This window comes from Hyla sarda, chromosome 6 (genome assembly GCF_029499605.1).
Source record: "Hyla sarda isolate aHylSar1 chromosome 6, aHylSar1.hap1, whole genome shotgun sequence".
Taxonomy (NCBI): Eukaryota; Metazoa; Chordata; class Amphibia; order Anura; family Hylidae; genus Hyla; species Hyla sarda.
Genome location: NC_079194.1, coordinates 258,912,928 through 259,156,720, shown reverse-complemented (window position 1 = coordinate 259,156,720; position 243,793 = coordinate 258,912,928). Strand labels below are relative to the sequence as shown.

Below are 243,793 nucleotides of genomic sequence, written 5' to 3'. Positions count from 1 at the left end.
ATTACCTTTACACCAGGATGTTTAATTAATAGCTATAAACTTTTGGTGACCTCCTTGCCTGGCACATGTTATTTTCCTCCTAGTCCCTGTATCCTGGAAACTTTCCACACATTCCAGACATATTAAGCGGGAAGGAGGTAGGACGCATGCGCACTGTACTGTTGTGTTCCGCGCGTTGACGTCACTTTCCAGTCAGACCTGGAGCTAAAATCCTGAACAGGCGGCGTTTACCACAACAGAACTGATGGGCAAAGACCGGAAAGGGGCGGGGACTCTGTTACCATTGGCTAACACTTCGGGTAGCTTCACGAGCACAGTGAGGCGTGGAACGCAAAAGCTATGTTGTCATTGGTTGGCGGCTGTGAAGGTTTTGTGACGTCAGCTTCCTGGTCATAGCAAAGTGGGGAGCAGTAGCGGAGAGTGTGTACGAACTCTACAGTAAGGTGAGCGACTCTAAGGGAATCTTATAGTTAGTTACCTGAGCTGCTATGGAGTTAGTGTCTACAATGTTTTTCCTTTAAATTAGTTGAGTCCTTTATATATATATATATATATATATATATATATATATATATATATATATATATATATATATATATAGTGTGTAAGTGAAAGGCTGATTAACCGAAGTCTATATGTATATATTATACTCTGTTTTTGGTTTGTTACCTTATTTTTTCCTGTGGATATGGCATAGTATACTATCTTCAGTGATGACAGAAAAATCACTACAGGTGTGATCAGAGCCATACAGATCCTGCTCCAAGACACGTAGCAGATAACGCTGCAGATTTTTTATGGCTGCATTCACATTGAGATTTTTACCTTCATCTAGCGTTCATATTTTATACTTAAAATCGTATAAAATTGTATTTCTAGATGTATCCATTGACTCCTATTGTTAAATGATCCCACATATGCACCAGTTTTGGTCTGTTGGATGGAAAATCCATACCAGTTTTATTTTTATTTATTTTTTTGTCCCTATTCAAAAACTGACTTAAGTTGTAACTTGGTTTGTAATGTTTTTCCCTTTTACTGTCTGTAAATTGCATTGGATTGTCTAACTGTAGGTTTCAGTTTGTATTGTACACAATTTTTTTTTTAAATACATGAGCAGTGGCTTTAAATCTAGCAATATTGAGAAATATTCAATCAGTTGTCCTGCTAACCTTTTGTAGAGTGTCAAAGTTTCATTCAATAACATTACACTAAAGGAAAACTGTCAGCTTACTCCCCCAGCACTAACCAGTGGTACTGGCTGGTAGTGTGGTGGACGCTGATCAGTTTGATGCTTACCATGCCTGGATCCGCTGCGCCGTTTGGCCGTAATCTTCTATTTTCGGTATATGCTAATTAGGTGCTAACTTGTACCGGCCGCCTAACTGGCACTCTAACGTCAGCAGTTCTGGCCGCAGCGCCACCTAGCTCATCAATATTCCTGCCCTCCCTCCGCCTCTCCCTCTTCTCCCCGAGGGAGGGGAGGAATATTGATGAGCTGGGCGGCGCTGCGGCCAGCAGCACTGACGTCAGATTGCCAGCTAGCCCAGCCGGTGCAAGTTAGTACCTAATCAGCATATACCGAAAATAGAAGATGGCGCGGTGGATTCGGGCACGGTAGGCATCAAACTGATCAGCGTCCCCCGCACTACCAGCCAGAACTGCTGGTTAGTGCGGGGGGGGGGGGGGGGGGAGCAATCTGACAGTTTTCCTTTAGTGTAATGTTATTGAATTATACTACACAGATCTTCTGTTATCAGCTGAGATGTCCTATCACACCAGGGCTGGTTCTGCCTATAGGCAAAATAGGCAGCTGTCTAGAGCGCCCTCTTGATGGGGGTGCTGCTCTGCCCACTGCAAGAATGTTAGTAACCATCCAGCATCTGAAGCACCCACCGCTCAACCTAAGCATCTGCCCATCCAGAACCACTGTTGTGTGAGGAGGGGGTTTGTTAAAATGTGTCACCCCAGTAGTAAGGTGAGGCATGTCAAAGGGCAGTGCCAATGGGAGGGGTCAAGGAGCGGCAAAATTAGTTTTCGCCTTTGTGGCAATAATCCTTCAACCAGCCCTGCATCACACTCACTGAAAGCGCAACTCCTGGTTTTGCCCCAACACTCCTGTCTGCTCAGGATAAGATCATTGATGTGAAGCTTGTATTACTGCTCTCTAAATTTTAACTCCTTAGGGACACAGCCCTTTTTGGCCTTGAGGATTTTCATTTTTGTGTTTTTTTCCCTTTTCCCCTCGTCTTCATAACCGATACTGATAATCTGCGACCTTTCAGGCCGATAGCCAATAACTTATACCAATATTCCGGTATAAGTTATCCACTATTTCACCCCCACCCGGCCCCGCAGCTCAATGATTTAAAGCGGGCACTTTAAATCAATGAACTGCAGCGGCTTTTGCGGGGCCAGAGGCCGCTGCCCGCTTCTCTCCCCCCTGCTTGTCCTGGGTTCCTCCCTAGTCCAACCACCACCGCTGCCCTATCGCCTCCCCCATCCCCGGTTTTATAATTACCTGTGCCCGGGGTCTGCGCTACTTCTGGCTCCGGCGGCGTCCTGAGCTGTCACTGTGCGCACTGACGGTGACGTCGCGTTGAGGACGTCACTCGTCATTGCGCTGCGCAGCGCGCTGGATGCCACAGGAGCCAGAAGTAGCGCGGGCCCCGGGAACAGGTAATTATAAAACTGGGGATGGGGGAGGCAATGGGGTGGCGGCGGTGGTCTCTGGCCGGGGAGGCGGGGCGGGGCATTATCGGCAAGGTAATTGCCGATACCGATAATGTCCACAATCGTGAATATCAGCCGATAATATCGGCCAAACCGATAATCGGTCGATGCCTACTACAGACCCATATGAGGGCTTTTTTTTTTTTGCACAGCCAATTGTTCTTTATGTTCTCTTAAAATCTACGGCAAAACCAATTATTTGGTAATTTTTTGGGGTTTTCTTTTTATGCAATGCAGTTCATGGTAAAAGTGACATGTTCTACCTTTTCTGTGGGTCAATATGACTAAACTGATACTCACCTTTACACACTTTTCTATTAATGTACTAGTTTTGAAAAAACTTTATAATTTTTTTTTTTTTAACAAAATTAGTATGTTTAAAATTGTCCCCTTCTGACTACTATAACTTTATTTTAATTTTTTTTCTCCCATATACAGGGCTGTATGAGGGTTAATTTTTTTTTTTTTTTGGCCCGTGATTTGTAGTTTTTATCAGTACCACTTTTGTGTATGTGATCTTTAAATTTTTTTCCCCTGGGATGTAATGTGACCTCAAATTAGCAATTTCATAATTTAATTTTTTATTTTTATTTTTTTTACCCCTTGAAGTGTACCCATCAGATCCAACAAAAAAATTTTTCTCTAATATATCACTCAGTACCTAATCCTGACCATGTACATCAAATTTGTAAGTGTCTAACACCTTAATTTTTTTTTTATTACAATTTTAATATAGCTCACTAGTGTGAATTCTTCTCAAAGCGAGGGGGCGTGGCCTCACTGTGCAGGTCTCTGCCCCCTCCCTCAGTATGCTGTCTGCTCACATCTCCCCTAGCATTAGCAAAACTACAACTCCCAGGATGTCCTCACTGACAGTAGCGGGACACAAGCTGACAGTGGGAGGATTTTTCCGCCAGCTGTGAGCCTTCACTCACAGCTGTCAATCAAGGAAGTGTGTCCATGACATAGGTGATGACCCATGGACACAGCAGGACTAGTGTGTCCAAGCAGACAGGGGGGGCAGTTGTTTGACTGGCTTTTTCAGTATGAAATACTGAAAATTTTCTAATTAAAGCAATTGCAAAACCTATTCCCCTCAGGGCTGAAGAAGTGCATTAAGTGCAGGGTGAGTTTGTGTGCAGGGACAGGTAGGAGGTTAAAAAAAAAAAGATAATAATCATTTCCCCGGACCCCCTAATAGGTCTTCAAGGGTTCACTGCAGATTTTGCAGCGCGACCTGGGCCCTATTAGGGTTTCTGGGAGCTGCATCCCCCCCCCCCTTTTTTTCCCCACCCCGTCACGACAGCACCACCAGAGAGATGGACTCCTCTCCCAGGGACAGGAAACCCGAAGCTTAAAAGGAAGTGCATCTCGCCCAGGCCCCAGTGGTTTCCTGTCCCTTGGGAAACTTGGAGCTGATCCATCTTCTGGATGGATGCTGGTGGAGGGGGCCTTGGAAGCAATGTCCCACGAAGTTGGGATGGAGGGTTCCCCTTAATGGCCCTTGGTTGGGAGCCTTTCCAGTGTGCCCCCAGCCTGGTAGTTGTACCATCCACCCACTCCATCTGCTGACCATATCTCCTGCGCTGCGCCGGCCCATAGTTCGGGTTTAGGCGCACAATTCGATACCTGTACTGGTGCTTTAAATCATCTGTGGGGGATGCGGTGAGTTCCGGGGCCGCTGTGGAGTCTTGTAGTGTACTCCGATGGCTACGGCCATGTTGGGGGCGGAGCTATGAAGATCACATGAGCGGCAACTTACAGAATGTGACGGCTGGTAGAGGAATCAGGCTGGAGACCGGAAGTGATGTCAGACGCCGGTCTCCAGGAGGGGAGGGGCGGCAATTTTAAAAGAGGAAATCCTCTGTTCTGCTCCCTTGCCTTCTCGTGTGCACTGGACAGCCAGCTTATTGTTTAGCAAACTTCCAGGAGGGAGGGTGGTCAGCATGAGCCCCCTGGAGGATGTGGGCAAGCAGGATCATCCAGAGTTTTCTCCCCGGATCCCTTTCTTGGTATTCATGGTCTATGTGCTTTTTTTTTTTTTATTTATTTTTTTTTTTTTTTTGAAGGATAGTTAAATTATTATAAATTTTTTTTTTTTTTTTTTGTGGGATTTGCATATGAAGTCATCTAAAAAGACTACGTATAGAGTGTGTGCTATCTGCAGAGCAAGTTTAGCTGCAGATTATAACAAACCTAACTCTTTCCTGTATAAATAAAATAATGATGGCAGATACCCCGAACCTGTTGCAACAAATTCAAGAAATGGTTAAGAAACAGATAGGAGTCTCTATTAAAGGGATATTACTATCTACCGTCTCCACTCCCCAGCCTACAGCTACCACTTCTTTTCCCATAAGAGGATGAAGAAGGGTTAGTCACGGTTCATTCAGAATCAGGTGTATGTGTATATATGTGGGAGGGGGGGAATTATATGCCTGTTTCTATATATTCTTGCAGATATTAGTAAATTTGAGTAGCCGTATTATTCCAGTGATGCAGTTGCAAATCAAAAAATGTTGCAGTATCTTGTAATACCTTTTTTATTGGACTAACAGAATTTTGTTAGTCCAATAAAAAGGTATATAGTGTGTCTGCAGGAGAGGAGTCCCTTTCCTCAGATGAGGATTTATTGGGCAAGCCTGCCTTCCTTATGGAAGATACGGACCAGCTAGTCAAGGAAGAAAGATCAGCTATGGGTCTAGAGGAGCAGAAAGAGTCCAAATCAATACAGGACATAATGTTTGAGGGACTGGAAGTAAGGAAGCATAGAGTATTTCCCATACACAGAACAATGTCCCAATTAAATAAAAAAGGAATGGGAAAACCCCGACAAGAAATTATTTATTCCAAGGGCCTTAAAGAGAAAGTACCCCTTTGATGATTCAGATACAAAAAAAACTGTAATAGAGCTCCAAAGATTGATGTAGCCATTTCAAAAATTTCTAGGAAAGGTGCCTTACCCTTTGAGGATCTCGAGGTAATAAAAGTAGTGCTGGGCGAAATTTTTTTCCTTTTAAATGGTGGTTGGATGTTAAAATTCACACTATGGGTCTGGATTGGAAATGCCCTTCTCCTGTACTAATTACTACAGATTCTAGTCTATGGGGATGGGGTGCTCATATGGGTTCTAGTGATGTTCAGGGTTCCTGGGATTTAGATATCGCTAGCTATTCCTCAAATTATAGGGAATTGCTAGCTATTAGAGATGAGCGAACATGCAGTAAATTTGATTTGTCACGAACTTCTCGGCTCGGCAGTTGATGACTTTTCCTGCATAAATTAGTTCAGCTTTCAGGTGCTCCGGTGGGCTGGAAAAGGTGGATACAGTCCTAGGAGACTCTTTCTTAGGAATGTATCCACCTTTTCCAGCCCACCGGAGCACCTGAAGGCTGAACTAATTTACGCAGGATAAATCTTCAACTGCCGAGCCGAGAAGTTCGTGACGAATCAAATTTACTGTAAGTTCGCTCATCTCTACTAGCTAACTTGCGTCCCCTTCAGTCTCTAGGTCCTTCCATTCAGGGGACAAATGTAAAAAATTATGTCTGACAACACTACTGCAGTTTCCGCTATCAATAGACAAGGCACCACAAAGAGTAAAAGTTTAATGGAGTTGTCTTTTCAGATTATATCCTTGGCAGAAGCACAAATAAACTCCATCATAGCGGTTCATCTCAAGAGAGATCTGAACTTCAGAGCGGATTATCTCAGCCGTCACCAGATATCTCAAGGGGAATGGCAATTGAACCCGAAGGTATTTTGGAAAATTCTCACTCTGGGGGAAACCACAGAGAATTATTTGCCACAAGAAAAAACTGTCAAGTGAGGAAATTCTGTCCCCAGTGGACAAGCCTCTAGCAGTAGATGCTCTATCACAGTTATGGACTTGGGATCTAGCATATGCCTTTCCACCCTTAATTCTTATTCCCTGAGTGATCAAAAAGATCAGGGAGGACAAGGCCACAGTAATTCTTATAGCCCCCTTTTGGCCTCGGAGAGCCTAAGGAATATGTCAATCACGAATCCTTGCGTGCTTCTGGATCTACAGGATTTACTAGTACAGGGCCTGGCTTTTGAGAGGATGATACTTAAAGCTCAAGGCCTTTCAGAAGCAATAATCACCACCCTTCAAGCAAGTAGGAAGCCAGTCACCAATAAAAATCTATGTTAGAATATGGAAGAAATATATGGAAATATGTAATTTCTCAACAATAGATCCGAGAAACCTAATATTGCATCCATTCTTGAATTCCTGCAAAAAGGGTTTGAAAAGGTCTGAGAGCAGCTACATTGAAAGTTCACATCTCGGCTCTAGGAGCTTTGTTCAGCCAGAAAATCGCAGACCACCCATGGGTCGTAAGGTTCATTAAGTCGGTTAAGAGATTACAGCTAACAAAACAAGTTTGGGTTCCTCCGTGTTGTTCTTAATTCTCTATTGTTCTTTAATTCTCTATGCTTACATCCGTTTGAACCTTTATCTTCAATCCCTCTTAAAATATTGACTAAAAAAAAAACAGCACTTTTAGTGGCTGTAACTTCGGCCAGAAGAGTGGGGGAGATTGCAGCTTTATCTGCGAATCCACCTTATACTCAAATATTGGATGATAGTTTTGATGAGACCGGACCCTTCTTTCATGCCTAAGGTAGTGTCCTCACTTCATACTTCTCAAGATATTGTTCTACCTTCCTTTTGCAACCAACCATCCAATGAGACAGAAGAAAAATTTCATACGTTGGACGTGCGTAGGTATATCATTGAATACCTTCAAATGACTAAGCCTTTTAAGAAGACCGACAGACTGTTTTGTTCAAATTTCTGGTCCAAATAAAGGAGACAAAGCCAATAGTGAATCTATCTCTTGGTGGATTAGAAAAGCAATCACTTCAGCCTACATTTCAGCAGGGTTAACCCCTGCTGCTGGATTGAGGGCACATTCAACTAGAGCCATTGCATCATCCTGGGCAGAGTTTAGGGGAGCCTCTATTCAACAAATATGTAGGGCAGCCACATGGTCTTCCCCTCACACCTTCTACCGCCATTACAGGCTGAGCTTGGGTGCCTCTTCTTCCCTATCCTTCGGTCATAAGGTTCTGCAGGCTGTGGTCCCACCCTAGGTTTCTCTGGTATTCTCTCTGATGGTGCTGTCGTGACGGGGTAGAAAGCCGGAAATTACACACCGGTAATTCTGTTTCCTCGTAGTCACGACAGCACCACAACCTATTTCCACCCTTTCTTTTTCACCGACACCGGGTTATGCACATTGGTGATATATATATAAGAAAAAAAGAGGAAACTATATTTTATATTTGCTCTTTTCTTCTTATGGTGTTGGTTATTCTTATGGAATTAAAATATTGTATTAAATGTACTAGCCAGTTGGAAGTGTTTTTCTAGGTCTCGGTAATTCACTGGGGCCTGGGTGAGATGCACTTCCTTTTAAGCTTTGGGTTTTTTACTGTACCTGGGGGAGGAGTCCATCTCACTGGTGGTGCTGTCATGACTACGCGGAAATTACCGGTGAGTAATTTATTTTTATTTCCCCCCCCCCCCCCAATTTATAATCACACACCGTTATACCGTATTTATCGGGGTATACACAACACAGCGGCCTATAACACGCACTCTCATTTTACCAAGGATATTTGGGTAAAAATATGCGCCGTGCCGTGCAGCGCATGGCAACGACGCAGGGGACGCACACCGGAGGCCTGAAGCAGCGCGGACCCGACCCCGGCAACAGGTAATTATGCAACCGGGGATGGGGGGAGGCAACGGGGCAGCGGCATCGGCAATGGGTGTCGCTGCCCCTTCTCTCCCCCTGGCTATCGGCACCGCTGCCCATTCTCTCCCCCTGTCTGTCGGCGCTGCTGCCCCATTGCCGGCGCCGCTTCTCTCCCTCTGGCTATCGCCGCCGCTGCCTGTTTTCTCCCCCTGTCTGTCGGCGCCGCTGCCCCATTGCCGGCGCCGCTTCTCTCCCTCTGGCTATCGGCGCCGGCACCGATAGTCAGGGGGAGAGAACGGGCAGTGGCGCCGATAGCCAGGGGGAGAGAAGGGGCAGCGGCACCCATTGCCGGTGCCGCTGCCCCGTTGCCTCCCCCCATCCCCGGTTGCATAATTACCTGTTGCCGGGAGAGAAGGGCTGGCAGCAGGGCTCTAGACCCCAGGGCAGGCAGGGGCAGAGAAGCCGGCAGCGCTGGCTGTCTCTGCACCTGCAAAGCCGCTGCAGTTAATTGATTTTAAAGCGCCCGCTTTAAATCATTGAACTGCAGCGGCTTATCGGCGTATAACATGCAGATAGACTTTAGGCTAAAAATTTTAGCCTAAAAAGTGCGTGTTATACGCCGATAAATACGGTATATAAGTTACACCAAATTGATACACTACACACTTCCCCGTCCCCCCCCCTCTCCCCCCGCCACCGTAGAAAGAAAAGGTGATGGCCCACCGGGCATTTTCGGCATAGGATGCATAAGCTTTACTTGCCTCCGACTCCGAATCTGCCAGTGAGGACAAGGAAGATCCTATTTTTCTGTGTTCTTCTTCCTCCTCATCTTGCAGGTTTATCTTAGGGGATACGATGTCTAGGGGCGGAGTACCCCTTTAAGGACACAGCCACATTTTTTTTTTTTTTTTTACATTTTTGAATCTGACCTGTGTCACTTCATGTATTTATAACTCTAGATGCTTTTAGTTAGCTTGATTCTGAGAGTTTTTTTTTTTCCCATGACATATTTTCTTCTTTAAGATGTGGTATACTTGCATCATTTATTTGTGAGATAAACGACATATTGACATGTATACTTAATGTCGGCATTACAGAGTAGACATGTTTTTGCTTTTTAACCCCTTAAGGACACAGCCCATTTTGACCTTAAGGACATAGGCAATTTTATTTTTGTGTTTTTCGTTTTTTTCCTCCTTTCCTTAAAAAATTCATAACTTTTATATTTCCATTCTCAGACCCATATGAGGGCTTGTTTTTTGCGTAACCAGATGTACTTAGTAATAACATCACTCATTTTGACCCTAAAATGTATGGTAAACCCAAAATTGTTTTTTGTGTAAAGAAATTTAAACGAAAATCATAATTTTGCAAATTTGGGGGCTTTCGTTTTCGCGCTATACATTTTGCGGTAAAAATTAAATGTTTTCTTTCTTCTATGTGTCTTTACGATTAAAATGATACCAATGGTTACATACATTTCTATTATTGTACTGCTTTTAAAAAAAATCTCCAACTTTTTTTTACAAAATCAGTGTGTTTAAAATTGCCCTATTTTGACCACCTCTAACTTTCTTGTTTTTCCGTATTCAGGGATGTGAGAGGGCTCTTTTTTTGTGCCATGATCTGTAGTTTTGTTTTGGGACCACATTTGCGTATATATGTGACTTTTTGATCGCTTTTTATAATTTACGTCCTATAGTTTACGCCGTACGGGATCATTAACATTATATATTTATAGTTCGGAGATTTACGCACGCAACAATACCAAATATGTTTGTTTATGGGTTTTTTTTAATGCTTTTTTGTATTATGGGGAATAAGGTGGTTTTAAACTTTATTGGGAGTGTGTTTTTTTTTTTTTTTTTTTTTTTTTTTTTTTTTTTTTTTTTGTTCCCATAGGGGACTATTTATAGCAATCATTAGATTGCTAATATGGTTCAGTGCTATGAATAGGGCATAGCACTGATCAGGATTATCTGCGATCTTCTGCTCTGGTCTGCTGAAAGGCAGATCAGTGCAGAAGACCCTGGGAAACGGACGGAGGCAGGTGAGGGGACCTCCATCCGCCATCTTGGCTGATCTGATCCCCTGCAACGGGGCCCCGGGCGATCAGATCAGCCATTATAAGATAAGCAGATGCTGTGATCTGTATTGATCACGGCATCTGAGGGGTTAATGGCAGACATCTACACGATCGCTGATGTCCGCCATTATTGGGGGGGTCCTCGGCAGCTGACAGCTGGAACCCGCCGGGAATGAAGCGAGCGCATCTCCCGCACTCGCGTCACAGCCGCGCCGTAAATGTATGGCGCTAAGTGACCCTATGCAGCGCCGTACTGCAGCGGTGCATGTCCTTAAGGGGTTAAGGACATTAGAGGGCTTCAAAGTTTAGCAGCAATTTTTCACGAAAATTGGAAAATCTGAATTTTTTTTTTTTTTTTTTTGTAGGGACCAGTTCAGTGGATTTGAGGGGCTTTCATAAATGACCGCATTATAAAAACTGCACAACTCAAATATACAAAATTACATTCAGAAAGTTTAACTCTTTAGATGTTTCACAGGAATAGCAGAAGTGGAGGAGAAAACTCAAAATCTCCATCCATTTTTATTTTTTTTTATTTTTTTTATTTTATACTACCATATTATTGTATCCCGAAATTTTGTATTTTTACAAGGGGTGAAAGGAGAGAGAGCCCCTCAAAATTTGTAACCTAATTTCTCCCGAATACTTAAATATACCCCATCTTCGGACATAAAGTGCTCTGCTGGCGTATGGCAAAGCTCAGAAGGGAAGGAGCGACATTTCGCTTTTGGAGAGGGAATTTGGCTGGAATAGTATTTTGGGGGCCATGTCTCACTTGCAAAGCCCCCCATGGGGCCAGGCCAGTTGAAACCCCCTTCAAGTGACACTATTTTGGAAACTACACCCCTCAAGGTATGTAATAGAAGGTTTAGTGAGCGTTTACACCCCAGAGATGTTTGACACACTTGGGGTGTAAATGCAGGCCGGAAATTTTTACACTAAAATGCTGGTGTAAGCTCTAATTTTTCTTTTTTTTTTTTTACAAGGAGTAAAAGGAGAAAAAGACCCACAATTTGTAACCCTATTTCTCTAGACTATGGAAATGCCCCATATGTGGACGTAAAGTGTGCAGCGTGTGCATGGATTTTGGCTGGAATAGTTTTTTGGGTGCCATGTCGCACTTACAAAGCCATGACAGTGGAAGCCCCCCTCATGTAACCCCATTTTGGAAACTACACCCCCCTCAAGAAATAGAGGGTTTAGCGAGCAGTTATGCAACAACTGGAGTCTCTCTCCCTCTCTCCCTCTCCTAAACATACAACTACAAACAAGAAGCAGTAACGTTATAAGAATTAACTAAGATTGTGACGATCATTGAGGACCAGGGGGCAGAGTTCATTGAGTCTCATTATCCATTTAGCCTCAGCTTCTAGCAGAAGCGCATGTCTATCCCCACTCAACCTAGGGGGATTAACCCTCTCCACACCGGTGAATCTCAAGACTGAACCATCTCCTCTGGTGTTCCATTATGTGGAAAATCAACCTGGGGGCACCTTTTCCCATTTTAATTGAGTAAAGTTGTTCTTGAATTCTAATAAGTAGCTGAAGTAATTATTTTTTTTTATTTATTTATTTTTTTTCATTTTTTCTTTCCCCCTACGTAGTAGAGCCCACAGGGGCAGGGCAGAACAGATTATACAAAACGTAAATTGATCTACAGGTAATGAAATCCCTAATACTGTGGGTGACTCCACCAAACTAACAATTTTGGCCCTGCATATAAAAAAATAAAAATGTAATTTAAATAATGATACAATAAATAAAAAAAAACAATAGACTGGGCAACTTGGGTTAGGATATCGGAAGTAGAAATTTGTCTATGTATGTGGTAACACAACTCTCAACATTGCACCGTGGGGGAGACGAGACGAGGAAGTTAGGGAGCATGTCAAAGCTATCGGTAACTTCTGGCCACCACTAATAAGCTAATGCTGCTTTCATACTATAGATTCTCCGTTTTAAAGATCCGCTATAATGACCCGTAAACAAAACCATTTAAAAAACGTCCGTTTCAAAATCCCATTATAGTCTATGGGATTTTTACATTACCCGTTTTAACCCGTCATAGCTTGTTATTAATTACGAACGTTATTTTGTGACTGGACAAAGTGTGAATGCACTATTTCTCCAGTCAAAAAATAACGTCCGTTATTAATAACTGGCTATGACGGGTTAAAACGGGGAATGTAAAAATCCCATAGACTATAATGGGATTTTGTAACGGCTGTTTTTAATGGTTTTGTTAATGGATCTTTTAAAACGGAGAATTCTGTAGTGTGAAAGCAGCCTTACTTGATAGGTGTGTTATAAACACTAAAGGGTAGGGACCCAGACCCTGACGTAGCCATGCACGTACTAACATAACCTAAAACACACCAAGTTCAACAAATAGATACAAAATGTAAGTCCTACAAAAACTACAAGAGAATCGATTTGTCATTGAAACCCAGTGGGCCCAGAGCATTAAGTCTCAGGAACCACCGTGTCTCGTTCTGGAGCAGGTGGTTACCTCTATCGCCACTATTACTCAGGATCCACACACCTTCAAATAATGGTGTTGATAGAGGTAAACAGCTGCTCCAGACCGAGAACAAGTGCATTCTGAGAAAACACCTACTGGTATATACTTTCAAAGGTTTACTAGTCACAGAGCCAACCCAGCAGTTGCCCTATAGCGACTAGGATAGGCTTTGTGACTAAACCTCTCTAGAAGAATATAGACTGGCTCAGTCTTCTATTCCCTCATAGCCTAAGACCACTGGTGACCTTTTGAAACATATTGCTGACTTTGAGTGGCAGGATGACTTCTCCCTGGCGTCCATAAACCGCATCCCTGCATAATGTGGATATACTGGCAGTTCCCAAGTTCTTAGACAACACAAACAAGACAGAAGGATTAAAGTCCTTTTGTATGTGATTCTTTGAGGTTTTTTCCTAACTTATAATGCCTTTTTAAAGTAAAAAGCAAGAAGAAGAAGAATTAAAAACAAAAGTGGTACAAACAGCAGACAAATGAGACTGCCATGGGGGCACCTGTCATTTTCTAATATGATAATTAAATTTTTGACCATCTTTGAAAGATATTTTTATATATTCTAGTGTGACCCTTACGGTATATCACTCTAAGTATTTTTGTTGTGTGGAGCTAGATTTCAGAGTTGTTTGACAAAGTTTAAATTCAATACCACCAACAACCTCTATATGAGATTACGTTTTGGAGGTAGCGAACTTGATTTTCTGGATTTCAAGATTTTAGCTGAAAACAACATTCTAGAGACAACCAGCTATTGGAATAGTATAGCTAACAGTTTATTAGACTGAAACAAATTAAAAGTGGAAAAAACACATATAGACAGCAAGCAGAAAAACTTAATAGGATTCAATAGAATACAATTGAATTCGATGGGACTGGTGCGGAATTCCACACGGGCATTCTGAAGTATAAACTAAGTCTGAGCTGTATTTGTTGCTAAGAGCTGCAGATACTAGGGCCTAGATTTTGTAAACTGGAAAAATCTCTCCCGTTTCTCTTTTACACAAAGGCAGCAATCACAGCTCTGCTTTCACTTTACTTGAGCTAGGTAAGATAGGAAAGCTGAGCTGTGACTGGTTGCTATGGAAAAATCTCTCCAGTTTTTCTCACATAGTTTGCTTTTATACACACTTAAGCGATTCATCAAGATCTGTGCTGAGAAGTTCACCAGTTGCCCATAGCAACCAATCATATTGCTTCTTTAATTTTAGAAACGACCTCTGAAAAATAAAGTGATCTGATTGGTTGCTATGGTTTTCCTCTGCACATGTTTTGATGAATAAAAATAAAAAGATGATTTTATTACTTTGCCAACCACCATTAGTTGCAGGGAAGGTATGGTTCGCCTTTATACCTTAAAGGGGTACTCCCGTGGAATTTTTATTTATTTTTTTTTTAAATCAACTGATGCCAGACAGTTAAACAGATTTGTAAATTAGAAAAAATTTGGATTAACCCCTTAAGGATGGACCCATTTTTTACCTCAATGACCAGGCTCTTTTTTTTAAAAATGTGACATGTATCTCTTTAAATGGTAATAACTTTAGAATGCTTTTTCTGAGCAGAGCAATTCGGCGATTGTTTTTTCGTGACATATTGTACTTTATATAAATGGTGCATTTTTGTTGACACATGCAGCATTTTTTGTGAAAAACTTCAAAATATTGTGAAATTGGAACATTTCTGGCTTTTTTTATGGTGTACTCTGTGCGGTAAAAGTGATGTTCTATTTATTCTGTGGGTCGGTATGATTATGGCGATACCCATTTTATATAGCTTTCTATGTTCTGTTTCCTTTTCTGAGCAAAATTCTTTTTCTGCCATTCATTTTCCAACAGCCGTAACTTTTTTATTTTTCGTCCGACGCCATTGAGTAAGGGCTTATTTTTTGCGGAATGAGCTGTGCTTTTTATTGGTATCGTTTTTGTGCTACATTCTACCTTTTTTTGATTTTTTATTTTTTTTTATTCCGCTACTTGTACCAAAATTTGCGCCTTATTTTTTATTTTATTTTTTCTTCCTGCGTTCACCTTGCGGGATAATTTACATTACAGTTTTATAGTACACATCATTACGGACGTGGCAATACCTATTATGTATATGATTTGTGTTTTTGATCTTTTTTGGTGATAATACAGGGCTTTTATTGGGAAAGGGGCATTTTATTTTTTTTACACTTCATACTTTTATTGAAGAACTTTTTTATTTTATTTAATTTTTTACACTTTTTACAAGTTTTTTACTATGCTGCAATACATTTGTACTGCAGCACAGTATGACCCGATGAGCTGCACATACTACAGCCTGTGTGATCCAGCCTCTGGCTGGATCTCACAGGCTTCCTTAGCAGACAGATAGGAGGTCGTGATCTGACCTCCTGCTGCCAGTATCGCGGTGCCGCTGTTGAACAGGGGGAGAGCGCTCCCCCCTGTGAACACCATAGATGCTGTGATCAGGATTGATCACAGCATCTACGGGGTTAATGCTACCGGGACCAGCACGATCGCGTCTCTGGCAGCTGCGGCGGGACTCCGGCTGTGATTAACAGCCGGGTACCGTCGCCGATCTCCTGCGCTGCCCACGGCAGTGCTGGAGATCGCTATGACGTATGCATATGTCCAATTGCGCAAATGTGTCGGATCCTTGGATATATGCATATGTCAAATAGTGGGAAGGGGTTAAAAAACAGTCCTTCTAGGTCAAGGATATGAAAAATGAAAATGGGGGGGGGGGGGGGGAAAGAAAGACAAGACAAGGGGAAATATGTCCAATAGATTAAATTACAATTTATTTAAAATATACTAAGATGTCTTCTGCAGGGCCCTTGCATCAGATATAAGTTGAAAATAAAAATAAAGTAATAGAAAGGTGTGCTAAAAATGATAATGATGATAATATGCAGACTTGTTAAAACTGCTTGCAGAAATTAATTCTGCAGTCTTACTGGGAGGGCTTAGAGACTCTCCACACAATTACCATTACTAGCTATTGAAAAAGGGGACCTGGCTCCCCAAAACGCGTCTAGCCAATTCACATATGCACTTGCACCCCATCTTTGGCAAAACCGGAGGATTCGCATCATCCTAATCTTCACCGCAAAGTGAACAGCACTCCCTTATGGTCCCCTTTATATATAGCTCTCGATGTCCCCCCCCCCCCCCTCCTCATCACTCCCAGACGAAGCGGAGCGAAATGCGTTGGAGTGTGAGGTGGGGGAACAGCGGAGCACATATCGCGACTCATATAGGTTTGTATTTTGGCACTAGTCATCTATATTGTTAAATACCTGTGGTTCAGTTTTACAATATTGGCATATATCTCTTTTTGTGCACTTAGGTAACATTACCTCCCTAGCAGGGTGCACATTATACTGCGCACATATTTTGTGATCGCAGCTATTTGTCTGAACTAGTCAGCAATGACTTTACATGTTGTTGTTGTGCTATTGTGTTTTCTTTCTTTTCTTCCATTTTTATTTTCATATCCTTAACCTAGCAGGACTGTTTCTTTAATTGGAGATTTTCCTATCCTTGGTGACGGAAAATATAGATTTTATGAAAGACAGGAGGCGAGCATTATATTGCATAACTTTCTTTACTGCAAATATATAGCAGCCATATTAAACATGTTTCAACAAGTAATCAAGAAAAAACTTTAGGTACACAGGTGTAGCATTACAGGTACATACAACCAAGCATGCTAGATATAGTAACAACCAATGAGCATGTAGCCCAGGTGATATAAGGTCTCCACTGACAGGATTAATCTTCTTTCTTTGATGAATAGTCCATTACGTAGGTGTCCAAGAAGAGAATAATTAACAAAAACCATAACAGGAAATGTACTCATATTGAGAATGAATTCTCCGGCAGGAAGATCTCTAGAAGATGAAGATTGTTCATCGATGAATCTGAAGAAAAACTTGAGAAAGGAACGTGAAGATGATCCAAAATGATGAGAAATAGAACAAATAACTCCCGATGTCAGGATGGTTAATAAGCTGAAAATAGAATAAAAAATTATTAGTGGGATGGGTTAAGGGAGGGATAATGCTCGCCTCCTGTCTTTCATAAAATCTATATTTTCCGTCACCAAGGATAGGAAAATCTCCAATTTTATATCAGACAGGAGGCCTTCGCATTATATTGCAATTTTAAAGCTAATAATGTTATAGAAAATAAAATTAACTATACGATTAAACAACAAAATAGTACAACTATAAAAGATTCATAGAAATATGAGATTCAGGTCTAAAGTAAAAGGTCTTAAATGTTGAATCTGAAGACCAATCAGCAGCTTTGAGAAGATCTGAAAGGGATCCTCCTGTTTGAATGAGTTTTGTAGAAACTGCACCTCTAGTAGAGTGTGCGCCAAAAGCAGATGTGTCAATATTGGCTAGGGCCATAACCTGTCTGATCCATCTGGCCAGGGTGGCAGAAGAAACAGGTAAGTGAGGCTTACAGTAGGAGATAAGTAATTGAGAAGAAGATGTAGATCTAAGGGACTCAGTTTTAGTTTCATAGGATTTAAGGCAACGTACTACACACAATTTATCATGATGTGGAAAAGCGGGGTAAAAAACTTCGTCTAAGTTGGTTTTTGTACATCTATGAATGGAAAATAAGAAACCTTGAGGTGTGAAAATTCTACAGGATATGTCTAAAGATCTGACATCAGAGACTCTTTTGATGGAAATTAGACAAAGGAGAGTAGTGAGTTTAAAAGAGAGTAATTTAAGTGATAGTAAATCGTTATCGTCCCAAGAAATAAACAGATTAAGGATAAGATTGACATCCCAAGTGGAATGATATTTAGGCATAGGTGGTCGTTTAAAGCGAATTCCTTTAAGGAGTTTGCAAACCAATGGATGTTTGCCGATAGGGATAGAATTAATAGGGTCATGATAAAAGGAGATAGCTGAACGATATAGGTTTAAAGTACGGTAAGCTTTACCAGAATCAAAAGAGAAAGAGAGGTAATTTAAGATGTGTGGGATAGATGCAAGAACGGGATCCAGGTTCCGTTGTGTGCACCAATCAACCCAAAGTTTCCAGGCTGATCGGTAAGCAGTCCTGGTGCCTGGAGCCCAGGCCTCAGAGAGGATTGCTCTAGTTGATGAAGAAAATTGCGAGTCAAATGAGATTGACCCGAAATTAGCCATGCAACCAGATGAAGTTGAAGGTAGACAATAAGAGGATGAGGATTGTTCTGTGGGTCCAGAAGAAGGTAACGAGAATGCGGAATGATTCTCGGAAAATCTATAACCATGCTGAGTAATTGGGGGAACCAGGATTGGGTTGGCCACCAAGGAGTGATGAGAACAATGGTCGATTTCTGCAGGAGAGTCTGAAACAGGACCCTGGGAATAAGGTTGAAAGGAGGGAACGCATAGAGCGTTTGGGAAGGCCAAGTCTGAAGAAGCGCGTCTACCTCCAGAGCTTCTGGGTCTGGGCGCCAGCTGTAAAATAGTGGAAGCTGACGGTTGAGACGAGAAGCGAATAAGTCCAGATGAATGGGACCCCAAAGGAGTTTGATTTGTTGAAAAATTTGAGGATCTAACTTCCAGTCGCTGGAATCCACAAGATAACGAGAATTCCAGTCTGCTACAATGTTGGATAGCCCGGGGAGATATTCCGCCTTCAGAATAATGTCTCTGTCTAGGCAGAAGTGCCAAAGATCTTTCGTAAGATTGGCGAGGATTTCCGATTTGGTTCCACCTAGGCGATTTATATGTTGGACAGCTGATATATTGTCCATACGTAATAGAATGCAGCAATGCGACATATCTTTCGCAAAGCTTTTTAGGGCGAAGAATCCCGCAAGGAGTTCGAGACAATTGATATGTAGAATTGATTCTGAGGGGGACCATTTGCCTCCTGTGGATAGAGAACCGAAGCGAGCTCCCCATCCGGAGAGACTGGCATCCGATTCCAGAATAATGTCTGGACGGAAGGAAAATATTATTTTCCCATTCCATTGTTGTATATTTTGAAGCCACCAAAGAAGTTCTTCTTTGGCTTCTGGAGACAGATTGATTTCGTCCGAATATGCCAGACCTTCTTGAAGATGTTGAATCTTCAGGCGTTGGAGAGCCCTGTAATGTAGAGGGGCTGGAAATATAGCCTGAATAGAGGCTGAAAGGAGACCCACAACTCTGGCGATGGATCGAAGAGACATCCGATCCTTGTTGAGAAGGGATCGGATCTCTCTTCGAATAGTCTTCAACTTTTTTGGAGGAAGACTTAGGAGAGTCGAACGAGTATTTATAAGGAAACCCAAGAATTCTAATTCTTGGGATGGAAGAAGTATAGATTTGTCGTAATTGATGAGGAAACCGAGATCGATTAGAAGGGATAACGTCCATTCCATATGAAGATATGCTAGATGGACTGATGACGCCATAATGAGTATGTCGTCCAGATAAATTATTAGACGAACTCCACGTGAACGGAGGAGAGCCACCACAGGTTTCATCAATTTTGTGAAACACCAAGGGGCTGATGAAAGCCCAAAGGGAAGGCAAGTGAATTGCCATTTCTTGTTGTTCCAATAAAATTGGAGAAAGGGTTGAGAAAGTGGATGGATGGGAACCGTGAGGTAAGCATCCTTGAGGTCGATTTTGATCAACCAATCCCCTTGTTGAAGGAGGTCTCTGAGGAGATGGATTCCCTCCATTTTGAAATGACGGTATTGAACGAAATTGTTCAAGATTTTTAGATTTATGACTGGTCTGTGACCGCCATCCTTCTTTTTTACTAAAAAGAGGTTGCTGATAAAACCTGGTGATTGTAGTGGAACCTGTATGATGGCATTTTTTGTGTATAGGTCTGTCACTTCTGAGTTGACTAGTGTTTGGTCTTCCTTTGAGAATTGTATCGGGTGTGGAAGATGAGATTGAATTGGATTGGTCATAAATTCTATTTGAAAACCCTTCACTGTAGAAAGAATCCAGTGATCTGAAGAAATTATCTCCCAATTTAGGGAAAAATAAAGGAGTCTTCCTCCTACTGGAGGGTGGGAAAAATGAGGGTGACTCACCTGTTGGCCTTGATCTTGAAGCGCCTCTCTGACCTCTTGCCCTCCAAGGGCGTCCCCGATAGGGAAAGAAGGGTGGTGGTTGAGGAGGAGGGGGGATGTAGACAGTTCTGTCTTGTGGTTGTTGGGGGCCTCTGTATTGAGTTCTGCTGTGAGAGGCTCGGCTGGGAAAACGGCCCCTACTTTTCCCAGCCCGTCCAAAAATTTTACTAGAAAAAACTTTTTTCAACGAAGACTGAGCCTTGTCAAGGCTTGAAAATAGGCCAACATATTTAGAAATTTCTTTAATGAAATTATCACCGAATAGAAACCCTTCGGTTGGGGTGGTAGGTTCAGAGGTCGCTAAATGTGTGAGCTGGGGATCCAGCTTCATGAGAATGGAGCGACGTCTTTCCGTATTAAAAGCCTGATTCGCATTACCGAATAGGCACATGGCTCTGTGAGCCCATCCCCTCACAGTGGGGACATCAAGAGTAGTTTTGTTAACATATGCTTGTTCAATAATGTCCAATAATTTAGACAGAGGACCAAGTACGTCCAGGAATTTATCTTGGCATGCCTTGAAACTACGGTCGATGCCTTTTTTGGGGTTCTTTCCCGATTTCTGTAAATATTTTATTAAGATTGGGTCTAACTCTGGCGTTTGAGCTGTATTAAGGGATAATGAGGGTCTTGGGCATTCTGCCCGAAGCTTATTTCTAGCTTTTCTGTCTAATCCCTTCCTTATCCAATGAGATATGAAATTCTCCACCTCCGCATTCGGAGTCCATTCACTTGATCTGGGATGAGAAATCCAGTGATGGATCAAAAAAGGGTAATCCCAGTCCGTCAATGACGGCTGAATCTGAGGTATTATGATCCTCAGGGTTTGTGTCACTGCCTTCCGTATCTATAGGGTTATAGGAAGGGTCATTTGATTCTGAATCATCAGATTGGTCATCAGAGTCGTCAGAAATATGTTCAGAAAAATAATTTGGTTTGTTGCGTTTTGAGGCTTTAGGACCCCGAATATTTAACTCTGCCTCTCGGGTAGAGGGTTGAAGATGCGACGCATGGGCATCTGTGTGATGACTGCATGAGGGGTGCATGTCATCAGATATGTCTTGACCCACAGAAGTATGTTCATGAACAGGGTCGTCATTATGGTATAGCCTCTTTTTTGCACGACTCTTAGACCTATGCGCAGTTTGCGCCTGTTGAGCCGAAAACTATATGCAATATAATGCGAAGGCCTCCTGTCTGATATAAAATCCAAATTTTTTTTCTCTTTTGTCCTGGGCACATAGGGTAAATGTGTATCACAGTATCCTCTGTTTAGGGTTCTGTTTTATCTTGAGCTCCCAATCAATTTTTTCTTAGATTTGTAAATTACTTCTATTAAAAAATCTTAATCCTTCCAGTACTTATTAGCGGCTGTATACTACAGAGGAAATTCTTTTCTTTTTGGATTTATTTTCTGTCAGAAACTGTCCAGAGCAGGATAAAATCCCCATAGCAAACATATGCTTGCACTGGACCGTTCCTAAAATGGACAGAGGTGTCAGCAGAGAGCACTGTCATCAGACAGAAAATAATTTTCTCTGTAGTATACAGCTGCTACTGGATTAAGAATTTTTAATAGAAGTAATTTACAAATCTGTTTAACTTTCTGGCACCAGTTGATTTAAAAAATAAAATAAAAAATGTCGGCGCTGTTGTGCATGGAATGTCATGGTGACATAGTAACATGGTTCATAATGTGAAAAAGGCCAGAGTGAATCTAGTTCAACCTATATCCCTAATGAGTCCCTACTGAGTTGATCCAGAGGAAGGCAAAAAAAAAACTCAAACTAGAGGTAAAAAAAAATCCCTTCCCTACTCCAAATATGTCAGAATAAATCCCTGGATCAACGTTCTGGCCCTAAATATCTAGTATACATAACCATCAATGTTGTTGTTCTCCTAAAATGCATCCAGACCCCTTTTGAACTCTATTACAGAGTTCGCCATGACCACCTCCTCTGGGAGAGAATTCCACAGTTTCACTGCTCTTACAGTAAAGAACCCCTTCTGTGCTGGTGTAGAAACCTTCTTTCCTCTAAACGTAGAGGATGCCCCCTTGTTATAGATACAGTCCTGGGTATATATAGATCATGGGAGAGATCTCTGTGAGGCCCCTGATATATTTATACATAGTTATTAGGTTTCCCTTTGCCTTCTTTTTTCTAAACTAAATAAGCCCAATTCTGATCATCTTTCTGGGTATTTCAGTCCTCCCATTCCCCATATTACTCTGGTTGCCAGTCTTTGAACCCTCTCCAGCTCCACTATATCTTTCTTGTACACTGGTGCCCAGTACTGTACACAGTATTCTATGTGTGGTCTGACTAGTGATTTATTAAAGGGGTATTCCAGGCCAAAACTTTTTTATATATCAACTTGCTCCGGAAAGTTAAACAGATTTGTAAATTACAAAGGAGGTAGTGCGGCACTGCGTGAGTGTGCTGGATTAGGAATGGCAGGTGGGAGTTGGTGTAGCTGTAATGCCTCTGGTGGTGCTCAGATACTATAATAAGCAAAGTTCATGATATCCGTGAAGAGAAATTAAAATATCGGCACTCACCAGTGTGGCTGCAGGGTCTTCTTTATTGAGACATACTCACATGCGGGGTACAGAAGAGAGGGGAGTGGGGGGACAAGTGGTGGCGACCGAGCTCTAGTTTCGCACACTTGGTGTGCTTCGTCCGGCCATGACCCATACTGCCTATGACTGCCTTTATATACAAGTGAACCTAGTGCTTCACCTATCACGCACCTGAACATCTCTCACATGATCAGGTGACATGGTGGGGGGGGGGGGAGGTGTGTTAAAAGCAAAGATAGTTAGAAGCATGCTTTCTGCTCTTTTTTTTTTCAAATCCTCATCGGCTTCCAATAGAAACCAGTTTCTACGTATAGCTCGCTCTATCACTGGATTCATAGGAGTGTTTTGGAATACAAAGGTGAATCTTTCTTTTAGATTTTCCAACTTATTAAGTGGATTTTTATTTTTAAGTAGATCTTCCCTCTTAGTTATCTCTGCTTTATTTCTACCATAATTTATTACATCATCAGGATAGTTGCGTTTTTTTAACCTTGTTACTAACTCATTAGCCTGTATTACATAAGTATCATTTTTACTGTTATTTCTTTTTAGGCGAATAAATTGCCCATATGGAATGTTCTTCTTTGTCATAAATCTGTGGGAGCTATTAAAATGTAGCAGTGTGTTTTAAGCTACTGTTTTTCTGTAATTTTCAGTAATTATACAGTTCCCTTCAATAAGGAGTTTTAGATCCAGAAACTCTTAAGTCTTGCCTCCATAGTTATTGGTGAAATGCATATGCACGCTATTGTTATTCAAGTATGTTGTGAACTCATTAAATAAAGCTTGCGTGCCGGTCCATATTAGGATGATATCGTCAACATAGCGATAATACATTTTTATGAAAGGGAGATATGGATTGGTGGTACTGTATATAAACCGATTTTCAAAACTACTCAAAAATAAATTTGCATAGGCACAGGAGACCGGTGTCCCCATAGGGGTGCCGGTCTTCTGTTTGTACCATTGTTCGCCATGCATGAAGGTGTTATTGTGAAGTACAAAATCAAGGCCCTCTGTCATGAATTCAATCATATTCTCAGAAACATTAGCTTGAGTGAGAGACTCTTTCACTGCCTGTATACCCGCCTCATGGGGGATACGGGTATACAGGCTAGTGACATCTATCGAACATAGACTACTCCCTCCTTCTACATGAACTTCTTTTAAAATTTGAAGAAGATGCTTAGTGTCCTTCACATGTGACAATATAGATGTTTGTAATGGGGTAAGAACCCAGTCTAGGTATTGAGACAAAAATTCAGTCGCTGAGCCGATCCCGGCTACTATTGGCCTGCCTGGGGGTCGGCTCAGCGATTTATTGACTTTTGGCAAGTTGTACCATCGTGCTGGTTTTGCAATATCAGGTAATAATTTTTCAGCATTTTTTTCTGATATAACCTTTCTAGGAACATATTTATGCAAGAATGACTTCAGATTATTAAGAATCTTGGGGGTTGGGTCGGCCGACAAGGGGGTGTATGTCTCAGTGTCAGCCAGCTGTCTGACAGCTTCCTCCATATATTCTGATGTATATTGTACTACGACACTCCCCCCCCCCCCCTTATCGGCACGAATTACAGTAATATCCTCCCTTTTTCTAACCGTTTTAGTGCCTGTAGTTCTTGACTGGAGAGATTCATGGTAGGATTCGGGTATATCATAGCTTTTACGTCTCTTGTGACGGCTTTGACAAAGGAGTCTATACTACTGCCTTGTGTAACTGGTGGATTAAATTTAGATTTTTCCCTTTATTGAAAAAACTACTCTCCTTCCCAGGGTCATCAGTAGACTTCCTATCTTGCTCGAATCCTGTAGCTAACATAGCTATGCATTCTCTGTCTGTACCATCAGTATCGGGAGGGAAGAACCCTAGGGGACCTATACATATACGATTGTCACTCTCACATATCTGCTGACTAGATGTAGGTTCATTTGAGAAAAATTTATGTAAACTGATTTCTCGAGTGGCCCTTGCTAGGTATATTTCGAAGGTAGTCTCATTGAAACATTCTGAAAGTCCATAATTAAGTCCTTTCGTGAGGAGGGATATAGTGGCTGAGTCCAGTGGGTCGGTGGTAAGATTGATGACATTGGAATTTAGGTTTTGTTCCTCCATGTTGCAGTCCTCTTCTTCTTTGGTTCTTGCATTGATGGGTCTTGGTCGGTTTTTCTTTGCCTTTTGTCTTCCTCTTCTAATTCTTTTTCTTTCTCTAAAGGGATGGCTTCATATTTATTAGTAGATGTTTGTTCAGATTGTAGTGGCGTTTCCTTATGCGTTTTTTTCTCCGTTGTGCTATGGTGGCTTGTGGTTGGATTGTCATAATATTTATCTGTTTTGGGTTTGTGGTTTCTGGCTTTTTTTATTTCCTGGTTTGTTCGCAGGATTCTTATTCTGCCAGATAAATTCCTGATTCTTATCATAGTCCCTTTTATCTCTGACAAATTTATCGCGCTTCTTAATTTTCAGATCTTCCTGTAATGGTAGCAATCTATCTTTTAATTTCTCTAAGAATAGGTTGGTTTGATCGGGTGATGATCTTTCGATGTATTCCAATTTTGCTTCCTGTAAACATTCTGTGATTTTGTCGTGCTCTATGCGATTACGTGTGAGGACTATATGCAGCAGCTTCATAGTGTGCTCGTGATGAGCTTGGATCCATGTTTGAGTAAAAATAGCATCATCCTGGAAAATTGCCGGTTGCTTATACATACGTAAGCTACCTATCTAGTTCTCTAATAGTGCAGAGCACGCACAGCAGACTTGCCAGTCAGCAAGAGTGTGACACACCTGGAAATCATGGAAATACATGAGCAGGCTATGTTGGAGCAACTAGACGCAGCAATACTCACAGGAAGAGAGGATGTGGGGTGATATTTCCTTGACTGTAACCTCAAGGAAGAAGTAGAAGTTATCAGTCTGAAGACCCTTGAACATCGTATTACCACATTATCAGAGAAGGAAATTGCATCCTTCTGGACAATTCATTCACTACAATCGTATGAGCAATGCGACAGAGCCCCTAGAGGGTTACGTATGTATAAGCAACCGGCAATTTTCCAGGATGATGCTATTTTTACTCAAACATGGATCCAAGCTCATCACGTCGCACGCTATGAAGCTGCTGCATATAGTCCTCACACGTAATCGCATAGAGCACGACAAAATCACAGAATGTTTACGGGAAGCAAAATTGGAATACATCGAAAGATCATCACCCGATCAAACCAACCTATTCTTAGAGAAATTAAGATAGATTGCTACCATTACAGGAAGATCTGAAAATTAAGAAGCGAGATAAATTTGTCAGAGATAAAAGGGACTATGATAAGAATCAGGAATTTATCTGGCAGAATAAGAATCCTGCGAACAAACCAGGAAATAAAAAAGCCAGAAACCACAAACCCAAAACAGATAAATATTATAACAATCCAACCACAAGCCACCATAGCACAACGGAGAGAAAAAAACGCATAAGGAAACGCCACTACAATCTGAACAAACATCTACTAATAAATATGAAGCCATCCCTTTAGAGAAAGAAAAAGAATTAGAAGAGGAAGACAAAAGGCAAAGAAAAACCGACCAAGACCCATCAATGCAAGAACCAAAGAAGAAGAGGACTGCAACATGGAGGAACAAAACCTAGATTCCAATGTCATCAATCTTACCACCGACCCACTGGACTCAGCCACTATATCCCTCCTCACGAAAGGACTTAATTATGGACTTTCAGAATGTTTCAATGAGACTACCTTCGAAATAGACCTAGCAAGGGCCACTCGAGAAATCAGTTTACATAAATTTTTCTCAAATGAACCTACATCTAGTCAGCAGATATGTGAGAGTGACAATCGTATATGTATAGGTCCCCTAGGGTTCTTCCCTCCCGATACTGATGGTACAGACAGAGAATGCATAGCTATGTTAGCTACAGGATTCGAGCAAGATAGGAAGTCTACTGATGACCCTGGGAAGGAGAGTAGTTTTTTCAATAAAGGGAAAAAATCTAAATTTAATCCACCAGTTACACAAGGCAGTAGTATAGACTCCTTTGTCAAAGCCGTCACAAGAGACGTAAAAGCTATAATATACCCGAATCCTACCATGAATCTCTCCAGTCAAGAACTACAGGCACTAAAACGGTTAGAAAAAGGGAGGATATTACTGTAATTCGTGCCGATAAGGGGGGGAGTGTCGTAGTACAATATACATCAGAATATATGGAGGAAGCTGTCAGACAGCTGGCTGACACTGAGACATACACCCCCTTGTCGGCCGACCCAACCCCCAAGATTCTTAATAATCTGAAGTCATTCTTGCATAAATATGTTCCTAGAAAGGTTATATCAGAAAAAAATGCTGAAAAATTATTACCTGATATTGCAAAACCAGCACGATGGTACAACTTGCCAAAAGTCAATAAATCGCTGAGCCGACCCCCAGGCAGGCCAATAGTAGCCGGGATCGGCTCAGCGACTGAATTTTTGTCTCAATACCTAGACTGGGTTCTTACCCCATTACAAACATCTATATTGTCACATGTAAAGGACACTAAGCATCTTCTTCAAATTTTAAAAGAAGTTCATGTAGAAGGAGGGAGTAGTCTATGTTCGATAGATGTCACTAGCCTGTATACCCGTATCCCCCATGAGGCGGGTATACAGGCAGTGAAAGAGTCTCTCACTCAAGCTAATGTTTCTGAGAATATGATTGAATTCGTGACAGAGGGCCTTGATTTTGTACTTCACAATAACACCTTCATGCATGGCGAACAATGGTACAAACAGAAGACCGGCACCCCTATGGGGACACCGGTCTCCTGTGCCTATGCAAATTTATTTTTGAGTAGTTTTGAAAATCGGTTTATATACAGTACCACCAATCCATATCTCCCTTTCATAAAAATGTATTATCGCTATGTTGACGATATCATCCTAATATGGACCGGCACGCAAGCTTTATTTAATGAGTTCACAACATACTTGAATAACAATAGCGTGCATATGCATTTCACCAATAACTATGGAGGCAAGACTTAAGAGTTTCTGGATCTAAAACTCCTTATTGAAGGGAACTGTATAATTACTGAAAATTACAGAAAAACAGTAGCTTAAAACACACTGCTACATTTTAATAGCTCCCACAGATTTATGACAAAGAAGAACATTCCATATGGGCAATTTATTCGCCTAAAAAGAAATAACAGTAAAAATGATACTTATGTAATACAGGCTAATGAGTTAGTAACAAGGTTAAAAAAACGCAACTATCCTGATGATGTAATAAATTATGGTAGAAATAAAGCAGAGATAACTAAGAGGGAAGATCTACTTAAAAATAAAAATCCACTTAATAAGTTGGAAAATCTAAAAGAAAGATTCACCTTTGTATTCCAAAACACTCCTATGAATCCAGTGATAGAGCGAGCTATACGTAGAAACTGGTTTCTATTGGAAGCCGATGAGGATTTGAAAAAAAAAGAGCAGAAAACAAACCACGCATAACATACAGAAAGAACCTCACCATAGGAGATAAATTGAGAAATAAATCTAAGAGTAGCAATACATCAGCGAAAAAAGAAACCTGGCTTAGTGACATCACACCTAAAGGTACCCACCAGTGTAAAAACTGCAATCAATGCAGATATTGCTGGGAAACTAAACACGTAAGGCTAGGAGCAGTCTTTCATACTATTAAAGAGTTAATTACCTGTCGCACGAAAAATGTTGTCTATGCTATAATATGTCCCTGTGGCTTCTTCTACATAGGCCAGACGAAACGCCAGCTCCAGATGCGTATTAGGGAACATTTTTATACCATACGCGCTGGAAAGCCAGGAGCGTCCCATCTGCAGGCCCACGTAAGAGAAGCCCATAATAATAACCCTGATGTACTACGCTTCGTAGGCTTAGAAAAAGTGTCATGTAATAAGTATGAACGAATAGAATCGAAATTATTACGAGTGGAGACCCTATGGATCATTAAAACTAATGCCACAGGCAACATAGGGTTAAACGACAAAACTGAGCTCTCAGCATGCTTCTAACTATCTTTGCTTTTAACACACCTCCCCCCTACCTTGTCACCTGATCATGTGAGAGATGTTCAGGTGCGTGATAGGTGAAGCACTAGGTTCACTTGTATATAAGGCAGTCATAGGCAGTATGGGTCATGGCCGGACGAAGCACACCAAGTGTGCGAAACTAGAGCTCGGTCGCCACCACTTGTCCCCCCACTCCCCTCTCTTCCGTACCCCGCATGTGAGTATGTCTCAATAAAGAAGACCCTGCAGCCACACTGGGGAGTGCCGATATTTTCATTTCTCTTCACGGATATCATGAGATTTGTAAATTACTTCTATTAAAAAATCTTAATCCTTCCAATAGTTATTAGCTTCTGAACTTGAGTTGTTGTTATTTTCTGTCTAACTGCTTTCTGATGACTCACGTCCCGGGAGCTGCCCAGCTCCTATGGGGATATTCTCCCATCATGCACAGCTCCCGGGACGTGACATCATCATTGAGCAGTTAGACAGAAAACTTCAGAAGCTAATAACTATTGGAAGGATTAAGATTTTTTAATAGAAGAAATTTACAAATCTGTTTAACTTTCCAGAGCCAGTTGATATATAATAAAAAAGTTTTTGCCTGGAATACCCCTTTAATGCACCCCATGATTTTATTTGTCTTGGCTGCAGCTGCTCGACACTGGTCACTACAGCCAAGTTTAATATTAACGAAGACCCCTAAGTCCTTTTCCACGTCAGTCGTCCCAAGTGTGCTCCCATTTAATATATAACCCCGTCCCGGATTTTTCTCCCCATGTGCATTACCTTACATTTATCAGTGTTAAACCTCATCAGCCACTTCCCAGCCCAAACCTCCAACCTATCCATAGCCATTTGTAATATTGCACTGTCCTCTATTGTGTGTACCGCTTTACAGAGTTTAGTATCATCTGCAAAGATTGCTACTTTACTAATCAACCCCCCTACAAGGTCATTAATGAATATATTAAATAGGACAGGACCCAAGACGGACCCCACTAATCAGTCACCCAATCAGAATAAGTACCATTAATAACCACCCTCTGTTTCCTATCATAGAGCCAGTTACTTACCCACTTACACACATTCTCCCCCAGCCCGATCCTTCTCATTTTATGCACCAACCTTTTATGTGGCACCGTATCAAATGCTTTGGAAAAAAAACAGATATACGACATCCAGTGATTGCCCCTGGTCCAATCTGGAGCTCACCTCCTCATAAAAGCTGATCGGGTTAGTTTGACAGGACCGATCCCTCATAAAGCCATGCTGATATGGTGTCATACCTTTTATTTTTATCAATATACTCCAAAATAGCATCTCTTAGAAAACCCTCAAAGTTTAACCTCCGTTGTATGTAAATTAACAGGTCTGTAATTCCTAGGGTCACCTTATGTCCCCTTTATAAATATTGGCACCACATTTGCCATGTGCCAGTCCTGGGGAACAGTCCCTGTTATTATAGAGTCCCTGAATATTAAAAATAGGGTTGTGTGTCTTGCATTACTTAATTCCTTTAGAACTTGGGGGTGAATGCCATCTGGACCTGGTGATTTGTCTATTTAGATTTTTTTGTAGGCGGCACTGTGCTTCTTCCTGGGTTAGACAGGTGATCTGTACTGGGGAGATTACCTTATCACACTGTATTTCACCTGGCATTTCATTTTCCTCAGTGAATACAGTATATTTGCTTTTTCCTGATCCCCGTCTATAATTTCTTCATCATGTTTTAAAGGGCCTACACTTTCATTTATGACCTTTTTGCTATTTATATTGTTAAAGAACATTTTCGGGTTAGTTTTACTCTCTTTTGCAATGAGTCTTTCTGTCTCTATTTTTGCGGCTTTTATCTGTATTTTACATATTTTAACTTTTTTTCTCTATAGCTTTTTAATGCTGCTTCACTGCCATCCTGTTTTGGTAGTTTAAATTCTTTTATTTTTGTCATTTATTGCCCCCTTAACATTTTTATTCATCCATATTATATTTTCTTTTATTTCTGACCCTTTTATTCCCATAAGGTATATACATCTTACAGTGAGAATTTAAGATATTCCTGAAAGTCTCCCATTTAGTGTCAGTATTCCTGTTTATGAGGACATTTTCCCATTTTATATTGTTAAGGGCTTCTCTGAGTTGATCGAACTTTTCTTTCCTAAAGTTCATTGTTTTTGTGGCCCTTTGAGAGATTCCCTTATTGAAGAACAAGTTATGGTGTATTATATTATGATGACTATTTCCTAGGTGTCCGTCTACTTGCACATCAGTTACTCTATCAGATCTGTTGGTTAATATTAAGTCTAGTAGGGCGCCCCCTCTGGTCAGGCTCTGCACCATTTGGGACAGATAATTGTCTTTAGCTATAGTCAGAAACCTGTTTCCTTTATGAGATTGACAGGTCTCAGTCTCCCAGTTTATATCAGGATAGTTAAAGTCCCCCATTATTATCACCTCATTCTGATTTGCTGCCTTGTTTATTTGCTTCAGTAGTTGATCTTCTGCCTCTTCCATTATGTTTGATGGCTTATATAACAAACCCCTACCAGTATTTATTTTTAATTTTTATCTCCATATATTTCTACCCATAATGCCTCCACATTATCATTTTCCTCACAAATATCCTCCTGCAGTGCGGCCTTCAGACTCAATTTCACATAGACAAACTCCTCCCCCTTTCCGTTTTGTCGATCCTTCCTGACAAGACTATATCCCTGTATGTTGTAAATAATAAAAATGTAGTGTGTGTGTTTTTCACTTTTTTTTTCTTTAGTTTTTAGACTTTTAAGGTAGTACTACTACTCCCAGCATGTAACACACTGTTCCATGATGGGAGTGGTACTAATTGACAGATCGCCCCGGGTCCGTTGCGATCCTTCTGTACAATTTTTAGATGCGGACGTCCACTCTTTTATGGTCCTCTGCACTGACGTGCATATATACACACCTATTCATATTTCCTGCAGATGGTTCCAGCCAATCACCACTCTCTGTGGGAAATATGAATAGGTGTGTGTGTATATATACGTCAGTGCAGGGGACCATAGAAGAGCGGCCGGCCGGATTGACATGATCTTTCCTTAACTGCAGGTACTACTACTCCCAACATGGAGCACACTCTGCTCCCAGCATGGTATTCCGGGCAAAAACATCTTATCCCTGCAGGGACAGGGGATAAGATGTTTTTGCCTGGAATACCCCTTTAACCCCTTAAGCACTCAGCCCATTTGGACCTTAAGGACTAAGACAATTTTATTTTTATATTTTCGTTTTTTCCTCCTCCCCTTCAAAAAATCATAACTCTTTTATATTTTCATCCACAGACTAGTATGAGGGATTGTTTTTTGCGCGACCAGTTGTCCGTTGTAACGCTATCACTCACTTTACCAAAAAATGTATGGCGCAACCAAAAAAATACTATTTGTGTGGGGAAATTAAAAAGAAAACCTCAATCTTGCAAATTTTGGAAGGTTTTGTTTTCAGGCCGTACAATTTATGGTAAAAATGACATGTGTTTTTTATTCTCTGGGTCAATACGATTAAAATGATACCCATGATTATACACTTTTCTATTACTTTTTAACCAAATTAGTACGTTTAAAATCCCCCTATTTTGAAGACCTATAACTTTTTTCATTTTTCCGTATAAGCGGTGGTATGAGGGCTAATTTTTTGCGACGTGATCTGTACTTTTTATTAATACCATATTTGCTTATACAAAACTTTTAGTAAATTTTTTTTATAATTTTTTTGGGAATAAAATGTTATAAAAAAGCAGCTATTTTGGACTTTTTTTTTTTTTTTACGTTCGCCGTTCACAGTACGGGATCATTTACATTTTATGTTAATAGTTTGGATATTTACGCACGCGGCGATACCAAATATGTATATAAAATAATTTTTTTATACTTTTTGGGTGTAAAATAGGGAAAATGGGACAACTTACGTTTTTATTGGTTGAGGGGGTTTTTCAAATTTTTTTTAACTTTATTTTTTTACTTTTTTTACTTTTATTTTTACACTCTCTTATAGTCCCCATAGGGGACTATTTATAGCAACCATTCGATTGCTAATCCTGTTCAGTGCTATGTATAGGACACAGCACTGATCAAGGTAATCAGTCATCTTCTGCTCTGGTCTGCGGGAAGGCAGATCAGAGCAGAAGACTCCCGGAAGGCAGCGGAGCCAGGTGAGGGACATCCATCTGCCGTGCAGGATGATCGGATCGCCGCGGGCGATCCGATCATCCTGTTAAGTGACCGCGATGCTGCAGATGCCGTGATCTGTATTGATCACGGCATCTGAGGGGTTAATGGTGTACATCCGCGGGATCGCTGGTGTCCGCCATTACCGGCGGGTCCCTGGCTGCGATCCACAGCCGGGACCTGTCGCGCATGATGCCCGCAGTTATGCTTTTTTTTTTTATTTTTTTTTTTTTAACCCAACAAATTTTGAAAAAGAATATGAATTTTGAAAAAAAATATGCCAAAGGGGCCAAAAATGCTATTTCCACTCAAATGCAAAATGCCAGAAAAAAACAGTTGCTGGAAACTGCACTGGCGTTTTTTCTGGTGTTTCTTTTTTTTTTTTTCTGTGAAAAAAGTCGGAAGAAAAACCAAGTCGAATCCTAGCCATAGGGGCTGTCCACACTACTGACATTCAGCCAGCAAAATTCTGCTGGTTTAAATGTACGCTTGCGAAGGGACTGCGCGGACATTGCCGTCTCAATAGACTCCAATGTGGTCCTTGCAGAATTCTGCTTAAAGAATAAATCTTTTAATTCTTTAAGCTGACATACACTGCTCAAAAAATAAAGGGAACACTAAGATAACACATCCTAGATCTGAATGAATGAACTAAATCGTATGAAATACTTTCGTCTTTACATAGTTGAATGTGCTGACAACAAAATCACACAAAAATTATCAATGGAAATCAAATTTATCAACCCATGGAGGTCAGGATATGGAGTAACACTCAAAATCAAAGTGAAAACCCACACTACAGGCTGATCCAACTTTGATGTAATGTCCTTAAAACAAGTCAAAATGAGGCTCAATAGTGTGTGTGGCCTCCACGTGCCCGTATGACCTCCATGCCTGGGCATGCTCCTGATGAGGTGGCAGATGGTCTCCTAAGGGATGTCCTCCCAGACCTGGACTAAAGCATTCGCCAACTACTGGACAGTGTGTGGTGTTGGTGCATGGAGCAAGACATGATGTCCCAGATTTGCTCAATCGGATTCAGGTCTGGGGAACGGGCGGGCCAGTCCGTAGCATCAATGCCTTCCTCTTGCAGGAACTGCTGACACACTCCAGCCACATGAGGTCTAGCATTGTCTTGCATTAGGAGGAACCCAGGGCCAAACGCACCAGCATATGGTCTCACAAGGGGTCTGAGGATCTCATCTCGGTACCTAATGGCAGTCAGGCTACCTCTGACAAGCACATGGAGGGCTGTACAGCTCCCCCAAAGAAATTCCACGCCACACCATTACTTATCCACTGCCAAATTGGTGATGCTGGAGGATGTTGCAGGCAACAGAACATTCTCCATGGCATCTCCAGACTGTCACGTGCTCAGTGTGAACATGCTTTCATCTGTGAAGAGCACAGGGCGCCAGTGGCGAATTTGCCAATCTTGGTGTTCTCTAGCAAATGCCAAACGTCCTGCACAGTGTTGGGCTGTAAGCTCAACCCCACCTGTGGACATCAGGCCCTCATACCACCCTCATGTAGTCTTCTAACAGTTTGAGTGAACACATGCACACATGTGGCCTACTGGAGGTCATTTAGCAGGGCTCTGTCAGTGCTCCTCCTGCTTCTCCTTGTACAAAGTCTGAGGTAGCTGTCCTGTTGCTGGGTTGTTGCCCTCCTACTGCCTCCTCCACATCTGATGTACTTGCCTGTCTCCTGGCAGCGCCTCCATGCTCTGGACACCACGCTGACAGACACAGCAAGCAACCTTGCCACAGCTCGCATTGATGTGCCATCCTGATTGAGCTGCACTACCTGAGCCACTTGTGTGGGTTGTAGCCTCAGTCTCATACTACCACTAGAGTGAAAGTACCGCCAGCATTCAAAAGTGACCAAAACATCAGCCAGGAAGCATAGGAACTGAGAAGTGGTCTGTGATCACCACCTGCAGAACCACCCCTTTATTGGGGGGGTCTTGCTAATTGCCTATAATTTCCACCTGTTGTCTGTTCCATTTGCACAACAGCATGTGAAATTGATTGTCAACCAGTGTTGCTTCCTGAGTGGACAGTGTGATTTTACAGAAGTGTCATTGACTTTGAGTTAATGTTATATGTTGCTCAGTATCTCATCCTGATCATGTACATGTACTTTGTATGTGTCTTTGACCTACATTTCTCTCAGAATTAGCTTTTATTTCTGAAATACCTTTAATTTTGTCCACCAGAAGCAGGGGGGCGGGTACTCACTGTGATAACCACTCCCCCTCCCTCTCCACAGTCTAGTGCTTCCCAACCAGGGTGCCTCCAGCTGTTGCAAAACTAACTTTTCCAGCATGCCCACACATCATTTGGCTGTGCAGGCATGCTTGGAGTTTTAGTTTTGAAACAGCTGGAGGATATGATTGTAGTCCCCCTTTATTACACACACACACACACACAGGCTTCATATATTCTTACACATACGATAAGAAACACACTGATATACACACATACATATATATCCACATACACACATACTTGCTTGGACACTTACTTTTTCGTCTGCAATGCATGTTTCTGCCTCTCTCATTGATGTCTGCTGTGTGAGAGCCGGCAGCAGTCCTCCTGCCCCTCCCCACATGAGTCTCTGCAATGTATACAGCCCCTCCCCCCCCTCCAAAACGTCCTGGAGTCCAGGACAAAGCAGTGTAGACAAAATTACTAAATGCATCCCAGAAGGCAGGGGGCAGTTATTTGACTGGCTTTTTCAGTATGAAATACTGAAAATTTTCTAATGAAACCAATTGCAAAACTTATTGGTTTTGCATACTTTACAACATATCAAAAGTTTTTATATCTGACAGTGCCTATTTAACCCCTTAACCTGTTCAGGACCCATGACGTATGCATACGTCTTCACACCCTGGGTCTTAAGGACCCATGACGTATGCATACGTCATGGCGTTTTCCGGTCTCTGCCGCTCGCCGGGCAGAGATCGGAACTGGATGCCTGCTGAAATCCTTCAGCAGGCATCCAGGGCAAACGCCGAGGGGGGCCATGTAGGCCCCCCATGTCGGCGATCGCCGCAAATCGCAAGGGAAATCGCCCTTGCGATCTGCGGCGATACCGGGCTGATCGGGTCTCTGGGACCCGACCGCCCGGTAATTTCGCATGATCCCAGTTGTCACAGACAGCCAGGACCATGCTGAAGTATCGGAGCGAGGTGGCAAACCTGCCACCTCCTCCGATCCCCTGCGATCTGTCGGTTAGTTAACCGACCAATCGCAGGAGGGGGGGCGGTTACTTACTCCCGTCCTGCCCGGCCCCTGTAAGTCCGGAGAGGACGGGAGGAAGACCGGAGGACGCGACGGGGGACGGGGGAGTGCTGGGGACCGGCCCCGGTACTTACCTCGTCCCTGAAGACCCGGATCCCGGCGAGGAAGATGGCGGCGGCGGCGACAGGTGAGTAGATCTTCAGCCGCGGTCGGGCCCTTTACAGCAATGCACATCGCCGTAAAGCGACATGCATTGCTGTAATAGGACCCTGTAAACTACAACTCCCAGCATGCCCAGACAGCCCTTGGCGTCTGGGCATGCTGGGAGTTGCAGTTTTGCAACATCTGGAGGTACACAGTTTGGAGACCACTGTGCCCTTCCAGATGTTGCAAAACTACACATCCTCAGCATGCCCTTACTGTCCAGGCATGCTGGGAGTTGTAGTTCTGTAACATCTGGCCCTTCAGATGTTGCAGAACTACAACTCCCAGCATGCCTGGACAGTTTTGTCATACTGGGGGTTCTAGTTTTGCAACATCTGGAAGGGCACAGATTGGGAACCACTGTATTAGTGGTCTGCAAACTGTAGTCCTCCAGATGTTGCAAAACTACAACTCCAAGCATGCTGGGAGTTGTAGTTCGGCAACATCTGGCTCTAAAGATGTTGCCGAACTACTACTCCCAGCATGCCTGAGAATGTTTGGGAGTTGTGGTTTTGCAACAGCTGGAGGCACACTGGTTGGGAAACATTGTTTCCTAACTCAGTGTTTCCCAACCCGTGTGCCTCCAGCTGTTGCAAAACCACAACTCCCAAACATTCTCAGGCATGCTGGGAGTTGTAGTTTTGCAACAGCTGGAGGTCCCCCCCCTGTGAATGTACAGGGTACATTCACATGGGCAGGGGGCTTACAGTGAGTATCGGGCTGCAAGTTTGCGATGCAGCAAATTTTGCGCGGCAGCTCAAACTCGCTGTAATCCCCCCGCCTGTGTGACTGTACCCTAAAAACACTACACTACACTAACACAAAATAAAAAGTAAAAAACACTACATATACACATACCCCTACACAGCCCCCCTCCCCTCCCCAATAAAAATGAAAAACGTCTGGTACGCCACTCTTTCCAAAATGGAGCCTCCAGCTGTTGCAAAACAACAACTCCCAGTATTGCCAGACAGCCGTTGACTGTCCAAGCATGCTGGGAGTTTTACAACAGCTGGAGGCACCCTGTTTGGGAATTACTGGCGTAGAATACCCCTATGTCCACCCCTATGCAAATCCCTAATTCAGGCCTCAAATGCACATGGCGCTCTCACTTTGGAGCCCTGTCGTATTTCAGGGCAACAGTTTAGGGCCACATATGGGGTATCGCCGTACTCGGGAGAAATTGCCTTACAAATCTTGGGGGTCTTTTTCTCCTTTCACCCCTTATGAAAAGGTGAAGTTGGGGTCTACACTAGCATGTTAGTGTAAAAAAAATAAACTTTTTACACTAACATGCTGGTGTTGCCCTATACTTTTCATTTTGACAAGAGGTAAACGGGAAAAAAGCCCCACAATTTGTAACACAATTTCTCCCGACTACGGAGATACCCCATATGTGGGCGTAAAGTGCTCTGGGGGCGCACAACAAGGCCCAGAAGGGAGAGTGCACCATGTACATTTGAGGTGATTTGCACAGGGGTGGCTGATTGTTACAGCGGTTTTGACAAACGCAAAAAAAACAAAACCCCACATGTGACCCCATTTCGGAAACTACACCCCTCACGGAATGTAATGAGGGGTCCAGTGAGAATTTACACCCCACTGGTGTCTGACAGATCTTTGGAACAGTGGGCTGTGCAAATTAAAAATGTTGTACAGCCCACTGTTCCAAAGATTTGACAGACACCAGTGGGGGGTAAATGCTCATTTTACGCCTTGTTACGTTCCTCAAGGGGTCTAGTTTCCAAAATGGTATGCCATGTGGGGGTTATTTTGCTGTCCTGGCGCCATATGGGCTTCCTAAATGCGACATGCCCCCCGAGCAAAATTTGCTCTCAAAAAGCCAAATATGACTCCTTCTCTTCTGAGCATTGTAGTTCGCCCGTAGTGCACTTCAGGTCAACTTATGGGGTACCTCCATACTCAGAAGAGATGTGGTTACAAATTTTGGGGGGTATTTTCTGCTATTAACCCTTGTAAAAATGTGAAATTTGGGGGGAAACACACATTTTAGTGATTTTTTTTATTTTTTTTTTACGTATGCAAAAGTCGTAAAACCCCTGTGGGGTATTAAGGCTCACTTTATTTCTTGTTACGTTCCACAAGGGGTCTAGTTTCCAAAATGGTATGCCATGTGTTTTTTTTTTTGCTGTCCTGGCACCATAGGGGCTTCCTAAATGCGACATGCCCCCGAGCAAAATTTGCTCTCAAAAAGCCAAATATGACTCCTTCTCTTCTGAGCATTGTAGTTCACTCATAGTACACCTCAGGTCAACTTATGGGATACCTTCATACTCAGAAGAGATGGGGTTACAATGTTTGGGGGGTATTTTCTGCTATTAACCCTTGCAAAAATGTGAAATTTGGGGGGAAACACACATTTTAGTGAAATTTTATTTTTATTTTTTTACATATGCAAAAGTCGTGAAACCCCTGTGGGGTATTAAGGCTCACTTTATTCCTTGTTACGTACCTCAAGGGGTCTGGTTTCCAAAATGGTATGCCATGTGGGGGATTTTTGCTGTTCTGGCACCATAGGGGCTTCCTAAATGCAACATGCCTCCCAAAAACCATTTCAAAAAAACGTACGCTCCAAAATCCCCTTGTCACTCCTTCGGTTCTGAGCCCTCTACTGCGCCCGCCGAACACTTTACATAGACATATGAGGTATGTGCTTACTGGAGAGAAATTGGGCTACAAATATAAGTATACATTTTCTCCTTTTTCCCCTTGTAAAAATTCAAAAATTGGGTCTACAAGAACATGCGAGTGTAAAAAATGGAGATTGTGAATTTTCTCCTTCACTTTGCTGTTATTCCTGTGAAACACCTAAAGGGTTAAAACGCTGACTGAATGTCATTTTGAATACTCTGGGGGGTGCAGTTTTTATAATGGGGTCTTTTGTGGGGTATTTCTAATATGAAGACCCTTCAAATCCACTTCAAACCTGAACTGGTCCATGAAAAATTGTGAGTTTGGAAATTTTGTGAAAAATTGGAAAATTGCTGCTGAACTTTGAAGCCCTCTGGTGACTTCCAAAAGTAAAAACACGTAAATTTTATGATGCAAACATAAAATAGACATATTGTATATGTGAATAAAAAAAAAAAATTATTTGGAATATCCATTTTCCTTACAAGCAGAGAGCTTCAAAGTTAAAAAAAATGCAAAATTTTCAAATTTTTCATAAAATGTTGGGATTTTTCACCAAGAAAGGATGCAAGTTACCACAAAATTTTACCACTATGTTAAAGTAGAATATGTCACGAAAAAACAATCTCGGAATCAGAATGATAACTAAAAGCATCCCAGAGTTATTAATGTTTAAAGTGACAGTGGTCAGAATTGCAAAAAATGGCCGGGTCCTGAGGTGTAAAATGGCTGGGTCCTTAAGGGGTTAAGGACTCAGGGTTTTTCCGTTTTTGCACTTTCGTTTTTTCCTCCTTACCTTTTAAAAATCATAATCCTTTCAATTTTCCACCTAAAAATCCATATTATGGCTTATTTTTTGCGTCGCCAATTCTACTTTGCAGTGACATTAGTCATTTTACCCAAAAATGCACGGCGAAACGGAAAAAAAAATCATTGTGCGACAAAATCGTAAAAAAAAACGCCATTTTGTAACTTTTGGGGGCTTCCGTTTCTACGCAGTGCACATTTCGGTAAAAATTACACCTTATCATTATTCTGTAGGTCCATACGGTTAAAATGATACCCTACTTATATAGGTTTGATTTTGTCGCACTTCTGGAAAAAATCATAACTACATGCAGGAAAATTTATACGTTTAAAAATGTCATCTTCCGACCCCTATAACTTTTTTATTTTTCCACGTACGGGGCGGTATGAGGACTCATTTTTTGCGCCGTGATCTGAAGTTTATATCGGTATGATTTTTGTTTTGATCGGACTTTTTGATCACTTTTTATTCATTTTTTAATGATCTAAAAAGTGACCAAAATACGCTTTTTGGACTTTGGAATTTTTTTGCGCGTACGCCATTGACCGTACGGCTTAATTAATTATATATTTTTATAGTTCGGACATTTACGCACGCGGCGATACCACATATGTTTATTTTTTATTTTTTTTACACTGTTTTATTTTTTTTATGGGAAAAGGGGGGTGATTCAAACTTTTATTAGGGAAGGGGTTAAATGACCTTTATTAACACTTTTTTTTTTAAATTTTTTTGCAGTGTTATAGGTCCCATAGGGACCTATAACACTGCACACACTGATCTCTAATGCTGATCACTGGCGTGCATTAACACGCCTGTGATCAGCATTATCGGCGCTTGACTGCTCCTGCCTGGATCTCAGGCACGGAGCAGTCATTCGTCGATCGGACACCGGGGAGGCAGGTAAGAGCCCTCCCGGTGTCCGATCAGCTGTTCGGGACGCCGCGATTTCACCACGGCGGTCCCGAACAGCCCGACTGAGCAGCCGGGTCACTTTCACTTTAGAAGCGGCGGTCAGCTTTGACCGCCGCTTCTAAAGGGTTAATACCGCACATCGCCGCGATCGGCGATGTGTGGTATTAGCCGCGGGTCCCGGCCGTTGATTAGCGCCGGGACCGACGCGATATGATGCGGGATCGCGGCGCGATCCCGCTTCATATCGCGGGAGCCGACGCAGGACGTAAATATACGTCCTACGTCGTTAAGGGGTTAAAGGGGTTATCCGGGAAAAACTTTTATTATATATATCAACTGGCTCCAGAAAGTTAAACAGATTTGTAAATTACTTCTATTAAAAAATCTTAATCCTTTCAGTACTTATGAGCTTCTGGAGTTAAGGTTGTTCTTTTCTGTCTAAGTGCTCTCTGATGACACCTGTCTCGGGAAACGCCCAGTTTAGAAGCAAATCCCCATAGCAAACCTCTTCTAAACTGGGCGTTTCCCGAGACAGGTGTCATCAGAGAACACTTAGACAGAAAAGAACAACCTTAACTTCAGAAGCTCATAAATGCTGAAAGGATTAAGATTTTTTAATAGAAGTAATTTACAAATCTGGAGCCAGTTGATGTATATAAAAAAGTTTTTTCCTGGAATACCCCTTTAAGTGTTCCCTTTATTTTTTTGAGCAGTGTACTTTCCACCAGCAGAATTCCGCTGCGGTGATTCCGCAGTGTGAACAGGGCAGCATAATCCTATTGAAAACAATGGGACTCTGCTGCAAGTGTAAATACTCTGGCGGAATATCCACTGTATGAACAACTCTAAAAGGGCACCTGTGGCCTTTTCCTGACCTGCCTGTTTTAGTAAATACATGTATCCCCTATGAATTCCCAACAATTCTGGAGAAACTGCTGATTCTATACTTCGAAGATTTCTTCCCCCGAGTGCGGAATTTTTCCTTTAAAAGCATTGAACTGCTGTTTACATTGTTTTGACCACTTATTTAGTAATGAGCCTTTTTTTTTTTTTTCTTTTTTTTCAGATTACAAACACTTCCAGTAGCGATAGTCCTATAGCAGACTTAAAGGGGTACTACGGCGAAAAACTTTTTTTTTTTTTTTTTTTTTTTAAATCAACTGGTGCCAGAAAGATTTACAGATGTGTAAAATACTTCTATTAAAAAATCTTAATCCTTCCTGTACTTATTAGCTGCTGAAAACTACAGTGGAAATTCTTTTCCGTTTGAAGCACAGAGCTGTCTGCTGAATCAGGAGCACAGTGCTCTCTGCTGACATCTCTGTCCATTTTATGAACTGTCCAGGACAGCATATGTTTGCTATGGGGATTTCCTTTTACCCTGGACAATTCCTAAAAATGGACAGAGATGTCAGCAGAGAGCACTGTGCTCATGATTCAGCAGACAGCTCTGTGTTTCAAATGGAAAATTTCCACTGTAGTATTCAGCAGCTAATAAGTACAGGAAGGATTAAGATTTTTTAATAGAAGTAATTTACAAATCTGTTTAACTTTCTGGCACCAGTTGATTAAGAAAAAAAAAAAAAAAAAGTTTTACCGGAGTACCCCTTTAACCCCTTCCCGACCTATGACATACCTGTACGTCATGGGTGGCAAGGTGTTCCCGACCCATGACATACAGGTACGTCATGAACATTTTTGCCGCTACTCGCGGCATCCCGCAGTGCCCGGTAAGATAGCCAGCCATCTTACCATGCGACCACGGGGGGTTTCATCAACCCCCCCCCCCCCCCCCCCCCCCCCCCCCAGCGATCGCTGCTATCAGCTGGTCAAATCTATCAGAATACTTAGCAGCGCGGTGTGTGAGTCCCGATCACGGGGATCGGGACACACACCGCTCTGCTAAGTGTCCCTGACCCGTCCCCCGGCGTCACTTACTCGTCCGAGCGGTGTCCCGAGCGGTCCCGGCGCGAGCGGCGTCCTCCAGGCAGTCCCAGCGTCGCTGCGTCGCGGAGGTGAGTTTCCGGCAGCAGGGCGGCATCTTCATTGGCAGCAGTGAGATCGCCGTAAAGCGATCTCACTGCTGCCTCTGGGAGTTTCAAAACTGCAACTCCCAGCATGCCCAGACAGCCTTTGGCTTTCTGGGCATGCTGGGAGTTGTAGTTTTGCAACATCTGGAGGTCCACAGTTTGGAGACCACTGTATAATGGTCTCCAATCTGTGCTCTTCCAGATGTTGCAAAACTACAACTCCCAGCATGCTCAGTCTGTCCAGGCATGCTGGAAGTTGTAGTTCGGCAACATCTGATCCTTCAGATATTGCCGAACTACAACTTCCAGTATGTCTGGGCATGCTGGGAGTTGTAGTTTTGCAACAACTGGAGGCACACTAGTTGGGAAACATTGTCCGTTTCCTACCTCAGTGCCTCCAGCTGTTGCAATTGTTCCAAAACTATAACTCCCAGCATGCACTGACAGACCTTGCATGCTGGGAGTTGTAGTTTTGCAACAGCTGGAGGCACACTGGTTTGGAAACACTAAGTTTGGTTGCAAAACACTTGAAAGTTTATTACTTAACTTAGTGTTTCCAAACCAGTGTGCCTCCAGCTGTTGCATAACTACAACTCCCAGCATGCACGGACAGCCAAAGGGCATGCTCGGAGTTTGCAACAGCTGGATGTTTGCCCCCTCCCCCCAATGTGAATGTACAGGGTACACTCACATGGGCGGAGGTTTACAGCGAGTGCTGCAAGTTTGAGATGGCGCAAATTTTGCGCTGCAGCTCAAACTCCCAGCGGCAAACTTGCTGTGAACCTCTGCCCATGTGACTGTACCCTAAAAACACTACACTACACTGACACTAACCTAAAATAAAAAGTAAAAAACACTACATATACACATACCCCTACACAGCCCCCCCTCCCCCCCAAAAAATGAAAAACGTCTGGTACGCTACTGTTTCCAAAACGGAGCCTCCAGCTGTTGCAAAATAATAACTCCCAGTATTGCCGGACAGCCATTGACTGTCCAGGCATGCTGGGAGTTTTGCAACAGCTGGAGGTACCCTGTTTGGGAATCATTGGCGTAGACTACCCCTATGTCCACCCCTATGCAAATCCCTAATATGGGGTATCGCCGTACTCGGGAGAAATTGCCTTAAAAATTTTGGGGGGCTTTTTCTTCTTTAACCCCTTATGAAAAGGTGAAGTTGTGGTCTACACCAGCATGTTAGTGTAAAAAAATAATTTTTTTACACTGACATGCTGGTGTTGCCCTATACTTTTCATTTTCACAAGAGGTAAAAGGGGAAAAAAGACCCTCTAAATTTGTAATGCAATTTCTCCCGAGTACGGAGATACCCCATCTGGGGGCGCACAACAAGGCCCAGAAGGGAGAGTGCACCATGTACATTTGAGACGATTTGCACAGGGGTGGCTGATTGTTACAGCAGTTCTGACAAAAGCAAAACAATAAATATCCATATGTGACCCCATTTTGGAAACTACACCCTCACGGAATGTAATAAGGGGTGCAGTGAGAATTTACACCCCACTGGCGTATGACAGATTTTTGGAACAGTGGTCTTTGAATATGAAAAATAAAATTTTTCATTTGCACAGTCCACCGTTTCAAATATCTGTCAAACGCCAGTGGGGTGTAAATGCTCACTGCACCCCTTATTAAATTCCATGAGGGGTATAGTTTCCAAAATGGGGTCACATGTGGGGGGGGTCCACTGTTCTGGCACCATAGGGGCTTCCTAAATGGGACATGCCCCCCAAAAACCCTTTCAGAAAAACTCACTCTCCAAAATCCCATTGTCGCTCCTTCCCTTCTGAGACCTCTACTGCGCCCGCCGAAGACTTTACATACGCATATGAGGTATTTCCTTACTCGAGAGAAATTGGGTTACAAATTTTAGGGTGATTTCTCTCCTTTTACCCCTTGTAAAAATTCAAAAATTGGGTCTACAAGAAAATGAGAGTGTAAAAAATGAAGATTTAGAATTTTCTCCTTCACTTTGCTGCTATTCCTGTGAAACACCTAAAGGGTTAAAACACTTACTGAATGTCATTTTGAATACTTTGGGGGGTGCAGTTTCTATAATGGGGTCATTTATGGGGTATTTCTAATATGAAGACCCTTAAAATCCACTTCCAACCTGAACAGGTCCCTGAAAAATTACGATTTTGAAAATCTTGAGAAAAATTGGAAAATTGCTGCGGAACTTTGAAGCCCTCTGATGTCCTCCAAAAGTAAAAACTTGTCAATTTTTTTATGCATACACAAAGTAGACATATTGTATATGTGAATCAATATGTAATTTATTTGGAATATCCATTTTCCTTTCAAGCAGAGACTTTCAAAGTTCGAAAAATGCTAAATTTTCATGACATTTTTAGATTTTTTACCAAGAAAGGATGCAAATATCAGTGAAATTTTACCAATAACATAAAGTAGAATATGTCACGAAAAAACAATCTCGGAATCAGAATAAGTAAAAGCATCCCAGAGTTATTAATGCTTAAAGTGACAGTGGTCAGATTTTCAAAAAATGCCCAGGTCCTGAAGGTGAAAATGGGCTGGGTCATGAAGGGGTTAAAGCCATGAAGTCTATTTCTCTGCATATACTTATATGTAGAGAAATGGATGGTTCTCACGGCAAGCCGCAATGCCATCTGCTTCTGTGGCTGACAACTCACAATTGCGGCAGTTCTTGGGATTGACACCTGTTACAATCAGGAATGAGATCTGATGCAATCTAATCTTTTCACATGACTTGAGAACATGTCAAAAGTTTACATAAATGAGAGTAAATTTCCATGTAACAAAAGTACACACTTTTAGATTATTCACTAGTTATACTGTATAATTCACCTAGTGTGCTGCACTAAACGCAAGTAAAGACTCCATTACACCATTACTCCATTACCATAATATGTTATTTCCTTATGTTTCACCTAAACAAGTTTGATGGGACAGATCTAAACGATAAATGTATGATTTGTTCCATTTGAACCAATACATTTACCAATGTATTTATTGTAATCTGTTAAAATCCTGCAATTGAAATACAGTGTTCTGTTTTTATTCAGGTTTTGTTTTTCCCTTCTTTATTCAGATGGATAGAAGTGGCACATCACCACCATCAGTGATAAATGAGCTAAATCTGAGAAGCAGCGTTTCTTCTTCGGGTGCACGATGTATGTATATTATGAGCTTATTGAAGTTATTCTGTGCAGTAGTTTGTTACTTTAATTGGTCACTGTCATTTCAAATTATTATTATTATATCATCTATATAATTTTTTATAGCCCATTTGATTCATTTTTGTAAATCACTTATTTTACAAAAAGAAAACTCCCTTACCCCACGAAAACAGCTGAAGTCTTGGTCACTGTCTCCCATCCCTGCAATATTTTGCCCAATGCCGGTTAGGGAAAATCTGTCTTTAAAGTGTAGTGAAAAATAATTTATCCCCTATCCAAAGGATAGAGGATAAGTTATAGATCGCAGGGGGTCCGACCACTGGGACCCCCCCGCGATCTCCTGAATGGGGCCCTGGCAGTCTGCTGAAAGGGGGCTTGCCGACCCCGCACGGAGCAACAGTCGACATGCCCCATCCATGTATGCCATAGAGATACATGGAGGGGGCATGTCGGTCACGGCTTCCTGCGGGGGTCAGAATGGCCACTTCCGGTAGCCTGCTGGGGCCCCGTTTATTAGATTGCGGGGGGTCCCAGTGGTCAAACCCCCCTGCGATCTATAACTTATTAAAGGAGTAGTGCGGTGAACAATAACATATAAGAACCACAGCAATATGAATTGCAGGAAGTGGGGGCAGAGCTTAGCATGTGCTCTGTGTCGTCTCATACGATGAATCGGACTGAGTGAGTTGTACAGCCGCGCTTCTCCCAGTTTAAGTGACAGTAATGCTTTAATGGTACAGCCACATGCAGAGAATATGCAACACATTTTCTGCAAAAATATTTTTGTGATCTGTAGTGTTTCCGCAAGTCCACAACACTATGGAGAAAATGTGCTATTGGTGGTAGAGCAATTTTGCTGTCTATATTGGGTACAAACTATTCTGGGGTACTCCTTTTTAAATGTTTCCAATGGCTGTATAAAATGCAGTATTGATGGATATTCAATATAATGTATATATATTGCTGAAATCTTGTTTTCCCTTGCTTTCTCTCCATAGCCGTTGATGTGATTGTATACCTGGTAAATGATGATGCCATCCCACTTACAGTGGATGGACTTTCGGCCACAACAGCACATGAGTTACACAGGAAAGTTCTTGAAATTCTCCATCTCTCTGATGTTGCTCAGGAAGTGTTTGCTTTGTGGCTTATTTCCCCATTTTTAGGTAAAGAGCTTTACAATATTTTTTTTTTTTTTTAACATCTTACACAACTAAATGTATTCTAAATGACTGCTTCATCTGTTTTCTCATTTTACAGAGGTACAGCTCAAACCAAAACATCATCCCTACAAAGTCTGTAGACAATGGCATGATCTACTGGCACGTTTCACAAATTGTACACTAGAAGACATTCACCATGGTAAAACAGAAAATATATAGGCTTTGTAATGTTTTCCTTGTTGTATGAAGTTTAAAGGGGAATCTAGGCCTTCTACATCTTATTCCCTATCCAAAGGATAGGGGATAAGGTGTCTGATCACAGGGGCCCTGCCGCTGGGACCCTGCCATCAGACATCTAATCCCCCTATCCTTTGGATAAGGGGATAAGATCTATAAGGCCGAAATACCCCTTTAATGACTTTCAGTATGACACCGTATTCAGAAAATAAATCTGTCATAATGTGTTGCCTTGTGCAAGGACAACATAGTACTGTATAGGGAAAAGGTCTCTTACATTATCACAAATATTTGTTCCATTTGGCTAATAATTAAACAAAGAAAACAGTAGGCTTAGATTATAAATCCACTGTATTCTTAAAGGGATCTCTCTACCCATGACTATGCCATAAATACTTGGAGTAGGGTCAAACATTCTGTATTTTGCTGCTGCTTATTTTACTACGTATTGAAATCAATGGGTAGCAAAGTCAGCTGCAGAAAAAGTGCAGCAAAATGCAAGTGTGATCCTACCTTTTTGTTTTTTTTCTGGGCAAAAATTGAGGCTAGGCTATAATTGTGGATCCACAGCAGTGCCGTGCATCGGCACCCTGCCTATCAACTGTTCAGCAGTGCTGCTGTGTTTAGATCTAAGAAGACAAACTCAACCAGAAGCAACTTGCTCCCTTCACTGTATAGTGGAATCTCTACTATATCATGACACTGACAGATAATATACCCAGCCATGCTGTATAGCATGGCCAGGTACACCGAAACCCATGGCAAGCCTTGAGACCTTCACAAGAGCACTGATTTATTCTAGCCCTGCCTTAAAAACACAGCAGGCTAGAATAAGTACCCTAAATGACTGCCAATACACCTTTTTATGGCGGCCACTAAGAGGTTAAAACGCTACTGTCATTAGTTAGAAAATGTTAAATGCTCAAGTCAGTGTAGTTATAAGCCCTAATACCTGTATGCATAATAATATACATGTCTTTACATGTAAAATACCTTTTGATCTATATTTTACCTTGCTCAGAATCGGGATTGGTAGAGGAGGAAACAACTAAAATAAATAAAACACAGATACTGGAATCGATTCTATCTGAAGTACAAAAGTGTAATGTAGCCTTGGGGAAACTTGACAGAAGAAGTTGGTGGAACTAAATATGAGGTTATCATTATTAGAGACCATAACAACAAACTTAGGGAAAGAATGAATAAAATGAAAATAATTGTACCAGTACTACAGATGGATTTGGGATCGGTATCTAGTAAATATGAGACATTGAGAAAAGAAAACTGGCTAATGAAAGAAAGGGTAAATGAAATGGAGGACAGCTCTAGATGCTGTAATAGAAGGCTAATTGGCCTAGCTGAAGGAGGAGGGCTGGTTGTAGCTGATTTTTGCCAATCCTGGCTAAATAAATCTTTTCAACTATGTTTGGGATAGAGAGGGCTCCTTGCTTGCCCCCTAGAACTTTGCTATTTAAAACTTTGTGCTCCTCACATAGAGAGATGATCCTTAACCTGTTAAGGACCAAGGGCATACAGGTACGCCTTTGCTCCCTGGTACTTATGGACCAAGGGCGTACCTGTACGCCCGTGGGAATTTCGATTCCTGACGGGCGGTGACCGGACCGAGGTGACTGCTGATATCGATCAGCCGGCACCCCGTGCAAATGCCCAGGGTGATCATTGGACCCCCCCCATGTTCTCGATCGGCACAAATCGCAGGTGAATTCACACTTGCGATTTGCGGCTATTCCGGTTCATAAGGGTCTATGGTGACCCGGAAAATAAGGGGGATTGTAGGTGTCCAAAACACCCACTTGCCACCCCTCCTATCCCTGCTATTGGGCATCTATAAATGACGTCCAATAGCAGATCGGGGCGGGGGGTTTACTTTAATTTTCCCCATCCTGCCGACCCACAATAGGCGGGGCATGACTGGGAAACCGAAGAGGACCGGCGATTAAGTCCACTTACCCTGCGGGCGAGGCTGTGGGCGACGATCTGTGTCGGAGCTGTTTGCTGTTTGGGTATGCTGGGATTTGTAGTTTTGCAACAGCTGGAGGGCTACAGTTTGGAGATCACTGTGCGGTGGTTTCTAAACCGGGGCCCTCTAAATCTTGCAAAACTACAACTCCCAGCATGCACGAACAGCAAACAGCTTTCTCAGCATGCTGGGAGTTGTAGTTGCGTACCTCCAGCTGTTGCATAACTACATCTCCCAGCATGCCCTTCGGCGATCAGTACATTCTGGGAGTTGTAGATTTGCAACAGCTAGAGGCACACTGGTTGGAAAATACTGAGTTAGATAAAAGAACTTAACTGAAGGTTTTTCAACCAGTGTGCCTCCAGCTATTGCAAAAGTACAACTCCCAGCATGCACTGACAGCCGCAGTTCAAACTCCTAGCGGGAAACTCACCGTAAACCCCCACGTGTGACTGTACCCTAAAAACACTACACTACACTAACACAAAATAAAGGGTAAAACACTACATATACAGCCCCTTACACTGTTCTGTCCGTCCGTCCGTTCCCCCCCCCCCCCCAATAAAAATGTAAACATATAGTACGGCAGTGTTTCCAAAACGGAGCCTCCAGCTGTTGCAAAACAACAACTCCGGATAGCCACTGACGGTCCACCCCTATGCAATCCCTAATTTAGTCCTCAAATAAGCATGGCACTCTCTCACTTCGGAGCCCTGTCGTATTTCAAGGAAACAGTTTAGGGCCACATATGGGGTATTTCTGTACTTGGGAGAAATTGCGTTACAAACTTTGTGGGGCTTTTTCTCCTTTTACCCCTTATGAATAGGGAAAAGTTGGGGTCTACACCAGCCTGTTAGTGTAAAAAAATTACAATTTTTATACTAACATGCTGGTGTTTCCCCATCCTTTTTTATTTTCACAAGACTTAGGAGAAATTGGGGGTCTTTTTTCTTTTTGAGTACGCAAATACCCCATATGTGGGCGTAAAATGCTCTGCGGGCACACAAGTCTCAGGAGTGAGAGCGCCATGTACATTTGAGGCCTAAATTGGTGATTTGCACAGGGTTGGATGATTTTACAGCGGTTCTGACATAAACGCAAAAAAAATAAATACCCACATGTGACCCCATTTTGGAAACTTCACCCCCCACGGAACATGACAAGGGGTATAGTGAGCCTTAACACCCCACAGGTGTTTGAGGAATTTTCGTTAAATTTGGATGGGAAAAATAAAAATAAAATGCTGGTGTTACCCTAAATCTTTAATTTTCACAAGGGAAAATTGTGAAAAAAAGCCCCCCAAAATTTGTAACCCCATGTCTTCGGAGTAAGAACATACCCCATATGTGGATGTAAAGTGCTCTGCGGGCAAACTACAATGCTCAGAAGAGAGGGAGCGCTGGGCTTTTGGCGAGAAAATTTGTCCGAATTTGAAGGCCATGTGTGTTTATAAAGCCCCCATTGTGCCAGAACAATGGACCCCCCCACACACACATGTGACCCCATTTTGGAAACTACATCCCCTCACGGAATGTTGTAAGGGATGCAGTGAGCATTTACGCCCCACAGGTGTCTGACAGATTTAAGGAAGAGTGGTCTATGAAAATGAAAAATGTTATTTTTCATTTGCTCAGCCCACTGTTCCAAAGACCTGTCAGACGCCAGTCGGGTGTAAATGCTCACTACACCCCTTATTAAATTCTGTGAGGGGTGTAGTTTGCAAAATGGGGTCATATGTGAGGGGGTCTACTGTTTTGGCACCACGGGGGGCTTTGTAAACGCACAAGGCCCCTGACTTCTATTCCAACCAAATTCTCTCTCCACTTATGGGGTATTTCCATACTCAGAAGAAGGGGCTACAAATTTTCTCCTATTACCCCTTGTAAAAAAGTAACATTTGGGGGGAAAAAAGCATTTTATTGAAGAATAATTTTTTTTTTTCATTTACACAACCAACTTTAACGAAAATTCGTTAAACACTGTACCCCTTGTTACATTCCTTGAGGGGTGTAGTTTCCAAAATGGTATGCCATGTGTGTGTTTTTTTTTTTTTGTTGTTGTTTTTTTTTATACGCTGTTCTGGCACCATAGGGGCTTCCTAAATGTGACATGCCCCCCAAAAACCATTTTAGCAAAATTTGCTTTCCAAAAGCAAAATGTGACTCTTCTGAGCATTGTAGTACATCCGCAGTGCACTTGATGTCCACACATGGGGTATTTCCATACTCAGAAGAGATGGGGTTACACATTTTGGGGGACATTCTCTCCTATTACCCCTTGTAAAAATGTAAAATTTGGGGGGAAAACCAGCATTTTAGTAAAAAAAAGAAAAAAATTAATTTACACATCCAACTTTAACGAAAAGTCATCAAACACCTGTGGGGTGTTAAGGCTCACTGGACCCCTTGTTACGTTCCCTGAGGGGTGTAGTTTCCAAAATAGTATGCCATGTGGGTTTTTTTATTTTTATTTTTTGCTTTTCTGGCACCATAGGGGCTTCCTAAATGTGACATGCCCCCCAAAAACCATTTAGGAGAAACTCGCGCTCCAAAATCCCATTGTCGCTCCTTCCCTTCTGAGCCCTCTAGTGCACATACAGAGCACTTGACATACATATATGAGAGATTTCCTTATTCGAGATAAATTGGGTTACACATTTTAGGGTGATTTCTCTTTTACCCCTTGTACAAATTTAAAAACTGGGTCTACAAGAACATGCGAGTGTAAAAAAGGAAGATTTGGAATTTTCTCCTTTTATTTTGCTGCTATTCCTGTGAAACACCTAACACACTTACTGTATGTCATTTTGGATACTTTGAGGGGTGCAGTTTTTATAATGGGGTTATTTATGGGGTATTTCTAATATGAAGGCTCTTCAAATCCACTTCAAAACTGAACTGGTCCCTGAGAAATTCCGATTTTGAAAATGTGAAAAATTTGAAAATTCCTGCTGAACTTTTGAAGCCCTCTGATGTCTTCCAAAAGTAAAAACATGTCAACTTTATGATGCAAACATAAAGTAGACATATTGTATATGTGAATCAATATATAATTAATTTATTTGGAATATCCATTTTCCTTATAAGCAGAGAGCTTCAAAGTTAAAATAATGCAAAATTTTGGAATTTTTCACCAAGAAATTATGAAAGTATCGACAAAATTTCAACACTAACATAAAGTAGAATATGTCACGAAAAAACAATCTCTGAATCAGAATGAAAAGTAAAAGCATAACAGATTTATTAATGTTTAAAGTTATAGTGGTCAGATGTTCAAAAAATGGCCGGGTCCTTAAGGTATAAATGTGCTGGGTCCTTAAGGGGTTAAGAACTATGTTACTATGGCAGAAAATCTTCTGGCTTCTGCTGCAGCTGCCCTATAATTTTTCTATGCATCTTAAAGGGATAGTCCAATGTCTAAAAAATATATATATATTTATATATTCTATATATTTATTTATAATATACTAGCTGAGTACCCGGCGTTGCCCGGTTTTTCCTTACTAATCCTTTTTGGGGAGGAAAATCAACAAAGGAAGAAGCTTTTGACTTCATATCCAGTCCTCATATATTCTTGTCATATCCCATCCTCCTGTCCCGTCCTCCTGTCCCGACCTGCAATCTCGTCCTCCTGTCTCGACCTCCCATTCCGTCCTCATATCCCGACCCGTAATATGTGTACCAGGTATTGAAATATCTCTAGCCGTACGGAAGTTATGTGGGAAGATACATTTCCCATTGATTTGCATGGGACTTTAAACAAAAACCCAAATCCTCACAAATGGGGGTAGTAAAGGGTTAAATTAACTGTCCTATATTTTAAGTGGACATATAAGTAACATGTGACCAAGTATTATCGAAATATCTCCAGCCGTTTGGGAGTTATGCAGTAACATATATTTCCCATAGACTTGTATGGGACTTTAAACATTAGCCCCGCCCCTGGCAAATGGGAGTGAATAAGGGTTAAATCACCTATCCTATGTTTGTTGCTGACATATAAGTAACATGTTTGCCAAGTTTCATGTTAACATCTTTTGCCGTTAGGAAGTTTTTGTGGAACATACATAAACACACACACACACACACACACACGTTGAGTTTTATATATATATAGATAATGGTGAGGCCATATAAAAGTAGGGGGGGGAAAACTCTGCTCCAGCTCTGGTTTTTCTGCTACCACCCCTGCTCTTACCTCTTAAATTGTTAAGGCGTAAACTTGTGTAATACATTATAATAGTTTTGTTATTTCTAATTTCAGATGAACCAACACTCCAGTTTCGCAGAAATATTTTCTTTCCCAAAAGTAGAGAACTCCAGGTGAGTGTAAAGGAAATCTGTCATCTGTGTCACCTGCATTAACCTGTCGGTAGTGCACGTGACACTGATGACAAAGATACTTACCTCGTCCTGTTTCGTGCTCTGGTTCTCCCGCAATCTTCTGCTGCATCTTCCATTCCGGGGCCAACTTGGAGCATCATTGTCATCAGTGTCACCTGTGCTACCTGTCTGTACATATTGGCCCTCATTTACTATTCTAAACCCGACTTGATTTGTCAGGTTTTTTTGTCGCATCTTTGTCTGCGACATGTCGCAGACATCGTGCGCCAGTCTGCAACACGATGTAACATTTTTTCCCGATGCACCCGATTTGGATTCTCTCAACCCCGAAAAAGGGGCGTAACCCGACATTTCTGAGCTTTCCCACGTATTTATAAAGCTTTCCAACCCCAATTTGTTGAATTGTTGTGGATTTTTTTCCCTACAACTCAGAGGAGTTGAAAATCAAGCGACAAACAGGATGCAACATAATAATAAATACCAGGGGAAAAAGCAATCGGGTAAGAAAGCAAGATTGACTTACAACCCGATTTTCTAAGTAAATGAGGGCCATTTTCTTTAAAGGAAAACTGTCAGATATTTTCTCCCGCACTATCCACAGTACTGTTGGATAGTGTGGGAGACGCTGATTAAAACAAGCCCTACCTTGCCCGGATCCGCCCGGCCGTTTGCCCGCAACTGTAGTTTTATTCTGTGTGTATATCTTGCTGTAACTGGCACTGTTGGGGCTTCTGCAGCTAACTGGCACTGACATCAGCGCCGCTTATGAATATTCATCCCCCCTCCCTCCAGATAGGAGCGGCGAAGAGAGGGAGAGCTGGAGGGAGGGGGGGATGAATATTCATAAGCGGCGCTGACGTCGGTGTCAGTTAGCTGCAGAAGCCCCACCCGTGCCAGTTACAGCAAGATATACACATAGAATAAAACTACAATTGCGGGCAAATGGCCGGGCAGCTCCGGGTAAGGTAGGGCTCGTTTTAATCAGCGTCTCCCGCACTAACAGTACTGTGGATAGTGCGGGAGAAAATATCTGACAGTTTTCCTTTAATGTATCATTTCTGTCAATGAAAGACTGGGGAGATTTATCAAAACCTGTGCAAAAGGAAAGATAGCATTTTCAAAAATAGTTATTTTTTTCTACATAAATGTAATCACCAACCTTAGTTTATCCTGTTATGGGGCAATTGACATCAGCCTTATAGTTTTTTTTTTGTTTTTTTTTTGCCTGCCTGCCTTTGGATCAGCACTATCAGATTTAGGTTGAACTTGTCTTTTTGTCAATCTTATAATCCGTGAAACTCACCTGTGACCAAACTCCCTCATTGTTGAGTATTTCCTGCTCTTCGCTGTATACATTTCAGCCAATGTGTCTTGAGGGGGGCGGGAAGGGGTCTGCAGGAGGTAATGGCAATGGTAGTGGATATTGAATTTGTTAATGTTGTTTGTTGAATTTGTCACTTGAACAAACACCTATAACCTAGATTATCTAACCATTATTTTAGAAGAAACAAGCCATCCACCATAGAATGATGCAGCCCCATGGCCCATGCTCACTCTGCATGCAAAGCAGAGTTTCATTTTGGTGCACAACAGATCTTAATACTATGGCTTGTGGGTTATTTTTAGAGTATCTGTAAAATAATCGAAATTAAATGTATGTAGACGAGTCACGAGTGCATGAAAAAATTGTCATTTACAATCTCTTGGTTTGGCAAATGTATCTTTGTATATTCATTTTTTTTTATAGTGTAATAAATGTATAATTGTGTATACAAATATATAACCTAGGTAAGTCTGCTAAAACTGTCTGATTTTTACCCATAACAACCAATCACAACTCAAGTTTCATTTTACCAAAGCTCATTAAAGACATGAAAGCTGAGCTGCGATTGCTTGCTATGGGCAATAAGACAGTCTTGGTTTTGGGCATATTAATAAATCTGGACTTATGTATCATCTAAATTTATGACTGACTGATTTCATTTTATTCAGATAAGTTCCAAGAAACCACTCCTGGTGTTTTTAGTATGTGCCATAGTTATTGACAAAGTGTATGCATGCTCAACTATGGGAGAAACTGAAGTAAACCCTTGATGTATTAAAATTACTGAAAAGGAACCAGCTCACCGCCATATAGACTAGAATCCCAGACACTTGTGTTAAGACAAGATCATGAGAAGAGCCATCTCCTTGGTTGCAGACAAATACTTTTTAATGTTACTGTTGACACTTAAGACTCCACTACTTGGTGGTTCAAATTGCCATGATTAAGAATCAATTAGCTCAAAACACGTCAGCGTTTTTGTATCATTTTTAGTTACTCACACCCACCCCCTTTATGATTTTTCATTTTTAAGATGGACTTTTAATTTCCATTTTTGGGAGCTGGATACCTTGTCCTTCTATTCCACTTGAGGTTTATTGTCGCGTGTAGTCTATGCCTGATTCACAGAATAAGATACTTTAGTCTTTAGTTGGATGATAAGCAGTTCTTACCAATCGAATTGAGAGCGGGATTGAGAGATGTTATGGCTTGCATTGTTTGTCTTCTAGTGGCATTTATAGTAAATTGTAGCTAAAGGTCAAGGAGTTTCCAGAAAATGTCGCATACAGGTGTCGCATACTGTTTTTTTTTTTTTCTGGAAAAATACCATGTCCACTTACATGATTGGCCACTTGCAAGTGCAAGGAATTGCAGCCTGCCCTATTCACTTGAATGTAGAGAAATTGAAAAAGGCACTCCAAGGATGGTGCTATCCTGAATAAATGGCATAGATGAACCGTTCTTTATTGTAAACCATTCTTTATTGTAAAAGACAGTTTACATGTGCATCTAAGGCAAGACGCGTTTTGGGTAATATTTTACTTTGATCAATTGCAGATGTGTGTCATACTGGGCTCGCAGCCCCTATATACAGTAACCCCCCGACATGCGATGGCGCCGACATATGATAAAATCAACATACCATGGCCTCTCAGGGGCCATCGCATGTCGATGTCAGCATCGACATACGATGCTTTTATATGTCGGGGCCATCGCATTATCTGCTATCCGACAGCGCAAAATGCTTAAGCTGCTGTCGAATAGCAGTTTAAGCATCCCGGGCAGGTTCGCTTACCTATTCCCGCTGCTCCGGGTCCACTTCGCGATCCTCCGGCGTCTTCTGCATCTTCTCCGGGGTCCGGGCCTCGCTTTCCGGCGTCGTTATTACGTCACTACACACGCCGCGCCGGCGCAGCAGCGTAATAATGTCACCAGAAAGCGAGGCCCGGACCCTGCAGAAGATGCGGAAGAAGCCGGAGGATCCCGAAGAAGACAGCGGAGCAGCGGGACAGCATCGGGAGCCCCTGGGACAGCATCGGGAGCGGTGAGGACCTGGTCCGGAGCGGCGGGGACAGGTGAGTACAGCTTCCTATATTTTAGATTGCACGGATCCCTCGACATACGATGGATTCGACAAACGATGGGTCGTTTGGAACGAATTACCATCGTATGTTGAGGGACCACTGTATATTCAAAAAAGAGTGCCAATAGGCAGGGGGGGCGTGATTAGCCCAACATCGTACATGTGTGTGTATATATAAGTTACAATATAAAATAAAAAACACAAAAACAACCACATAAACAACTTATTGTGAGTATACACAGTAAAAATTAATTCTTTAAAAGAACATTATTATAAAACATAACTAGTTACGTAATGTAAACTGGATGTGATCAAGTGGAATTCTCCCCCTTTATAGAGCATTGGTACGGCCTCACCTGGAATATGCTGTTCAGTTTTGGTCACCTGTCCATAAAAGGGACACTGTGGAGCTGGAAAGGGTGCAGAGACGAGCGACTAAACTAATATGGGGCATGAAACATCTTAGCCATGAGGAGCGATTAAAGGAGTTACAATTGTTTAGTCTTGAGAAGAGACGTTTAAAGGGGGATATGATAAACGTATATAAGTATATTAATGGCCCATACAAAAAATATTGAGAAAAACTGTTCCAGGTTAACCCCCCCCCCCCAAAAGACGAGGGGGCACTCCCTCCGTCTGGAGAAGAAAAAGTTTAGTCTAAAGGGGCGACACGCCTTCTTTACCATGAGAACTGTGATCTTATGGGACAGTCTACCTCAGGAACTGGTCACAGCAGGAAAAATTAGCAGCTTTAAAACAGGATTAGATACATTCCTGGAACAAAATAACATTAATGCTTATGAAGAAATATAAAATCCCATCCCTTCCCCAATATCGCGCCACACCCCTACCCTTCAATTCCCTGGTTGAACTTGATGGACGTATGTCTTTTTTCGACCGTACTATGTAACTATGAATTCTTCCGGTAAATATTGTACTTACAGAGATTGTCACGTATATTGAAATAAAACTAAATTGCAAAATAGCAAAATGTAAAAAGGAAATGATACATCTGCAAAGCATTTAAAACTAAAAATTTATAGGGAAAGCTCAAATATTTAAGCAATACGACCATGCATGTTGGAGTAGTATCCGTATGTATATGTAAACATAGTAACGCCAATTTTATGAATGGATCAATTAGGCATCATGATGTAAGTGCAGTGACTGCCGCCGGCTGGGGCATATCTTGAATGGACATGCGTACTGCGAAATGGTTTTATCGAGAGAAGACGAAATAGCGGGTCTTATTTGTCAACGGACGTAATAACTAATAAGGCAAGCTAGTGGCTAATAGTAGTACAGACAGGCTAGCAGCTGATGGTAAACAAAGTGGAAAATCAAAGTAGCCGAACGATACTAAGAATTGACGTGTCAGCGGGACTACAAACCTAGAAGTTATATTGAGTACCTGATGGTAAGTAATGCAATTATAAAGTGTGTGGTGAGTGTACATAATATAACAAATATTCGCATAGATTACCAACTGAAAAATAATGATGTTGAAAAGCGCATGTGTTTAACCACTTAGGGACCCAGGGCGTACGCCCCCTCTCCCTGGTACTTCGACCGGAACCCCAAACACCACCACCTGCCCCCCCCACCCCACACACACACACACATCCCAGTTTCAGGAAGTACTGGAGCGGGGACGTCCTCGACCATACTGTAAAGCGGGTTCTGCTAACGAAACGGAAGCAGTTCTAGGGCATTCGGAAATACCTCCATTACACTGATAATGCTTATGCTGACCACAATTCATGTTAAAGGGGTACTCCGGTGCTTAGACGTCTTATCCCCTATCCAAAGGATAGGGGATAAGATGCCTGATCGCGGTAGTCCCACTGCTGGGGACCCCCGTGATCTTGCACGCGGCACCCCATCTGTAATCAGTCCCCGGAGCGTGTTCACTCCGGGTCTGATTACCGGTGACCACAGGGCCGACGGCGTGTGACGTCACGCCTCCGCCCCCGTGTGATGTCACGCTCCGCCCCTCAACGCAAGCCTACGGGAGGGGGCGTGATAGCCGGCCGTCACGCCACTTCCCATAGACTTGCATTGAGGGGCGGCGCATGATGTCACACGGGGGCGGAGTCCTGACATCATGGACTTCCGTTCCCGGAGTCGCGACTCAGACCCTCCAGCGGTTCCGGTGAAAAAACAGGTGGGTGCCGCATGCAATAATGCAGGGGTCCTCAGCAGCGGGACCCCCGCGATTAGACATCTTATACCCTATCCTTTGGATAGGGGATAAGATGTCTAAGGTGGGAGTACCCCTTTAAGGGGAAAATGGGCTGGGTCCTTAAGGGGTTAGAAAGTACTCTAGTCCAGAGTATTCCTGCTCCGTTCTGCCCGGGCTGCAAAATAAATGAAAATGAACCATCACTTGCCTCCCTGGGTTCCCGCGGAGCGCCACTACAGCTGTTCGGTCCTCCGGTGCATCTCCTTCATACTTCCGAGTGTAACGAAGCGTCACATGGCGCTCAGCCTATCACCGGCCGAGGCTGAACATCGCGGCGGCCGGCGATAGGCTGAGCGCCATGTGACGCTTCGTTACACCCGGAAGTATGAAGAGGATGGACCGGAGGACTGAACACCTGTAGTGGCGCTCCACGGGAAACCAGGAAGGTGAGTGATGGTTCATTTTCATTTATTTTGCAGCCCGGGCAGAACGGAGCAGGAATACTCTGCACTAGAGTACTCCTTTAAGATATTTCATAAATTGTAACACATAATGCATATATAAATACAAAGGTAATAGTAAGCTATAATAACATAATGGTAGTGTCTATATAGAAAGTAGTAACTTATAGCAGCATAATAATGGTGTCAGTTATAGCAAATTGCTTTAAGCTGCTATACTGACACCATTATTATGCTGCTGTAAGTTACCACTGTCTATATAGACACTACCATTATGTAGTGTCTATATATATATATATATATATATATATATATATATATATATATATATATATATATATATACAAATATAAATACCTTTGTATTTATATTTGCATTATGTGTGGATGTCCGCCATTAACCCCTCCGATGCTGTGATCAATACAGATCACGGCATCTGCAGCATTGCGGCACTTTGATTGGATGATCGGATCGCCCGCAGCACTGTCGCGGGGATCTGATCATCCAGCATGACAGCCGGAGGTCCCCTTACCTAGCTCCGGCCGTCTCCCGGGGTCTTCTGCTCTGGTCTGTGATCGAGCAGACCAGAGCAGAAGATCACCGATAATACTGAGCAGTGCTGTGTCCTATTCATAGCACTGCACAGTATTGGCAATCAAACGATTGCTATAGATAGTCCCCGATGGGGACATAAAAAGTGTAAAAAAATAAAATAAAAAATTATAATAAAATAAAAAAAATATTTTTTTTAAAATAAAATGTAAAAAAAAAAGGGAAAAATCCCCTCCCCCAATGAAAATGAAAATTGTCAGTTTTTCCCATTTTACCCCCAAAAAGCGTTTTTTTTTTTTTAATAAACATATTTGGTATCGCCGCATGCGTAAATGTCCGAACTATCAAAATATAATGTTAATGATCCCGTACGGTGAATGGTGTAAAGACGAAAAATTAAAGTCCAAAAATGCTGCTTTTTTGTCACATTTTATTTAAAAAAAATGTATAAAAAATGATCTAAAAGTTTTATATATGCAAATGTGGTATCTAAAAAAAAAAAAAAAAAAAAAAAGCCCTCATACCGCCCTATATACGGAAAAATGAAAAAGTTATAGGTGGTCAAAATAGGGCGATTTTAGATTACTGATTTTGTACAAAAAGTTTTAGATTTTTTTTTTTAAGCGGTACAAAAATATTAAAGTATCTAGCCATGGGTATCATTTTAATCGTATTGACCCACAGAATAAACTCACATCATTTTTACCGTAAAGTGTACAGTGTGAAAACAAAGCCCTCCAAAATGTGCAAAATTTTGGTTTTCATTTAAATTTCCTCCCTAAAAATTTTTTTTGGGGGTTCGCCGTACATTTTATGGTAAAATTAGAGGTTTTATTACAAAGTACAATTGGTCACGCAAAAAACAAGCCCTTATATGGGTCTGTACATGGAAATATAAAGGAGTTATGGATTTTAGAAGGCGAGGAGGAAAAAACGAAAACGCAAAAATAAAATTGGCCTGGTCCTTGAGGTGAAAATGGGCTTGGTCATTAAGGGGTTAACAGAGAGCTGAATTATGGATGCAAGTTCTGGTATATTGCTGAAATATGCAGGATCAGTCGAGATTTATGTAATGTGTATGGCCAGCTTAATACTCACAAGAAAGGCAGCTGGGAGTTAATTCTAATAGTCCATTATTTCTAGCAGACAGTGAGGGCACAGACCCCCATGTATACAATATTCACACTTGTGTGTTCCTGTGTCATATCAGAAGATCACGTTTTGTCCACAGAGGTTCACAGTTGGTTTAATAACAACCATATTTCTGATCCTCTCAAATGATTTGCTGTTTTCTATCAAGCATAATACTAATCATGTGGGTTATGTAGCTATAAAAAAAAAAATCGGGAAATTGAGTTGACATTTGGGCCTAACTTGATTAATTTTATTCTTGTGCAGATTTCTGAAGAGGGAATATTGCGTCTGCTGTATGAGGAGGCAAAATACAATGTTCTGGAGGGCAGGTACCCATGTGATATAGAGGACTGTGAACTATTGGGTGGTCTGTCTTGCTGTTTGGAGCTGGGACCATACAGACAAGAAAAACATACACCCTCTACACTAAGGTATGTTAGTTCCTGTAAAGTAGGTATATAACGCTTTCAACAACATATTTTTTAGATATTTGAATGTCATTTCCCACCACAGAGCTTGATTTGCAGCTTTTTTGCAGGTTTTAACCCCTTCAGGACCAAGCCCATTTTGGCCTTAAGGACCAGAGCGTTTTTTGCACATCTGACCACTGTCACTTTAAACATTAATAACTCTGGAATGCTTTTAGTTATCATTCTGATTCCGAGATTGTTTTTTCGTGACATATTCTACTTTAACATGGTGGTAAATTTTTGTGGTAACTTGCATCCTTTCCTTTTGAAAAATCCTAAAATTTGATGAAAAATTTGAAAATTTTGCATTTTTCTATCTTTGAAGCTCTCTGCTTGTAAGGAAAATGTATATTACAAATAAAAAAAATTTTTATTCACATATACAATATGTCTACTTTATGTCTGCATCATAAAAGTGACGAGTTTTTACTTTTGGAAGACACCAGAGGGCTTCAAAGTTCAGCAGCAATTTTCCAATTTTTCACAAAATTTTCAAACTCACTATTTTTCAGGGACCAGTTCAGGTTTGAAGTGGATTTGAAGGGTCTTCATATTAGAAATACCCCACAAAAGACCCCATTATAAAAACTGCACCCCCCCAAAGTATTCAAAATGACATTCAGTCATCATTTTAACCCTTTAGGTGTTTCACAGGAATAGAAGCAAAGTGAAGGAGAAAATTCACAATCTTCATTTTTTACACTCGCATGTTCTTGTAGACCCAATTTTTGAATTTTTACAAGGGGTAAAAGGATAAAATTTATACTTATATTTGTAGCCCGATTTCTCTCGAGTAAGCACATACCTCATATGTCTATGTAAAGTGTTCGGCGGGCGCAGTAGAGGGCTCAGAAGCGAAAGAGTGACAAGGGGATTTTGGAGAGTACGTTTTTCTGAAATGGTTTTTGGGGGGCATGTTGCATTTAGGAAGCCCCTATGGTGCCAGAACAGCAAAAAAAAAAAACACATGGCATACCATTTTGGAAACTAGACCCCTTGAGAAACATAACAAGGAATAAAGTGAGCCTTAATACCCCACAGGTGTTTCACGACTTTTGCATATGTAAAAAAAAAAATATTTTTTTTCACTAAAATGTGTTTCCCCCCAAATTTCACATTTTTCCAAGGGTTAATAGCAGGAAATACCCCCCAATATTTGTAACCCCTTCTCTTCTGAGTATGGAGGTACCCCATAAGTTGACCTGAAGTGCACTATGGGCGAACTACAATGCTCAGAAGAGTCATATTTGGCTTTTTGAGAGCAAATTTTGCTCGGGGGGCATATCGCATTTAGGAAGCCCCTATGGTGCCAGAACAGCAAAAAAAAAAACACATGGCATACCATTTTGGAAACGAGACCCCTTGAGGAACGTAACAAGGGGTACAGTGAGCATTTGCCCCCCACTGGTGTCTGACAGATCTTTGGAACAGTGGGCTGTACAAGTTTTCATTTTCACGGACCACTGTTCCAAAGATCCGTCAGACACCTGTGGGGGGTAAATTCTCACTGCACCCCTCATTACATTCCGTGAGGGGTGTCGTTTCCGAAATGGGGTCACATGTGGGTTTTTTTTTTGCGTTTGTCAAAACCGCTGTAACAATCAGCCACCCCTGTGCAAATCACCTCAAATTTACATGGTGCGCTCTCCCTTCTGGGCCTTGTTGTGCGACCCCAGAGCACTTTGCGCTCACATATGGGGTATCTCTGTAGTCGGGAGAAATTGCGTTACAAATTTTGGGGGGCTTTTTTCCCTTTTACCTCTTGTGAAAATGTAAAGTATAGGGCAACATCAGCATGTTAGTGTAAAAAATTAAATTTTTTTACACTAACATTCTGGTGTAGACCCCAACATTTCCTTTTCATGAAGGGTTAAAGAAGAAAAAGCCCCCCAAACCTTGTAACACAATTTCTCCCGAGTACGGCGATACCCCATATGTGGCCCTAAACTGTTGCCTTGAAATACGACAGGGCTCCAAAGTGAGAGCGCCGTGCGCATTTGAGGCCTAAATTAGGGATTTGCATAGGGGTGGACATAGGGGTATTCTACGCCAGTGATTCCCAAACAGGGTGCCTCCAGCTGTTGCAAAACTCCCAGCATGCGTGGACAGTCAACGGCTGTCCAGCAATACTGGGAGTTGTTGTTTTTCAACAGCTGGAGGCTCTGCTTTGGAAACAGTGGCGTACCGGATGTTCTTATTGGGGGAGGGGGGGCTGTGTAGGGGTATGTGTATATGTAGTGTTTTTAACTTTTTATTTTATTTTGTGTTAGTGTAGTGTAGTGTTTTTAGGGTACAGTCACATGGGCGGGGGATTACAGCGAGTTTCCCGGCGCAAAATTTGCTGCATCTCAAGATGCGAGAAACCCACTGTAAAAGCCTCGTCCATGTGAATGTACCCTGGACATTCACAGGGGGGGTGCACCAGCTGTTGCAAAACCACAACTCCCAGCATGCATGGTCTGTTAGTGCATGCTGGGAGTTATAGTTTTGCAACAGCTGGAGGCACACAGGTTAGGAAACACTGAGTTAGAAACAGACAATGTTTCCCAACCAGTGTGTCTCCAGTTGTTGCAAAACTACAACTCCTAGCATGCCCAGACAGCTGCAGAAGACGCCGGGAGACAGATGGACGGAGGCAGGTGAGGGGACCTCCATCCGCCATTACAGATGATCGGATCACCACGGCAGCTCTGTGGGCGATCCGATCGTCCACATTAAGTGCCGCATCTGTATTGATCACGGCATCTGAGGGGTTAATGGCGGACATCCGTGTGATCGCGGAAGTCGGCCATTACCAGCGGGTCCCTGGTTGCGATCAGCAGCCCCGACCTGCCGCGCATGACCCGAGCATCGCTCCGATGATTGTGGTTATGTATAGGACGTAAATGTACGTCCTGGTGCGTTAAGTACCACCTCACCAGCACGTACATTTACATCCTGTGTCGTTAAGGGGTTAAAGGGAATTTGTCATCAGAAAATGGGCTATTGTTTAAAGCTATATATATTTTTTTTTATTAATTAATTTTCATTTTCCACAACACAACTATGAAATCTTGTGTTTTTTCACTGTGGCCAATGAGCTTAATATTCTGACATTTCCAGTTCTGTAGAGATTACTTTAGCAGTGTCCTCATTATCATAATGGGTAGGGTTACAAAGAAAGGTGACACGTACTTATAAATATCTGAGGCATACGCCATCGATAATAGGTGACGGTCACAGCTCCCTTCCTGCACAGAAAAACATTTAGCAAACTCCCTCTAGACGTCAGTGAACATCTCAGAGTACTGGTTATTTATGTATATTTGGCTGCTAAAAAGCAAATCTCTGAATGCTGTCAAAAGCAGTCTAGGTAAGATCACTGCCTCAAATTAAAACATCTACAATTGTAAAATAAAACCATTAAATAAAAACATATTTGAGTGTCAGGATTGATCAGTGATGAAGTATAGTTGCTAGATTATACAATAGTGGATCGTGTGGCCAATGATAATCCAATGTAAGGAGCCCCACTTTAATATTTATTAGTTGTCACAAAGAACAGTGCAATGTGTTTTCAACAAGGGATAGCTTAATGAATTAAATTATTTTTCTGCTGCTCTTTCAGGCCAAAGCTGGAGTCCTTTCTTCCTTCATATATATGCAAGAAGAAGATGGGGATAATGACTGCATTTAGGAATAGAGGAAATCGACAAGCAAGTTTTGAAGAGACTCTGGTGAATACATATAGAGCAGCTACAGAAAATGTTACATCTGAAGATGGGGATGTAACTACCTGCAGAGAGTATCTGAAGAAGTGCCATGAGCTGCCTTACTATGGGTACGTGTGATGATGAGGAATAACAGAATGCACCAGGAATTTGCCCTCTGATTTTATGCATCTGGGGCTAAGTCCTACCAACAAATTAAGTTGCCTTGATTTTGTTTTTAGATGTGCTTTTTTCCATGGAGAAGTGGACAAGCCCTCTCAAAGTTTCCTCAACAGGAATGGGCGTAAAACTGTGTCAGTAGCTATTAATATGGAAGGTGTTTCTGTCATAGACCGCAAGGAAAAGGTATTTTGTATTGGATTATTTTATATTTTGTTTTAACAAAGTATTTCTGAACAGGGCTTCACAAAGTTACAGTAATTAGTTCTGGGGCATTTACATGAGAATGTAACTCAATGTACAATTTGGTTCCAAAGTCCCAATATGTCATCCTTGCATAAGGGAAAAATAAGCAGCTAACTAATAAAGATAAAGCAAATCCGTACATATACAAGTCAGAAAGAGCTGCTAGAAGTTGCCAAATTACATTTTTGATGATGGCAGGAGCTTCTGGGGGTCACTAGCAGCTCATCCAGGCACTGTACTGTATAGAGACAACTAGACAGCCATGTAGTACCTGTAGTTTAGTGATGCTGGTGTTTTATCCAGTGGTATACTGTGTTTGTCTTCACTACATGTCAACATTGTCTGTGGCATTACATGTGGCTGCATGTTAAATATATTGTATTTTATGAGACATCTGCTTAAACTCATTTAATACAGATGTTGAATTTTACTTAAACAAATTTATCTTTTTGAGTATATAATCTCGGTATGGGAGGGTTCTAAAGAATTTTTCAAATAATACATTTTAGGCTTCAATAGTAGTGATTGGGGTCCTAATTTTACAGCACATACCGGTTCACACACTGTTTTCTTTTTGGTTTGGTTTAAGGACCTTAACCTAAGGACCAAGGGCATACAGGTACGCCTTTGCTCCCTGGTACTTAAGGACCAAGGGCGTACCTGTACGCCCGTGGGAATTTCGGTCCCGGTCGCGTGCCGGGCGGGGACCGGACGGGGGTGACTGCTGATATCTTTCAGCAGGCACCCCGTGCAAATGCCCATGTTCTGGCACCACGGGGGGTTCATCAGACCCCCCCCCCCCCCATGTCGGCGATCGCCACAAATCGCAAGTGAATTCACACTTGCGATTTGCGGCTATTCCAGGTCATACGGGTCTATGGTGACCCGGAATATAACGGGGATCGCGGTTGTCCAAGACACCCACGATCCCACTGAAGGCATAGGAGTGAGGTGGCAGGGGTGCCACCCCTCCTATCCCTGCTATTGGTGGCCTAGACGCGACCACCAATAGCAGATCGGGGGCAGGGGGGCTTTACTTTTGGTTTCCCCATTCTGCCCACCCACAATAGGCGGGGCAGAATGGGGAACCGACAGAGGACCGTCGACGACGTCCACTTACCCCGCGGGAGAGGCTGTGGGCGACCATCAGTGGAGGAGATCGGAGTCCGGCGTTGTTGTGCGGCTGGCTCCCTGGATCCAACGGAAGCTGGTAAGTTGCCTAGCAACATCTGGAGGGTACAGTTTGAGACCACTATACAGTGGTCTCTAAACTGTAACCTTCCAGATGTTGCAAAAGTACAACTCCCAGCATGCCCAAACAGCAGTTTGCTGTGAGGGCATGCTGGGATTTGTAGTTTTGTAACAGCTGGAGGTCCACAGTTTGGAGATCTCTAAATTGTAACCCTCCAGATGTTGCAAAACTGCAAATCCCTGCATGCCCTAACAGCAAACAGCTGTCTCGGCATGCTGGGAGTTGTGTACCTTCAGCTGTTGCATAACTACATCTCCCAGCATGCCCTTCGATGGTCAGTACATGCTGGGAGTTATAGTTTTGCAACAGCTGGAGGTTTGCCCCCCCCCCCCCACATGTGAATGTACAGGGTACATTCACACAGGCAGGTTTACAGTAAGTTTCCTGCTTCAAGTATGAGCTGCGGCAAATTTTTCGCCGCAGCGCATACTCCTAGCTGTAAGCTCATTGTAAACTGCCACCAGTGTGAATGTACCCTAAAAACACTACACTACACTACACTAACACAAAATAAAGGGTAAAACACTACATATACACCCCCTTACACTGTCCCCCCCCCCCCCAGTAAAAATTTAAAACTTTTATATGGCAGTGTTTCCAAAACGGAGCCTCCAGCTGTTGCAAAACAACAACTCCCAGTATTTCCAAAATTTGTAACGCAATTTCTCCTGAGTACGGAAATACCCATATGTGGGCGTAAAATGCTCGGCGGGGGCACAACGAGGCTCAGGAGTGAGAGCACACTATGTACATTTGAGGTCTAAATTGGTGATTTGCACAGGGGTGGCTGATTTTACAGCGGTTCTCACATAAATGCAAAAAAAATAAATACCCACATGTGACTCCATTTTGGAAACTACACCCCTCACGTAATGTAATAAGGGGTACAGTGAGCATTTACGCCCCACAGGGGTCTGACAGATTTTTGGAACAGTGGTCCGTGAAAATGAAAAATTTAAATTTTTCATTTTCACAGCCCACTGTTCCAAAGATCTGTAAAATGCCAGTGGGGTGTAAATGCTCACTGCACCCCTTATTAAATTCTGTCAGGGGTGTAGTTTCCAAAATGGGGTCACATGTGGGGAGGTCCACAGTTCTGGCACCACGGGGGGCTTTGTAAACGCACATGGCCCCCGACTTCCATTCCAAACAAATTCCCTTTTCAAAAGCTTAATGGCGCTCCTTCTCTTCTGAGCATTATAGTTCGCCAGCAGAGCACTTAACGTCCACACATGGGGTATTTCCATACTCAGAAGAAATGGTGTTACAAATTTTGGGGGTAATTTTCTCCTATTACCCCTTGTAAAAATGTAAAATTTGGGAAAAAAACAGCATTTTAGTGAAAAAAAAATTTTTTTTTCATTTACACATCCAACTTTAACAAAAAGTCGTGAAATACCTGTGAGGTGTTAAGGCTCCCTGTACCCCTCATTACATTTCTTGAGGGGTGTAGTTTCCAAAATAGTATGCCATGTGTTAGTTTGTTTTTTTGCTGTTCTGGCACCATAGGGGCTTCCTAAATGTGACATGCCCCCCAAAAACCATTTCAGAAAAACTCCCTATCCAAAATCCTATTGTCGCTCCTTCCCTTCTGAGCCCTCTACAGCGCCCGCCGAACACTTGACATACACATATGAGGTATTTTCTTACTCAAGAGAAATTGGGTTACACAGTTTGAGGATTTTTTTCCTTTTACCTCTTCATAGGTAAAAGCATCCCAGAGTTATTAATGCTTAAAGTGAAAGTGGTCAGATGTGCAAAAAACGCTCTGGTCCTACAGTGAAAATTGGCCTGGTCCTTAAGGGGTTAAATGGCTACTCCAGTGGAAAACCTTTTTTTTTTTTTTTTTTTCATTAATCCAACTGGAGCAAAAAAAAGTTAAACAGATTTGTAAATGACTTCTATTAAAAAATCTTTACCCTTCCAGCTCTTTTTAGCAACTGTATGCTACAGAGGAAATTCTATTTTTTATTTTTTTATTTTTTTTTTGTCTTGTCCACAGTGCTCTCTGCTGACACCTCTGTCTATGTCAGGAACTGTCCAGAGCAGCATAGGTTTGCAGTGGGGATTTTCTACTGCTCTGTCAGTTCCTGATACGGGCATCTGATGTCAGCAGAGAGCACTGTGGACAAGACAGAAAAAGAAATTCAAAAAGAAAAGAATTTCCTCTGTAGTATACAGGTGCTAAACATTTCTGGAAGGGTAAATATTTTTTTTTTATAGAAGTCATTTACAAGTCTAATAAATACAAGTTAACCACACCTCAAGGATACTGCCCTACTGGGCACACAATGAAAATGAGTGGAAACAGTTTGTTTGAAAAAAATTGGAATATTTATTATAATTAAGTTACCTAAAATAAGCATAAAATATAACATAATATTAGAGTGAATGAATTAAATAACAATTCTTATGCCATTGGGCCCTAATGGCAAAAAAATATAAGATAGTGGGTGTAGTACTGCCGATGATATAAAAGTCTGCAATTCTGTTTGGTGTAAAAGGCCGATAATCCGGCAATTAAATGTTATGTGTTTTTAAGTCTCTGCAGAGGTTAAAACATGCTGCCCGTAGTCTTTGTGTACATGAATAGTTTTCTCACCATATCCAGAGCCGCTGGTCACATACTGCAACGGACCGGTGTCGGCAGATCCTGCGGTTGCTGTAAGTCACTGCCTGCGGAGCTCTGGCATAATACTCCTCGGTGCGGGGTCCGTACTGGCAGTGTGCCCGTGTTGGTGTGTCGGACCCTCGCTGCAGATCTTGTAGCAGGATACTCGAGGTGAGCGCGGACAAACTGGAAGTGCACCCGGTGAGGACAGCTGATTAGAAAAGCAGGTGCAATAGGCGACCTCCTTCTTTTTTTTTTGTAGATCGGCTATGATGAAGTTGGCAGTGCTATACTGTATCGCTCAGTTCAGATTTGGATATCAGCCATAGGCTGAGCGATACAATATAGCACTGCCGACTTCATCATAGCCGATATACAAAAAAAAGGAGGCCGCCTATTGCACCTGCTTTTTTAATCAGCTGTCCTCCTCACCGGGTGTACTTCCAGTTTGTCTGCGCTCACCTCGAGTATCCTGCTACAAGATCTGCAGCGAGGGTCCAACACGGGCACACTGCCAGTACAGACCCCGCACAGAGGATTCTCATGCCAGAGCTCCGCAGGCTCGTGAGGATCTCCTTTTATAACAACCGCCAGTGACCTTACAGCAACAGCAGGATCTGCCAACACCAGCCCGTCGCAGTACGGGACCAGCGGCTCTGGATAACGTGAGAAAACTATTCATGTACACAAAGACTATGGGCAGCATGTTTTAACTTCTGCAGAGACTTAAAAACACATAACATCTAATTGCCGGATTATCAGCCTCCTCCAGATTATCGGCCTTTTGCACCAAACAGAATTGCAGACTTTTATATCATCGGCAGTACTACACCCACTATCTTATATTTTTTTGCCATTCGGACCCAATGGCATAAGAATTGTTATTTAATTAATTCGCTCTAATATTATGTTATATTTTATGCTTATTTTAGGTAACTTTTAATTATAATAAATATTCCACATTTTTTCAAACGAACTGTTTCCTTTTCATTGTGTGCCCAGTAGGGCAGTATCCTTGAGGTGGGGTTAACTTGTATTTATAATTTAATACATTTTCGATTGGTGGGGATCTATCTTTTAACCGCATTAAGCCTCGGAGACTTGGTTGTGAGCTGCGCACACCTTTCTTTTTTTCTCATTTACAAGGCTGTTTAACTTTCTGGCACCAGTTGATTAAAAGGGGTACTCCGGTGGAAAACATTTTTTAAATGTTTACATAGACCAAGGAAAAATTACACTTCAAACCTTTTCCACAAAATCGGGTACATGTGCGTGATGAAAAAGGATGACTTGCCGCAACACCATGTGCAGACACCTGATTGCTATAAACTGCCAATAAACTGACATCTGTTACAGTGCCGCCAGGCGCTGTAACAGATAAATGAACTCTGCTATACAGCACAGCCAAGCATGCCTAAAGTCGGCCATGGACCAATTATAGAGGTCCCCGGCCGGCAATCACTACTACTGGTTTGTCAGTATTGACAGACCAATAGGAGTGACAGTTGCAGGATCTCCTACTTGCCCACCTCCTCTTCCAGTGATCAGTACGTGAAGCAGTCAGAGGAGAAGATGGGCCCCATTGGAAGGAGCCAGACGCAGCACTCAGGATTGGAGTTGTGCTAAAGGGCTTAACCCCTTAAGGACGCAGGACGTAAATGTACGTCCTGGTGAGGTGGTACTTAACGCACCAGGACGTACATTTACGTCCTAAGCATAACCGCGGGCATCGGAGCGATGCCCGTGTCATGCGCGGCTGATCCCGGCTGCTGATCGCAGCCAGGGACCCGCCGGCAATGGCCGACGCCCGCGATCTCGCGGGCGTCCGCCATTAACCCCTCAGGTGCCGGGATCAATACAGATCCCGGCATCTGCGGCAGTTCGCGATTTAAATGAACGATCGGATTGCCCGCAGCGCTGCTGCGGGGATCCGATCATTCATAACGCCGCACGGAGGTCCCCTCTGCTTCCTCCGTGCGGCTCCCGGCGTCTCCTGCTCTGGTCTGTGATCGAGCAGACCAGAGCAGGAGATGACCGATAATACTGATCTGTTCTATGTCCTATACATAGAACAGATCAGTATTAGCAATCATGGTATTGCTATGAATAGTCCCCTATGGGGACTATTCAAGTGTAAAAAAAAATGTAAAAAAAATGTAAAAGTAAAAAAAAAGTGAAAAATCCCCTCCCCCAATAAAAAAGTAAAACGTCCGTTTTTTCCTATTTTACCCCCAAAAAGCGTAAAAAACATTTTTTATAGACATATTTGGTATTGCCGCGTGCGTAAATGTCTGAACTATTAAAATAAAATGTTAATGATCCCGTACGGTGAACGGCGTGAACGAAAAAAAAAAAAAAAGTCCAAAATTCCTACTTTTTTAATACATTTTATAAAAAAAAAAATTATAAAAAATGTATTAAAAGTTTTTTTTATATGCAAATGTGGTATCAAAAAAAAGTACATATCATGGCGCAAAAAATGAGCCCCCATACCGCCACTTATACGGAAAAATAAAAGTTAGAGGTCATCAAAATAAAGGGATTATAAACGTACTAATTTGGTTAAAAAGTTTGTGATTTTTTTTTAAGCGCAACAATAATATAAAAGTATATAATAATGGGTATCATTTTAATTGTATTGACCCTCAGAATAAAGAACACACGTCATTTTTACCATAAATTGTACGGCGTGAAAACAAAACCTTCCAAAATTAGCAAGATTGCGTTTTTCGTTTTAATTTCCCCACAAAAATAGTGTTTTTTGGTTGCACCATACATTTTATGATATAATGAGTGATGTCATTACAAAGGACAACTGGTCGCGCAAAAAATAAGCCCTCATACTAGTCTGTGGATGAAAATATAAAAGAGTTATGATTTTTAGAAGGTGAGGAGGAAAAAATGAAAACCTAAAAATTAAATTGTCTGAGTCCTTAAGGCCAAAATGGGCTGAGTCCTTAAGGGGTTAAAGAGGTCAGTGCTAACAGCTATCTTAACTTTAAGATCTGTAATTAAAAAAAAATGGAAATGTAACATACCCTTTGGGCAGATTAGGCAAAATCTATTTTGGGATAAAGGGTATCCTCTCTTTAAAGGAGTACTGTGCTGCAGTAAAATGTATCCCCTATGCAAAGGAGATACCAGAATTCTGTATCTCTGGCTCTCCCATAGAGATACATAAAGGCAGCCAACACACTCCTTCCCTGGGGAGAGCCGGAGTACCGTGCTGGAGATCATGGGGGGTCCCAGCTGTCGGACCCCCTGATATCTGACACTTATACTATACTTTGGATAGGGGATAAGCTTTACTGCACCCCAGTACAACTTTAATTATGGAAGCCTGCAAGATTGTGGAGGCAGGGCTGGCCCAAGAAATTGTGCTACTTGGGTCCAGGAGTGAAATATTTTATTTACTTTTACGCCATTTACCGTACAGGACCAAGCCCATTTTCACCTTAAACATTAATAACTCTGGGATGCTTTTACTTTTCATTCTGATTCACAGATTGATGTTTTTTTTTTTTTTTTGTGATATATTCTTAGTTAGTGGTAAATTTTTGTCGATACTTGCATCATTTCATTGTGAAAAATAAAAAAATTTGATGAAAAAAATAGAAAATTTTGCATTTTTCTAACTTTGAAGCTCTCTGCTTGTAAGGAAAATAGACATACCAAATTAATCATATATTGATTCACATATACAATATGTCTACTTTATTTGCATCATAAAGTTATGTTTTTACTTTTGGAAGACATCAGAGGGCTTCAAAGTTCAGCAGCAATGTTCCAATTTTTCAGAAAAATTTCAAAATTGGAATTTTTCAGGGACCAGTTCAATTGTGGGATATTTCTAATATGAAGGCCCTTCAAATCCGCTTCAAAACTGATCCCATTATAAAAACTGCACCCCTCAAAATATTCAAAGGGACATTCAGAAAGTTTGTTAACCTTTAGCTGTTGCAGCAAAGTGAAGGAGAAAATTCAAAATCTTCATTTTTTTACACTCTCATGTTCTTATAGACCCAGTTTTTGAATTTTTACAAGGGGTAATAGGAAAAAAAGCCCCCCAAATTTTGCAATCTAATTTCTCTCGAGTAAGGAAATACCTCATGTGTATGTCGATAGTTCGGCAGACGCAGTAGAGGGCTCAGTAGGGAAGGAGCGATAATGGGATTTTGGAGAGTGAATTTTGCTGAAATGGTTTTTGGGGGGCATGTCACATTTTGGAAGCCCCTATTGTGCCAGAACAGCAAAAAAAAAAAAACACCTGGTATACTATTTTTGAATTTTTCCCAAATTTACCATTTTTACAAACTGTAATAGGAGAATATGCCCCCCAAAATTTGTAACCCCATGTGGTGACGTAAAATGCTCTGCGGGTGAACTACAATGCTCAGAAGAGGAGTCACATTTGGCCTTTGGAAAGCAAATTTAGCTGAAATGATTTTTGTGGGGCATGTCGCATTTAGGAAGCCCCTATGGTGCCAGAACAGCAAAAAAAAAAACACATGGCATACTATTTTGGAATCTACACCCCTCAAGGAACGTAACAAGGGGAACAGTGAGCCTTAACACCCCACAGTTGTTTGACGACTTTGTTAAAGTCAGATGTGTAAATGAAGAAAAAAAAATTTTTCACTAAAATGCTGGGGTAATAGGAGAAATTGCCTTCCAAAATTTGTAACCCCATTTCTTCTGAGTATGGAAATACCCCATGCGTGGACATCAAGTGCTCTGCTGGCGAACTACAATGCTCAGAAGAGGAGGAGCGCCATTGGGTTTTTGAGAGAGAATTTGTTTGGAATGGAAGTCGGGGGCCATGTGCATTTACAAAGCCCCCATGGTGCCAGAACAGTGGACCTCCCCCCCCCCCCCCTCCCCACGTGACCCCACTTTGGAAACTACACCCCTCACAGAATGCAATATGGGGTGCATTGAGCATTTACACCCCACTGGCGTTTGCCAAGACCTTTGGAACAGTGGGCTGTGCAAATGAAAAATTGCATTTTTCATTTTCATGGACCACTGTTCCAAAATTCTGTCAGACACCTGTGGGGCGTAAATGCTCACTGCACCCCTTATTAAATTGTGAGGGGTGTAGTTTCCAAAATGGCATCACATGTGGGGGGGTCCATTGTTCTGGCACTATGGGGGCTCTGTAAACACACGTGGCCTTCAATTCTGGAAAAAATGTTCTATCCAAAAGCCCAATGGCGCTCCTTCTCTTCTGAGCATTGTAGTTCACCCGCAGAGCACTTTACATCCACAGATGGGGTTTGTTCTTACTTAGAAGAAATGGGGTTACAAATTTTGGGGGGCATTTTTCCTATTTTCCCTTGTGAGGATGAAAAAATTTAGGGTAACACCATCATTTTAGTGAAAACATTTATTTATTTATTTTTTTCATTTTCCCATCCAACTTTAACGAAAATTCGTCAAACACTTGTGGGGTGTCAAGGCTCACTATACCCCTCGTTACGTTCCGTGAGGGGTGAAGTCTCCAAAATGGGGTCAAACGTGGGAATTGTTTTGCGTTCATGTCAGAACCACTGTAAAATCAGCCACCCCTGTGCAAATCACCAATTTAGGCTTCAAATTTACACTGTGAGCTCTCACTCCTGAGTCTTGTTGTGCGCCCGCAGAGCATTTTCCGCCTATATATGAGGTATTTCCGTACTCGGGAGAATTTGCCTTACAAATTTTGGGGGTCTTTTTTTCCTTTTACCGCTTGTGAAAATAAGGTATGAGGCAACACCAGCAGGTTGTGCATAAGTTACAAGATGACTTGGATAGACTAAGTGTCTGGGCATCCACTTGGCAAATGAGGTTCAATGTTGATAAATGTAAAGTTATGCATCTGGGTACTAATAACCTGCATGCGTCGTATATCTTAGGGGGGATTAAACTGGCAGAGAAGGATCTGGGTGTACTTGTAGATCACAGACTACAGAATATCATGCAATGTCAGGCTGCTGCTTCCAAGGCTGGCAGGATATTGTCATGTATAAAAAGAGGCATGGACTCGAGGGACAGGGACATAATACTCTCCCTTTTATAAAGCATTGGTACGGCCTCACCTGGAATATGCTGTTCAGTTTTGGTTGCCTGTACATAAAAGGGACACTGTGGAGCTGGAAAGGGTGCAGAGACACGCGACTAAACTAATATGGGGCATGGAACATCTTAGCTATGAGGAGCGATTAAAGGAGTTACAATTGTTTAGTCTTGAGAAGAGACGTTTAAGGGGGGATATGCTAAACGTATATAAGTATATTAATGGCCCATACAAAAAATATGGAGAAAAACTGTTCCAGGTTAAACCCCCCCCCCAAAGGACAAGGGGGCACTCCCTCCGTCTGGAGAAGAAAAAGTTTAGTCTCAAGGGGCGACACGCCTTCTTTACCATGAGAACTGTGAACTTATGGAACAGTCTACCTCAGGAACTGGTCACAGCAGGAAAAATTAACAGCTTTAAAACAGGATTAGATACATTCCTGGAACAAAATACCATTAATACTTATGAAGAAATATAAAATCCCATCCCTTCCCCAATATCGCGCCACACACCTACCCCTTAATTCCCTGGTTGAACTTGATGGACATATGTCTTTTTTCGACCGTACTAACTATGTAACTATGTTAGTGTAAAAAAATCTTTTTTTTTTTTTTTTTTTTTTTTTTTAATACGAACATGCTGGTGTAGACCCCAACTTTTCCTTTTCATAAGGGGTGAAAGGAGAAAAAGCCCCCAAAATTTGTAAAGTAATTGCTCGCAAGTATAGAAATACCCCATATGTGGCCCTAAACTGTTGCCTTAAAATATGACAGGGCTCCGAAGTGAAAAAGTGCCATGCGCATTTGAGAACAAAATTGGGGATTGCATAGGGGTAGACATAGGGGTATTCTACACCAGTGATTCCCAAACAGGGTGCCTCCAGCTGTTGCTAAACTCCCAGCATGCCTGGACAGTCAGTTGTTTTGCAACAGCTGGAGGCTCCGTTTTGGAAACACTGCCGTACAATACGTTTTCCATTTTTATTGGGGGAGGGGATAGACAGTGTAAGGGGGTGTATATGTAGTGTTTTACCCTTTATTTTGTGGTATTGTAGTGTTTTTTAGGGTACATTCACACTGGCAAAGGTTTACGGTGAGTTTCCCGCTAGGAGTTTGCGCAGCGGCGGAAAATTTGCCGCAGCTCAAATTTGAAGCAGAAAACTCGCTGTAAACCCGCCCATGTGAATGTACCCTGTACAAACCTCCTGCTGTTGCAACACGACAACTCCCAGCATGCACTGACAGACCGTGCATGCTGGGAGGGTAAGTGACCTCTGGCGCCGGTCACAGACTGTTCCACTGCTCTGCCCGAACAACAGTGGGTGGGCAGAGTGGGGGTACCGAACATTAACCAGCCCTAAACCCCCCGCCCCCGATCTGCTTTTGGTCGTTTGCGTCTGATCGACCAATAGGAGGGGTGGCACTCCTGCCACCTCGCTCCTATCCCTTCAGGGGGATCGTGGGTGTCTTGTACAACCCTGATCCCGCTTATTTTCTGGGTCACAGGAGACCCATATGACCCGGAATAGATATCAGCAGTCATCCCAGTCCGGTCCCCGCCCAAGGCGCGGCGGGGACCAAAATTCCCTTAAGTACCAGGGAGCAAAGGCGTACCTGTACGCACTTGGTCCTTAAGGGGTTAATAGTTTGGACATAAACGCACACGGCGATACAAAATATGTTTATTTTTAGTAAATTTACATTTTGTTTTTATATGAAAAATCTGAAAAGGGTGGTTATTTGAAATTTTAATAGGGAAGGGGTTAGTGTGTGTGTGTGTGTGTTTGTGATACAGATAGATAGATGGAGATATATATATATCATATTATTTGTTTTGTTGTTTGTTCCCTATTTGGGACTTTTAGGAGGAAGCAGCAGATTCCTTGTAAAGATCAATGAAGTTCCATAGAGCTTAATTGATCTGTGTCCTCTGCGATCATTTGGCTCTATCAAATGCAGAGCCGTGGATGGTCATGAAGGAGAGGTAAGTCCTCAGACTACCTCCACAGTGGATAGCCATCGTGCTGCGGGGGGCCGCTGAGTATGGAGTGGGCTTGAGTCAGTAGCCCGCTCCATACACCCTTAGTGGCACCATGACAGACCTAGTTTGCGGAGGAAGGGGTCAAAAATCTTCTTGGGGGCTCCTGTGAAAGTGCCGTCTGGGTCCCTGTGAAGATGCCAATTTATAATAGCCTTCCTAATCGGAATCTGTCATCAGTGTCACCTGCACTAACAGGCTAGTAGTACAGGTGACATTGATGATAAGGATACTTGCCTGCAAGCAGGCTCGAAGCAGCGGCAAGCGATTCTAAGCATGCTCCTGGAGCCCCACCCATGCACCAAACCTATGCATAACTACGAAGCTCTTGCCGGTTGTATAGTATATAGTAGTACATAGCGCACCACTGTATACTGTACTGGAGCCCTGACTCCCGTCACTATACTGATGAGAAAACCTACTCCTAGTGGAGCTAAAATATGTTCGTAATTAGACAGCCTTGGGCACAGCCCATGCTGGTCAGGAGGTATACATTGTATACATATACACGTGTGTGCGTGTGGATGGATATATAAATATAATGTTAGTGAGATATAGCTACAGGATCGTCCTTAACCATAGCCAAAAGGACACATTTTCACTTAATTACAGCAGGTCCATGACAAAATAAAACATATATTTCACTTAGGAACAAACAAAAACCTTGCCTGTAGGGGCACTAACTAAGCATTAGTAATTTCCTCACTATCCATTGGAGAGCTAGTCTCCGCCAACCCAAAACACAGGTTTCCTGCAAACTTGCTGTGTGCTCAGACAACCCGTCTGTCTCCATACTTGTCTCACACACTGTTGTGTGCTCCCTCACACAGACCCCCTGTCTGTGTGCTCAGCCAGAGAGAGAAAGCTTCTGATCTCTTGGCTCCAGGATCTCCACCCTCTCTGAGTTGCTCTACTAGTTCGCCTAGGAAAGTAGCTTTATTGATTGTTCAGTCGTTACAAGTCATACAATAAATTACTGCCACACAAAGCATAGCAGTACAATACATAGAACAGGTTCCCTAAGTTATACATCGTGCAGCATGCTACACTAAGGCTACATGCACACCACATTTTCCCTACGTTTTGAACCGTATACGGCTGGGGAGAGGGGGCGGAGAGTCGGGGGCGGGGCAACCGTATGCGGTCCCCTATCTAATGTATTTCAATGAGCGACCGGAGTGAAACGCTGCCTCCAGTAGGCTCCGTTTTGCCCCGTATACGGTTTCCCGACCGGACCTACAAACGCTGCCGACAAACGGAGCCGACCAGAGGCAGCGTTTCACTCCGGTCGCTCGTTGAAATACATTAGATAGGGGACCGCATACGGCAGCATGCGGTTGCCACGCCCCTGACTCTCCACCCCCTCTCCCCAGCCGTATACGGTTCAAAACGTAGGGAAAACGTGGTGTGCATGTAGCCTAACGCTCCCCTCAATCCTGAAAGAGAAAAACACCAAAATCGAAATAACCAAACAATACAATCTGTGATCGGGGAGGGGCATGGGGTAGGGTGGGGGGAGGCGGATCACAGGGCCTAACTACTGGGCAATAACTTCAGGGGTACATGGGGAAGAAGAGGGGTCTTCACTCCTCTTCTTCAATGCCGCCTGGACTGTCTAGATGAACGTGCTCTCAATCACCCTAAGAAAAAGTGAAAATGTGTTAGACTGCATCCTTTTTGCACTTTTTAGTGTATTGCAAGCCCTTCTCCGAAAGGAGAGAGGCCCCCCAACAAACCTTACCCTTCCCCTCCGGGCCAGAAGGCACCTGCAAGGTTCCAGGTTCAATCTCCCTTTTCGATGAAGCTGCTAAGGGACCACAAATGCTCCCTTCATCAACCTAGGCGTTAATCGGTATCTGCCCGCAGAGCCGTTAAACGGTCAGTACCCTGCCCATGCAGGAGTACCCAGGAACAATTGTAAGTGTAAATGTGGCAGGTGGGGCCAAGCTGACCTAAAGGTTCTTAGCTCGCCCTATTTTTTTCCCTTCTTGGCAATTGTTGCTTCGCCATGAAAAGGGCGGCCCCACACGGGAACCTGTGCCTAATTCCACCAAATGACCCTAATGCCCATACAAATTCTCTACGAGTTTCATCCACCTGTATCTGTAGTATCCTCAGGGGACAAACGTGTGTTGCATATTATAACATATACATATTAATGGTCCAGAAAGTTTAAAATGCCAATATTAATCTCTGCTGATTACTGAGAATTGTCAGCATAAATATGATAGATGTGCCCTCCTATCTACAATCAATGTAATGGCCATGTCATTGTCTGGTTGAGAAGTTGGGTTACCAGATTATGCCCATAACAAATAGTCACTCTATTATTCCTAAAAGTGGTTACTCGCAACACCGCTTAGTAGGGAAACAAGGACCCAGGAAATGCAGCTGGATCGGGCTGCCTGTCCCGATGAGCATACAAAACACAGTGGTGCTGTACTAATGCGGTGGGGATCACCTACTGCGTCTGCACAGTGGTTGCGGGCAGTGTGGTCACTGTGTGAATGTGGTTGTTTGATGGCACATGGTGTTTATTTATTTATTAGGACCTAAACATAGAAATAATAAAGTGCTGGCGCTTAATAAAGTGACAAAATATAAAGGATGTAAATGAATAGTATTTATTGAATATAAAGTGCAGTGTGTCTCTTACAATAGATCTGTTTTATGTAGTCTCCGTTTCACAGATGATCTATAAAGTGCTGGGTGCTGGAGTTATATCTGTGGATTTCAATTGAAGTTCCTGCAAGCTGGGGGAGTTAATTGGTATCAATGAGTCTTGCTGTGTCAATTTTCCAATGTGCTTCTGATTTGAAGTGTTGGAGAGGAGATGAACTTGGCTACTAGTATTGCAGAAAGAAAAAATGTATATATTTATGTTCCACTTGCGACGGTTGGTAGATAGTGGTGAATGAAGCGCATTCAGTTGTGGTTTCCGGGGGTTCCGTTCGGTGCCTCCTTGGAGTCCTCGCTGTACTGCAGTCCGGTTGTGTTTAAGGGTGCAGGCCGGGATAAGGGACAGCCCCGGCCGGGTGCGTGTCTACCTTCCTCGCTGCCTGAGAGTCGATCAGCTGTTTTTTCTCGCGTGACGTCACTACGAATAGTTTTGGAATCCAAAGAACGAACTTCCGACTAGTTTTGGTCTCCTTCCTCTGGGACAGATCCTGCCTGGATTCTCTGCTTCTTATGATAGTCTCTCATTAACCGCTTCAATGCCGGTGAGTAGTTTATGATTCTTCCAAGAACCCGAACATTTCAAAATCTATGTTTAAACCATGCGGTGCTCCTGTGTTTAATTCGAAGATCCATTTGGCCTCCTTTCTAGACATTTGGCCAATGAAGTTACCCCCTCTTCAGTTGGGGGTAATTATTTCTAGGCCAAAGAATTGGGCATCTTTTATTTCTGAATTGTGTTTTTCTCTGAAATGATTGGAGAGGGGATGTCCCTCAAAACTCCTTTTTACATTATAAATGTGTTCTTTTAAACGCTGGATGAGGGATCTCTTTGTGCGGCCTATGTATAATTTCACACAAGGGGATCGGATGCCATAAATTACCCCTCTAGTTTTGCAATGTATATGTTGAGAGATCTTTTTATTTGTTTCAAAATTATTGATGATTTGCATTGGTTGGGCTATCATGCATTTACATGCATTGCAATTTTTGCACGGAAAAAAACCATTAGGTAAGGGATTTAATTTTATACCTCCCGTTAATTGCATTTGTGTGGGAGCTCGCCTATGTTTCTGTTTGATGGTGCGCTGAAATTGCCTAGATTTTTAGCTTTTTTTTAAAATGAATTTTGGTTTTGATGTTAGTTTTTCCCCTATCACTTTGTCATCTTTTAGCAAATGCCAGTGTTTTTTAATTATCCTTTAAATTTTATGGCTTTGATTTGAATAAGTGGTTATTACTGGTATATCTATAATTATTTGAGAAATTATACATAGGCTTGTAAGAAATTATACATAGGCCGCACAAAGAGATCCCTCATCCAGCATTTAAAAGAACACATTTATAATGTAAAAAGGAGTTTTGATGGACATCCCCTCTCCAATCATTTCAGAAAAAAACACAATTCAGAAATAAAAATGCCCAATTCTTTGGCCTAGAAATAATTACCCCCAACTGGAGAGGGGGTAACTTCATTGCCCAAATGTCTAGAATAGAGGCCAAATGGATCTTCGAATTAAACACAGGAGCACCACATGGTTTAAACATAGATTTTGAAATGTTCGGGTTCTTGGAAGAATCATAAACTACTCACTGGCATTGAAGCGGTTAATGAGAGACGATCATAAGAAGCGGAGAATCCAGGCAGGAAGCTATCCCAGAGGAAGGAGACAGTACGTCCCCGAAACTAGTCCCGTAGTGACGTCACGCGGGAAAAAACAGCTGATTGACTCTCTCAGGCAGCGAGGAAGGTAGACACGCCCCCGGCCGGGGCTGTCCCTTATCCCGGCCTGCACCCTTAAACATAACCGGACTGCAGTACAGCGAGGACTCCAAGGAGGCACCGAACGGAACCCCCGGAAACCACAACTGAATGCGCTTCATTCACCACTATCTACCAACTGTCTCAAGTGGAACATAAATATACACATTTTTTCTTTCTGCAATACTAGTAGCCAAGTTAATCTCCTCTCCAACACTTCAAATCAGAAGCAAATTGGAAAATTGACACAGCAAGACTCATTGATACCAATTAACTCCCCCAGCTTGCAGGAACTTCAATTGAAATTCACAGATATACGGTAACTCCAGCACCCAGCACTTTATAGATCATCTGTGATACTGAGACTACATCAGACAGATCTATTGTAAGAGACACACTGCACTTTATATTTTATATTCAATAAATACTATTCATTTACATCCTTTATATTCTGTCACTTTATTAAGCACCAGCACTTTATATTTATTTATATTAGGTGGGTAAAACCACTAACCATATAGGTATACAGGACCCTATATTGTGCAAGGCAGCTACTCATCATTAGATCATATATATTGCGCTTGTATTATTTCCTATATATGTTTAGGTCCTATTATAGCATTTTATGGAAATTTATTAAAAGCTAAGTTTTAAGTGATTTGCAGATCTGCAGTTACTTATACAGATTATACTGTCCAGATAAGGGACTGAAAAAAACATCCTTTCTTTACATGCAACCTTGCCTTGTGTCTAAATATATAGGCAAAAAGTATTCCTCTTATAGAGAGGCACCATTTCTGTTGTATGGAGATTTAAAAAAAGGCCATTAGCTCTCCACAGGCTTTCTGGGAAAGGAAATATGCAAAGCAGCTCATTACATTCCCTGGATATCAGCTTTAGCTCCAGTTATGGAATCTCAAACTGATCAGGATTTCACATCAAGCCAGACTTTTCCCCAGAAGGGAAGAGGACCCATCTGCAGACAGCGCTGTTTCGGAGTATTTTGCTCCTTGTCAGTGCCTCTCACTAGCCAAGCCAGAACACCCTACTCTGCACTGATGACAAGCAAACCTAACTATAAATCCATTACATTAATTAATAAATACAGTTTATATGCTGAGTCACAACTGATTCTATGTTCAATAAAAGATAAATCTTTATACATGATCCCCATCTCAAGGGAACAGCCACATCAGGGCCAAGGAGGATCGAAGACTGCCACTGAATTGTAAATATTACACCTTATGATCAAAAATTAGACAACATACTGAACTATAGATACCATAGGAAACGAATGGCTGTTTGCCAGAAGTGTGTACTCCAGCTACAAATTGACCCACACGGTTGCAAAAAAACTACAAAAAACTCACTATAACGGGTTAATAGAATGAGGTGACGGTATCATACATTCTATCTTTAACACATGATCAGAGAGGTTGAGAGATGCCTAGTCTCATCTGTATCAAAATGGTTATAAAGGCACCACATGATGATACCCAGAGGGTTCATAAATGACGCTCATGCATAACAAAACTCTACTGAAAAATACAATACTACTTTTTATTTATCCCCTTAAGGGCCAAGCCCATTATGACCTTAAGGACCAGAGCATTTTTTGCACATCTGACCACTGTCACTTTAACCCCTTAAGGACCCAGCCCATTTTCACCTTAAGGACCCGGCCATTTTTTGCACATCTGACCACTTTCAATTTAAGCATTAATAACTCTGGGATGCTTTAACTTTTCATTCTGATTCAGAGATTGTTTTTTCGTGACATATTCTACTTCATTTTAGTGGTAAATTTTTGCCAATACTTGCATCATTTCTTGGTGAAAAATTCCAAAATTTGATGAAAATGTTGCATTTTTCTAACTTTGAAGCTCTCTGCTTGTAAGGAAAACAGTCATTCCAAATAAATTATATATTGATTCACAAATACAATATGTCTACTTTATATTTTCATCATAAAGTTGACATGTTTTTACTTTTGGAAGACACCAGAGGGCTTCAAAGTTCAGCAGCAATTTTCCAATTTTTCACACAATTTTCAAAATCTGAATTTTTCAGGGACCAGTTCAGTTTGAAGTGGATTTGAGGGGCCTTCATATTAGAAATACCCCATAAATTACACCTTATAAACTGCACCCCTCAAAGTATGCAAATTTAACCCTTTTAGATGTTTCACAGGAATAGCAGTAAATTGAAGGACAAAATTCAAAATCTTCATTTTTTACACTTTCATGTTCTTGTAGACAGGGCCGGCCTTTGGGGTGTGCGAGCTGTGCGGCCGCACAGGGTGCAATAGCAACAGGGGCGCCTGGCGTCCGACACAGTTTTTTTTTTTTTTTTTTTTTTTTTATAAACTGGTTTGTCAGAGAGTGACTGCGACTGTCACTCACTGACCGCTGGCGCTGGGTGCCCGCAAGGACTATGACCGGGCCTCATAGTCATAGTGGGCCCGCACATTTCTATTCATTTACCTTTCTACGGCGCGGGCCATCATTGCTGGGCAATCATTGCTGGGCCGGACAGGCCAAGGGCTGATTGGAGTAGAGGCGTCAAGTGCCCCGCGCAGGCACGCACGTCTACTTTAATCACCTGACCTGTCCCTGCTTACGTCCCACGCGATCTCCAGCATCCTCCCCCGTTCAGTGACAGGAGCAGCAGAAGCCTAACGCCGCTGCACCGATCCCCAGCAGGGTAAGTTAACTTGTGGGATGGGGGGGGGGTGAATAGAGGTGCAAGGGGGGGGTGAATAGAGGTGCAAGGGGGGGGTGAATAGAGGTGCAAGGGGGGGGTGAATAGAGGTGCAAGGGGGGGGTGAATAGAGGTGCAAGGGGGGGGTGAATAGAGGTGCAAGGGGGGGGTGATGAGAGGTGCAAGAAGGGGGGGGTGATGAGAGGTGCAGGGGGGGGGGGTGATGAGAGGTGCAAGGGGGGGGTGATGAGAGGTGCAAGGGGGGGGGGTGATGAGAGGTGCAAGGGGGGGGGGTGATGAGAGGTGCAAGGGGGGGGGTGATGAGAGGTGCAAGGGGGGGGGGTGATGAGAGGCGCAAGGGGGGGGGGTGATGAGAGGCGCAAGGGGGGGGGGTGATGAGAGGCGCAAGGGGGGGGTGATGAGAGGCGCAAGGGGGGTTTGGTGGGGGTTTTGGGCGTGATGAGGACACAGGATAAGAGGAGGTGTATATGTATATACCATGTGTATGCATGTATGTTAGAATTATATTCAGGGTACAGTGTGTGGCAGGATTATATTTAGTGGGTACAGTGTATAGCAGTATTATATTCAGGGTTCAGTGTGGGTCAGTATTTTCTTTAGGGTACAGTGTATAGCGGTATTATATTCAGTGGGTACAGTGTATGACGGTATTATATTCAGTGGGTACAGTGTATGACAGTATTATATTCAGTGGGTACAGTCTATAGCAGTATTAAAATTCAGGGTACAGTGTGTGGCAGGATTATATTCAGTGGGTACAGTGTATGGCAGTATTTTATTTAGGGTACACTTTCTGGCAAGGTTATAATGATTACTGTCTTCATGCAGAGGATGAGGATCTGCTGACAGTGAGGAGCCAATGATGTCTGGATGTCAGACTCTGCAGAGAAGATGGAGCTGGAGGAAGACCTGGTCTCTGGACCAGATGAAGAAGAAAAGATAACAGAGAAGATATCACTCAAGTCAGAAGACGTCAGTCAGGTCACTGATATCATTGTGTATTCTCCTGACTGTCCCATCAGAGCTGTAGTCACTTGTAAGTTCTGCAGTGATGATGGGTAAAACCGTGTCCAATCTGTGTCTCTCCAGCTGTTACAAAACTACAGCTCCCATAATGCCTGAGGCTCTCCAGACATGATGGGGGTTTTAGCTTTCCAACAGCTGGAGAAACACTTCAACCGAGGTGATCGGGGGGGGGGGGGGGGGGGGTTGGGGTCTCAGCAGTACTCCCCCCCTTCCCCCGCGATCTCCTGCACAGGCCCCGGCAGTTTGCTGGAAGCTGGCATCTGTACCCCGCAGGAAGCCGCGTTGGGCACACCCCCTCCATGTATCTCTATGGGGTACATGGAGGGCGGTGTCTGCCGGCACTCCGTATGGAAAGCCCCCCTTCCAGCCAACTGCCGGGACCCCGTGCAGGAGATAGCGGGGGGCCCAATGCTCTGACCCCCCGCGATCTGTAACTTATCCCTAAAATAATATTGTTGTGGGCAGGCCAAGGGGGAGAGGGGGGGGGCGCCACAAGGTTAGCTTGCACAGGGTGCCTGAACACCTAAGGCCGGTGTGAGGTGGGTTTTTTGTGCCCCCGTAGATCCATGCGTCCGCTCCTCCCCCAGCTCTCCGAACATTTCCGAAGCTAGAACTGGGGGAGGGCAGAGCAAGGGAAGGGAGGAGGTTCATGCCCCCTCCCTCATCTCCCCTCCCTGAGCTCGGCTGGACGCAGATCTCTACGGCACGCCCCCTCCCTGAGGACATAGATCTCCACAGCAGGTCCCTCCCTCATCTCCCCTCCCTGAGGACATTGATCTCCTCGGCAGGTCCCCTCCCTCATCTCCCCTCCCTGAGGACATAGATCGCCACGGCAGGTCCCCTCCCTCATCTCCCCGAGCTGAGGATGTAAATCTCCACGGCAGGTCCCCTCCCTCATCTCCCCGAGCTGAGGACGTAGAGCAGTGCTTCCAATGAGCTCTATGTGTAAAGGGGGACATACTGCACGGGCTAAAGGGGGACATACTGCACGGGCTAAAGGGGGACAAACTGTACAGGCTAAAGGGGGACAAACTGTACAGGCTAAAGGGGGACATACTGCATGGGCTAAAGAGCCCGTGCAGTATGTCCCCCTTTACACATAGAGCTCATTGGGAGCACTGCTCTACGTCCTCAGTGAGGGGAGATGAGAGAGGGGACCTGCCATGGAGATCTATGTCCTCAGGGAGGGGAGATGAGGGAGGGACCTGCCGTGGAGATCTATGTCCTCAGGGAGGGGGCGTGCCGTGGAGATCTGCGTCCAGGCGAGCTCAGGGAGGGGGCGTGTACCTCCTTCCTCCCCTTGCCCCAGCTCTAGCTTCGGAAATATTCGGAGAGCTGGGGGAGGAGCGGACGCATGGATCTACGGGGGCGCAAAAAACCACCTCACACCGGCCCTGCTTGTAGACCCCTTTTTGAAATTTTTCTAAGGGATAAAAAGAAAAAAATATATAAAATTTGTAACCCAATTTCTCTTGAGTAAGGAAATACCTTATTTGGATGTAAAGTGCTCTGCGGGCGCAGTAGAGGTCTCAGAAGGGAAGGAGCGAGGAGCCTATTATGCCAGACCAGCAAAAAAAAAAACCCACATGGCATACTATTTTGGAAACTAAACCCCTCAAGGCACGTAAGAAGGGGTATAGTGACAGCCCCCCACAGATGTTTGACTTTTTACGTTAAAGTCAGATGTGTAAATGACATTTTATCACTAAAATGCTGCCTTAAAATACGACAGGGCTCCAAAGTGAGAGAGCGCCATGCGCATTTGAGGCCTAAATTAGGGATTTGCATAGAGATGGACCCGGAGGCAAGCATTACACTTGCCTCCGATGCAAAAAATACCCTACAGCAGTGTTTCCCAAACAGGGTGCCTCCAGCTGTTGCAAAACTCCCAGCATGTCTGGATAGGCAATGTCTGTCCGGCAATACTGGGAGTTGTTGTTTTGCAACAGTTCAAGGCTCCTTTTTGGAAACAGTGACGTACGAGCTGTTTTTTTAATTTGAATTTTTACCCTTTAATCCTGCTGGTAAAGGGTGATAGGTGCTGTCTCGGACAGCACCCATCACCCCCTTTTTTTTTTTTTCAGGCCACCGAAGACCCAATTGACCTAGATTTGCTGTGAATCGCCTGACTGAATTGGTCTCAGGACCCCCTCAGGGGTTTGCACAGGTGGTCAACGGAAATGTCCAGGGCGTACAGGTACGCCCTGGGTCCTCAAGTCCCAGGACGTACCTGTATGCCCTGTGTCCGGGACGGGTTAAAGATGCTGAATATATAGATAAAACATATGGCTGGTAGTTAGATAGAAACTGTATAAGTGAATCCCTCGTTTAAGCCCCCGAGGGCTTAATATTTTTAGCCAAAATATCCATTTCGATTCCTCCTTTAGCAGAATTTTATCCAGATTACCTCCCCTCGGACCAAGCTTAATCTGATGCAGTCCCCAAAACTGTTAATTTTTATGGTCGCCCCCATTTCCCGAATGTCTTGTTATTGGGGTATCGTCTTCTGTTCTAATGGCACAAAAATATTTCAAAATTTGAAACTCCTGGATTGTTTTTTTTTTGCATGTGCTGACATACACTATGCCCTTACTCTTACAGTTGATAAAATTGTACAATTTATATAATGGTCCACTGGATTAACAAATTCTTTCAGTCTTCCTACGTATGGACAAAAAGTACACTGTCCACACGGACATGTTCCTGTATTAGGATTAGTAAGCCACGTAGTCTTTTCCGTACCATAATGGCTATGCACTAAAACATCTTTCAGGTTAGATCCTCTTCTATACGTAATGCTAGAATACATGTTTTACAAGTCCTTTCAAATCATCATCTGACCTTAGGATGGGTCAGTATCTGCTCATAATTCGCATAACACGATCTTACTGGTTGACAGATGTTCCAATACACCTGATGATTTTAGGTTCAGTCACAATACTTTTGATCTTATCATCAAGTAGTTTCAATCTTGGGGTCTTGTTGGCCCTCCAATATGGCTTTTTTTTTTTTTTAAAACAGCTACTGGGATAACCGCTGTTCCTAAAGCGTGTTGTTAATTTCACAAATTTTTTTCTTGGGAACAATTTCTTCTTGTTCTGAGGAACTGGCCTACAGGAATCCCACGTTTAAGTGGGGTGGAATGTCAGCTCTCCCAGTCCAATAGCTTGTTGACTGCAGTTTCCTTAGGGCAACAATCAAACATCTATGTTCCCAATCTGTTGATGCAGACAATCCGATCCAAACAATGTATCTTATTGTCATGAAATTCTGACGTAAAAAAAAAATCCTTATTTCATTGTGATTCTATGCCAAAAGTTCCCTACCATCATCCCAAAAAATCAATATGTAGTCTATGAAACACCAAAATTATGCATCCAGAATTAATTGAATCTACAATAGTCCTCCTTGAATGAAATTAGTACCTTTTTGAAAATGAAAATTAGTACCTTTAGTGTTCAAAAAAAAATCACTGCCGTGAGACTCAACTCATGCCTAATATTGCTGTATCAAGCCTTCATGTCTAGACTCAATAGACATGTGGTTTGTATACTATGATCTCATGCAATTTACGAACCTTGGGGGAGATTTATCAAAACCTGTCTAGAGGAAAAGTTGCTGAGTTTTCCATAGCAACCAATCAGATCGCTTCTTTCATTTTTCAGAGGCCTTTTCAAAAATGAAAGAAGCAATCTGATTGGTTGCTATGGGCAACCCAGCAACTTTTCCTCTGGACAGGTTTTGATAAATCTCCCCCCTTGTCTTTAGTGTCTCTTAAGAAGTATGGTAAAATGATCTGGTCTATAGAACGGCTGCATTCCTGTGTCAGATTATCATTCCCAGACACTATTGGCCTTCTGGATATTGGAGTAGTCTTTTTGTGAAGTTTAGGGATGGTGTAGAATGTAGCCACAAACGGTGTAGGATTAAAAACAGTCCTGAGCTCATAATCAGTAATGAGGTTGTTGCTTTTGGCCAAACCTAACATATTTTTCAGTTCCCCAAGATATGTCTTAGTAAGATTTGTAGAAAGGATTTCATAAGTCAATGGGTCAACAGTCTGAGGGCCATGGCAAGATAGTCATCTTTAAACATTACAACTACGTTGCCGCCCTTATCAGATGGTTTGATCTCTATGGTTTTGTCATTTCTATTTGAGGTCAAAGCTTGCTATTCTGATTTATTCAGTTTGGTGGGTGTCCTGTTTTTATTCGACCCGATTGGACTCAAATCTTGGGTAAGTTGCACAAAAGTATCTATGTTGCTGTACTGGCCAAAAGGGGGGATGTTTTTACTTTTGGTTTTAAGGTGAAAAAGGGGGCCATTGGTGGTGAAGGGCCACTGATACTCTGAATGAGAATATAGATTTTAATTTAATTGCTGAATGAGAAAGTTTAAAGTTGCTACAGCTTCTTCCTCCCTCTGTGTCAATGAGATGCCAGTACGTGACTGAATTTCATGATACTTGTGCAGGGCCAGTTTCTGTGCAAATTGATGTCTTTAACCGAGCTGAATAAATGATAATTTGGGGTTGGAGAAAAGGAAAGGCCTTTTGCAAGTATTTGCTATTGACTCTTACTCAACATTTTGTTTGATAGCTTAATGATTTGTAGCTTGTCTGTTACCCGACAGTTTAAACTACTTGATGATGGAATGTCTATTGTCTCCTCACTCTTAAAAAAAAAAAAAAAAAAAAAAAAAGGTTAAAGGCTCTGGTGGTCCACCCAAAGGGGGAGCTATTGTATAACTTGGTGTATTTAAAATATTCTGACAGTCAAAATACAGGGTCGAATATACATCCATATGGCTGAGGGCCTATATTCATATTCGGGGTACTCTGACTTGAAGGGGGCTGCCGTCTGGATTTTGAATATTCATGGTCGCTGGTCAGGTGAGCGCTCAGTAGGCACAAGCGCTTACCAGCGACCATGAATATTCAAATGCAGCCGGCGGGCCCACCTCCAGCGCGCAGTTAAGCGCAGAAAGAAGCCAATCTTCAGAGGGATCGGGTGGCAGACTTCAGATATGTATATTAGTCAGAGAACCTGCATCGGTCTCCTGTTCACCCGCACTACAACCTGGTGTATTTTTGTTTAGTGTGGCTGAATGGGTAAATGTTCTCCTTTTTAAAGGGGTATTCCAGATTTTTATTATATTTAAACTTTTCAGTATCATGTACCTGATCGACCTCTCTTTTTTTTTTTTTTTTTTTATGGTCCCTCCCAGGTTTGCATTACATTGTATGTGTTACAAGTATTGATTTCCATATCAACAATGTGTTTTCAACCACACTTGAGCATTTTGCTACATTTTCTGCCCCCTCTTTGTTTTTGATGGTATTACTTAAGTTTTTCTTGAGTTTAATTGTATTAAATTGGCCATTTTATATAATTGCATGATCATATGCCATTTGTCAATTTTTTTGTGTGGGTGTGCAACACACGTTTTGGGTGTTCCCTTGTTTCTTTCTTCTGCAGTTCCAATGTATGACAGTGTTTAACTGCGTCAATGACTGGCAAAAATAGAAGATGTTGGATATTTGAGTTTCTGATTTAAAAAGAATACACTACCTGTATATTACCATACTGTATTTTATATAGCTCAATATTCAGGATCTTTAGCTTCAATGACTTAATATATTTTTCCTTTATTACAGCATGTCCTTCTGAGTTTAAAATTTGCAGAGCTGTCCTGGGATCACACATTTCCTGATGAGAAAGAACACATTCTGTGGCTTGAATTTGATGGAGACAATGAAGGAGCACCAGTAAATAAATTGCTGAAAATATATTCTAAGCAGGTATTGTTTAAGGGTTTTCTTTATTACCATCTACAGATTTACCATCCACAGATTTCTTGAGTATTACGATTTGTATATGCCTTTCTTTGCATAAAAATAAATAAACACACACCTCCCCCGCTGCTGTCACTTCTGGTTCTCTGCAGTCCTCTTCTTCTGAGCATGTTACTTGCAGACATAAACTGCCTACTCAGCCCATTGATTGGCTGAGCAGGCAGTTCCACCCATACTGACTGCAGTATGGACCAGAAGATTTGACGGACCGGGGAGCGAGAGCATTTTATTTATTTTTTTAACACCTTAAGGATGCTTACATATACGCACGCTCAGGAGCTGAGAGTGCTTCATGGTGGGATGGTATTGGCCCCCTTTTCCCTTCCCCCGCCCCCTTTTCCCATTTAAAATAAAAGTCCCATCAAAACAAAAATGGTGCTGATTAAATACTACATATCGTGGCACAAAAGAGCCCTCCCACATTGATTAAATACTACATATCGTGGCACAAAAATATCATTTTTAAAAGAAGTAAAACAAAATAAATCCTATAGAAATTGGGTATCGTTTCAATCGTATGGACCTACAGAATAAAGATAATGTCATTTGTACTAAAGAGTGCACTGCATAGAAACGAAAGCCTCCAAAAGTTACAAAATGGCATGTTTTTGTTTTTTTTTTGTTTTTTTTTTCTATTTCCCGTCCCCCAATAGAGTACAAAAGGAAGTACAGCCCTCCTATGCCTCAGTGGTTTCCTATCCCTAGGAAGCCTGGAGTAGTCCATGCCTCTTGGGGGAGGCTGTGGACATTGGTGGATGAGGTCCTGGGAGGCAAATTTTAATCCATTAGGTTTGGGATATTCAAGACTTCTATTACCCCCTGGTGGGGAGGATTCTTCTAGCAGCACCCCCAGAAGCAGTAAACTCCCCTATACTGCTGTCCACCTCCAGCTCTCTCTGCCCCTCTGTTCCCTGCTGCAGTGATCTGCCCGTGGTTGCGGGAAATTATTGCGGACATACTCTTACCCTGAGGAGGACTCCGGTGCTCGTCCTCTTCTGCAGGGTGCTGGAAGGGGTCCGGAGCTCCCGCTGAGTCATGCGAGGAGCTCTGGTGGCTGCGACCATCTTGGAGGCAGGGCTGAGTCTCTCTGATCCCGGATCAAGAAGTGACGACTGGGAGGAGAGAGGCTGATGCCGGAAGTGATGTCAGAGGCCACATCCAGGGGCCTTCTCAGAGTGGCAGATTTAAAAAGGATTTCCTTTGGCTGACTCTCTCTCTACTTCTTTGTGTGCACTGGACAGCCGTATAGCAAGCATTCAGGAGGAAGTACAGTTCGGGACCATAGGGAATCCTCTTCCAGGAACCCATCTATGGTACCGTGATTTGGCAATGTGCTGATGTGAGTTCAATTGATGCAGAGACTCAGTCGCTGTTATTGCAAGGAGATGTTGAAAAAACTCTTAAAGGCTTTCTCCTGGTAGCCACCCCATCGCAACATGTAGTAACCCCTTCTGTGCCTATTGTGATTGAGTAGGATAAAGGTTTGGTTATGGCTCGCTCTGACTTTTTTATTTTTTTATTTTCCCCTCCTCATGCTATGTGTTAGTCATGGTCCCCTACAGAGGATGATTCCCAGCCATGGAGGATTATCTGTTTGGGAAGCCACTGTTTTTGGCAGGGGATACAGATCAATTGATCAAGGCAGTTGGAGCAGACATGTGGTTGTAAGAGCTCAAGGAACAGAAATCTATTCAAGATATGATGTTTGAAGGTCTTGAGGTCAAGAAATGTAGAGTCTTCCCTATCCACAAGACTGTCTCACAACTAATAAATAGAGAATGAGAAAATCCAGAAAAAAATATTTTATTCCCAAGGCATAGGCATGGCATCAAAAGAAAATACCCATTTAATGAGACTGATACCAAAAATTGGGACCGTCCACCTAAGATAGATGTAGCCATTCTTTTGAGAATTTGGGGCCTTTAAATAAACCTATGTATAAGAAAGCAGAAAGTTTTTTTTAAAAGAGCTTGGGAGACTGCGGGAGAACTACTTAAAAACCCACAGTAACAAGTCTACAGATTTACAGGATAATGTCCCTAGGGAACAGATTTGGTCTTTTCTGCCAACCATTATAGAAGGCGGACGCTTTATATTTTTTTTATTTTTTTTTGCGGTTATCGGCCAGGTCGTCAGCCTTGACTAATTCGGCAAAGCGTGCTCTTTGGCTTAAAAATTGGTCAGGAGATAGTAGCTCAAAAAAGAAGTTGTGTTCCATACCAAGTGAGGGAGAACTTTTATTTGGATCTGTTCTAACTTTATCTGTTAGAAAAAAACTGGGGACAAGAAAGTGTTTTCCAGTTACGCAGCCCCCTAGACAGAACCAGCCCGTTCATTTTCAGGGGATGGGGGTTAGTCAGAACAAAAACAAAGATCAGTCCCATAGGTAGAAGTTCTCCTATAGAGTAAGTGGGATCATGTTCAACCAGCCCAGCACTTCTTCCAAAAAGTCCAACTCCCAGTGTCGGGATCTTACGAGTAGGTGGCAGGCTAAGAGAATTCTTCCCAGAGTGGGAAACTATTTTAGGGAAGTTCTTGGGTCTTACAAACCATCAGAGACAGCCTTCAGTTGGAGTTCATTGGCCTGCCACCTACTCGTTCCATAATTACAAAAAGTCCCTCAGGTTCTACAGGTCAGTCTTTTCTAGAGGGGGAGGTTGTGTGTTTGTGTGTTTAATACAGAAAGGAGTCTTGACTCTGGTACCTCTGAAGGAACAAGGTCAGGGGTTTTACTTATCGCTGTTCCTGGTAAGGAAGCCAAACAGGACTTTCAGAGTCATCATAAACTTAAAGCCCCTAAACCGCTTCCTTGTGTACAATTGTTTCAAAATAGAAACAATAAAATCTACAGTCAACCACCTGTTCGGAACTGCTTCATGTCTTTCCCGGATCTAAAATATGCATATCTTCATGTGCCGATTTAGAGCTTTTCAAAAATACCTAAGGTTAGCGGTTTGTATAATCTCCCAGTTGCTACACCTGCAGTTTTGCATTCTGCCTTTCGGAATTGCAGTTGCTCCAAAAGTATTTACGAAGGTGGCAGCTGAGACGGCTGCTCACATCTGAGAGGGAGATTATATTTTCATCCCGTACCTAGATGACTTCCTTCTAGTGGCAGAATAGGAGGAGAAGGTTCTAACCTTCGCAGAGACTCGGCTAAGATCAATCTCCGCAGTACATCTAAAAGGGGAGCTCAACACAACAGCAGACTTCCTGAGTCGTCACTTGGTTCATCAGGGCGAGGTATTTCAGAAGATATCAGCATTATGGGGCATTCCGCAGGTCGATCTGTTTGCTATCAGCAAACTTTTCTCACTGTCTCCAGCAGACAGATCCCTGGCGGTGGAAACATTTTCCGAAAAATGGGATTGGGATTTAGCCTACCCTTTCCCTCTCCTGGCACTAATTCCCAGGGTCATCAAAAAGATCAAGGCGGACAGAGCGACAGTTGTCCTGATTACCCCCTTCTGGCCCCAGAGGGCATGGTTCTCTTGTGGTTCTTCCGGAGATTCAGGATCGGTGAGGGGGGAAACTTTTCAAGATGGGTGGTGACCATGGCCATTTTGAAGTCGGCCCTTTTGAAGTCTGCCATTTTGAATCCAACTTTAGTTTTTTCAATAGGAAGAGGGTCATGTGACCCATCAAACTTATTGTGAATTTCACAAGAAAAACAATGATGTGCTTGGTTTTAACGTAACTTTATTCTTTCATGAGTTTTTTACAAGTTTCTGACCACTTATAAAATGTGTTCAATGTGCTGCCCATTGTGTTTGGATTGTCAGTGCAACCCTCTTCTCCCACTCTTCACACACTGAAAGCAACACCGCAGGAGAAATGCTAGCACAGGCTTCCAGTATCTGTAGTCAAAAAAACACTTTTGAAAGATAAGTATATTTAAAATTGCCCTATTTTGACCCCTAAAACTTTCTAATTTTTCTGTATACGGGGCTGTGATTTTTTTGCACCATGATCTGTTTTTATTGGTACCACTTTTGCATATATGTGACTTTTTATTTGCTTTTTATTAATCAATTAATTTAACATTTTTGTTTTTTGCAATGTCATGTGACAAAAAATGCAGCAAACATTAACATTATAGTTTGATAGTTCGGACATTCACACATGCACTGATATTAAATATGTAAATTTTTTAATATATTTTTTACGCTTTTTGGGTTAAAATGGGCGGGGTGAGGGGCCATTTAATTTTTTTATTTATAATTTTTTATATACTTAGCTATCTAAAGATTTTTTTTAAGCAAATACTGGTCAGTGCTAGCCATATGCATAGCACTGATCAGTATTATTGTCGATCTACTTCTCTGGTCTGCTAGAAGGCAGACCAGAGAACAAGACCCCAGGATGACGGCTGGAGCAGGTGAGGGGACCTACGGCCGTCATCTTGGTTGATCTGATACACGCTGCTGTGCCGCGGGCTATCCAATCATCCATCAGAACGCCAGCACTGCCACAGATGCCGTGATCTGAATTGATCATGGTATCTGAGGCGTTAATGGCAGGCATCAGCGCAATTGCTGATGTCCTCCATTACCAGTGGGTCCCTGGCTGCTGATAGCAGCCGAGACCTGCCATACATGATGCGAGCACCGCATTAAGTACCAGGACACCAGGAAGTACATTTCCTGTGTCGTTAAGGGGTTAAGTTATGTGAAATACAGGGGGAAAGTATTGAACACACTCACTGATATTTGTTTTAATATTTTGTATGAAAGCCTTTTTTGGTAATGGCTTCAAGATGCTTCCTATATGGAGAAACTAGTCTCCTGCATTTCTCTATTGTGATTTCGGCCCATTCTTCTACACAAACAGTCTTCAAAACCCAAAGGTTCCATGGGCCTCTTCTATAAATCATGATCTTCAGTCTTTCCAGATTTTCAATGGAATTTAAGTGAGGTGATTGGCTGGGACATTTGAGCCATTTTATTTTTCTTTCTTTGAAGCCATTTGAGAGTTTCCTTGGCTGTGTGTTTGGGATCATTGTCTTACTGAAATGTGCACCCTTGTTTTTTTTTTATCTTCATGATCCTGGTTGATGGCAGCAAATTTTTTTCAAGAATGTCTTGGTAGTTATGCCCATTCATCCTTCCTTCAATTTTTGTCAAGTTTGCCAGTACCAATTACTGAAAAGCAGCCTCGCACCATGATGTTCCCAACTCCAAACTTTACTGTATGGTGTTTTTACTGTACAGTGCCATTTCTCCTCCAAACATGGTGTGTATAATGGCATCCAACAGTTCAATTTTGCTATTATCTGACCCAACTATAGTCTTTCAGAATTTCACTAGCTTTTCCAAATCTTTAAAAGTTTCAACATGCTTTACATTCAGCAATGGAGCCTTGTGTGTTCATAGTGCATTCAGGCCATGGTGGCATTACTTAACTGTTTTCTGTGAGACAACAGTACCTATTAGTTCCAGGTCCAGTGGTACTGGCTGGTAGTGCGAGGGACGCTGATCAGTTTGATGCCTACGGTGCCCGTATCCGAAATATTCCTTTTTCTGTATATGCTAATTAGGTGCTAACTGGCACAGGCCAAGGTTACTGGCACTCTGACGTCAGCACCTCTGGCCGCAGCGCCGCCCAGCTCATCAATAGGAATATTGATGAGCTGGCCGGCGCTGCAGACGAGGATTTGGGCACGGATGGCATCAAACTGATCAGCGTCCAGCCAGTAACGCTGGTTACTGTGGGGGGAGCAAGCTGACAGTTTTCCTTTTAAAGATTTCCGCTAGCAGTTCTGACTTTCAGAAATCTTACAAGGAGCACCTGGACGAGGCTGATTTATGGTGAAATTATGGTGTTTCCACTTCTGTATTATGGCCCCACAGTACTTAAACTATTTCCTATACCATCCTAGATCTGTAACGTCTGTATATGTTACACCAATATGCCACTCATTGAATAGCTTACCAAATTGTTGCACTACTCTGCATATGCATTCATGCGTGGATAAAAAATTTATAACAAAAATTTTCTGAAAATTAACTGATTAAAATAGGTCATTGCTTTTGAATTGTGGTTCAATAGAATCATTTTGAAAAACAAAATAATGAAACTGGTCTGGACGAAAATAATGGTACCCCTAGAAATTATTTGACATTAGGGATATGTTAAACTTGTGTCTCCAAACTTGTGATTAGTCTGCCCTATTTAAAATATTATAACTTTTTGTTAGTTTCAAGTTATTTCAGGGAGCATTGTGGGTTTTTCTGTCTTTAATGGAAGGATACCAATAATTTTGTTCACATCTGTAAGTGTTGGTATGCAAATTGTGTGAGTCTGCCTTTTATATGGTGCCAGTAAAGCAGACATTTCAATTCCATTGTATAGTATAACATTAGCCTCCTTAAAAAGTTTAGAAAAATAAATGACAATAGTTTTCTATTACAGGCGGAGTTGATGAGTGGGTTGATTGAGTATTGCATTGAGCTCAGTCAAGGTATTGACTTGCCATCTCCAGACACTGTTCATGGGAATTCACAAGTTTCTGAGAAACGCACCAAGCTACGCAGACAGGAAAGTGTCTTGTGTAATCGCATTAAAAGCCTTACAACAATAGATTATGTTGATGACGGTAAGTCAGAAGGTGGCAGAAAAGAAGCGCAGTAATGGTTATATTTGTTTTTAGTCAAATTACTGTATTTATCGGCGTATAACACGCACTGGCGTATAACACGCACCCCCATTTTAACAGGGAAATTTAAGTAAAAAAAAATCAAATTTAAAATAAATGACTTGGACTAAATGCCACATCATCCCCCCAACTTCGTTTTCTTCTGCACCTCAGTTTGGTCCCGTCCCCTCCAGTGCCACATTATTCCTTCCCTTTTATCAGTCCCTGTGCCACATTTACCCCTCTCATCATTTCCCCCTGTCATAGACCACCACTTGCCATACAGACATTAAAGGGGTACTCCGCCCCTGGCATCTTATCCCCTATCCAAAGGATAGGGGATAAGATGTTAGATCGCCGCGGTCCTGCTGCTGGGGACCCCGGGGATCGCCGCTGCGGCACCCCGCCATCATTACTGCACAGAGCGAGTTTGCTCTGTGCGTAATGACGGGCGATACAGGGGCCGGAGCAGCGTGACGTCATGGCTCCTCCCCTCATGACATCACGGCCCGTCCCCTTAATGCAAGTCTATGGCAGGGGGGCATGACGACCGCCACGCCCCCTCCCATAGACTTGTATTGACGGGGGCGGGCTGTGACATCACAAGGGGCGGAGCCTTTGACTTAACTATGCTCCGGACCCTGTATTGCCCGTCATTACGTGCAGAACGATCTCGCTCTGCGCAGTGACAGCGGGGTGCTGCAGCAGCTTTCCGCGGGGTCCCCAGCAGCGGGACCCCGGCGATCTGACTTCTTATCCCCTATCCTTTGGATAGGGGATAAGATGTCTAGGGGCGGAGTACCCCTTTAAGCATTTAGTGCCTCCCCCCCACCATCATTTCCCCCTGTCTCATCATCCCCCACCCTGTCTCATCATGTCCCCCTCATAATTTCCCTGTCTCATCATCCCCCCACCCTGTCTCATCATGTCCCCCCTCATCATCCCCCCACCCTGTCTCATCATATGTTTCATCATCCCCCCACCCGTCTCATCATCCCCAACCCTGTCTCATCATGCCCCCCATCATTCCCCCCTCATCATTTCCCCCTGTCTCATCATCCCCCACCCTCTCATCATGCCCCCCATCATTCCCCCCCTCATCATTTCCCCCTGCCTCATCATGTCCCCCATCATTCCCCCCTCATCATCCCCAACCTTTTCTCATCATGCCCCCCAATCATTCCCCCCTCATAATTTCCCCGTCGCATCATCCCCCACCCTGTCTCATCATGCCCCCATCACCATTTCCCCGTCTCATCATGTCGCCCATCATTCCCCCCTCATCATCCCCCACCCTGTCTCATCATCCCCCCCCCATCATTCCCCCCCCCCCATCATTCCCCCCTGTCTCATCATCCCATCATTTCCCCCGTCTCATCATCCCCCCCCCATCATGTTCCTCCTATGAGTGGTCTTCAACCTGCGGACCTCCAGATGTTGCTAAACTACAACTCCCAGCATGCCCGGACAGCCCACTGCTGTCCGGGCATGCTGGGAGTTGTAGTTTTGCAACATCTGGAGGTCCGCAGGTTGAAGACCACTCTTCCCCTTTCCTTACCTGGCTGTGCTTCGGCTGTCTTGCGGGCTGCGGTCATGAAGCAGATGAGTGATGTCCTCTCCTGGCACGGCATCAGGGATGTCACTTTTCGGCGGCGACTACAGGAAATGAAAAGTGACGTCACTGATGCCGCTCAGAGAAGCCAGCAGAAGACGTCACTCATCTGCTTCACTGAGCGCAACCCGCAAGACCCCCTGCCTGACCTGCCGAAGCGCAGCCAGGTTAGGAAAATAAACAAAACTATGAAAAGCAGGGAAAGGGGGAATGATGAGGGGGGGGGGTTAGGAAAAATGAAAAGTAAAACTGTCACTTGTTTTCTCCCGCACTATCCACAGGTACTGGTGGATAGTGCGGGAGATGCTGATTAAAAGGTAGGGCAGATTCGGACAAGGTAGGGCTCATTTTAATCAGCTTCTCCCGCGCTATCCACCAGTACCTGTGGATAGTGCGGGAGAAAACAAGTGACAGTTTTCCAGAGCGGGGAGGAGACGCCGCTGGTCACTGATTTAACCCCTTAAGGACTTGGGACATATGAGTATGTCCTAAGTCCGGTCCCTGTCTATAACGCAGGGTCCCGGCGGGACCCCGCGTCATAGCAGGATGGTCCAGGCGCCTATTCACAGCCGGGACCCGCGGCTAATAGCGCGCGGCCGCGAACGACTTTTTGTTAACCCCTTAAGGACCCAGGGCATATGGATACGCCCTGGGTTTTTGATCGTTAAGGACCCAGGGCGCATCTTTATGCCTGTCGGAATTCTGGTCCCCGCCGGGCGTGGACTGGACCGGGATTACTGCTGATACCGATCAGCAGGCATCCCATGCAAATCCCCATGTCGGCAATTGCCGCAAATCGCCAGCCAATTCAGACTGGCGATTTGCAGGGATTCCGCGTCAATGGGGTCTCTGGTGACCCGGAAAAAAGCGAGAATGGGGCTGTCCAAGACAGCCCCATTCACCCTTACCCAGCAGGACTGAGGTGGCACAGATGCCACCTCACAATCACATGATTGATGGGTTGGAACGACTGATCAATCACTGTCCTGCTGGGCAGAGATCGGCGCCGGCGAGGGTCTCCTACCTTTCCCTGGTCCGGCGGGGGTCCCTTCAAGAGCGGCAGTGGTTGCGGTGGCAGCAGCGGCGATGATCTCGGCGGTGCAGGCGGCAGGATACAGCAGGAGGTGAGGCCTGTTCACCTCCTGTTGTTGCTTAGAAACAACTCTCAGCATTCACAGCCAAAGGGCATGCTGGGAGTTGTAGTTTTGCAACAGCTGGAGTTCCAACTACAACTTCCAGCATGCCCTTTGGTAGTCTGTGCATGCTGGGGGTTGTAGTTATGCAACAGCTGGAGGCACATTTTTTCTATGAAAAAGTGTGCAACCAGCTGTTGCATAACTACAACTCCCAACATGCACACACTACCAAAGGGCATGCTGAGAGTTGTAACTGTGTGCCACCAGCTGTTGCAAAACTATAACTCTCAGCATGCCCTTCGACTGTCAATGCATGCTGAGTGTTGCAGTTTAGAAACAGCTGGAGACACATTGGTTGTGAAACAGAGTTTGTGTTTCGCAACCAGTGTGCCTCCAGCTGTGTCAAGAATACAACTCCCAGCATGCATTGAGAGACTGTACATGCTGGGAGTTCTAGTTTTGCAACAGCTGGAGGCACACTGCAAAACACTGAGTTAAGTAAAACTCTCTGTGTTGCGCAACCAATGTGCCTCCAGCTGTTGCATAACTACAACTCCCAGCATGTATGGTCTGTTTTCTGCTGCAAGTTTGAGATGCAGCAAATTATCCGCCACAGCCCCTTCCGATTCGGCGCTCAAAGCGGAGCGCCGCATCGAAAGTGAAAGTAAATGCTTCCCGGCTGCTCAGTCTTTTATCGCCATGCCCCGATCAGCTACCCGGAGAGAAGAAGGTCCCTACCTTCTTCCGTCGGCGTCCCGGCTCTGATTGATTGCTCCATGCCTGAGTTACAGGCTGGAGCAATCAACCGCCGATTACACAGCTTGTTGCCATGCAACGGCAAGGCAACAATCTGTGTATGTAATCAGCCATTGCAAGCTCATAGGTCCCTTTCAGGTATTTCCTTCTGAATTAAAAGTTTAAATCACCCGGCATTTCCTAGTAACAAAATAAAACCGTGTAAATAAACATATGTGGTATCACCGCGTGCGGAAATGTCCGAATTATAAAAATATACAGCTTTTAAAACTGCACGTTCAATAGCGTACGTGCAAAAAAAATTCCAAAGTCCAAAATAGTGCATTTTTGATCACTTTTTATACCACAAAAAAGTGATCAAAAAGTCTGATCAGAGCAAAATTGGTACCGCTAAAAACTTCAGATGACGGCGCAAAAAATTAGCCCTCATAGTGCCCTGAACACAGAAAAATAAAAAAGTTATAGGGCTCAGAAAATGACAATTTTAAACGTATAAATTTTCCTGCATGTATTTATGAATTTTTTTCTGAAGTAATACAAAATCAAACCTATACAAGTAGTGTATCATTTTAACCATATGGACCTACAGAATAAAGGTAATGTGTCATTTTTACCAAAAAATGTACTGCGTAGAAACGGAAACCCCCAAAATTTACAAAATGTCTTTTTTTCTTCAAGTTTGTCGCACAATTAATTTTTTTTCCGTTTCGCCGTGGATTTTTTGGTAAAATGACTAATGTCAATTGGTGGCGCAAAAAGTAAGCCATAATACAGATTTTTAGGTGCAAAATTGAAAGGGTTATGATTTTTTTAAGGCAAAGAGGAAAAAAACGAAAATGCAAAAAACGTGAAATCGCTCAGTCCTTAAGGGGTTAAAGTGGCCACGGCCGTGCTGCTAATACTTAACAAGCAGCCGCTGCTACTTTAAATCAGTGACCAGAAGATTTATCGGCATATAACACGCAGGCAGGCTTTTTGCCTTAAATTTAAGTTTTAAAAGTGCTTGTTATACGCCGATAAATACGGTAAGTTGAGTACTTTTTGAATGTTCAGTCAGAAAGGTAGCTCCAATTTCCTTAATGTATTTTAGCTAACAAAATGCTTTTAAAAAAAAAAAAAAAAGCAGAATAATGTGACTGGCTTGACAGCTAAAGATTTATAGATTATTCTCTTATGCTTTTCTAACAAACTGCATAGATAATAAGCTGATGAAATATCTAAAGTTATGTAATCAGAAAATTCCTTAATACATAGTGGAGGGCCAGTCCAAATGATTGAATACTGCTTAACAGAAATCTGGTCATTTCCAAATATTTACAACCCATTCACCAAAGATACATAGTTCCAGCATATGTTTTTAGTGAGTTTTCTACACTGTAAGCTATCTGTACTGTAAAGCTACCCAAACACATATTTCAACCCAGATTCAAGCTTACAGTATCCCTTACATCAATCCCTACTTCAAAAAATTACATCCTGCTAAATCTACAATGAGCCATGTTTGGTTTATTAAACTACATTTGGATGTGTATGAGACAAAGGGGAGACTTTCACACAAGTTGGACATCAGTGAGCAAGTACTCTCTGGAGTAGAGGTGGGAGAGGATATTAGTATGGAGGTGCAGGACAGTCAGGCAGCTAGCTGGGTTACAGTTAGAAAATGGTGCAGGGGAGACTAGTCCTGATCCAGCACACACCAACAAGTTTGCCTGATTGGTAGATGACGGGGATGTCAGTTTAGAGCTAGAAGTACTTCAGTACTCCAGTAAGTAGAGGAGCAGGAATTCAGGGCAGGCCAGACAGGTACTGGTAGTGGGGGACTCAATGATTAGGGGGATAGATAGGGCTATCTTTCACAAGGATGGGGATCGCCAAACAGTGTCTTGTCTTCCTGGCGCTTAAGTTCGGCACATCGCGGACAAGGTTGAAGGTACTGGGAGTGGCTGGAAAAGACTCAGCAGTTATGGCGCACATTTGAAGCAATGACAAAGTAAGAGGTAGGTGGAGTGTGCTTAAATGATTTTTAGGGACTCAGGCAGCAAGCTTAAAGGGGTAATCCGGCCCTAGGCATCCAAAGGATAGGGGACAAGATGTCTGATCGCGGGGGGTTCGGCCTCCTGTTACTGCTCCCTTCTTGGAACAGACTCTGTTGCATGATTCCATGAGGAGTACTCCACTGGAAAACATTTTTTTCTGGTCCCAGAAAGTTAGACAGATTTGTAAATTACTTCTACTTAAAAATCTTAACCCTTCCAGTACTTATCAGCTGCTGTATGTACCAGAGGAAGTTTTTTTAAAAAATTATTTCCTTTTCTGACCACAGTGCTCTCTGCTGACACCTCTTTCCATTTCAGGAACTGTTTAGAGCAGGAGAAAATTCCCATAGCAAACCTATCCTGCTCCGGACAGTTCCTAAAATGGACAGAGGTGTCAGCAGAGAGCACTTTGGTCAGACAGAAAGGAAATTTAAAAAGAAAAGAATTTCCTGTGCAGCATATAGCAGCTGATAAGTACTAGAAGGATTAAGATTTTTTGAATAGAAGTAATTTACAAATCTTTTTAACTTTCTGGCACCAGTTGATTAAAAAAAAATGTTTTCCAGGGGCATACCCCTTTAAGTGCCTTAAATCTATGTAAGCTAAGCACAAAGAAAAAAATTATTAAATTAAAATACTGAACCACAGATTTTGCTGGAATGGTTTTGGGGTAAAATAATTTTTGGGTGCCAAATTTAGTTTGGATTTTAGATGTGGGGGCATATAGAAACTACAGAAAAAAGCAGGGTTAATAAGATAATTTAGTAATTTAGAGATTTGTGGAACTCTTTGAAGATCCATTTGTAACAGTGTAATGTCCTTTGTGTTTGTTTACCACTTTACAGAGCATTTGGGGGGTGAGCATTGCGAGTTTTCGTTATAATGTATAACTTTGAGGATTGCATCAAATCTTTTGCAGAGCATGGCATTGCTGTACAGTGGGGTATGGTACAGGATGTCCGCACTCCAATACTGCCTAGCCTAGCTTTTTTACTATGCCTGTGTGTAGAACAAGGCCCCAAAGTGTCATCATTTCAACTGAATTATCATGGGTCCATCTATTAAATTATAACATGGGGTTCTGGGCCAAAAAAATTTGGGCATATAATTTTGGTCTGCTCCACAATCATATTGACCAGTTCATCAGGAAAAAGAGTCAATTTCTGTAAGGCCATCAGTATTAAACTAGATCCCTGAGCTGCTTAAACTCGGGAATCTGGGCCCTTATAATTTTCAGGGAGTGAGATCCACACAGGGTTCGTCATCACTACTGGAAGAGGACAAGTATGAGAGGAATCCATCTTTCAGAGGCAAGAAAGTCATAAGCCTCTTCTACTGAGAACACACTTTGCGATGACCGGGTTGGTTGGAACATTATTTAGTGGGTGTTTCAAACTTGGGGTATATGTAATGATTTCACACATGGGTGGGGTGTGGGAATATGTCATCTGGGGGGGGGGGGGTTATGTAGTGATTGAACACATCCCTTCTGTAAAATATATAAGAACCTAAACTTATTTATTTACCTAACCTCATCGTTCCGAACGCCCTGCCTATAACAGGAACTTAAAAGGAACCTAAACGCTTAAACATTTTTTTTTTTTTTTACGGACTACATCGCCTAACCTAGACATCCACAACACCCTTATGCCCTGCCTATAACTGGAACCTATGTCCTAGCAATTTTTTATATATATATATATATATATATATATACATATATATATATATATATATATATATATATAATTTTTATTTTTTTTATATCCTGCACTGCCAAGCACAAAGCAGTGGCAAGCTTATAACAGTAGGGGGATCTGTTGTACAGCTAAAAAGCAGAGACAAAAAAGGGGGGGGGGGAGAATTCCCTGCTCTTAACTTGAAAGTGAAGAATGCTGGAGGGTAGCAGCCAGAGCTCCACAGATGGTGCTTGTAGATTCTGGTGAGCGGAACACTGGGGGCACGGAGGGCAGGACACATACACAACCCTGCTCACTGAGGGGACCAGAATGGGGTTGAGCAGAGCAGTGTTTATTATTTATATTTCACCACTTTTCTGCAAATGTTCAGTCACCCCAGACCAGGCAATCAAAGCCAAAATGACCAGGAGCCGCTTAATGTAAGTTGGCAGCGATTGTGTGTGTGTCTATGGGGAGGGGGTGGGTTGTATTGGCGGTGTGGAGGCGACAAAATCCCCCTGGGTCCCAAGGCAGCGGTGGCTTGGCTATCGGTGATAGCCACCATCTTACTGGCCGGTATATGCATAGCGTACATGTACAGTGGGGAAAAAAGGTATTTAGTCAGCCACCAATTGTGCAAGTTCTCACATGAGAAACATGAGAGGCCTGTAATTTTCATCATAGGTATACCTCAACTATGAGAGACCTAATGAGAAAAATAATCCATAAAATCACAGTCTGATTTTTAAAGAATTTATTTGCAAAATATGGTGGAAAAAAAGGATTTGGTCACCTACAAACAAGCAAGATTTCTGGCTTTCACAGACATGTAACTTCTTCTTTAAGAGTCTCCTCTGTCCTCCTCTCGTTACCTCTATTAATGGCACTTCTTTGAACTTATCAGTATAAAAGACACCTGTCCACAACCAGTCACACTCCAAACTCCACTATGGCCAAGACCAAAGGGCTGTCGATGGACACTAGAAACAAAATTGTAGACCTGCACCAGGCTAGGAAGACTGAGTCTGCTTGGTGTGAAGAAATCAACTGTGGGAGCAATTATACTGTTCTACAAATTTTCAATTTTTTTATTTATTTCAGAAATTAAATGTGCCATTTCTTGATGAATTTCATATGCTGAATTCAAATTTAATAATGAAATTTGTTAGTTGGCTTTAGTTTTCATGCAACGGACATTTAACATTTTCCAACTACAGGTAATAGGCAAATAATGCGCCAAAACATAATATGTATATATAAACCCGTATATTTTTACCTCCCCAAATTGCTATATCTTTTTCACATGTCCCCTGTCATTCCCCCCCAGGAGGTATTTTACTGCGCTGTGTCGTGCTCTGGGATCCTTCTATTGGCAGGGAAATCCTCCCAGACTTGGCCGGGCCCTTCTCCAGGCTCCCAAGCGGCATGGTGGCTTAGCTGCCCCTGATGTTTAGAATTTTCTTGCCTCCCAATTAGGGCTGGGTGGTATGACCAAATATGTGTAGCACGGTATTTTTGTGACTTATGGCAGTTCCACGGTATATAACTGTATTTCTATCATCCCCCCCCCCCCCCCCAATTAATTATCAGCCCAGCGGGGTACTACTCATGTCGCCCGCAAGCACTGCCCTCCTTCTCTTTGTTGCGGCCGCCGGCGCTGGAACTATACTGTACTGTATCCCTATGCCCGGGCTTCAAAAGATAAACAAAATAAACTTTAACTTACCTACGTCGGCCTTACGCTGGGGACGGGAACGTCGGACAGCAGTCAGCCTATCACCGGCCGCAGCGATGTCCCGCCCAGGCCAGTGATAGGCTGAGCCCACTGTCATGTAAGAAGCTGGCTTCTTACATGACAGTGGGCTCAGCCTATCACTGGCCAGGGCGGGACATCGCTGCGACCAGTGATAGGCTGACGGCTCTCAGACGTTCCAGTCCCCAGGAACAGCGTGAGGCCGATGTAGGTAAGTTAAAGTTTATTTTGTTTATCTTTTGCAGTCTGAGCATAGGGATACAGCGTACAGCAGTGGTCTCCAACCCGCGGACCTCCAGCTGTTGTAAAACTACAACTCCCAGCATGCCAGGACAGCCGTTGGCTGTCCGGGCATGCTGGGAGTTGTAGTTTTGCAATATCTGGAGGTCCGCAGGTTGGAGGCCAATAGAGTTCCAGCGCCGGCGGCCGCAACAAAGAGGAGGAGGGCAGTGCTTGCAGGTGACATATGTGAGTAGTACCCCGCTGGGCTGATAATTAATTGGGGGGGAGCAGAACAGCGTTGGCGGGTAACATGATTTGGAAGGGAAGGGGGAGCAGAACAGCACTTGCAGGTAACATATGATTAGTTCCCTGATGTGGGGACAGCACAGCGCTGGGCTGATAATTCATTTATTCCCAAGGGGGAGGGGCCCAACCGGTATGGAAAAATTTCATATTGTGCAGCACAAAAATTTCGGTATTCTGTATGAACCGGTATACCGCCCAGCACTACTCCAAGTTGGTCTATGCAGTGTGGTGGATCGATCTGGATTTGTCGAACTCGGCAACAGCCCTGGCTGGTGCGCTTATGGGGTCTTATGAAGCTCTGACCAATACGCTCTACAGGTATCACTCTAGCTCTTCCTTTCCTATTCCTCTGTTCACTGTAGCTAAAGTATGGTCCGTGGTGTCGAGTAAATTTCCGCAGCCTCTGGTATCTCCTAGGGCAACCTTGTGGGGTAATGTTCATTTACCTCACCTGCATGGGTTACAGGAGGCCAGTTTTTGGGGTGCTCATGGAGTCAAATTTGTGATCCGCTTGTTCTGGGAGGATCAGGTTTTCCTATCCTTTGCGGAAATGAAGGAATGCTATGGCATCCCTGGGAATGCCTTGTTTCGGTATTTTCAGCTCCGGCATGCGGTTCAGGCGCAGTTTGGCTCCCTGACGTTTACCCCGATGTTTTCTGAGGTAGAGCTTCTCCTGGGCACCACTGATCTCTCTAAACCTCCTATTTCCTTCTCCAGTCACTGGGGCCTTGTCCTTTCTCCCTAACCTTTCCTAAATGGGTGGCTGATATCCCAGGTCTGTCTGAGAGTCAGTGGAAGGAGGTGGAGGGCTCCTATTATGCAACTGTGGTTAGCAGCAGAGATATGTTGATCTAATCTAGATATGTATTGTGGTTGTATTATGCCCCTGCTAGGCTTAAGCATTTTGGACTGTCTCTGTCTGACCTGTGCTTTAGATGCTCCTTGGAAGTTGTTACCTTTTACATGCAGTATGGGAGTGATGGGATTTTGGCTGATCACTTGGACTCTCCTTTTGTGTTTAGCCCTATGGTGTGCTTATTGGGGGTTATTAATGACTTAATTTCTTGTACTCATAGACGTTTGTTGATACGTTTCCTGTTGTTTTGTGCCCGTAAAGTGGTTGTCATGACTTGGAAGGATGCAAACCCCCCCCCCCCCCGCTGTCTCGTTGGATAACCTTGGTAAACAAATATGTTCTGTTGTGAGTCGTAAGTGCCCTAAGAAATTTGATAAGGTGTGGACCCCTGGCTGTTTGCGGTTTCGGCTGACCCACCGGTTGGTCTAACTCAGTAGGTCAATATAGGGTGTTACTATTCGGTTAGTGTTGGGGTTGGAGTGGGAGTGGGAGTGGGGGTGGGGGTGATGCCAGGAAGTGTCTGTTGTCTGTCCGTGTTGGGCCTCCTCTAGTTGGTCCTCTAGTTGGTCTCAGAGTTGCCCTCTTAGTACATTGGTGATCCTTTTGGTGTTCTTTGCCTCCTTACTACCGTTTACTCTGGGTCTCTGGGACCTCTTGGGAGTGCTGCTCTGTTACTTTTATCTCGCCATGTTGACGGTGTTTGTTATTAATAACTACAAAACTTAAATACTTTATCGATATATTTTTATTAAAATTAAGTGAATCATATTCACAACAGTGAATACATGAAATAATCTATTGTATATGTTTATCAAGAAAAACTAAATTAATAAACAAGTTTGGGTTGCTATGGGCAACTCAGCAACTTTTCCTCTGGATAGGTTTTGATAAATCTCCCCCAATGTTTTAAAGACTCTGTCTAAGGGTGGGTTCACACTGCGTTTACTACATACGGCAACCTGGGGAATGAAAACCTTGCCCTCCCGTGTCCCAGCCAGACCCGGCCCCCTTCTCATTCATTTAAATGTGCCAGCCGGTCGGCTCATTTTTGTCCCATATCCGGTTTTGACCGGTCTGAAAACCGTGGTATGGTGTGGTTTTCAGTCAATTCAGAAAACCTGATACAGGGCAAAAATTAGCCGACCGGAGTCACTATGTGACTCCGGTCGGCTCATTCAAATGAATGAGAAGGGAACCGGTTCCCGTAGCTAGTGAACCCACCCTAACTCGCCAAGCAACAGATACTGTGACTTCTATAGAATTTGGTGATGTAATATTAGCTAATATTGCACCATCTTGGTATGCTTGGCAGTTTTCTATTGGATACCAATACTGACTATGTAATCTATGGTGTAAGTTGGATCTTGCATTTTATAAACCTTACTTCATTAGTTGGTGTCTTTAGATCGTGGAAACTAGAGCCAATATACATTTTTGTATTTTTGTTTTTAGCACCCAAAAATTATGTAAGAACAGTTGTTTTCATGCTCGCAACTTTTTACCTGTAGAACAGTGTTATTAAAAAATGGAAGACCTAAAAGACCACTGATATTCTCCATCAATTTGCGGCTTCACACAAGATCTCACCTCGTGGTGTCAAAATGATCACAAGAACGGTGAGCAAAAATCCGAGAACCACACGGGGGGGGACCTAGTGAATGACCTGCAGAGAGCTGGGACCAAAGTAACAAAGGCTACCATCAGTAACACACTACGCTGCCAGGGACAAATCGTGTAGTGCCAGATGTGTACACCTGCTTAAGCCAGTACATGTCCAGGCCTGTCTGAAGTTTGCATTTGGATAATCCAGAAGAGTATTGGGAGAATGTCATATTATAAGATAAAACCAAAGTAGAACTTTTTGGTAAAATCTCAACTCCTCGTGTTTGGACGACAAAGAATGCATCTAAAGAACACCATACCTACTGTGAAGCATGGGGGTGGAAACATCATGCTTTGGGGCTGTTTTTCTGCTATGGGACCAGGACGACTTATCCGTGTAAAGGAAAGAATGAATACTGGCCATGTATAGTGAGATTTTGAGTAAAAACCTCCTTCCATCAGCAAGGCATTGAAGAGAAACGTTGGTGGGTCTTTCAGCATGACAATGATCCCAAACACACCGCCTGGGCAGCAAAGGAGTGGCTTCCTAAGAAGCATTTCAAGATCCTGGAGTGGCCTAGCCAGTCTCCAGAACTCAACCCCATAGAAAACCTTTGGAGGTAGTTGAAAGTCTGCCTTGCCAAGCAACAGCCCCAAAACTTCACTGCTCGAGAGGAGATCTGCATGGAGGAATGGGCCAAAATACCAGCAACAGTGTGAAAACCTTGTGAAGACTTACAGAAAAAGTTTGACCTCTGTCATTGCCTACAAAGGGTATATAACAAAGTATTGAGATGAACTCTTGTTATTGACCAAATACTTATTTTCCACCATAAATTATTTTAAAATCAGACAATGCTATTTTATGGATTTTTTTTTCTCATGTCTCATAGTTGAGGTATACCTATGATGAAAATTACAGGCCTCTCATGTTTCTCATGTGAGAACTTGCACAATTGGTGGCTGACTAAATACTTTTTTGCTCCGCTGTACGTCAAAGGTCAGGAAAACCTTCCCGACCATGACCTACATAGGTCATGAGTCGGGAAGGGGTTAAAAAGTAATTAGGGAGAAATTATAGACTGGTATCAGGAAAAAGTTAATATTTTAAACACATTCCTCCCCACTGTCTTCAGAGGAAAATGAAATGCCAGATAAAATGCAGCAGAAGAACGCCCCAGTACATCCAGATGGAATTCACCCCCACGTTCTATGAGAGTTAAGTAATGTTATTGCCTGACCCCTATATCTACACTGCTAAAAAAAAAAACACTTAAACATAATGTAACTCCAAGTCAATCACATTGTCCACTCAGGAAGCAACACTGATTGACAATCAATTTCACATGCTGTTGTGCAAATGGAACAGAAAACAGGTGGAAATTATAGGCAATTAGCAAGACACCCCAATAAAGGAGTGGTTCTGCAGGTGGTGACCACAGACCACTTCTCATATCCTATGCTTCCTGGCTGATGTTTTGTTCACTTTTTGAATGCTGGTGGTGCTTTCACTCTAGTGGTAGCATGAAATGGAGTCTACAACCCACACAAGTGGCTCAGGTAGTGCAGCTCATCCAGGATGGAGCACTGCCAGACCCCTGCAAAATGACTTTCAGCAGGCCACAAATGTGCATGTTTCCACTCAAACGGTCAGAAACAGACTCCATGAGGGTGGTATGAGGGCCTGACGTTCACCCGTAGGGGTTGTGCTTACAGCCCAACACCATGCAGGACATTAAGTATTTGCCAGAGAACTTAAAGATTGGCAAATTTGCCACTGGCGCCCTGTGCTGTTCACAGATGAAAGCAGGTTCACACTGAGCACATGTGACAGAGTCTGGAATGCCGTGGAGAACGTTCTGCTGCCTGCAACATCCTCCAGCATGAACGGTTTGGAAGTGGGCCAGTAATGGTGTGGGGTAGGATTTCTTTGGGGAATGTACAGCCCTCCATGTGCTTGTCAGAGGTAGCCTGACTGCCATTAGATAATGAGATGAGATCCTCAGACCCCTTGTGAGACCATATGCTGGTGCAGTTGGCCCTGGGTTCCTCCTAATGCAAGACTATGCTAGACGTCATGTGGCTGGGGTGTGTCAGCAGTTCCTGCTAGAGGAAGGCATTGATGCTATGGACTGGCTCACCTGTTCCCCAGACCTGAATCCGATAGAGCAAATCTGGCACATCATGTCTCGCTCCATCCACCAACGCCACGTTCCACCACAGACAGTCCAGGAGTTGGCGGATGCTTTAGTCAAGGTCTGGGAGGACATCCCTAAGGAGACCATACAATTAACAATCCTAGAACTAAGTGAGTACACAGACCACCCTGACTACAATAAAATAAACAGAAGTCTTACCACCAGAATAACAAAAATACAGCAGGAAACCATCTCCAAAAAGGCATCAAAACTCAAACATGACAGATCCGATCGCACAAAAGGCAATTACAGAATATGGAACAAAAACAAATCACCCAGAGACCCTTCACCCGACAACTCCGATCGACCCACCAAACCCAAATCTGCCACCACTCCCAATAAAAGCCATCAACCACCGACCTACAAAACTTACCAATTCAAAAACCGGACCTACACAAAATCCCACATCACCCGTTACCAAGACATACCTTCCAACTCCCCCAGGAGAACCCCTACCACACGCAAAATAACCACTCCGCGCTCAAACATCACCAACCAAAATACCACCATCCCCAATACTCCCACAATCCAGAAACATAACACTCCCAACACTCAGAAACATCCCAACACACCTAACAAAAAACACCCGAATCACGCCTCAACCAACCCCCCACCCACAACTCTTACCCCGAGACAAGCCAAAATCAACGACATCATGCAAACTATAGAAGCCCTGAAGAAACACATCCATAAATCACCAGCCTCTCAACCAAAACCTTCATCACCCATCACCACTCATCAGAGCATTCCCTCACAAGAAACCTCTCCATCTATATCCCAACTGGCGAATTTATCTACACATGAGGACTACCACCACCAAGAGGTCGCCAGCACCGAACCACTCATCTCTCTCACTCCAATCAAGACACCTCCAAAGAAAGATCAAGACATTCTCACTATTGACAACACTGGCAATAACAACCGGAATTTTGTCCCATTCCTCCAACCGTGCAAAAACACCACTACCTCAATTCCGAGCACTTCCTCCTCAGAACATTTTTTAGAACTCAGCCAGAAACCAACCTCCAGGAAGAAAATAGAGCAATTTTTTCTACCTATAACCCCAATGAAAAGAAAAAACAGGAGGGGAACAAGAGGAAAACAAACGAAAAAGAGAAAAGAAAACACTATTCCAATAACTCATGAGGACAAAGACAACAACAAAGATACGGAAACAACCATACAAATCTTCAATTTATCCAAACTCTCAATCCATATGAACTATCTCTTCTAAAGAAAGGGCTATCCTATTGCCCAGTCAATAAACCAGACGATTTCACTTTATACCTTGCAGAGACATTTCTCGTTACCCAACCAAGAATGGTTTAAAAAAACTGAATCCAAGGAAGCAAATCCCCTTGAAGGAAAGCATCCTCCTGTTAAAAATAAATCTCAATTTTACCCCATCCACAGCCAAGGACATCTAATCAAAACCTTTCATGACCTTGTGGCACAAGACCTCAAAAAAGTTCCTATCAACCACAGCAAAAAAACTAAAAACGGATCCCTAACTAGGAAAGAGAAAGAAGCTCTGAAAAAACTTAGACAACACAAACCTGGTCATAGGATCCGCCGACAGAGGAGGTATAGTTCTACAAGATTATGAGGACTATCATGCAGAAGCTCTGAAAATCCTACAAGATAAGGACTACTACCAAAAGCTCACCCATAACCCATACCCTCAATTACAAGAAATGATCAAAGAAACACTCAATAAAGCATTTACTGACAACGTAATCACCAAAGCAGAAAAGAAATTCCTCTACATCGACAATCCCTCCGTTCCATTCTACTACCACTTACCCAAGATCCACAAAAACCAAACACAGCCCCCAGGGAGACCAATCATCTCCGGCATCAATAGCCACACATCCCAAATCTCTCACTATCTGGATCTGATACTACAGGACTATGTCCAATCTCTCCCAAGCTATCTGAAAAGCTCAGACGACCTCATTAATCTACTACGCCCAATCCCCTGGCACAACAACCTCATTTTTGTCACAATGGATGTCACAGCATTATACTCCAACATCAAACACAACATAGGACTGGATTGCGTCAGAAGCACTCTAGAAGAGGACCCCAACATTCCACAACAACAATGTACCTTTCTGCTCAAATGTCTGGACATCATCCTAAACAACAACTTCTTCACATACGATGGTGCCACCTACCACCAGACTCGGGTGGCACCGTCGTATGCAAATCTAGTGATGGGCACCTTTGAGAAGACCTTCATAACATCACATCCACTCTTCCAATAACACACGGTACTGTACCGTCGATATATAGATGATCTGTTCATGCTATGGAATGGACCTCCCCAACTCATCCAAGAACTCATCAACAGCATCAATAAAAACGACTGGGGGATCATACTCACATCAAACATATCTGCAGAAACCATAGACTTTCTGGACCTCGAAATCTCTCATATGGACAACAGCATCATCACCGCAACACATTTCAAAAAAGTTGATTCCAACAGCTACCTCCCTTACAACAGTGGACACTACAAAAAGTGGAAACTCAATATCCCATTCAACCAGTACAAACGTATCCGGAAAAACTGTACCTCAGATAACACCTTCAAATCCCAAGCGAAGATTCTACAAAAACGTTTTCTCTCAAAAGGATACCCAAAACAAATTCTGAACGAAGCCTACAACAAGACCAAAACCCTATCGCAAGATGACTGCTTACAACCAAAGAAAAACACAGAAAACCCAGACAACCAAATCAAACTGAACTTTATCACTACCTACAACTCATCTCACAATGCAATCAGAACCATACTCCAAAAACATTGGCACATCCTTCAAAATGACCCCATCTTACAAAAATCCCTACCGAGCAATCCAGGAGTAACTTTCAGGAGAGCATCAAACATCAAAAATCTAATCGCCCCCAGCAGACTCAAGCGACTTACCAATTGCCACACCAACCACTCCAGTACAAAAACCAAAGGTGCTTCAAGATGTGGAACCAAAAGGTGCCTCTGCTGTGCCACAATTGACCACAAGCAAACCACCTTCTTAAATCTAAGAACCAATGAAAAACATAACATCAAATATCCACTCACCTGCAAATCCAGTTTCGTTATCTCCTTAATCACCTGCACTTGCAACAAACAGTATGTTGGTCGGACCACCCAAGAACTCCACATCAGACTAAACCAACACAGGAATAACATCAAACGGAACTTCGCTCTGCACAGTCTCTCCAAACACTGCTCAGAAATGCATAGAGAAGAAAAAAAAAACAATTAAAATCTGCCCCATAGAGCATATCCCACCACACAAAAATGATAGATTTTCCACTCTAAAAAAAACGAGAGATGTTCTGGATCTACCGCCTTGAAACTTTGCAGCCATATGGGCTTAATGATGCCACAGAACTGATCACATAAAAAGGAAACCTGAATCCATGCAAAAAAATCATTTTTCTCCTGCCATCCATTTCCAGCCCTTTTAGCACCGTCTAAAAGGGCTAACCTAGCCTCTGCAGCTCTTTGTTAACCAACAGCACTTACCACAATAGTTCAAACCAAAACTTTATTGACTACATCCCAGTCATGTCCATCATACTCATACATCTGTTATACACATCTGTTACACAATGTTATAATGTCAACCATATCCTTCCACTATCGATTACCATGTAACATTGTTTATGAATTACTTCCTCACTTGTCAATCATGCTCACCACAATGTTATAAATGTAACCATTACTACACAGGAGCCACATACCAATTAACCTTTAACCCTAAGTGTAATTTTCAATTAAAGAATATACCTCTATTTAGGTAGCTCTCAGACATCTCCCATACAGCCTCAAACCATCACAAGTACTGCTTAGCTTGTTTCCCAGCCCACAGCATCTACCATAGACCCACACTAGTCTATTGGTTCTAAGGGAGAGATTTCAGTTATGTTAAAGGGACCTCAGTTCTAGTCTCCAGACACTCCCCCCAGAAGCCTGGAGGGACGGACGTCACAGCCCAGCCCCCTGTGACCACACCCCTCACACTGTGTATATAAGCACACTTGTTACATTAAGCCAGCAGACCTGAAGAAGAAAGGGATACCCTTTTGAAACGCGTTGTCCAATCCTGTTTGCTTTATGCTTTATATTTTTTTATTTTCTATTTTTTACTTTTTGTGTTCTTTATTTCTGTAAACCCAACCGTCAATAAATCCCCCCCTTCTTATCTAAGAAGTTTCCAGCAACCTTATTTTTTGCAACGGAGAAGCGCTTTCACACGCCGAGGTTTTTTCTGGGATAAATCCCCGTGTGGGATCTCCCGCAACCTGCTCCTGTACTAAGGAGACCATCCGCCACACACACACACACACACACACCTGAGCTTCATTTTGATTTGTTTTAAGGACATTACATCAAAGTTGGATCAGCCTGTAGTCTGGTTTTCCACTTTGATTTTGAGTGTGACTCCATATCCAAACCTCCATGGGTTGATAAATTTGATTTCCATTGATAATTTTTGTGTGATTTTGTTGCCAGCACATTCAACTATGTAAAGACGGAAGTATTTCATACGATTTAGTTCAAAAGCGACAGTCTGTTCCCCAGGACTGTCCTATAGCAAATGTGGTGCCAATATTCAAAAGTGGACAAAAAGTGACCCTGGGAATTATAGGCCTGTTGGTTTAACCTCTGTTCTATGTAAATTGTTTGATGATTTTATAACAGATGCTTTTTTGGAAGCATCTTAATGAAAATAAATGTATGACTCCATATCAGCATGGGTTTATGAGAGAGAGGTTCTGTCAAACTAACCTAATCAACTTGTATGAGGAGGTGAGCTCAAGACTGGACTGGGGGAATCTCTGGATGTCGTATATAAATTTTTCCAAAGCATTTGCCACATAAAAGGTTGGTACATAAATTGAGAGTGCTTGGGCTGGGGGAAAATGTATGTATGGGGGTAAGTAACTGGCTCAGTGAAACAGGGTGGTTATTAATGGTACATACTCAGATTGGGTGACTGTTACTAGTGGGGTATGACAGGGATCAGTTTTGGGTCCCATTCTTTTTAATATATTATTGACCTTGTAGAGGGATTACATGGTAAAAGTATTAATCTCTGCAGATGATACTAAACTCTGTAAAGTGGTTCAAACAATAAATGACAGTGAACTGTTACAAATTGATCTGGATAGGTTGGAGTCTTGGTTGGGAAGTGGCAGATGAACTTCAACACTGATAAATGTAAGGTTATACACAGTGGAAGGAAAAATCCAGGCTGGGGCTATGTATTAAATGGAAAAATATTGGGGACTGTAGCAACCAGTATCAGATAGCTGCTGCCAAGACAAATATAATCATATTGTACACGACAAGGAAATAATTCTACAAATCACTAGTCAACCACCCATGAAATACTGTCTACAGTACTGGGCCCCAGTGTACAAAAAAGATAACGTGGACCTGGAACGGGTTCAAAGACGGGTAACCAGAATAATAAGGGTAATGGATGGGGTACAATACCCAGAAAGATAATCAGAATTAAGGTTACTTAGTTTAGAAAAAGACGGCTTAGTAGTGACCCAATAACTATGTATAAATATATCGGGGGGCAGTGGAGAGATCTCTCCCATGATCTATTTATACCCAGGATTGTATCTCTATAAAAAGGAGCATCCTCGGGGGTGTGGCGGGGCGCCGTGGATGATGGCCACTCTGTGCTAGAGCTCCGGCACCATGAGGCCTTCTGCCACCCTTTTTCAGCTACTGACCACCGCCTGCTCTATGGGGAAGCCCTCCTGCAAGTCCCTGAGGAGACCCCCCGCTGTCTTGGACCCCTCAAGCCTGCTCGTGCAACCGGACCCGCAGTCCCGCCCGTCCTGCCTCTGGGCTCCGCTCCCGTGTAGGACCCCCTGAGGATCGCCTGGAGTCTCTCGCTGCCGCCTCGCCGCTGCCGGATCATCCTGTGTCCTCCAGAGTCCTCTGCACCCACATCCCCAGAGCTCCAGTGACTTCCGGTCAGAAGCAGGGACCGGAAGTGAAGTAGTTGCCGTGGACGGTGTCCCAAGGTGGATCCCGGAAGCCGCATAGCACAGCTCTCCTCTGTAGGTACGGGACGCGGTCCCTCTGCCGCCACAACCCTCTACTCCCATCACTGCAGCCCTCACTAGAGCTTTTTCTGGCCCTCCACTACAGCCCCCAGCTCGTCTTTGCATCCCTCATAAGGGGCCTGCGGCCACCCTGCACTGCTCCTGGGCCGCTGTTGTACGGGAGACCCTCTCCTCACCCCCCTCCACAACGGGACAGCCGATATCCCTTGTGACCCTGGACTCTCATCTCCCCTGGGAGCCTACCTAGGTCCTATCCTCTCCACTCTCCATCCCACCCTCCCCTGTAACTGGACCATCCTGGGAGTCTCCACCTGTCTGCTCACTCCCTGCCCCTGGACCCATACCTCCCAGGGGACTGGTCTCTGCCCCTATGTTGGCAGCGTCTGGCTCCGAGTCCCCCCCCCCCCCCTTGGCGGGCGGGGGGTTGTCCGCCTGGGATGCCTCTCGTGGTGGAGACCTGGGGTGCTCTGGGCTCCCGGCCCCCACACCACCGCCCTTTGACTTCAGCCAGCTTTTATCCCAAATTCCTTCCAAGGAGGACTTTCGCTCCTTAATTGCTGAAGTTAAGGACGCCTGCCGTGCTGAAATTGCCTCCATCCGCCAAGACTTGCAACACGTTTCTGACAGGGTCGAGAACTTGGAAGAGGCCCATGATTCTACCAGGGCTTACATCGCCCAGCTCCAATCTACAGTAGCCTCACAATCAGAGTTTCTCACCGAGATGCACAACCATGTTGAAAATTTGGATAATAGGGGGTGCTGGAACAATATCCGGGTGAGGGGCCTTCCTGAAGCTACCCGGGATGAAGACCTGCATGCCACTCTTGAGGCCATCTTCAACCTTCTCCTGGACGAACCCCCATCCCATAGGATTAAATTGGATAGGGCTCATCGGGCCCTTCACTCCAGGCCTTCCAATGGCCCCCCCTAGAGACCTCATCTGCTGTGTGCATGACTTCCAGCTAAATGAGGCTATCATGGCTAAAGCCCGATCCCGACGGAACTTTGATTTTGGCGGTGCTCCTCTTCAGGTCTACAAGGACCTCTCTTGGATCACTCTCAGGAAGAGAAGCCTGCTTCAACCCCTACTGGCAGTTCTTCGGGATCATCACATTCCCTACCGCTGGAATTTTCGCTTTGCCCTGCAAACATGTAAAGATGGATGCTCAGCCGTTTTGCGTACCCACTCTGACATCCCAGCTTTCCACCCCGTCACGACGGCACCACCAGAGAGATGGACTTCTGCCCCAGGGACAGGAAACCTAGATCATAAAAGGAAGCACAGCCCTACCTATCCTCAGTGGATTCCTCTCCCCATGGGAAGCCTGGAGAATCCATGTCTCTGATGGGGATGTGGTGACGGTGAGGAGGCATGTCCCCAGCTGAGATTTTTTTCTAATCTCGCGCCGGCCCCCTCCACCCCTCCTCCTAGCGTGTGCCGCGTCCGACGTAATATCTTTCGGCCGAGGCGCACAACAGTTTTTGCGCATAGTGGCGCTAGTTTTGTCGCACCTGGTGTTCCGGTGTGGCTGGTGCGGGGTCACAGGCTCCGGTGTCGTTAGCCGGTTTCCCTATGTTGCTGGCTGCGGGGACAGGTCCGGCACAGTCGCCGGGCTTGCTGTGCACTGGAAGGAGCAGGAAGTCCGGGCCGGAGGTGACGTCAGATGCCGGGTCACGTGACTACAGAGCGGGAGGTTTAAAGGAAGTTCCTTTACCTTCACTCTGCCTTCCGTGTTCATGCTGGATAGCCGTTAAAGCTGTGCTGCAGACTTCGGGGATCATTCCAAGTAGTATCGCATGGATTCTCCCAATCTTCCACCTGCGGTATTTACTGGATGAGGGATGAGTGTTAAACTTGTTTAAAGTGGTATACCCTTTTTTTTCTAATGTTAGTTTGGCTTTTTATTAGGAAACCTTCTAAAAAGAATAAGAACAGGGAATGCGCAGGTACCTTATTTTCTATCTTTTTTTTTTTGTTAGGGGTGTATTTAATTTAAAACCCAGATTTTTTTGATTTTTTTATTTATTTTAATTTTTTTTGTAGATTTTAAATTTGTTTAGAACCGGTTTAGCCTTGGATTATAAGAAGCCAAACTGTGTAGCCTGCACTAACAAGGTGTTGGCTGCAGGCTCCATCCATTATTATGCAGATGCAGGAATTAAGAGTCAGATTGCAGCCTCCTTAAAGGGGTTGTTACCGGCCACCAATACCCCTCAGACAGGGGGCCTTATCCTCTGCTCCACTGGGGGTAAAGGAGGAAGAAGGTCAGATTGTGGCTGCCCCCCACCTATACTGATGGGTTTTTCCTTTTATGTACCCCCACAGAAGATGACTCTAGGTCATCAGATGATGATTCCACTGGCAAGCCCTTATTTTTGGTGGAGGACACTGACCAATTAATAAAAGCAGTAAGGTCATCTATGGGGTTGGAAGAAGCAAAGGAACAGAAATCTGTCCAGGATGTTCTGCTTGAAGGCCTGGAGATTAAAAAGCTGAGAGTTTTTCCAGTCCATAAAATTATCTCGCAGCTAATTTCCAGGGAATGGGAGTGCCCAGATAAAAAAAATCATTTATACCAAAGGCGATTAAAAGAAAATATCCCTTTGACCCGGAGGACTCAAATTATGGGATAAGGTTCCCAAGATAGATGTGGCTAAAGTGACCAAGAAAGGGGCTTTGCCCTTTGAGGACTTAGGTTCGCTTAACCCCTTAAGGACCGGGCGTTTTTCCGTTTTTGCTCTTTCCTTTTTTTCCTCCTTACCTTTAAAAAATCATAACTCTTTAAATTTTGCACCTAAAAATCTGTATTATGGCTTATTTTTTTGCGCCACCAATTCTACTTTGTAATGATATCAGTCATTTTACCCAAACATCGACGGCGAAACGGGAAAAAAAAATCATTGTGCAACAAAATTGAAAAAATACAGCCATTTTGGAAATATTGGGGGCTTCCGTTTCTACGTAGTACGTTTTTCGGTAAAAATGACACCTTATCTTTATTCTCTAGGTCCATACAGTTAAAATGATACCCTACTTGTATAGGTTTGATTTTGTATTACCGTATTTATCGGGGTATACCACGCACCGGCCCATAACACGCACCCTCATTTTACCAAGCATATTTGGGTAAAAAAAGTTTTTTACCCAAATATCCATGGTAAAATGAGGGTGCGTGTGTGCGCGTGTATACCCCGATACACCCCCAGGAAAGGCAGGGGGAGAGAGGCCGTCGCTGCCCGCTTCTCTCCCCCTACTTTCTTGGGGTCTAGAGCCCTGCTGCCGGCCCTTCTCTCCCCTTGGCTATCGGCGCCACTGCCCATTCTGTCCCCCTGACTATCGGTGCTGGCGCCCCATTGCCGGTGCCGACAACCAGGGGGAGAGAATCGGCGTGCGTCCCCGACGTCGTTGCTATGCGCTGCACGGCGCTGCGCATGACATCAGTGCGCCGCGCCGTGCATAGCAACGACACCGGGGACGCACGCCGGAGGCCTGCAGCAGCGCGGACCCGACCCAGGTAATTATGCCACCGGGGATGGGGGGAGGCAATGGGGAAGCGGCGCCGGCAATGGGTGCCTCTGCCCTTTCTCTCCCCCTGGCTGTCGGCGCCGCTTCTCTCCCCCTGGCTATCGGTGGCGGCAATGGGGCGCCGGCACCGATAGTCAGGGGGACAGAACGGGCAGCGGCGCCGATAACCAGGGGGAGAGAAGGGCCGGCAGCAGCGCTCTAGACCCCAGGAAAGGCAGGGGGAGAGAAGCGGGCAGTGACGGCCTCTCTCCCCCTGCCTTTCCTTGGGGTGTATCGGCGTATAACACCCACATAGACTTTAGGCTAAAAATTTTAGCCTAAAAAGTGAGTGTTATACGCCGATAAATACGGTACTTCAGAAAAAAATCATAACTACATGCAGGAAAATTTATACTTTTAAAATTGTCATCTTCTGACCCCTATAACTTTTTTATTTTTCCGTGTTCAGGGCGCTATGAGGGTTCATTTTTTGCGCAGTGATCTGAAGTTTTTGTTGGTACCATTTTTGCATTGATCTGACTTTTTGTTTGCTTTTTATTCATCATTTCATGATATAAAAAGTGACCAAAAATACGCTATTTTGGACTTTGGAATTTTTTTGCGCGTACGCCATTGACCGTGCGGTTTAATTAGCGGTATATTTTTTTAATTCGCTTCTTTACCAGCCATTAGAAAGGCGGCCGCCTTTCTGGGGGATGCCTCTGCTGACGCTTTAAGACTGTCAGCTAGGTCAGGGGCCCTAGTTAATTCAGCCAGAGGAGCCTTGTGGATTAAGAATTGGACTGGAGACAGTAATTGTAAATCCAAACTCTGTGAGGGAATGCTTTTGTTTGGATCAGTCCTGTCAGCCTGTCAGATCTTTTAGATAAGGCAGGGTACAGGAAGAAGGGTTTCCCTTTCTCCCAGACCACAAGAAACCCCCGGCCCTTTCATTCTAGGGGTAGGGGAGGGGGGTACCAAAACAAATGTAGAGACCAGTCTTCCAAGTGGAGATTCTCTAAAAGAAGCAGTGGACTCCTCTTTAATCAGTCTCAGTCCACGTCCAAGAAACCAAATCCCCAGTGACGGGGTCCCTCGAGTGGGCGGCAGGCTGCTGGAATTTTTTCCAGAGTGGGAAAAGATAGCTGGAAGTTCTTTTGTCCTGGACACTATAAAGTACAGACTGCGGTTGGAATTCTCCAGCCTGCCACCCACTTGATTCCTCGTCACAAACGGTCAGTCAGGACAAGCAGGCCAGTCCTCTCTAGAGAGAGAAGTAAGATCTCTGGTTCAAAAAGGGGCTTTAATTCCAGTACCTCAGGAAGAGTTAGTTCAGGGGTTTTACTCCTCCCTCTTTCTAATAAAAAAGCCAAACAGATCCTACAAGCTAATTTATAAACCTAAACCTCTGAACTGGTTCTTAGTATACAAGAGGTTCAAGATGGAGACTATCAAGTCCACAATCAACCTTCTTTCAAAGGATTGTTACATGGCCTCTCTAGATTTGATGGACACTTACCTACATGTTCCCATTCACCAGGACTACCAGAAATATCGGAGACTGGTGGTTTACATGGACTCTCATCTTATGCATTTTGGGATTGCAGTGGCCCCGAGAGTCTTTACCAAAATAATCTCCGAAATGGCGGCCCACATCATAGAGGGGTAGGGGGTCTTTGTCCCTTATCTGGACAACTTCCTTCTGGTTGCCGAGACAAGGGAAAAGGTACAGTGTTTCTTAGACTACACTTGTAAAGTTCTCCAATAAACTTGGTTGGTTAGTGAACTGGGAAAAGTAGTCTCCTTCCCCAATGCAACAAAAGGTGTTTTGGGGAATTGTTAGATTTCACACTTCAAAAATCCTTTTTTACCTGCCCAGAAAATTGTTGAACTCAAGTCTTTAGTCACAGAGGTTTGTAAGTCTCCAAGGATTACTATCAGGAAGGGGATTTCCTTATTAGGGTTGTTTACTTCAGCCATCCCTGCGGTACCCTGGGCTCAATTTCATTCCAGGTCCCTGCAGTTAGAAGTTTTGGACAAATGGGATGGGTCCCAAAGGAGGTTGGAGAAAGTTATCCTTCTACCCCAGTCAGTAATTGCTTCTCTAGGGGGGTGGTTGGTAGATTCTAACCTAGAGAGGAGATTAGATTGGAAGGTTCATTCACCCTTGGTATTTACTACGGATGCTAGTCCCTGGGGGTGGGGAGCCCATGTAGGAGATAGAGACCTTCAGGGTTCCTGGGACAGATCGGTTAGGCACACTTCCTCTAACTACAAGGAATTGTTAGCTATTTTATGTGCCTTACAAGCTTTAGGTTCCTCCATTAAAGACCAGGATGTTAGGATCCTTTCAGATAACACTACTGCTGTATCCATAATTAATAGGCAGGGTACAACTAGTGATAGTTTAGTTTAATGTTATCTTTTCAGATCTTGTCACTGGCCGAGAATCAAGTGAATTCCATCTCAGCTATCCATCTGAAGGGAGAGCTAAATGTCAGGGAAGACCTCTTGAGCAGGCATCAGGTTCGTCAGGGAGAGTGCCAGTTAAACCCAGCAGTCTTTTGGAAGATCTCAGATCTGTGGGGCACCCCTCAGGTGGATTTATTTGCCACCAGACAGAATAGGCAAGTTAAAAAAATGTCTCTCCTTGTCCCCGTCAGACAGACCTTTAGGGGTAGATGCCTTGTCCCATAAGTGGGTGTGGGAGTTGGCTTATGCTTTTCCCCTGCTTTTGCTTATACCTAGGGTCATCAAGAAGATCAGGGAGGACAGGGCCAGAGGGATTCTGATCGCCCCCTTCTGGCCTCGGTGGGCTTGGTTCTCCTGCCTCAGGACCATGTCAGTTTTAGATCCTTGGGTCCTTCCAGAAATACCGGATCTTCCGATGCAGGGTCCGCTACTACATCCAGAGGTGCGAAACCTACACCTGACAGCCTGGTTTTTGAGAGGCTAGTTCTAAGATCTAAGGCCCTTTCAGATGCTGTAATTGACACTCTCAAGGCTAGCAGGAAGCCGGTGACAAATAAGATCTACTTCAGGATCTGGAGTAAATTTTTGGAGGTAGTGGGCCTTGCTAATATAGACTTTGACAAAACTAACATTGCAGTCATCCTGGACTTTCTTCAGCTAGCTAGGAGCTAGGAGCTTCCGCTAGCTAGCAGCTTTATCCTTTAAAGAACCATATACAAAGATCCTGGATGACAGAATTGTAATTAGCCCAGATCCTGCCTTTCTACCAAAGGTGGTATTGGCCTTCCATATGTCTCAGGAGATTATTCTCCCCTCCTTTTGTGCCAACCCATCTAATGATACAGAAAGATCTTTACAAAACTTAGATGTCAGGAGGTGTGTGTTAGAGTACATTGATAGAACAAGGGACTTTAGGAAGTCAGATAGTCTTTTTGTTCAGTTTGCAGGGCCTAGTAAGGGGAACAAAGCTGCAAAAGATTCCCTTTCTAGATGTATCTGTCAGGCTATATCCTCTGCATATTTATCAGTAGGGCTTTCTCCTCCAGATATTATAAGAGCTCACTCCACTAGGGCTATAGCTTCTTCTTGGGCTGAGAGGAGAGGGGCTTCTATTGAGCAGATCTGTAAAGCAGCCACCTGGTCGTCGCCACACACTTTTTTTTTCTGCACTACAGGCTTAACTTGGTTGATTTTTCTTCTCTCTTTTGGACGGAAGGTCCTCCAGGCGGTGGTCCCACCCTAATTCTGGTAATCTGGTATTCTCTCTGGTGGTGCTGTCGTGACGGCGTGGAAAGCCGGTAATTACTCACCGGTAATTCTGTTTCCTCATAGTCACGACAGCACCACAGCTTTCCCACCTCTTTATTTCTGTGCACTGGGTTTCTTCCTACACGGGTAAGAGAAATAATCGAATAGTGATTGATTGTACATTGGTATGTTTTAGATAGGAGAAAAGGAGTTATTTTCTTCTATTATTATTTTATAGTATGTTGTTAGCCTGACGTGATAGTGTCAGTTATTTAGTATTTCTATGTTTAAAGGAGTAGTCCGGCGCGCTCTTTTCTCATTTTATCCTGTCCTGACTGCAAAATGAAAGAAAACAAAGTTTCTCTTACCTGCCAACGAGCCCCCGGAGCTCTGGTACACTCCGGTACAGGTGCTCGGTCCCTGGGCTGTATTCTTCTTACTTCCTGTTAGCCCGGCACGTCACACGGAGCTTCAGCCTATCACCAGCCGAGGCGGGACATCACTGCGGCCGGTGATAGGCTGAAGCTCCGTGTGACGTGCCGGGCTAACAGGAAGTAAGAAGAATAAAGCCCGGGGACCGAACACCTGTACTGGAGTATACCGGAGCTCCGGGGGCTCGTTGGCAGGTAAGAGAGTTTTTCTTTCATTTTGCAGCCCGGACGGGTTAAAATGAGAAAAGTGCCCGCCGGACTACTCCTTTAATAGGAAGCAATTTCAAATTTAATTTTAATATGAAGGCTCTTAATGGGTCTTGGTAATTCACTGAGGCTAGGTAGGGCTGTGCTTCCTTTTATGATCTAGGTTTCCTTTACCTGGGGGAGGATCCACCTCTCTGGTGGTGCTGTCGTGACTATGAGGAAACAGAATTACTGGTGAGTAATTACCAGCTTTCTGCTCCGACCTGGACATTCCCCCTCCACAAGTCCTGGACTGGGGCCTCTCTCCCCCATCCCACTCTACCTCGAGTGTGGCACCCGGTCCGCAATTGGGGGTCAGGAGGATCCAAGAAACTGACCCCCGCAGGGCGCCAAGGCCACAATGATAAGGGGCCTGAATACCACCTGATGCCCCTTTTACTACCTGTGGACTCTAGTCTCTACTCCCGAGAGGAATTCCCCTTGTTATTGTTTTGCTCTACTTGAATTGCTGTTCTTATTGTACCCTGTGTTTTCTATGGTGGTCATTTTGCCCTGCTACTTTTGGCATGGCCTCGTGGGGCGAGCCTTCCTTGGCTGGTTCCGTCTCTTCATGACTATGTTCTCTTATGTCCCCACTGAGGCCTTCTCAAACGAATTGATACTGTGGAGGTGTTCCTGCACCTCACTTTTGTTACTGTTGAGTGCCTCCTCATTGACCCTGTGGTCAATGGTTTCTTCATTGATTTGTTGTTTCTCGTTTTTGTTCTTGTGTCTTTGTTTTTCTTGTCCTGTCTCTTGGTGTTTCTTGGCTCTCCCTTTCCTTTTGTGCCCTCCCTTCGCCTCCCTCCCCTCTTCTCCCCTCCCCCTTTCTTTCCTTTTTTCTTCCAGACCTGCGGAGGAGACTATATTTCCCCTTGATTTCTCCGTCCCTCATTGGGGCCACTGGCTGCGGGAATCCTTCTCTGGTACCTGGGTGAGTGCATTTCCTATTTCAGCTTCCTTCTCCACCCTTTTTATACCCGAAGATGGCTAAGTGGGTTTCCTTGAACTTTAAGGGCCTCAACTCCACCCCCCCCCCCCACCCCCACCTAAGCGGCGCCTCTTGCAACAGGAGTTGTTATAGCAGAAGGCTGATAGTTTTTCTCCAGGAAACACACTTTGACCACTCTGGCTCCTTCCAATTTCTACATCATCTCTATCCACTTGCCATTTCGGCCTCTTCTGCTAGGAAGATGGCTGGGGTGGCAATTCTGGTCTCCCGGTCCTGCCCTGTCCAGGTTTCCTCATCCTATGCTGACCCTCTGGGACGATACGTGATAGTTGAGGGTTTTCTTGATGGTAAACCTTTTGCTTCTATGCAATGTCTATGTGCCCAATGCGTTTCAGATACCCTTTTTGCGCCGCGTCTTCACTCTGGGAAGCGTCTGTTCTCTGGGAAGCGCATAAGTCCGTAATCAGAGGGCATTGTATTGCCCTAGCATCTCGTATGCCCGAACCCGGGAGCTGCAATCACAAATCTGAGCCGACCCTACTTTCTGCTCCTCCTCTCTTGGTGCTGAGGCGTCTGGTCGCGGCTCGTGCCCAATTAGGCGAGCATGCACTTCATGAGGTGGAACGGCAGCTTCAAACAGAGATTTTATGAGAAGGGTAATAAGGCCCACTCAATGTTGGCTAGACGTTTGCGAAACCGTGCCGCGTCCCAGATGCCCTCAGGCCTGAAGGACCCCTCTGGCACTCTCCATCATCATCCTGATGCTATCACTCGCCTCTTTCGTGACTACTACTCTAAGCTTTATTCCCTTCCTTCCCCACTGCCTTCTGACCCTGGGGATCGTGAGACTTTCTTAAACTCCTATCTTACGGAATGTCGCTTGCCCACGCTCACGAAGCCTGACCGGGCTACCTTTTAATGCCCCAATCACACTTGAGGAGCTCACTGGAGTCCTTAAGTCAGTGCCATCAGGTCGCTCCCCAGGCCCAGATGGCTTTTCCTACTTGTACTATAAGACTTTCTCCGCTCCTCTTCTTCCCCACCTAATCTCTCTGTTCAACTCTTTTCTGGGGGGCAAGGGGATCCCACAGTCCTTTTTGCACTCATTGCTTACCCTTATCCCCAAACTGGGTAAGGATCCCCATGATTGCGCCAGTTATAGGCCTATTGCCTTGCTCAATACAGACCTGAAGCTGTTTTCTAAAATTTTGGCGGCTTGTCTCGGTTCTCTCCTCCCCTCCCTCATCCATAAAGATCAAGTGGGTTTTATCCCTTGCCGCCAGGGGGGAGACAACACGAGGAGGGTCGTTGATCTGATTGACATGATTAATAGACTGTCTGAGCAGGCTGTGGTCCTTAGGCTGGACGCCGAGAAGGCCTTTGACTGGGCTGGCCCTTCCTTTTTGGCACCCTTCAAAAGTTTGGGATCACCGGCAATTTTCTCACTGCACTGCGGGGTCTCTACTCCTCCCCTTCAGTTACTCTCAAACTCCCTCATGCCTCCTCTTCTCCTTTTCCTCTCTCCAATGGAACCAGGAAGGGGTGCCCACTGTCCCCCTTAATTTTTGCCTTATGTATTGAAGCAGCTATGATTCATGGGAAAGCGGACATCTCTGGTATAACTGTCCATGATAGAGACTATAAAATCTGCCTCTTTGCGGACGATGTCCTCCTCACCCTCTTGAGACCTCTGACTTCCCTCCCTAATCTTTATAAGGTTCTCCATTCCTTTGGTACTGTCTCTGGCAAATCAAATTAATCTCTCTAAAACTGAGGTGCTACCTCTGAATCTCTCGTCCTCTCTCTCCGCCCAACTGCGGGCTGCCTATTCTTTCCGTTGGTCTCCTGCTGCTATTACTTATCTTGGGGTTCGCCTCACTTCCAGCTACTCCATGCTCTACTCCGCTAATTACACTCCTCTGTTTCAGCACCTCTGATCTCTCTGTGAAAAGTGGCGGTCCCAATACAGGTCCTTTTTTGGGCGCATAGCGGCGGTGAAAATGACCATACTCCCTAAATTGCTCTACTTTTTTTAAACACGGCCGGTGCGTGTTCAGTTATCATCTTTGCGATCGTTCCAATCAGCTATATTTCGTTTCATCTGGGATGGCAAGAGGCATCGCCTCCCGATGTCGTTTATGTTGGCGAGTAGACATACGGGGGGGGGGGGGGGTCTGTCAGTGCCTGAGCTGCTAAGTATTACTGGGCAGCTCATTTGCGACATTTGGCCTCTTGGTCCTCCTATCATGCCTGTAGCAGTTGGATGGAGCTTGAGAAACTGGCTAGCTCCGGTCCACCTCAATACATTCCTCTGGAGTACCTCCCCTCCTGTGGTCCCCTCTACCCCCCATCTAGGCCCTATCTCCTTCTCCAAATACATCTGGGGGTATTGCTCCAGAAAATTCCAGCTGTTCTCCCGGGTCTCCCCTTTGCGCTCCTTTCTCTACCACCCAGCTTTCCCCCTGGGCCTCATTTCCAGTATGGTTAAGGAATGGGGAAGTAATGGGCTCTTCTGTTGGGCTGAATTAGCCCAACCCTTGTCCCGAGCATTGCTGCCCTTTGAGGATTTGGTTTCCCGATATGGTCTTCCCTCCTCTGAATGGCTCCATTATCTCCAACTCTCCGTCTGGAGAAGAAAAAGTTTAGTCTCAAGGGGCGACATGCCTTCTTTACCATGAGAACTGTGAACTTATGGAACAGTCTACCTCAGGAACTGGTCACAGCAGGAACAATTAACAGCTTTAAAACAGGATTAGATACATTCCTGGAACAAAATAAGATTAATGCTTATGAAGAAATATAAAATCTCATCCCTTCCCCAATATCGCGCCACACCCCTACCCCTTAATTCCCTGGTTGAACTTGATGGACATATGTCTTTTTTCGACCGTACTAACTATGTAACTATGTAACTCAGGCACTTCATGTTGTCTGACCTGGGCACTTATGAGGTCTCCTTGCCTACGGCCTTCGAGCAATTATGCTGGTTGGGGCCGCAGATGAAAGGGCTTCTCTCGGATATATACTCTATTCTTAATACCCCCCCCCCCCCCCCCGCTGGGTCCCCCCTTTCGCACAGATACATGAGCCGTTGGGAAGAGGATTTGAATGCCACTATTACCCTACCCCAATGGCAGACAATTTGGCAGAGTTCCTCTAAGGCCTCTATTTGCACAACTTATAAGGAAACACAATAGATGCTAATGGGTTGGTATCACACCCCTGCACTGCTTAACAAACTGAACCCTGCCATCCCCCCTCAGTGCTGGTGTTGTGGGGTTGGCTACGGTCTTTCATATATTCTGGTCCTGCCCTGCTATTGTTCCGTTTTGGGTTATGGTAAAGCGATTCCTATCGGCTGTTTTGGGGGCTCAGGTCCCTTTTGGACCTCCGGGTCTACTTATTATACCTCTCCACCTACACTGTTACCCAAGCGGCCATTTAAATTGTTTATGCATATGGTTCTAGTTGCCAAAACCCTCATTACTTAGTGCTGGAAACTTTCCCTTCCCCCATCGGAGACTGATCTGGTGGCGAGGATCAGGGAAATCCGCTCTCTTGAATACCTTACTGCCTCTCTTAATACTTCTTTGCCTCCCTTTCTTTCTGCTTGGGAGCCCTGCGACAGATTTCTAGATAGGCAACCTCCTTAATTCCCCCCGATGCTCTTTCTCTTCCCTTCCCTTCTGGTCCCCCCCTCCCTCTATCCCTTCTCTCTTGTCCTTTTTGTGTTGTCCTGTTGTTGTTTTTGTCTGTCTTGTCTGGTCGTGATTTGTTCTTTATTGCTTTGCTGGAGCCCGGTATTGGGCCTCTTAGAATTCTCTAGTAGCATTCCTAGTTTATGCATTGTCTGCTAGTTGAGACCGATATGACATGTTATACCTCGTCCTTCTCCTGTTTTTATTTTATTTTATTTTTTTATTTGCTACACTGTATCTTGTGATGTTCGATTGCAAAAATGTAATAAAAATGACAGTTGAAAAAAAAAAGGGAGCATCTTCTATGTCTAGAGGAAAAAGAAGGTTTCTACTACAGCACAGACGAGGGATTTTTACTGTAAAAGCAGTGAAGCTATGGAACTCTCTGCCAGAGGAAGTGTTCATGGCAAAGTCAATACAAGATTTCAAAAGAGGCCTGGACGCATTTCTGGAGAGTAATAAAATTACAGATTATGGATACTAGATCTATGGGGACAGAACGTTGATCTAGGGATTTTATTCTGATTGCCTTATTTTGATTTGGGAAGGAATTTTTTCTCCCTTGGTATGGGGTTATTAGCATCAGCCTCATAAGTTTATTTTATTTTTTGCCTTCTTCTGGATCAACACAGTAGGGACATAATAGGGATATATATACGTTAAACTTGGACTCTTGTCTATTTTTCATCCTGAAGAACTATGTAACTATAAGACTGAAAAATCTAGCATCCCAATCAAACAATTGCTTCACAAAAAAGAGAGGAACGGAGCACTTACCCGGTAAGCTGGCTGCAGCGGAACGTCTCGAGTCACGGCAGATGGGTGAAAGAGCAGGGAGGCGGTAGATGAGAACGGGGGGAGTTCAGGCATTGGCTGATTTCCCCCCGGTCACCATCTACCGCCTCCCTGCTCTTTCACCGATATGCCGTGACTCGAGAAGTTCTGCTGCAGCCAGCTTACCTGGTGAGTGCTCCGTTCCTCTTCTTTTGTGAAGCCATTGTCTGCCTAGTGTTCTATGGGTGCAGCACCGCCAACAGAATTTCACACTCCACGTCTCCACCGCTAAGTGTATTAGTAGGGACAAGAGTGCATTATATATAGTAACACTGCCGGACCCTGTGTACAATTGTTGTGGCAATAAAACTCCGGAGGGAAAACCATGCCTCTAAATACTAGAACTACTCTCACTAACGCTAGTGTACAGTGGTCAAATGTCAATGATGAGATCAAAGCCTGATTAGCACCATCACCAAACCCTGTATGCACCATTCCGCTGTTCAAAAAAAACTGATGTGTGAGAGTGTAATGGGAGAGGAAGCCCACAATGAGGATACGTTTAGTTGTGAAAAGGCTACAGTGTCTAACTGCAATGTGTATGAAGCAGCAATATACTGCTATAAAAGTTCAGGACAGAAGGGTGTCACTGTGCTAAAATTGTGAGCACTATTTCTGTAGAATAATTCCATGTCTGATATAGTTTTTTTGAGAAACTATTGTCAAAAACATTTATTGTAGTACATGCTTTTGTGCTGTAATTGTGGTACCCAAATGTCTTCTAGCCATTAGGTGAAACTGTGGTTCAATATAGGTCATTTTGATATAAATTCGGACTTCACTTAATTTATTTTTATTTATTTTTTTTACAGGTACTGAAATTAAACGTGTAAAGCCTAAAAGAGCTGCATCATTTTTCACTCGGCAGTCTACTCATGGCTATGCCTCTGTGCAGCCTGCAGATACCCACACACAGAGCTGACCTCTGCTGTGGTACATTGCAAAGCCAAAGACCAAATAGACTTCTGAAGCACTGAACCTTTAATATTCACTGTATGGACCAAGCCAAAAATTGAGAACTTTAACAAATGTGCCTTATGATTTCACTTCCATGTCCTAAGGGATGGACCTTCAAGGTTGCCAGGATTTAGCACTTAGTCTGGAAAATTACTAGTTAACATTATCCATTTTAGAAAGTGCCTTTATTTCTTTAAAGCAAAAACACCTGTCCTGTGACCCACTGTATAATTGTGTTTATTATAGACTTAGTGTTTTTGTGTCAAACACAAATTATTTCCCAGTACAATGAAAGGATTTGAAGAGAATCTATACTGAGAATGTATAGGCCAACAAATCATGAACATAATTTGGCTTATACATGTAGGTATTTGTGTGATCTGGTACACTAATCTTTTTATATGTAAAAGTAACCTATTCACTTGATTCTAAAATGCAGCTGCAGTACACTGATGCTTTTCATATAAAAAAAAATACTAAAATAAACTGCTCTCTACTGCTGCAGTATTTGAGGGTTGTCTGTTTTACCAATATAGCTTGCTTTTTACATATCTCAATATGTATACAGTGCTTTATTAAAGGTGTTTTTCTGAGTTCTGAAAGCAAACATTAGCTAAAGAGGGTAAATGCTATATAATTACAAATGAAGCATTATTCATCTCTACTAGTACTGTATTTACTTGGCTCACACAGTCCTAACCACAAATAATCCCTAGAGTCTGTGGTGCCAAGTACAAAGATGGCAAGTCCATTCTTTTGGCAACAGAATATCAGCACTGTGCAGTGGATTTTCATTGTCGGCAATGGGACTCTCTTGCAGCAGAATTTCAAAACTGAATCCTGCTCAGAAATTCTGTACTGTAAACCAGGCCTAAATGTGACTACCTTTGGTGGGGATGAGATGTACACCTTGACAATAGGATCCCATGGTGTGGATAGTACATGCCAACAAAACCCCTCTGCCCACAGTGGCCAACTGTGCAGCCACTGGCAACCACATATGGACAAAGTTACGTCTGCAAATTCTATCCACATTGTAATGCAGGGGGGTTGTCATAAGATGTGAACCCTAAACATAATTACTGCTGGGGGGGATATGAGATATGATCCCTGAATGTGTATATTGACGGGGAGGGAGTTGGCTCTGATAAACATTCCACTCACAAGGCAAGTGTTGCAAAAAGAAGCTCACCAGAAAGAAGCACAAGACCATTGAAGGCCATTACAGAGTGCTGCTGTCTTCTGCCATGATAAGCCTATGGCTGTCTGAGCATGATGGAAGTTGAACTTTTACAAAAGCTGCAGAGCCACAAGTTTTTGTTTTTGTTTTGTTTTTATTACAGGAAAAATGAAAAAGCTTGTAAGAAGATTTTTTTTATTTTTAAATAAAATAGTTATTGAGGGGTATAGGGGTGTATTTATTTGAATAAATGTTAACAAAAAAAGTGTGTGCACATTTGTTTTTAACCTTTTTTCTCTATCAGCTCCATTGGGGGATACAGACCATGGGTGTATACTGCTGTCACTGGGAGGTTTGACACTATGGCAACAAAAAAAGTCTGCTCCTTCCAGCAGGATATACCCGCCTCCAGGCCCTGAGCTAATCAGTTTTAGCTTAGTGTCTGAAGGAGATGGACATGGTCTGGAATTCTCCAGACCAGGTCTTATGTTTTATTATTTTCCTAGTTAGGGATGTGTTAGTTTTTTATTCCTTTTTCTTTCATGTTTTCAGGTGGGGACTCAGGAACTGCGGCTCACTGTTTCCCCATTGCGAGGGGGCACAGACATTGCGTATATGTGCTGTTAACCCCCTCTCGCCAACGGTCAGCGCCTGGGGTTGTACCTCATGGGTCCGGGTCCCCCTATTCCCTGCTCGCCTCGCTCGCACATGGTAGCTTGGCATGATGCAGGTGACAGAAAGCTGACTGAAGACCTCACAGAAGACTCCATTAGGTAAGTTCTTCTGACTGAGGTGAGTATATATTCTCTTCTCTCTTAGGTGCAGACTTGCAACCTCTGGAGACCTCAGTTTTTGGCCCACCTTTCAGGGTTAATGGGGCTGGCCTGGGCAAGGGGCTTTATCTTTATATCTGGGGCGAGCAGTGGCATTTTTGGATGAAGGGGCTCAGTTTATTCACATGCACTTAAGCTTGTGTGTGTAAGTGTGCGCGCTTTTACTTATGCGGCTGACAGCCGCGGTGTTTATACTGTGCGGGCGCACGAAGCGCCGGCTTACTTTCACTTTCGGCGAATGTGTCTCGCCCGCTCACTTCTCCGCAAGTGCATATGCAAACGACGTGCGCTCGGGACAAGGAGCGGGCGCCATTATTGTGTTTCTTCTTGGCACTTCGGCGGCCGGGGCGCTTTAGCTCCGCCCACAGGGCTGCCAGAGCTTACAGGAGGCGCGAATTGTCCTCCAATCACGCTGTGCGCGCGTTTGTAGGTGGCAGGGGCCAATCGGCAGTGCCTCTGCTCCTGGCACGCCCCTCTCTGGCTATTGGCTGTTTTTTTTTTTTTTCTCCCTCTCTATCTAGGCTAGAGCGGAGTTCTCCTCACAGCAGCTGCCCTGGGGACACAGATTCGGGTGAGAGAGTTCTTTTTTCATTATGTCCATACCCAGAACTGTTCCTCCCTCTAAACAGACAACTGGAGCATTAGTTTACCAATTTGTCTGTAAGAGCTGTAATTCCAAAATGACTGGTTCTGCTGAACCCGCCTGCTCCACTGCTCCCCCAGACCCCCTGGCACCCCCGGATGCTTTTTCAGTCCCGATGGATTCGGTCGCCCCTCCAGCCTGGGTTTCTTCCCTATCCCAGTATATGGCTGACTTATCTCAAGTCTCCCGTTCGGTGGCTGGTGCCTTCCTTGAAGAGGTCTGCCCTACGCCGGCCCTCTAAAGGGTCCCGCTGCTCTTCTCCACATGCTTCACGCTCTCACAAGCGTACTAGGGGTGCTTCTTCTGACTCTTCCATTGAGTCTTCAGGTAGACGTGGGTGCTCCCCTCGTGGGTCCCGCCACCTCATGTCATCTGGCCACAAACGTCGCTCCTCCAGAGTACGTTCCTGGAGTTGCCGCTCTGCCTCGCCAGAGCCGCGTACCCGATCAGGGTCGCCCCCTTCCAGGGCTGCCTCCACTCGTTCACGTTCTCCTGGTGAGTTGGCGGATGAGGCTTCCGAATCGGCATCTGACTCGGAGGACTGCTCGGATACAGTTGAAACGGTGAACTCATTGGTTGCGGCCATAAGAGACACCTTTCACTTAGAGGACCCAGGATCTTCGGACGTGACTCCTGAAGTATCCTTTCATCGTGCTAAACCAGCATCTCAAATGTTCAGCTCTCACGCTGAATTTGACACCCTTCTGGAATCTGCATGGAGACATCCTGACAAGAGGTTCCCGGGAATGAAGAAGGTTCAAGCGTGTTATGCATTCACCAAGGACCTTGTCTCTAAGGTGGTATCCCCTCCCTCGGTGGATCCACCAGTTTCCGGCCTCTCTAAGGCTACTACGCTGCCGCTAGAAGACGCGGCTGCATTCAAGGATCTGACAGACAAGAAGGTGGAGCCCTTAGCAAAGTTTGCCTCTGAAGCAGCAGACTTCCCTACTTCCCACCTTCTCCTCTGCATGGGTGTCCTAGGCCCTAACAGTATGGTGCTCACAACTCCATCAGGGTATCCTGGTGGGATCCTCCCCAGAGGATCTGTCTGCTTTGGTTCTCCAATGCTCTAAAGCTGGGGACTTTCTGTATACAGCTTCTATGCAGTCAGCCCGTTGTGCTGCCTTTGCTGTTGGTCACCTAGCGGCCCTCCGCCGTTCCATGTGGCTTAAGGCATGGGATGCGGATGCCGCCTCCAAAAGGTCTCTCACCGAGCTTCCTTTTACTGGTACCAGTCTTTTTGGCAAGTGCCTTGACGAGATTATCTCTGAGGCGACGGGGGGTAAGAGTTCCTTGTTGCCTCAAAATAAGGCTCGCACTACTTCCCAGAGGAAGTCCTCTTCCTTTCGGACTTTTGAGAGACACCTTTCACTTAGAGGACCCAGGATCTTCGGACGTGACTCCTGAAGTATCCTTTCATCGTGCTAAACCAGCATCTCAAATGTTCAGCTCTCACGCTGAATTTGACACCCTTCTGGAATCTGCATGGAGACATCCTGACAAGAGGTTCCCGGGAATGAAGAAGGTTCAAGCGTGTTATGCATTCACCAAGGACCTTGTCTCTAAGGTGGTATCCCCTCCCTCGGTGGATCCACCAGTTTCCGGCCTCTCTAAGGCTACAACGCTGCCGCTAGAAGACGCGGCTGCATTCAAGGATCTGACAGACAAGAAGGTGGAGCCCTTAGCAAAGTTTGCCTCTGAAGCAGCAGACTTCCCTACTTCCCACCTTCTCCTCTGCATGGGTGTCCTAGGCCCTAACAGTATGGTGCTCACAACTCCATCAGGGTATCCTGGTGGGATCCTCCCCAGAGGATCTGTCTGCTTTGGTTCTCCAATGCTCTAAAGCTGGGGACTTTCTGTATACAGCTTCTATGCAGTCAGCCCGTTGTGCTGCCTTTGCTGTTGGTCACCTAGCGGCCCTCCGCCGTTCCATGTGGCTTAAGGCATGGGATGCGGATGCCGCCTCCAAAAGGTCTCTCACCGAGCTTCCTTTTACTGGTACCAGTCTTTTTGGCAAGTGCCTTGACGAGATTATCTCTGAGGCGACGGGGGGTAAGAGTTCCTTGTTGCCTCAAAATAAGGCTCGCACTACTTCCCAGAGGAAGTCCTCTTCCTTTCGGACTTTTGGCCCCAATAAGGGGTCTGGGCAGGCGCCTTTGTGGGACAAGAAGGCTCCCTTGTTCCGGGCGCGCCCGTTTTGCAGGCAAATCGGGCAACGGCAAACCCTCTTCTGCATGAAGTGAAGCCCCCACCTGCAGATTTTTCTCGGGTGGGAGGCCGTCTCTTACTTTTTCGAGACATCTGGACCACACACATGTCCAACGGTGTAGACTTGCAACCTCCTAGAGACCCTCAGTTTTTGGCCCACCTTTCAGGGTTAATGGGGCTGGCCTGGGCAAGGGGCTTTACCTTTATTTCTGGGGCGAGCAGTGGCATTTTTGGATGAAGGGGCTCAGTTTATTCACATGCACTTAAGCTTGGGTGTGTGCTTTCACTTATGCGGCTGAAAGCCGCAGCGTTTATACTCTGCGGGCGCACGAAGCGCCGACTTACTTTCACTTTCGGCAGCAGACTGCTGCTGGCGAATGTGTCTCGCCCGCTCACTTCTCCGCAATTGCATATGCGAACGACATGTGCGCTCGGGACAAGGAGCGGGCGCCATTACTGTGTTTTCTTCTTGGCACTTCGGCGGCCGGGGCGCTTTAGCTCCGCCCACAGGGCTGCCAGAGCTTACAGGAGGCGCGAATTGTCTTCCAATCAGCGCTGTGCACGCGTTTGTAGGTGGCAGGGGCCAACCAGCAGTGCCTCTGCTCCTGGCACACCCCTCTCTGGCTATTGGCTGTTTTTTTTTTTTCTCCCTCTCTATCTACGCTAGAGCGGAGTTCTCCTCACACCAGCTGCCCTGGGGACACAGATTCGGGTGAGAGAGTTCTTTTTTCATTATGTCCATACCCAGAACTGTTCCTCCCTCTAAACAGACAACTGGAGCGTTAGTTTACCATTTTGTCTGTAAGAGCTGTAATTCCAAAATGACTGGTTCCCTCGTTCCGGGCGCGCCCGTTTTGCGGCCAAATCGGGCAACCGCAAACCCTCTTCCGCATGAAGTGAAGCCCCCACCTGCAGATTTTTCTCGGGTGGGAGGCCGTCTCTTACTTTTTCGAGACATCTGGACCACACTCATGTCCAACGGATACCGAATCGAATTTGCCTCCCTTCCGAGGGATCAATTTTTTTCAGTCCCAAGCCCCCCGGTCTCCTTCTCTTGCGAAGCAGTTTCGGGAGGCCCTCCAGTCCCTGTTTCTTCAAGGAGTCATTGTCCCCGGTCCTCCCAGGGAACGTTTTCAGAAGGGCGGTTCTGTGTGACCAATTTTGGACCTCAAGCGTCTCAACCGTCATCTTCACATCCGCCACTTCCGAATGGAATCTCTCCGTTCGGTGGTGGCATCCATGGAACAAGGGGAGTTTCTTTCTTCGGTAGACCTCAAGGATGCCTACCTCCATGTTCCAATATTTCCCGGCCATTAGCGGCCCTCCGCTGTGCGGTTCCAGAGGGGCATTTTCAATTCATAGCCCTCCCTTTTGGTCTGGCCACTGCTCCTCGGGTCTTTACCAAGATCCTTGTGCCAGTGATAGCCCTGTTGCGGTCGAGAGGAGTCTCAGTGATCCCTTACCTGGAGGACCTTCTCATCAAGGCTCCCACCAGTGTCCAGACTCTGGAGAATGTGGATCTCACTCTCCAGACCTTGGAACCCTTTGGGTGGATGGTCAACCTGGACAAGTCTGTCCTCTCTCCCACCCAATCTCTGATCTTCTTGGGACTCCAATTCAACATGGCCTATGCCCGGATTTGCCTTCCGCTGGACAAACGTCTGACTCCTGTCAGGAGTCCGCTCCCTTCGGGCCCAGGTCCCAGTTTCCATCCGCGTTTGCATGGAAGTCTTGGGTCGGATGGTAGCGGCCATGGAGGCCGTACCTTTTGCCCAGTTTCATTATCACCTCCTTCAACTGGCAATTCTCTCGATGGGACAGTTCTCCTCTGTCTCTCGATCGCAAGATGGCTCTCCCCAGTCGGGTCCGTCAGTCTCTGCTCCGGTGGCTCCGCTCTCCCCTTCTTCTTCAGGGGAGATCATTTCTTCCCCTCCACTGGCAGGTAGTTACAACAGATGCCAGTCTGTCAGGCTGGGGCAGTGTGTTCAGGGACTGGACGGTTCAAGGCCTCTGGTCTCCCCGGGAAGCCCTTCTTCCGATAAACATCTTGGAACTGAAGGCGATTCTTCTTTGTCTTCTTCATTGGGAGTCCCTGCTTCAGTCCCACCCTGTCCGCGTCCAGTCGGACAATGCCACGGCCGTAGCTTACATCAGTCAGCAAGGCGGCACTCGCAGCTCGGCAGCCATGGCCGAGGTGACAAAGATTCTCCTCTGGGCGGAAAACAAGGTTCCGGCCATTTCAGCGATTCACATTCCAGGTGTGCTCAACTGGGAAGTGGACTTCCTCAGTTGGTCCTCAGGCGATCCCAGCGAGTGGTCTCTACATCCGGAGGTCTTCGCGCAGATCTGCGACCTCTGGGGTATTCCAGACATGGACCTCTTTGCGTCTCGGCACAATCGGAAGATTCTTCCATTTATGTCAAAGTCCCGAGACTCCCCTGGCTCTAGCTGTGGACGCCCTAGTGATTCCCCTGCCCTCTGTTCCCTCCCATTCCGCTCCTTCCCAGGGAGCGTTTCCGCCATACTGGTAGCTCCAGATTGGCCCCGAAGGACGTGGTACGCCGACGTAGTCAGGCTCCTGGACGACTCTCCGTTGTGCCTTTCCTCTTTGTCCGGACCTGCTGTCTCAGGGTCCTCTTTGCCACCCCAGCTTACAGTCGCTGCATTTGACGGCGTGGCGGTTGAGACCGCGGTTTTGAGAGACCGCGGTTTCTCTTCTCAAGTCATTTGCACCATGCTCAGGGCTCGTAAGCTCTCCTCGGCGAAAACTTACCACTGTACCTGGCGGTCTTATTTTCGTTGGTGTGAAGCTCAGGGCTTTTCTCCTGTTACTTTTTCCGTTCCCAGTCTTCTCTCCTTCTTGCAGTCGGGATTGGAACAGGGGTTCTCTCTCAGTTCCCTTAAGGGTTAGGTTTCGGCCCTTTCTATTCTTTTTCAGCGTCCTCTGGCTTCTAATTCTCATGTCCGGACCTTTCTTCAAGGAGTGGCGCACGCTGCCCCTCCTTATCGGTCACCTTCTCCCCTTGGGACGTGAACCTGGTTCTGGGTGTCCTCCAAGGTGCCCCCTTTGAACCCCTTAGGGAGGCGTTTCTTGTTGCTATCGCCTCCATTCCGAGTGTGTCTGAATTGGCAGCTCTCTCCTGCCGTTCTCCGTTTCTGGTGATTCACCAGGACAAGGTTGTCTTCCGGCCAGATCCTTCCTTTTTGCCTAAGGTCGTTTCGGCCTTTCATCTCAATGAGGACATTGTCCTTCCGTCCTTTTGTCCCGCTCCTTCTCATCCTAAGGAGCGTTTGCTCCACAAACTGGATGTGGTTCGGGCTGTTAGGTCCTACCTCTCTATCACCTCTACCTTCCGTAAGGACGAAAAAGGAATCGCACTGACGAAAGGAAGTCTTAAAGGACAACCTGCTTCCAAGGCCACCATTTCTCGGTGGATCTGGTCTGCCATTTTGGAAGCCTATTGCTGTAGGGGGAAGATCCTTCCCTTCAGGATTTTGGCTCATTTTACCCGTTCTGTTGCTGCAACCTGTGCTCTCCAGAACAAAGCCTCGGATTTGCAAACCGGCTACCTGTTCGTCTTTGCATACTTTCTCGAGATTCTACCGGGTTCATACCTTTGCATCGGCTGGTGCTAGTCTGGGCCGTAAAGTGCTGCTTGCGGCAGTGGAACAGCAGTCTGCCTTCCTGACTATCTGCCCACCCAAGGGACGGCTTTGGTACGTCCCATGGTCTGTGTCCCCCAATGGAGCCAATAGAGAAAAGGAGATTTTTTTATGCTTACCGTAAAATCTCTTTCTCGTAGGATCCATTGGGGAACATAGCTCCCACCCTTTTTGGGTTCCTCTTTGGTTCTCTGTCCGAGGGTGTGTTCAGTTATACTTTTTCTTCTGGTTCTCGGACAGTTCGTGTTTTTCCTTGACCTGTCAGTCCTCTCCTTTTGCTCTGGAACTAAAATTGATTAGCTCAGGGCCTGGAGGTGGGTATATCCTGATGGGAGGAGCCAACTTTTTTGGTTGCCATAGTGTCAAACCTCCTAGTGACAGCAGCATACACCCATGGTCTGTGTCCCCCAATGGATCCTACGAGAAAGATTTTTCGGTAAGCATAAAAAAAATATATTATTTTATCTCGGAATTCAAAGCCACCTGATATAGCATCTGTTACTAAGCTGGGGCTTAGGTTAGCACTAGCTGTTTTAATGGCTAGCTATCTTATTATTACCCTAGTACCTACCGAGTAACGGCAGTCCCTGTCAGTCAAAAAAAGGTAGGTTTAAGACTGGGGACGGTAGGCAAGCTGGTAGCAATAGGCTGGGGAGGACCAAAATAAATGTGGCGTCTCACCCTGCTTGGTTTGTATCTGGCTGGTTATTGACAATAAGGTGGGGTGGACCCTGTGCGTTTACCCCATTAGGAATGGGAAATATAAAGGAAGGACTGATACTTCTCCTTTCTATTGCTCAAAAACTGCAGTGGCAAAAAAAAAAACGGATTGGAAACCTTGCCTTCTGTTGTGTTTGTTTTTTTAAAGTGGCACTGCAGTTTGAGCCAAAGTAAGAAGTGGACCCATAGAGAAGGAGAAGTCCTTTCTTTTATATTTCCCATGCCTTCCGAGTACACTTCTGGGTCAAAAACTGCAGTGGCAGTTTAAAAAAAATAAATAAAGCTCCTGAAAAAAAAAACTTTGTGGAAACCTAGCCTTAGGGTGGAAAGTGACATTGATTTTGGCCTTCCCCAGCCTCCTACCACCTTAGTTGGTACCCAGCTCTTCTCTGTACCGCTGGTGCCAGTGGCTACGGGATTAATAATGAGGAGTTAGTGCTAGCCGTATTACGTGATCACGCTAAGCCATGGCTTACAAACAGATGCCTTCTATCATATGGCTCCTACTACTAAGCTAAAAAGAAGTTAAAAAAACAAAACAAATGTTTATTCCCAAAAATATGCTCCAGACCCTTTAGTAACCATTTTATTAGTGATATTCAAACATCTTGGAGGGGATTTATCAAAGCAATTAGACAGTGTTTGTTTTTGTTTTTTCTTTTAACTGTGCTTTGGTGAAAAAAGTTGCACAGGCATGTTGTGCAAGTTTTTTGCGCCAAGGCACCGCACCACCAATTTGAGAGTAATTACTGTTAACAGTGACATCTCCATAGGAGGATACAGTGGTCATAAATTTATCATTGAAACCTTTCTGGAGCAAGTCACCGCTAAGCAGAGACTACAGTTAGAAAAATGACTAACCTCAAGCAAATGGTTCAAATCTACAACTCCAATCATTCCCTGACAGTTGTAGCTTTGAACTGTTGGCCTATGGCGCGAAGGAAACTTAAAAAAAAAAAAATACTTCTGTAGCTCCGGTCCTCATAGGTCTGCTGCAGATCACGTTTTCCTCTGTGTGGCCCCACGATCATTTCTCCCTGCTGGTTTAAGGACCTTTGCCACTCAGCCAATCAGTGGTGGTGTAGTTAAGAAAACTACACCGGCCCACTTCTTCCTTCCTCCACAGTGCAGGTGCCGTTAAGTTATGTCACCAGTGCCAGCACTTTGTGCTGCATGGTGGTGGAAGTCATGGCTCCTCTCAATGTAGACTGTGGATGCAGCTCACACTGCGAGGAGGTTTTCAGCTGTATGAGCATAAGCCGCGCATACAGCTTAAAGCAGCTTTAGTCTGTCTGGGGATCCAGGACAAGTGTCCTGGATGCCCAGTAGCAGAGGCAGGTGGCAGGCCTTTTACTCAGCCAGGCCCTCGGACCATGTCCGAATGGACTGGCCGGTCAGTCTGCCCTTGCCTGGCTGTTAATCTTCTCGTGGCGGAAATTTGCAAGTAGGGCCGGCCCTGCCCCAACCCCATCTCTCCTCCCTGTCACATCTTCTCTACCATGTCACCCCCCCCCCCCATGTCACATCTGTCCTTCATGCAGTCCTGTGTCTGTCTTCTTCGCAGACAAGCAGCTCAGAGGATCTTACAGGCTCAGCCAATCACTAGCCTGACACAAGACACCTCTGCCGCTGTAGAGAAGAAAACTGTGTTTTGAAGCCAACTGTGACACTACAGCTGTGAAAAGTGCTGAGTCACCTAAAGATCTGTGAGTGGCTGAGACGCACAGCCCATCCGGAGGAGATGGCTGTGTTGGACATAATCAGGTGAGCATAAGGGTTTTTGTTTATTGTTTTTTTTACTAGGGGGTATACTGGCTTCCTACATGGCTAACTTTATACCTGGCTGCCTAACTACCTACCTACCTACCTGGAAACAAATGGCTCAGAAGCTGGTGTAGGAAGGAGGGGTTTGGGTTCATGGAGAACTGGGCAGACTTCGCTGTCGGATACCAGCTCTACTGTAGGGATGGGCTGCACCTCAATGGGGAGGGTGCAGCTGTGTTTGGGGAGAAGATGGCTAGAAGGGTGGAGGAGTGTTTAAACTAGGGACTGGGGGAGGGAACCTACAACATAGAGGGGGAAGATAGTGTAGATAGAGAGGGTGGACTTAATGTACCTGGGGGTGGAGCGGAGGGATGGCTTAGAATAGTTAATAGGGATAGGCATCATAAGGGGAAAAAAAAACATACACCATTGAATTGCAAGGTTGACTAATGCCAGAAGTCTGACCAATAAAACTGACGAACTGGAGTTGAAGATGTCTGAGGAGGATTATGACTTAGTGGGTATAACAGAGACTTGGTTGGACAATAGCTGTGACTGGGTGGTCAACATACAGGGTTATAGTCTATTCAGGAAGCATCAGACAAAACGGAAAGGGGGAGTGGTTTGTCTTTATGTAAAGTCCAGTCTGAAGGCCGCACTGCGGGAGGATAATTGGGAGGGAAACGATAATGTGGAGCCACTATGGGGTAGAAATATATGGAGATAAAAATGTAAAAAAAATTCTGATACGGGTTTGCTATAAGCCACCAAACATAATGGAAGAGCCAGAAGATCAATTATTGAGGCAAATAAATAAGGCAGCAAATCAAAATGATGTGATAATAATGGGGGACTTTATCCTGATATAAACTGGGAGACTGAGAACTGTGAATCTCATAAAGGAAACAGGTTTCTGACTATAGCTAAAGACAATTATCTGTCCCAAGTGGTGCAGGGCCCAACCAGAGGGGGTGCCCTACCAGACTTAATATTAACCAGCAGACCTGATAGAGTAACTAATGTGCAAGTAGAATGATACCTAGGAAATAGTGATCATAATATAATACATTATAACTACTTCTTTAACCCCTTAAGGACACATGACGTACTGGAACGTCATGTGTCCACTCCCGATCTATAACGCAGGGCCACGGCGTGGCCCCGCGTCATAGCGGGTCGGGCCCGGCCTCTAACAACGGCCGGGACCCGTGGCTAATAGCGCGCGGCATTGATCGCTGTGCCGCGCGCTATTAACCCTTTAGACGCGGCGTTCAAAGTTGAACGCCGCGTCTAAAGTGAAACCGAAAGCATCCCGGCTAGCTCAGTGGGCTGTTCGGGATAGCCGCGGTGAAATCGCGGCATCCCGAACAGCTGACAGGACAGCGGGAGGGCCCCTACCTGCCTCCTCGCTGTCCGATCGCCGAATGACTGCTCAGTGCCTGAGATCCAGGCATGAGCAGTCATGCGGCAGAATCGTTGATCACTGGTTTCTTATGAGAAACCAGTGATCAACATAGAAGATCAGTGTGTGCAGTGTTATAGGTCCCTATGGGACCTATAACACTGCAAAAAAAAAGTGAAAAAAAAAAGTGAATAAAGATCATTTAACTCCTCCCCTATTAAAAGTTTGAATCACCCCCCTTTTCCAATAAAAAAAAAAACACAGTGAAAATAAAAATAAACATATGTGGTATCACCGCGTGCGGAAATGTCCGAATTATAAAAATATATCATTAATTAAACCGCTCGGTCAATGGCGTGCGCGCAAAAAAATTCCAAAGTCCAAAATAGTGCATTTTTGGTCACTTTTTATATCATTTAAAAATGAATAAAAAGTGATCAATAAGTCCTATCAATGCAAAAATGCTACCGTTAAAAACTTCAGATCACGGCGCAAAAAATGAGCCCTCATACCGCCCCATACACGGAAAAATAAAAAAGTTATAGGGGTCAGAAGATGACAATTTTAAACGTATTAATTTTCCTGCATGTAGTTATGATTTTTTCCAGAAGTCCGACAAAATCAAACCTATATAAGTAGGGTATCATTTTAATCGTATGGACCTACAGAATACATATCAGGTGTCATTTTTACCGAAAAATGTACTACGTAGAAACGGAAGCCCCCAAAAGTTACAAAACAGCGTTTTTTTTTTCAATTTTGTCGCACAATGATTTTTTTTCCCGCTTCACCATAGATTTTTGGGCAAAATGACTGACGTCATTACAAAGTAGAATTGGTGGCGCAAAAAATAAGCCATCATATGGATTTTTAGGTGTAAATTTGAAAGAGTTATGATTTTTTAAAGGCAAGGAGCAAAAAACGAAAATGCAAAAACGGAAAAACCTCCGGTCCTTAAGGGGTTAATAAGGGATTCTCTCGAGGGGCCACAAAAACAATGAACTTTTGGAAGGCAAAGTTCGATCAACTCAAAGAAGCCCATAACAGTATAGAATGGGATAATGTCCTCAAAAACATGAATACTGACACTAAATGGGAGACTTTTAAAAATTGAATTCTCACTGTAAATGTATATACCTTATGGGAATAAAAGGGTCATAAATAAAAGAACAGGAGAAGAAGAACAAAAGGACCTCTGGAATCCTGGCGCTGCCAATCAAGACATCTAGACGGTGTATTATAAAAGAAATCCTGGGCAGGATTACATTTATTAAAATAAAAAATGTAGCATACAGAATACAAGTAGATTACGCGTTTCAAAGGGAAACCCCTTCTTCCTCAGATCAGTATGCATAGTCAGAACACAAATAGCAACACATATATACACTTAAAAAATGGCGCCAAGTAATAATGGGCATGGTTAACTGTGTCATAGGTCAGTAATCATGATGCAATAATAAAAAGCAAAGGGGATACATAAATATAATAAAAACCATTAAGGGAGCATTGGGGGAAGATCTAAGACTTAACCAAAGTGATATGACATGGTTTATACACTAAAATTCTATAATTCCATAACCGAGGAGGAGCCGGGTTATTGTAATGCTGTGACTATCAGCGGCGAGCGAGCGGCTGCGTTGCTAGGGACGCGTCGCCCCGCTTCTGTAGTCACATGCGCAGAGGGACCAATCGAGACGCATGTGACTACAGAAGCGGGGCGACGCGTCCCTAGGAACGCAGCCGCTCGCTCTCCACTGATAGTCACAGCATTACAATAACCCGGCTCCTCCTCGGTTATGAAATTATAGAATTTTAGTGTTTAAACCATGTCATATCACTTTGGTTAAGTCTTAGATCTTCCCCCAATGCTCCCTTAATGGTTTTTATTATATTTATGTATCCCCTTTGCTTTTTATTATTGCATCATGATTACTGACCTATGACACAGTTATCCAAGCCCATTATTACTTGGCGCCATTTTTTAAGTGTATATATGTGTTGCTATTTGTGTTCTGACTATGCATACTGATCTGAGGAAGAAGGGGTTTCCCTTTGAAACGCGTAATCTACTTGTATGCTACATTTTTTATTTTAATAAATGTAATCCTGCCCAGGATTTCCTTTATAATACACCGTCTAGATGTGTTGATTGGCAGCGCCAGGATTCCAGAGGTCCTTTTGTTCTTCTTCTCCTGCACTTACCCAGGACTTCGTCTACATACATGGTCCGGTGACCTGATCCCGGCAGCAGCTATCCACAACAGTGCACCCCTTTAGTGGGGCGATACGCTCTTTTTATTCTTTTCTAATGTGAGCACAAATCTGAAGGGACGGTACTGGTCCCTGAAGACAGCACATTGCTGTTAGTTCTGCTAGCCTACCAAGGGTAATACACGAGGCGCCGTATGCGGTTGTCTTTTCTCTATCTCTATACATAAATAAAAGAAAACCAATATGGATGAATAAAAATGTTAAGGGGGTGATAAATGACCAAAATAAAGCATTTAAACTACTAAAACAGGACGGCAGTGAAGAAGCATTAAAGGGGTACTCCGGCGCTAAGACATCTTATCCCCTATCCAAAGGATAGGGGATAAGATGCCTGACCGCGGGGGTCCCGCCGCTGGGGACCCCTGTGATCTTCCACGTCGCACCCCGTTAGCATCAGCCCCCGGAGCTTGCTCGCTCCGGGTCTGATTACTAGCGATCACAGGGACGGAGCATAGTGATGTCACGCTCCGCCCCCAATGCAAGCCTACGGAGGGGCATCACGCCCCCTCCATAGGCTTGCATTTAGGGGGCGGAGCCGTGATGTCACTATGCTCCGTCCCTGTGATCGCTAGTAATCAGACCCGGAGCAAGCACGCTCCGGGGGCTGATGCTAACGGGGTGCGGCGTGGTCAGGCATCTTATCCCCTATCCTTTGGATAGGGGATAAGATGTCTTAGCACCGGAGTACCCCTTTAAAAAACTATAGAGAAAAATGTAAAAAAAACAGATAAAAGCCGCAAAAAGAGACAGAAAAACTCATTGCCAAAGAGAGTAAAACTAACCCCAAAATGTTCTTTAACTATATAAATAGCAAAAAGGTCAAAAATGAAAGTGTTGGCCCTTTAACCCCTTAAGGACCATGGACGTTCGCGTACGTCTAAGCTCCCTGGTAGTTAAGGACCAAGGGAATTTGGCGCACGGCAGGGACCGAACAGGGGGATATCGATCAGCAGTCACCCCGCGCAAATGCCCATGAGGGTCATCAGACCCCACCGTGTTGGCGATCGCCGTAAATCGCAAGTGAATTCCCACTTGCGATTTGCGGCAATTCCGGTGTTGCGGGTCACGTGTGACCCGCTGACCCGGAGATATATGGTAATCACCTCCTGTATCTATGGGGAGGTGGCCATTTTGTCACCCCCCCCCCCCCCCCCCCAGGATCGCTGCTATTGGCCGGACGATCGTCTGGCCAATAGCAGCTGGCAGGGGAGGGGTTAACAGCATCTTCTCGCAGCTCTGCCGGCTGGCTGAGTTCAGTCATCTTCCGCCAGTATATTCCATTGAAGCGGACGCGGTATGGCATGAAGCTCTACAAACTTTGTGAGAGTACCCCCGGTTACACTTACAAGTTTAGAGTATATGAGGGACGAGATTCCCGTATTGAACCCCCAGATTGTTCCCCCACTCTGGGTGTTAGCGGGAAAATCATTTGGGACCTTGTGCACCCATTGCTGGATAAGGGTTACCACGTGTACATGGACAACTTTTATACCAGCATCCCTCTGTTCACATCCCTTGCCGCCAGATCCACGTCCGCTTATGGGACCTTGCGGAAGAACCAGAGAGGCCTCCCTCTAAATTTGATCCAGACACCTATTCCCAAGGGTGAGTCCTGTGCCCTTACCCATGAAAACCTGTTGCTGGTCAGGTATAAGGATAAGAGGGATGTCCTTATGCTGACCACAATTCATGGTAACGGCAGCTCACCTGTCCCTGTGCGAGGTACCACAACAACGGTCCTCAAGCCCGATTGTATTCTGGACTACAATCGGTATATGGGGGGAGTTGATCTTTCTGATCAAGTCCTCAAGCCATACATGGCCATGCGGAAAACATGGATATGGTACAAAAAAGTTGCAGTCTACTTGGTACAGGTTGCCATGTACAACTCTTTTGTACTGTACCAGATCGCTGTCAACACAGGGACATACCTTCAGTTCCAAGAAGAAGTCCTAAAGGCCCTGATCTTTGGCGACAGGGAAAGAGCAGGCCAGAATTCCGAAGGAACTGAAGTTATAGGTGCCAGGATCGTCCCAGGCAAGCACTTTCCAGGTGAAGTCCCCCACGCTGCATCTTTTCTGGGTTCGTCCCTTGTTTCCAGAGTGTGTTACAAGAGGGGGATACGGAAGGACACCACCACTCAATGTGACACTTTCCCCGATCATCCGGGCCACTGCTTCAGGGAGTATCACACTTCCATGGAGTAATACATTTTCCCTCATCATTTTAAATTTCCATAATTTGACCCCAAAGTACCAAGTCCAGAGTACATTCCAAGTTGTAACCCCATAAAACCACTAAATTGCCCCAAAAACTCTTTTATAAAAAAAAAAAAACCTGATAAGACCTCTGGGGGGACTTTTTTTATGTTGCCTCAAATGCGCAACGCTCTCTCTCCACCTGAGCAGGGTGCACATTTGAGGCAACAGGTTAGGGACGGCCACACGCATCACATTCCCAGAATGATGATTCAGAGCATAGGGTTTGGTGTGGGCATATTTTTTAGTTTTAGCTGTGCTCTGGGTCATCATTCTGGGAACATAACCTGTTTTATCATTTTATGTCCCACTGTACCCCCATTTTAGTTAGTGTACCCCAGTTATGTACACCATGTAATGCCCATTGAGGGGGGGGGGGTCCCACTGTTCTGGCTCCATAGGCAGCTATACAGAAGCTCAAGGACCTTGACTGCACTCCTACTCCTCCAAAACCTGGTGTGCACCCTCAGAGCTGCTAACATCCAGATATGAGGTATGTCCTTACTCCAAATAAATGTATCTACAAATTTACGATGACATTTTCTCCTTTTACCACTTATAACCACTTAATAAAATTTTTCCTTTTCACATCCCACTTAATGAACATTTATCAACATTTATTAAGACTCACTCTACCCCTTGTTACGTTCCTTGAGGGGTGTAGTTTCCAAAATAGTATGCCATGTGTTGTTTTTTTTTTTGCTGTTCTGGCACCATAGGGGTTTTCTAAAATGCGACATAACTCCTTCTCTTCTGAGCATTGTAGTGCTCCCGCACTGCACTTGACATCCACACATGGGGTATTTCCATACTCAGAAGAGATGGGGTTACACATTTGGGGGGGAATTTCTCCTATTACCCATTGTAAAAAAGTAAAATTTGGGGGAAAACCAGCATTTTAGTGGTAAAAAAAATCGTTTACACATCCAACTTTAACGAAAAGTTGTCAAACACCTGTGGGGTGTTAAGGCTCACTGTACCCCTTGTTACGCTCTTGAGGGGTGTATTTTCCAAAATAGTATGCCATGTGGGGGGGTTTCTGCTGTTCTGGCACCATAGGGGCATCCTAAATGTGACATGCCCCCCCCCCCCCCAAAAACCATTTCAGAAAAACTCGCTTTCCAAAATCCCATTGTTGCTCCTTCCCTTCTGAGCCCTCTACTGCGCCCAACGAGCACTTATGAGGTATTTCCTTACTCGAGAGAAATTGGGTTACAAATTTTGAGACAATTTTTTTCCTTTTACCCCTTGTAAAAAATTCCAAAACTGGGTCTACAACAACATGCGAAAAAATGTAAAAAATTAATTTTTAAGATTTTGAATTTTCTCCTTCACTTTTCTGCTATTCCTGTGAAACACCTAAAGGGTTAACACGCTTACTAAATGTCATTTTGAATACTTTGAGGGGTGCAGTTTTTCTAATGGGGTCATTTATGGGGTATTTCTAATAAGAAAGCCCTTCAAATCCACTTCAAGCCTGAACTGGTCCATGAAAAATTCAGATTTTTTAAATTTTGTGAAAAATTGGAAAATTGCTGCTATACTTGGAAGCCTTCTGATGTCTTCCAAAAGTAAAAACATGGTAACTTTATGATGCCAACATAAAGAAGAAATATTGTATTTGTGAATCAAAATATAATTTATTTGGAATGTCTATTTTCCTTACAAGCAGAGAGCTTCAAAGTTTAAAAAAATGCAAAATTTTTAATTTTTTCATAAAATTTTGGAATTTTTCACCAAGAAATGATGCAAGTATCGACAAAATTTTACCACTAACATAAAGTAGAATATGTCACGAAAAAACAGTCTTGGAATCAGTATGAAAGGTAAAAGCATCCCAGAGTTATTAATGCTTAAAGTGATAGTGGTCAGATGTGCAAAAAAACGCTCTGGTCCTACAGTGAAAATTGGCCTGGTCCTTAAGGGGTTAAAAAAATGATGAGGAAGAAATTATAAACGGGGATCAGGAAAAAGCAAATATAAAACAAATTCTTCTCCACTGTATTCACCGAGGAAAATGAAATGTCATGTGAAATACAGCGAGATAAGGTAAACTCCCCAGTACAGGTCACCTGTCTAACCCAGGAAGAAGTACAGTGCCGCCTACAAAAAATCAAAATAGACACATCACCAGCTCCAGATGGCATTCACCCCCGTGTTCTAAAGGAATTAAGTAATATAATAGACAGACCCCTATTTTTAATACTCAGGGACTCTATAGTGACAGGGACTGTTCCGCAGGACTGGCGCATGGCAAATGTGGTGCCAATATTTAAAAAGGGGTCAAAAGGGACCCCGGGAATTATAGACCTGTTAGTTTAACCTCCGTTGTATGTAAATGTTTATGGGTATTACTATTTTGAAGTATCTTGATATAAATAAATGTATGACTCAATATCAACATGGCTTTATGAGGGATCGGTCCTGACAAACTAACCTGATCAGCTTTTATGAGGAGGTGAGCTCCAGACTAGACCAGGGGTAATCGCTGGATGTCATATATCTGGATTTTTCCAAAGCATTTGATACGGTTCCACATAAAAGGTTGGTGCATAAAATGAGAGGGATTGGGCTGGGGGAGAATGTGTGTAAGTGGGTAAGTAACTGGCTCAGCGATACGAAACAGAGGGTGGTTATTAATGGTAATTATTCTGATTGGGTGACTGTGACTAGTGGGGTACCACAGGCGTCCTTCTTGGGTCCTGTCCTATTTAATATATTCATTAATGACCTTGTAGAGGGTTAAATAGTAAAGTAGCAATCTTTGCAGATGATACTAAACTCTGTAAAGTGGTAAACACAATAGAGGACAGTGAACTGTTACAAATGGATCTGGATAGGTTGGAGGTTTGGGCTGGGAAGTGGCAGATGAGGTTCAACACTGATAAATGTAAGGTAATGCACATGGGGAAGAAAAATCCGGGCTGGGATTATGTATTAAATGGGAGAACACTTGGGACGACTAACGTGGAAAAGGACTTGGGAGTCTTAGTTAACAGTAAATTTAGCTGTAGTGACCAGTGTCGGGCAGCTGCTGCCAAGGCAAATAAAATCATGGGGTGCATCAATAGGGGCATAGATGCCCACGACAAGGAAATAATTCTACCGCTGTACAAATCACTAGTCAGACCACACATAGAATACTGTGTACAGTACTGGGCACCAGTGTACAAGAAAGATATAGTGGAGCTGGAGAGGGTTCAAAGACGGGCAACCAGAGTAATACGGGGAATGGGAGGACTACAGTACCCAGAAAGATCATCAGAATTGGGGTTATTTAGTTTAGAAAAAAAGAAGGCTTAGGGGAGACCTAATAACTATGTATAAATATATCAGGGGACAGTAAAGAGATCTCTCCCATGATCTATTTATACCCAGGACTGTATCTATAACAAGGGGTTATGTGCTGCCCTGTGGTTCGGAGTTCCGCTCACAGCGTCCGGAAGTTCATTACTCCGAACGCTGTGTGCGGGCTTCCGTGTTCACAGCCGCCGGGCGTGACGTCACGCCCGCCCCCTCGTGACGTCTCGCCCGCGACCTCAAGGAAAGTCTATGGGAAGGGGGCGCGACCGCTGTCACGCCCCCTTCCCATAGACTTTGGTAGAGGGGCCGGGCGGCCGCGAACACGGAAGCCCGCACACAGCGTTTGGAGTAATGAACTTCCGGACGCTGTGAGAGGAGCTCCGAACTGCAGGGCAGCGCACAACCCCTTTAAGGAAAGAAGGTTTCTACACCAGCAAAGATGGAGGTTCTTAACTGTAAGAGCAGCGAGACTGTGGAATTCTCTGCCTGAAGAGGTGGTCATGGTGAACTCTGTAAAAGAGTTCAAAAAGGGGCTGGATGGATTTATGGAGAATAATAACATCACTGGTTATGTATACTAGATTTATAGGGACAGAACGTTGATCCAGGGATTTATTCTGACTGCCATATTTGGAGTCGGGAAGGAATTTTTTCCTCTAGTATGAGGGTTTTTTGCCTTCCTCTGGATCAACTCAACTCAGTAGGGACTCATTAGGGTTGTAGGTTGAACTTGATGGACTCTGGTCTTTTTTCAACTTTATGAACTATGTAACTATATACCTGGCTGCCTAACTACCTTCCTGGCTAACTATATACCTGGCTGCCCATCAACCTACCTAATTTTATATCTGGCTGCCTAACTACCTACCTACATACCTTTCTACCAAACTAGCTACCTAACTACATACCTGGCTACCAGCCTACCCACCCATTTACTGTTCAGAAAACCAAAGAGTGAATTATTACAGTTTAGGAGCCTATAGATGGGAAGAATGTGTAGAGGGCACTGGAAAAATGCAGAGTTTAACATGTTTTTTCTGCAGATGTTAAGAGATCGACATGGCAGTCTGATCCAGATGGAGAAGAAAAGGAAAGAGCATCTAATTAAAGGGGTACTCCGGTGAAAAACTTTTTTTTTTTATCATCTGGTGCCAGAAAGTTAAACAGATTTGTAAATTACTTCTATTAAGAAATCTTAATTATTCCTGTACTTATTAGTTGCTGAATACTACAGTGGAAATTCTTTTACGTTTGAAACACAGAGCTGTCTGCTGACATCATGAGCACAGTGCTCTCTGCTGACATCTCTGTCCATTTTAGGTACTGTCCAGAGTAAAAGGAAATCCCCATAGCAAACATATGCTGTTCTGGACAGTTCCTAAAATGGACAGAGATGTCAGCAGAGAGCACTGTGCTCATGATGTCAGCAGACAGCTCTGTGTTTCAAAAAGAAAATAATTTTCGCTGTAGTATTCAGCAGCTAATAAGTACAGGAAGGATTAAGATTTTGTAATAGAAGTAATTTACAAATCTGTTTAACTTTCTGGCACCAGTTGATTTAAAAAAAGAGTTTTTCACTGGAGTACCCCTTTAAATGTGAGCACTCAGATATAACTGTTATCACTTATATCAGTGTTTCTCAAGACCCCCCCCCCCCAATATGTCATGATTTCAGGATTTCCTTAGTCTTTCACAGATGATATAACTGTGGTGATACCTAATTCACTGACCATAATTATGTTACTTGTGAAAGACTAAGGAAATCTAGAAAACATGACCTGTTGGTGGATCTTGAGAACCGTGCTTAAGAAACAATTACTTTTATGGTATACAGATCCTATGTACAGTTGGTATCTATCTCTATATGGTCCTGTATATAATCACTTATATGGTATACAGATCCTGTGTACTGCTGGTATCTACCTCCATACCATCCTCCGTCTATGTAATCACTTAAATGTAGTATGTTATTTGTCCTCCTGAAAGGCAATGGCACAGTACTTTTTTTTTGGGGGGGGGGGGGAGCGGCAGCATAAGGTCTTAGGCCGGTCTTAGGAAGGGGGGAGATGTGACATGGGGGTGTGGACATGAAATGGGGGAGATGTTAAATGGTTGTATATGAAATAGAGGAGGTGTGACATGGGGGATAGACGTGAAATGGGGGTGGTGGACATGAAATGGTTGGAATGTGAAAAGGACGGTGGACATTAAATGGGGGGGGGATATATGAGAAATGGGAGAGACTGGACATGAAATTGGGGAATTTCACCATTTGTTTATAATATCGCAATCACATATCATAATCGCAATCGTGCATTTTCCCCAAATTGTGCAGCCCTACCTGAAAGTGAGGACATGCTGGAAGTTATAGTTTTGCAACAGCTGGAGAATCATAGGTTGGGGCTTGCTGCCTTAACATGTATCTCTCTATATGGTACACAAATACAACTTCCAGCATGCCCTGACTTAAAAAAAAAAAGTTTGATAAATGTGAATAAGCCCCTATCACCCCCCCCCCCCCTCAAAAAAAAATGACCCTTTTTTCCCATTTTACAAATAAAAGATTTTAAAAAAAAAACATATTTGGTATCGTCCTCTGCGGAAATGGCCGAACTATGAAAATAAATGAAAAAATAAACAAAGTCCAAAATTGCAGATTTTTGTCACATCACACTTCAAAAAAAGCACAAAAAAAGTGACCAAAACATATACACAAAAGTATTCCATGAGAAATTAATAACAGGGCACTCACCAGCAAGTTTACCCCTTAACGACGCCAGACGTAAATGTACATCCTTTTGAGCTGGTACTTAACGCACCAGGACGTACATTTACATCCCATACATAACCGCGAGCATCTGAGCGATGCTCGGGTCATGCGCGCAGGTCCCGGCTGCTGATAACAGCCAGGGACCCGCCGGTAATGGCGTACATCCGCGATTGCGCAGATGTCCACCATTAACCCCTCAGATGCCGTGATCAATACAGATCACGGCATCTGCAGCATCACGGTCACTAAAATGGATGAGCGGATCGCCCGCAGCGCTGCCGCAGCAATCCGATCATCCAGAATGGCAGATGGAGGTCCCCTCACCTGCCTCCGCTGCGTTCCACGGGTCTTCTGCTCTGGTCTGCGATTGAGCAGACCAGAGCAGAAGATGACTGATAACACTGATCAGTGCTATGTCCTATGCATAGCACTGAACAGTATTAACAATTGAATGATTGCTATAAACAGTCCCCTATGGGGACTATTAAAGTGTAAAAATAAAAGTAAAAAATATGTGAAAAAAAACCCTCCCCCAATAAAAACGTAAATTGTCCCATTTTCCCTATTTCACCCCCAAAAAGTGTAAAAATATATATATATTTTATATACATATTTGGTATCGCCATGTGCGTAAATACGTACTAAAATAAAATGTTAATCATACCGTACAGTGAACAGAATGAACGTAAAAAAAAACAAAAGTCCAAAATGGCTGCTTTTAAAATGTATTCAAAGTTGATATCAGCAAATATGGTATCAATAAAAATTACAGATCACGGCACAAAAAATGAGCCCTCATACCGCCGCTTATACGGAAAAATGAATAATGTATAGGTCTTCAAAATAGGGGGATTTTAAACGTACTAATTTGGTTAAAAAGTTTGTGAATTTTTTTTAAGTGCAACAGTAATAGAAAACTATGTTATCATGGGTATCATATTAATCGGATTGACTCAAAGAATAAAGAACACATTTTTAGCTTAAATTGTATGGCATGAAAACAAAACCTTCCAAAACTTGCAAAATTGCAGTTTTCTTTTTAATTTCGCCACACAAATAGTATTTTTTTGGTTGCGCCATACATTTTATGGTAAAGTGAGTGATGGCATTATAACGGACAACTGGTCGTGCAAAAAACAAGCCCTCATACTGGTCTGTGGATGAAAATATAAAAGAGTTATGATTTTTTGAAGGCGATGACGTAAAAATAAAACTGTCTGCGTCCTTAAGTCGTTAAGGGGTTAAAGGGGTAAGGTGGAAAACTTTTTTTTTTTTTTAACTGTTGCCAAAAAGTTACAGATTTGTAAATTACTTTTATTAAAAAATATTAATACTTCCAGTACTTATTAGCTGCTGAATACTACAGAAGAAATTATTTTCTTTTTGGAATACAGAGCTCTCTGCTGACATCACGAGCACAGTGCTCTCTGCTGACATCTCTGACCATTTTAAGAACTGTCTGTGGTGGAGTCTGTCTGTATGTTAGAAGTGGTATGAAAGTCAGTGTGAACGATGCCATAGTGTGTGATGATTCTGAGGATGTGGAATCACTGTGGGTAGAATTACAAAAGGAGGGAAATACTGAAAAAATTATATTTGGTGTAATCTACAGACCCCCTAATATCACTGAAGAGATAGAAGGTCGGCTGCATAAACAAATAGAGAGGGCCGCCCGGGCAGGTACATTGGTGATAATGGGGGATTTTAACTATCCAGATATAGATTGGGGTCCGGGGTTGGCTAAAACTACAAAGGGGCGACAACTCCTAAATTTATTGCAGGATAATTTTATGGGCCAGTTTGTGGAGGACCCAACAAGAAGTGATGCCTTGTTGGATCTGATCATTTCCAACAACGCAGAGCTGGTTGGTAATGTAACTGTGCGGGAAAACCTTGGTAATAGCGACCACAATATAGTTACTTTTTACTTAAAATGCAGAAAACAAAGACAGGTGGGGAAGGCAAAAACATATAACTTTAAAAAGGCAAACTTCCCTGGGCTGAGAGCTGCACTACAGGACATAGACTGGGGGGAGGTGTTGTCAAATACTGATACAGAAGGTAAATGGGACATCTTTAAATCAACTCTAAATAACTATACAGCTAAATATATACCAAAGGGGAACAAATATAAACCATAAAAACGAAATCCTACATGGCTGACAAAAAGAGCAATAAACAACAAAAAAATAGCTTTCAAAAAATACAAATCTGATGGGTCAGCTATAACATTTAAACAGTACAAGGAGCTTAATAAAATCTGTAAAAATGTAATAAAAACAGCAAAAATTCAAATTGAGAGACAGGTGGAAAAAGAAAGTAAAACTAATCCTAAATATTTTTTTAGATATAAAAATGCAAAAAAAACAAGGACAGAGCATGTAGGACCCCTTAATAATAATAATGGGGAGGTTGTCACAGGCGATATAGAGAAAGCGGAGCTACTGAATGGGTTCTTTATTTCTGTATATACTAAGGAAGAAGGAGCTGACATTGGCCAGGTCAGTGCTGGTAACACATCATGTAATGTACTGAACTGGCTTAATGTAGAAATGTACAAGGTAAGTTAAGTAATATAAATGTAAGCAAAATCTCCAGGGCCAGATGGATTGCACCCAAGAGTTCTTAGAGAGGTAAGTTCAGTAATATCTGTACCCCTGTTCATGATATTTAGAGATTCTCTGGTGTCTGGTATTGTGCCAAGGGACTGGCGCAAGGCGAATGTGGTGCCAATCTTCAAGAAGGGCTCTAGATCTTCCCCAGGAAACTATAGACCGGTAAGTTTTTAACGTGCATTGTGGGTTAATTGTTTGAAGGACTTATAAGGGATTACATACAGGAATACATAGGGGATAATAGTATTATAAGTGATAACCAGCATGGGTTTACTAAGGATAGAAGTTGTCAAACCTAAATCTAATTTGCTTTTATGAAGAGGTGAGTAGAAGCCTTGACAGAGGAATGGCTGTGGATATAGTGTTTCTGGATTTTGCTAAAGCATTTGATACTGTCCCTCATAGACGTCTGACAGGTAAGTTAAGGTCTTTGGGTTTGGAAACTTTAGTTTGTAACTGGATTGAACACTGGCTCATGGATCGTACCCAGAGAGTGGTGGTCCCGATTGGTCCCCGGTTATTGGTGGTGTACCCCAAGGTTCTGTACTGGGCCCGCTGTTGTTTAATTTATTTATCAATGATATAGAGGATGGCATTAACAGCTCTGTTTCTATCTTTGCAGATGACACCAAGCTTTGTAGCACTGTACAGTCTATAGAGGATGTGCATAAGTTACAAGATGACTTGGATAGACTAATTGTCTGGGCATCCACTTGGCAAATGAGGTTCAATGTGGATAAATGTAAAGTTATGCATCTGGGTACTAATAACATGCATGCGTCATATGTCTTAGCGGGGATTAAACTGGCAGAGTCACTGGTAGAGAAGGATCTGGGTGTACTTGTAGATCACAGACTACAGAATAGCATGCAATGTCAGGCTGCTGCTTCCAAGGCCGGCAGGATATTGTCATGTATAAAAAGAGGCATGGACTCGAGGGACAGGGACATAATATTCCCTCTTTATAAGGCATTGGTATGGCCTCATCTGGAATAGGCTGTTCAGTTTTGGGCTCCAGTCCATAAAAGGGACACTGTGGAGCTGGAAAGGGTGCAGAGATGCGCGACTAAACTAATATGGGGCATGGAACATCTTAGCTATGAGGAGCGATTAAAGGAGTTACAATTGTTTAGTCTTAAGAAGAGACGTTTAAGGGGGGATATGATAAATGTATATAAGTATATTAATGGCCCATACAAAAAATATGGAGAAAAACTGTTCCAGGCTAAACCCCCCCAAAAGGACAAGGGGGCACTCCCTCTGTCTGGAGAAGAAAAGGTTTAGTCTCAAGGGGCGACACGCCTTCTTTACCATAAGAACTGTGAACTTATGGAACAGTCTACCTGAGGAACTGGTCACAGCAGGAAAATTTAACAGCTTTAAAACAGGGTTAGATACATTCCTGGAACAAAATAACATTAATGCTTATGAAGAAATATCAAATCCCATCCCTTCCCCAATATCGCGCCACACCCCTACCCTTAAATTCCCTGGTTGAACTTGATGGACGTATGTATTTTTTCAACCGTACTATGTAACTATGTCCAGAGTAAGAGAAAATCCCCATAGCAAACATATGCCGCTCTGGACAGTTCCTAAAATGGACAGAGATGTCAGCAGAGAGCACTGTGCTCGTGATGTCAGCAGAAAGCATTGTGTTCCAAAAAGAAAATAATTTACTCTGAAGTATATAGCAGCTAATAAGTATTGGAAGGATTAAGATTTTTTAATAGAAGTCATTTACAAATCTGTTTAACTTTCTGGCACCAGTTGATTTAAAAAAAATAAAAATAAAAGTTTTCAACCGGAGTACCTCTTTAACCCCTTAAGGACTCAGCCCATTTGGACCTTAAGGACTAAGACAATTTTATTTTTACGTTTTCGTTTTTTCCTCCTCCCCTTCAAAAAATCAGAACTCTTTTATATTTTCATCCACAGACTAGTATGAGGGCTTGTTTTATGCGCGACCAGTTGTCCGTTGTAATGCCATCACTCACTTTACCATAAAATGTATGGCGCAACCAAAAAAATACTATTTGTGTGGGGAAATTAAAAAGAAAACCGCAATTTAGCAAATTTTGGAAGGTTTTGTTTTCACGCCGTACAATTTATGGTAAAAATGGTTTTTGCATTTTCGTTTTTTGCTCCTTGCCTTTAAAAAATCATAACTCTTTCAATTTTGCACCTAAAAATCCATATGATGGCTTATTTTTTGTGCCACCAATTGTACTTTGTAATGACGTCAGTCATTTTGGCCAAAAATCTACAGTGAAACGGAAAAAAAAAATCATTGTGCGACAAAATTGAAAAAAAAACGCCGTTTTGTAACTTTTGGGGGCTTCCGTTTCTACGTAGTACATTTTTCGGTAAGAATGACACCTTATCTTTATTCTGTAGGTCCATATGATTAAAATGATACCCTACTTATATAGGTTTGATTTTGTCGGACTTCTGGAAAAAATCATAACTACATGCAGGAAAATGAATACGTTTAAAATTGTCATCTTCTGACCCCTATAACTTTTTTATTTTTCCGTGTATGGGGCGGTATGAGGGCTCATTTTTTGCGCCGTGATCTGAAGTTTTTAACGGTACCATTTTTGCATTGATAGGACTTATTGATCGCTTTTTATTCATTTTTATATTATATAAAAAGTGACCAAAAATGCACTATTTTGGACTTTGGAATTTTTTTGCACGCACGCCATTGACCGAGCGGTTTAATTAATGATATATTTTTATAATTCGGACATTTCCGCACGCGGTGATACCATATATGTTTATTTTTATTTTTATTTACACTGTGTTTTTTTTTTATTGGAAAAGGGGGGTGATTCAAACTTTTAATAGGGGAGGAGTTAAATGATCTTTATTCACTTTTTTGTTCACTTTTTTTTTTGCAGTGTTATAGATCTTCATCATTGATCACTGGTTTCTCATAGGAAACCAGTGATCGACGATTCTGTCGCATGACTGCTCATGCCTGGATCTCAGGCACTGAGCAGTCATTCGGCGTTCGGACAGCGAGGAGGCAGGTAGGGACCCTCCGGCTGTCCTGTAAGCTGTTCGGGATGCCGCGATTAGCCGCGACTATCCCGAACAGCCCGACTGAGCTAGCCGGCAACTTTCACTTTCGCTTTTAGCCGCTGTGCGCTGTGTGCTATTAGAGGCGGGTCCCGGCATCACTATGACGCCGGGCCCGCAGTGATATGACGTGGGGTTACTGTGTAACTCCGCGTTATATCAGGAGAGCAGGACCAAGGACGTACCGATACGTCCTTGGTCCTTAAGGGGTTAAAATCCCCCTATTTTGAAGACCTATAACTTTTTTCCGTATAAGCGGTGGTATGAGGGCTCGTTTTTTGCGCCCTGATCTGTACTTTTTATTAATACCATATTTGCTTATACAAAACTTTCATTACATTTTTTATTAATTTTTTTGGGAATAAAATATAAAAAAGCAGCTATTTTGGACTTTTTATTTTTTTTTACGTTCACACCGTTCACCGTACGGGATCATTTACATTTTATTTTAATAGTTCGGATATTTACGCACACGGCGATAACAAATATGTATATAAAATAATTTTTTTACACTTTTTGGGGGTAAAATAGGGAAAATGGGACAATTTATGTTTTTATTGGGGGAGGGGGTTTTTCAAATTTCTTTTTTTACTTTTATTTTTACACTCTTATCGTCCCCATAGGGGACTATTTATAGCAACCATTCGATTGCTAATGCTGTTCAGTGCTATGTATAGGACACAGCACTGATCAGCATTATCGGTCATCTTCTGCTCTGGTCTGCGGGAAGGTTAACCCCTTAAGGACCAGGCCAATTTTCACTGTAGGACCAGAGCGTTTCTTGCACATCTGACCACTTTCACTTTAAGCATTAATAACTCTGGGATGCTTTTAACTTTCATTCTGATTCTGAGATTGTTTTTTCGTAACATATTCTACTTTATGGTAGTGGTAAAATTTAGTCAGTAAAAAATTGAAAATTTAGCTTTTTTTTTTACTTTGAAGCTCTCTGCTTGTAAGGAAAAAAGACATTCCAAATAAATTATATTTTGATTCACAAATACAATATGTCTACTTTATGTTTGCATCATAAAGTTTACATGTTTTTACTTTTGGAAGACATCAGAGGGCTTCAAAGTTCAGCAGCAATTTTCCAATTTTTCACAACATTTTCAAAATCAGAATTTTTCATGGACCAGTTCAGGTTTGAAGTGGATTTGAAGGGCCTTCCTATTAGAAATACCCCACAAATGACCCCATTATAAAAACTGCACCCCTCAAAGTATTCAAAATGACATTCAGTAAGTGTGTTTACCCTTTAGGTGTTTCACAGGAATAACAGCAAAATAAAGGAGAAACTTCAAAATCTTAATTTTTTACACTCTCAAGTTCTTGTAGACCCAGTTTTTGAATTTTTACAAGTAAAAGGAGACAAAAGGGGTAAAAGGAGACAAATCCTCTAAAAAATGTTTACCCAATTTCTCTTGAGTAAGGAAATACCTCATATATGTATGTCAAGTGTTCGGCGGGCGCAGTAGAGGGCTCAGAAGGGAAGGAGCGACAATGGGATTTTGGAGAGTGAGATTTTCTGAAATGGTTTTTGTGGGGCATGTCACATTTGGGAAGCCCCCATGGTGCCAGAACAGCAGAAAACCCCCCACATGGCATATCATTTTGGAAACTACACTCCTCAAGGGACGTAACAAGGGGTCCAGTGAGCCTTAACACCCCACAGGTGTTTGATGACTTTTCGTTAAAGTCGGATGTGTAAATGAAAAAAAAAAAAATCTCCCCCAAAATTTGTAACCCCATCTCTTCTGAGTATGGAAATACCCCATGTTAGGATGTAAAATGCTCTGCGGGTGAACTATAATGCTCAGAAGAGAAGGAGTCGCATTTGGCTTTTTGAAAGCAAAATGGTTTTTGGGGGGGTATGTCGCATTTAGGAAGCCCCTATGGTGCCAGGACAGCAAAAAAAAAACACATGACATACTATTTTGGAAACTACACCCCTCAAGGAACGTAACAAGGGGTACAGTGAGCCTTAACACCTCACAGGTATTTCACGACTTTTTGTTAAAGTTCGATGTGTAAATGAAAAAAAAAATTTTTCACTAAAATGCAGAATTTTCCCCAAATTTTACATTTTTACAAGGGGTAATAGAAGAAATGGGGTTACACATTTTGGGGGTAATTTTCTCCTAAGTATGGAAATACCCCAAGTGTGGACGTCAAGTACTCTGCTGGCGCACTACAATGCTCAGAAGAGGAGAAGCACCATTGAGCTTTTGGAAAGGGAATTTGTTTGGAATGGAAGTCAGGGGCCAAGTGCTTTTACAAAGCCCCCCGTGGTGCCAGAACAGTGGACTCCCCCACGTGACCTCATTTTGGAAACTACACCCCTCACAGAATTTAATAAGGGGTGCAGTGAGTATTTAAACTCCACTGGTGTTTGACAGATCTTTGGAACAGTGGGCTGAGCAAATGAAAAATTACATTTTTCATTTTCACGGACCACTGTTCCAAAACTCTGTCAGACACCTGTGGGGCATAAATGCTCACTGTACCCCTTATTACATTACATGAGGGGTGTAGTTTCCAAAATGGGGTCACATGTGGGGGGGTCCATTGTTCTGGCACTATGGGGGCTTTGTAAACACACGTGGCATTCAATTCCAGACAAATTTTCTCTTCAAAATCCCAATCGCGCTCCTTCTCTTCTGAGCATTGTAGTGCACCAGCAGAGCACTTTACATCCACATATGGGGTATGTTCTTACTCAGAATAAATGGGGTTACAAATTCTGGGGGGCTTTTTTCCTATTTTCCCTTGTGAAAATGAAAAATTTAGGGTAACACCAGCATTTTAGTGAAAAGATTTTTTTTTTTTTTCCCATCCAAATTTAATGAAAATTCTTGAAACACCTGTTGGGTGTTAAGGCTCACTATATCCCATGTTACGTTCCATGAGGGGTGTAGTTTCCAAAATGGGGTCACATGTGGGTATTTATGTTTTTGCGTTTATGTCAGAAGCGCTGTAAAATCAGCCACCCCTGTGCAAATCACCAATTTAGGCCTCAAATGTACATGGTTCTCTCACTCCTGAGCCTTGTTGTGCATCCGCAGAGCATTTTATGCCCACATATGGGGTATTTCTGTATTAAGGAGAAATTGTGTTACAAATTTCGGGGGTCTTTTTTTCCTTTCACCTCTTGTGAAAATAAAAAGTAAAGGGCAACACCAGCATGTTAGTGTAAACATTATTATTTTTTTTTTACACTGGTGTAGACCCCAACTTTTCCTTTTCATAAGGGGTAAAAGGAGAAAAAGCCCCCCAAAATTTGTAGTGCAATTTCTCCAGAGTACGGAAATGTGGCACTAAACTGTTTCCTTGAAATATGACAGGGCTCCAAAGTGAGAGAGCGCCATGCGCATTTGAGGACTAAATTAGGGATTGCATAGGGGTGGACATAGGGGTATTCTATGCCAGTGATTCCCAAACAAGGTGCCTCCAGCTGTTGCTAAACTCCCAGCATGCCTGGACAGTCAGTGGATGTCCGGAAATGCTGGGAGTTGTTGTATTGCAACAGCTGGAGGCTCCGTTTTGGAAACACTGCTGTACAAAACATTTTTCATTTATATTGGGGGGGTGGGACAGCGTAACGGGTAGTTTTTTTACCCTATATTATTTGTTAGTGTAGTGTTGTGTTTTTAGGGTACATTTGCACTGGCGTGTTATGGTGAGTTTCCCGCTAGGAGTTTGCGCTGCGGCGAAAAATTTGCCGCAGCTCATACTTGAAGCAGGAAACTTACTGTACCCTGTGCATTCACATGGGGGGGGGGGGGGGGGGGGGCAAACCTCCAGCTGTTTCAAAACTACAACTCCCAGCATGTACTGACAGACCGTGCATGCTGGGAGTTGTACTTTTGGAACAGCTGGAGGCACACTGGTTGAAAAACCTTCAGTTAGGTTCTGTTACCTAACTCAGTATTTTCCAACCAGTGTGCCTCCAGCTGTTGCAAAACTACAACTCCCAGCATGTACTGATCGCCAAAGTGCATGCTGGGAGATGTAGTTATGCAACAGCTGGAGGTACGCAACTACAACTCCCAGCATGGCGAGACAGCTGTTTGCTGTTTGGGAATGCTGGGATTTGCAGTTTTGCAACATCTGGAGGGCTACAGTTAAGAAGCCACTGCACAGTGATCTCCAAACTGTGACCCTCCAGATGTTGCTAAACTACAAATCCCAGCATGCCCAGACAGCAAACTGCTATGTGTGCATGCTGGGAGTTGTAGTTTTCTAGATCTAGAGGGCCACAGTTCACTGCACAGTGATATCCAAACTGTAGCACTCCAGCTGTTGCAAAACTACAAATCCCAGCATGACAGCTTTCTGGGCATGCTGGGAGTTGTAGTTTTGCAACATCTGGAGGGTAACAGTGTAGAGACCACTGTATAGTGGTCTCAGACTGTAGCCCTCCAGATGTTGCCAGGCAACTTACCGGCTTCCGTCAGATCCAGGGAGCCAGCTGCACGATATGCCGCCCGCCGATCTCCAACACCGATCGTCGCCCGCAGCCTCGCCCGCAGGGTGAGTAGACTTCGGCGCCGGTCCTCTGTCGTTTCTCCGTTCTGCCCCGCCTATTGTGGGTGGGCAGAATGGGGAAAACGAAAGTTAACCCCCCCACCCCCCCCTGCTATTGGACGACGCTTCTAGATGCCCAATAGCAGGGATAGGAGGGGTGACACATCTGCCACCTCACTCCTATCCCTTCAGGGGGATTGTAGGTGTCTTAGTCAACCGCGATCCCCCTTACATTCCGGGTCACCATAGACCCGTGGCAGGGACCGAAATTCCCACAGACGTACATGTACATCCTTGGTCCTTAAGTACCAGGGTGTCAGGACGTACCTGTACGCCCATGGTCCTGAACAGGTTAAAGGGGTATTCCAGCCATAGACATCTGTGGGGACCCTTCACAATCTCTGTGCAGCACCCACATTCTATGCCAGGCTGCTGCTCCAGTCTCAGAGACCTCTGTGTTTCAAGGACTGGAGATATGACATCACGTAATGAACGGACAGAGTTAAGTGCCTTATTATAAAGTCCCGTTCCTGCAATGTTGGTTTTAACATGGTTTTAATTACACTAACGTTTTTTTAATCTGTTCCCTGGGCAACAGAAGGTTAGGGGTTATGTAAATCGTGTTTTCAACATGATGACGTTGTTGGCCAGTTGAAGCGCATAGCACAAAACTGCACCATTGCCCTGATTAGTGTCCCTTTGTCTATTTTCGGCCGACCCTGTCCTACACTGTATGTGAGTATGTGTTCTTCAACATGAATAAAGAAGATTGAAGTTAAAGTTGATGTTGAGTGCCCTATATTTTTCATTTCTCGTGGAGCATTTTGTGAATGTCTGTGCTGTATACAGAGAGCACCACCAAGCTAATTGTTCCTGTAATAGGAACATTGGAGCAGAGAGGGTTAAGCATGACTAAGTAGTAGTGCCGAGGGGTACGCTATCTAGGATAGTGATATACACAAATGTTGTACCATTAAAAACAACAGATTCTGGTGCAAAAAATAAGCACTTATTCAACCCTGTATATGGAAGGGAAAAAAAGAAAGTTATAGGGGGTCAGCAATGCAATTCAGCAACACACAGCACATAACACAGACACTTTTAACCTGTTGAGGACCAAGGGCATACAGGTACACCCTTGCATCCCGGTACATAAGGACCAAGGGCGTGCCTGTACTCCCTGGATCCTTAAGCCGATTTGAAGCGAGCGCAGGAGCTGCGCTCGCTTCAGAGCAGTAAGTGTCGGTTACTATCAGTAGCCTCACACTGCTTATGCCTGGCAGTGGCAATGCCGCCACTGTCTGGCTTTTAACTCTTTTAGACACCGTGATCAATGCTGATCACAGAATTTAAAGTGAAAGTAAAAGATGCCTGGAGCTCACGGAACCCATGCAACCTGAACGCTGGGGTTCTGTGAGCTAAAAGGGCAGAGTAGGGTCCCATTACCTGCCTCCTGCCGCCAAATCGCCGATTCAATGATGTAGCCAGGCTATATCAGTGGATCGCTTATCACACTGTATAATCCTATGCCATAAGCATAGCATTATACAGTAGATGCACTCTAATGATTGCATATAAAAGTCCCATATGGGGACTTAAAAAATGTAAAATACAAAAAAGTGTCTAAAATTATATAAAACTCCCTCCCCTAATAAAAATTCAAATCCCCCTTATTTTCTAATTCTACAAAAAAAGAAAAAAAATTACATAATTGGTATTGCCGTGTGCTTAAATGTCCAAACTATTAAAATATAATGTATAATGTTTACTATCCTGCACGGTAAACGGTGTAAACGTATAAAAATACCAAACACCAAAGATAGAGATTTTTAATCACATCATATATTGGAAAAAAAATTAATAAAAAGCGATCAAAATCTCCCGTCAAAACAAAAATGGTACTGATAAAAACTACAGATCACTGTGCAAAAAATGAGCCCTCATACATCCCCCCTATATGGAAAAATAAAAAAAAGTTATAGGGGTCAGAAAATGACAATTTTATGCATACCAATTTTGTTTAAAAAAGTTAGCATTTTTTTAAATAGTACAATAATTAAAAAAAACTATATAAATTGGGTATCATTTTAATTGCATTAATTTACAGAATAAAGATAATTCATTTTTACCATAAAGTGCACTGTGTAAAAAACAAGCTCCCCCAAAAGTTGCAAATTTGTAGTTTTCTTATAAATTTCCTCCCGCAAATAATATTTTTTTGGTTGCACTATACACTTCATGGTAAAATAAAAGATGTCATTACATAGTACAATTGTTCACTCAAAAAACAAGCCCTCACATGGGTCTGTAGGTGAAAAAATAAGAGTTATGGATTTTAAAAGGAGAGGAAAACTTTCAGCCTGTTCACCCACAATTAACCCAATACACTTATAGTGTGGGTGAACAGGATTCCATAGAGGGGTCACTTACCTAAATTGTTCCAGTTGGTGCTCAGATATCATTCTCTGAAGTTCCTGCTGTATTGAGAGAAATGCGGGGCCCCCCTCCCTCGCCCGGCTAGCCACTTCTATCTTCTTCTGTCACCTACTAGTCCAGCCCCACTATTTGCATAATCATAGTCTTCAACTCCATGTCCTAGTGACGTGGAGTCACCAGTCACATGAGCCCAAAGCGCATGCGCTGGAAGATTTAATCACGTGAGAGCAGGGAAAAACATTCCGGCGCATGCGCTCTGCCGCGAGAGCTCTGCGCTCACTTGACTGGTGACTCCACGTCATTTGGACGTGGAGCTGAAGACTATGAATATCTAAATAGCGGGGGCGGGACTACTAGGTGACATAGGGAGATAGAAGCGGCTAGCCAGGCGGGGGAGCAGCTACCAATGCGCATTTCCCTCAATACATCCAGGGAACTTCAGAGGATGTAATCTCAGGACCTACTGGACCAATTTAGGTAAGTGACCCCACACTATAACCATTGTATTGGGTTTAGTGTGGTTGAACAGGCTGACTGTTTTGCTTTAAGGTCAAAATAGGCTTAGTCCTCAAAGGGTTAAAATTTAATGTGCTGAGGAAAATTTTCCTTGCTGTGTATTGCTCGTACAAATTTATGATATGCTGTGCGCCATTTTATAAATTTGACGTACATCAGCACTTTCACAGCTGAAAATTATTGACTGTAAAACACGCCTACCACAGACAATGATAAATCCCCCTCCCCCTTGTTTCCAATGTAATTTGGTATTGTCCCTGTAATTTAATATGTAGTTAAGACAATTTAAAGTGAACAAAAGCATACTTATAGTACATCTGGTTTCCCTTGGCTGAAGCAAAAAGTTATGTGCACAGCACATCACAATTTGTTGCACTGTGTCCCAAAATTCTCTGCTTTTGGGAGGAAAACACTTCAAAACAAAGAGCGATTGATTATACTGTATCGGTGTATACAGGATCTGCAGTGTTTAATTATTTTGCATCGAATATGCAACAGACCTTTAATATCAATATACTGCTGCTAAAGAAGGGCCCTACGGAGGTCCTAAAACGCATCCAGCTACAGCGTGCTACAAACAGATTAAAATTGTACTTCTGCTTTTAAGTTTATAAGGATACTTCCACTCCACAAGGACGCCACCGACTGACACATCTCTAACCCGCAACGCTCACCCATGAGAAGGTCTTGTGGCTGCAGCCACTCGTGACAGCATCTGCATGGTGGGAGCGCTAGCCATCTAGCGCACGAGCCGTGCCAGTCACAAACCGGCAAAGACCAGCCTGCAGCATCTAATAGACAAGTCAGGAACCAGGTCAGGTAAGTGGTACATAGTACCCTATCTTCTCCTAATAGAAGACACCTGGACCGGAAGATCCCGGAGGGTGAGTGGCGTGTGACACTTAGCAAACTGTGACTGTGACACAGTAACTATTGAGACTTTCTTTTAACATCCATTACGTCTTTGAATATCTCCTAGGAGAAAACAATTATATTTATTCCAATATCGGCTGTAAAGTTCTGCATAAAAAGATACTAATACAGATCCTAATCAAAGCTCTTAAGCATGGACTATATAGTTTTTGCAATTTTTACGTGGACTTTTAAGTAGCATGGACTTTTATTGCTATTAGATTGGTGGCACACATCTATATTGAATATTTGATTTTTAATGTATTTTAGTGGTAATCCTGTGGTTATTATTATAACCTTACACCATCATTTTTAGTAAGTTGGTACACAAGGGCCCTGTAACTCACTGGATTATTGGTGATATTGATTTTATAATAAACAGATTTTATAACAAATAATTATATAATATCAGTCCAGAGATTTGTGACTTTGAGCGCCAACATCTTTGCTATTACTCAAATATGCAACAGATCCTATATGTGTGACTATGCCCTTTGTTCACATAGTGCAATAGAGGATATGTTCACATAGAGATTCTGCTGCAGAGGTGAGGGAGGTCTGTGCAGCCTTAGCCAATCATAGCTCATCTCAAACTGAACTGCTCTGGGCTGTGTATAGCAAAGTGAGGGAGGAGGATGTTCTCCCCTGTATGGCTTCAGATGATGTCACACCTGCTTGGTAACGCCCCTTCCCAGTCTGTGAATGTGACTGAGCAGAATATAAAAAGCAATATCAAGGTAGAATAAAAATAAAGGCAGGGGGTTATCACGTTGGGGGAAGTGAACTGGCAGGATTATAAAATTTAACAAGATCATGATAGGTATTCTTTAAATACACACAGAACAGTTTTATTTTAGCCTAAACAAAGAATTCATACATATTTCATTAATGTAGTCTTTTTTTATTTGTAATATTCATTGACTGTTACTAGGGCACTGTTCAGGATAGTAAAAAAAATGAATGAAGGAAGATCAGTCCACTAGGTGACAGTCTTTAGCAGCTGTTTGAGTAACAGAGCACACTATGCCAGTATTTTTCCATTCTTAATAGCAGGTAAAAAAAATCTGGAATCTTTAATCCTTGTTTGTTGAGATATAAATGTAAATAGCAATGTATTGAAGGCATTACATGCATTTCCAGGATTTCATGTGATAATTCAGATTAATTAAAAAGGGTTTGTGCCTGATTAGAAAAACATTGTTCATTTCTGCTAAAAACTACCACACCTGTCACTTCACTGGAGCTAAAAAGTAGCAATAGATACAACCCATGGGTTTGGTGCTGTTTCTGAAATAAAGCAGCCATGTTTTTTTTCCAGTCTTGTACATCCCCTTTACAAAGTCTTTCCATCTTTTAAATGTACACCTGATAATGAAGGGTGTAGATATGTTGTTCTGTTAGGGCATATCCACATGTGGAGTAATTGTATGCAGTAAACCACTGCAAAGACCAAATGTTTAAATGCAGATTTTGATAATATCCCAGTCTTGTTTTGGATTTTGCCCTCTGCAGTCCTCTTAGGCTGTCTTAGCATTAGACAAATCAATTAGCATTAGCATTAGACAAATAATGTCCATTATTTTCACCTGACAGAGGTAATTCTTAATGGATCTGAACTTGTACATTACATAGTTAGTACATAGTTACATAGTTAGTACGGTCGAAAAAAGACATATGTCCATCAAGTTCAACCAGGGAATTGAAGGGTGGGGTGTGGTGCGATATTGGGGAAGGGATGGGATTTTATATTTCTTCATAAGCATTAATGTTATTTTGTTCCAGGAATGTATCTAATCCTGTTTTAAAGCTGTTAATTTTTCCTGCTGTGACCAGTTCCTGAGGTAGACTGTTCCATAAGTTCACAGTTCTCATGGTAAAGAAGGTGTGTCGCCCCTTGAGACTAAACTTTTTCTTCTCCAGACGGAGGGAGTGCCCCCTCGTCCTTTGGGGGGGGGGGTTAACCTGGAACAGTTTTTCTCCATATTTTTTGTATGGGCCATTAATATACCTATATACATTTATCATATCCCCCCTTAAACGTCTCTTCTCAAGACTAAACAATTGTAACTCCTTTAATCGCTCCTCATAGCTAAGATGTTCCATGCCCCATATTAGTTTAGTCGCGCGTCTCTGCACCCTTTCCAGCTCCACAGTGTCCCATTATGTTTCAATATTTTGTTAAAATTTTATATGAAATAACAGATCATGGTCTTCTGTTAATATCTGTTAAAATATCCATTTATGATCATTGTCAGTTATTTTTTTTTTTTTTATAATAGTTTTTATTAAGATTTTACAAGGTATAAAGTACAACAGCATCATAAGATGCAACAGACAAAACAAAGGAAAATGATAAGGCTCTTAATATATGCAAAATGAATGTACGGCAAGGTTCCTTTAACATTCTCAACCAAACTGAAAAGGAAAACCAACAGTGGTTATCAGTGTTTCTAGATAAATCAATCTAAAAAGAAGACATGGTCCATACTATAGTAAGTAATGTGTATAACAAGTAAATGAGCAATTACTCAGTATTATTTAATATTAGTTAGTTAGAATAAGTGACTTTTAAAATACCTTCTAGGTGAATGGCTCAAAGTAATTATCTACAGTGGGTTAAAATTACTCTTAACCGAAGGAGAGTTGGCAATAGCTATAGAAACTAAATATATTAGTGAGTATATTCCTTCAGATATCTATACAATAGGGGAACAATTTCCATTTCCCCCACCTCACATCAAAGGTTTTAAAGCTGACAGAGCTGAGGGCTATAATTTTTTCAAAGGAATAGGTGGTGTTTATTTTCGCTATTATAGATTCCAAGGATGGGACAGTAGAGGACTTCCAGTGACTTACCAGTGCTATTTTGGCAATCATACAGATAATGCAATATAAATCTATGCTGCGCTTCGGTATAGAGGCCAGTTCCAAAAATAGCAAGACCGAATGAGGTGACCATGGTATATTGCAACCTAAGACCTCTCTAGCACATGCGGACCAGAAGGATTTGATATTAGGGCACTCCCAAAAGCTATGGTAGAGTGTGCCTCTGTTTCCACATCCTCTCCAGCATCTATCTGAGATGTCAGGATATATCAAAGCTAGTCTATCAGGTGTATAATACCAGCGCTAAATAGATTTAATTGCTGATTCGATATGTGTGGAGCACTGGAAAGCGAGATATATTTGTTTGAAAGCTAATTTCAAGGCCGGCATTGGGAAGGATTTCCGTAGGTCTCTTTCCCATAACCTTAGTGGGTAGGGCTTGATGTCGCTATGATTGTGCATGAGAGCCGAATAGAATGGTTTCAATCCCTTTCAGGGGGTACTGAGTAGACCAAATGCCGAATAGTCAAGGTTTCCCGGGGGAGGAGTGAGGCTGTGCATGCAGTGCCGTAATTGTAAAAATTTGTAGAAATCTTGCTTAGGTATGTGAAATTTAGAAGCTACATCAGAAAATGATAGTAAGAGGCCATCATTGTACATGTGTCGAACTTGAACAATACCTCTCTGAGTCCAGGAGGACAAGTCCATATTGGGGATGAAAGTTTGTAGAAAGGTAAGTGGAATATTGTCACGATTCGGCTTACAGGTTGTGGATCCACTGTGTCAGCGAGGGATTGGCGTGGACCGTGCCGATGGACCGGTTCTAAGTGGCTACAGGTGTTCACCAGAGCCCGCCGCAAAGCGGGATGGTCTTGCTGCGGCGGTAGCAACCAGGTCGTATCCACTAGCAACGGCTCAACCTCGCTGACTGCTGAGAAGGCGTGGGACAGAAGGACTAGGCAGAGGCAAGGTCAGACGTAGCAGAAGGTCGGGGCAGGCGGCAAGGTTCGTAGTCAATATGGATAGCAGGAGATCAGGTAACACAGGCTTGGACAACACTAAACGCTTTCACTGGCACAAGGCAACAAGATCCGGCAAGGGAGTGCAGGGGAAGTGATGTGATATAGCCAGGGAGCAGGTGGAAGCTAATCAGGCTAATTGGGCCAGACACCAATCATTGGTGCACTGGCCCTTTAAATCTCAGAGAGCTGGCGCGCGCGTGCCCTAGAGAGCGGAGCCGCGCGCGCCAGCACATGATAGCCGGGGACCGGGACGGGTAAGTGACTTGGGATGCGATTCGCGAGCGGGCGCATCCCGCTATGCGAATCGCATCCCCGCCGGCAATGTCAATGCAGCGCTCCTGGTCAGCGGGTCTGACCGGGGCGCTGCAGGGAGAGAAACGCCGTGAGCGCTCCGGGGAGGAGCGGGGACCCGGAGCGCTCGGCGTAACAGTACCCCCCCCCCTTAGGTCTCCCCCTTTCTTTGTCCGGCAACTGCTTCACACGGGACGAGGACACCAGGTGTGACTGTAGGGTATCCTCAAAGGCCGGCAGTACAGCAGGAGTGGGAATGGGGAGGGAGGGCAGAGGGTGAAGCTTGGCACGGGGGCAGGGTGTCACCAGGACGGGGGCCACGAGGAGGCAAGTCACAGTCCTGATAAGCCTTGGGGAGACCAGATGTAGGAGGAGGCACTGAGGCTTGCCTGACGGGACTGGGAGGGGGGAGAGGTATTTCTTGTGGCAAGAAGAGTCCCAGTTCTTGATCTCCCCGGTGGTCCAGTCAAGGGTGGGAGAATGAAGCTGGAGCCATGGCAGACCGAGGAGGACTTCAGAGGTGCAGTTGGGAAGGACGAAAAATTCAATCTTTTCGTGATGGGGTCCAATGCAAATTAAGAGGGGTTTTGTGCGGTAACGCACGGTGCAATCCAATCTAACTCCGTTGACCGCGGAAATGTAGAGCGGCTTGACGAGACGGGTCACCGGGATGCAGAACTTATTCACCAAAGACTCCAGAATAAAATTCCCAGAGGCACCAGAGTCCAAGCAGGCCACGGCTGAGAGGGAGGAGTTGGCAGAAGGAGAAATCCGCACGGGCACCGTGAGACGTGAAGAAGCAGACTTCGAACCAAGAGACGCCACACCCACGTGAGCTGGGTGCGTGCGTGCGTTTCCTAGACGTGGAGGACGAATAGGGCAATCCACCAAGGAATGTTCGGTACTGGCACAGTACAGACAAAGATTTTCTTCCCTACGGCGATTCCTCTCTTCCTGGGTCAGGCGAGACCGATCCACTTGCATGGCCTCCTCGGCGGGAGGCACAGGCGTAGACTGCAAAGGATACTGTGGGAGAGGTGCCCAGAGATCTAAGTCTTTTTCCTGGCGGAGCTCCTGGTGTCTCTCAGAAAAACGCATGTCAATGCGGGTTGCCAAATGGATAAGTTCTTGCAGGTTGGCAGGAATCTCTCGTGCGGCCAGCACATCCTTGATGTTACTGGATAGGCCTTTTTTAAAGGTCGCGCAGAGAGCCTCGTTATTCCAAGATAATTCGGAAGCGAGAGTACGAAATTGGATGGCGTACTCGCCTACTGAAGAATTACCCTGGACCAGGTTCAGCAGGGCAGTCTCGGCAGAAGAAGCTCGGGCTGGTTCCTCGAAGACACTACAGACTTCAGCGAAGAAGGACTGGACTGTGGCAGGATCATTGCGGTCCCAGAGCGGAGTGGCCCAAGACAAGGCCTTTCCTGAAAGAAGGCTCACTACGAACGCCACCTTAGACCGCCGCAAAGCGGGATGGTCTTGCTGCGGCGGTAGCAACCAGGTCGTATCCACTAGCAACGGCTCAACCTCGCTGACTGCTGAGAAGGCGTGGGACAGAAGGACTAGGCAGAGACAACTAGGAGTAGACAAGAGCAAGGTCAGACGTAGCAGAAGGTCGGGGCAGGCGGCAAGGTTCGTAGTCAATATGGATAGCAGGAGATCAGGTAACACAGGCTTGGACAACACTAAACGCTTTCACTGGCACAAGGCAACAAGATCCGGCAAGGGAGTGCAGGGGAAGTGATGTGATATAGCCAGGGAGCAGGTGGAAGCTAATCAGGCTAATTGGGCCAGGCACCAATCATTGGTGCACTGGCCCTTTAAATCTCAGAGAGCTGGCGCGCGCGCGCCCTAGAGAGCGGAGCCGCGCGCGCCAGCACATGACAGCCGGGGACCGGGACGGGTAAGTGACTTGGGATGCGATTCGCGAGCGGGCGCGTCCCGCTATGCGAATCGCATCCCCGCCGGCAATGTCAATGCAGCGCTCCCGGTCAGCGGGTCTGACCGGGGCGCTGCAGGGAGAGAAACGCCGTGAGCGCTCCGGGGAGGAGCGGGGACCCGGAGCGCTCGGCGTAACAAATATCCATAAGGGACATCTGGACCGGACTTGCCATATGTGTGATAAAGAATGTCCATGCTGTGTAGGAAGCTTTTACTATGGGGCTGGACAATTTCAGGGAAGGGGGAGACCAAAAGGGGGCGTACAAAATAACTTTAAGTGAGAGAGGAGCTACCAAATAGGACTCTTTGTCCAGCCAGGGGAGAGACCCCAAACTGCACCACCAATGCCGTAACAATGATACTAAAGTAGCTATATAATAATAATGAATATTTGGAGAGCCTAAACCTCCAACAAGGCGAGATCTGGATAGAATGTGGGAGGCCAGCCTGGGTCTCTTGCCAGCCCAAATGAAAGACGAAAGAGTCTTTTGTGCTTGCAGAAAAAAGGTAGAGGGGAGAGGGATAGGAAGTTTGAAAAAGATAAAGAAATTTAGGTAAGAGGAACATTTTAAAAGTAGCTACCCTGCCCACCCAGGAGATATTGGTTTTCAATAAATAGGTCATGTCTGTCTGAACAGTGGTAAGGAGTTGTTCATAGTTGTCAGGGTAGAGTAATTTGGAGGGGAAAGAGAGTTTAATACCTAAATATTGAAGGTTAGTCGGACACCAATCGAATGTGTAAGCCGATTTCAATTCAGCAGCCAGGGAGGGGGTAAGATTGATGGGAAGAGCCTAAGTTTTTGTATCGTTGAGGTGATAGTATGATAAAATGTCATAGTTAGCTATGGTTTCCATTACTGCTGGGAGTGATCTCCATGGGTTAGTTAAGGACAAGATGACATCGTCCGCATATAAAGCTATAGTATTGTTACGCCTAGCGCTCCGGGTCCCCGCTCCTCCCCGGAGCGCTCACGGCGTCTCTCTCCCTGCAGCGCCCCGGTCAGTCCCGCTGACCGGGAGCGCTGCACTGACATGGCCGTCGGGGATGCGATTCGCACAGCGGGACGCGCCCGCTCGCGAATCGCATCCCAGGTCACTTACCCGTCCCGGACCCCTCCTGTCATGTGCTGGCACGCGCGGCTCCGCTCTCTAGGGCGCGCGCGCGCCAGCTCTCTGAGACTTAAAGGGCCAGTGCACCAATGATTGGTGCCTGGCCCAATTAGCTTAATTGGCTTCCACCTGCTCCCTGGCTATATCTGATCACCTCCCCTGCACTCCCTTGCCGGATCTTGTTGCCTTGTGCCAGTGAAAGCGTTTAGTGTGTCCAAAGCCTGTGTTTCCTGAACTCCTGCTATCCACCTTGACTACGAACCTTGCCGCCTGCCCCGACCTTCTGCTACGTCTGACCTTGCCTCTGCCTAGTCCTTCTGTCCCACGCCTTCTCAGCAGTCAGCGAGGTTGAGCCGTTGCTAGTGGATACGACCTGGTTGCTACTGCCGCAGCAAGACCATCCCGCTTTGCGGCGGGCTCTGGTGAACACCAGTAGCCTCTTAGAACCGGTCCACCAGCACGGTCCACGCCAATCCCTCGCTGACACAGAGGATCCACTACCTGTGAGCCGAATCGTGACAAGTATGTTCACTGTCCCCAATAGTAACTCCTGTAACTCGAGCATCTTGTCGAATGGATTGGGTTAGCGGATCCATAGACAAAATGTATATAAGGGGAGAGAGGGGGCACCCCTGTCTGGAACCGTTGGTGATGGGAAATAGTTCAGAAAACGATCCATTAGCTAGCACCTTGGCCGTAGGTTGGGAGTAGAGGGCTGAAAGTGCTGTTAAAATAACCCCAGAGAAGCCCATGTGTTCTAGGACCGAGAAGGCGAATGACCAACGAAGTCAGTCAAATGCCTTCTATGCGTCCAAGGCCAAAATCACTGATGGAGTGGATGATTGCTCCAGGTGATGCAAAATGTGTAATAGCCTTCTAGTATTATGAGAGCCCTGCCTTCCAGCGACAAAACTAGATTGGTCAATGTGAACCAAGGATGGCAAAACCAGGGAAAGGCGACCAGACAGTAGTTTTGCGTACATTTTTACATCCTGGTTTAGCAAGGATATAGGCATGAAGTTTTACGGGTCGCCATGCGGCAGAACTCCAAGAGATATGGGGAAAGAATGTCACTGAATGTCTTGTAATACGATGCTGCAAATCCATCCGGTCCAGGGGCTTTCCCCTTAGGGAGGGATTTAATAGTTTTTTCAATCTCAGAGAGAGTAATATTTTGATTTAAAGAGTCCAATTGGGCTTGGGATAAGGCAGGGAGCTGTAAGGTAGACAGATAGGACTGTATGGAAGAGGGGAGGTTCGGGGGGGGGGGGGTGTAGGAATAGAGTCCCGTAGATTATATAGGTGAGAGTAAAAGGAACTAAAGCCGTTGGCTATATCCGATGGTGTATAAAGTTTAGTCCCTGATATCGGATGTAATAGATATGGGATTTGAGCTTTGGCGTGTCTCTGTTTTAATCGGCTTGCTAAAAGCTTGCCGGCTTCATTGTTCTGGGAATAGTATTTACCTTGCAAATTCCTGTGGGACTTTTCATAAGAGGTCCATATAAGGCAGCGGAGGTCACGACATAAAGCAGCCACTTCCGCAGCATGAAGAGAAGAAGGGTTTGATTGGTTAGTAGCTTCAGCAAGCTTTAATCGGCTATTACATCATTCATTTTCTGTTTCCACAATTTTTTCAGTATCGAGCCATACTTAAAGGAGTAGTCCAGTGGTGATTCAGTGGTGAGCAACTTATCCCCTATCCTAAGGATAGGGGATAAGTTGCAGATCGCGGGGGGTCCGACCCCTGGGGCCCCCCGCAATCTCCTGTACGGAGCCCCGACAGCCCGCTGGAAGGGGGCGTGTCGACCTCCGCACGAGGCGGCGGCCGACACGCCCCCTCAATACAAGTCTATGGCAGAGCCGAAGCGCTGCCTTCGGCAATCTCCGGCTCTGCCATAGAGATGTATTGAGGGGGCGTGTCGGCCGCCGCCTCGTGCGGGGGTCGACACCCGCTATCTCGGCGGAGAGCCGGGGCCCCGTACAGAGAGATCGCAGGGGGCCCCAGCGGTCGGACCCCCGCGATCTCAAACTTATCCCCTATCCTTAGGATAGGGGATAAGTTTTTCACCACTGGACTACCCCTTTAATGCAAGAACCCCTAATAACGGCCTTGTGGCAATTCCAGAGCAAGATAGGGTCCAATACGGAGTCCCCGTATTGGCTGAAATATTCTTGGATATCATTCCTAATGTTGTCTCCAAATTGCGGGTGAGTCCATAAGTAGGGATTATTGCGCCAAGCATAGGACGGGGGGGAAAACGTAACAGCATAGGACGGGGGGGGGGGGGGACGTAATAGCAGCATGATCTGTCCATTTGATGGGTTCGATATTAGATAATAAGGAATGTTTTAAGAGGGACCTATCAATAAGAAATAAATCTATTCGGGAGTAGGTGTTGTGAACCCCAGAATTGAAAGTATTCGTTCTTTCGGATGGATGATGTATTCACCAGATATGATAGAGATCAGCTGAGGAAAGTTCAGTAGACAGAGAAGCAGCGAGAAGAAGAGGTGGAGTCTAAGTGTGGATCAGAAGTAATATTAAAGTCCCCACAAAGGACCAGAGATCCCCAGTCTGAACCCCAACAGCCCTTAAGAGGCGTTTCAGAAAATGTATATGTCCCGAGTTAGGGGCATAAAGTAAGACAATGGTGTGGCATTGATGGTGCAGCGCAGAATCACATACGTCCCTGGCAATCTGGTATGACCTCTTGTAGGGAGAACGTCACAGTGTTCTTGATGGCGATCAGGACTCGTGTTTTAGAGCTACAATGGGAATTAAAAAAATGTGAGTATGCGGGGTGATGGATATGGTAGGCATCTTTACTCAAAAGATGAGTCTCCTGAATGCAGAGGACATCACAATTTAAATTAGAAGCTTCTTTCCACAGATATGCTCTCCTATGTGGTGCGTTTAAGCCATTCACGTTTAAACTCACTATCGTTATAGCCATAACGGTAATCTATCGCAACAATAGTATGTCAATAGCAGGTAAATTGGTATAGGGTTGCAGAACGCACCTCCCAGCCAGCATGCGTCCGCACTAGGATCACTGAGTAATGCTATAGGACCAACAATTATGATATCACCACCATTTATACTTCTAATAAACACAACAAAACAAACAAACAAAAAGACAAGACACACAGAGGATGGATTGCCTGAGAAAGGACAATCCAACTTCCAGTGGGGGTTAGAGTCCACACTGTAACCGGGCAACTTGGTCACAATACGGAGGCCCGCACAGCAGCAAAGTTCTCAAACATCGCCTGACAGTACAAGCTGTGGACCATTCTTTCTCCACTGTCCTCGGTCCGGAGGGCTTCACCCGTTGGGATGGGGAGATCGGCTTGATGATCCATAGCTTAAGCAGGTCTTCTCCCTCCTTGAGGGTGCGTACCACATGTAATGAGTTATCTCTGCAAAGCAAGAGACGAACTGGAAATCCCCAGGGATATCAAATATTCTCTTTCCTGAGGGCCGAGGTGACAGGGAGGAGGGTTCTACATGCCTGTAGTGTTGCCGCTGAAAGATCAGTATATACGGTGATCTTGTGATAAGGAGCAGGAAGTCTGTTGTTGCGGCGGGCAAGTTCCATGAATTTCTCCTTGACATGTAAAAAGTGTATACGTGCTAATACATCCCGTGGAACGGAATCTTCCAGATGCCTGGGTCTAGGGACTCTATGTGCTCTATCGACAATAAGCTCTTGGATGGGACAATTTGGCAGGGTTGTTTGGAGCAAAGAGCAAACAAAGTCTGGAATGTCTGCCGGGGTAACGTTCTCAGGAATACCCCTCAGTTTCACATTGTTGCCTCTGCTCCAATCTTCTAAATCTGCCACCTTAAGTTTAAGTGCAGACACTTCCTCCTCTAAATCATCTCTCAAATCAATAAGGGTATTGTGAGATACTGCAAACTCGCCAAATTTTGATTCTAGATGGTCCACTCTGTCACCTAGGGCGTCTAGAGAATCCTGCATAGGGCGCACCATTTTGTGAATATCTTGCAGGAAGGAAGTGCGTAGCAGTAATAGCATGTCCTTCATTGTGGAGTCTTTCAGTGACTTATTCGATACAGGGATTGTGGCTAAAGGGTCAGTAGCTATAACACCATCTAGAGATAAATAAAACTTACCTAATAAAATTAAATAATGTCAACAAAAATGAACATATGTGGTATCGCCACGTGTGGAAATGTCCAAGCTATTAAAATATAATATTAACCCCTTAAGGACACATGACGTACTGGAACGTCATGTGTCCACTCCCGATCTATAACGCGGGGCCACGGCGTGGCCCCGCGTCATAGCGGTTCGGGCCCGGCCTCTAACAACGGCCGGGACCCGTGGCTAATAGCGCGCGGCATTGATCGCTGTGCCGCGCGCTATTAACCCTTTAGACGCGGTGTTCAAAGTTGAACGCCGCGTCTAAAGTGAAACCGAAAGCATGCCGGCTAGCTCAGTGGGCTGTTCGGGATAGCCGCGGTGAAATCGCGGCATCCCGAACAGCTGACAGGACAGCGGGAGGGCCCCTACCTGCCTCCTCGCTGTCCGATCGCCGAATGACTGCTCAGTGCCTGAGATCCAGGCATGAGCAGTCATGCGGCAGAATCATCGATCACTGGTTTCTTATGAGAAACTAGTGATCAATGTAAAAGATCAGTGTGTGCAGTGTTATAGGTCCCTATGAAACCTATAACACTGCAAAAAAAAAGTGCAAAAAAAAAGTGAATAAACATCATTTAACCCCTTCCCTATTAAAAGTTTGAATCACCCCCCTTTTCCCATAAAAGAAAAAACACAGTGTAAATAAAAAAAAAAATAAACATAAATGGTATCGCCGCGTGCGGAAATGTCCGAATTATAAAAATATATCGTTAATTAAACCGCACGGTCAATGGCGTGCGCGCAAAAAAATTCCAAAGTCCAAAATAGTGCATTTTTGGTCACTTTTTATATCATGAAAAAATGAATAAAAAGCGATCAATAAGTCCTATCAATGCAAAAATGGTACCGTTAAAAACTTCAGATCACGGCGCAAAAAATGAGCCCTCATACCGCCCCATACACGGAAAAATAAAAAAGTTATAGGGGTCAGAAGATGACAATTTTAAACGTATACATTTTTCTGCATGAAGTTATGATTTTTTCCAGAAGTGCGACAAATTCAAACCTGTATAAGTAGGGTATCATTTTAATCATATGGACCTACAGAATAAAGGTAAGGTGTCATTTTTACCGAAAAATGTACTACGTAGAAACGGAAGCCCCCAAAAGTTACAAAATGGCGTTTTTTTTTTCAATTTTGTCTCACAATGATTTTTTTTCCCGTTTCACCGTAGATTTTTGGGCACAATGACTGACGTCATTACAAAGTAGAATTGGTGGTGCAAAAAATAAGCCATCATATGGATTTTTAGGTGCAAAATTGAAAGAGTTATGATTTTTTAAAGGCAAGGAGCAAAAAACGAAAATGCAAAAACGGAAAAAAACCCGGTCCTTAAGGGGTTAAATCGCACAGTAAATAGCATAAAAGTAAAAAAAACAATCTAAAGTCCAGAATTGCAGATTCTTGATAACATCATGTATGAGAAAAAAACTGTATAAGCAGTGAATAAAAATTCCAATAAAAACTTCAGATCACGGCGTAAAAATGAGCCCTCATATGGATAATTAAACCTTAACAGAAAAAAGGAGCATTTTTTTCATTTTTGCACTTTTGTATTTTCCTCCTTTCAGTTTTCCCCCAACAGACCCATATGAGAACTTGTTTTATGCGCTACCAATTTTACTTTGTAATGACATCAGTCATTTCACCACAAAATCTACAAAAATTATTTGTGGGATAAAATTGAAGACACCATTTTGTTATTTTTTTGTGGCTTCCGTTTCAACGCAGTGTACTTTTTGGGTAAAAATTATACCTTATATCTATTCTCTAGGTTAATACGGTTACAGGGACACCCAATTTATAGGTTTTATTTTATTATACTACTGAAAAAAAATTATAAATACATGCACCAAAATGAGTATGTTAACAATTATCATCTTCTGACCCCTATAACTTTTTTATTTTTCTGTATTTAATTTATTGATCTGTAGTTTTTATCAGTAATTTTTGTTTTGATGGGACTTTTTGATCGCCTTTTATACATATTTTTAGGGTATACAAAATGACCATAAATACCCAATTTTGGACTTTAGAATTTTTTTAATGGACCGCATAGTTTAATTAACATTATAATTTTATAGTTTGGATATTTACGCATGCAGGGATACCATGTATGTTTAGGTTTATTTTTATTAACATTTTTTTTAAATGGGAAAAGGGGGGTGATTCAAACTTTTATTAGGGAAGGGGTTAAATCACATTTATTAACTTATTTTTTTTTTACTATTTTTACACCCTTTTTTTAGTTCCCATAGGGAATTATTATATGCAATATTCTCATTGTATACACTGTTCACTGCTATTCCATAGCATAGCATTGATCAGTGTAATCTGCACTCTGCTGCTTCAGCCACCTGAGCAGGCATGGAACAGTAGTGTTGCTCGCGAATATTCGCAATTCGAATATTATTCGCGAATATCGCATATTCGCGAATTCGCGAATTTCGCGAATATAGCGCTATATATTCGTAATTACGAATATTCGTTTTTATTTTTTTTATTTATTTATTTTTATTCACAGTACACATCACAGTGATCACCCCTCTCTGCTTCCAGCTTGTGTGGTGTAAAGAAGGCTGTAATACTACTGTGTGAGACTGGCGTGCGAAAATTCGCATATGCTAATTTTCGCATATGCGAATTTTCGCATATGCTAATTTTCGCATAAGCGAATTTACGCATATGCTAATATTCACATATGTTAATATTCACATATGTTAATTTTCGCATACGTGAATATTCGCATATGCGAAAATAAAACGAGAATATAACGAATATGCGAATATTCGCGAATATATGACGAATATTCGTCCATATATTCGCGAATATTCGCGAATTCGAATATGGCCTATGCCGCTCAACACTATGGAACAGCAGATCACTGATCGGACGGAGATGGTTGCAGGTAGGGACCCTCATATACAGGGAGAGAGCCTGCTGTCCTAGTGCAGCTGCAGCAGACATTTGGAGGTATCATTCATGACAGTGTAACCTGTCAAATGTGAAGTAATAGTATTATAGTTTTTAGTCTTTATTTGAAATTCAATTTATATAGTCCATTTTTCTTATCAGATACATATAATTTTTGAACACCTAGAGGATGCTAAAAGACTTTGAAGTGAGATATGGAGCTGAACTCGCTTAAAAGCCGGTAAGTAATGGCTGTTATCAGCAGCCAGAAGGCAGTTAATTCCAGACGTCGGCGATCACAGCAATGTCCGTAACTAACACTTTAGATGCTGTGATCAAAGTTGATTGCGGCATCTAAAAGTGCAAATTACTGGTGCCAGTGGGTTTTAGGGGGGCTGATCGGGACCTACGTGGGGTGATGCAGGGTCCTATTTAGCTGACATGACAACGGAGGCCCCTACCTCAGGAATTGTGTTTTGTTAAAGGGGAACTCCGATACAGAACATATTATTCCCTATCCACAGGGTCCAACCACAGGGACCCACCCTCCCTCACTCTCTCGTGCCGTGCACCCTGGCTCTTCTCATGTACGGAGCGACTTCAGCACCATGCATGGATTACTGTCGACCACTGCGCGAAGAGGTGGCTGACACGTCCCTCCGTGTATCTCTATGGGAGAGCCAGAGATACATGAACGCTGTATCTCCGGCTTTCCCATAGAGATACACGGAGGGACGTGTCAGCCACCTCTTCGCACAGTGGTCGACAGTAATCCATGCATGGTGCTGAAGTCGCTCCGTACATGAGAAGAGCCAGGGTGCACGACAGGAGATAGCAGGGGGTCACAGCGGTCAGATCCTCTGCAATCAGACAATTATCTCCTATCCTGTGAGTAGGAGAGGATAAGATGTTCTGTACTAGAGTTCCCCTTTAACATATGTAAGGCTTTTACTAACATTTCTAAAAAAAAAATAATTCATGATTCATAACTCTTTTATATTTCCATTGCCAGACCCATGTGAGGGCTTGTTTTTTGCGTGACCAGTTGTACTTTGTAATGACATCACTCATTTTACCCTTAAAAGAGTAGTCCAATGGTGAAAAATTCTATACAGTTAGCAACAGTGTAAAAAGTTATATAACTTTGTAATATACTCACATAACCCATCTGGAACGGAAAGTACCTTTTTCAGTGATTTCTCTCTAGACAGGAAGTGCTGCATAATCCAGCATCTCGACCTACCCTTCTTCTACAGCCTGTGGTCAGCTCGTCATTCCTTTCCTCATAGTTCTCAATATGTGAGTGCTCACCAATCACAGCACTCACACATTGAACCAATCACAGCAGTCCTGCTTGAGCCTGGTCACGTGGGTGCCGTGCTGTAAGCCAGGAGAAGTGTGAGGGGGAGAATGAGTACTGACACAGCCCCTCCCCTCCCAGCTCTGTTTACACAGGACCTCACTTATCATGGGGAGGTTTCAAGTTTGCATGGGGGGAGGGGAGGGAGGGAGGATGTGTGTGAGGAGACATATCACACAGGCTGGGGATGTATAGACTGCAGGGGAATAAATATCATACTGGGGATGATTTATATGTGTGAGGGGGGGGATCTCCTGAATGACATGCTGGGAGTTGTAGTCCCTGTTATGTGTGTGTATGCTAGTGTTTCCAAACCAGTGTGCCTCCAGCTGTTGCAAAACTACAACTCCCAGCATGCCCTGACAGACTTTGGGCATGCTGGGAGTTGTAGATTTGCAACAGCTGGAGGCACACTGGTTGGGAAACACGTGTATGCTGAATAGGCTAGATACAATCATGTTACACCAGTGTTTCCCAACCAGGGTGCCTCCAGATGTTGCAAAACTACTACTACCAGCATTTCCTGGTTGGGAAACACTAGCATACACACACATAACAGGGACTACAACTCCCAGCATGTCATTCAGGAGTCCCCCGTCCCCCCCTCACAGATAGAAATCCTCCCAGTATGATATTTATTCCCTGTAGTCTATACACCACCAGCCCCTGCAGTGTAATATGTCTCCTCACATATAGAAATCATCCCCAGCCCGTGCAGTGCAGTATGTCTCCTCACACATTTCCTGCTCAGTGCTTTCCCTGTGAAAACTTGAAACCTCCCCATGATAATTTAGGTCCTGTGTAAACAGAGAGGGGGGGGGAGCTGTAAGCAATAAGAAGGGCAGAGATTCAGCACAATAGGGCGTTGTATGGGCAGGCTTTGGGGGTGTACATTATGTTACAGACTTGAGAGGAAGTAATTTTTTTCAGAGTGAAGAGGATGATGGGAGCTCAGGCTCCATAACCAGGAAGTGCTGCTATTTTCACAGTGGCATAGCATACAAACGGGATGGGGCAGACATATAATGAAAAGTGCGGTGGCATCATGGAGTCAAGGTCTAACCTGTGGCAGGTACTTATTTTCAGATTTTTCACTATTGGATATCTCCTTTAAATGTATGGTAAACCGAAAAAATTATTTTTTGTGTAAGGAAATTTAAATGAAAATCATAATTTTGCTGATTTGGGGGGCTTCGTTTTTGCGCTGTACACTTTATGGTAAAAAATGTGTTTTCTTTGTTCTCTGGGTCAAAAAGATTAAAATGATACCCATGGTTACATACTTTTCTATTATTGTACTGCTTTTAAAAAATCTCAAACTTTTTTTTTTACAAAATCAGTGGGGGACATGTATCATTTCCAGTGTATAATAGAAGTTTTTTACCCCTCTGCCTGTTGTCTAAATTTGGCGCAGCTGCGTTAAATTTATCATTCTTGTGCAGCTACTTTTTTGAATTGCGTTTAAATTTAGAATTCTCCTCAGAGCATAAATTTACACCGCAGCTCTATTTAGTAGGAGCTTTGTCTGCAGCGTATCTGCACCTAAACAGTAAATGTGTCCTCGTTATTAGTTTTAGAATTTTTTTTCTTCATTATGTAGAGTTTTAATCTCACAATAATACCACTTTTTGCACCCAATTATAACACATCAATTATACCAATGTCCTTATTCTTCATTTAACATCTGTGACACCCCTGTGCAAATCACCTCAAATGTACATGGTGCACTCTACCTTATGGGCCTTGTTGTGCGCCCGCAGAGCACTTTGCGCCCACATATGTGGTATCTCCGTACTCTGGCTAAATTGTGTCCCAAAAAATGGGGATCTTTTTTCCCCATTTACCTCTTGTGAAAATGTAAAGTATGCGGCAACACCTGCATGTCAGTGTAAATAATTTTATTTTTATACACTAACATACTGGTGTAGACTCCAACTGTTCCTTTTCATAATGGGTAAAAGGAGAAAAAGCCCCCCAAAATCTGTAAGGCAATTTCTCCCAAGTACAGCGATACCCCATATGTGACCCTAAAATGTTGCCTTGAAATACGACAGGGCTCCAAAGTGAGAGACCGCCATGCGCATTTGAGGCCTAAATTAGGGTTTTGCATAGGGGTGGACATAGGGGTATTCTATGCCAGTGTTTCCCAAACAGGGTGCCTCCAGCTGTTGCAAAACTCCCAACATGCCTGGACAGTCAATGGCTGTCCGGCAATACTGGGAGTTGTTGTTTTGCAACAGCTGGAGGCTCCATTTTGGAAACAGTGCCGTACCAGACGTTGTTCATATTTATTGGGGAGGGGAGGGGGGCTGTGTAGCGGTATGTGTATATATAGTGTTTTTTACTTATTTTATTTAAGTGTAGTGTAGTGTTTTTAGGGTACAGTCACACGGGCGGGGGTTCACAGCGAGTTTGCTGCATTTCAATCTTGCAGCACTCCCTGTAAACCTCCGCCCATGTGAGCGTACCCTGTCCATTCACATTGGGGGGAGGGGGGGGGGGGGAACATCCAGCTGTTGCAAAACTACAACTCCGAGCATGCCCTTTGGCTGTCCGTGCATGCTGGGAGTTGTAGTTTTGCAACAGCTGGAGGCACACTGGTTGCGAAACACGGAAACAGACTCAGTGTTTCGCAACCAGTGTGCCTTCAGCTGTTGCAAAAACTTCAAATCTCAGCATGCAGTGACAGCAGAAGGACATGCTGGAACTTGTAGTTATGCAACAGCTGGAGGCATACTGCTACAACTCCCAGCATGCCCTTTGGCAGTCCATGCATGCTGAGGGTTGTAGTTATGCAACAGCTGAAGGCACACTGGTTGCAAAACACTTGAAAGTTTTTTACTTAACTTAGTGTTTCCAAACCAGTGTGCCTCCAGCTGTTGTACAACTTCAATTCCCAGCATGCATGGTCTGTCAGTGCATGCTGGGCGTTATAGCTTGGAGACACAGCTGGAGGCACACGGGTTGGGAAAAAGAGTTAGGAAACAAACAATGTTTCCCAACTAGTGTGCCTCCAGCTGTTGCAAAACTATAATTCCCAGCATGGCCAGACATGCTGGAAGTTGTATTTCGGCAATATCTGAAGGGTCAGATGTTGACGAACTACAACTCCCAGCATGCTTGGGCAGCCTGGGCATGCTGGGAGTTGTAGTTTTGCAACAGCTGGAGGTCCACAGTTTGTAGACCACTGTATAATGGTCTCCAATCTATGGTCTTCCAGATGTTACAGAACTACAACTCCCAGCATGTCTCGACAAAGTGGGCATGTAGAGATTTGTAATTTTGGAACATCTGGAAGAGCACAGATTGGAGACCATTATACAGTGGTCTCCAAACTGTGGCCCTCCAGATGTTGCAAAACTACAACTCCTAGCATGCCCAGAAAGTCAAAGGCTGTCTGGGCATGCTGGGAGTTGCAGTTTTGAAACTCCCAGAGGCAGCAGTGATATCGCTTTACGGCGATCTCACTGCTGTCAATGAAGATGCCGCCCTGCTGCTGCAAACTCCCGCGCACCACCCCCGGGACCGCCTGGAGGATGCCGCTCGCGCCGGGACCGCTCGGGACACCGCATGGCCGGGTAAGTGACGCCGGGGGATGGGTAAGGGACACTTAGCAGAGCGGTGTGTGTCCCGATCCCCGTGATCCGGACTCACACACCGCGCTAAGTATTCTCATAGCGAAACGCTGCTATCAGCTAGTCAGATTTGACTAGCTGATAGCAGCGATCGCTGGGGGGGGGGGGGGGGATGAACCCCCCGTGGTCACATGGTAAGATGGCTGGCTATCAGTGATAGCCACCATCTTACCGGGCGCTGGGGAAAAGTATAACGGAAAGCAGTAAATTTTAAAAATAAAAGGAGAATGATCTACAGTGTTAAGTGGATTACAAAGCTATTTTAATGTGATGGAGCTTGTTCAATGATAAGTAAGATATCAAACATTTCCTATGTAAATGTTTTAAATTGTTGGATCATAAAATAACAATACCAATATCCAAGTGATCTAATGAATAACTGAACTGTAAACAAATATTCTATATGCAAATTATTTTAAAAGTGCTTTGGAATAACCAAGGAGTAAAAATATAAAGCAAACCAAATGAGGAATTGAGATAGGAAAGTAAAAACATTCTGGTGGTTCCTTAGTAGAACTTTCCTTCAGAAATAGAAAGGATTGCTACGTGCAGTTAAAGTTGGCTTATATTTACGGGGGAAAATACGCACTTGCGTCAAAATTTTTGGTGCAAAGGAAAAGTATGCAGGTAATAAATCCATGTGTACCATATATGCAGCTCTAAGGTACCCTGTTTCAGCCACATCTGGACGACATGCTCTACCAAAACGTGCGCAAAAAAATGCGCAAAAAAAGGGCTAAAAATAAATACACACAAAACAGGGGTAAAATCTTTGATACATGTCCCCCAGTATGTTTAAAATGTACCTATATTGACCACCTCTAACTTTCTTATTTTACCGTATTCAGGGATTTATGAGGGCTATTTTTTTTGTGCCATGATCTGTAGTTTGTTTTGGTACCAGATTTGCATATGTGACTTTTTGATTGCTTTTTATTTAAAAAATTTGCAGTTTGATGTGACAAAAAAGCAGAAAGTTTACTTTTTTTTTAACACGTTTACACCGTTTGCGCACGCAATTTACGCACGCAACGATACCAAATATGTTTTTTTTTTTAAAAGCTTTTATGTATTAATATGGGGAAAAAGGGTAATTCAAATTTTTATTGGGGGGACGGAAATTTCAAATTTTTTTAAACTTTTTTTTTACATTTATTTTACACTTTTTTAGTCCCCATAGGGGACTTTTTTTTTTTAATTCTTTATTTATATTTTCACAACACAGTCTCAAAAGGAACAAGTACAACAATTGTCCGACCTGTACACCAATACTATTTAACACATTATTTAACTCATAACAGCATAATATGTACTTCCTTTAACACTATACTCTCCATCCCTATTTCCACTATCCCCTAAAAATTTGAACCTCCCCTCCCACCTAATCAGGATAACACACTGCTCAAAAAAATAAAGGGAACACTTAAACAACACAATATAACTCCAAGTTAATCACACTTCTGTGAAATCACACTGTCCACTCAGGAAGCAACACTGATTGACAATCAATTTCACATTGGAATAGACAAATGGTGGAAATTATAGGCATTTAGCTAGACACCCCCCCAATAAAGTAGTGGTTCTGTAAGTGGTGACCAAAGACCACTTCTCAGTTCCTATGCTTCTTGGCTAATGTTTTGGTCACCTTTGAATGCTGGCGGTGCTTTCACTCTAGTGGTAGCATGAGACGGAGTCTACAACCCACACAAGTGGCTCAGGTAGTGCAGCTCATCCAGGATGGCACATCAATGCGAGCTGTGGCAAGAAGGTTTGCTGTGTCTGTCAGCGTAGTGGACAGAGCATGAAGGTGCTACCAGGAGACAGGCCAGTGCGTCAGGAGATGTGGAGGAGACCATAGGAGGGCAACAACCCAGCAGCAGGACTGCTACCTCCGTCTTTGTGCAAGGAGGTGCAGGAGGAGCACTGCCATAGCCCTGAAAAATGACCTCCAGCAAGCCACAAATGTGCATGTGTCCACTCAAATGGTCAGAAACAGACTCCATAAGGGCCCGACGTCCACAGGTGGGGGTTGTGCTTACAGGCCAACACCGTGCAGGACGTTTGGCATTTGCCAGAGAACCCCAAGATTGGCAAATTCGACACTGGTGCCCTGTGCTCTTCAAGGATGAAAGCAGGTTCAGTAATGGGGTGGCATTTCTTTGGGGGGGGGGCCGCACAGCCCTCCATGTGCTTGCCAGAGGTAGCCTGACTGCCATTAGGTACCGAGATGAGATCCTCAGACCCCTTGTGAGACCATATGCTGGTGCGGTTGGCCCTGGGTTCCTCCTAATGCAAGACAATACTAGACCTTATGTGGCTGGAGTGTGTCAGCTGTTCCTGCAAGAGGAAGGCATTGATGCTATGGACTGGCCCGCCTGTTCCCCAGACCTGAATCCGATTGAGCACATCTGGGACATCATGTCTCGTTCCATCCACCAATGCCACGTTGCAGCACAGACTGTCCAGGAGTTGGCTGATGCTTTAGTACAGGTCTGGGAGGACATCCCTCAGGAGACCATCCGCCACCTCATCAGGAGCATGCCCAGGCATTGTAGGGAGGTCATACGGGCACGTGGAGGCCACACACACACACACTACTGAGCCTCATTTTGACTTGTTTTAAGGACATTACATCAAAGTTGGATCAGCCTGTTGTGTGGTTTTCCACTTTGATTTTGAGTGTGACTCCATATTCAGACCTCTATGGGTTGATAATTTTTATTTCCATTGATTATTTTTGTGTACTTTTGTTGAAAGCACATTCAACTATGTAAAGACGAAAGTATTTCATACGATTAATTTGTTCATTCAGATCTAGGATGTGTTTTCTTAGTGTTCCCTTTATTTTTTTGGGCAGTGTAGAAGTCAAGTCCATTTTGCAGTCAGCACAGCCGGACATGGTGCATTGCCAGCACTCCAAACTACACAAACAAGCTACAACAGCCAGCAGTCCAAAAAATCTTAATCTTTATTGTGGAATACATAAAACAAGCAATTTGTGGCATAGCCACAATAAAAACAAAACAGCAGACGAAACGCAGTGAACGGGTCATTTCGGATCACATGATCTTTTTTGTTGTAGTATATGTACAGCATGTTATAGATTTTCAGTCAGCAAGTGGTTTAACTTACTGGAGATGACAGCAAATACAGTGGTTCCTCAACATATGAAGGTAACTGGTTCCAGGCAGACCATTGTATGTTGAAACCATCGTATATTGAGGGAACACATACAGACACATACATGGAGGAACATACAGACATATATTCAATGAAACATGTCCCCAAACTGACGGGCCGGAGTGGCAGGGACATGTAAGTATCATTAAGCCGGGCACATTTAACAGCTATCTGGCGGCAGCTGAAGCAGTCAGCACTGCCGGTTAGCCGTTTTTGCGATGGCCCCCACAAACAGAAGCAATGTATGTTGATGCTGCCTTCAACATACAATTGCCTTTGAGGGGCCATGGTATGCTGAAACGATCGTATGTCAGGGCCAATGTATGTCGGGGGACCACTGTATTAGAAAGCTATAGACAAAGCATGGAGTTCAGTAGATATACTGTATGCATATATTCCCAAATGCTTTTTATATTTATTATGTAGTAAGGTTGTAGGATGTCAATTTTTCTTCTGTATAGATTCCTTCAGAACTGTAAAGTGCCCCAGAATTGTCCCTATAAATAGATATTATTAGCTTAAGTAGCAGAACGCTGCGATCAAAATGGCCACAAAGAGGTTAAAGCCAGAATATACTGACTAATCCTTGTAAGGAGGTAACATCCGGGTTTGAGGATGGCTTGCAATGTGATCAGCTTGTTTTTTTACTGCAGCAGAAGGGGGAAGGGAGCAACGGGTTAGGAATTCAGCCAGACTGGAATTTTCCAGTGACTCATCTATTACAAAGAACATGCAGTGACAAAACCAAGCACATACATGCAATACAAAAACAATTGCTTTTTGTATACCACAAAATAGATTTAACTACAAAATAATTACATAACAAAACCTATATAAATAATCTTAATGTTTCTCTTAGAAATAAAGTTTTAATCACAAAGCTAGTATAAATAGACTAGCTCTCAAATATTGTTAAGAAGTGAAAAAGCAACTATGGGGGAGATGTATCAATGTTGTTGTTGGTAGACGTTTTTTGTAGATCATTTTGTTTGGTCTAAATTTGGAGCAATTTCTCCAAATTTATCAAACTTGTGCAAGTCCCATGATAAATTTCGTACAATGGTCTAAATCTCCACAAAGTTCTATTTGTAGACCTGTTCTACACCTCACAGGAATAGTGGTGTATCCTGGACGCTGGGCTTTTGTTCTATTGTTTTTCAGGATTCCACTGAGGTTTTTTTTTTGTCCACCAGCAAAAACGCCTGAAAAACGGTCCCAGCTTTTCCTGCATTTTGGTAATTTTTCTTGGGGGAGATTTATCAAAAACTGTACAGAGGAAGAGTAGTGCAGTTGCCCATGGCAACCAATCAGATTGCTTCTTTACAAAAATGAAAGGAGCAATCTGATAGGTTGCTATGGGCAACTGCACCGCTCTTCCTCTACATAGGTTTTGATTAATCTCCCCCCTTGTGTTTTTTCTTGCATTTTTGCTGGTGTGCGGAAACAAACATTTTTGTACCCTGTGTGCATTTTTTTCACTGCAGGTACTACTCCATGGGTCGGATGCAGAGCGCCCGCCCCACGGAGTGTAAGGAGTGATGTATAGCATATACATATACAGGGTGCAGAGCATCACTACTTACCTCCGCCCACTGTATAGTATACAGGGGGCATAGTGTATCCATGTATACTATACAGGAGCCCAGCAAGGAAAGAGTTAACCCACACTGCAGTTCTGAGTTAAATCTTTGTGCGCTCTCCTGTATATACCGCCATCTATAGATGACTGTATATACAGGATACAGTAGGCAGACAAGAACAATTGGAGGCTCCCTGTTACACACTGCAGTATGGGCGCACTCCCCAGGTGAGATCGCAAATGATGTCCTAACCTTTTTTTTTCTCATTTCAGATACGTGAATGGGGAGGACAACGTCAGATTCAGTGTATTGCGATGATGACCAGCTTTTTTTTTATGTCAATAAAAGGTTTAATGAGGGCTGTGTGGGGAGTGTTTTTTTTTTTTAAATGCATTTTTTTTTCAATGCCGGGCTTAGCGTTAGCCACAAAAACAGCTAGCACTAACCCCCAATTATTACCCCGTTACCCACCGCCACAGGGTTGCCGGGAAGAGCCAGTACCAACAGGCCTGGAGTGTCAAAAATAGCGCTCCTGGCTGGGGTTATTTAGGTTGGGGAGAGCCAGTAACAATGGTCCTCGCCCACCCTGGTAATGTCAGGCTGTTGCTGATTGGTTGGTATCTGACTGACACTGAAAATATGGGGAACCACACACTTTTTTTTATTACAAAAAAAACAACACATAGGCTTCCCCATATTTTCAGTGTCAATCAGACACCAACCAATCAGCAACAGCCTGACATTACCAGGATGGGCGAGGACCATTGTTACTGGCCCTCCCCAGCCTAAATAACCCCAGCCTGTTACCGCCTAGGCCAAGGAGCGCTATTTTTGATGCTCCGGGCCTGTTGGTAACGGCTCTTCCCGGCACCCCTGTGGCGGTTAGTACCAGGGTAATAATTGGGGGTTAGCGCTAGCTGTTTTCGGGGCTAACGCTAAGCCCAGCTTAGTAATAGATTCCGTCTACAAGACGGCTTCCACTACTAAGCCTGAAATTTCAATTATAAAAAACACAACACATGAAATAAAAAATGGATTTAAAAAAACACTCCCCCACAGCCCTCGTTAACCCTTTTATTGACATTAAAAAAATGCTAGTCATCGTCACACTCCACCGAATCTCAGGTAGTCCTCTGCATTCACTTATCTGAAATGACATTTTTGGCGCTCTCCCCTGGGTAGAGCGCACATAATGCAGTGTGTTCCTAAAGAGGGAGCCTCCAATTGTTGCTAAACTACAACTCCCATCATGGGGGCTGTAGGTAAACAACAGCTGGAGTCTCCCTGTTTGGGAACACACTGCCAAAAAGGCTCTGTTCCCATTATGCAAAACGCATAATGAGAACAGAGCCATACTTACCACCCTGGCTTCAGGCCTGGACTGTGAAGCTCCGCCCCCTAATGATGTCATCACTAGGGGGCAGGGGCGGAGAAGTTGCAAGGGGTCTCAAGAGTGAGACCCCTGAGATCCGTCAGTCTGCCCTTGGACTACTACTCCCATCATGGGAAATGTTGTGTCCCATGATGGGAGTAGTTGTAGTACCGCAGTGCTGAGGGATGGCTCTTACACATCCCCCAGCTGCGAAACTGTATTGCGACTGTTAGGACTACTACTCCCATCATGGACAGACTCTGTCCATGATGGGAGTTGTAGTCCTCGGGCTGAAGGACAGATCGCAGCAGGTCATTCTCCAGAGACCCGCTGCGATCTGCATTTATTAACTTAAAAAGCCAGCGGCAACGCTGCACTCCCCTCCCCCCTCCTCCTGTATACAGATGTCACGATTCATAATCCCCGCCACCGGGAGAGGGGAGCTCTGATTGGTGGAAAGCTATTCACCACTATACACCAATTACAGCTCCTGTCTTCTGGTGGGGGTTATGAATTGTGACAGGTCTATACAGGGGAGCGAGTGGAGCCGCTTCTACAGTACTGTATATAATTGTTATGTGTATTGTACCCCCCCCCCCCCAGACTAATACTGACCCCTTCTATAGTGAGCGCTGGGACCGCTGTGTGATTGACAGGTCCCCAGCGCAAGTGTCCGGCCCCACTGACCTTTATATGTTATAAATCTTTATGATACACACTGCCCGTCCTCCTCTTCATTCTTCTCATACCGGAGACGCGCGGCTTCTGTATCATAGTCTATAGACAGAGCGCCCCCTCCCGGCCTCCACACTGCACAGGGCTGGGGCCAGACAACGGCAGGGGGCGCTCTGACTATAGTGTAAGCAGAAGCCGCTCGTCTCCGGTATCAGAAGAATGAAGAGGAGGACGGGCAGTGTGTATCATAAACATTTATAACATGTAAAGGTCAGTGGGGCCGGACACTTGCGCTGGGGACCTGTCAATCACACAGTGGTCCCAGCGCTCACTATAGAAGTGGTCAGTATTAGTCTGGGGGGGGGGGGTGGTACAATACACATAACAATTATATACAGTACTGTAGAAGTGGCTCCACTCGCTCCCCTGTATAGACCTGTCACAATTCATAATCCCCGCCAGAAGACAGGAGCTCTGATTGGCTAATAGTGATGAATAGCTTTCCACCAATCAGAGCTCCCCTCTCCCGGAGGCGGGGATTATGAATCGTGACATCTGTATACAGGAGCCGGCGGCAGCGCAGTGGAGCCGCATATACCACCGGCTTTTTAAGTTAATAAATGCAGATCGCAGCGGGTCTCTGGAGAATGACCTGCTGCGATCTGTCCTTCAGTCCCAGGACTACAACTCCCATCATGGACAGAGTCTGTCCATGATGGGAGTAGTAGTCCTAACAGTCACAATAGAGTCCCGCAGACAGGGGATGTGCGTCTCTCAGCGCTCCGGTACTACAACTACTCCCATTATGGGACAGATTCTGTCCCATGATGGGAGTAGTTGTAGTACTGCAGTGCTGAGAGACGGCTCCTGCATCCCCCACCTGCATCTTCCACCGTCTGCCATTTTCTACGAGTCCTTGCTAGCACTCTTAGGTTTAGACTACTTTTCTTGCAAAAAAGCGCAATTGCGCAAAAAAAACCATCTACTTTTTTTTTGCGCAATTGATAAATACCAGTCCACTGGATTAGTTGGTGTACGGTAGACCAAACTGGTGACAACTTTAGAAAACTGTCCACCAAAAAAAACGCAGCTCTATGCAAAAAAAGCGCAATTGCGCAAAATTTGTAGACGTGAAAAATGGTCTAAATGCAATGATACATGTCCCCCTATGTGTATACGAACTGCACGCTAGGTAACCATTTTAAAGTGGTTATACAGTGCAAATTTTGATTTATTCTATATGCCTGGGATGCCAGAATAAAAAACTTTTTCAGCCTCTCCACTGTTGTCGCTGGAATCTGTCTCCATCCTCCAGCCCCAGTCGTCTTTCAGGTTTTGGGGCCCAACACGTCACACTGTGCTCAGCTAATCGTCAGCCACAGCAATGCTTTGGCTGGTGATAGGCTGAGCAACAGTGTCATGTATAAGGCCCTGGCGGATTTAATCCAAGAAAAATAGAAAATACCATAGGGCGCTTCTCCTCTGCGGCTTTTGTAGAGCTTTCTTGTAAATTCCAGAGTAGTTGTCGGCCAGAGACATCACTTTTTTTCCCATCGCCCAATGGTTCCCAAGTGACACTTACTGGAGCGCCATTTACAAATATTTTACCTATTTGTAAATGGGGCTCCAGTAAGTGTCACTTGGGAACCATTAGGCAATGGAAAAAAAGTGATGTCTCTGGCCGACAACTACTTGATGATCTGGGTTTTACAAGAAAGCTCTACAAAAGCCGTGGAGGAGAAGTGCCCTATGGTATTTCATATTTTTCTTGGATTATATCCGCCACTGCTTATACTCATCCAGTTGACCGAGAGGGACCTGGAAAGGAAACCGTGGCTGCTGACCTCCACTTTTGTGAGTCTACATGCCTGCAGAGGTGTTGTACCCTGAGCACAACACCATCCGGTAAGCCTCCAATTTTTTGCGCACATTGAAGCAAAAATACATAAACTGTCTGCACAAAGAGCGCACCTTGTTTTTAGTCTTTCTATATTCATGTATCAGGCCCTGGCCTCTTTCCTGGAAGAAGACTAGGGCTGGAGGACGGGATGCCGATTTCAGCGGCATCGGGGGAGTGGCAGAAGGTAAGAAAAAGTTTATTTTTACTCCCGCAGCCAGGACATATATGAGAAATACATTTTTTTTCCTGAATTACCCATTTAAGGCTGGGCTCACACCACGTGTTTCAAATACTGTAACCATATACGGTTTTCCGGAAAAAAAAAGTATACGACCGAAACCGTATGCATAGAGAATGCATTGTAAACCTTATTCCAAATGTTGTGTACGGTTGCATCCGTTTTGCCTCGGATACGGTTTTGCTGATTTTTCAACAGTAGGCAAAAACGCTGTAGACCACGTTTTTGTCTCCGGTTGGAAAACCGTATGTGAACCGTATGCGATTCTTTTAACATTGTTGTCTATGAGAACCGTACACAGAATTTCAGAATACGGTTGCACGCGGTTTTTCTAATCCATTTTTGGAGTTGACACATGCGCAGATCTTTCTAGAATTCATCCCAGACATCCCACTCCCACATCCTTTGGAATTTCAATAGAACAATAGTAACTTTATTAAATTGCTGGAAAATTAATTCCAACAAAATAGCAAAACCGTTGGCAAAAACGGATGCAAATGGATAGAACCGTACATACGTTTTGGAACCGTATACGGGGAAAAACCGTATATGTTTTAATTCGGAGTCATGCGGTTGTATATGGTTTTTGCTATACGTTTTTTAGCGGAAAACCGTATACGGTAACCATATTTGAAAAACGTGGTGTGAACCCAGCCTAAGACAGTTTGGTATTTTCACATCACTCAACTACTGTCCTACTTGGAAAAGTACTGATTATGGGAGCAGATATGTTTAGTGGATTTCAAGTGATTCTAATAAAAAACATTACAATCAACCTTTTCTAGTCTAAAAAGCGTTGTCTTCTTATCCACATGATAGCTCATGCTTTGCAATGCTCGGACGCCCCATAGAGAAGAGAGTGCATGCTCAATTCGAGGGAGAATTTTCCTTAAAGGAGATGTCTCACGGAGAAAAATTGTACAGATTTAGGTGCAGAATTTAAAGTTATATCAGTTAGTAAATCACTTACATCACCCATTTTTTCGTCAGACAGGAAGCTCTGCAGTTCAGATTTCTGATGACTTGCGACCCCCATTCAGGCCGTGACTTAAAGAATTCCCACAAAACCCTCAGCTGCCTGGAGTTCAGCAGCCCGCCCCGAGCACTGCCTCTGCCCGTCCCATCTGATAAATATTGATTTACCCCTCTCTCGCCTCCTATGTGATTGGCTGATCAGCATTGACTATTCAAAAGCTGCTTCAGCCAATTACAGAGCGCACTTTTATTCTCCCCCCCTCGGCAGGGGAGAGCGTGATATCCGGCAGTGCTCTCCTGCCTCAGTGGTGAAAACTGTGTTTGTCCCCCGAGTGTAGGCAGGTGAGAGCGCGATTCATCCACGCTCTCCCCTGCTTCTGGCCAATTCACCTCTGTGTCCTCCTTGCTCTGTGTAATACCCTAGAAGCAGGGGAGAGTGGTGGTAGATCGTGCTCTCCCCTGAACTGAAGCACTATACCACCGCTGACTCAGCGGTAATCAGAGCAAGAAGACAGATTTCAATGGGTAGCAAAACCAGCTGCAGAAAATATACAGCAGATGTTGTACATGTGAAGGTACCCTTAACCCCTTACCACACATCGACGATCGCGGCAATGTGCAGTATTAACCCTTTAGAAGCGGCGGTCAAAGCTGACCGACGCTTCTAAAGTGAAACTATCCCGGCTAGTCAGTCAGGCTGTTCGGGACCACCGTGGTGAAATCGCTGCATCCCGAGCAGCTTACAGGACACCGGGAGGGCCCTTACCTGCCTCCTCGGTGTCCGATCGACGAATGACTGCTCCGTGCCTGAGATCCAGGCAGGAGCAGTCAAGCGCCGAAAACACTGATCACAGGCGTGTTAATACACGCTAGAGATCAGCATAGGAGATCAGTGTGTGCAGTGTTATAGGACCTATAACACTGCAAAAAAAAGTTAAAAAAAAGTGTTAATAAAGGTCATTTAACCCCTTCCCTAATAAAAGTTTGAATCACCCCCCTTTTCCCATAAAAAAAAGAAAACAGTGTAAATAAAAAAAAATAAACATATGTGGTATCGCCGCGTGTGTAAATGTCCGAACTATAAAAATATATCATTAATTAAACGGCATGGTCAATGGCGTACGCGCAAAAAAATTCCAAATAAAAAAAAAAACGTATTTTTGGTCACTTTTTATACCATTAAAAAATGAATAAAAAGTGATCAAAAAGTCCAATCAAAACAAAAATCATACCGATAAAAACTTCAGATCATTGCGCAAAAAATGAGTCCTCATACCGCTCTGTACGTGGAAAAATAAAAAAGTTATAGGGGTCAGAAGATGACATTTTTAAACGTATACATTTTCCTGCATGTAGTTATGATTTTTTCAAGAAGTACGACAAAATTAAACCTATATAAGTAGGGTATCATTTTAACCATATGGACCTACAGAATAATGATAAGGTGTCATTTTTACCGAAATATGCACTGCGTAGAAACGGAAGCCCCCAAAATTTACAACATGGCGTTTTTTTCTTCGATTTTGTCGCACAATGATTTTTTTTTCCATTTCGCAGTGAATTTTTGGGTAAAATGACTAATGTCACTGCAAAGTAGAATTGGTGATGCAAAAAAAAATAAGCCATAATATGGATTTTTAGGTGGAAAATTGAAGGGGTTATGATTTTTAAAAGGTAAGGAGGAAAAAACGAAAGTGCAAAAACTGAAAAACCCTGAGTCCTTAAGGGGTTAAAGAGTACATGTCACCAAACTAAACTTTTAATATATTGTATATGTACCTGTATATGTAATTATAAAACACTTTGCTATTTACTTGCTGTTAAAATACTCAACCTGTTTTTAATTTGATAAAAAAAAAAAAGGAAATGGCCACTAGGTGGCTCTGTTCCTGCACAAGTCTAACAGTTAGTCTCCTCCCGGCCTGGCAGGAGACCAAACTCAGGAAGTGTATGTGTGTGTGGGGGGGACATGGTGAGACACAGCTCTTGCTGGGTTTAGTGACGTTGGCACCTGCTGGGGAACGCCCACTTTCTCCTGTCGGGAGGTCACACAATGTGAGCAAGGAGAAATTTAAGGGCAGGAGGGGGTGTAGTTAGGGAATATAATTTAAGTTAGTTTAGAAAATATGGTTTGATGACAAGTACTCTTTAAACAGAACTTGTCACCAAATTAATTCTGCCCTACCTGAGTGCAGCATAAACCTTATGACAGCGGCCCGGATTGAGACACTACATATAGTTATCTTCATAGCTGCTGTACATCTGATAAAATCCGTGTTATTCAATTTGGATTACTTAGCGCATGTAGTCTGCAACATTTATGAACTGCTATTCTTTCCTGCCCAGCTGTCAGTAATTGGCAGCATTCTGTCCATGCACAATAATGACAGAACACTGCCAATCACTGATGTGTGTGTGTGGGTTAGGGATGTAAGAAAAAATCGATTCTCGCGATAATCGCGATTTTTCATTTGCCGATACAGAATCGATTCAAAATATTTTTGAATCGATTCTTTTAGGGATGTGGAATTTTTAATAAAACGCACTTTTCTTACCTGCCAACGAGCCCGCGGAGCTCCGGTACAGGTGTTGGGTCCCCGGGCTGTATTCTTCTTACTTCCTGTTAGTCCGGCACGTCACATGGAGCTTCAGCCTATCACCAGCCGCAGCGATGTCCCGCCTCCGCTGGTGATAGGCTGAAGCTCCATGTGACGTGCCGGACTAACAGGAAGTAAGAAGAATACAGCCCGGGGACCGAACACCTGTACCGGACTGTACCGGAGCTCCGCGGGCTCGTTGGCAGGTAAGATAAAGTGTGTTTTATTTTATTTTGCAGCCCGGAGTACTAGATCGCCGCTGTCAAAGCTGACAGCGGCGTCTATTGGGATCTATGAATGCTCCCAGGTGGGCGATATATCGCGATGTATCGTCACCTAGACGGTATCGCGATATATCGCGATATATCGAATCGCCACACTGGTATCGCGATTCGAATCGAATCGCCAAATTCTTGGCGATTCACACCCCTAGTGTGGGTCATGGTGGTAGCTTATGAATATTGCAGGGATTGCAGAGGTTTTATCAGATGTACAGCAGCTATAGATAAAATTACTATAGTGTCTTACTAAAGGTCCCATCAACAGGTTTGTGCTGCCCTCAGGTATGGGCAGCATAAGTTTGGTGACAGTTTCCCTTTTTGTTAGTCATGGGCATGTATATGAAGACTGGCATAGCTCCCTAATAAGCAATTACCCAATACAAAACAAAACTGGTGCTTTATGGTAAAAAAGGCTAAAATGACAAAATAGGGGCATATCTTACCTGAATATTTCACTTTTATTATTTTTATGCCACTCGTGATATACAAACATGAACACCTTACCTTCCAGCATGGCATTATTCTGCAAGCTCATCTATGGCTGGGTTCACACGACGTTTTCTCCCATACGGGAGCGCATACGGCAGGGGGGAGCTAAAACCTCGCGCTCCCGTATGCCTTCGTATGCGCTCCCATATGTCATTCATTTCAATGAGCCGGCCGGAGTGAAACGTTCGGTCCGGTCGGCTCATATTTGCGCCGTATGCGCTTTTACGACCGGACCTCAAACCGTGGTTGACCACAGTTTTTGGTCCGGGGGAAAAGCGCATACGGCGCAAAAATGAGCCGACCGGACCGAACGTTTCACTCCGGCCGGCTCATTGAAATGAATTACATACGGGAGCGCATACGAAGGCATACGGGAGCGCGAGGTTTTAGCTCCCCCTGCCGTATGCGCTCCCGTATGGGAGAAAACGTAGTGTGAACCCACCCTATGACAGGATTTTACTAAAGATTTTAGTAGCTAAAGCAGTGTTCCTATATCCGCAGCTCCCCAGCTGTTGCAAAACTAAAACTCCAATCATCATAGATATTGTAGAATTGAGCTAAAGCAGTGTTTCCCAACTAGTAATCCTCCAGCTGTTGCAAAACTACAACTCCCTGTGTGCCCTGACAGCTCACAGTTGGGGCATGCTGGGAGTTGTAGTTTTGCAACAGTTGGGGACACACTGCTAAAGTAATTCCCTACTATATGGCCTACCGTATATCCCGGCGTATAAGACTACTTTTTAACCCCGAATTTTCTTCTGAAAAGTCGGGGGTCGTCTTATACGCCGGGTATTGAGGTCCAGGATAGGAACACTTCTGATTATCTGCCCGGGCCGGCTCCCGTGTGTGGCTGCAGGTGGGGGCCGGCCAGAGCAAGTAAAAACTAATACTGTATACTAAAAACCAGGGTGCCTCCAGCTGTTGTGAAACTACAACTCCCATCATGGCAAAGGCTGTCCGGGCATGCTGGGAGTTGTAGTTTTACAACAGCTGGAGGCCCCCTGGTTTTTAGTATACAGTATTAGTTTTTACCTGCTCTGGCCGGCCCCCGCCTGCAGTGACACACGGGAGCCGACCCGGGCAGATAATCATAGGTATTCCTATGCCGGACATCCCTGTGTCCCGAAAAATCTTTTCGGGACATAAGGACGTCCGCCGGTCACTTACCATTCCCCGGCGGCATGTGTCCTCCTGCGATCCTCCTTCGGTCTGGTTCTCCGTCTCTATGGTTGTACGCACGGGACGTCAGTGTCGTCCCGTGCTTACAACCATAGAGGCAGAGGAGCGCAGGACCAGGAGGACCGCAGGAGGAGACGCGCCGGCCGGGGCCTGGTGAGTGACCGACCCTGCTATCTTAAATGATCCGGTCACCGCTCCCCGGTCCCGGCACCTACTGCTATGGTCCATAGGCCACAGCAGTAGATGGTGATCAGAACACTGTGGGGCAGACCAGTACAGACATACAGCCTGCAGCCATACACTGTATATGGCTGGAAGCTGAATGTCTGTTGGGGGGAGCTGCCAATCTAATGTGGGGGGAGCTGCCTACTATTGTGGGGGAACTGCTGACCTAATGTGGGGGGAGCTGCCTACAAATGTGGGGGGAGCTGCCTACTATTGTGGGGGGAGCTGCCTACTATTGTGGGGGAAATGCTGATCTAATGTGGGGGAATTGCCTACAAATGTGGGGGAGCTGCCTACTATTGTGGGGGAAATGCTGATCTAATGTGGGGAGATTGCCTACAAATGTGGGGGTAGCTGCCTACAAATGTGGGGGTAGCTGCCTACAAATGTGGGGGTAGCTGCCTACAAATGTGGGGGTAGCTGCCTACAAATGTGGGGGAACTGCCTACTAATGCGGGGGAACTGCCTACTAATGCGGGGGAACTGCCTACTAATGTGGGGGAACTGGCAACTTAATAGGGGGTCCTACCGTACATCGTGGTAGGAGGGGTAGTCTTATATGGCGAGTATATCCCAAACTCTATATTTTAATCGTAAGAGTTGGGGGTCGTCTTATACGCCAAGTCGTCTTATACGCCGGCATATATGGTACATAGTTTTTTTTATTTATTATTACTAAAAGGCTAGGTCCACACTGCGTTCTTGCCACATTAATCCTATCAGACGGCATCCTGCCGAAAACGGGACGCTGTCACACACTGTTAACAGGGCTAGCAGACCCCATTCACTTCTATGGCCAGAGTGCCCTAGTGACTCCTTTCGTAAAGTATATGCTATGTCAAAAGCATCCTCCATTTTTGAGTTAGCTTAAAATAGCATATACATCCCATAGAAGTGAATGGGGTCCGCTGCTCCCGTTAACAGCATACGTCGGCACCCCGTTTTCGGTTAAGAATGCAGTGTGGATCTACCCTTACAAAACCAACCTCTTTAAGGCACATACAGCTGTCTAGTTACATCTACAACTGTGCTCCACACCACCATAGGACAACTAAAATAACAATGGTGATTCACAACCACCAACAGCAGCTGATGGCTCTAATTGACTATGATATTGGTTAGACATCATTTTACTTGAAAAAAAAACTGAGCTACTTTTTGAAGGAATTTTGACAGAAAATGTCATGAACGATCCATCACCAACACAGAACAAAGCCTACCCAATCTTTTTTTCTTCCCCATTAGTTCCTTTACTTCTAGTAATCCCTTCTTATATAACACCTAGCACCATTACGTTCCCCATCTACATGAATAGTTCACATTCTAGAAAGTTGTGTCGCACTAGAAAATTCCTTTGTTTACTATTCATGAGCAAGAAAAATCCAGTTCAAACCGGTTTTCGCCGCATCCCCACCTAGTCGCACTGAATATTCATCCGCCCGCTTCGTCGTTTAGCCCACGATGAGGTAATGCGAACTGAAATCCCTCCGCTATGCAGTTGTTTATGTTATGTATTCTTCCGCCCAGTAAAAACCATTCACTGACATTTACTCGTCGACAACCTTTAAAAATAAAACAATTCAAGTGCCTTTATGTATGTTTATATATCATTCCTATGTCTCTGTCTAATGTGAAAAGTTACCGTACCCGTAAAATTTTGAGTTAATTGTAACTAGGCGCTTAAAAGTAGGTGCGCATGCGTGAAGGGAGTTTACTAGCGAGTCTGGAAATTTCCATTGCCTCGTCATTCATTATATGCGAGGACTCGGATTTTTGTGGATATTCTTTATAGGGGGGAATTTAGCTTGAATCGTAATGCTTCCCCATGAAGTTTCAGAAGGATACATAAAGAAATGAGCCGAGGAAAACATATGACGCAGTTGGGACTTTTTTTTTAATAGCTTGGCGGAAGGATTACTGCGGAAAATCGTAGTACTGCCACGCTGCTCTGTGTGTCTATATAAGGAGACTGCCCTCAAGGAGATCTGGTAGAATGCGGACGGGACGTGAGAGGAAGAAAGAAGTGGATGGCCGTGGAGCTGGCGATGCGTAGCTGCCTCAGTCGTACTCCAGGAGCCGTCATGGTATGTATATAAGCAGCCTCTGCTGTGGTGAGTATGAAACTCACATCGGATGCATATAAAGTTTAGGTCAAGGTTATTAACCCAAGTGTGAATTTGTTTATTATGTTAAAGAACTTTTCCGAAGATTCTTAGAATGTGTAGTCTAATGTGTGTGTGGGCGGGATGGTGATCTGTGGTATCAGTGGGGCATACTTCATGAGTGTGTGGTCCTTTTATGGTCCTTAGGATCTGTCAAGAGAAGATAATCGTATGAAGTGTGCAGGAACATGATCCATCCATAGGGAAGAATGTATTGGCGTGCTCAGAAGCCCTGCCTAGGAGTTGAATCTAAAATTCCGTCAGGATACAGGTGTATATGGACATGTTTATCTTAACGGAGGTGAAGTGTTGAGTTATGTAGGCCAGTGTTTTCCAACCAGGGTGCCTCCGGCTGTTTCAAAACTACAACTCCCAGCATGCCCGGACAGCCTTTGGCTGTCCGGGCATGCTGGGAGTTGTAGTTTTGAAACAGCCGGAGGCACCCTGGTTGGAAAACACTGATGTAGACTGTAAAGGGTGGGGCTGTGCCTATTGTTTGTGAAATGAATGTTAGTTACCACTAGGTGGCAGTATATGCTCCAGCTATTAAAGGGAAAACTGTCAGCTTGCTCCACCTGCATTAACCAGTGGTACTTGCTGGTAGTGTAGGGGACGCTGATTAGTTTCATGTCTACCATGCCCGGATCTGCCCCGCCTTTCGGCAGAATTATCGATTTTCTGTATATGCTAATTAGGTGCTAACTGGCACAGGTGGGGTTACTGGCACTCTGATGTCAGCACCGCCCAGCCCATTGATATTCCTCCCCCTCCCTCCGCCTCTTCATGACAGGGGTGGAATATTAATGAGCTGGGCAGCGCTGCAGACAGGCGGTGCTGATGTCAGAGTGCCAGTTAGCACCTAACTAGCATATCCAGAAAATCAGGATTTCTGCCAAAAGGCGGGGCAGATCTGGGCATGGTAGGTATCAAACTCATCGGTGTCCCCTGCACTACCAGCATGTACTGCTGGTTAATGCAGGGGGGAGCAAGCTGACAGTTTTCCTTTTTAAAAGGACATTAGATGAGCGCTTTCTGGGGGGAGGGGGGCAGAGGGCATTGAGTTTTCTCCTAATTTTATTTTACAGGTATAATGAACTATTTGAAGTCAAAAAATCTCCATCAGCAGTTCTTTAATCTAAAATGTTCAAGTAACATGCTAAAGAAGTCTTTCTCAGGCATCTGATACTGGTATATAACACTTTCGGTATTGGGGTTACTTTGAGGGTTCCAATTTTAGGTGGGAGTAAACTGCTTAGTTTCTGCATCTAACCCCCCCCCCCCCCCCCTGAACTGCTCCTGTTCCCAGGTTGTGTGTAGTACTGCAGCTCTGTCACATTAACTTCACCAAAGCTGAGCTCCAATACCAGATACAACCTATGGACAGTAGTGAGTTTTTTTTTTTTTATCCTTAAAAGAAACGGCATTTTCCAAAACCTTAATGGGGAGTGGCTAGCTACATGTAGGGTGTATCAAATCACTGTGGGTGTGGGGCGGGGTTATAAATGGATATTTTTAGATTCTTTTCAGAATACACCCATATGTCAAGCAGCTACATGTTCCTGCCAAGAACTACAGTGGATCCTTAGATGATGCTTTCCTTATGTGATGTACGATGGCCCTATGTGTTACCGTTAAGAGCTTGGGTCCAACTGGTTTTTAAAGGCATTTGACGCTGGTATATTACATTATTTTGATATCTAGTTTACTTTTAGGTTCCTGGTCTATGTGGGGTTACCCAGTTTTAGCTATTGCCCAATCTAAAAGGGGGAGGTGGGGGTAATGGTCTGTAGTTTTTTCCACATAGGGGCGTAGTTAACTAAATAGGGAAGGTGGTATAGCCATTTACTGTGGGTGGTGGGAGGGGGTTATAAATGGATATTTTTAGATTCTTTACAGAACACTCCCACATGTCAAGTGCTACCACGGTTCCTGCCAAGAACTACAGTGGATCCTTAGATGATGGTTACCTTAGCCTGTGATGTCCAGTGTACCGTTAGGAGCTTGAGTCCCTACCTTGTGTGCCAGAGGTGTTCCCTACATGTGCCAGTGGCTTTCTGCATCCGAAAGGCCCATTACTACTGTCCAGTCAGTGGAAGGACTCCTTGGTTCCTGCCGATTCAATCATCATATGTGATAGCCTTGGGCCCCTAATAAAGATGAGCATCTAGAGTGCTCTTAAAAGCTTCAGTCGGTAACCATCTGAGCAAGAGGTCTTCCCTACATGTGCCTCTATGGTATTCTTCATCCCAAAGTTCTGTTACTACCAGTCAGTGGAAGGACTCCTTGGTGCTTGCCAACATCGTATACCCCATCCCCTAATAAAGATGAGCACCTAGTGCGCCCCCCCTCCTACTTGTCTTAGCCCTTTAAGGGCTTGCTTAGTCTGATGAACTTAATTCTTTACGTCTTGAAGATCTAATCTATCCAGTTAAGAACTCTTGTGTAAGTGTGATACCTGATACTGTTACCCACGTCAAGAACTCGTGCCAAAGCAATATCTTAAATTCCTAATTTCAAAGTATAATGTGTAACATTCATATTTTAGAAAAGTGACAGTTTTGTATTTGGGGGGGAATCCTGTGAATATCATGTAATTTTCAGTTAATTGATGACTTTTGCTGTAATGTGTGCTACATATGTGCCAAGCCTATAGCTTTATTGTGCCAGATGAGCATATAGTTTGTATGTATGTTTTCCAAATCTGTGCTTTGTACGTGTTGAGCTCTTATTTGATCCTATCTGCCTCCTGTGGTTAATTCTAAGATTTCAGAGGTGAGGTCAATACGTGTCAGTGTTTACAGGGAATTTAGATGTGTCTTTATAGATGAAAAAATGTGATGGTGTATTTGCTGAATGAGGTATCAAATGATAAACTCCCATTTAACTGCACAATATTCATATAACACAAATACAACATTTAAAAGGAGGAAGTCCAGTTAACTCTACTGCCAGAAATAACAGAAACTCATCAAATACTTTATTTACAACTACAAATAACCCTGGAACATGCTTCGGACCAGCTACATAAGAATTTACACTTCCCATGAGGAGTTCTCTACAACCAATAAGGAAGCTTCCCCGCTTAAAAAAAATAAAATAAAAACACATTCTTCAGTGAGCAGAATCACTAGCAATAACAAATGATGGCACTCCCACACAAACGGCGCTTAAGTAGGATCCCATTCTTTCATAAAACACCTGAAACTGAAGTGCAACATGACTCAATGAAAGTATATCTGTTAAATGTTTGTGGTATATAAAATCCTTCTCACTGGGTAACACCACTTTAAGTAATACAATACAGTATCAATTAATACCTTATTCATCAAACATGCAATAAATGCTATGCACTAAAACTGTCAAATATAAAATCTATATACTAATCTTAAATGGTCACACCAGCATATACAACCACAGATCGTTACAACACTACAATTTCTTCTGTTAACCAAAGCTCCTATCTCTGGCTGAACAGATGCGGTTGTGTCATGTCATAAATGATGCAACCATATAATAGCACTATGGAACGTTATGTAAAAGTAATATATATATATATAATATTAAAAAAAAAAGCTAAGAACTTGTTATAAATCGTGTTACCTTACGATGATTCAGTGCCATGTCTTGTTCTGAGACGCTTTGGTTTCTGCAGTAGTTGAAGTGTAATGCTGGGGTTACATTATAGGATGATGGTAGTTTAAAATGCATCTATGTAGGTGAATGAGTGGCTTTTGTTTGCGTACTATTATGACAGCTAGTTCAAAGGGTCTTCCTTTTATAGAAACGTTTACACGATTAAGGCTATAAAGGTGCTTCAAACTGTACTTGAGGTTCAAGTGAAATGTTTTATATTGACTAATTTACTATTTTCAGCTCTTAATAAAAGCTCAGTTTTTTTTATTGAAATCCAGCTTGTTTCACTTTGATTATTCATTTTATACATTTTATTTTTTTTATTTTTTTATGGATTTGGTAAGTGCCATTGTTTTGTATCTAGTTAGATTTACTGTATGTACCCATTACATTGGCAAGGTGACTTGTTCGGCACTGCAGTATATCTGGAAGTTGGCTCCTGGGGCTTAGGCAGGTGTTGCTGGTAGATGATAGTAATGCTCTGGCTACAGGTAGAATGCATAAAACGGCACGATTGTAAGAAGAAAGAAAGCTGGCCACTCACCATAGTCCATCTGCAAGCTTTATTCCAGCATAATTACACATTACAGGTGGGGGAGAAGAAATGGGCGGTTGGGGGTACAGAAAGGCAACAAGCTCTGTTTCGCACTTAGCAAGTGCTTCTTCCATCCAGAAGCACTTGCTAAGTGTGAAACGGAGCTTGTTGCCTTTCTGTACCCTCCCCTCTCCCCCACCTCTAATGTGAGTATTAATGATGGACTATGGTGAGTGGCCGGCTTTCTTTCTTTGTACGATCATGCTGACTCACTACATTGGAATACTTCGAGAAAAGCAGTTGGAGGTACTCAATCTATATATTGTCCGAGAACTCTGCTCTGGTGGTATCCTCCTACCACCCAATACTAAAATCTAAAGAAAAATTAACAGATGGCAGGTTCTCAAGGACTTCTTGTAAATGCCGCCATGAATGGAATTATCCATCAATGCATTCCTTTCCATTCATGGCGGCATTAACAAGCAGTCCTTGAGAACCTGCCATTTGTTAACATTGGAATACTTGCCAGTAATCTAGGGGGAGATTTATCAAAACCTGTCCAGAAGAAAAGTTGCTGAGTTGTCAATAGCAACCAATCAGATCGCTTCTTTTATCTTCCAGAGGCGTTTTAAAAAATGAAAGAAGTGATCTGATTGGATGCTATGGGGAACTCGGCAACTTTCCCTCTGGACAGGTTTTGATCTTTCCTATGTGCTTTGATTGTTATGGGAGATGATAAACAATTTTTTCTTTGAAACACTTTGTTGTCCGTAGCAACCAATAACGGCCAACTTTTATTTTGTATTTTGCCCTTTATTTACGCAAATTTCCCACTAACATCCATGTTTAAAAAATAAAATAAAGTATGCGGTTTAAAAACCGTACTGCAACTGCATACGTTTTTTTAACATGGACAAAAATGGGAAACTCGCGTGTATACGGTTCAAAACGGGAATCCGTATACGTTTTTTACTTTGCACATGCGCATTTGAATCCAAAAGTCCCCACCAAACACCCCTCCGGTTACAAATGGATAACCTTTTCAAAAACGTATGGGATCTTTTTTTTTTTTTATAAAAATGGACGGAACAGTATGCACTTTTAAAAACCGTATACGGTTTAAAAAACGCATATGGTTTACTTTTTCCCCATACGGTTCCATCCATTTTTTTGCCATACGGTTTTCTTTAGAAAAAACTGTATGGCAAAAATGTGATGTAAACCCAGCCTTAGGCTTGGTTCACATCACTTTTTTGCCATACTGTTTTCAATCCATTTTTTTTAAAGATAATGAGAGGAGTCTTGGGTGGGGACTGATGCAAATGCGCATGTGGAAAGTAAAAAAAACTCATTCGGTTTCCCATATGAAACCGTATACGTGTGTTTTTCCCATTGACGTCCATGTTAAAAAAAAAAACTAAAAAGAAAAACGTATGCGGTTGCTGTACGGTTTTTAAACCAGAGACAAAACCGTGGTTAATCACTGTTTTGAGTACAGAAGACCATATTGCAAGCAAACCGTACACATCCGGGTGCATACGGTTTTCAATTATTTGTCTATGTATACGGTTTTCAATACAGTTCCATACATTTTTCAATAATGGAAACTAACTTGAAAAACATGGTGTGAACCCACCCTTAGAGAGAAACTAATGGCAACAATTTGGTAACAATAACAAGGCAGCAAAACTGCACCCTTGGTTCTTATGAAGCCACGGATCATTTTAACAGTAGGCTGGAATTCTCTCTTACTTATGGCAAGACACAATCTTTTAAAGAACTGGTTACATTGAAAAAAATGTAGTCTTTCTTACATCTGCACCACTGGCAGATCATGTGGTACCTGCTTTGATTGTATTCGGTGTAAACTGTGACAAAATACATTAACTATAAAAATTAGGACCATTTCAGATGGCTCTAATACTTTGTAGTTAGAAGCCATTTTAAAGCTGCAATTCCTTTTACCTCTTGTGGTTCTAATGGGTTCTTATGAAAAAGTTTGGCTCAGTAGAACCACAATGGGTCTAAACATTGTAGTTGCAATGTGGATGCAAAAATGTCATGTTGTGCGACACACTGGCCTATCATTGCAAGTGGTCTGATCTTTGATTTACATCTAATCTGCCAACTTTATACAGTTCCCTACAAGGCACTTTGGGGGATATGCATCAAAGACTGGGCAGAGAAGTTGACCAGTTGCCTAGAGCAACCAGAGGGCATTTTTGAAAAAATAAAGCAATCTAGTTGATATTGGCAACTGGTCAACTTTTCCTCAGTGCAGGTCTTGATGAATCTCCACCTTTATCACAGGGCATACTACTGTGGCACTAGCATAATATGAATATAGTCAGTTAGCTGTAATATATGGGATACCATTTTTACTGTAAAGTGCTTTTATAAAGCAAAATAGGTTTATTCGGAAAATATACCTTGATGGCTTCTCTCTCCTTCATCCTCCTGATGTAAGACTGCTGAGTTACAGGTATGGTTTATTACTGGGAAATTGGTGTAACATGTTTGTTCTATTTAAAATGTACAGTGCTCCTCAATATTTAATGTTGTTGTAAATACAAACTGGGATGTGACCTACTGTTTAAATCATGAAAAATGCAGACTTATTTATTTTACTTGGTGAGCATGTAGCTTATGCTAACAATAGGTAATGCTTTATTCAATGTGTGGTTACTTTTTCTTTCATTGATAAATCAGCTCATTGGTAGTTAATGCTTGTAGATTTAAAATAACTTGCAAGGAATTATCCTCTCTTCCTATGTTTGCTACTACAAAAATATTTAGTTGTCTCTCCAGTACTGGAGGGTGGTGTCCATTGTTCTCCTTCCAGCACTGGACTAATAGTGTTATCACTTGGTATAAATGCGTTCTGCTTGAACCAAAAAGGCTTGCATATAAACTGCTTTCCCTATAGAATTGTCTATCTTCTACCATTGTTGGTGGACCTTGGTTTAACCAATCATCATACTGTGTTATCTGGGTTTCAAACCTAGGCCTGTTCTTAAAGGGGGTACTCTGGTGGAAAGCTTTTTTTTTTTTTTTTTTATTAACCCCTTGCTGCAAAGTTGATCGCTGCGTCGAAAAGTTAAAGTATCCCTGCAGCTCAGTCGGGCTGATCGGGACATCGCGATGTCCCGATCAGCTAAAACGCAGCAGGAAGGTGCCTTACCTGCCTCCTGCGTGTCCGAACGGCGATTGATTGCTGCAAGCCTGAATTCCAGGCTTGAGCAATCAACAGCTGATAACACTGATCAATGCAAAGCTATGGCTTTGCAGTGATCTGTAAAAGATCAGTGTGTGCAGTGTTATGGCCCCCTATGGGAGCTAGAACACTGCAAAAAAAAAGTGAACGAAAAAAGTTAATAAAGATCATTTAACCCCTTCCCTAATACGTTTGAATCGCCCCCCCCCCCTTTTCCCATAAAAAAGAACTGTAAATAAACAAACATATGAGCTATTGCCGCGTGCGTAAATGTCCGAACTATAAATTACTAAAAAAAATTGTTAATCTGCACGCACGGTCAATGGCGTTCAAGCAAAAAATTTCCAAAGTCTAAAATAGCGTATTTTGTGTCACTTTTTATAAAATAAAAAAATGAATAAAAAGTCAGAACTATTAAAATATATTTATTATCCCGTATGGTGAACGGCGTAAACGTAAAAAAAAATCTAAATTGCTGCTTTTTTGTCACATTTTATTCCCAAAATTTTTTTCAATTTTTACCGGAAAGTGTACAGCATGAAAACAAAACCTTCCGAAATTTGCTAAATTGCGGTTTTCTTTTCAATTTTCCCACATAAATATTTGGTTGCGCCGTACATTTTATGGTAAAATAAGTGATGTAATTACAAAGTACAATTGGTGACGCAAAAAGCAAGCCCTCATATGAGTCTGTGGATGGAAATATAAGAGTTATGATTTTTAGAAGGCGAGGAGGAAAAAATGAAAATGCAAAAATAAAATTGGTCTGGTCCTTAAGGCCAAAATGGGCCTGGTCCTGAAGGGGTTAATCGTATGGACCTACAGAATAAAGATACATTTTTAATGTAAAATGTACTGCGTAGAAACAGAAGCCCCCAAAACTTACAAACTGCCACACAATTTTTTTTTTTTTTTTTTTTTTTTTTTTATCGTTTTGCCGTAGATTTTGGGGTAAAATGATATTACAAAGTAGAATTGGTTGCTCATTAAATAAGCCATCATATGGATCTTTAGGTGCAAAATTGAAAGGGTTAGGATTTTTAAAAGGTAAGGAGGAAAAATGTAAGTGGAAAAACGCTATGTCCTTAAGGGGTTAAATGAACTGGTGCCAGAAAGTTAAACGGATTTGTAAATTACTTTAAAAAAAAAAATCTTTATCCTTCCAGTACTTATTAGCAACTATATGCTACAGAGGAAATTCTTTGCTTTTTAAATCTCTTTTCTTGTCCAGTGCTCTCTGCTGACACCTCTGTCTGTGTCAGGAACTGTCCACCAGAGTAGCATAGGTTTGCTATGAGGATTTTTTTCCTGCTCTGGACAGTTCCTGATATGGGCATCAGGTGTCAGCAGAGAGCACTGTGGACAAGACAAAAGATAAATTGAAATGGAATAGAATTTACTCTGTAGCATAAGTACTGGATGGATTAAGATTTTTAAATAGAAGTAAATCACAAATTTTAGATCTAAACCCTCACTGAGCTAATGAGAGACCATCAAATTTATAGCCTGGAAACCCGGTTAATTGCCAAAATGCTTAGTAAAGTGTTGATTCTATAGCTTAATGCTATAGATACCCAGATCCATATCAGAAAACTGTCTGAAAATGCTACTGATATGTCCAAAGGGGGAAGGCTGAGTGCGTATTTAACGCTGACTAAACAAGATAAATGTTCTAAATGCTCAACAAAAAGTGAGGGTGTATATTTGTTTGTTGGTTTTTCAATGGGGAACACATGATATGCACCACCATACAAATCAGATGGTTGGGTGGTCCCTGTAAAATAGGCAGGTAAAAGCAAGCTTTAAAAAGATTTATTAAATGGTCACAGAGCTTATGGTATTTTGTGCAGGTCACATTTACTGAAATTTCTCTCTTCACATACACTAGAAAGCTAAGTCTGGGCTGGTGTAGTTTTAGAGACTTTTCAGTGGCTTTGTGCCTTTTTTTTTCAAAAAGGCGCAGTTGATAAAAACCCTTCCATATCATGTGTATTGCCATAATCAGTGCATTGCAATTCAAAATCAGCAGAAATGTGTAAACCAAAAGGCGCAAATAAACCCGGCTTGCGCCATTTTTGCGCCTTTTCTAGACACAAAAAACTGTCTAAAGACATCGTATGTCGATTTGATCATATGACGGGGGGTTACTTTATGGCAGTCAGAATAAATCTCTGGATCAACATGCTGTCCCTAAATATTTAGTATACATAACCATCAGTAGTGGTGTTCTCTAAAAAAGCATCCAAATCCCTTTTGAACTCTTTTACAGAGTTCACCATGACAACCTCCTCTGGGAGAGAATTCTACAATCTCACTGCTATTACAGTAAAGAACCCCCGTCTGTGCTGGTGTAGAAACCTTTTCTTCTACACGTAGAGGATGCCCCCTTGTTATAGATACGGTCCTGGGTATAAATAGATCATGCGAAAAATCTCTGTACTGTCCCCTGATATATTTATACATAGTTATTAGGTCTCCCCTAAGCCTTTTTTCTAAACTAAATAACCCTAATTCTGATATTCTTTCTGGCTACTGTAGTCATCCCAGTCCCCGTATTACCCTGGTTGCCCGTCTTTGAACCATCTCCAGCTCCACTGTATCTTACTTATACATTGGTGCCCAGTACTCTACACAGTATTCTATGTGTGGTCTGACTAGTGATTTGTACAGCGGTAGAATTATTTCCTTGTCGTGGGCATCTATGCCCCTATTGATGCATCCCATGATTTTCTTTGCCTTGGCAGCAGCTGCCCGACACTGGTCACTACAGCTAAATTTACTGTTAACTAAAACTCCCAAGTCCTTTTTCACGTCAGTCGTCCTAAGTGTGCTCCCATTTAAAGGGGTATTCCAGGCCAAAACTTATTTTTTTTATATATATCAACTGGCTCCGGAAAGTTAAACAGATTTGTAAATTACTTCTATTAAAAAATCTTAATCCTTCCAATAGTTATTAGCTTCTGAAGTTTTCTGTCTAACTGATCAATGATGATGTCACGTCCCGGGACGCGAGTCGTCAGAGAGCAGTTAGACAGAAACAACAACTCAACTTCAGAAGCTAATAACTATTGGAAGGATTCATATATTTTAATAGAAGTAATTTACAAATCTATAACTTTCCGGAGCCAGTTGATATATAAAAAAGTTTTGGCCTGGAATACCCCTTTAATACAGAATCCCAGTCCGGATTTTTAATCCCCAAGTGCATTACCCCCGTCTGTGGTAGTGTAGAAACCTTTCCTCTTCTTTCCGTAGAGGATGCCCCCTTGTTATAGATACAGTCCTGGGTATATAAAGATCATGGGAGAGATCTCTGTACTGCCCTGATATATTTATACATAGTTATTAGGTCTCCCATAAACCTTCTTTTTTCTAAACTAAATAACCCCAATTCTAATAAATCTTTCTGGGTACTGTAGTCCATTCCCTGTATTACTCTGGTTGCCCGTCTTTGAACCCTCTCCAGCTCCACTAGATCTTTCTTGTATACTGGTGCCCAGTACTGTACACAGTATTCTATGTTTGGTCTGACTAGTGATTTGTACAGCGGTTGAATTATTTACCTGTCGTGGGCATCTATGCCCCTATTGATGCACCCCATGATTTTATTTGCCTTGGCAGCAGCTGCCAGACACTGGTCACTACAGCTAAGTTTACGATTAACGAAGACTCCTTAGTCCTTTTCCAGGTCAGTCGTCCAAAGTGTTCTCCCATTTAATATATAACCCCGTCCCAGATTTTTCCTCCCCATGTGCATTACCTTACATTTATCAGTGTTGAACCACATCTGCCACTTCTCAGCCCAAACTACCAGATCCATTTGTAACAGTGCACTGTCCTCTATTGTGTTTGCAGTTGATGCTAAACTCTGTAAAGCGGTAAAGATTGCTACTTTACTATTCAACCCCTCTACAAGGTCATTAATAAATATATCAAATAGAACAGGACCCAAGACTGACCCCTGTGGTACCTCACTAGTAACAGTCACCCAATCAGAATAAGTACCATTAATGACCACCCTCTGTTTCCTATCGCTGAGCCAGTTACTTACCCACTTACACACATTCTCCCCCAGCCCGTTCCTTCTCATTTTATGCACCAATATTTTATGTTTTCACTGTATCAAATGCTTTGGAAAAATTCAGATATATGACATCCAGCGATTGCCCTTGGTCCAGTCTGGAGCTCACCTCCTCTTAGAAGCTGATCAGGTTAGATTGACAGGACCGATCCCTCATAAAGCCATGCTGATATGGAGTCATACATTTATTTTTATCAATGTACTCCAAAATAGCATCTCTTAAAAAACCCTCACACAATTTACATACAACGGAGGTTAAACAGGTCTGTAATTTCCAGGGTCACCTTTTTGTCCCCTTTTTAAATATTGGCACCATATTAAAAATATTAAATTGAGTATTAAAAATAGAGGTCTGTCTATTACAATATTTCCTTTAGAACTCGGGGTGAATGCCATTTGGACCTGGTGATTTGTCTATTTTGCTTTTTTGTAGGCGGCACTGTACTTCTTCCTGGGTTAGACAGGTGACCTGTACTGGGGAGCTTACCTTTATCGCACTATTTCACCTGGTATTTCATTTTCCTCGGTGAATACAGTGGAGTAGAATTTTTAATATATTTGCTTTTTCCTGATCCCCGTTTATAATTTCTTCCTCATCATTTTTTAAAGGGCCAACTTGACCTTTTTGCTATTTATACAGTTAAAGAACATTTTGGGGTTAGTTTTACTCTCTGGCAATGAGTCTTTCTGTCTCTATTTTTGCAGCTTTTATCTGTATTTTAACTTTTTCTCTAGCTTTTTAATGCTTCTTCACTGCCATCCTGTTTTAGTAGTTTAAATGCTTTATTTTAGTCAGTCATTTATTGCTCCGTTAACATTTTTATTCATCCATATTGGTTTTCTGTTTATTTCTGACCCTTTTTATTCCCATAGGTTATATACATCTTACAGTAAGAATTTAAGATATTCCTAAGTCTCCCATTTAGTCTCAACAATATAAAATGTCCTCAAAAATATGCATACTAAGAGCTTCTCTGAGTTGATCGAACTTTGCTTTCCTAATGTTCATTGTTTTTGTGGCCCCTCGAGAGGTTCCCTTATTGAAGAACAAGTTATGATGTATTATATTATGATCACTATTTCCTAGGTGTCCTTCTACTTGCACATCAGTTACACTATCAGATCTGTTGGTTAATATTAAGTCTAGTAGGGCGCCCCTTCTGGTCAGGCCCTGTACCATTTGGGACAGATAATTGTCTTTAGCTATAGTCAGAAACCTGTTTCCTTTGAGATTCACAGGTCTCAGTCTCCCAGTTTATATCAGGATAGTTAAAGTCCCCCATTATTATCACCTCATTATGATTTGCTCATTATATATACTATAAAAGTAGATTGCAGATATAACTAGTATGTCAATGCATAGCAATAAACAGTAATAACAATACATCGAAGCTGCTATAAATAGTGCCTTATGGGAACCAGAATTATTTTTTTTAGGTGAAGAAATCCCTCCCTTTCCCATTTTATAACTAATAAAAGAAACCTATTTGGTATTGCCGTATGCAGCAGGCATGTGGAATTCCTATCGCCCGACACCCGGGACATGCAGTTCTGGGTGCCGAGCAGGGGAATTTTTCATGCCCTTAGCCTGGATTCGAACAGTCTGTATGGAGGGGGCTCCGGACTCATGCCTGCTCCATACTCTGCAGCCCCTGGCTGTTCTCAGTAGCCGGGGGCTCCGGATTCGTGCCCACTCCATACTCTGCAGCCCCTGGCTGTTCTCGGTAGCCGTGGGCCGCCGCTAATAGTCATCAGGCTGGCTATTAACCCTTTAGATCGCAGCTGTCAAAGCTGACAGCAGTGTTTAAAGGGACATGTGAATGCTCTTTGGTGGGGTGGATTGCCCCCCCGCAGCGCAATCCCGAGGGGGCGAGCCACTATAGAGGTAACCGGAGGGCTTACCACTGTTCCCATGGCTCTGACATTGATAGAGCCTATCTGAACTAGGCTCTGTCAGTGGATCGCAGAGCACACAGATCAATAGAGCTCTATAGATCTGTATGAGGAATCTAATGATTCCTCCAAAAAATCTAAAAAGGGGTAAAAACTAAAAAAAAAATGAATTAACATTTAAAAGACACACATTAACCCCTTCCATGTTAAAAGTTCAAATCGCCCCCTTTTCCTATATGAAAACGTAATGTAATAATAATAAACATATTTAGTATCACTATGTGCGTAATTGTACGAACTATTAAAATATAACATTATGTATCCCATACGGTAAATTACATAAATGTAAAAAAAAATAGCAAACCACAGAATTGAAATTTTTATAATATCCAAGAAAAAAAAAAGTTAAAAAGCGATTAAAAAGTCAGATCAATACCAAAATGGTACCGATACAAAAAACTGATTATGGCGCAAAAAAGGAGCCCTCATACAGCCTGGTATGCAAAAAAAAAAAAAAAAAAAAAGCTACAGGGGTAAAAAAATGGCAATTCAAAAAAGTTCTGAATTTTTTTAAATTGGTAAAACATGACCATACAAATCTGGTATTGCTGTAATCAGGCGACCTAAAGTATCAAAACAACATGTTAGCTCAACCACAAGGTAAATGGTGTAGAAAAGAAAGCCACCAAATTTGCAAAATTATCTTTTATTATTTCAATTTCACTTCACCGAGAGATAGATGGAGATATATAAAAAAAAGAAAATGTTTTTTTTTTTTTTTTGGTTCAGAGAACATGTTATTGAAAAATTTAAAGGTATCATTATAGTAGTTAGTTATGGCTATTATAGGGCGAGTGAAAAAAGAGTGTAAAAGCAAAAATTGGCCCGGACAAGTGGATCGTCATGAGGGACAAGTAGATTTTGCTCCGTTTTAGTCCTGTGGCCAAGTTAGTTTTTTTTATTACATTTCCACACCCTTGTGCAGAAATATATTCACTATTCAAATATGTTAACCCCTTAACGACGCAGGACGTATATTTACGTCCTGCGCCGGCTCCCGTGATATGAAGCGGGATCGCGCCGCGATCCTGCATCATATCGTGTCTGTCCCGGCGCTCATCAACGGCTGGGACCCGCGGCTAATACCACACATCGTCGATCGCGGCGATGTGCGGTATTAACCCTTTAGAAGCGGCGGTCAAAGCTGACCGCCGCTTCTAAAGTGAAACTGAAAGTGACCCGGCTGCTCAGTTGGGCTGTTCGGGACCGCCGCGGTGAAATCGCGGCGTCCCGAACAGCTGACCGGACACCGGGAGGGCCCTTACCTGCCTCCTCGGTGTCCGATCGACGAATGACTGCTCCGTGCCCGAGATCCAGTCAGGAGCAGTCAAGCGCCGATAATGCTGATCACAGGCGTGTTAATACACGCCAGTGATCAGCATAGGAGATCAGTATGTGCAGTGTTATAGGTCCCTATGGGACCTATAACACTGCAAAAAAAAATGTAAAAAAAAAGTGTTAATAAAGGTCATTTAACCCCTTCCCTAATAAAAGTTTGAATCACCCCCCTTTTCCCATAAAAAAAATAAAACAGTGTAAAAAAATAAACATATGTGGTATCGCCGCGTGCGCAAATGTCCGAACTATAAAAATATATCATTAATTAAACCGCACGGTCAATGGTGTACGCGCAAAAAAATTCCAAGGTCCAAAAAAGCGTATTTTGGTCACTTTTTATACCATTAAAAAAATGAATAAAAAGTGATCAAAAAGTCCGATAAAACAAAAATCATACCGATAATCAGAACTTCAGATCACGGCGCAAAAAATGAGTCCTCATACCTCCCTGTACATGGAAAAATAAAAAAGTTATAGGGGTCAGAAGATGACATTTTTAAACGTATAAATTTTCCTGCATGTAGTTATGATTTTTTCCAGAAGTGCGACAAAATCAAACCTATATAAGTAGGGTATCATTTTAACCGTATGGACCTACAGAATAATAAGGTGTAATTTTTACCGAAATGTGCACTGCGTAGAAACGGAAGCCCCCAAAAGTTACAAAATGGCGTTTTTTTTTCGATTTTGTCGCACAATGATTTTTTTTTTTCCCGTTTCGCCGTGCATTTTTGGGTAAAATGACTAATGTCACTGCAAAGTAGAATTGGCGATGCAAAAAATAAGCCCTAATATGGATTTTTGGGTGGAAAATTGAAAGGGTTATGATTTTTAAAAGGTAAGGAGGAAAAAACGAAAGTGCAAAAAACGGAAAAACCCTGAGTCCTTAAGGGGTTAATGATACCGTATGCTGAACAGTGTAAATGTAAAAAAAGGTAAATGCAAGGTCAAATTGCTGGGTTTTGTTCACATTACAACCCAGGAAAAGTAATTAAAAAAGCATTACATGCGCAAAAGTGGTAACTATAAAAACTACAGATTACAATGCAACCTTCATATGTAAAAATTATGCAGGGCTGGTGGTAAGAATGGGAATACAAACAAAGTTTGACTTTATTTAAAAGCAGTACAGTAATAGAAAAACTTGTAATCATAGGTATCCTTTTAATTGTATTGACCAATTGAATAAGAGAACATGACAGCAAAATGTAATGCGTAAAAATTTTAATGCTACCTCCACCCACCCAAAGTTTGAACATTTTCAATTTCCTACCACAAATTTTGTATGTATGTAGCTGTATTAGTCCAATGATGCAGATTCAAATAAAAAAATGTTGCAGTATCTTGTAATACCTTTTTTATTGGACTAACAGAATTTTGTAGAGACAAGCTTTCGGGATTCCTCCCTTTTTCAAGTCCAAAGCAAATCTAAGCTCACAAGCAGAAGACACGGGTTACATCTCACAAATATGCAGGGGTTAAGACAATAGATGTGGAGAATTCAATACTGTGTGTGTGTGTATATATATATATATATATATATATATATATATATATATATATATATATATATATATATAAATATTTTTTTTTTTTTTTTTGAATAATGGTAATCCTGGTGAATGGCGCCTTTGACATGCTTTTGTTATGCTGTTAACCAATTTTACGATGGTTGGTGACAGGTCAGTTGTGCCCCAAACAAAGCTGAGCTGCAAACATGTAGTACCTCCCAGTCAGGCAAGATGGCAGCATAATTGGCATGAATGTTGTGTGTATTGTCACTCTGAGCTCTTCATTATTAGTGCCGGTTTACTGTTTTTTAACACCTTGGACGCAGGGCGTACGCCTCCGTTCCCAAATCCTTCAGGACTCGGCATAACTGTACGCCCTAGTCCCGTTAACTGAGAACACTTTTAACCTGTGGGTCCTGACTGCTATCAGCAGCTAGGACCCAGGGTTAATGCCTGCACGGCTGATCGGATGCCGCGATCAAAGTTGATCGCTCAGTCTAAAACAAAGCCAAAAGTATTCCGGCAGCTCGGTGGAGCTGATCGGGACCACCATGACAATCGCGATGTCTTGATCAGCTTACTGGACGACAGGGGGTCCTCTCCTGCCGCCTCCTCATCTTTGTCAGATCGGCTATCTGTTGCTCCAAGCCTGCTCAGCAGAGCGCCGAGAACACTGATCTATGCTATGGTTTTTTAACATTTTTTTTAAATATAATGTAATAAAAAATAATCATGTGGTACCGCTTCGTGCATAAATGTCCGAACTATCAAAATATAAGGTTTGCTAAAACGCACGGTCGATAGCGTACACGTAAAAAAAAAAAAAATACAATTGTGCATTTTTGGTCACTTTATATACCATAAAAATATTAATAAGAAAAAGCGATCAAAAAATGGTGCCAATAAAAACTACAGGCCATGGAGCAACAAATTTGCCCTCATATAGTAGCCCTGTGTGGAAAAATAAGTCAGAAGATGACAATTTAGGATTTCTTTTTAAAGTAGTTAAATTAAATAAAACCTACATAAATTGGGTATTCTTGTAACAGTATGGAGCTACAGAATAAACATAAGGTGTAATTTTTACCAAAAAGTGCACTGCGTAGAAACTGAAGCCCCAAAAAAATAGCAAAATGGTATATTTAAAATTTTTGTAAATTTTTTTTTTTCATCCCACAAATAATTTGTTTTTGTTCCACCGCAGAATGTTATATAATTGATGTAATTACAAAGTACTATTGGTGACGCAAAAAACAAGCCCTCTCGGGTCTGTAGGTTCAAGCCTGAAAGCGTTTAGTGTTTATTCCTCATCCCCTTCTAAAAATCAGAAGTTCAAAATTTAAATTTTTTTGAGTCCTTAAGGTAAAAATGAGTCCTTAACGGGTTAAAGCATGTTCTGGGCCGTAGTTGCATTAACTTAAGATCTGTTCACCTGTTTTAAAGGAGTATTCCAGTACAGGAAAGCTTATAGAGCAAGGAAAAGGTCAGGTCAGGTCTGCATAATTTTTTATTTTTTTTTTGAGGCAGAAGTGTCATTTTATTCAAACTAACACCAAAATATTTAGTTTGTGGATGGTATTATTCTGTTAATGTTTCCCCAGTATATTTACATGCAGAGCCACTTCACACACTCCCCTAGTATACTACATGTACAGCTGTCTTATACAGCCCTTAGTACAAATACATGTAGAGCCATTTCACTTATCTACCCTTTGTATAATTTACATGCAGAACCTTTTAACCCCCCCAACCACCTCCAGTATAATTACTTTTAAAGCCATGTCGCATAATCCAGTACAGTTCACACTAATGAATGTAAAGCTGCCTCATACACCTCCTAAAGAATTATCACATGTAGAGCTTCTTCATATCCACCTCTCCAATATAATTACATTACATGTGAGGCAACATGACAACTCCCCAGTATATTAACATGTTGGGTTATCTCGCGTATCCCAGTATCATTTGTAGATCCACTTCCTCCACACTCCCAGATATAAATATATGTAAAGTAATTTACACACACACTTTAAATCTCCACCTTTAATGCTCTGTGTGTGTAAAGATATATATTTAAATTAGCTCACCACACCACCTTCACAGGTAGTGTGTCCTGCAAAACAGCTCAGGCTCCAGTTAAGAAGTCTCAGAACTGATAGGGATTTATGCCAAGCCAGAACTCTCTCCAGAAGGAAAGAGAACCCATCTGCAGACAGCTGTTTCGGGGTGTTTGCCCCTCATCAGTACAGAGCAGGGTGGTCTGGCTTGGCTGTGGCGAGAGGCCTGTGGCTTTAAACGGGGTCATTACTTTCCTCAGGGAGAGGACACCTCTTCAGGTGTAACGGAGATTCAAGTTAGGCCATTTTGCACTCCGCAGAGTGCAAAATGGCCTAACTTGAATCTCCGTTACACCTGAAGAGGTGTCCTCTCCCTGAGGAAACGGAGATTCAAGTTAGGCCATTTTGCACTCCGCAGAGTGCAAAATGGCCTAACTTGAATCTCCGTTACACCTGAAGAGGTGTTCTCTCCCTGAGGAAAGTACTGACCGTGTGTGTGTGTGTGTGTGTGTGTGTGTGATATATATATTATAAAAAAAGGTTGTCCTAATTTATCTACTTGAGGATCTGTTAGGTCTGTCAGCATAAGAATCCCACTAGAGAACAATTACCCTTTCTTTTTGCTACAATTTTCTCAGAGGTTGTATAAGGTACACAGTTCTCGTCCAATCCTTTCTCCTTATTGTTCAGCTACCTAAATTCCTTCACAGCTTATGAAACCCCTGCATGTAAGGCTAGGCAATTATACCTTAAAGGGTAGCTCCCACCATCATGTTTTTTTTTTTTTTCTTTCTGTCCCTGCCTATTGCCCTTCTATCCCTAACACCCTCCCTGCCTTTATTTTAATTTTTTTACTATTTTAAAACTTCCCCAGCAGGCACCACGTCACTGATGCCTGCTGGGGGCCAACTTCCGCCCTTAGTTCTCCTAACAGGGTGCCTCCAGCTGTTTCACCACTACAACTCCCAGCGTGCCCTGACATCTACTGGCTGTCAGGGCATGCTGGGAGTTGTAGTGGGGAAACAACTGGAGGCACACCGTGATGGCTGCACATCCCGCTCCCCGCCGCGCAGCCTGCAAACATCCCCCCCCCCGCCCCATCGTGCCGCTCAACACCCTCCCAACCCCCCTTAGTTCACCTATTCAGCGTCCCTCCCGCCGCGCAGCCCGCTGCGCCGCACAACCCACTACCCCCCAATAAAAAACATTCAGTAACAGACACAACATAGATAATCTTACCTGTCGCCGGGGCCTGCGCGCGTCCTCTTCATTCAAAGCGCTCGCTCCCGCCTGTCTGATAGGCGGGAGAGAGCACCGCAGTGAATGAATTCCGACTCATTGCCAGGCTTCAATGAGTCGAAATTTATTAGTGACGTCACTGCCCAATGCATTCGGCCACTAGGAGGGCGACCCCTAGTGGCCGAATTTAAAAATTATTTTAAACGGTTTTAAAATCACTTTTTTTAATTAAAGTTTTGATTTTTTTGATTTCATGACAGTGCCCATTTAAATAGAAATTTTGATTGAACAGTTAACTTCAATTGAGAAAAATAAGCTAGTTTAGGTCCTGCTCCTTTTTACATGCCACACCCTCTATTTGCATGCCATACCTCCTTTTCACATTGCAAGCAATTGAATATATTTTTTAAATATGTCGATAGTTACCCAGCCCTAATATCGTCCCCACAACAATATTATGCACCCTTATTGCTCATAGACAGGATAATGCCTCCTTTTATAGCCCCCTACACCGTATATTTCCCATTCACTTTGAATTTACTTCTGTCTTTGGCTGAAGACCTGCAGCACCACTTTTTAAATAAAAAAAAAATTGCTTGTGTGACCATCCTTAAGAAGCTATGGGAAATCTGTTTTGAGATTGCTGCAGTCAATAAAAAAAATGTCTACAGATTTCCTAGACTGCATATTTAAATTATAAAAATATGAATTGTCTCCAGATCAGTGCAATCGTATTCACCTACAAAATATTGATTGTAAAGTCCTGGTGGTAATATGCTTTTTTTTTTTTTTAGCGCTTATTTTCTAGGACCTACTATAACACTTTCTTGATGGCAGCTGGTGCATGTCCATTATCTTCAAATGTTGCTTAAGTAGAAGGGAGGGGTGCTTTATTATGTTCTCCTTCTCCAAGAACAAGCTGTTACTTATAACGTGATCTTGTAAAATTTTATTTTCATTTCTTTGTAATAAGCAACTTCTCAACCTGTCCTACATTTATTGTTTTGTGGATAAAGCAACTTGCATATCTTGGTCTCTTCTGCTTTTGTAAGTCTGGGTTCACATCACGTTTTCAACCATACAAGACCACATACAGCTGGGGGGGGAGCTAAAACCAGGTGCTGCGGTATGCCGCTCATATCATCATTTTTTTTTTTATACAAAAATAGTTTTGATCGTGTAAAAGTAATACACCATCAAATAAAGTACATAAATGAGGTATTGTCATAATCGTATTGACCTGCAGAATTAAATTACAATGTCATTGATACTACTTGGTGAAACACTGTAAAAAAAAAAAAAATATGATCTTGCCAAAATTACAGCTTTTTTGTAATCCTGCCTCACTTAAAATTTAATAGAAAAGATATGAAAATGTCAGACATACACCAGCATAGTACTGTTCAAAACCTCTACTTATCCCGCAAAAAAATAAGCCCTCACACATCTCCATTGGTAAAAAAAAAAATTTTTTTCTTTCACATAAAATTTTTTGGGTGATGTAAATGGGATAAACCGATTATGGCGATACCTACTTTTTATACGTTTTTATGGTTTATCCAATTGACATCACAAAAATAGTAGACTAGGATAACATGTAATTTATAGTGTATGAAAAATAACATTAAAAATTTTAATTAACAATAGAAATTATTATTATTTTTTTTTTTTTTTTTATTCGTACCACCTCATAATATATGGAATTAAACGTGATCAGTGTCACATGTACCCATGAAAACATCAGTTTTGTCGCTCAAAAATATTTTGGGACCCAAAGGCCCATGCATCTATGATCAGGTGTTTACAAAATATCCTAAATTAAGACATCAAATTCACATGGTGCTCTGTCATGGCTAAGGCCTTTGTGTGTCATGTAGCGCTCTAGGGGCACTAATGGGTTATTTCTAAATATGTCAGAATTAGGGGAATAAATACTGAGTTGTATTTGAGCAAAATGGCATATTTGAAGAAAAGAAACACATTTTTGAATTCCACTTTGCTCTAATTTCTGTGAAACACCCTAAAAGGTTAATACATTTCCCAATTGTCATTTTGATTACTTTGAGGGGCATAGTTTTTATAATGGGGTAGTTAATAAGGGGTTATTACATACAGGCTCCTCAAATCCACTTCAGAACTGAACTAGTCCCTGAAAAGATCTGTTTTTCAAATTTGCTCTAATTTTGAAAATGGCTGCCAAACTTCAAAGTCCCATAACCTCCTAAAAAAGTTAAACATTTAACAAATGATGCAAACATAAAGTAGACATATTGTAAATGTGAATTAATAACGTATTTATGTTGTATGACTATTTCTATCTATAAAACTATCTGAGAATCACTTCGATAAGTTAGTGTCCCCAACATGAAGTGAAAGGCTAGTAAGATAAAGAACCTGGGTAGCGGAGGCGCTGCACAACTGCAGTCATGAAGAGAAGACTCGAGCAGCAAAGGACAATAAAACTTTTTATTGGCATAATTGGGGACAACGCGTTTTGGCATACTCTAATGCCTTCCTCAGGTCCACTTATTATAGTTCCCAGAGGTTGATTGTGCTCAGTCCTGGGTTGCTGGCAGCACAGATACACTCAGGACTTCCACAACCAGCAGCCCAGAACTGAGCACAATCCACCTCAGTGGACCTGAGGAAGGCATTATTGGAGAATGCTGAAATGCATTGTAGCAATTATACCAATAAAAGTTTTATTGTCCTGTGCTGCTCGAGTCTTCTCCATGACTGCAGTTGTGCAGCACCTCCGCTAACAGGTTTCTTTATGAGCCTTTCGCTATTCTCTATCGGTCATCATTACTGGGGTCCGATACCAGCAAGAGTGCAGCAGCCAACAACTGCGATCACCTTCACTTGCGCCGTTTGCTGCTAATTCCCGTGCAGCTTCATAAATGGTCGGTATATCACTTGGGTGTGGTGAAGGGCACATACCAGCGGATGCACCTCATCATGGAGGTGTCTTTGAACAAAACTATTTGTTTTTCAACTCCTTTTTAAGTTTTGAAAATGTTGTTTTTAATAGCTTTCTTTTATCAGATTGTTTTTAAAAATGCTTAATATTGATTCAAGTTGTTGACAAGTGACTGAAAATCTGTCCGTATCTAATCTATTACTAGCTACATTTTGCGCAGAATAATTCTGTAGCAATGGCTCATAGATGTTGTTTTTTTTTTGTGAGGAATAACAATGTCCTAAATAAAGCATTGTATTAAGACTGCAATACAATTTTTCTTAGTTGGACTTGTCCTTTAGTCACTACTGTGGAAGATGAGCTCTGTAGAGCCAGTCAAATCATGGCAAGTGGAAGTCAGAGACACACACTGAAGTGATGTTCAAACATGGCTTCTCCTGTTTTAATTTTAGATCAAACAAAAAATACAGCCTTCACACTGGCAAATAAAACACAAATTAAATCCTGCTTGTCCATTGCTGACTATATATAACCTGGGCTAGTCTGAAAACCTGGTGTGGCCCAGGAGGGTGATGAAAAACCAAACTACCATATTATAAACTCCAGTGTCTTAAATTTATAAAGCATTTTTAAAGTTATTGCACATTAAGTCCGGATATATTTGCTTGAATCTTGCATCTGGTTTTGTATGCTTTGAAGAAAGGAGTGGGTGGGGGGCAGCAAACGTTTTTAGATGTAAGTCTCAATTAGTTTTTGTGGTTCGATTTATCTGAAGGTATTGAAACTACACATCCCTATATTACATTGCGTATCTTACTGGTGGGTTTTCAATTATCCATTGCTTCAGATACCATGTTGTATTTTTTATGCACATTTTATTTTCTATTAGTAGCATAGTGTCATTCATATAGAGTAAAGAATTAACTCTTCCTTAATCCAATTCATCCTTAAAGGGGTATTCCAGGAAAAAGTTTATTTTTGTTATATCAACTGGCTCCAGAAAGTTAAATTGATTTTGTAAATTGCTTCTGTTAAAAAAATCTTAATCCTTCCAATAATTATCAGCTGCTGAACTTGAGTTATTCTTTTCTGTCTGGAAACAGTGCTCTCTGCTGACATCTTTGCTTGTCTCGGGAACTGCACAGAGTAGAAGAGGTTTGCTATGGGGATATGGTTCTACTCTGGACAGTTCCCGAGACAGGTGTCATCAGAGGGCACTTGGACAGAAAATAGCAACTCAACTTCAGCAGCTAATAAGTACTGGAAGGATTAAGATTTTTTTTTTACAGAAGTAATTTACATATCTGTTTAACTATGTGGAGCCAGTTGATATATAAAAGTTTTTTCCTAGATAACCCCTTTAATATGTGGGCCAGTTCTTTGGGCCACACTAGAAATTATGTATAGTAATTTCTTTGTATTCAGGGAATAGCTAGATATTGATGTTGACTGATTGGAAGATAGCCAATTAACTAAGTGAGAAAGGAAAATTGACTCAATTTGTGTTCAGAATTGCTGTGTATAGAGGCAGTTTCCTAAACCGTGATAAAGGTTTGCATCCAGTGCTGCGTGAAAAACATTATTTAAGCATAATGTTTATAGAAGCATCAGATGAATGGGTGTAGAAAACCCACGAGGTCTTGGTGCAATCAGTTAGGTAAAATCACAATGCGTCATGCATAAATAAATTTTAAAAAGTCAATTTATTGTAGTGCCAGACACAGACGCGTTTTGAGGCCTAACCAGCCTCTTTCTCAATGTTACAATGGCATATGCAGACAGCAGAGACAGTGTGCTTTAAAAAGGCAAAAGGGCGCTAAAAACAAATTGGGGCTTAGTGTCTGACGTCGGCTCTCCTGCCGGAAACGCAGGAGAGTGACATACTGTGTAAACAATGTCATATATTTCTATTTAGCCATTAGTGGATATAAGGTGCAATAGAACATATAATGAGGCCGTACAGTATGTCCCTGTGTCCCCTGTTAAGTCAGCAGCTGGCGCCATGCAGGGAGATATCTGTGCAGGAAGGCAGTTCTGTGACTTGCATGGAGTGAGCTGTCAGCTCAGAATGAGCTGTCAGCGCACGTCCGCTAGAATTCACACATGCAGAATAAATGACTTTCGTGGACATGAGCATAGTAATGCTAAAAAAAAATATTAATCACTGTTTATACTGTATTAAACATGACATTAAAGTTTATGTAAACAATAGGTAATTTTATGATTAAAAGTTTAATTTAAAGAAACCAAATGGTCTTTGTTCAAAGTGTACAAATTTATATGCCAATGTGGTTTAGTAGAAATTCATTTGGAGTAGAAGAAATGATGTAAATACCGTATAGTTGAAAAAATGTATCAAAACGTTACATTTGAAACTAATTTATTGCAACTTACAAGGCCTTTTAGACACTACTTTTCTTGAAGCAGTTGAGAACTGTATAAAACACAAATGTATATGCTGTGTATGTCCCATTGTTTAAAGGGATGTGCCACTTTGTGTTTTTGTATTTGTTTTTTTTATTCTCCATACCACAAGCTTTAACATATGCTGTTCTGGACAGTACCTAAAATGGACAGACATGTCAGCAGAGAGCACTGTGCTCATGATGTCAGCAGACAGCTCTGTGTTTCAAAAAGAAAATAATTTCCGCTGTAGTATTCAGCAGATAATAAGTACAGGAAGGATTAAGATGTTTTAATAGAAGTAATTTACAAATCTGTTTAACTTTCTGGCACCAGTTGATTAAAAAAAAAAAAAAATTCACCGGAGTACCCCTTAAACTTTTTAAAATCATTTGAAATCAAATAAAATATAATTATATATGATATATAGATGAGACAGGACTATTTATCTATTAGTATCTAGAGGGCCAATGGGGAGGAAAAAAAAACTTTATTTCAAACTTTTATTCAGCCAGATAAAAATTGTGGTACAGATAAGACAAGCAAAAGTAAAGGGTCAGTTAGGTGATCTCCTTCTTAAAAAAGTAGTTAAAGGGGTATTCCAGGCCCAAACTTTTTTCTATATCAACTGGCTCCAGAAAGTTAAACAGATTTGTAAATTACTTCTATCAAAAAATCTTAATCCTTCCAATAGTTATTAGCTTCTGAAGTTGAGTTGTTGTTTTCTGTCTAACTGCTCTCTGATGACACACGTCCCGGGAGCTGTGCAGTTCCTATGGGGATATTCTCCCATCATGCACAGCTCCCGGGACGTGACATCATTGTGCAGTTAGACAGAAAACTTCAAAAGCTAATAACTATTGGAAGGATTAAGATTTTTTTAATAGAAGTAAATTACAAATCTGTTTAACTTTCCGGAACCAGTTAATAAATATATATATATATATATATATATATATATATATATATATATAATATTTTTATATATTTATATATATATATATATATATATTTTTATATATATATATATATATTTTTATATATATATATATATATATTTTTATATATATATATATATATTTTTATATATATATATATATATATTTTTATATATATATATATATATATTTTTATATATATATATATTTTTATATATATATATATTTTTATATATATATATATTTTTATATATATATATATATTTTTATATATATATATATATATATATTTTTATATATATATATATATTTTTATATATATATATATATTTTTATATATATATATATATATATATATTTTTATATATATATATATATATTTTTATATATATATATATATTTTTATATATATATATATATTTTTATATATATATATATATATTTTTATATATATATATATATATTTTTATATATATATATATATATATTTTTATATATATATATATATATATTTTTATATATATATATATATTTTTATATATATATATATATTTTTATATATATATATATATATATATTTTTATATATATATATATATTTTTATATATATATATATATATATATATTTTTATATATATATATATATATATATTTTTATATATATATATATATATTTTTATATATATATATTTTTATATATATATATATATATTTTTATATATATATATATATATTTTTATATATATATATATATATTATATGTATGTTTTGCCTGGAATACCCCTTTTTAAAGTACAAATTAATCAGCAAAGTACAATCGACGATAAAACATTTGCATACATTTTATAAAGGTCTAAAACGGGTACTCAACTACTTTTAGTAGGGGTCTGCCATCCGGTGAAGGTCCGAGCTTAAACCCTAAGACCTGGTTCACACCTTGCGGCCACAGTGCCATTCCAAAAATAGGCACTGCCTGTTGTAGAGCATAATTAGTACTTAAGTCATAAACGTTCTCCAACTGCCATACACTGTATAATACTGCCACACACTGTGCCCCTGAATATATAACTGCCATACACTGTGCCCCTGGTATAATACTGCCATACACTGTGCCCCTGGTATAATACTTTTGCACACTATGCCCCTTTATATTAATACTGTCACATGCTGTATACCTAAATAGAATGCTGTCAAACACTATGTCCCTGAGATAATACTGCCACACACCTGTCCCTGAGTAGTGTTGCTCGCGAATATTTGCAATGCAAATTTTATTCGTGAATATCGCATATTCGCGAATATACCACTATATAGTGGTATATTCGCGAATATGCGATATTCACGAATAATTACGAATATTGTTTTATTTTTTTCACAGTGATCACCCCTCTCTGCTTCCAGCTTGTGTGGTGTAATAAGGCTTTAATACTACTGTGTGAGACTGGCGTGCAAATTTCCGCATATACGAAAATAAAACGCTAATATTACGAAAAGGCAAATTTATCGAATATATGACGAATATTCGTCCATAATATCGCGAATTGGAATATGGCCTATGCCGCTCAACACTATCCCTGAGTACTGCCACACACAGTGTCCCGGAGTATAATACTGACAATAATTGTACCCCTGATTATAATGCTGACTCACACTGTGCCCCCAAGTATAAAACTACCACTTGCTGGGCCCCAAATATTATATTGCCACTTGCCCTGAAGCAAATTATACCTCTGTGTCCCTTAAAACAATGAATGAGGTGCCCCCCCCCCCCATATGAACTCTCCAGCTGTTGCACAACTACAACTGCCGTCATGCAGACACAGTTTCCTCTGTTTGTTAGAATCCCACCCCTGTACTCCCCAGACCCATTTTCCCCTCCTCCTGCAGACCCCTAAGTGCTTCTTCACACTGTAGACATTTATTGGGTGTGAAGTCAGCTTGCTGCAGGCACCGCTGAAGCCATTGGTGGTAGGACTGCACAGATGTGCCCCATCTCTATAGATGACAATGCAGTCCGGTGGAATTCCACCAGCAGAATAAAAATCCACCCAAAGAACATGTTCGTTCTTGGGGTTTACGTCCATTCTGCTGGGGGAATTCTGTGGTGATTCACAATATGTACAGAGCAGCAGAAAACCATTGAAAACATTTGGACTCTGCTGCACGCAGGTTTCTGCCAGAGGAATGTCCTCAATGTGGATGGGTCTTAAGTCCCCCCCCCCCCCCCAGACCCCTAGGTGCCCTTCTAGACCCCTCTCCCCCCCTCCTCTCCTATAGATACCCCTAAGTCCTCCTAGACTCCTCTGCCCCCCCCAAGACCCCTTCATCATCCTTTAAATTTGTTCCCCCCCAGACCCCTCTGTCCCCTTCTGCACTAACACGCCCCACCAGCCAAGACCTCTGCATCATTCTTATTTCAACTTTTCTTCCTCCCCATCCCCTTCTGCCCTAATACATTGATCAATGCTGAGCTTTGGCACTGCATTGATAAATGTATGCAATCTATAGATTGCATCTTATAGTCCTCTATGGGGACAAAAAAGTGTATAGATGTAATAAAGTTATTATAATGTGATGTAACCTCTTCCCTAATAAGTTTAAACTTACACAGAACCCCACATATGAAACAGATCCAATGCAAGAATTATGCATACACAAGAACAGTGTTTATAGGAAGCAAAAATTACTTTATTGATACATAAATAAAATCACATTAAAAACATGAAAAAACTGTCTCCAAGACCAGGGATACCAAGATATGACCAGTATAACACTGGAGAGGGCTCACATAGATGGTATAACAAATGTGGGCTAATAAAAGCAGTGCAAGTGCACATAAAGAGTAATATACAGCATATTACATAAAATAAACATAGAAGACTTAATAGTTACCAAGTGGAAGGTGGAATAGTGAGACGTGGGCCCTTACACCCCGACGTTTCGCCAAGGACTGGCTTCTTCTGCACTTTAAACTGCACGGTCAATGGCATAAATGTAAAAAATATCAATGCCCAAAATTACGTATTTTTGGTCATTTCATATACCATAAAAACATTTTATAAAAGCATCCAAAAGTCACATCAAAACAAAAATAGCACCTGATAAAGACTACAGATCACAGTGCAGAGTTACACACAAGCCGCAGAATATTAGCACCTAATATAAAACCTATCTATTAATATCTGACTTTCCCAGATATGCAATAATAGAAAAAAGAAAGCACAAGTGAATACAGAAACAAATGAAGCAGCAAGTGAGCGATTAAGAAAATGAGTGAATAAACAGTGTGTACATGTCAGACTCCTAAATAAATAAACATTTACCTAATAATTCTTTGAAGAGGTCCATGGAGCCTTTTTTTTTTTTTTTTTTTTTTTTTTTCTTAGCCTGGGTAAGATTTATTCCCAAGTGTAATTATATTTTCATAGATGAATGTTTTATTTACTCTGAATGTTACTGATGTATGCTTAACCCCTGAAGGACAATGTACCTAAATGTATGCCTGGTGCACTGGTACTTAATGCACCAGGATGTACATTTACGTTCTTTACATGAAGCAAGCACAGAAGCTGCTTTCACTTCATGCATGTCAGGTCCCGGCTCCCATCGGCAGCCAGCAATCGGCAGTAATTGTGGACATCAGCCGCTATTAACCTCTATGAGGCCATTATCAATACTAATCATGTCAGCTGCTGCATTATCAGGGTTTGGAGGGGGGGGGGGGGGGTTCAAAGTCATAATGACCTCTAGAGTTCCACTTGCATGCATCTCAGCGCATCGCGACAATCTGCTCCTTTGGTCTGCCTGCTAGTAGACCAGAGAAGTAGATCGCCAATATTACTGATTAGTGCTATGCATATAGCCCCTTTTAAGGTTATATGGTCGTATTTCTTAATTCTCAATATATGCCCAGTTTACCAAGTAGGTTGGATTCCACTATAAACAAATAAATGAAATCACTGTAGCTATGTAATTGAAGTCTAAAACTGCCAAACCACCAGCTCTGCAATGATTTATAAAGCACAGTAGTTGCTACTGTTGGTTTAAATATATTGAGGGGGGTGCATTGGAATGTTTGTCAATGTATTATGTTTTATAACTTATTGTAGTCCTAGATTTATGCAGCATTCAGTGTATTATTTGACAGGTTGGACAACCTCTATTGGTTACATATATCAGCTAACCTTTGTGGCATTGACATTTTATCATATTACTAACACGGTTGTTCCTTTTTAGGATTGCTTTGTGTTGTTTTCTATCAAAGCATATCCAGTAAATGTTGTTTTAATAGAGATTAAGCTATATTTCTGTGTTAAGTTTTAAACAGCATTTTAATCCACATATTAAACCCACCTGGCAAACCAGACCCCAAATCCCGCATGTTTTTACAGATTTATTTCTATGGTCATAGCTGGCATAAAACTATTCTGATCTTTATTATAGTCAAGAGAACTTTTTTTTTTTTTTTTTCCCTTCAAGGGTCTTAGCCAAAAGTTTGGCTTATAAGATGGCAGATCGTTCTCAGTTTTAATGAGTGCAAATGTTTCCTGCCTCAATGGTGGGGTAATGAGTCTTTAATACCTTACACAACTTGTCTAGGTGGTTAAGCAGCAGTTTTTCCAGATGTGATTAATACAATTCAATAGTGCATATGTAAATTCTAAATATATTAGGTTAAAAGACTTTGATCCATTATATAACAATTTAATAAGCATTTTATATAAATATGTAATGCATGTATTTTAATCCATGTTGTTTGTACGGGGAGGAGGGGCAGGTAGGTTGTGCTTTTAAAATTGGGGTTTACCTGACCCTTCTAACTGAGAATTTCCTTGTAATCCTGCTAAGTGGTTTACTATTATATAATTCTTTATAATCTGCAGCCTTTGTGAAGGGGGTTAAGGAATAAACCATTCTTCAGCCATTTTTTCCCCCCACATGTACAGCAGCTGTCCCAAAGCAGCCTATGAAAGCTTAGTAGCTGAGCATACTTCATAGATGAGTGCTGGCTGCAATTTGCAAGCAGCACTGACTGTCAATTACAGACATGAGCAACCAAGCTGATGACTGTTTAATCTCTCACATGCTTCAATCAGTAACACCCATGGCATTTAAAAGGCTAAATGGCAGATGCTGCTACTATCTGGTGTCTGATTGTTTGCTGGGTGCCAATCAGTTACAATGGCAGCCAAAGGCCTTTACTAGGCCTCCATGCCTACCATAGTAAATAGCATAGCATTATCCTATTTGGCATTGCTGCTTGTGAAAAGTGTTTAAACTATAAAATATGTTGTTGATCCCACAGAAAAAACATCCCACACAAAAAACATACCAGATCTGCTGATTCTTGCCACATCAAAAAATGTTAAGTGATCAAAAAGTCCCAAATAGTACTGATAAAAAAAACAGATCATAGCACAAATTGGGCCTCCATATAGCCCTGTAGAATAGGAGAAAAGAAGTTTTAGGGGTCGGAATTGGGTTAAAGTATTATTATTATTTATATATATATATATATATATATATATATATATATATATATATATATATATATATATTTTATCCAAAGTCTTTCAAACACAAAGACTAAACTGGATGTCTAGTAACATAGTTCATAAGGTTGAAAAAAGACCAGAGTCCATTAAGTTCAACCTATATCCCTAATCAGTCCCTACTGAGTTAATCCAGAGGAAGGCAAAAAAAAAAAAAACTCATACCAGAGGTAACAATTCCTCCCCGACTTCAAATATGCCAGTCAGAATAAATCCCTGGATCAACCTTCTGTTCCTATAAATCTAATATACATAACCAGCAATGTTCTTACTCTACAAAAATGCATCCAGACCCAGAGTTTACCATGACCACCACCTCCAGGAGAGAATTCCACAGTCTCACTGCTCTTACAGTAAAGAACCCCCGTCTGTGCTGGAGTAGAAACCTTTTCTTCTACACGTAGAGGATGCCCCGTTGTTATAGATACAGTCCTGGGTATAAATAGATCATGCGAAAGATCTCTGTATTGTCCCTTGATATATTTATACATAGTTATTAGATCTCCCCTAAGCCTTCTTTTTTCTAAACTAAATAACCCTAATTCTGATAATCTTTCTGGGTACTGTAGTCCTCCCATTCCCCGTATTACCCTGGTTGCCCGTCTTTGAACCCTCTCCAGCTCCGTTGTATCTTACTTAGAATACTGTGTACAGTACTGGGCACCAGTGTATACGTGTGGTCTGTAGTGATTTGTACAGCGGTAGAATTATTTCCTTGTCGTGGGCATCTATGCCCCTATTGATGCACCCCATGATTTTATTTGCCTTGGCAGCAGCTGTCCGACACTGGTCACTACAGCTAAATTTATTGTTAACTAAGACTCCTAAGTCCTTTTTCACGTCAGTCGTCCCAAGTGTTCTCCCATTTAATACATAATCCCAGTCCGGATTTTTCCTCCCCATGTGCATTACCTTACATTTATCAGTGTTGAACCTCATCTGACACTTCCCAGCCCAAACCTCCAACCTATCCAGATCCATTTGTAACAGTGCACTGTCCTCTATTTTGTTTACCGCTTTAGAGTTTAGTATCATCTGCAAAGATTGCTACTTTACTATTCAACCCCTCTACAAGGTCATTAATAAAAAATATATTAAATAGAAAAGGACCCAAGACTGACCCCTGTGGTACCCCACTAGTAACAGTCGCCCAATCAGAATAAGTACCATTAATAATCACCCTCTGTTTCCTATCACTGAGCCAGTTACTTACACACATTCTACCCCAGCCCAATCCTTCTCATTTTATGCACCAACCGTTTATGTGGCACCGTATGAAATGCTTTTGAACAATCCAGGTATACAACATCCAGCGATTGCCCATGGTCCAGTCTGGAGCTCACCTCAAAAGCTGATCAGGTTAGTTTGACAGGACCGATCCCTCATAAAGCCATGCTGATATGGTGTCATACATTTATTTTTATCAATATACTCCAAAATAGCATCTCTTAAAAAAAAAATAAAAAAAAAAAAAAAAATAAAAAAATTTACATACAGCAGAGGTTAAACTAACAGGCCTATTATTTCCAGTATCACCTTTTGTCCCCTTTTTAAATATTGGCACCACATTTGCCATGCGCCAGTCCTGGAGAACAGTCCCTGTTACTATTGAGTCCATGAATATAAAAAAAATGGGGGTCTGTCTATTACAGTATTTAATTCCTTTAGAACACGGGGGTGAATTCCATCTGAACCTGGCGATTTGTCTATTTTGATTTATTTATTTTTCTTGTAAGCGGCACTGTACTTCTTCCCGGGTTAGACAGGTGACCTGTAAACGGGAGTTTACCTTATCTCACTGTATTTTGCCTGGCATTTCATTTTCCTTGGTGAACACAGTGGAGAAGAATTTGTTTAACATATTAGCTTTTTCCTGATCCCTGTTTATAATTTCTTCTTTATCATTTTTTTAAAGGGCCTACACTTTCATTTTTGACCTTTTTGCTATTTATATAGTTAAAAAAAACATTTTGGGGTTAGGTTTACTTTCTTTGGCAATGAGTCTTTTTGTCTATTTTTGTGGCTTTTATCTGTTTTTTTTTTTTTTTTTTTTCATAACATCTTTCTCTATAGCTTTTAATGCTTCCTCAATGCCGTCCTCTTTTAGTAGTTTAAATGCTTTATTTTTGTCATTTATTGCCCCCTTAACATTTTTGTTCATCCATATTGGTTTTCTTTTATTTCTGCCCCTTTTATTCCCATAAGGTAATATACATCTTACAGTGTGAGTTTAAGATATTTTTAAAAGTCTCCCATTTAGTGTCAGTATTGTTTTTGAGAACAGTATCCCATTTTATATTGTTAAGGGCTTCTCTGAGTTGGTCAAACTTTGCCTTCCTAAAGTTCATTGTTTTGGTGGCCCCTCGAGAGATTCCCTTGTTCAAGAACAAGTTATAATGTATTATATTATGATCACTATTTCCTAGGTGTCCGTCTACTTGCACATTAGTTACACCGGTCTGTTGGTTAATATTAAGTCTAGTAGGGCGCCCCCTCTGGTCAGGCTCTGCACCATTTGGGACAGATAACTGTCTTTAGCTATAGTCAGAAACCTGTTTCCTTTATGAGATTCACAGGTCTCTGTCTCCCAGTTTATATCAGGATAGTTAAAAGTCCCCCATTATTATCACCTCATTCTGATTTGCTGCCTTGTTTATTTGCTTCAATAATTGATCCATGTTGTCCCTGCATCTCAGTGTTGCCAGTTGCTCCTCTAGATCCAGGATCTGGGCTTCCAAATGAACAACCCGCACACATCCTTCACAACAATATGCACCCTCAAACTGCTGTTCAAGGATTGCATACATTGAGCAGGATGTACTGACTGCATGTTCCAACATGGAGGCCATCTAGTTATGGGGATTTCACAGATTAATCGCCAACAACAGACAGTAAATATTACAAATTAATTCTCTGTAGTCCTTGTGAGTTAAAGTCTCTACAGTGTAAGTAAAGTAACACTCACAGCCATCTCAAACTCCTCTCAGATTTCCAACTCTTAGCAATGCCACTCTTACCAAGGCCCACTCAGATTGAGCACACTCAGATTGAGTCCCAATCTAAGATTTATACACCTGTGTGTGACTAAACTACCCCTCCCCCTAGAGGTAGACTGAGGAGAAAAAAAAAGGTGAGAATGCTGTTTAGATTCTAGCAGTGATTCCTTATGTGCAACTTTAAGTACTCACACAAATCACTCCGCACAGCAGATATTCATTCCGATCTGTTTAATCATTCGGACTTATAGACTTAAGATAACATATCAGCTGCAAAATGCACAGTTGGTCCTGAAAAAAACAAGCCCTGTGGTTGGAATCATTTATTTAGAGAAAATATATAAAATTGAAATTTGTTTAACCATTAGATCGGTATTCTGGAAAAGTCCTTTATTTAAATTACCCTTTTATATTGACCAGCTTATAAGACATATTCCTTTTAAGAAATGCATTTTCATGTAATATTTTCTATTGACTTCTGATTCTATTAAAACTTTAATATCTAATTTTGACAGGGCAGCAGACTTAATAATTTTCAGCCACAGCCAATAAGGATTTAGATTTAAAGGGGTTCTCCACCATAAGGTGATTTTAGTACGTACCTGGCAGACAGTAATGGACATGCTTAGGAAGGATCTGCGCTTGTCTTGGGGCTGAATGGCTATGTTGTGAGATTACCATAACACTGGCTAGCTTTTTGTGAACTGTTATTTCCTTTTTTGAGTTTTCTTCTTTGACTACAAATCCCATAATTCCATTTTCCTCCCTCCCACACATCAGCCACCCCACCCATGGAAACATAAATGAGCTGCATACATTCAAAAGACCTGGTGGTTTTCAATCAGGGTGCCTACAGCTGATGCATTAGTTGCAGATTGATTTCTCCCCCATCAATTGATCCCTCCACCCATTGAAGCAGACGGGCTCCCTGTCATCAGCTGACCAGTGAGTTGGGTCTCGGCTGCATTGCAACAGGAATAAATCTGAGACAAGTCATTATGTATGCTGTTAAAAATAAATATTGGGGTGAAAATCACATAAGAATTATGAGAAAACTGTCATCACACGCAGGTACAGACACTATATTATTAACTACACTAACTACAGCCCCTGTAGCATAGTCAAATACAAAAAATCCTGAAATACCCGTTTAAGATAGTACTGTTAGGACTATACTAGATAAAGGTTGTGTTCTTAGTGGAAATACAAAAATACATTTTTCTGAAAGTCTGCATTATCCATATATCCTTGCAGCCAAACTTAGCTATTGTCTTAGAAAAACTCCAGGAATTTTTGACACTCCAATTAACACTATTGCCTGTCTCATATATTTGTGTATAAAAATGCTTACCCAATAGGAAAGTGATGTATATGTATTACTAAACCATTATTTTATTTTATCATTTTTATTCTTAAGGTTTGTTTATCTTTAAAACTTCTAAGGTGACCTTTTGTTGTAACCAGCCTCTCCTTCATTTTGCAAATGCCCTCATGAATTGAGTAATATATAATTTTATAATTACTTTGCTGGGAGTAGTAGTTTCACAACAGCTGGATGCACCATGGTAGAAAAACACTGAGCTAAGTAAAAGGGTGCAGTGAGAGAAATAATGTGACATGGAGGGGGGAGAATGATACAGGGGGAGATGTGAAATGGGCGGTGGGCATAAAATAGGTGGGTAGATGTGAAATGGGGGATTTCACCATTTAATTATTATATCATCGCATACCGAAATCGCAATATTTCGGCCCATAATCGCAGTCACACATTTTCCCCATATCGTGCAGCCCTGATGTTATGTTTTTTATTTTTTTGCGTGTGTTTTTCTGTTGTCAGGTTTCATTTTTATTTTTTTTATTTTATTTTTTTTGGGGGGGGGGGGGGGGGGGGGAAGGGGTTTACAAACTTAATTCTTTACTTACACCCTTTGCTGTATCACAAAGCACTGGTATTTGACAGAGATATTCAGGAAAGTACTGTGTATATATGACAAGTCCTTTTTATGTGTTTAGTTTTTCTTTCTTTGACCACATGCATTTCACTGTGAATTTGTGCTGCTTATTATTAAAGCTCTTTGTATTTAGTAAAGACCACTTGATTTGTATGTTTATGAATGTGTATTGCCCTTTTTACATCAGATGTTATCTATGGGGGATTTAATTTAAATTCTTTTATACTTGTTCCCCATAGAAATAAATTTAGCCGTATAGTTATTCAGTGTTGGACAGCCCCTTTAACTTGAGATTATTATTTTTTTTTAAATATTTAAATGTTTCGTCCTCCCAACATGTTTTTGTTTTCTACACTTTTTATTAAGCTGAAATGAACTGTTGTGGACAGTATTACCAAGGTTTTCATGCACAGTTACATTCCCAATCAGCTCTACATTGTTGGAAATACTCATCCAAAAGAGCATCAAATTGACCCATAAAATTATCCTTCACTTAATTATTTTGTTCCCTTTTAGCCACAATAGGATTACAGTCAATATCTTGATAGTTAAGATCTCCAAATTACACCACTGTACCTTCCTCAACAGCCCACTCTGTCTTTGTGTGCAGCTGACAATCTATCTCCAAGGTCTATAGATAACAAAGATTTTTTCAGTGTTTACCTCAGTCTATGTATCTGCCCACAACGATTCCACATCCTCAAGTACCCATAATTTACACCGACTTTCATACCACATATAAAATATGTATACCCCTGCTTACTCCCCTTTTAAAAAAACAGCCCTTCACTTGCCTGCATCCAGGAAGGTGGGGGCCAGAGCATGCCAAGGACTGGCAAATCTAGCGGGCCCCATAAAGGAGATTGCAGAGGGTGCAGTTGTTGGACCCCCTTCCCAATGATCAGACACTGATCTCCAATTTTGTGAATGGGGGATAAGTGTTT

At 42.9% G+C, this 243,793-nt stretch overlaps 1 protein-coding gene and 1 long non-coding RNA gene across 7 annotated transcripts; both read left to right on the top strand.

Moving 5' to 3' along the window:
* Nucleotides 1–297: 297 nt before the first annotated feature.
* Nucleotides 298–134,711, top strand: FRMD8 (FERM domain containing 8). Of its 2 annotated transcripts, none has more exons than XM_056527078.1 (11): nucleotides 298–443; nucleotides 45,937–46,018; nucleotides 47,023–47,190; nucleotides 47,285–47,386; nucleotides 53,669–53,727; nucleotides 61,749–61,915; nucleotides 65,562–65,774; nucleotides 65,886–66,009; nucleotides 91,866–92,009; nucleotides 98,475–98,658; nucleotides 133,151–134,711. In XM_056527078.1, exons 2-11 carry the CDS (start codon nucleotides 45,937–45,939, stop codon nucleotides 133,258–133,260), a joined length of 1,353 nt encoding a protein of 450 aa, XP_056383053.1. In that variant the 5' UTR covers nucleotides 298–443; the 3' UTR covers nucleotides 133,261–134,711. The 2 variants fall into 2 exon arrangements, with proteins under 2 accessions (XP_056383053.1, XP_056383054.1); XM_056527079.1 differs by having other exon boundaries at nucleotides 415–443; nucleotides 45,911–46,018.
* A 50,194-nt stretch (nucleotides 134,712–184,905) lies between these two features.
* Nucleotides 184,906–210,437, top strand: LOC130276979 (uncharacterized). Of its 5 annotated transcripts, XR_008845321.1 has the most exons (4): nucleotides 184,906–184,920; nucleotides 186,970–187,111; nucleotides 206,267–206,449; nucleotides 206,675–210,437. It is a non-coding gene; the product is annotated as an uncharacterized LOC130276979 (long non-coding RNA). The 5 variants fall into 5 exon arrangements; XR_008845322.1 differs by lacking the exons at nucleotides 184,906–184,920; nucleotides 186,970–187,111 and adding an exon at nucleotides 196,737–196,751; XR_008845319.1 differs by lacking the exons at nucleotides 184,906–184,920; nucleotides 186,970–187,111 and adding an exon at nucleotides 205,817–205,831.
* The last annotated feature ends 33,356 nt before the right edge of the window (nucleotides 210,438–243,793 follow it).

Excerpts from the sequence above, each read along its gene's own strand:
- FRMD8 (XM_056527078.1), top strand. The coding sequence starts at position 45,937 with ATGGATAGAAGTGGCACATCACCACCATCAGTGATAAATGAGCTAAAT. Across the intron at positions 53,728-61,748 it reads CCAAAAGTAGAGAACTCCAG|ATTTCTGAAGAGGGAATATT; the intron begins GTGAGTGTAAAG and ends ATTCTTGTGCAG. Across the intron at positions 66,010-91,865 it reads TCATAGACCGCAAGGAAAAG|CATGTCCTTCTGAGTTTAAA; the intron begins GTATTTTGTATT and ends CCTTTATTACAG.